The sequence below is a fragment of the Perissodus microlepis genome, chromosome 4 (assembly GCF_051167445.1).
Source record: "Perissodus microlepis isolate ML-2025 ecotype Zambia chromosome 4, ASM5116744v1, whole genome shotgun sequence".
Lineage (NCBI taxonomy): Eukaryota > Metazoa > Chordata > Actinopteri > Cichliformes > Cichlidae > Perissodus > Perissodus microlepis.
Window position 1 is genome coordinate 10279439 of NC_140464.1, and position 208444 is coordinate 10487882.

The 208444-nt window shown below is 39.1% G+C and overlaps 20 protein-coding genes and 1 pseudogene across 32 annotated transcripts; 10 read left to right on the forward strand and 11 right to left on the reverse strand.

Moving 5' to 3' along the window:
• Positions 1–13548: 13548 nt before the first annotated feature.
• On the reverse strand, positions 13549–34491 carry shisa9b (shisa family member 9b). Its single transcript, XM_084925544.1, has 4 exons — positions 33623–34491; positions 31077–31183; positions 19053–19184; positions 13549–17469 (listed from the first exon to the last, which is right to left on the reverse strand). Exons 1-4 carry the CDS (start codon positions 34129–34131, stop codon positions 17090–17092), a joined length of 1128 nt encoding a protein of 375 aa, XP_084781670.1. The 5' UTR covers positions 34132–34491; the 3' UTR covers positions 13549–17089.
• Positions 34492–63377: 28886 nt separating this feature from the next.
• Positions 63378–76913, forward strand: mrtfbb (myocardin related transcription factor Bb). Its single transcript, XM_084925545.1, has 14 exons — positions 63378–63574; positions 66941–67006; positions 69297–69352; positions 69443–69518; positions 69724–69885; positions 70280–70458; positions 70692–70838; positions 71944–72188; positions 72469–72601; positions 72712–73581; positions 74321–74431; positions 74550–74687; positions 74761–74821; positions 74912–76913. The coding sequence occupies exons 1-14, from the start codon at positions 63475–63477 to the stop codon at positions 75340–75342; spliced, it is 2775 nt and encodes a 924-aa protein (XP_084781671.1). The 5' UTR covers positions 63378–63474; the 3' UTR covers positions 75343–76913.
• An 80-nt stretch (positions 76914–76993) lies between these two features.
• LOC146388320 (uncharacterized) lies at positions 76994–82792 on the reverse strand. Its single transcript, XM_084925561.1, has 5 exons — positions 78372–82792; positions 78108–78242; positions 77935–78036; positions 77486–77633; positions 76994–77351 (listed from the first exon to the last, which is right to left on the reverse strand). Exons 1-5 carry the CDS (start codon positions 78508–78510, stop codon positions 77243–77245), a joined length of 633 nt encoding a protein of 210 aa, XP_084781687.1. The 5' UTR covers positions 78511–82792; the 3' UTR covers positions 76994–77242.
• A 100-nt stretch (positions 82793–82892) lies between these two features.
• On the reverse strand, positions 82893–86943 carry snrnp25 (small nuclear ribonucleoprotein 25). Its single transcript, XM_084925564.1, has 5 exons — positions 86536–86943; positions 83587–83677; positions 83357–83462; positions 83193–83267; positions 82893–83095 (listed from the first exon to the last, which is right to left on the reverse strand). The coding sequence occupies exons 1-5, from the start codon at positions 86767–86769 to the stop codon at positions 83038–83040; spliced, it is 564 nt and encodes a 187-aa protein (XP_084781690.1). The 5' UTR covers positions 86770–86943; the 3' UTR covers positions 82893–83037.
• An 81-nt stretch (positions 86944–87024) lies between these two features.
• Positions 87025–89728, forward strand: polr3k (polymerase (RNA) III (DNA directed) polypeptide K). The gene is made up of 3 exons (XM_084925566.1): positions 87025–87250; positions 87351–87438; positions 89482–89728. The coding sequence occupies exons 1-3, from the start codon at positions 87140–87142 to the stop codon at positions 89607–89609; spliced, it is 327 nt and encodes a 108-aa protein (XP_084781692.1). The 5' UTR covers positions 87025–87139; the 3' UTR covers positions 89610–89728.
• On the reverse strand, positions 89729–102289 carry cdip1 (cell death-inducing p53 target 1). The gene is made up of 6 exons (XM_084925563.1): positions 102163–102289; positions 100404–100457; positions 96984–97136; positions 96216–96368; positions 95521–95797; positions 89729–94042 (listed from the first exon to the last, which is right to left on the reverse strand). The coding sequence occupies exons 3-6, from the start codon at positions 97057–97059 to the stop codon at positions 93931–93933; spliced, it is 618 nt and encodes a 205-aa protein (XP_084781689.1). The 5' UTR covers positions 97060–97136; positions 100404–100457; positions 102163–102289; the 3' UTR covers positions 89729–93930.
• Positions 102290–106877: 4588 nt separating this feature from the next.
• mgrn1b (mahogunin, ring finger 1b) lies at positions 106878–114793 on the forward strand. 2 transcript variants are annotated; one of them, XM_084925559.1, is made up of 17 exons: positions 106879–107252; positions 107925–108043; positions 108169–108257; positions 108368–108514; positions 109121–109238; positions 109366–109432; positions 110049–110092; positions 110192–110239; positions 110639–110707; positions 110796–110955; positions 111063–111172; positions 111305–111519; positions 111901–112012; positions 112091–112136; positions 112223–112327; positions 112690–112735; positions 112990–113101. In XM_084925559.1, the coding sequence occupies exons 1-16, from the start codon at positions 107165–107167 to the stop codon at positions 112728–112730; spliced, it is 1578 nt and encodes a 525-aa protein (XP_084781685.1). In that variant the 5' UTR covers positions 106879–107164; the 3' UTR covers positions 112731–112735; positions 112990–113101. The 2 variants fall into 2 exon arrangements, with proteins under 2 accessions (XP_084781684.1, XP_084781685.1); XM_084925558.1 differs by lacking the exon at positions 112690–112735 and having other exon boundaries at positions 106878–107252; positions 112990–114793.
• Positions 114406–148252, reverse strand: rhbdf1a (rhomboid 5 homolog 1a (Drosophila)). 4 transcript variants are annotated; one of them, XR_014800034.1, is made up of 20 exons: positions 147788–148252; positions 128263–128407; positions 128037–128176; positions 127434–127541; positions 125980–126193; positions 125449–125655; positions 125177–125299; positions 124946–125109; positions 124387–124635; positions 124176–124287; positions 124000–124074; positions 123702–123863; positions 123510–123610; positions 123356–123419; positions 122735–122829; positions 122565–122640; positions 122265–122365; positions 120137–120290; positions 117604–120011; positions 114406–117495 (listed from the first exon to the last, which is right to left on the reverse strand). XR_014800034.1 is itself a non-coding variant. In XM_084925548.1 (19 exons), exons 2-19 carry the CDS (start codon positions 128377–128379, stop codon positions 119592–119594), a joined length of 2679 nt encoding a protein of 892 aa, XP_084781674.1. In that variant the 5' UTR covers positions 128380–128407; positions 147788–148252; the 3' UTR covers positions 114406–119591. The 4 variants fall into 4 exon arrangements, 3 of the variants coding, with proteins under 3 accessions (XP_084781674.1, XP_084781672.1, XP_084781675.1); XM_084925548.1 differs by having other exon boundaries at positions 114406–120011; positions 127434–127538; XM_084925546.1 differs by having other exon boundaries at positions 114406–120011.
• On the forward strand, positions 117659–119186 carry aanat2 (arylalkylamine N-acetyltransferase 2). The gene is made up of 3 exons (XM_084925562.1): positions 117659–117824; positions 117996–118150; positions 118247–119186. The coding sequence occupies exons 1-3, from the start codon at positions 117659–117661 to the stop codon at positions 118550–118552; spliced, it is 627 nt and encodes a 208-aa protein (XP_084781688.1). The 3' UTR covers positions 118553–119186.
• A 178-nt stretch (positions 148253–148430) lies between the features above and the next one.
• Positions 148431–159222, forward strand: mpg (N-methylpurine DNA glycosylase). Its single transcript, XM_084925560.1, has 3 exons — positions 148431–156075; positions 157905–158109; positions 158355–159222. Exons 1-3 carry the CDS (start codon positions 155806–155808, stop codon positions 158804–158806), a joined length of 927 nt encoding a protein of 308 aa, XP_084781686.1. The 5' UTR covers positions 148431–155805; the 3' UTR covers positions 158807–159222.
• A 270-nt stretch (positions 159223–159492) lies between these two features.
• nprl3 (NPR3-like, GATOR1 complex subunit) lies at positions 159493–175212 on the reverse strand. Of its 7 annotated transcripts, none has more exons than XM_084925551.1 (14): positions 174797–175212; positions 173817–173886; positions 171483–171521; positions 170684–170816; positions 167422–167496; positions 164242–164392; positions 164058–164136; positions 163815–163952; positions 162071–162227; positions 161576–161682; positions 161258–161387; positions 160621–160849; positions 160345–160537; positions 159493–159838 (listed from the first exon to the last, which is right to left on the reverse strand). In XM_084925551.1, the coding sequence occupies exons 1-14, from the start codon at positions 174990–174992 to the stop codon at positions 159673–159675; spliced, it is 1863 nt and encodes a 620-aa protein (XP_084781677.1). In that variant the 5' UTR covers positions 174993–175212; the 3' UTR covers positions 159493–159672. The 7 variants fall into 7 exon arrangements, with proteins under 7 accessions (XP_084781677.1, XP_084781678.1, XP_084781676.1 ...); XM_084925552.1 differs by having other exon boundaries at positions 160621–160834; positions 164058–164139; XM_084925550.1 differs by having other exon boundaries at positions 164058–164139.
• Positions 175213–177982: 2770 nt separating this feature from the next.
• On the reverse strand, positions 177983–178927 carry LOC146388329 (hemoglobin subunit beta-A-like). The gene is made up of 3 exons (XM_084925567.1): positions 178775–178927; positions 178355–178577; positions 177983–178244 (listed from the first exon to the last, which is right to left on the reverse strand). The coding sequence occupies exons 1-3, from the start codon at positions 178864–178866 to the stop codon at positions 178113–178115; spliced, it is 447 nt and encodes a 148-aa protein (XP_084781693.1). The 5' UTR covers positions 178867–178927; the 3' UTR covers positions 177983–178112.
• A 922-nt stretch (positions 178928–179849) lies between these two features.
• On the forward strand, positions 179850–180658 carry LOC146388330 (hemoglobin subunit alpha-A-like). The gene is made up of 3 exons (XM_084925578.1): positions 179850–179997; positions 180099–180306; positions 180425–180658. Exons 1-3 carry the CDS (start codon positions 179903–179905, stop codon positions 180551–180553), a joined length of 432 nt encoding a protein of 143 aa, XP_084781704.1. The 5' UTR covers positions 179850–179902; the 3' UTR covers positions 180554–180658.
• Positions 180659–181942: 1284 nt separating this feature from the next.
• On the forward strand, positions 181943–184211 carry LOC146388331 (hemoglobin subunit alpha-A-like; annotated as a pseudogene). The gene is made up of 4 exons (XR_014799996.1): positions 181943–182045; positions 183171–183258; positions 183363–183554; positions 183969–184211. The product of XR_014799996.1 is annotated as a hemoglobin subunit alpha-A-like (transcript).
• A 2358-nt stretch (positions 184212–186569) lies between these two features.
• LOC146388332 (hemoglobin embryonic subunit alpha-like) lies at positions 186570–187580 on the reverse strand. Its single transcript, XM_084925587.1, has 3 exons — positions 187472–187580; positions 187176–187383; positions 186570–186746 (listed from the first exon to the last, which is right to left on the reverse strand). Exons 1-3 carry the CDS (start codon positions 187567–187569, stop codon positions 186618–186620), a joined length of 435 nt encoding a protein of 144 aa, XP_084781713.1. The 5' UTR covers positions 187570–187580; the 3' UTR covers positions 186570–186617.
• On the forward strand, positions 187360–190042 carry LOC146388333 (hemoglobin subunit beta-like). 2 transcript variants are annotated; one of them, XM_084925576.1, is made up of 4 exons: positions 187360–187668; positions 189242–189360; positions 189520–189742; positions 189836–190042. In XM_084925576.1, the coding sequence occupies exons 2-4, from the start codon at positions 189269–189271 to the stop codon at positions 189962–189964; spliced, it is 444 nt and encodes a 147-aa protein (XP_084781702.1). In that variant the 5' UTR covers positions 187360–187668; positions 189242–189268; the 3' UTR covers positions 189965–190042. The 2 variants fall into 2 exon arrangements, with proteins under 2 accessions (XP_084781702.1, XP_084781701.1); XM_084925575.1 differs by having other exon boundaries at positions 187360–189360.
• Positions 190043–192285: 2243 nt separating this feature from the next.
• On the reverse strand, positions 192286–193056 carry LOC146388334 (hemoglobin subunit alpha-2-like). Its single transcript, XM_084925585.1, has 3 exons — positions 192959–193056; positions 192649–192856; positions 192286–192414 (listed from the first exon to the last, which is right to left on the reverse strand). Exons 1-3 carry the CDS (start codon positions 193054–193056, stop codon positions 192286–192288), a joined length of 435 nt encoding a protein of 144 aa, XP_084781711.1.
• A 4244-nt stretch (positions 193057–197300) lies between these two features.
• LOC146388335 (hemoglobin subunit beta-like) lies at positions 197301–198235 on the forward strand. The gene is made up of 3 exons (XM_084925581.1): positions 197301–197530; positions 197674–197896; positions 197994–198235. Exons 1-3 carry the CDS (start codon positions 197439–197441, stop codon positions 198120–198122), a joined length of 444 nt encoding a protein of 147 aa, XP_084781707.1. The 5' UTR covers positions 197301–197438; the 3' UTR covers positions 198123–198235.
• A 1735-nt stretch (positions 198236–199970) lies between these two features.
• Positions 199971–200847, reverse strand: LOC146388336 (hemoglobin embryonic subunit alpha-like). Its single transcript, XM_084925584.1, has 3 exons — positions 200750–200847; positions 200433–200640; positions 199971–200099 (listed from the first exon to the last, which is right to left on the reverse strand). Exons 1-3 carry the CDS (start codon positions 200845–200847, stop codon positions 199971–199973), a joined length of 435 nt encoding a protein of 144 aa, XP_084781710.1.
• A 2551-nt stretch (positions 200848–203398) lies between these two features.
• Positions 203399–204117, forward strand: LOC146388337 (hemoglobin subunit beta-like). The gene is made up of 3 exons (XM_084925583.1): positions 203399–203525; positions 203669–203891; positions 203989–204117. Exons 1-3 carry the CDS (start codon positions 203434–203436, stop codon positions 204115–204117), a joined length of 444 nt encoding a protein of 147 aa, XP_084781709.1. The 5' UTR covers positions 203399–203433.
• A 474-nt stretch (positions 204118–204591) lies between these two features.
• LOC146388338 (hemoglobin embryonic subunit alpha-like) lies at positions 204592–205725 on the reverse strand. Its single transcript, XM_084925586.1, has 3 exons — positions 205573–205725; positions 205276–205483; positions 204592–204779 (listed from the first exon to the last, which is right to left on the reverse strand). Exons 1-3 carry the CDS (start codon positions 205665–205667, stop codon positions 204651–204653), a joined length of 432 nt encoding a protein of 143 aa, XP_084781712.1. The 5' UTR covers positions 205668–205725; the 3' UTR covers positions 204592–204650.
• Between the last annotated feature and the right edge of the window lie 2719 nt (positions 205726–208444).

Genomic DNA, 208444 nt, shown 5'->3' on the forward strand with positions numbered 1-208444 from the left:
GGTTTCTCAAATATTGTCAGCCCAGGTGGCTGTCAGAGTCATGCCACTGAGTGCATTTACTGTAGATTTTAACTGAGATACAGTGTTAAAGAGATGAGATTAACCCAGTGCACTGAGCCATTGACTGAATTTATGACGTTTTTCAGGGGTTTTTTTGTTTGTTTTTTTCCTGCTTATAGGTAACCCATTATCAAAGGAACATTTGTCTAAGGATAAACTGACTGAACATATATTTCACTTCCAAACTTAAACTTGGAAGCATACATCATATGCATATTAAATATGCAATAACATTTTGTCATCTGTTATTGAACAATACTTTTGGAACAAAGCTGTTATATTTGAAAAAATTAAGATGTATGTGTTTTGACAAAAGCTGCATGTGACATAGAAACTGTGACGGCAGTGCCAGAAATGCTTCATTCACAAAGTTCATAATGTAGGATGGGGTCAGTTCCAGAGGTCAATTTCCTTATCAATGACTGTAATGACTAACTTTGTGTTTGCTCGTATTTCCCCATATCAGAGATCTTTAGAGAACCATGCTAAAGCTCTGAAGGCCAACCAAATCTAGATAGTACTGTGTGCTTACTCATTTGATTTAATTTAATTGGGTGATTTTTCCAATACTGAATTTTTAACAATATGAGGAAACATTATATTACATATATAGTGACTATTTGCTAAATCTTGTCCACTGCTGCATTCCACAAATAGGCAAAATATTATCTGTTAAGAAGTGTACGTGATGTGCAGCACAGCCTTCTTCAGTTGTTGATAATTACATCTGGCAGATTTATACGTTAATATCAGTGATGGTTATGTTTATTCCAGCATTTATCTAAATCAGATGGAGCTTGGTGTGTGTATTGTAGTCTTATTTTATATTTGATCTAAAATACACATTTTTAAATGATCTTTAATAGACATTTGTATTGATTAATACATGTGGCACAAAGTTAGAGTTTACACATCGTTTTTTAGGTATATAATAATACTTTTATGTCCCACGCTGAAAAGAAGTGCACTCCATATTTCTCATATGAAAGGATCATGTGTCCTGACTGAAACCTTTGTCATGCCTGCAACTCTGATAAAGGCTGCATAATGTACTGAGATAAACATAATTAAAATGTTCTCTTGCCAGTAGAGAGCACTGCTGGTTTGCTGTTTCATCTTGGTCAAACAGCACTGTCTTCATCTGTAGAAGTCTCTCCTATACTAACCAAAATGGCTAATGCTTAATAGAGTATGAGCAGCAGTGATAAGCAGATCTATGGATTTTGCTGTGTCTTTCTAGGCTTCACTAGATCAACTGTGGAAAGCAGCTTTCTCGTTCTGAAGTCAATTTCTTTCTTTTTTTTCTTTTAAATGACATGAAAAAAAAAAACTTGGAGAATGGCTGCTGCAGCGAGCTGTTCTTTGATTTTTGCATCCCTGACAAACACCTCTGATTGGCTCCTTCTGTGGCATACACAGAGGTTTCCAGCTTGGTCGGTTGCTATGAGCTCACTTGGTGGAGGAGAGGCATCTTAATAGTGAGCGGGAAAGCCTGTCGCTGTGGTTGTAGTATTTTGACTGGGCTTTGTATTGCTTAAGGAAGAATAATTTTCTCAAATAACTCTATATACATTTTTTTTTACTTGTTTAGCAGCAGAGAAATTGCCTAGAAAGCAAGAAGTCAATCTAAATTAAGCAGCTGGATACTGATCAGAGTTAAAACTAATATTAATTCTGCTACTCTGCCAATAATTGAGATTGCCAGTTAGAGAGATAAAGTATTAGAACACATACACTGTAGCTAATGAACACACAGGCTTATCCTGCTGCAGCTATGTTAGGCCTGTTTAACTTAGACTTTTGTCATTATCTGGATACAGAAATCATACAAGTTTAAACTGAACTGGGTTTTCAGGGATTTTCATTAGGTTTAACTGTTTTGGAAATATATACTATACTACATTGCCTGTCCATCTATCTGTCTATTGTACATCATTAACAGTAAAACACATATATCTAGTCACTCTCATCCCATCCAATGACCTACACTTTTTCAACATCACAGTAAAAACAATTAAACATGCCTATTTAGCAAGTGAAGATGAAAATTTGTTGCTGTGCTTGTTAAAGTGATTATGACTCAGACTTTAGTACTTTGTTTTTTCTCTCTGTGTTTTTTTTTTTTTGTTTAATTGGCTGGTATTCAATTCACAGTCCAAGCTGATTCACCTTTGAAACCACACAACTTATCTTGTTGTCTTTTCAAACATAAAACGCTATGTGACAAGCCAACACTAAAAAGACTGTGTGCGGTATTAACGGCTTCATTTTAGAAAAGCAATGACAGACAAAAACCACCAGAATTCTAAAACGAGTCTAAGAGAAGTACATAAAAACCAGCTGAATGTAGTAACTTCGGTGAAGAAATAGCTCTATCAAAAGAAGAAGAAAAAAACAAGCTGTAAAACCAAAGATTACTCCTCCTGTGCTGCTGTAGTGGGCCTCAGGACACGAATAATGTTGGACCCTCCTGCTGCTCTCATCTGTTGCACATAACACAGTGGAAAACAGCCAAAAGGAGCACTTTCATTTCTGTGCTCTGTTGCTGTAACAGGGAAATAACTTTTTACTACTAAAGAAAGGTTAAATAACTGATCTCTTTTCTTATTCTTATAATCTGCTATTAGTGAAGTGGAGAGACTTTAGTGACCCAAATTGTTTGATTTGTCTCCTATTAAAGTTGGAGCGACACATAACGATAAACATATATAAGAGCTTCATATGGAGTGACAGTCAACACTGCCATCCTCTGGTCGATTGTTGCACTCCTCCCTTTACATTTTAAAAACAAAATAATAAAAGAGAAACGTGTTTTATCTGAGTTTAAATCATTGTTCAGTTGCCTTTGGTTCAGTACTCCACTGAAAGTGCTACCACCTCACCCTTTGACAGTAAAAAGACCCTCAACACCCCTGCAGTGGCTATTAATAACACCCAGGGCTCACAGTCAACTTGCTGCTTTCAAGGAGGAAAGAGAATTCAATGACTCAGTGTCCACATCTGGAATCTGCTGGAACTGGCTATTGTTTGGTAATTGACTGTGATGATGTGACCAAATTATGCAGCTGATGACCCAGATTAGATTTCTATTGTAACATTGTAACCGTTGGATGTGTGCTGCCATAGCCAATCGAATACCTATCTATGCTTTTTTACATGCCGCCTGTTACAAAAATATACTTTGTTCCCATATATTTAGTTTAAGATAACACACTCTGACATATATAAAATTGTATTTTTGCACCAACAAGGTGATTTCTAAAGAGCTATTTGCTGAAAAGTATCAGACCTAAATGAATGTGTACAGCAGATGAACAGTATCTGAAGATTATGTCCATAGAAATAGAAATGATCAAGCAAGAAACCTGACTCATGACGTGAGAGATGAATCACAGGCTTTAGCTGATCCATCTAATGTCAAGGGTGGCTGTCAAGAAGCCATCCTTAAGGAAGGGAAATGAAACAAAAGTTGATGTATACCAGATTAGATGAGGCTTAGACTGAAAATCAGGGGTAAGAGGTCTTATAGAGTCATGAATCCAAATGAGGTTTTTGGTTAGAACTGTTGTCAATATGTACAAGATGTGACAAGTATATTTTATCTAACATTATAATGAATGCCTTGCAGTAAACCTTGGCTAGCAGACCTCGAGTACTTAAAGATTTATTGCTGCAAAAGCTTTTATTTAAATGCTTTTGCATATCTACATAAACAAGATGTTTATAACAGAATGTCAAAGCACACCTGACCATGAGCTACTTTTTAGTGGTCCCTTGTGCACAATAGGTCACCACACAAGATTTTTTTTTGTTTTTTTTGTTTTTTACACCTGATGCCCTTCTATTTCTATTTATTAAAGAAAAAATTTTTTTGCAGTGATAGACAAGAATCCTGACAAGGTGAAAAAATAGTTTGGCTACTTCAGGGTTAAATTGATTTATAGTAAACTGCTATCACACAAGTCAATTTATATATCGTCAAAGAAAAAGCTCTGAATTGAAATGAAACTCCATTGAAACGCTCTCATTTTTCCCCCTCACTGTCATCCTGCCCATTTAGCTATGCTCAGGGGATCCAGGATGAAACTGAAACACCTAGACAATGTCAGCTGAAGAAGACAGGTGAGAGAGACACAACCAAACACTAATGTCTGTGTGAATTAGGAAACTCTCATTGAGAGGAGGGAAGAAAAGCAGCTCCTGAATCCCTGTAGAAATGCAGATAATCTGAAGCTTCATTTAGGTCTCTCATTCATTTTTTTCTTCATTTATACCCTTTTTTTTATCTTCACATGAGTAAATGCAACTTCATGTGAACAGCGTAACCCAAAAATGGAAATATAAAGGTATATTAGCTATTTTATATATTACTAATAAAGCTACATATCAAACATTATAAGGACTTTGTAATAACCTCCCTTTCAAATGCATTGGTGAATGCTGTTTGAAGGGTGTGGATTTGATTTGCAGTGGGTTCACTTGTAGTGTGGTCCAATTTTGGAGGCCTGTGGGCTATACGCAGGTGGAGCAACATTAATAATGACATATCATTGATCTCCTTTGTCTAATGTTAGTTGTCGGCTTGTCTGCAATTTTGGCATGCTTCCTAAAATTTAGCTTTGAAAAGTTGCCGCATCTTGACTGTTTTTTTTTTCTACATGTCTTTTGGTAGTTCATGTTCATTTTTTTGAGGAGACAGTTCCCTAAAAAATGCCAAAACTTTACCTTTACTCAGCAACTTTAGCAGCGTGTTTGTGCATGTCACATCAGTTCTCCAAATGACAGTGAAATTGGCGCCTTTCAAAGCTTTCTGCCAAAATCAAACAATTTCCTGTACTGCATCCTTGAAAAGAATTCTACATTCTTATCTTCATACTTCTTTACAACAAAAACTCTTTACACTGTCTCTCTTGTTCAAGTCCTCATCGCTATTGTGACATTTACTATATCTTTGGACCTGTCACACTACAGTAAGAAACCTTCACGCGTGGCAGTTTCCTTCTTTCAGTTGGTCCTGCAAACTTTCCTGACATGCCTTTTTATTTAATCTTCAACAACAATGTTGAGATGCTTCAGCGGTCGTCTTACAGTTTATACACAATATATATTCCTGAAGTGGTAAAACACGTAAGATGCTTTTCTATCTACTCCTGTCTTTGTACGTAGGTCAAGTCAAAAATGTGTGTCAGGGCAAGATGATAGAACTGGTTTTGTGTTAGCAGTCTGTAGCCCGCAGCTCCTGCTCTACATTTAAGGCAGTAGAGTGTATAAATGTGGATAGAAGTGTAGGTCAATAATAAAAAAAAATAACACTGTGCCTATGGGACAATGGAAATATTTTAATAGTTCCTTTTCTTAGACAGCTTATAGCACATAGATATCACTTTGGCTTTATCATACAGCCATGAGAGGGCTTTAAAGGGTAAAAGGCAAGATTCTACATTGTTTGCCAATCCATTGCAGAGCTAAAACAAAGAGATAGGCAGCCAGTTCACACTCACAACGGTGGACAACTTAGAATCACCAGTTAAACTAACCCCATTAACTGCATATTTTGGGACTGCAGGAAGAGTCTGGAGTACCCAGAGAGAAGCCATGCAGGCACAGTGAAGGCTCCAACAACCCAGTGCATTTGAACAGAAGACCTTCTTGTTGTGATACAGCTGTGCAGCATGCTAATCATTTCAGAGTGAATATACTCACTCTTAGTATGCCCTTCATATAAGGAAACGTAGTATGTCTTTATACTATTAACAAGCCCATAGACCATCCTTGAGGTCTTTCTTGAAACAAAGCAACCAAAACAGCCCATTGATTTGAACTTTTTTCAGGCCCCAAAATAGTGGCACCTCATCAAATAAAGAGGTCAATTCCAAAACAATCCATTACTACTTTATTTATAACTTTAATAACTGGGCCTCAGCAGTTGAATTGCCTAATGTCTAGATAAAGAGATGTTATTCTAGGATTACTGGGAAAAACTAAGAGCATCTCAAAGCAGTTTAAATTGGTAAAAACTCGCAACATGCGCTTCTTTTTCTTCAGATTTACTTTACAGTCAGAATTCCTTACAGACAGTGGATAAATGAATTATTAACTAGTCCAACAGTAGTTTCACTGCAGAAGAGCTCGTTTTAGCTGACAACATGGGTTCTGTTTCTGCCTTTTGAATTCTGCCAACTGCTATGCTCCTCTGGAGAAATATAAAGCTGCTTTTTCCCGTCTTGTTTTATTTGGGCTGTAATTTTCTAGTTTTGTTTCTCTCCTGAAAGAGAATTGTTACTGTAATGGGCTGCTGTCACTTATTGTTAATGAGCAGTGTAGGGACGCGGTTTTTCTCCTTCTTATTTCATATGCATGCAGTGAAATATCTTTGTTTTGTTTTCTTTAACTCTTAGAGCGAACTATAGGGAATTAAAATATAAATTATCATCAAAATAAATCCCCTTTCTAAGTGTGTGGATCGATAGAAGTTGGCTGATATGTTATTTTGTTTGTTTGTTTTTTAATTTTGCTCTAAGGGTGGCCTGCTACATTTCAAAATAAAGTCAAGAATTTTATAGTGCTGGGTCTATTATGTGACTTTGCTGCTTAACCATCACAGAGGACTTTTGTGAGGCTGCCAAAGCAAAGGTGAGAAACCTTTCATGGAACGGGTGTGAAAGAAAGAAATGAGATAAAGAGGTGAAGCCTGTCTCCGAGCACAAAAAGACCTAAAAATGATATGCCATGTCTGCAACCCGAATGAACTTCCACCAGTAAATGGAAAAAAGATCAGCTGACACAGAAATGAAGGAAATTAAATTAATACATCATATGACATTTTTAAGTCCATACTATTAAGCTGCAGAGGACTTTGCAGAAATGGGGTACATATCATTGCTAGCTTTGTCAGTGTGTTAAAGTGATGGCAGTATGTCAGTTTAGACATAAATGACATGGGTGGCTTTTGCATTACTGTAACTGCCTGCTTCATTTAGGCATTCGTTTACATTGTCATTAGATTGAACAGTACATGAAATGGCATTTAATTAATGAGGTTAGATATTTGAGAGGTATGATATTTTGTGAGCAACTCATAAAGACACACAAGATGTCTTTGCAGGTGACAGAAAAGCTTTGTGTGTATATATGTTAATGGGCCGCGTGCAATTCAGAATTGAGTTGTGTTGAAGGTAGTATGTCAAATTATTGGAAAGTTTCAATTTTAGTACAAGTGGAAAAGTAAACCATGAAATAAAACACAATAGCATGTAGCCTTGGCTGATTTTACAGAATTCGTGATGGCATGTACTCCACCCCTTGCTCAGTGTTAGCTAAAAAAAAAAGGTTCCAACCCCTCTACAACCCTTGTTGGAATAATGGTTAAGAAAATGGATCGATGAATGCCTTGATTGAGCTTGCAGAATAATTTGGGAGCCGGTTTAATTTTCTTGTGAACCAAAGGGTTCCCAAGCATTCATTTTCAAAGTCACTGATATTATTAAGCTGCAGAGGACTTTGAAATTCATCAGCTTGCTCTCAGTTGTCACTCCCCTCTCTGTGACATTTCTTGATTAACTAAGCACACATTTTCAAGTGCTCTAAGTTTATGTACATTTACATTTACTCTCATTTTACATAATTGCTAGATTCATACTTTGCAATTTATTATTAAGTACGCAATTAGGGTAGATTGCTTCCAAAGGACTTCATTTTGTTTTTTGTTTTTTAAGTGTCGTGGGTACATTCAAGGAGAGATTTCAGAAATAAAATGGTTACTGTAGATGCTTAAAAATTGCTGTGCTTACATCTAAAGTACAAAAGGGTATTGTTAGACATGGCTGAGCAGAAATAGAGGGACTTTTAAAGTCCAAGCTTCTTTTTGTGTCTCTTTTACCTTTACAGCAATGACGCGGCTCGTTTAAAGTGCACCCAAACTGAGGAACAACTCAAGCTCAGAAGTAACAAACTATAAAAAAAATTATATGTTCTTTATATTGTAAGGTAGACCCTACAATAAAAGGAATCTGACTGTAAAAGGATTCCAAAAGGACCTGGAGTGGTTTGGCAGTTCCTGGGTCCAAACCAGGTCCAAGGATAAGCAAGGTTTGAAGGACAGGTGGGGAAACAAACGATCAAATATAAATCTTAAAGCTGTAATATTTTTAAACTTACTTTCCTTAGAATTTCATATGTGACTTGGGACCAAACACGTCACACGTATGCTTTTCTTTGGATTGACTGAAATCTCTTAGTAGATGACAAGCAAGAACATTCACTAAAATACTGGAGTAAAGAAAAAGCATTCTGGTCTTTGAGGATTAAAGAACTAAAATGGTTCTTGTAAGTCTTGTAAGTCTCTGTAGGACAAACGAAGAAGGCTGATAGCAAACTGTATTTAAAGCTTCATGAAAGCACAACACAAGTATGCATTTATAATACAGTTAGTTCCATATTTAGTGAAATCTTAACTTTTAGGTAAATTAATGAATTTACAATTATTACGTTCACACTGATATCATTATATTATCTTACTTTTATGCACAAAAAACATAAACAGCAGCACTCACCGTTATGATTGAATCAAATCTTCAGTGTGCAGGAATACAACACCCAAAATTTGGTAGAGGAGCTGAAATAAAGCAACTTTCATTAATAAGGTAAAACACTATGAACCCAAGTCATCACAAACTCCAAAGGTTTTGCATTGCTTCTCTGAGGTAATCAGAGTATCTCAACTGTGCCTATCCCCAAAATAACACAATGACCTTTCTTTTGACTTGAGCTAGAGGAAAGACTTCCCTGTGTCTCTGTCTGCTGTCTAGGCATCTCTCAGAGGAGCTCCACATTCCTAATCTCTGTGTACCTCCCTTCAGAAAGTCTCAGATTGTGCTGTTTCATTTGCTCCACAACAATCTAGGCTAAGTTGCTTTGCAATTGGAAATTTCTTCCTCGTTTAACGTCTAGCTTGGCTGCAGCACAGCTGAATGTGTTGTGATCTTTTCTGGCCTTTCTCAATTAACATAGCTGCCTTTTCATTAGAAATGCTGCATGACTTCTTTGCATTAAGGAATTGTCATGAGAACAATACTCCAGTAAACATCTACTGGTATTGTAATGCTCTTTAAACTGAACCTATAAATACTTAACTATAGTGTAGCATATTTCAAAATGCCTCAGCCCTCCAGGTACATCAAACCAAAGAACACCTTCACTGTATAGCTGTTGCTTAAAAAACACCAATTGTATTCATTTAAATGCCACAAGTGCATTTTTCCTGTAAATACAGAAATCTCCCACATTTCCTCACTTTATGACTCATAAAAGGTAGTTATCAGCTGTTTTTTTAATAAGCATCAGCTCATATTGAATGCATCTGCAGCAGAATATGCAGCCTGTTCACTTTGTCATGTCAGCGACTATGAAATCTCGACAGCTTGTCATCTGAAGCTTCTCACTGGGCTCCTATTTTTATTGCAGTCACAAGGGAAAAAAACTGGCACAGTCCCTCTCTGTTTACTGTGCGCATAAAAGATATGTATGACTGTATGTATGTCCTCATGCATGTAATTGTTATGGGAACTGATTCTGCAGTCAGAAGTCAAATCAACTGAGTAATTGAATAAGACATGTTAAACTTCCCTTTAGTCCAGCAATGCACATTTCATGAACCCCAAGAATTGTATCGCTTACACAATCCATTCATTGTATAATTGCATTCTTATAATTGCGTCTTTTGTCTGCTGCTGAAGTCACACAGAGCACCTGAGTAAGTCTGTTTCAAACCATCAGTCAACTGTTCTATTAGCCTGTTGTTGGTGAGCTTGATGATAAGGTTGAAAATTATCACATGAGAAGAGGGTCTTAGTCAAGATTCTGCAAGTATGCTAGTGTGACCTTAGATACTAACAGTTACTAATCAGCTAGTCTAAAAGTACTTATTCTGAACGTTGCCTGCTGATGTCACTATCCTGAACAGTAATATCAGATAAGCTTCGTTGATGCATTCATTGAGTCGCCACTGACTTTTTTTTAGGATACTGGTTAGGTTGTTGTCACGTGCTACATAAAGCTGAAGTTGCATGCATGCATTTGGCCTCATAGTTGTTTTGAGTTAACCCTCAGTAGATATGTAAAAAAAACAAAAAACATGTGGATGTTAATCTAACCCTAAACAGGTTTTCATTATTTTGGTGATGGATGCTATAAAGTCAAAATGCTGCATGGTCAAAATATAGTTTTGGCAATGAGTCTGTTCTTTCCTTTCCTATTAAAAGTGGTAAAAATCTATTTTTTATTACATTGCTGGTGATTTTTGATTAGAACAGCTGTTTTCAAACTGTCGGCCACTAGAGGTGGGTGTGGAAAATCAGATAACAAATATGAAGTGAAACTAATTCAAATAAATATCATTTTATTGGGGAAAAATAAGAGTTTTCTAATGTTAATGTGCTAAGGCCCCTCCTCTACAATACACTGGATACTTGTATTGCCAGCATTATGTTAAAGTGGAATTATAAAGGTTTCACTATACTGTGTGTTTAATTCACGGCTATCTTTTTTTATGCAGGATTATTTTCCTTATGAATTTATTTTTAGTCATTTTATATTCCACTAATACTTTTCTAAAATGTTTTGAAGAAGATCTGTTGAAGCTGTTGAAGAAAAGATTTGTTTTTCAGCGAATGTCTTATAGAGTAGTTAGCCGGCACAGCTGTATTTTAAATTACACAATCAAAGCAAAAAAGTGTAGCTCAGAAGAGGAAGCAGAAAAGAGATCGATATGAACACCAGGACTTTGGTGATGCTGATGACTTCTCTGAGGACATAGCCCAGAAGATGAAGTTCTGATAGCTGAGTAGTTTTTGTAAAGGACTGAAACATTGTTACCACTTATGTTGAAAATATGCACTCTACTCTGTGTGATTATAGCTAGAAGCTGGTATACTATTACTGTGATGAGTAATGATTGATAAAAATGATGGGAATTATTGAGTGAATTCTTTTTGGTTTCTCAGTTAGAGAATGCCAAAAAATGACTTTAAAATTAAACGGATATTTAAGAAAAGTAAAATAAATTAAATAACTTACTAAAAGTTAACTAACTAAAATAACTTAATGACATTTGAGTTGTATGTGAGATAATAAGCATTTTGTTTTTCATATTTTTTATTTGAATTAGAAGAAGCCGCAGTTTCTTAAAACAATAATACTGGAAGCTGTAATCAACTTATCAGCAACTGATAGCAACTTTTTAAACATGATTACCTTGCATTTAATAACATTGTAATAAAGGAGTGATGGCTGCTGAAAATTAGGCTCTTTTTGGTTATGTCAGTATTCCATTAAATAAATGTTTTTTATAACATTTCTGATCAATACGTTGCTTTTTCCGACACCCACTTTTTTCAGTGAAGAAAGCTGAACATTTCTTTTATCTGCATACCACAAGAAAGATAAACCATATGTGAACCATAAAGCCAAAGGCCCGATGGAACCAAATGAATCGGACTATCTATTTGCATTTCTGCTTGAGGTTTTATTCAACTCTGTCGCTGCCCAATTTTAATTCTTCCCAACATGTTTATTTTAAAAAGTAGTTTTTCTTCCCAACATGTGGGTTTGTGTAAGCAAAACTATAAAACTATGTTATAGTGGTTGACTTGTAGATGATTCTCTGAGTTGAAACCTTTGGCATACTTAATTTTTTACTCCAATGCATTTGCCTGTTTGCAAGTTCGAACTTTGCATTGAATTGCATTATTTCATGTTTGAAAAAGCATGCAGTTTTTTTCTTTTTATGTCATTGCTGAAGTTTTTTCTCACCATAGCTGTGCCCTTTTATCTGACTGAATTAGGTTATTGTGCTGATTTAATTTCCAGAGGGAATCACATTGGTGGAAGGAAACATGATTTGCTAATTAACAAATGTCTCCTGGCATTTTCAAGTAAATGACAGAGCTCCCAGAGGCTTGTTAACACTCAAGTTTTGATAGAAAGGCAAACTGTAAACAGTAACATGTGCAGGATGGATTGAATTAAGTGAAAAGAAGAGTGAACAGCAAAAGGATTTACTTTGTGGACTAAAATGCTGGGGCACTTATAATCCAGGAGGGGCCACCTTCTCCTCCTAGAGTTGCTCTGCGTTGTAAACCCATGCCGTGAAACTCCCAGCCCAGTTTTTATGCTGATGTTAATGCCAGAGGAGGTTTAGAGCTCTGCTGCTATTGAGTCAGCAGAACACGGTGACTTTTACACAATGTATGCCTCCACACTCTACAACCCCAACTCTGGTCGAGTTGCTGTGGTTCCTAAACACTTCCACTTTGCAATAATACCATTTACAGTTGATCATCAAATATATGACAATGGGACTGGAAAAACCTGAAGTCAAAGATTAAGAGGTGTAAGTGTGTATAAGGATATGTCTCCAGTCAGCCCTCTATAGTTTGGGTACTTTGGTGTGTTTTGGAGATGTTTTTCCAAAGACGTATGTTTTTTTAATTTAAATGCAAAGTTATTACCAAACACATAAGAGAGGAAAAAACAAAAAAATATTGTCTCTGTTAAGTTGTTCTGTCCTTTTATGCTATCATGCAGTGCTCTTATCAACAAGCCCCAGGCTCTCTGTGGAGTTAAACGTAACGCCCTGGGTCTTAGTTCTTTGCTGAATTGATTCACCTCCTTTACTTATCCAGGTTTTGAAAGATGAGCATGAGTGTGTCACATGAGCGTAGGAAAGGCCAGAGTTAAAGAAATTTATTTGCACAGAGTGTAGAAATTGTGTGGCGTAATGAGTTTACTTGTAGCAGATTGATATTATTGATATTATTTAGTTAATATACACACACACATTTTCATATCTTAGTGAGGACATCTCATTGACATAATGCTTTCCCTAGCAGCTTAACCTAACCATAACCATCAAAAATGAATGCCTAATCCTAAACCTCAGCCTAAATCTAACCATAACCTAATTGTAACCCTGACACTAAAACCACATTATGAGTCTCAAAAATGCCTTCAAATTCATAGGGATCCAATGTCAGCATTATGTCTTACTGAATTGAGAGATACAGTTTCACTGGGAGCAAAAGTAGCAAATCATCTAGGTTTTAAGAATGTGTAAGCACAAGGCAGAGTTTAAATGAAACATTACTTTAATGTTGACACTATAATTACACTTCACTTCTGTACAGCTGGAGCGCATTTTTAACAGAAGGTCCCAAAAACTGCAATGTGTGATATCAAAGTGGTCTTTTGACATAGCTCAAAGGTTCTTCTGTGTTATGATACCATCTGGTGTGGTGTTTGAGAGGGGTGCATGTGTGTGTGTGTGTGTGTGTGTGTGCGTGTTTTTAAAGCACCAAAACTGCTACTGTCAACTGAGCGCTCTAGAAATGTTTCTGTGATTATGTGCTCGTCACTTTTAGTGCTGCCACAGTAGGCCCTACCATATGTCAGGTGACTGTCTTCCTATTGCAAAAGAAAAAGTCAATGAGAAAACAAGTTATAAAATGTTTAATGTGTAAATTTTATTACATTTGTTCCTGGAATGTTAGTGAAGTCTATTAAAGCCCCAGTCAAACAGGCCTAGAGTCCAGTCAATGACCCTCTGGCAACCTTCCATTGATAGGAAGGATAGCGCTCACTGGAGGTCGTTGAGAGTCGCTTTTGGTTGCTAGCAGTTTGCCGCGGTCACTCATAGTGTGGGAGGAAGATGTCAACTTATCTACAAATGTCTGCCAATTGTTCACTTTCAGTGAGTAAAAGTTGTGACTATTGGCTAAAACCGGTACAACTTTTACTTTGAAGGAAAAGTGCTCAGTTTCAGTTTTTAATTTGCTGTGCACTTTTTCAAGTTTCATACAGTTTTTTGAGTAGTTGGCAAATATTTGCAGACTAGGCAGTCTTTGTAACCAATTTCACCTAATGACTGTCAGAAACATCCAACAACCACTCACCAAATGGTCGGGAAATAAATATTTTCTTTCAGTAACAGCAGGTTGTCAGGTGGTCACTGACAGGTCTCCAGGCGTGTGTGACTTAGGCCTAACTACAGGTGATTATTGTACATGTGTGCCTGTGCTGTCTTGTAGAAATCTTGTATGAACATTAGAGCAGTTGCACATACAAGGACACTGTCATGAACCTTGAACCACAGTGAAACATTACTGGATTCAAGGTTTTGCAGGGCACCAACAACATGGGAACTGCAGTTCACAACACAAAAATAACATATGGAAAACATTCAGTGAGTTGCTCAGAAACTTCCCAGTACATGTTAACCACTTCAAGAAAAAGTTCATTTTTTAAAAACAAAGTAACCCTGTACTGTACATAACACATGACAGATAAAAGATAGATAAAATAGGTACTCAAATGCATCTTATGATAATGAAAAAACAGCGCTCAAACAAATTGCAGTTATCATTGTGAACAACACTGTTCATAGGAGCGTTCTTTTAATCTTTACCAATGTTGCAGTCCAGATGTGTATTGGTCACATTATGCTTTAACTGGCAGTATAACAGTAGAGCTTCATGATTAAATGTGATGTGCTGTAGTTAAATATACAGTAAGTGATTTAAACAGTATTGACGAGGTAATAAAACATTCACGAAACAAGAATAGTCAAAGATTGTGACTACTCAGTATTGATTAAAAATCTCAACTGACCTTTGAATACTGTGATTATCAGATCAGGTGATTGCTGACACAGTTGATTAATTAGGTGACATGATAAGCTAGTTCAGCCCACTAGATATGCATATTGGAAAATAGTGCATAAAGTTTGATTGGAAGTGTGTGACAATACGAACAACTACCAAAACACAACAATATGCATATTTTCTGGCCTTGTTATATTTTTTGTTTGGTAAGATGTGGACTCGAGAAGACATAAATATATCTTTACACTAGCAGTTCCCACTTCCCACTTGTGCGGCAGCTCTGAGAACATCCCTGTCCTCAGCTACCTCAAATAGTCAAATGCATGAGTAAGACTTGCATGGAGGCAGGCGTGAATGTCCTTTTGTATTGCTTGGCTGTGAATTCAGTGTAACAAATGATCAACGGCACCTGAAAACCCTGTTTATTAAAAACCTTTTGCCATGTACGGTAAAGAAAAAAAAATTCAGTGTATGGCAAAAATTTTCCTATTGATTCAGACCTGACTTGGAATATTTCATTGTAGTTCAAAAACACCTTTGAACACCCACTTACATTGCTTCACAAGAATTTTACATTCATTCTGATTTATTATTGGCCTCTAACAGTCACCTAATATCACTTGTATTTAGACTACCCATACCACGTACATTCTTTAAATGTCAAAATTGGGATTTAAGTCACAAAAATAACATGTTAAAAAACCCAAAAGGTTCAACTATAATGCAAACATTTAAATTACTTTTGTTGGGAGCATAATACATTACTAAGAATAAAACCAGTTTCCGCTGTAATGCTGGGTTTTCAAGTACAAGATTTTCTAGGATAATCACACATACTGATACCGCATGAGGGTCTATTACACCATGACAACACTGGTTTGATTACGCCACAGCTACTGAATGTTTCTCCAAGTTGTACGTCAGTACTGACATGGTTTTCTTTCAAAGTAAGACAACCACAACTTTAAAAAGGGAAACTACGTCAAATTTAAATGAGTCTTAAGTCATTTAAGTAAACATCAACACTTTTACAAACTGATTCATCTATGCTTTATCAACAAACACAGCTTTTGAAAATGGACGGGATTTTGGAAACAGATTGATTCTCCCCGTGAAGGGATCTAGTATGTAAGGTATGTTTGGCAGTCTGGCATCCACAATTTTCAAGATATCATGTTCAAATGGTGTTTGATAGCAGATACCAATAATAGCTCAAGCTAATTTAATTTTGGTGAAAATCAGATCAAGCTGGAGTTACGCTCTCTGAGTGCTCTTGTTTCTGATTGTTTTCTCTTGTTTTCTGGTTGCTAGCTGTTGCGAGTGTAGAATTTGCCACAAAGAGGTTTTTGATTTGGCACTAAAAACCTGTAGTTTGCACGGAAGATGCCGGCTTGTCTGTGAAACTGTGAAAAGAGCAATGCAAATTTTAAATGGAGACCCTTCGCATTTAAAGTAAAAGTTGCGCCTCTTGAAACACCTTTTTTTGCAGCAATCAGGTTCAACTTTGAAGGTTATTATCATCCGTTTCCAGTTTCAGACATTTTCAAATTTCACTACAGCTCAAAGTATAGTAATCGTTTCCAGACAAGTCGGTGTATTTCATGCAAAATACAGATAACTGCAACAATCGGCTAGAGGTCAAAGCATTCGCAGAGAGGTGTCCAGAGCAGCATCCTTTTTTGCGACCAATTTCACCAGTCAACAGCTGGTTGGGGAATACACAGTTTTCTCTGGCACCCTCCAGCTGCCAGGGTTTCTGTGCCTGTGTGAATAAGTCCTTAAGTTGGACTTTAGAGATATTTAGTCTCATGTGAGGTTTTAGATTATCTCATATTCAGAGTATGGTACAGATTAGTATAGACTGAAAATACAAACCCTGGTCCCTGCAATTGGTCCAACTGCTACTGGATATTAATCCGTACTCTTAACACATGAACAGTTCCCAACATTTTTAAACACTATTCATTATCTAGTGAAGCATTTCATAAAGATCCCACCAACCACAGGCTATTCCACTCTGATTAGATAAACATAAACCTCTTTTTTTTGTTTTTTTCTTAATAGAAGTTACATAATACGCTTTTATTTTAAGGTCCTTTCAGTAGATACTGGTGATAGTACTTAATGTGTCACATCTCATCACTGTACTATAAGTTATGTAACTTTAGCAGTTTGATTATGTGAATATTAAACACAAAATATTCATTACAGTGCCCATCTGAGGCACGGTGTTAGATACAGAGTCCTGTCAAAGTACACTTCACCTCGTGACAGTGTCATAAATGTTATCCATTACAAAGACAGTTCACACTGCTTTCCTGTAACTACATCTGGAGTCTGCAGACTCATTATAAGCCTGACGATTAGGCAGTCGTTCATACTGTCACTTCTGTCTTGCTGTTAGTGACGTAGTATGGTTGTGGAGGCATGTAGCGAATGGTGTCCAGCTCCTTTTCTGTGATGCAGAGTTTCTTTGGGCCATAGCTCTGTCGGAGTCCCAGTGTGTCCTTGCTTTCCCAGGATCTTAGCACGCCTGGACTGGGAGCACTGCTGGCGCTGTAGTACAGTGACTGGGAGCTGTGGCTCTTGGAGCTTTTATACTTGTGTCCATTCTGCTTTGACAGCTGTCTGGGAGGGCTGTAAGGATTGCTCGGCTCTGGCTCCATATCCACACCTTCCATTGGAAGGCTACCTTTAGCTGTCATCTCAATCACTTGTCGACGGTTGTTGTGAAAGCTGTCATTAGCTTTCTCCGCTAATAAACACAAAAAAAACCAAGAGATTTATTGTAGCAAAAAGTGTGTGTGTTTGTGTCATCATCATATATTAGACATTCTTTACTAAAACAAGAAATATATACAGAAAGAAATCTTTGATTTGGCAAAAGTGATGCTGTAATTGGCACAGACACACACAAGCATATCCTTGCACCAGTGAAACACAAATCATTGTTGGTATAGCTCATATATTCGGACCACAGAGCCTCTTGTGTGCACACAAGATGCATCACATCAACATCCCCTCATTCATTTTTGTTTTGATTGCTCTTGATTGTCTCCTGTTCCTGCTCTCATTTGCTAAGATTTGCTCCCTAATGATAAGTTAGTTTGACGGCACTTCAGTGGATTAGCGGCGAAGAAGCATCAGCTGCTTGTGCCATCACAAAGACTGCGAGCAGTGATTGGACCTCGATTCACGCATGCTGATAGCTGTCATCTCTCCCATGATCAGGTCCGTCAAACAGAGCCAGTTGATTTCAGTGGAATCTAAATAAAGCATTGCACTTCTGTGTTAATAGCATTATGTACAGATCTACAAATACCATCACTAGAGACTTGGATGTGATCGGGTCAAATTAGGACTATTTGTTTGGAATAATTTTTTCCTTCAGTAATCAATGTGATAAGTAGTTGGTTAGCTATAGTTCATTCGGATTACTGATAAGGTTAATATAATACAGTGGGAACAATACATTTCAAAACTCAGGTTTTGAAGTTGGAGTTTATTGCTCTTGAGAATGTATGAACACACCAATCGAACAATAAAAGATACTTGCTAAATACATACCACTACAATATTGTTACTTAAAGTGGAACTGAGAAGTCATTTTATTTTCTTTACCCTGACATTAAAAGCATGTCAAAAGATATTTAAAAAGATATTTTTAGCCACGTTTCTAAGTAGTACTATTTTGACAGCTTCTATAATTTCTTGTTTAAAGTGCTGCTTGTCCAGGAACTGGCTGTAGACTTTCCAAAATTAGCCCATGAGAAGAACAACAAACTTGCTTCTATAAATAATCTTTCAGTTCCCCTCGCTGTTGGCATTGATGGACGGTGGATTAAATCACAAGGATTTCTGACAGCAAGAGACTTGATAGAGATTCAAACCAACTATTCTCCTTTATAATAACAAAAAAGCACTTGTAAAGTTTTACTGCTGTATTATGTAAGTAGTATCCTTGGCATGTAGATAATAATCAAATAAGAAAAGCTAGATGTATTAGATAAATTGTTGATGTTAAACTAAAAAGAGAGAGATGTCATCTTACTCTTTTCTGTCTGTTGATATGAGCAACTTTTAACACCAATTTTATTGAAATGAAATTTAATGAAGATTTTCATCAAAAATCTTTGCCTCATTAACTTCTGAACTTGCCCTCATGGTTACTCATATGACAGATTGTTTCAGCTCACTCACCCTGACACTCATTATAGATCCAGGGAAATCCTCATTAATTATGCAAATTTCATTTATATCTGATGTAAGATCCTACCTAATAAAATCAAACAATGAATTTCAAGTGCTTTTTTTGGTTTGTGATAAACAACCTCTTACCCACAGCCTTGAGTGTGGTGTACTTGTTGAGATCCTTTGGGTCCTCATATGGGCTGATTATCGGTCCCACACCTGGATATGGCTGACTTACCAGAGTTGGTACATGAGCTGCATTGTTCATCTGGTTGCTCTCTAAAGAAGGGCAATCAATAGTTATTAATGCAGAAACTGAATTACAGTTTCCTCTTTAAGTGCATTTGTAAGCAAGATGTCAACAAATTTAAAATGAGTCATAATAACACAATAGCTTTATTAGTGTAGCAGTTTTCAAAACACACAGTTTCATGGATGAAATAGACATTAAAAAATGTACATTTCTACAAGCATGCAGTCGATCATGCGGCCTTCCATTTCTTCATTCTTCCATACATGCATTTGCTCTGAGCTATAGGCAAAAATTAATGCAATAATGGAACAGATTAAGGAAATACAAGCCTATGTATCTATGTGAGTGCACTGCAGCCGTTTGACTACTGATTCAGGTGAGCTGATTAGCTGAGGGGGGCTGATCTAAAGTTGAGGCACTACAACCTCAAAAGTATGGTCGACTTTGGATTTAAAACAAGTGTGTGTGAAACAGTCAAAAGACCCATATCAGGTGTTTACAGAGGACCAACTGCTGGGAAAATAAGACGCCTTGCCATGGATGTAATTTACATTTAAATAATAAAATTTCAATATTGGCGTCAAATGAAATTTAGAATCAGTGACGGGGAACAACAACAGGAGTGATGTGCAGGTTTTTAAGTTTTTATTAGCAGCTTAGCTTTTGTGTTCTGTGCTAACTGAAGGCTAGTGAAATGTGAGTTATAATAACCGAGAAAGGAGATATTGAAGTGTGTACCAGCAGTGAGCGAAGTTGTTGGCCATTACTGTAGCAGGTTTGATCTTATCACTGATAATAAGTAACTTTGCTTTTGCTACACGCATTAGCTATTTCGACATATTTTGACATAAATATGAAACAGAAATGACAAATGTTGGGTTTTTTTCAGAGTATGTTTAATTCAAGTGTACTAGTACTAGAAACTGCAATTCCTCTAGTGGCCATGCTATTAAATAAATAGCAAATTAGTCCTTACAGACAGACAGCCAAAAGTGTTTTGTTTTGGTCTCTATGGATAGTCGAAGGAGCTTAGAAAGAAAAGTGTCTGGACTTCTTTAAGTTTCCTTGAAGACGTTTCACCTCTCATCCGAGAAGCTTCTTCAGTTCTAAGAGCAACTGGTGGAGAGCCCCAAAAGAGGAGTGAAAGAAGCCATCTATGTCCACTGTGAGCGACCATCTTTGAACAGAGGCGGTGGCTTACAATACCAACTGTCGGCCATCTATAATCCAGTTATGAGATCCCTTCCCAGACGCCTTAACGCCCACTCACATCCTGGGCCATTTGACCTCAGTAAATCACATGATAGGGTGGGGCCAGGTTTCACCTGAAAACTTGGCTGATTGTGACCCACACCCGTTTTCGCGCCATGGCTCGTGTGATTAGGTAGAGAATCAACAGGGGACACTCCCATAGGGTTTAAAATCTGGGACTCTCCACCAGTTGCTCTTAGAACTGAAGAAGCTTCTCAGATGAGAGGTCAAACATCTTCAAGGAAACTTAAAGAACTCCAGATGCTTTTCTTTCCAAGCCCCTTAGACTACAATGACCTGGTTGACTGAGAACCTTCACAGACACGTCTCCATGGATAGCTTCTTCCTTCATAACAACACTAGAGGGGGTGACTTTGATACTAGAGTTAGGGGCATGGCTACTTTAACAGGTACTTGATCATGTTTCTGCAGTGCTTTTTTGAGCTTTATGGTTTACTGTGTGGTATAGTCTGTCCACAAAGTTTATGCTTCAGGTTTTATGAATGAAATTTTTGTATTTTATTCACTTATTTAGTCGTGTCTCAGTCAGCTAGTGATGTTCAGTGATGTCAAACTTCCAAAAAACAAATCAACTTGATGTCCAGATGTGAACATATAGGCTAAAACATGAAGTGTTTTCTTTGACCTGCTAGTGTCACTTTCCTTTAAGTAGCCTTTTCTTGGGGAGCCAGCTGTAGAGCTGAACTGCTCTTTGTAAAACCATCCTAATCGTATAGTAGACATCTGGTAAATTAAGGGGTGCACAGCAGATAGACTGGCCCCCTGCCTACTGGCATGACAGAGCAAACAGATGTTCAGAGTGTCTACTCCTACTTTAGATTGGAGAACGTACCAATTCACAGCCGGCTGTTTGAGGACTGCGCTGTGTGCTGTGTTGAATCTGAGTAGAGATATCAACATGTTTATGGTTGTACATGTTGTGGACAGTTTAAATTAAATGTTTGTTTATTTGATTTATTTAAGTTTACAAAGTTTAAAATGCAATGATTCCTTTAGCCCCATTGGTCTAGAATACATCTCATAAAAACAGATCATTAATACAGAAAATGGGTTAATTAGGCTCCTATTCCCCACTGGTCAGCAAGAAACTTTATTACTGTGCTAATTAATTCAGAAAGTCTCAAATTATCAATGCTGTCTCATGAAATGATGCAGAGGACAGCTGCAACAGATACTTCACCATAGACAAGGGGAGGGTATAATTAGTACGAACAGATTTGGGGATTTTAAATAGCAAAGGATTAGTGGTGCCACAGTGGTCGTTATATTATAAAAAATATCTTTATATCAAGCTTTCCTTTCCTGGGACTTAACTTATTCAGTTCAATAAAAACTAAAGATCATCGTTGATCAAGGACATTTTACAGTAGTTCACTAAAACAGAACTAAAAAAAATAGTTGTACAAAAAGCCTTTTAGTTAACTAAAAATATTCAAAAAGGCAAAAGGTAACAAAAAAAACCAATATTTTGTACTTGCAAAGCTAATTGAAACAGGAAACAGTTGTATTTCCGTTTTTGTCTTTGTCAGTGTGGTCAAATTTTTCAACAAAATGAGCATCAGGATGACAGCATGACATAAGAGTCCAATAAAGTCAGTGGAAACAAATCAATACAAATCAATATGTGACCCTCAACCTTCTCAACCTATGAATTAGAGGTTTAAGGTCATGGTCTGAGCAGGAGACTTCAGTAGAGATGTGAGTTGACAGTCCAGTCCTTGTACCTGCTCATTTTCAAATCACTGTTTTTACTGTTAGTGAAGCCACTTAACACTGACTTATGAATCATTCAGGCATAAGAACGACACCTAAGTCAAGAGATGACACGGTATTGAATGTGTCCATAGCAGATAACTTAGCAAAGAATTTTAAATGGTCTTTTCTTTCAGTCGTTTGGCACTTTTTTACCAGCAGCCTGTTGCAAGGAAGAAACAAGTAATTTCCTGTACAGTATGTCCTCAATATTTTTAAGGAAACTGAAAAAGTGGAGGTCAAAACATCAGTGGTGACAAGTCTAATAGAGTGATGAATCCAAATGTACCAATCTTCTCAAATTTGGGGTCATAGGAGGGCTAGAGCCTATGGATGGATATATGGGTTCCTGTTCCAAGCTGACATGACTTTGTTTTTTTCAAAGTGTACAAAACAAGTCAGGAGAGACGTACAACAGTGAGCGTCTGCAGCTGCGGTGGAGGCTCTGTCAAGGTTTAGATGCCGTTAAAATGATCTTTTCTTGGTAAAAGAAAAAAGAAACCACTGTTCTGTGTGATGACTCAAATGACAGGCTCTCAAACACATCACAAAAGAGCACAGCACAGTGCAATGAGGTCTCAAATACCATTGTCCAAGTGAAGACAACCATATTGACCATCTGTAAAATAAGGGGAGGAAGAAAAGGTTCTACAAGACAGAAACCTGGTCCTGTTTCAGTTATTCACTATCTCGGGCCAGCTTAACAACTAGCCTATTTTATTTTTACGGGATGTTCCTCTATTAATTCTGCTTATCAAATTCAGGGTCCTGGGGAGGAGCTGGTGGATGGATAGATGGATGCAGGAATGGATGGCTTCCTCTTTCAAGCTGACATGACTTTGTTTTTTGCACCTTAAAATCCTATGAGGCAGATTATTTATGTATGTATGCATTTATGTATTTATTTATATTTGTCTCCCCTACCTTGAAAACTGAAAACACCAGATGGTCCCGTTTCAAGTTGTTTTAATAACCGGAATAAATTTTTCCCCCAAAGTGTTCTTTTTAAAAAAATGTTTTTTCATGGGCTTAGCAGGTATTATTACATCATGAGACCCTGGTGTTAAAGTAAAACTACAGTATAATGGCCATCCTGTAGTTTGTGTCTTGTTTTGTCTGTCCATATGCTTCATGTACATGCTTCATAATACATAGTTGCCCATATATGCAAATAAATATTCTCTCGGTCTCTATGGATCGATGGAGTATAAACACTTTAAACGGACTGTGCCATGCTTCCTGCTACCTTTAACGTCACCAAGACCTGGTTTGGTCATGAAGAGAAAACAGTGAAACAGTGGAAGAAAGTCCAGCCACATAGTCACTGCTGGTAAAAATAGTCAAAACGTTAATACATTTAATCAAATCCCTACATTAAATCTGTCTGGTTTAAATTGCTGTCATACTTTTTTTCTGAGCTTATTGACCTGTTTCAGTTTCATACAGTTGTTGTAAGTGGGCCAGCCACAGAGGCTCTCATTCAGCCTGATCTTGTTAAATCTCATGGATTAGAACTTTTGCTTTCATACCCAGAAGTTACTTTACTTTTAATAAAAGCAATCATTTTACTCTTTGACATACATGTTAAATGACATTCCTCAATTAAATATAGTTACATGTAGTGCAATTTTCTTTTGGATAAGCTATTATCTGTGGAAAACTGTCCATGCCCTCATTTGTTGGGCCACAGTCTCAGGCAAGTTTGTAAGTGATACCATTTGAGCTGTTTCACCTGACTTCTGTTTATCTGATACTCCAGCCAAGGTCAAAGTCTAGGTATCTGCTTAAAGGCAGAGACCACTGAGAGTAAATATTTTAATCCCCATACTCTGAATGCTTTGGTAAAACTGTCATTTCAACATTTGTCATAAACATTTGATCTTTTCCGTGTCTGGAGGTCTCGAGTATATCAAATTTCCTCTTGAAAAATGGACACTAAAATTCAAACTGGGAGCTGATTTTTTTTTTAGCATCTGATGTCTTTTTCAGGATTCCAAACTCAGCATCATTAAACTGATGTACTGGTGTGTACTATTGATTATCTTCCTCTTTATTGCATATTTTACTCTGATTGAGTGCCATTTGAGCTTGCACTGTTGTTGTAGTCACAGCTTCTGTGTCAGCTGCTGGTGGAAAGTAGGCCACTTCTGAAGAGTTGTAAGGTTAAAGACTCAATGGTTGATGCGGGAAATAAGTGAGTTAACACTCCAGACACAGACACCTCCCTGGAACTCAAAAAAGATTTAAGAGAGTATTTTGGGAGCTGTATGCCCCGGAATAAATGGTACAAGGAGAAGTTTTGCTCTTATTTACAGGCACCCTACTTTCAAGTTGGTAATGAAAATATTAATTTCTTTCTGATTGAATATCTTGACGTTTCTACCAGATTTATGAAAATTTGAATTACAAAACACATTTATATATTTATTTCAGTTTATGTATTTAAACATTTGTGTAAATTACTTGATCAAATTTGAGCAGCAGTTTTCATTTAGGCATGTAGACACTGTGAGTACAACCTGACCTCCAAACAGCAGCTCATATGCCAATTATTACAACCAAGATGCAGAAGAGCACTTCTGACCGCACAACACAAATGTTGAACATTGAAGTGGATAAGCTGCAGCAGCAGAGAACCACACTGGAAATGGTCAGTTAAGAACAGGAAACTGAGGCTACAATTCACACAGGATCATCAAAACTGAATAACAGAAGATGGGAAAATGTTGCTTGATATGATGAATCTTGATTGCTATTGTGAGATTTGAATGGCAGGATCAGAATTTAGTGTAACTACCACTCAAACATTGATTCACCATGCCTCATATCAATAGTTCAGTCTGCTGCTGGTGGAGTAATGGTATAGGACATATTTTCTTGGTGTAGTTTTGGCCCCTTAGTACCAACGGAACAACATGTAAATGCCACAGCCTATTTCAGTATTGCTGCTGACCTTGCCAATCCCTTTATGACCACCACAATATACCCATGTTCCAGCAGGATAATACTTCATATTACAAAGCTCAGATCACCTCAAACTGGTTTATTGAGCATGACAATGCTCAATAAAACTGTACTTAACCAGATCTTTAAAAGAGCACCTTTGGGATATGGTGGAGTGGGAGATTTGCATCATAAATATGCAGCTGACAAATTTGCAGCAACTGTGGGATGCCGTCATGTTAATATAGACCAGAATCACTGAGGAATGTTTCCAGCACCTTGTTGAGTATGTGCCAAGAAGAATAAAGCAGTTCTGAAGGCAAAAGGGGGTCCAATACTAAGAAGACTGACCTAATAAATTGGCCAACGAGTATGGTTCAGTCTGATAATTATTAAGTGAGGATTACTTAGTGTACAAAGCTTTATTGTTTTGTTTTGTTTTGTTTTTTTAACTAAAGGCATTAAAAAGCTTTGTACAAACTCAGATATTGAAAACGTGGTGAAGTTAAAAGTTAGTTAACTTTTGTTAGTTTTCTTAACATTTAAGTACATATAGTGCTGTGCAAAAGGTTGAGGAAGTTTAGGTATCATATTATGTAATCAGAGAAACATTTTATTGGTCCCAACTGCATTTTGCATCAAGACAGCACCAACCACAAACCCACAGCCAAAATTATGAAGCTCTATATTCAGTGACGACAAGAACAAGGAGTGCTGCAGCAGATGGTATGGCCCACACAACGCCTGAGCTCAACATCATGGAATCAGTCTGGGATTACATCAAAAGACAAAAGCAATTAAGACAGCCTGGATACACACAGAGACTGATAAGTTCTAGAGTATACTTGGGACATCCTATCCACCAGTGTATGTGAAAACTGGTGATGTTTTATAACTGAAGTGTGTTCTAACATTAATTTAATTTAGGAATGGCTTTTGTATCTTAAAGAGATTTCTTTTACAATAAAAGTTGTAAAACAAACTTTTTACAAAAAAAAAGTTTGCTTAGTGTAAATTATAACCGCTCGTGTTTTTCAATGCTTCCTCGCTTATATTTTTTATTAAATCTCCAACAATCAATTTGAATGTAATAATTTTTTATTAAAAAAAACCACTGAGCTCAGCAACATAAGAGATTCACACAGAGACTGGTACGTAAGTAAGTAAGTAAGTAAGTAAGTGTGGAATATCTTTCCATTGTAAAGAAAAGACACAGCAAAGAAGACTCACTATATTTGACTCTACTATAAAGAGATGACTTTATGAGTGCCAATACAGAGGACTCACCCCACGTTGCAAGAACATTTCATAATTCTCAAGAAAATCCAGATTAAACTCAGTAAATAAAATGTGCATAAACGTCTGCAAAACTCTGAAGCAACATTCTTAGGACAGATGCAGCAAAGATCAACCTGTACAGGAACTAGGGGAAAAATATGGAAAACGGACTACGTGATGCATGGCTATGTATAGTTTCCTATGCCAGTGAGTCACAGGTGTTTACTGATGCGATGGAAGACAGGTGCAGCTCCATGAATTTGGAAATGCTCTGAAAAGCTATTATTTTTGCCGGATGCAGTAAAGTTGACTGGAATGTGTGTCACAGTACGAATGAAGAACCCAAAATATACTGCAGAAGCAACCTGAAAGATTCAAGGCCAGGAAATGTAATATTTGTTAATGGTCTGCAGAGAAATCCAAAGTAAAATCCTTGAAAACAACACCAGATTTTATGCAATCACTGGCTGCAAAGGATTCATGATAAATTATTACAAATAAAGAAATAATTCCTCAACAGTTATTACAATATAATGGTTTACCCCATCATGTGTACTTTAGATTCTGCACTTTAAGATCATATTAAGCTCATATTAATCTCATAATGGCAACGCTCCTCAGAGTATTGGCCAGTCAGCTATAAGTGAGAATCCACAACTGAACTTTCTCTCACCATCCAAATAATTTTTCAGGTCACTATGTAGTCACATAGTAATCATCTTCTTTGAGCCTTCTCTATGAGTTTCAGAGTACAGCATGTGGCAGGCGGAAATATAACTATAGGTACACTCTACATTTGGTAGCTGTTTCTCAGCTGCTGTCATAAGTAATGCTGCTGAAATACATTTCTATCTGAAAATGAGGAAATGGGCTGTCATGCACCAGTGGAGTGTTGGCACTGAGTGGAGACTTTGTTCTCACTGGCTGACTGCCTGGAGTAAAAAGAGGCCACTCTTCACAATTACCCCCATGTACTCGGATGTCCAGCAGGACAAAGATATGATAGTCCCGGTAGCCAAAGAAGCCCTTGTCATAAAGACAGTGTTGCTGGTGTCTTAAGGAGAATAAGAGCTCATAGCCCAGTTTAACCGATTTCTATTATCTTTGACAGGCAGCAGATAAAGACGGGTATCCTATGGAGATTTACACCTCTATCTGTAAAATACAGTGGCTTGGGCATGCCACTAGAAACCACAGCTGTACAGGATGGGTACATGTGTCAAAAAATACCACCTCACCTCATGTAACCTTCCAGGGTTTGCAGTCAAGAAAACAATCATGACTCTTCTGTTGCCACCTCAATTACACAGAGTCCTTGTCATAAATTTCTAAGCTGCTGTGCTCTGAAATGGCATGTGCGAGGTCACAAAATAAAAGCTGCAACCGTCTTCTCCTCAATATAGTTAAAAAGTAGAGATTAACTGAATAAACACAAATCGTATTAGTGCTTTTGTTGTTTCTTTGTTTTGTTTTGGTTGGTTGGTTAGTTATTTGTCCTGTGAATGCAGACATCTCACTTCAGTTTCAAAAATCCCCTTCTGCCTTGAAATTGTATGAATGCACTGATGTATAAAAATACACTTGTACGTGACACATCACGCACAGCGGTCTTGTGTTAGCCATAATTAGCATGATTGTTAGGTGTGATTGCATAACATTTCTTCAGCCTTTTAATACACCTGATTGCTGCTATTATACTATATTTTAACTCTGTAATGCTAAGTGTATTATGTTTGATACATTCGTTTTTGTGTAAGTTTTTGCGATGTCTACAATCAACAATGTGATTTTTTTTTCACAAAAAAATGAAATAAATTGCACAACACATTATAAAGCAATAAATTGCACAACAATGCCATATGTAGAATAATATATTATATATTTTTTACTTTTTCATAAAGTTCAGTAAGCACTCTAGTTTAAAAAGGAGAATTTTCTGGCATTTATTTTGTAGTTGAGGCTTTACAGAGATTTAAAGAGATTTAACTCGTGCTTGTAAAGTCCTCCAGACCCTCTCTCTGTTTGTCATCTAAACATGGATGAGAACATTTATTACTATTCATCACTCATCTGTGATCATCTTGGATTTATGTCTCAACATCTTAAAGTTGACAAGTATGTGCTAAGACCTAAAAGATGTTCTTTCTAATCACAGAATTCATGTTTTCACTAATTAGAAAGCCTAGCAAAATAATAAGGGTGCACTTGCTGCGCCCGTAAATTATACTGAGAAAGTGCAAGTGTCTGGGCCTCATTAATGATAAATTAACAAACTGGTGATTTTTATTTCCACCTGATTTTTTTTTTTAAAAATTAAGAGAACCATTTACCATAAAATGGCAGAGCATCCCTCATTCTTTATTTGAATCAGAACCTAGCTTAAATCATGTTATTTCTTTTACCTCTAACTCATACTTCCCAGTATATACTGTATAATATTGGACCTAATCAGTATCATGTCAGTGTTTATCCTAAGTTAAGAGTTTGGAATTTACTTTTTAAAAGTCAGATGTCTGGCTGTAGCAGCTTTTCAAAAATGAGTGCTGTTTGACTGTGTCTGTAAAACCTTTTTTATTACAATGGCATTTGCCATAATTATCCATCTCGTTGGGGCGTGGGGGTGCAAAGAGACCTTTACTGGCTGTAGCTGTTGAGGCAGAAAGTAGGTTGGCAGTAAGCAGGTTAGCATTAATAAGAACTCCTTTCTGTCTGTGTGCATTTGTGGGTGTGTGTAGGCGTTGGTGCTGACAAATGAAAGAATCACGGTGCAATATAATGGCCGTGGCATACAATATGTTTTGGCAACGGAAGAGCTCAAGGTTGTCAGTATGAGGGTATGACTAATATGTTCGCCAGGCTTGAGGATATGGGATTTTTTTCCCCCCTGCTTCCGATACTTCCGGTTCCGCACATTTAGGCCAAAAAGAAAACAAAAAACATACAGAGCTCACAGTTTCATATTTGTATTTGAAACAGTCAAGACCTTCGAGGGTGAGCTTTGTGGTACAAAGCAATTGGAGTCACTGAAAGTGGGAATTTACCAGAATTAAAAGCTTACGATGGCAACATTGGTTAACAGATATTACCCATCCATCCTGTGTGCTCAGATACTGACACTGACACAAGTTTAGTTTTTTTTTAACTGTTTACTGAAACATATTCCAATTATAGTATATAATGGACATGTACATAATTTGTAGACTCTTAGCTTTCCTTTGGAGGTATCCGCTTTTGAAATTGGATGAAGGGTTTAGGAGTTTCAGCTCCTTAACTTGTGCCACCCTCTTTTTACAGGGACCAAAGTATTTGGACAATTGACTCAAAGGCTATTTCATAGGCAGGTGTGGGCAACTCCTTTTTTATGTCATTATCAATTGAGCAGATAGAAAGCCTGGAGTTGATTTGAGGTGTGGTGCTTGCATTTGGAAAATTGTGCTGTGAACAGACAAGATGCAGTCAAAGGAGCTCTCCATGCAAAGTGAGACAAGCCATTCTTGAGCTGCGAAAACAGAAAAAACCCATCTGACAAATTGCTACTGTATTAGGAGTGGACAAATCTAAGAAAGCACTGGTGAACTCAGAAACGCAAAAGACCTGGACGTCCACAGAAGACAACAATGGTAGATTGTTGTGAAGAGAAACTCCTTTACAACAGCCAACCAAGAGAACAACATTCTCCAGAGGATAGGCATATCGATATCCAAGTTTATCATGAACAGAAAATACAGGGGGTTTACTGTCAGGTAGAAGCCACTTATAAACCACAAGAATAGAAAACCCAGATCAGACTTTCTCCCACTGGCTCTAAATAAAATACATATATATATATTAAAAGCCAGCACGGCTCTGGAAGAACATTCTCAGAAACCAAGATCAACCTCTACCAGAATGATGGCAAGAAAAAAGTATGGAGAAGGTGTGGAACAGTAAAATACGGCAGAGGCAGTGTGATGGTTTGGGTGTGCATGGCTGCCAGTGGCACTGGGACACTAGTATTTATTGATGATGTGACACAGGACAGAAGCAGCCAAATGAATTCTGAGGTGCTCAGAAACATCCTGTCTGCTCAAATCCAACTAAATGCAGTCAAATTGATTGGGTGGCGTTTCATAATACAGATGGACTGACCCAAAACATACAGCCAAAGCAACCCGGGAGTTTTTTAAAGCAAAGAAGTGGAATATTCTTGAATATTCAAGTCAGTCACCAGATCTTAACCCAATCGAGCATGCGTTTCACTTGTTGAAGACTAAACTTTGGATAGAAAGCCCACAAACAAAGAGGAACTGAAAGCCGCTGCAGTAAAGGCCTGGCAGGGCCATGAGATCAAGACTTCAGGCTGTCATTGGCAGCAAAGGGTTTTCAACCAAGTATTAGAAATGAACATTTTATTTTCAGTTATTCAATTTGTCCAATTTCTTTTGAGCCCCTGAAAAGAAGGGATTGTGTTCAAAATCTTTTAGTTCCTCACATTTTTTATTTCATATCATCTTTTTGTTCAATACACTAAATAAAACTGAAAGAATGCCCTTCAACTGCATCTGAGTTGTTTCATTTAAAATCCACTGAGGTAATGTGCAGAACCAAAATTAGAAAAACATTGTCTCTGTCCAAATATGTATGGTCCTATGATATGTATGTGCATGTAAGTAGATATGTATGTGGCTACTTACGGAAACTGTTAGTTGTGAGTCTGGTTTGTATGTTCTCATAGTGCTGACCGAGTCCAGCGTCGTCTGTATGTTCTGAGGCAGGATGGCGGATCACATGTGCAAGAGCTCTGAAAAGATGAAGAATGTGAATATGAACACATACATGAAATACGTGCAAAAATAAAATAAAAGTAAAGATCTGTTTAACATGTTATATAATCCATAGCCAAATCTACTTGGGGTTAAAGTTGCAAAGATGGTTTTCATCAACTTTTCAGGAGTCAATTCACAGTACTAAGGTCGCAGGCTTTGTTTCTGCAGTTTTAAGAAATATTGCAGCCAGTGATTGTTGCTCTTCTAAACATCTGCAACACTACTCTCAAGAGACAGACTGAAAAATAACTGAGGCTAAGTCATTCCAACTTTTAGTTCTTGAAGAGTTAAAACACTGGATCCTACATATCTTGAAAGCAAATCTTTAGACCATGTTTGCCTCCTTAAAGCTTCCACACGTTACATCCCACATGCAGAATTTTTCTCTTTTAAGTCTTAGTCCTTGTTTGGCATAAACCAGATGTCATCAGGGCTCAGAGTTAGGTTGTCAAAACTGCTTGTCAGAAGGTCGAATACCGTCACACACACACCTTTCCAGCAGTGTATTGGGGAGGGTTGCATCTAACTATTTCTGTAACATTCGCACTCATTTCACAGCGTGACCGCCCTGCTGTGCAGAGGTGAGAAAGGAGATGGGATTTGATCTTCTCTCTCTATCTTGATTTTTTTTTTTTCATTCTTGAAAATAACAGAACTATTTGTGTCATTTTATTGTAAACAAACACATGCTGCACTGACAGATGTGAGGGAGGTCTTAACAGAAAATATCTGCTGCTCTCCATTAAATTAAACTATATGCACCTCGCTCTCTACAGCTGTTGGCTTGGAGAATTGTTATACACCTAGTTTTTTTTCCCCCGAGTCCCACCCAGCAAACTGTTAAGTATAGCAAAAAAATAAGACTAAAGACTCTATTTAGTCTTATTTGCTGAACCACATGCGTACACGCCAGATAACAGTACCTAATATGATGATTTGCGAATGTATAATTTAAAAAAAAAACATCTTTAAAAGTGATACAATGACACAAAGGAGACGGGACTGTGGCCTTTTGGCCCCAGTACTTCCACCCTTTACTCAGTACCTGTAGATCAGACCACCACCTTGATATGCATTTTGATTTTAACTACAAACCTCAAACACATATCACACTTCTCACAACTCTTGTGGTAGTTCCTGCTGCAGTCTCCAGGACCATGTTTTGCCATGAATACACACATAGACTCACAAAGTGAAAAGAATACTAGCGCTGCCTTTGTAGCTGTCAAACATACAGGCAGAGGACAGGGTCTTTGCAGACAAAATACACAAGCACACTTGTAGTGGGAGATAAAGTGAAGGTTACGTTGTTAAAAAAAATACTTGAGATTTTACAAGCTCTACACATGTATGGATTTTGACTAATTGAGGCATTGAGGGTTTTTTTTCCTAATTTCTTAGGAAAAAATACCACAGACAAATAGCTATTTGTCTGTGGTACTCATAAATGGAGTCACTATGTTTTTAGGGTGGTCTGCCTCTTGCAACTATGACGCATGAAAAAAAATTGTGAGTTGCATTAAACGTTACAGTAAAATCCACTTAGACTCATTCTCAATCAGAATTTAGTAAAGGTTACTATGACCTCACCTCTTTCCTATTGTTCTCTTTAAGGAAATTTCTACAAATTGGGTAGAAGGTTTGATTCAGTTGAGGCTTACAGATTACCTTTATAGCTGTAAGTCAAGAGTGTACTTCTAATAAAACTCCAAACATATATTTAATGGGATACATTTGTGTTGAAAAGTCATCAACAAACATAGGTGTAAACAGACACAAGCGGTTCGCTGATGGTGATATCCTGGACTGCTCCTTACGTTTCTCAGAATGTCGTTCTTCCTTTAGTGCAAAATCACTGTGAGTATATATAGAGCATCAGCCCTGCATGTGTTTATGTTTGATTGAAAAGCTGTAAATACTGCAAGCAAATAATGATGCAAGGCATAAGTCCCATTATAGGTCACCGGCTTGGTTTCAGTTGTAATGTACTGAAAATAGGCAGAGACCTAGTTTTCCAAACCCAATATAGATTATATCCATTTTTTTGTATTTACCATCTTCAATCTCGTTATAGATAAAGACCAAAAATCTAACATTCAGCTAAGATCATTCTGCTTTATAACGTTAACAGACTTAAGAATGAGGAAGATGTTTCTAAAGTTAGTGCGCTACCTCGGGTTGATAAGACTCATTTAGCGTGTATTTAAACACAATCATAGTTAAAATGTCCATATAAAAATAAAACAACCTGTTGCTTTGACTAGTTTTTGATATAAAGTTGGAACATTATTTCCACACTGACGGAATTTGTCTAACTTGGGGGCTTTTAAATATTTAGACAGATAAAAAAAAAAAAAAACCAAGTCAGAAACCGTAATCCAGCAGAACCAAAAGTTATTACATTTGTAGCTCACCTTGACATGTTTTCTCTGTGTGGACGCTGCGTCTTTTCCAAACCAAGCTTGGTGAAAATCCCTATCAGTGCCATAATGGCCACGACCCCGCATATGACATAAACAATGAGGTTGGTTTTATCCTTCGCGGACTCGAGCGCCACGTCCACTTTTGGCGGAGGTCGCCCTGTCATCATCCACGGTGGGGTGTCGTAGTTCTTACAGGTGGTCTGGTCCAGTCGGGAGCTTTTAAACGCGCAGCAGAACCTGAAGCCACAGGTGCCGCAGCAGTACAGGTAGCTGCCCGTCCTGCACACGAACGGCGGATCCCACTGGCCCATCACGTCGTAGTAGCCACGGCACTTGTCCTCCACGTGTGGGGTCTCCGTGACTCCAATCTCAGCCTCCATTGAGTCGTTAAATCCGGGTATAATATAGTCATCGATAGTTTGACCGGGCTCGCCCTCCGCATCGCACACCATAACTTTCACCAGAAAGTAACCGAGCAGCAGCTCAGTGCCCCGCATCATTGCTCACTTATTCCGCCCTGCTTGACGCCCTGGCGCGCTCTCACAAACTCGCAAGCATCTTCCAAGGAGATGAGATACAGCCATGCGTAATCGGGAAAAGGCTGATTCCAACCTCCATGCGTAAAAACAATATGCCACTCTGTACTTTTTTCTTTCCTTTAACAACAACAGCAAAACGATTGTTGTGGAAAAAGCAGTTCAGACACCCAAAGGGTCGCTTATAGTAGTAAATAGTTGGAGAGCATCACCGAAGCTGTGCCCCTGGCTGTGCTGGAGGGTGTCACACACCTCTGAGGCTGCTCCACTCCACAAAGCCGTCAGAGACAGAGAGAGTGGGAGAAAGACAACGCAAAGGACCCTATGAGCATGTGAATTGGGGGAGAGAGCGAGAGAAGGGAGAGAGCCAATGGGAGAAAGAGAGATCGATGTGCAATAGCGCTAATTACAAGCCGTGACAGCCCATTATTATCGGGTTGTGTCGTAAAATCGTCTGTAGGCTACAATTCGTGATCCACATCAACCAAAAAAACAGTCATTCCAAGCAGTCATTTCCAAGTTTAGTTGTGTAGAAGCAAACGGTGTTATTATTGAGCAACTTAGTGATGTCTGCACAGCAGTGCAATGATTGATGGTTAATGAGAAATCATAAAGTAAATACGTTTTCAGGGAAGCTCAGCCAGTGTAAAAATCTACACAATATTCTGTATATGAAAAAATTAAAACAAGTAGCTTTTGACAGTCAATTTTATTTTGTCCATAAAGATAAATGATACACAGAGTGTGTTACATTGTTTAGTCGACAGTTCTGATTAAAAAAGTGATGGCATCCATTCAAACCTCGTTCTTGTTTAAGCGTAAGGTCAGGATGAAACAGCCGTGACCTTTCAAGTTGCACCACGAAAAAAATGTAATTTGATCAATGACAAAAGAGTCCCAGAAATCATGCATGAGAAATTAGATTTAAATTATTTTCATCAACACACAAACGAGGTTCTAATAAATCTCAAAAGTTTTTATTTCCTCGAAGTCTATCCAAGGAGAAAGCGTTTAATTTTAGCAGTTTTAATTAGAGCAGTAACCCTCCTGCCCTCTGTTATTGTCGCTTCTCCCACACGATTGTAACACAAGTGAAAACTATCATTCAGGGGGTGTGTTTTTTCCTGCTCCACAGAAAACAAGTGCTGTGGAGAATTTATCTTCTATCTGATAGGTGTAAAACTCCATCCAGCTTTTGGACCTGAATTTAAGATTAAAGCACTTTTAATAAACATTTTATTTTAATGAACATTATAACCTGTTTTATCATAAAAAAAATATACCATTTGTTGACCTCAGCTATTGATTACTAATCAAAAGGACGATGAATGAGTCTCGACAAGTATGGAGCTGCAAAAAAAGAATGCCGCAAATTATTTTTAGACAAATCGTTTCATCTAAACTTATGATTAGTGAAAGGAGGCATACCATCTGCCACTTGAGAATTCTCACTCCTCTTGTTTGATGTTGAATCATCTTAGGTATGGAAGGCTACTTGTATTTACAGTTGGCTGTCAGAAGAGTTTTTGCTTGTCTTTGTGAATCTTTAAAGTTTACTATAAATAGTTATACACAGTCCCCAGGGATGAATCTTCAGAGTTCCAACAAAGTGCAGGCAATGAAGTTTTATAAGGACCAGATCAACTCCAGATAATAAATTCCTATCTATGTATTCCTGTGAAGTTTAAAATGCTACATTAATGCTCAGTGAAAAAAGCACATTCTAGTTTTATTGCTCTTTATTCCCCCTCATCAGTTTGTATTTTTTTTGATGATGGTGACACTTTTTTTGTTGTTTTTGTTTTTTCTTTACACCTTCTTTAAGTAGATGGCTCACTAAAGAATTTAACAACCAAGTGATTTAAAAAAAAAAATCTGCTTATAAATTCAGTCTAGAAAATTATTGTTCGTTTGGGTCTAAAGTGTTTTCATATATGTCCTAATAAAGAGTACCACAAAGTAAATGCTAAAGCTTTAGTGTTTATTAGTCTGTTCAATTAGTTTTTGACATCTGCTGTGTTATCGCTGTTTTGTTTTGTTTGTTTGTTTGTTTGTTTGTTTTTAGCAAGTGGCACATAGTTTAAAATTTCAACTCTCAGACTAAGCTCGAGTAGATAATGAATGAATAGAGGAAATGACACGATGTACCATTACAAAATAACACAAACTTTAATGAAGGGGCTTTAGCAGTTAAGGTTTTTATTTTAAAGCATTAACAACTAATGGATTTCTACAGGATTGCTCTACAGAAAGCAAACATGCTCTTCATAAATTCTAGCAATTTGCACCATGAAGCTGCCATATGAAAACTGCATGACTCTGGCAGGTAAATCTTTGCCAGAGAGTTAGTCACTCTGTGCTGTGTTTTGGGTGGGAACAGGTGGGCAAGTGCGGCGGTTATAATTCCGCTCTGATGGGAGCGTGCTTAATGAAATGCTCACGCGGTGGGGGATTTCAGTGTAATCCTGTTTTGTTTCAACTGAGTAATGCAACTGTCACTGACTGCTGTTACAGTCTGCTGGTGGGGATTGCCCTAAAGGGAACTATGAACCACCTGTATGCATACTGTGATTTCTACAGTACAGTTGGGACAATACAATATTCTCACCATATGTTGCTCATAACAATAGTAGTGCTGTGATACAATAGTTAAACTAAATATTTATATATGCCACACCATGACATCTGTGTAAATCAAGAGGAAATAAAAGGCACAAAAAGGGCTTATGCATTTATTCACTGCAATTATGGTGTTTATTGTTATTAGCAGTAGTACTAGTATTCATTTAGTCTCCTTGTAGAACCACTTATTAAGGAGTTACTATAAGTCAGATTGTTGGAGGAATTAATTTGCAGTGATTGCATGTTTTCATAAAATTATCAATATTTGGTAACTTGGATGGACTCCAGCCACCCTGCAACTCTGGTAAGGATAAGTGGCAAAGAATGGAATGGATCAATATCTAGTGCTAGTCTGTTATTTGTCATACGAAGAAAAGGAACTATACTGTGCTATATGTTGTCATATCCATATGTTGTACCATCTTTAATGAAACCTGTGTCTCAGGAAAACCTTTAACACTTCAGTATTGTAAAAAATGGTCAATTAGTTGACAAATTACAATTGAGAAACTTAACAAAGTTGTCAAGAAACACAAGAATTGGAGACGGTTCCACTAAGATGCACTGCATGGCGTAGCACGCTGTAACATGTATAAAATTGGCTAACTAGATCTATTTGATTCTGATTTTGCATTGAGATGGCAGGAGTCACGAAGACTGGAGAACTTGGTAATTTTTTTAATAGGAACAGTGACGTCTCCGCGAAGGCAGAAATGACTGTGGTGCTCGTGCCTTGGTGATAAGTGAGGTAGAAGAGAAGAGCAACTAGTCCTTAGGCGTCAGTGCATTTAGAGTTGGATTGCAACTCTACTATTGCAACTGATAATGAATCCCTCATTATGAAGATGAATGCACTTGTGAGAGGCACAGGTCTACAGAGAGGTGTGAAGAGAGATATGTGGTCAGATGAATCATCCTCCACCATATTCTTGACAAGTGGGTGTGTTTGTGTGGGGAACACTAAGGGGTGTACTCACACTTGGCATGGGTTCCTTGTACCATGTGCCGTGCCCAACCACAATTGTTCCTACTCCCCCGCTGACCTGAACTCACACTGCGCTTAACAATCCAGGCCCAAATAGGCTTCACTTTCTCTCAGCATCTTGGTTCCTCTCTTATCTTTCATGCATACGCACTTTTTAAAAGCACGCAGCAAAGCTAACGATTTTCTGCATTTTAAGGCTTAACTGGGGCGTTCTTGGAACTACTTAAATTTGTTAGAGCTCTTTTCGCTGCTGCAGGTGTAATTGAGGAAACTCCGGAGTTCCGTGTTTGAATTCGGTTAGCTCCCTAAATGCATATCATGTAAGAGTCCATAAGCACAGGCAGTGATCACAACTGTCATCCAATTTGGAATAAGAAAATGGTATAGCCCCAGATGACTGACCCCTACAGTGAGGCCTGTAGGTCATTCGGAGAAAGGTCGCTGCTGTTCACTACAGTGACCATGTCTTTTTGTAGGGTTCACTGAATGATTACACTGTTGATTAGTATGAAAATGATGTGAATCATATGCTAACCAGATTTCAAGCCAACTGAACACACATGTTAGACTGCATTCTTCAAAGCCATCATCAAAACACTGAATCATTCTTCTGGAAGACTGGAAGTCTTAATGCAAAGGTAGATTGTAAGGTGTTGAGACACCTTTCACACTGTAGTTTGGTTTCTCCTGTAGTTTGTCACCTGTTTGTATCTTATAATTATCAAAGAATATAGATACTCTATGCATACACTTTAGCATGACTAAGGTAAGGCTTTATGTCTCTGTTGTATTCTTTAAGCACGTAGCCAAGCCTCTCGATTAGAGTGAAAGATCAGGTGAGGTAGCGCGTGGTTGTGTCAGATCTGTAAAAGAAACACGTGGAGAATAACATTAGCACTTACATTCAGTGTCAGCAGCAGTGTGACAGCATGTTTAATTGGTTTTGATGTTATTTCAGTTATCTGCATATTCATACTTCATACCTTTCTGTGACATTTGAGTTGTTTCCCTTACAGCTTCTTGTTTTGTCACTTCAGGTTAGTTCTGTTCTCTTCTTCAGGCATCTATATTTATCTCTTCTTTTACATGTCATTTTAACATCAGTCTTTTGATCAGGTTAAACAGGTTGAGATTTCCAAAGTGTACTATCCAGAGTGAAGTGGATCCACATTTAGTCCTTTGCACTTTTGTAACTTGGTTTTTACCCCTCAGCTATAAAAGGCTAATTGGGTATTGCTGACACCCTGCTGGGCATGTGGGTAATGTCAGCAGAACATAGTAAGAGTTTCAAATTGATGCCATAGGTGCATCTACAAAAAACTCTCAGGTGAGTTTGGATTTCAGTGACTTTGACCTGAAGGTCAGGGGTCAAGTTTTCTGAAAATCTTGTAAAAGTTTCATTTTAACATATATGCCTTTTATTGGCAATCAGTAACTATTAATTATTTAATTTACTGTATTATTGTATGAAGTGAAATGTGCTAATTAAAAAAGGTAAACCATACAACAAAACATCAACATTAACAGTTTAGTTCAATTCAGTTCATTTATATAGTGCCACAGCATTCACCTCAAGGCGCTTTAGAAATATTAGAACTTGGGTAACAAGGGTGAGGAAAGGCCTATTGCAGCATAACTAAGGGAGGATTCAGGGTCACCTAATCCAGGCCTAACTATATGCTTTATCAAAAGGGAAGATTTTAAGCCTACTTAACTTCAAAGTGGAGAGGATGTCTGATTCCCAAATCCAAACCGGGAGCTGATTCACCAAAAGAGGGGCCTGAAAGCTTAAGACTCTGCCTCCCATTCTAGGAACAACAAATAAACCAGCAGTCTTAGAGCAAAGTGCTCTGTTGAGGTGATATGGTACTACGAAGTCTTTAAGAGAAAATGGGGCCTGATTACTCAAGACCTTGTATGTGAGGAGAACAATTTTAAATGTGATTCTGGATTCAACAGGGAGCCGGTGAATAGAAACCAGGATACGCTCTGTTTTTCTAATCCCTGTCAATAATCTCACTGCTGCACTTTGGATCAGCTGAAGGCTTTTCAGGGAGCTTTTAGGACAACCTGGTAATATAGTCCTTTAAAGTCATTTATGTAAAATGCAGTTATCACCAAATTTCTACAGCCATTAGGCAGCTATTTTGAGACACCTAGCTAATGAACAGGGAGAGCGCCTCATTGTTTATTTCTGTACAACTGGGAATTCAACTCATTCACCAGTCAAAAAAAACACAAAATAATATTTATTTGTTTTTTTTAATGTTTTCTTTAACTCTATGTTGCTTTTGCTATACGGTTTCACAATCTTATACTTCATTAATGACTCAAGAGTGCCAGACGATCAGCACATCTGCTCATCCAAAGAAAACACAGGACAAATGCAATGCTTATTCATGTTACAGGTTCAGTAAGACAACAAAAGCACACTTACCTACATCGCTTACCTACACCTACATGTCTCCAATTCTGGTTATTGATCTGCTCTTTTGGGGACAGATAATCACCATCTTTGCTGTTGTAGAATTCTCCCGTAAAGATTTCAATTTAGATTACTTTGGGTGCCATTTGTGCACCTTTTATATAAAAGTGTACACCATCGTGCAAACGGCGATTGCTCTTGTGATCCTGGCGTTATGGTCTCGAGTTCCAGCTGCATGAGTTGTTGATGTGGGTGTGGCGTGAAGCTTGCTACCTCAAAGCGAGACACACAAACAAGTGTACATGACCTTATGATTTGACTTTTTCAAATTTGTGGTTTCTTTTCATCTCCAGAGTCTTTTGACAGTGAAGGACACAAAATGCGGAGGCGCTACACTGTTTTCAAGCCAGAAAGAAAAAGCCTCGCTTTTGTGCTAAACCATGTGACGATTTGGGAGTGAAAATATATTCTGCTTCCACTGAGTACCGTTAAACACATTCCCGCCATCAGTTTTATTTTACTTCACTGACAAATGGCAGAGTAATGACAAACAAATTTTCAAATCCTTTAAAAATGCTTTTGCAAATTTCTTCGGAGGAAATCCATTTGATACATTAGACAGGCATCAGAGTTTTGAAATGGCGTTAAGCGAGAGCAAAACAACTTAATGGCTGACTCAGTCATCCACATGGACTCAAGTGATTACAGACATTAAGTTGCCATTCAAAATGCTATATTTATTTCATGACACACAAAAAACAATACTGCAAGTCACTGCCAAGGATCATTAACTGCTATTTACAACACTTGGGAAACAGGCGCTCAAATTATGGCACTGAAGTGAGTTGTTTTTAAGTCCTAGTTCCATTTTTAGTACGTTTACAGGAAGTTCTTTGAAAATACAGTGCCCGGCTATCATACTGAAGTTTTCCTCCTAAGGCTACTGCAATCACAGGACTTTTCACTGAGTGTTACTGGGTCAAAAAGCTGTACGCGTTTACTTCAGGCTTTTGGTCCCATAGTGTGCCTTGGTGAACATCCAGTGTGCTTGTTTTCCTTTCTCCTTTGTCCTAGTTATGAGAAGTACTGGAGGATAGTGGAAACACTGGAGCTTCAAATCTGAAGGTCACATCAGCGGTACGCCACTGAATGGAGTTTTTTTGGCGCCCCCCCCGTTCAATCTGATCAGTTTGATTCACTCTGATCAGTTACACCCCTGATTTCACTAAATGTGCAATGGCAGCGAAGGATTGGCCTGTAAGATCGAGCGACACACTTTTCCGCAGCTATAGATAGACATCGACACTGCAACTAAAGTTGGTGAGATATTCAACATCTCAAACACATCAAGCTGAGCCTTTTAAGTAATTTGTAGACAAAGTAGGCCAGTCAGTGCTGACTGTTCGCCTGTGTCGGTCTCTGCTGCTCGGCGCCTGACATTTTTCCCTTTGTCTTCTCGTTCATTTTCCACACAATCAAGAGGCAGAGGAGTGCAGAGGGATGTTGTCATGGTAACAGAAAAAAATAGCCCCAATGACCACGAGTGAGACAGACCTGATTGAACGCTGTACTCTGCAAAGGGGTTTCATGACCTGACGCTAAAGCTGCAGGATATTACTGTGAGATAAAAAAAACGAGTGTGAGCCTTAAGGTTCATACTAGTGTGTAGCTAGCGTTTTTGTGAAGGTTATCACTGCCCTGAGATGGTGTTAATAAATTTCATTGTAGCTTAAGCTGTTAAATATGCATTTGGAACAGCGGCATATTTCTGAGGTTGTTTCATTCGCTGAAGTCTCTGCTGTCACTGTGGCCAATTTTCCAAATTGCGTATTTCTTTTTGTGTTCCCAGTATGTCTTCTGGAAATCAACTTCAAAGTACGTAGCGGGGGAAAGAAAAATAATAATTTGGTTTTTGTGTAGTCCGTACCAATCTCTACATAGACTGACAGCTGTTATTGATTCAAAGCACTTTTTAGATTTATCACTGATAGTTTTGTGTGGTTGGGGAAAAACTGGTGAAATTGTGTTCTCAAGTTTTTTCTGTTTTTTTTTTTAAAGCAGAAAGAAGCTGAACAAGGCTGAAAGGGTTTGAGATCAGCTCTCTGTTTTTGTTCAGATGATGTATGTTCTTGTCATTAGATGGGGAAACTTAAACTTAATCCTTGGTGTCGTAAGAAGAGTACACAGCCTCTTATGTTTTTTTGATATTGTAAATGGTACTCTTTTTACACTTCAGCACTTTCTGCCTAAGAGCCAGAATCCATCAGTCACTCTCAGTGGTCGCTGCCCCATAAAGAAGCTGCTCTGTGACACAGGAGAAGATTCGCTGCTGAGACAGAATTGAACCACTGACATACCTGCAGCTGTTTCTGCTTACTACTCTGACAAAGAGTTGTAAGAAATGTTTCATCATCTTTGACTCTGTAGCTGCAAATAGCAACTGGAAAGACTTCAAACTCTCTCATCTTTAAAGAAGATGTTTAAAAGGATGTCAGGAGAAGTTTTTGGACATTTTTATTTTTATAGAAATGTCTATTTTAGCAGTTCCCCTTCTTTTATCTGCTTTAGCAGGAAAAAATGGGCCGAATCACAATAAAAATAACACACTGATAGAAAACAGAGTTGTCTTTTTAATCTAAAAGCTTCAACATGTGTGAATATTTTACTTTTGTTTGATCATACAATGTATGTATGTATTCTGCAGTGGTATAATTAATGCACCAGCTCCTAAAGTAGGTACACTTGTACTGTTCTTCTTGAGTGAGAAAAGTAAAATAGACAAGAACATCCTGTTCTTCCTCCAAAACACAAGAAAAAAAGCAAAAATATGTACAAAAATCATGGCTAATAATTTACATACCTCAGTGGAGTGACTCAAGATATTTAAGTGTCTTTTTTTGTTCTTGTAAGATGCCGGTATGAACAGTTGCGACTAAGTCAGAGAAAACTATAAGAAAAGTCCCGAATGCCTTTTTAATAGTTGGCTCAGAGTGCTCACAGGAAGTGGTGGAAGCAGCGTTGCCTGGCAGTGGGTACCTAACGGCCCATTCGGGACATCATCATAGGGTCCAATCATTTTCCTCAGTCATCTGTGAAGCAACAGGGTGGCTGATTTGTTCTGAGTTGGCCGGCTTCATGCAAGTCTCCATCGGGATGCCAAGCTCATTATACCAGAATGAGAGTTCACCTCTCTTCTAACTATATGAGCTTCACAGGGGATAATGAGCCTCCTGACCACTGGGAGTAATACTCGTCTGGCTGCTACAGTCTGTCTGTGTCAAGCAGACAAAGTTGAAGAAGCTTTCTCCCTGACTTACAATGTTTTCTAATAGGTCAGCTAGGCTTATAGCTATGTATATTACATATTACTGTAACATTTTAATAAGCTGTGATATGCAATAATATACATTAATTTAATGTTATTGAAACTTGTCTTATAGCAAAATGTGGATATTTTGGAAAAGTACCATCCATCTATGGTATCATGCATGTTTATCTAATAGGTTTAAGGACACATGCAGCTGCTGGTTAGTTTGGTGTGATTTAAAATAAGAAGCATCTACCTATTAGCACTATTTCTCTGATTACATGAGATTACTTTACACTTAATGTTTGTTTGCTTTTGTTGTTGTGTAACTTGGTGACCTTAAAGAAAGCTGGCATTTAGCAGAGCTGTCTTGGTCATAATCAATTTAGAAGCATTAAGCTCACTGAAAGGTCTCAAAAATGATAGAAATACATTAGTTTTGGCAGGATTAAAAAGTATTTCGATATACAAATACAGGCCATTTACCATTTACCATGTACAAATGCAAAAAGACTTGGACTAGACATAAACCGTCTTAGAAACAGACAACCTTCCAAAATTCCTTTAAGCAACAGATCATCTGGGAAATGACACTAGATTTAGGATAGTGTTCCAGTTACTGTGAACCTCTTGCACCTCGGTTACCTCAGTAAAATTCTGCTGCAAAACGCCAGCTCAGCTAAGAGATCACTTCAATTTCAATTCAGTTTTATTTTTATACTGCCAAATCACAACAACAGTCACCTCAAGGCACTTCATAATGGATGTGCATAAACAAATGTTTGCACCCTTACCTTTATGCACAGCTCACACCTTTCCCCCCCCAGCCATTCTGATGTAGTTTTGCTAGGGTGTTTGGGATCATTTGAGCAAAATACTTTTGTGGAAAGTGTGTCGGATGGCTTCAAAGTCCAAGAAGCAACTCTTTCCATTCAACAGCAATTTTGCAATGTATTTGGGTACTTGTCTGGTCAGTTATTTATCAACTAATTCTTTTTTTTCATTCAGCCGGCTTTTTTAATCTTAAGTTAATATTTAATCTAAGTGCCCCATCTCCTCCTCATAACATCCACTTTTAATCACTAACCCAGAACACTCAACTTCCACTTGTCTGAAAGTTCAATAGAACTGAAAAAATGTACAATCATAGCTCTACTGTAGAAAATTGTTCTTCTTTTCCAAGAATCACTGCTGTAGGTGGTTATTTTCAGATGTCATTGAGTATTCACCTTGCCATTCAAAAACACTCTTGCTGCAGGCGATGCAGTATGTGTGAGAGACCCAGATATGTAGGTCTGTGGAGGGGGGGGGGACATATTGCTTTTTGGTGCTGGAACATTAGATGCTTGGAGGGAAAAGACTGTGGACCTGCGACAGCAGAGATATCCAGAAATGGGTTGCCAGCCTTGGCATATATCCCAGAGAATTGTGACTCAACTATAGCACTAATGTCTGGATGTCTGTCCAGTCTGCTCCCGGGTGAGCAGCCCCATAAAATGCCCTTTACTATGTGCAATGTGCTTGTGGCTTCTTTGATTATTTTTAGAGTCTTTCAAAGCACAAGTGTAAGAAGCAAAGTCACGCATTGTAATAAGAATAGAAAACAATGGTGCCAAAAGACAGCACTGTGGACCTGCATGTTTATGACCTACTTTAAAATGATGTAGAATAATTCATTCCTGTTTGAGGTCACGAGCCAAACAAACAAGTTAAAGCACCTTTCAAGTAATCTATAGGTCAAGGGTTCTTTTGACAGATCATTTAGTATCCGTGCAGCTCCCTGTCCTTGGCTTCTTTTACTTCCCTGTGGTGATAATGTGACCTTGCCTGGTGTCCTGTTAGAGTCCACAGTGTGCTGTTCATGAGAAGTGGAGACCTCAGTCCAGAAAAGTGAAGAGGACATCAGCAAGAGCTTTAGCTGCATGGGTCTCCTGTGCACTGTAATATGAAACACTATTCTTCGATCAGGCCTATTTTCAGCTCACACATTTTACTGGAGCAAAGCTGATCTCCCTGACATGCTCTCTGGGAGAATTTGGCAGCAGTGCACGCACACACACACACACACACACACACACACGGGCGCACACACACTTGCACACACTGAGCAGACACTTGGCTGGGTTACTCAAATCAAATTGAGGCTAAATTTGACCTTTGAGGGAAAGACTCAGGTCTGCCCAGCCTATCATAATCTGCAAATAGTATCTGAAAACACCCAGATCTGCAGACAGCCTCGTTAACAGTGCTTCACCAATAGCCTTTAATGCCTCTCACTTATGTCTAGATGTATTTGCTGTGTCTTTATTGCTCTGTTTATATTTTCTGTTTGCATGTGGACAAAGCAGATGCCTTTCATAGATCAGGAAAGCTTTAACAAGCTGGTGAGTGTTGCTTGTCACACTTCTTTACAATGTGATCAAGCTGTTCAACTGTTGTCAGGGCTAGACAACTTTTACATTTACGACAAATTGTGCTTTTATTTCACCGAGCCCGTGTCGGGATGGTATTTCAAGGCGGCAAAGATTGACATTTATTTATTTATTTATTTATTTTTTGTTGCAAATTTACTTTTCCATGTCATATATTCAGCCCTGCCTTTACCTCTGCCCAATGTTTTTAAAGCTTTATTGCTAAAGGTGCTCGTTGGTGTTGTATTGAAACTGACAACTGTTGGCATCACAGCCATAAACTTAGTTCAAAAAGGGTATTTTTATGATGTTTTCTCAGACAGTCTAGGCAGATCTAATTTTTGTGGTCTAATGAAATAAACTGCTCATTATTACAGGGTCTTTATTAAACCCGTTAGAGATTAAGAAAATGAAATAGATATTAGGCTTGTTCATGTACTTATTAAGAGAAAATAGTATCCGTTAGTGGCATAAAGATGGAAATCTGGAAAATTAGCAGCGATTCTGATTGTGAACTAAATCATGAATAGACATCTTAGTTTATTTATGAATCAGGTTTCTGGACTCTTGCCGGTCGTCTTCAGGCTGAAACATGTTGCAGAATCATCTCTAAAGAGTTTAGACTCCACAGACTCCATCCACACTCAAACAGACTGTGTTACCCTCCTCAGGAGGGGTCTACAAAGATCACTGAACCACAGAGTTCATTGGAGTCAGTTGTTGGTGTGCTTAAATTATAGATAAATTATCTACTCACAGTCAAGTCTTGGAGCAGATTTTCAAGACTTATGTCAACAATACGGTGATATATGTATCAGACAGAAATGGATTGACTGTTGCATGATTTATGGTTCATATCAGCATGGTTTGAAAGCATATCTCACACACAGCATTAAGAAAACAGTGTCATTTTGCTTTTTTTCCAGGACTGGGTCCTTAAAAGAAGCCAATACATTAAATGTAAATATTTATGTGCAATTCGTAGAGGAGGTTAAAGATATAAAGTATGATATTTGGGCCTTATTTTACATTCACATCTGAAAATTGAGAAACAAATATATTAAATATATTAAAAAAGGTAACCAAGGTTGCTTTAGCAACATGCATGCATTTCAATTTATTAGAGACTGACTGCCATACAAATGCTTACATAATCGGGCTTCCCATGCTCAGTGATCTCCAAAAGCTTTGGTTTCAGTAACATGTGGAGCATCTATTTGAAACTGCAAAAGTCAAATCCTCATTTGGACAAACAGGGTTTCGGTTCAGAAGTCAAACTGGATCCTGATTGGGATCATTTTAAAATGAAACAGTTTTTAAAGTGGAATCGCTCATGCAGCGTTTCAGTAAACTGAAGTTTGTGCCCTGTACTGTACTGTCTGTCTATATTTTGTCACTTGAGTTTTGTCTTTCTTAATGTGTGTAGTCATTATATAGATTGTGCATGTTTTTGATTTTAAAGAAATACCGCCATTTGTATTCACAAGTTCACAATCAGGAAAGCGCTGAAAGATGTGGCTTGCAGGGGTGCAAGGACAAAGCCATGCCATGTACTCCTCTCCAAAAAAATAAAAAGATTGTTACCCAAGTGCAGTTTGCAAAAAATCACATGGACAGACCAGAAAGTAGTTTGATTAGCCTTTTGTAAATGAAAAGAATAAATGATCGAATGAATAACACCAAAATAAAACCTTGTCTGATGCTCAGATGCGTTCTAGCTATGAAAAAGGGTGATGTTAGCATCATTGTTTAGACCTGTTTTGATGCACCGGGCAAGGATGGCTTGCCACCACTGATGGAGAATTGAATTTTGAATTATGCAAGAAAATTCAAAAAGAAAATGCCACGACATCTGTCTGTGAACCCAATTTCAAGCGAAAGTGGATCATGCAGCAAGACAACAAACATGTCTTTTATACCAGAGAATGGTCATAGAAGAATGCAGTTAATGTTTAAGACTGATCTCAGGCAGCAAAAATTAAGTTTGCAGTTCATGTGAGAAAACAAGCCAGCACCCCAGATGAAGTTGTTCTGTTTTGGGGGTAAAATTACTCCAAGCTGTTGCGCACTGATCAGTAGTTATCAGAACCATTTAGCTCATATTATTTCTGCACAAGGGGTTCAGACGAGATGCTGAAAGTACCACTGTGGCCACTTGGTGATATTTTGAGACTTATTAAAGATTTCTGTTTTCCTAAATCACCTATAACCCTCTGAATATAATTGACTCAGTACCACTTTGGACATAGGCTGAACTCTGCAAAGGGTCTCCGTAGTTCCATATCTTAATTACTGGCTCGCATGGACAAACTAAATGCCCAGAAGAAACATTGCAAAAAGGTTTTCACTCTTTCAAAAGCTCACATCAGACATAGTCTTGTTAAAGCTGAAATGACTGACTAGTTCTTTAACAGAAAATAGCTGCTTTTGGAATTGATCCAGTAGTTTTATGCTTTGTAAAACTGGAACTTGTCGTCTTTAAACTGCAGTCTGCCTAAAACTGAGAGACAATATGACGCATCATTTAATTAAGAAAACAACTGTCAAAATAATAGCTATTAGAAAAAAACTGATTCACTGCAGCCATTTTTAATTAAAGTTGCTTGTGTTAGGTTTTTAATATACTTATATAAGTAGGGCTCTTTGGAAGGTAGTATTTATACTGATTGTACTGATTATTCAGTTCAATTAAATTGAATACAGACTTCCAGGGTGCAAAAACAAATGACACAGAAAATCACAATCTGCAAAACACCCCTTAAAAAAACCTGATTACAGTGCGAATGTGCTCTTTCAATTATAGCGTTGGCTTATTGTGGGAACTCGATGAACAACTAAAAACTGAATGCCATAAATGGAAACAAGAACAGGGCTAATAAGCTGTACCCAGAGGGATTTTATATCAACCTGTCAACGCTTATCTATTTAAAACAAACGCTGTGCTTCTCGAGATGATAGACGCTCGGAAACCTCAGTGACTCTGGTGACGCTTTTGCCAAATGGCAGTGTCCTACCTCTCAAATAGTTTTGACATTTACAATCAGAGGGAATCAGGCTGAGTCCGGCTTATTTGTATATGCCTTAATCACCACTGCAACCCTGCAAACACAACTGTATCCATGGAGAGAGAGCAACGGACTGTTTAAAACTGAAAGGACTCTATTCAATTTAGCATGGACACGGCTTTTAAACGTCACCAGTGGCTTTAAAAAACTACACCGAATCCTGTGGTTACTGAGATTGATTTTAGTCATGGAGCAGGATATTGCTGCTAATATGAAATCACTTTTTTTATGTTTTTTGGACATGTTTCTTTACACATTGTTTGCTTGCTTTGCGAAATGTGACATTAAGACAAACGGTTTGCAATTTCATTTTGTCAGAGTTTTACCAGTATATGTGTGATTTTGAAATAAAGGTGTTATTGTACATACTGAACATTATTTGAAGCAAAACTTTCACATTTTGATTCTTCACTCCAGAAGTCCTGTTGTCATCAATTTTTACTCTAGTTGTTGTGTAATTTGTTATACTTAAGGCTTTGCTCTCCATTTCCCTTCCTTCAACATGGCTGGTTAATAGCCACCTTTTCACCAAGAACATTTCTGAGGCTTCAACAAATAGTAGATGGTTGTGATTCATTAGGTCCCGTGTCAGGGCTTTACTGGATTAGTTTTTTCCTGTTTTTTAAGGACATTACTTTCAGATATATTGGAGAGTTTTTTAGGCCTTCCGCTTCTTCTTGTGTCCTATAATTGTTTAGTCAAACTGACATGCTGGTTTCACAGAAGAGGGGCCTGAAAACTAAAGGCTCTCCCTCCCATTCTACTTTTAAATACTCTAGGAACAACAAGTAAGCCTGCAGTGTGAGAGCCAAGTGCTTCAAATGGGGGGATATGGTACTATAAGCTCATTAAGATAAGATGGGGCCCGCTTATTTAAGACCTTATATGTGAGGAGCAGGATTTTGAATTCAAATCTAAACAGCTATTAATAACTGGTTATTTTGTCTGTTATTTGTAGACAGAACTCTACTTCATCTCTTGAGTTAGGTGCCTTTTTATGCTTTAAAGCTTTATAGGTCATTTTAAAGCACTTTGAAAAAACATCCCTGAAAATTGTCAGGTATAAGAACTGGACTGAAAATGGGTGTAATAGCAGCCAATGTCCAAAGGAAAACATTAAAAGACCTGGAGATTTATTGCTCAAGAAGAAATCTGGCTCCTTAGAAGCAAAATGTAAAGAAATGACAGCTGGATCAAGACTTTTCCACAGCACTCACTATTCCTCTTAGCTGTATTTGAAGTGAAGTCATTTAGTGTGCTGAAAGGAGCTGACATCCATCGCCCTATATATGAGATTCTTACAAAAAATTTAAGCCATCCTGACATACATAATGAAACTTTTAATCATTCTCTTTCAAACTTCATAAAAATAACACATCAAAATGACTGAAATAGATGTGAGTGCAAATTTTAGAAGAATTATCCCAAGCAGGCGTACCTCGTGGTAATTTTAATATAGTTATAGAACAGATAACATCCCGCAGAATCATGATGGAGTCACTCCCACAATTTGCCTCCGAGGGAGAAAATCACTGACTAATATTATCATCACACTCTTGTAGCTTCATACTTGGATCCATATTTAGGGCAGAGCTGATGGAGGGCATATGTACTGAAAAAGATTTTAAAATTATCGCTCTGTGGCACCGAGCAACACTTCAGATATAATTTTAACCTCCTCTATTCAAAGCCAGATGACAAGCTGCTGCTCTTAAAGACTTCACTGCCCCCTTGTGTCTGTGATTAAATCCAAGCATGAGAGGAAAAGCAAGAGATACATGATCTTAGTCCTCAATCTAATCACTGCATTCATTTTTACATGTAAATAAGCTCTGAAGGCTGACATAAAGATTGTCTTTTTTGGATAATTAATAAAGCAAAGAACATCTCACAAAAAGCAGCTACACGATCATACTACTGATCATTATCCACTCAATTTCCAGCTTGCTCATCCCTGTAGAACTAATTCACATTCGTGCAGCTTGTGCTCGCTTAAGAAATTAATTTGGTTTTAAAATTGCACCCCCACTTGGCTGAACATGCCCATTTCCACATTAGATGTGAAAAATTCTGAAGTACATGTGGCCAATATTCAACACAGCTTGGTAATTTATGCTTTCATCTTTGGAGTGAGAGTCCATGGTGTATCTGGTGTATCTTCTACCACTTATTGCTTTTCATGCTAATTTGAAAGGTAAAATGAAAAACATGTTTGGCCGCTTGTGTCGTGTCTCAGATGAATAGAAGCATGACGCTGCAGCTGCTTTTGGTTTCAAGTTTCAATTCTGCATAAATCACATCATTGTTTGCTGTGGGGCACATATGGCTCCCGAGTAACAGGACATTGATAATGGCTTTCTTCTTGCTCATCCTCTCTCTGATTATTCCACTAGATGGCAGTGTCATTCAGCTGACTTCTATTTGTGATGTTTGAACCTTTCTAGAGCTCCACACTCCACACGGTGGAGTTTTAAATATGCGATCTTTGCTTCATGTTGCATCCTTTCATCACCTCAGTGAAAAAGAAACGATTCTTTAAGAGACCAGAAGGCCAACTGATGCATTATTCAAAACTTTAAGAGTCTTAAATATGATCATCGCTAGATTGAGCCTTCTCAGCAAATTCTGTGCATGGCAACGTTTTGAGTTTGTATTCATATAAATGTGTTGGTGTATTAAAACTGCACAAATCCTATCTCATCCAAAAGAACAAGAATGTCCTGATGTGCCAGTACATAATAAAATCATCACAATGCTGCACTGCGGGAGCTCCACCCCTCACTTCCCTTGCCCCATTGTGGTTCCTCAAAGATTATGAAACAGTGCGTAGTGCGGTATAATATAATAGGTGCTGGCCTCTCCCTCACAGAGACGGTATGTAAAAGTGCAGTTCTGTTTTCACATTCAAATATACTGAAGTCATTTTATCTGCGTTACAAGCCTGGCACAGGATTGGTCAACATTAGGAGAGAAGTGAAGAAGAACCCGATGAGTATTTCACCCGACATTTTTACAGTCAATCAAACTTTTTTCCCTTTTTTTTAACAGATATTTGTGATACTTATGCTGTAGGAGTTTGTGAATATTTTGTTTTTCACTCACTAGGGATTTCACAGCATCGGTGGGCCTGAGGCCAAAGTGCTTACTCACAGAGTAACAATCATTCTGGAGACATCTGTGTACAAAACCCAGTCTCGGGTCAGGTCCCAAGTCCCACACCAGCACCATGGATTCAGTCAAAATAAAACCAGTCAAAACCCTTTGAAATGCCAACCAAACTAGTCAGGTTATCTAACTGCATTGCATAGCTTGTGAACGATTATTTTTATTTCTGTCTGGATGGGGAAGAACCACTCTCCAAGGAACCCTTGGCTTTTGTAACCCATGATGCATATGCCATGTGGGTGTGGGATCTGCAGTTTACTGCTTCGGGCCTGAGTAAATAGTGCAGCCATTCCAGGCATTGCTGTGAATACGGGAGGAAGGAAATGTCTGTAATCAGGGTAACTTCACTGTTTCCCATAGCTGAGTCAGGAAGTAAATCAGTTGCAGGGAGATGACAGTAGATGAATAGAGGTAGCATATCCTGATAGACGCAAAACAGGGAGAGGTTTTTCATAAACTTTGGGTTTTGAGATGTGATTTATATGTTTTATTTCTGATGTGCATATTTCCACAGAAATGAGATGGATTTATCTCACGTTTTACTGCTTTCGGTGTATAAGCTGTATTATACATTGTTCATCTGAAAACACTGCACACTTTATATTCCTGGCATTTATAGGGTAGTTAATGCTTCCCTTGTGGTCTGGATTGTGTTCTTCCAGTCTGTCTGTCTCCCTGGAGGCTGAGGCCACAGTTACACTGTTGTTCTTACCTGTTATTCCAATGAACAAATATTATTCCTGATCTATTCCTGGGGACACAGAATTGTAGTCATACCACTTGGTTGTGTTGATGGACAGAACATTTGTGTCGAAGGAAGAAAATGTTCAGAACGCATCTGTAAACTGGATTATTCCCCTTTTATCGGGGGAACTGCAACAAATGTATACAGTTATATGCTTCTTCAAGATATTTTTTCCATCTGTGTCTATGTGTAAAGAGAGAAACATTATTAAACTTAACAGCTGTAGCTTGGGTCTACATGACAAAATAAATCCTAGTGTTCAGACCCAGCAAGTGTCAATTTAGGCCAAGCAGGCTGCTGGGACTGTAATACAAGCCTGTTTACTGCCTACATCCCAGAGTACTACTGCATGCATTCATGCATCCAATATAAGCCTTTGTTGTTCTTGAAGCTGATAAAGCTTCTCAAATTATATCATATTGAAATGATTGATTTATTACTGCATCAGAACAGAGTTTAGGGGATCTATGAATTGAGCTCATTACTCCCTGCAAATGTAATACCCATAGAAACTGGAAAGTGATTAATAAACATCCCCCAAGAGTCTACAGGTGGATGCTGGAGCAGTGAAACATAAGGCAGTAGGAAATAATGTGTCAGAGGGAGAGATGCAGCTTAAATAGACTCACAAGTTGTAAGCGTGTGCTGGACTGGTTCTTATATAGCTTTTTTTTCTAAATTACTGGAGCACTCAAAGTGTCATTAACCATTTCACATCCACAGGCACTTTTTTCTAAGCCTGAGTGCTTTCTATCTAACACACACATAATAATCCAATGGTGTATGTTGGATGCTTTAATAATTTGGCACAGACTGGAGCAGCCAGGGATTGAACCACCAACATTTAGTTGATGACCTGTTCTACGTCCTGAGCTACAGCCACCTACAATATGGGTGGGTATATGCCATGAGACATATCAGTGTGTATAACACAGTGTAGCTTGAGCTGCCTGCAACATCTAACTCAGAGGCTTTGTTACACTTCAGACTCTATTAGGTCTTTCTAAAGAGTTCAAGATCCATCCAACCAACCATCCTCCACGTATCTGAAGTTGAGTTGCAGTGGCAGTAGCTAAGCAAGGTTTTCTACATATTCTTCTCCCCAACAACACTTTCCAGTTCTTCCTGGGTGATCGCGATGCATTCCCAGGTCAGATGAGATTTATAATCTCTTCAGTGGGTTTTGGGTCTGCTCGGGGTTTCCGTCTAGTTGGGCGTGCCTGGAAAACCTCCAAATTGAGGTGCCCAGGAGGCATCCTAACCATTGAACCACTCGAACTAGCTCCTTTTCTTGAAAAAAGCAGTCCCTCTGCTCGGCCCTCAAGTTTGAAAATGAATATAATCTCATGTTGTGTTAAGCAAATCTTAATTTGTTTTGACATGTTTTTGACAAAGAAGAGTGTCAAATGCAAAAAGATAATATTTGTCCCCCGAATCAGTTTTCTTTATTTCTTTTTAAACTCTGTAAATGTTTCAGTGACTGTAGAAGTCTCAAGGCAGTGTTTTATTTGCACAACAAAATCCTGATATCTGATACTAAGAGCAGAAGTGTTTATTTTCCACTCAGGCATGGAAAAGTTACGTGACTGTTCGAGTGCGGTGCGTTTAGAGTAATGACTTTTTTGCACTTTGGGACCTCCACGAACCCTTTTCAATGACATCATGTTCACTGGTTATGCCTCACACTAAACTCTAAACTAAAATCAGGTTTCAAAATACAATATGAAGATTATGGCTGACATAAAGTAAGAAGCTTTCTTCTTTTTCCCTAAGTCGCGACATATCTGTGACCCTATTACATAGGATACAACATAGTTCAGCAGTCTTATTAAAAAAAATATTAGCTTTTAAGAATCATTTTGTATCTTCCAAAGATTTTAAACATAAGCTGTGAGCCACAGAGCGCGTGGTATCATTGTCAGTGGTTTTCCATATCCACTACCAAAACTTAAAGTCCTTTCCCGATTCTCAAAACAACACCATGAGCTGCGGCATGCCAGTGAGCAAACAGGAGGTTATTTTTGTCTGTGGGCGACCCCTAACCGACCCCCTGCTAACCACACTGCTGCCTGGCTTTAACTAGGAGGAGAGATGGGGAGGGCTTGCGTTGTGTGTAACAGCCACTCGAGGGTTAATTAGACTGGAAAGTTATGGTTGTTGAAATCAGGGAATGTTGGTGGGGAAGTGTGAGCTGTTTAGTTTTTTACATGTTGTTCAGATTGTCAGGACAGAAAATATTTCAACCCCCCTCCTATTCAGCTGCTTTTTGTGGCTATACGCTCAGCTATTTTTAGCAGCACAGCCTGTTCCTGCTTTATAGTGCTGATTTAATCACTGGATAATGTGGTGTGTTTGTTCACGACTAAGGTTTTCCTGGTATAAATCTTTGGATTACTCATTCAACGTTTTTTCAGTGGTGTGATATTTTTAATTTACCACATACACATGTCAAAACAGCAGCTCGTTTGTTGTACAGAGATGGACATTATGAAACGTTTTCGTCACCTTTAAGGAATACATGAATTTCTTTTATACAAAGCCAGTTATTCTTGTACATTGTTTTTGTGTAGTTAATGTGTGCTATGGTTTAACAACAATAGCGTTTACCCTGCTTAGTGTGTCAACCTCACTTCCTAAAAGTCGTGTTGCCACTTGGACATGTTACCATGGAAATATTTCAGATGAACCAAGTGATGAATAAGAAATTCACAGGAAAGAAAGAAAAAAAATTACACCTAGGAAAGTGAAGCCACGTTTTTAACCTGAACTGAAAAGTTCCATCCATCCATCAATTTTCTGCTGCTTATCCAGGTCACAGGGACAGCAGTCTAAACCAAGACTCATCTCTCTCCCTGATCACCTCTCATCCAGAAGGTGTTCCCTAGACAGCCGAGAGAAACTCTAGCATGTCCTGGCCTGGGGCCTTTTCCTAACCGACCACAACTGACTCTTTCAATGTGGAGGAGTAGCAACTCTGAGTCCCTCCCGAATGACTGAGCTCCTCTCCCTGTCTCTAAAAGTGACTCCAGCCACCCTTCACAGGAAGCTCGCTTACTCTAAATTTGAGCAATGTCTGTTATGTGCATCATCCTTCATTGCATCATAGGATATTTGTGCTGGTGTCCAATGTTTGCATATTTCAATATTCCTCACCTCACTGGTTCTGACATACTAAAATATCAGTCAAATTATTTTAGTGTACAGCCAAACGTTACGTTTGTAAAATGTACATAATTTGTTAATGTTAGCCGACTGTTTTCTGGTTTATTTCAGAAGGGAAAAGTTTTTCTCAAAGATAAAAAATACTTAATCTTCAAGGTCTGCAGAGGAAATATAATTAGGTAATAATTAGAGGTGAGAATCATGTTGTAGCTCACTAGTCAATGAGCTTCTTCACTGCATCAGCTGCTTATTTTAATAAAAATATCCATATTTGCTGCTAATGCTAACAATCATATCTGAGAGGAAGTATTGTGACATCGCCCGCTGGTTAGTGAAGTGCTGATATGAAGCCTTTGTCATGAGCATTTTTTGCCACATCTGATGTTTTGAAGCTAGACGTGGCGAGACAGCGGTGGCTCTAACAACGTAACCTCAGAAACCTCAAGTTCATATCCTAATTAATCTTTCTTAATGACACTCAAAATAACCATAATTTACAGAATGGACTTAATGTTCTATTCTGCATGCCCTGAAACTCGCAATTGACCCCATAAAGTCATCAGTGAAGTGTTTACTGACGTCACAGAGCAAGTGAATTATTTTTTCCCATAGACTATACAACCAAAATTATTTTTCTATATGTGTGTGCAACCAAAGGAGCCCCCCACTAGTGGCCAATTTAAAAAAAAGTTTTAAGGCACTCCATGCTCACCTTTTTCATACTTTCTTTGGCCTAACTCCTAATCATAATAGAATATAGAGCTTTATGGAAGCAGATACTGCAGAAATATTTTGTAGTTTTGTAGGTGTAACATTAGGTGGTATGACTGCTTTTATTGTGTGCTTTGTTAATAATACACTGACTTCAAACATCAAAGATGAAAGAATTGTGGGGTTATTTCTAAAGTGTTTATTTTATCGGATGCTGTGACTAACTCAGTTCTGTTTCCTGTGACTCTTTGTGTTTGAGTCATTGTTCTAATAAGTCAGTTGATTTTCTATTGTATTTGGATTTATTCGGAAAAACAGCGTATTTGGTGAACAAAAGTGTCTGTTAGTTGCTGTAAAAACCGAATAATTACTTATTTTGGTGAAACACTTGTTCAGACTGGCAGCAGAAAAAGATGCTGCCAGTTTGTCAGAAAACGTGGGAAGGAATGTGAATGTTTGCATATCAGTCAGGGAAAGTAGTGTACAAATGCTACAGTTAATGTGCAATGAAATGTAATTACAGTTTGGTTTCAGGCAGCTGTGGGTATGTTTACTTTTTGGTAAATGTGTGCAAATGGTGTTTCGGTGACGATGTTAATGTGGCCAAAGCTGTCGCAGGCCGGCCTTTATTTATGCTCTCGTGGCCGCTGCGTGTAGCACGGCTTCAAAGAAAGCTGCAGGCCTTGAGGGATTTCTTTCTGGCTTTCCCACCATCTGCAGAGTGGATGCATGGGATGTGACAGCTGCTTTGGTGGCTCCCCTGTGAAAATGAATATTCAGTGCAATTCCAACATCTTCAGCACATGCAGTCTTCTCTCAGCACAATTTTGGACTCTGTATGCTGGCAGATGTTCAGTGAGCAGCGAGCGTACAAAACATTTTTGCTTGCATCCTATCACTGAAGCACATTCTTGGTTTATTGTCTTGGACTAAACTTAAATCCAGGTGTAATTTAACACACCTGTTGCAGAGATAATACTGTGGCAGCTGCCCAGACTTTTCACTTCCATGATAAATAACTCCAAAGCTTGAAACGTCAGTGTTTTAGAACCTTACAATCAGTCATCAACGTCTCGACATCTGATACTTTTAGAGTTTGATTAACATGTTCATAGTTTGATTAAACTGAACATCTGTCTTTAGTGCAGCAGCACATGCTGTTCGCTACTCAGATCAATCTTTTTCACTTTGACTACTCGAGTCAGAGCTGGCCCAGAATGAATAGTGTGTGGAAAGGAGCTGTCTGCTGTGCATACCTGCACCTAGATTACCTCCAATGTGCTTCTTGTCCTGACCTTTCCTTGAATTCTTCCTGAAACCGCTGTAGCAAAGATCCACAAGGAATATGAAGCTGGCTGCATTTTATGTGAAAAACCTATGCAAGCTGAGAGGAGTCGTACGGCTCACTCTGTTAACACAATACACGTGAACTTGCCCATCAGCAGGCACAGTCAGAAAAATCTCATCTTCTGAGACTGACTTCGTTTCTTTTCCTCATGAATGAGAGAGGTTAAACCAAATGTGTTTGCCCTAAAATGTTGTTTAACCTGGGCTCTATGCTGCCAACATGATTTGGTGAATCTAAGTTTGAAGCTCTGGACAGGAGTTGGATTTAGTGAGTGCTTTGATGTTAAAAGTAGCTTCATGTGGGAAAAAGCAATGTGGATTTTGGCTCTGAAAAGTCATTTGGCAAGGTGTAATAAGACTGTCAGGATCCCTGTGATGGGTTGAGCTGCACTTTCTCACCAGGAGATTATGATAGCACAGCAGCATAAACTATCTGATACATGAGCTAAAAATAACTTTAGCAATCATCATGGACTGATAAATATTAGTGTCTGTAACACATTTGTTTTCATTCATCGCTACACTAAGCAACCACTTTTTTCATTTAACTTACATAACACATGCATATGGGATGGTAAACACTGGGTGTGAAGTCAGAGAGTATACAGAGTAATAAAGCAGGAATACACACAGTGTTTTCAAAAAAGAAAGATTAGATATGGTTTTCATAGCCTAAAGTAGTGAATACTAGTCCATAGTAGTCCCCGTTACTTGCAGGTTAAACAAACAAGAAGTGGCTAAAGTGCAGGCTTTCAATTTTAATTCAAGGGGGTTAATAAAAGTATTGCACTGAAATCTCTTTGGGCCTCGTGTCGAGAGTTCCAGCAAACAGCTACCAAAGCTCAACTCTTGATATCAGCTCCACATCTTTTATCTGCTTAAGCTGTCATGAAACAATGAAAGAACTGGTTATTAGTCAGCTGTCCAAATACTTTTGAGCCGGTGAAAATGGTACCCTGTGTATAAAATGACTATAATCCAAAGCAGTTAATACAAAACTTTTCTTAAACTCCTAAAACTTAAATTACAAAACAAATATCAAAGACCAAATACTACTAATTATACAGCTGAATGTAACTAATTACATTCAACTATAAATCTCACCAACCTGTCAGTGCATCACAGGTATATTGTCTAACACAGCAGTTTTACAGTACTTATAATGCTAACACAGGATATCAAAAAATGTAACAGATTTGTAGAACTTCAGGTCGTTCAGATCTGAAGCCTAAAGCAACAAATGCCACGATTCGCACAGCACATCTGGTGACAGTAAAAAAAACAGCTGTTGTTGAGTGCCCTCACCAAATTTGATTGGCTAGTCGTATTGAAATTATATTGTTCATTCTATTACTTTGTCTTGGTCAGTTTGGTAAAAACTGTACAGTTATTTAGTAGTAGTAGTATTATTTTCATAAAATAGGATGTTTAAACATGATCTGAGTATTTCATTGTTATGTCATTAGCAGATGGTTAATGGTTTGCACGCACACACCTCAAACATCTGCTCAGAGGTGGCATTAAAATACTTGAGGTGAAGCTTCATAATCAGTGTATCAAACTTCGCAACTTTTGGCCTTGTGGGTCAAAGAGCGAAGAAGAAAGATTTTGGGTACCCACGCCACTTTTGTGCCTTGCCCCCAATAGATGATTTAGACTTCTGCAATGAATAGTTGTCTTCAGCAGGCCTACAGCATAACCAATGTTAAGTAGACGACGCTAATAACAGCATTCATACTTTTCATGATGGTTTATTTGTGTTTTATGTACACCTGACAGCAATGATAGAAACAAATAAAAATCCCCACTTTTTGTTGTGGTCAGTATTATTCAAGTGCAAACAGATTTGTTCCTGATACTTTCTGCAATCTCCCTCCAGCGTATCTACAGTGTAGATTTAACACAGAAGCGTAACCCCCCCCTGTCAGGTGAACAGGCTACGTTTGTCCAAATATGAATAAAGTTAACGTTTATTTCTTTGCTTTTCTTGTTGCAGTGGGAGCAAAGAATAAAAATAAATGGGAAGCTAAACACTTCAACCGCAGCACATGAAATCCTAATCTTTTAGACTCTCATACCAGGATGATGTGGAGCTGATAAAGTGTAAAAAAAAAAAGAAATGATTTCAACATAATACATTATCGGCATTATTCTCATCTGAGACTTGTGTTATAAATTGCCCTGCAACACCAGCAACATCTACAGTGTAGCTCCTTTATCTCCTTCCTTATGCCTGATTGTGTCTTCAATACAAAGCAGTTTTTTTATATATAGTACCAAATCACAACAAGAGTCACCTCTAGATGCTTTATGTTGTAAGGTAAAGACCCTACAATAACAGAAAGAAACCCAAACATTCAGTAGCAAGGTTGTGGGTTTTAATGACAATTTTAATTATTATCCTTTATTGTTGAAATATCTTGGGCATTTCTCGTATAAAACAGCTATTACAAAAAAAAACCCCACTGTGTTAATGAGAGAAAAATAGCATGGCATTGTCCACCCTTGGGGAATCAGCAGCTTCTTATTACGGAGCTTCGCAGATAGACGAGGGAGGCCCAGTCAAAAACTGCAATAAAACTGTGGCTCTGTGTCGCTGAAATTACTCTTCTGCACTGTCGTTACATTTTCACATGAAGACAAAGAGTCTAAAATATCATGTAGCCTTACACATAACAGATTGTAGTGTATCTGTATTTGTGTCCGTGTACGCATACTCGTGTGTGGATTGACAATATTCATGTGTTTTCTTCAACATACTCTCCCATCACTTGAACTCACAAGAATGGCATCAGAGGTCACCAGCGCACGTTGCACACTGACCATTTAAGAGCAAGGCCACTCTGGAAAAACAAACTCAATTCAGCTATTTGTTTATGGAATGAAGAATGAAGTCAGATCAGAATTGCCTTTGGAAGCCAACACGTAATCACAGCTTAAGTAGCTTCTGAAATCAGAGTTTTCCTTGGGAACATAGATTTGTCAGGGAATAAAGTGGTATGGCATTTATGCTGTGCTTTTCTAGTCTTACTGACCACTGCGCACTTCGCGCATTTTACCTTTTGGACATATTCATATTCTAGGCATGTGAAGCACTTTATCTATCTTACATTTACACCTATGATCAATTTAGGACTGGTCATTGAAGGAAAGCAGCGGAAACTGATGCAGGCCCAAAGACTAAAAGATTCAACCCCAGGATCTTCTTGTGGTGAGGCAATAGCGCTACAACAGAAGATGATCTTTCATGAGTCTCCTGGGTCTACCTAATAATGACAATATCTGTCTGTCAGTGATTACGGGGTTATGTTGCACAAGTGATGCACAATGACGGCATCCAAAACACTCCAAAGAATGAGTCAGTTATCAATTTCATGTTTACTGCTCTTGCTCAATTTGTAATAACACGAGCACACCTAGAACTAAAACACAATATCACAGTTCCCTTTGGTACCTTGAAGTCAATAATACCGCTGGCTGTTGCGTTCCTCAGCACCAACCTGCATCATGAATCAAAGTGATTTAGTGGCTGCAACTGCAAAGTCCTTCACTCAGTTCTAAATGAATTATTAGGAAGTGAAACCATCTGGCCAATGGGAAACAGATGGATGTAATGATGTAATGAGTGCAATAATCATCGGGCTAAAATGGTCGTTAATGGTGAAATTGATGGCGCACGAAAAAAATACCCCAAACTGGAAATCAACACTAAAAAAGTGTAATTTTTTCATGTAAATGGAAAGCATCAACCGTCTAGACTAGAGAGATTAGACTTTTAAGTTCTTCGAGACATTTAAACTTTGAAATCAACATTCCCTTAGAAGAAAATAAGAAAAATATCCAACAACTAAGAACTTATATTTTAGAAAAAAAGCTGTAAAATAAAGGTCTTGATGCAGCGGCCAGAGTTTCTTGTATAAAACAAAATCTTTTCATTTAGTATTCTAGGCTTTAACCAGTAAGGGTGCAAATGAAAATGTAGCAGGGAAGACTTTGAGAAGTAGACAGTAACAGCTGGATGATTTTTTTAACCTCCGTCTTTTGTGAACGGATTAAAATCTTATTTTTAAACTAATCTCACTATTTTAATGACTGAACTGGGCTCCTGCACTGGACTACCAATAACAAAGATATGGAAATTTTGAGAGCCCACAGCTAGATATTCGCTGTGGTTTAATACAGGTGTGCACGCATTCCTAAAAGCTTTTGTTTTGTTTCTATATCCAGCAGACTTTCGAAATGTGAACTTTTTGTGGACGAAATGACATGCAGGAAGATGTTTTTCCACATTCCTAAAAAGCTCCTCCTACTACTCTCCCATATTTTTTATCGTCTTGTTGTGCATCAGTGTTGAATCCCCAATGTGGGCTGTCATAACATGCTGTGCCTGCCCTCTACCAGTTCTGTTTATCATCTCTATTTTTCCCCGTCCCACGCTGTTTGACATGCATATTTCTTGATCCCACAAGTGACATTATTAATCCAGAGTGCAGTTGTCCACTCCTCCACAGCATGCATTGACCTCACAGTCAAGCGCAGCGCTGCCACAGCATCATGTCTTTGCAGCGTCGCCTTGACACGAGATCGTTTTGGCTCACATGCAATCCTTCCTGGATCCACTGAGACACACACAACTTCCCACAATTAGTCTAATCCGCTCCTATCTCATTTCCTGTTAGCGTTTTTCTAGCCGCGGAAAGGCAAAGACGACTAGCAAAGATGTTTTTGGATGTCCCCTCTTTAAATTTCTCTTATACATTTCCCTTTAGTTTTGATTTTTATTGGGGGTTTACTGGGAATCTAGAAAGAAACAAACACTGTAAATATGTCATTTTGCAAAAACACCTCAAGGAATAATCACTCATTTAAAAATCAAATCATCCCATTATGTGTTCTTGTCATTGTTATTTAGTGCAACAAGGGTCCCTGCGCACACACACACGCACATACACACACACACACACGCTATTTCTCATAAAGATGTGCCAACTCAAAATTCATCACAGCCTGTTTTGATCAGCTTCCTATTGGTTGCCAGTAAATGTTTTGGTCCCAGGCCAAGTGAATTTCCCCAGCATAAGAAATATTGATTATTACCACGTTTAAAAGTTGTTCCCTCTGGTGTCGTGTTGCAATTTGAGTCTTCTGTGAACACAACACAGTGACCTAGCGAGGGTTAACGCCAGCACCACTGTGTTCCCTCCTTCTGACGTTGAGTGAGCGCTCACACATACTTACACACACTTTCTCCACTGAGGCCGGCAGAGAGACGGAGAGAGAGCGAGCCAGCTGTCGTCCTCTCAGCGCTGGCTCTTTCCTCCCTCTCGCTGACTCCCGTGTTCTCCACTGGCCTCATCACCACATGGGACTCCAGACCTGGCCACCAATCGAACTACAACTTTTCCCTATGGCGTGCCTTGACGTGGAGACCCCTTCCATCTGCAGGGGTAAATTCAAATCAGGTACTGCTTCTTTCTTTCTTTTTTTTTCTAGCCAGAAAGCTTTGTTGTAACGTAATGTTAATCCCCTGCCTTCGGAAGCAGAGGGGGGATTGTTGTGATGTACACACAGCCATAACAGGAAATGACAGTAAAAGCTCATCATCGTGACTCAAGTGGAGCATCACTTCTTTTGAATTCTGATGAGTTTAAGTAGAAAGTAATTACCCATCGCTTTAAATTACCTGTGTTCAAACCGGCACTCTGTAGGATCACTATTATAAGGTATTACCTCACAGAAGCATGACTTCACTCTTGCAATGCGCATACACAATGAAGTAACTTCAACTGAAGTGCAGTAGTTGGATATGCTGCTAATCAGGATTCTGATCATTATTTGCATGTTTTTATCTTCCTGGTTTGCATTCATCACCAGGACATTCCTCTAAGCAAGTGGCCTCTGCCAGTAAAACACAAAATACCTGTCTTGTTAGTGATTTATAGGCTGTGTTTGGCAATGTGAGAAAAAAAAAACTTTGCAAATACCTAAAGTTTATAGGGCATCCAACATAGCGTGTTTTGCATGCTACATTTTAATACTGTGAGCAGAGAATCACACTCAAATGAAAACAGTGTATTATACTGGATTTATGCAAAAGAAGTATATATAGAAGTTTTTCCACTAGAACTATTCTTGCTGCTTTTACAAAAATCATTATTCATTACCTGACTAAGTATATCTCTTTCTTAATAGATTCAGATCACTTTGCCAGGACAGAGTAATAATCTGACACTAATCTGACCAAATCCTAACAAAGTAAATGCTGGGGAAAGAGTATGTTTGTGTGGGATGATGCTGATACCGATATTAGGAATTAGTCTGAGACTTTAATGTGTCTATCTTTAAAAAAAAATCACAATCTTTGCAGGTTTGGCATTTAGCCAAAATGTGTTTCCTTGAATTTTACTCCTTTGCTAAAAAAAAAAAAAAATACAAAAAGCTTGACAGGAAGCAGAAGTTTGTGCTTCTGCTTCACTTCACATCATATTTTCCCCTGTGTATTTATACACTTTAAAACTCAAACAACTTGCTTCCACACAGTCATTCTGCTTTTTTCACTGTCATTGGATGAAACCTTAAAAAACTTTTGCCATTTAAAATGTGGGATAATGTTATTAAAAGGCTTTTCTTTCCCATATAAAGTGAGAAGCCTGGTTGCCCTGACACCTAATCATGGCAGAAAGGAAGCAATATTTTTTTACTTTCTTATTAATATGATTCTGTCTTTTTTCACTGAGGCAAAATAATACAAAAATTAAAAATAATGTCAAATTAAACATGCTTTACTTTCTTTTCTTACATTCTCAGTACTCATTTAATTTACTGAGATAAAGTCTTGCTGATAAATTCTCTGCGTTGCTAAATGTAGGATGTAGATGTGTTTTATTATCGATAAGTTTGCAGGTATTTTTTTTCCAAAGATTGAAGTCAGCCTTTAAGTTTCTAGGCTCCACACAAAGGCATGAAAGGAAAATCCAAATGACATTTTTGATAGACTAATTTTATCTCAATAGTCATGATGCATGCCATCACTGGTTATAAATGCTGTTAAAGTGGGACTCTGTTTGGAGAATTCTGTATTTATAACTGCAAAATCAACATAACCCAGCATGAGTCTCTTCTAAACTAAATTCAGCTTTGGCCACACCAGTTTTTATTTGTATTGTTTCAGAGGTCTGATGGGAGACCTCCAGGGAGGATTTGCTGAGAACAACATGGGTCTGAGATTAGAGATTACATCAGTAGACAAGGATTTGAGCCGAGCCCCCTCTCTATGTTTCTCCAAAACCTCTGTTTACGCTTTGCTGGTGAGCAGGAGAGCGGAGCCAGTTTGCATCACGGAGAAGGTTAGCCAGGGTTCAGGTTGAACCAAAGATGACACCGAGTGATGAGGAGGACCCGGCATGAGTTGTAACCCCATACTACCATACCTCAAATTAAAAATTGCATTCTCTGTCAGAGCTAGGAGGCAGTTTTTGATATTGTTGATATGTTGTAGTATGCACTCTTCTCTTGCTTGTGGCATTTTCTACAATCTTCTGTTATGATCCATCTCTGGCTGAACATAAACCCCTCTGGCCTGTGTTTGTAATAGGAAACACAGCAGGCAGAGCAGGCACACTGTGTTCTCTGTCCCGCAGTGGATGGGCTGCTATGAGAGTGGCCTCGGCCTTCCACCCTTTGCCTCGGTTCTTGTCACTCCGCGTTCCCTTGCCCACCAGTAGAAAAGCCCATGAACGTCCCCTCGTCTCTGCGTACAAATGCAGAGCCCACCCCCTTAACTACCCCCAAATTTCATGGTTCCCAGGCCTTGTTCTCACAGCTGCCCAGTTTATTTTTGCTAGCATGAGTCACAGAGGCCCGTTCAGAAGCAGCGCCTTTCCCAGGAGAGTTGAGCAGGTCTGCCTTGTATTTGTGTGTGTTTGTGTATGAGTGGGAGCTGCCCCACCCCCCACCCCCCAAAAATGCCCCTGAGTAGATCGAGCTAAAGTTAACTTCACTTTACTACGAGGGTGACAATAAAGGCCTCACGTACCTCACCACCGCCACTTCATTCGTTCCCATCACCCATCGCCTTCTCTTCAGATATTTTTTTTTTTTGCCTGCACTGAATTGTGGCATTCTACTGAAATAACATGTCCACGCTCACATGTTTATAAATGTTTAAACAACGTCTTACTACAGTTTATATTTATGGGGAAATAAAACCGAAGATCATCCAAGTGCTATATGCAGAGCTCGCATGCAAGACTCAACAATTTCTGTTGGAAGGTAGTCATGTCTTTGATGTTCCACAGTAACATGACTGGTCACTTCTTATCCATCCAAAGCAAGATTAGTTTTTAAAAACAATTTATTAAACAGACACAAGTTACTTGGCTCTCAGTGGTGTCATGACCAGCTCAAGTTTTCCTCAATATTGTAACTGCAGGTCTGACATTAATCCCTCTTTTATCTGTTTGTGTTCTTCTCTGTAGTTACTTTATTTCCTCAGCGCATTTGCAACCCACACAGAGATATTGCCTCTCACTGGGAAGGCTGTCAGCCAATCACACTGTTTGCGTGTTGTAAAATGTGTGTTACTCCTCACAACCCCTGAGCTAAAACCGTACAGGAAGAGTACAGAATGTCTGTGGTGGTGAACGGGGTTTACAGTTGAGCCTTTCGGGCAGCGTATTGATTGAGAAATAATAAGTGCCTTGTTTTATTTAAAGTCTTGCAGGTTTCGCAGTTCAAAGCCAGAAGGGATGGTTGTTAGGTGACTCAGTCAAACTGGTTCTGAATGGTAAAAGTTTAACCCTGACCTCTGTGTCTCCGCTTTCTCATAGTCCTGCAGCTCTGTCTGCAGCAGAGGAGAACTCGGGAGCAACTTGTGGACCAAGGCATCATGCCGCGTGAGTAGTTTTACTACATAAGACAACAGTGAACATCACCAACAGTGTTAATAAGAAATAAAAAATGTATAGCTAGCAAAATATTCTGTTTTTATTTCTCCCAAATTAACAGGCTCCATTAGCAAATTGCTGGTGAACATAGGGGATCATGAAGCAACTCAAAATACAGAATTTATTGTGGTATTTTTTGTGCTTTTATTTAATTTAATAAATCAAATCTAGTGGGAGCTGCAAGAGTAGAGCCAACCCTTGGGCTTGTAATCAGGATAGTTTTTCTGAGCATGCACATCTGGAAGGAGACCCAGGGGTAGGTTTTGAATGTACTGGAGTGATAATATAGCTCAGCTTACCTTAGGAAAGTGTCCTTCAAAATGTTGCTGGGTAGAAGGACATCCAGTATACACTGCTTATCATGAATCCTCTGCAATTATTGGATAAGTGGAAGAAACTAGACTGAGGGATGGATGGACGTATTTAAATGGAGCCCATTAGTGTGAAATAATGAGTTTCTTTAACTACAAGTAATTTGAGCCAAATGCTCAGGCTTCAGACTGTTTTCAGGACGTTTCTATTCTTGACTGTGTGTGATGTCAAAGAGATGGAATATCCCTTGACAGGCATACAAGTGTGACTACAGAAATTCCGGCTGAACCTGCTGATCAAACCTCAAATTTACCAGGGGCAGCCAATCAGAAGAAAGTTGGTATGAATTGAGGGTGGCACTGAAGAGAGAGGAGCTAAAACGACTTGTTTGAGACAGTGGAAGAACTGAGGAGCTGCACCAAAGCCTAATACAGGATCAATCAGGATTATTTTGACTTATAAATCATGCAAAGCCACTTTAGTAGAGTCCAAGAATGGAGAATATGGATTTCAGAGTTAGTATAATAGATCCTCTTTGTACATCAAACTGCTTTATTTTATAAGGGCTGTTTTATAGAATTATGTCAGAGGCTGAAATCGCTTCACTGTGCTTCAAAACCTGGTGAAAATCGTTGGAATATATAACAGATAAATGACACACTGGTGTCAAAGCTGGAGAGGCTTTCTCCGCTTTAATACCATCCACATCCATCCTTTGATCCAGCAGAGGTGGAGCTAACTCGGTCCCTGTTTTACCTCCCTCCAGCAAGCCTTTTGTTTAGGAGTACAGTCAATAAAAGATGAGCTGAAACTGTGACAGAATCCCACTGAGAGCTGGAAAGACAGAAAGAGAAAAAGATGGACATCTTCCTCTTTATCTGGTTCTGTCATGAAAAGCCCCCTGTAGTCAAGTTTTCAGGTCCTCTCTGGCTCCACGCGGCCTCATGAGTCAGCGGCTGGGCCTTCAGTGGAGGTCAGACGCCTCCCCCCCCTCTGCAGCCTGGCCAAGCGTAGCCTGCACACAAGCCTCCCAGGCCATTCTCCATAGCAATCTGCCTCTCCTACACTTAGAGGCTTATGATAGGTATGCAGTGAGGTTTTGGTCATGAGGAATGTTTGCTTTGCTCCTCTGACACACTCCTCAGAGCACCCCCCAGGCAGAGTGTCCTTAAACCAAACAATCTTCGTCATAGCAGAGGTGACTCGCCGGTGAGCCAGACCTCGTCTGAAGCTCAACAAGTTTACTCTGTCAGATCAGAAATTAGGACGGAATAATCGTTGTTTGAGTCAGCTAAACTGACACTTCCTGTCAGACACTTGCCCATGAGCTGCTGATTATTAATGCCATTGCATGCCAAAAAGGAGACAAAATAATAAACAATGACATGAAACTGGATGACCCTGCAGTGTGAAAATTGTTTTTTGGCATATTTGGGAATAAAGATGCATTTTATCTCCCTTCTTTTCTTCTTTATACCTGCTTTCACTGTACGTAACAAATGTGTATTTGTAGTTTAGATTTTTTTTACATATGTGTTGTCCATAATTTTAAACACTTTATGTCGGCATACAGTACGTGATTTGTACTTTTGAGAAAACTGCTTGATAACTTTAAAAGACTTTTTAATGAGGGCCATTGTGAAAAGTATATGTTTTAGAAATACTGAGATTCCCTGTGGTATTATACTTATGCTGTTACACCATCATTTCTGTTGTTGTGGAGTACAATCTTATCACTAAGAGGCTTGCTACATAAACATACTTTGTCATGATATCAAAGGCAGACAAAGGGGAATCTATTTGGGATTAGAAAGAAAGAATGCAAAAAGACGTCAGTCTTAAAATCAAAGGAACATTTGTGTGTGTGAAATTAGCCTGTATTACACAAGAAAATGTATTGATTTCTTATGGATTTCTCTTCTCGTAGCCCTAAAAGCACCTGCTGCCTTCCATGAGCAGATTCGCAGCCTGGAGAGAGCCAGGGTAAGCCAGCAATGAATGCACTCTAGCCTGCAGATGATCACAATCCTGTACCCAGAGTATTTTCTTATTTTTTTTTCTTTTCTTAAACAGACTGGGACCTTCCTGAAGCACAAACTCTGCAGCCGACCCGGGCGTTCTGAGCTGGTCCGCATGCACATCCTACAAGGTAATCATCCGGGGGTGTTTTCTTACTGGGCAAGAGTGTTGAGATAAGAGAGATGATTACCTTTGTGTTTAACAAAGTTATAACCACACGCATGGCTTTTGTGAGGTCTGGCTCAGTCTGCTGTGAGTCAGTAATGATAAAGCAGTTTGAGAGACTGACTGATACTGGCCAGATCACAGATGAACATCCTCTTTGTGTTTATCAGAGACACATGCAGAGCCCTCCCTGCAGGCCACACAAATGAAGCTGAAGAGGGCCAGACTGACTGATGATCTCAATGAGAAGATCGCCCAGAGGCCCGGACCCATGGAGCTGGTGGAGAAGAACATCCTGCCTGTGGACCCCGGTGTTGAGGAGGTTAATAATGGTAGAGCCTCACTGTTATTATTATATCTGTTCACCACTTACAGTGAGTGCAGCGAAGGTAATTCAAACCAGCTGTGCAGCACATCTGGTGGATTTTTATCTATTTTTAATGATGTATTATCTTTGTTTGGGAAGCAAAGGCCTGCTGTGAGAAAGGTCTCCCAGTTTAATTACAGCAGTAAAACTGTGATAATGCTAACACTGATAAGCTGGCCCTCACTGAAAAAACTGTAGCTTGTTTTTTATGACATTTACGTCGAAATATCTCAGCAGGGCAGTCTCAGCTTACATCTCTAAACTATAGTCAGAGATTTTTGCTCTATTTGCATTATTTTTATTTATCCTTGAAATAAATAATAACCAGTGCTTGCTTATTTTTTGATCCTGTGCCACAGGTGGTAGCAAGGTGGATCGTGCGAAGACACCTGACACTTCGGACGTGTACAACTTTGATGAGGACAGCAGCGATGCCTTTTCACCGCAACATCCTGCAAGCCAACACTCTCCCAGCTCTACATCGGCCTCGCCGCGGGAGTCTGAAGAGGCCACTCTTATGTTAAAAACTACCATACAGGTACAACAACACCAGTGTCAGACGACCAAAAACCTAGGTTACTTAAGTTGCTACATACAGCACATCAGCTGTGTTTTAGTAGTTTTTCATGCTCATTTTTCAAGTGTTTATCAGCCTATTTTGGGTCATATTTTCTTCCTTTTCATAGATGGCATGATAGTTAGCAGGTGTTTCAGCTTTGCTGTTCTTACTGAGGGACTCATGTGATTTTGCTCTCTCTTTACTTTTCTTAGCACTCCCCACCACCCAGCTCACAGTCTGCATCAGATTTAAACAACCCTATGCCCACCGGTGAGCAACAAAGCAACCTACAATCAACTCAACCTCAACCTGTCACCACTGTCGTCACCTGTGTTACACCGGGGCCAGTTCTTGTGAAGGTGACTTTTCTCTTAGTCATTTTAATGTGATCTTACAGCTAAAGTTAGATTAGTGATGATTTTTAAAATCCTCTGAGGTCTTAAATCATCATCTATGATATGTAACCGTAACCAATAACACTATCATATAAAACATGAGATTTTTGGCTGTGGGAAAATAGTCTCCAAAGTCTTGGCAATCTGACCTTCAAAATAACTATCTGTATTTCCCCTAAAAAAAACAATCTTCTTTATTTTTCTAAAAAAAAAATAATAATAATAAGTTTATGGTTACTTGTCATTGTTGTCGTGTAGTTTATACGCAGCTGTTGCAGTGTTGACCTCTGGCTCTGTTTTCCTGACTTATTTTCTTCATCTGTGTGTTTGATTTATTTTGTTTGCTTCCTTTGAAAATGTGACAAGAGACACAATGTCAGAGTCTGTTATTTCTCATGCTAAAAGTTACATCAGTTTTGGCTCAGACAAAAAAAAATCAGCATTTAGTTGGAGTTGAGCGCAGGTCAAAGAGCAAGGGTTAAAGTTATTTCACACATCCAGAGGTTTAAATCTGTGCCACAGTTTGTCTATATTTAGGGTCAAATGACAGGCTGGCCCTCCTCATCGTGGCTAAGCTGTGAATCAAAGAATGGGAGTGAAGCTATAACTTATCCATTTATCATAATGCAGTTATCCTCAGAGTATAAGCTAAACTCTCCCTCCCTTTGAACATAATAAGGGAGTGAAGTTTGACAAACTGGAAAGTGAGTGCTTGTTTAACCCGGCCCGAGTTTCTGATTTCATTGCTAGAACCTGCTGCTCTTGTGCCAAGCCATTTTCATGAGTACTACATCCTGTAATTGCAGGTGGTAAAACAATAAGTGTAACATTTCCACTACCCGTTTCCTCATCCTGCTGTTCTCATCAAGTGTCAGAGCAATGTTAATGTTAAAGTTATAAAAGTACCGTATCAGTTCCAAATCTTACAGTGTTGGTACTGGCAGTGCAAACTGTCTTCCCCGATAAAGTTAACTGGACTGGCCTGAGATCAGTCGTGAGGAAAGAATATCCTCCAGATGGTCCTCTCTGGTCTTATGTACCCCTTTTTTGTGTGTGTTGTGCTCTGCAGCAAAGCTTGGCTAAGCCTCCTGCTGAAAAAAGCCGCAGCAAAAAGAGCAAAGAGCCCAAACCACGAGTGAAGAAGTTGAAGTACCATCAGTATATTCCCCCGGACCAGAAAGAGCTTAATGAAGTGCCAATGGACTCTGCTTACGCCCGCCTCCTGCAGCAACAGCAGCAGTTCTTGCAGCTCCAGATCCTAAACCAGCAGAAGCAGCAACAGCAGCAGTACAATTACCAGGCCTCCAAGCTCAAGTATGGCTCCATTAAGCTTTACTTCATCGCAGTCAGGATTTTTCTTATCCTCATTACAATTACTTCAACATTGATTTTCAAATCCTCAGTCAGACGTACGCACCTTGTTATTTAAAATGTAATAATTGTCATCACGGTTTAATCACAGCTGCTTTTTGTCTCAATTACTCTGCATTTCCTGCTCACAGCTTCCTACACAGAAGGTGCTCATTATGAAAAATGGATTAAAGAAAAAATCCCTCTCTCATCTGCACTCCCTTTTCTTGACATCTTATTACAGCAGACCAACAACTGAGGTACAAACCAGCTGTTCTAACATTGCTTTTAGTGGAAATGCTGCGTCTGCCCCTTTGCAGCTCCACCACATGAACCGCAAGCCGGATCACTTACCAGCTAATCTGGACGAGATGAAGGTGACGCACTGCAGCCTGCGCAGCCTGATTGTATCATGCATATATGATTGCTGCAGAGGTGAACGAGCTGAGTGTTGTGCAGCTGTTTTACACGTTTTTTATCTTTACAGGTAGCTGAGCTGAAAATGGAATTAAAACTCAGATCTTTGCCTGTTTCTGGGACCAAGACTGAGCTGATCGAGAGGCTAAAGCTGTATCAGGAGAACTCTAGCATCCAGACTGCTGCTCCCATCGATGCAGCAATCTCACAGTCAGAAACTCCTAAATTAACCCCACCAGTGTCCCCTATTGCTTCTAGAGTCTCTAATCTGGGCATAGAAGATAATAGTATGGCAGACAGTCCAACAAAACTGCTTTCAGATGCTCCAGCCCATCATGCTCCCTGCATGAGCTCCCCACAGAGTGTGCCACATGAGGAGTGTCCCATGGAGACAAAATCCCACGAGCAGGACTCTGAAAAGGACAAACGGCTACATGAAAAGGAGCGTCAGATTAAGGAACTAATGAGGAAGCTGGAGCAGGAGCAGAGGCTGGTGGAGGAACTGAAGATGCAATTGGAGGTGGAGAAAAGGAGTCAACAGGGAGACTCTCCATCTCAGCTCAGTCCTCTGCTTCCTGTCCAGGTCAAAGAGGAACGCAGGACTCCGTCAAACTGCACCACATCCTGCAGCTCTCCTGGTCTGCCAGTACTGGTCAAACAGGAAGAGCCTGCAGATCAGAGCCACGTAGCCAGTCAAAATCAATTCATTCTCGGTCACCAGACCATCACACAGTCTGAATCGCGTCAGCCTGGGCAGGCCGGAGCTCAGATCCTACTGCCCGCATCCCTTCCTGCCTCAGCAGCCACTATCCAGCTCCCAACCAAAGGCATTGCATTACACACAGGCCTTATCCAGGCTTCTGGATCGGTGCCACAGAAAACAGAGGCCTCAGCAGCAATACATCAGCAATGCAGCACTCAAACCCAGCCACTGGCAAAGGTAAGAAAAAAGCTACGCTGCTTCTGCAGACTGCCTCAGCCTGTCTCCCCATTCATCACCACTATCAGCTGTGACTTTGTGCTCAGTTTAGTCTCCTTGTAGGAACTGGAAACGTATCAATGCGTATGTATGCACACCTGAAATCATAAATCCAGTATTGTGCTGTGTAAACACAAGATAACATCATAAATGTTCTGCCATGTTTTTCATGGCACTGCATAATATATCACATAACTAATTTAACAGTCAGTTAAGCGCTACCATGGTTAATGCGTCTTCCTTGATGCTATGGTAATAACAGGCCTCTGCTGAGTGGTGGCATCTTTCACTCCGCACATCAAAAGAAAGCCTGTGGAAACATGGGTTACTGGAGCAGGTGCTGAGTGAGAGCTGACCATCGTGCCCTCATCGCTCCCAGTCATTCCTCTGCTCTGAGTCCGACATGCAGGCAGAATTAGTAACAGAACCCGCTGCTTAACTCAACCGCAGCTCTCATGGTTTACCCTGCAAACAGTGCCGTCATAGGTAGATGAAACATTGTCATCCTCCGGCTGGAGAGGGGCTGAAGAAATTTAATTTAAGATGTCTTTGCGTAAAAGTGAATGATCCACAGTGGGTTTTCTTTCAGGTTTCCACAGTTCTCATGCAGCTGCACTGCTACTTTAACCAAACTCCCTGAGAGAAAGTATGTTTGATTGCACTGATGCCTCCATGCTGACCTCTTCAATTCTCTGTGCAGACGTGGAGGATTAATACCGCGGCACAGAACTTTCTCAATACATTCCCAGTGAGTGGATGCAGTGCAGGAGCTTCTTCAGGCCAGGCTCTTCCCAAAGGACCTACAAATAAGGTGGAGATTATCCTTATGTTCCTTCTGCTTATGTTTACTTTTTCTGTAAAGCATGCAAGAATTAATGTTATGTAGTTAGTATTTTTGTATTTGATGTTGTCTATTTCCTGTTTATTAGCCTCCCTGTTCCAGCCAGTCTCCAAACAGTTTGATCTTGCAGCATCCAAAATTCACAAACCATGTGTCAAAGTGTAAAGACCCACCGCGCTATGAGGATGCCGTTAAACAGAAACGCAGCATGTTAACAGCTGTTCAGGCAAGAATCTGATACATAAATATAGCATCTCACTTGTGTCATTCAGACATGTAACGGTTTCTTTTCTCTGCAGGGTCCCACTGCGGCCAGCCAGGAGATGGATGACCTGTTTGACGTGTTGCTGGAGAGTGGTGGTGAGAATACTGGGTGTGATTTGATTATTGTGATACCTTTATGAGGTTTTAAATCTCACCATGTCCTTCTCTTCTTCTTCTTTTTTTCAGAGATCTCCCCCTATATTACACAGGATCCTCCCAACCTGGATAAGCTTCTTGTGGTGACAGCTAGTGTAACCACCCTTCCCATCAACACAGCTTTATCCCGCCCTCCACCCTTAGTCCAGGTAGCAAAGCCGCCTGCGTGCGTGACCTCCGACTCCCGGCTGGAAACCCTCCTGGAGGGCGCACTGCTCCCTGACACAGAACCACAAAAACTGAAGCTGATGGAGGAGTTACATGCACCTGGGGACACCATGGAAGTGGATTTTAATGACAACATGTCCACCTCTGCTCTCAACGTGGACAACATGGATTGGCTGGATCTCACTCTGTCTGTGCCAGCAGAGGAGGGTCACTCTTTGGATGTGTCAGTGCCAGTAGGCGTCTTCTCGTCTGACTTCCTGGACTCTAGTGAACTGCACTTGAACTGGGACTGAGTGCTGTCAAGGCGATCGTTTTTCATTGTGAGAGAAGACTGCTTTTGTTTCCATGAGACAATAAGAGCTGTTTGGATGCTTCAGCAGCTCCATTCTGCTTTCCAGACAGATAAATCAGCTCTGTAATAATCTCATCGTGCAACATCACTTTAGAAGTTGCTGAACTGCTTCCTTTGAGGTCTCTAAATCCTCTGGTTGTATCGGGAGACAGATAAAGTTAGAGTGGTACTGGCAGTTTGAGCTCAAAGTGGAAGTAAGCTTTTAAGATTTCCATCTCAAGACACGCCGCTGATTTGTTATCAGTCTCATTTAATGTTATTGATTCCTCTTAGTCCTCTGATCTCAGTGAATGTAGAGCTTTACAGTCAGCGTGGTGTGAGCAGAAAGAGCAGGAAAATGTCCCAAATCCTGGCCACAGTGCTAACGGCCAAACAGCGAATGTAGCTGAGGGCTGCTGTGTAGTTTACTCCACCCTGTCTTGGAATGATTATCACTATCAAAACAGATCGTAAACACACAACCGCTGCACGATCCTCGTGTGTATGTGAATTGTGAAGTATAAATCAGATGTTTAATTTGAGCTGGGAGTGTGAATATGATGAAATTAGAAAAAGGGCCACAACAAGCAGCCCAGCTGCTCTGACTAAACCAGGGCCAGTATTTATTACCAAAAAAAAAACATGTTTTCCTCTCTTGCACTTTGCAAAACAGATCAAAGAGTGAAGACAAGTCTGTTATGTATCTCACCGTGCATCTGTACACACTGTCAAACATACGCGAGACAAATGCGAGCTTAAAAAAAGGGAGCGAGACAGAGAAAGAGAGAGCCAGACTCTTCACTTACAGCGATGGGCGATGGACTGATTCCTAAAGGCTGAAGATGTTTGAATAATTTATTTTCATTTTTCAGTAAATAGACATCTGCGCAGCTTACAAACACACAACACCAGAGAAAAATAACAGAAGTATGATCCAGCGCTCGTTTTTGTTTCAGCATCATTTCAAAATCAAATAACCATCAGACGTTACAAGTCAGGTTGTAGTTCAGTGACATCTACTGGCCACATCTGATTTGAATCAGCTTCATACAAACAAATGGAAGACGTGCTATCCTTTTGGTTTCTGTTGTTAATAGTGACACAAACCATTATATCTTGGCAGTACAGTGTGTGTGTAATAACCGTGTCATATTGTTAAATTATTGACCACTTACTGGCAGTTTCTAAGCCACCCAAATATGGAAATAGTTGTTATGAAAATGATGCAAATTTCTATTATTTTTTTATTTCTTTTCCCCATCTCCTTTGTGCCTCATTTGACCACCCAAGTGTCTCTCCTTAATAAGGGGTTATGTGCTGGAATGAGAAATGTTTAGTCTTTACTACACTAGGATAACTCGGCATACAAAAACCTTGCATTTGTATGATTTACACATGATGTATTTATGTTGGCTTTTTATACAAATATTAACAGTCGTTTTGTAAATACAGAGATTCTTTGGGATTTCAGTGTCTGGCTATGAGCTTCAGCACTTGCCCTTTACTGCTTGCCATTAAAAATTTACAAGGAAAGTCTTTAATTTTGAAGTTTTATTGTATTTAAAAAAGATTTGAAAATAACTAGCATGTTTAAAGTACCAAAGTATTAATGAAATATACATTTTGTTACACAGACATGCCTGAAAAATGCATTATAATATGCATATGCATAAAGGCAGAAACCACCCGTCTCGTCTGACAGGCTTCTAAAAAGTAATAGCAGCTATAGTTTGAGATTACAAACATCACCGGTCATGCACTGATGTTCAGTGCATTGTGCAGGAGACCCTTTGCAGCTGTGTTGTTATCATCACTAGGTGGATATCCAGCATCTTCTCCATCTTTCCCTATCTGCTTTCATCTCAGAGCTTTTTAATAGTTTTGATTAATGTTCGACACTTAGGACATCTGTGGTTGGTGGACTTGAACCTATCCATGCAAAAGGGGATGAGGCAGCAACCAGCCACACAGCTGCGAAAGAAGAAACAAGAAGACACTTAAGTGACAACTAGCCTGGAAGCTGTGTAACGGTGACAATAACACTGGCTAGACAAACAGAAACAGTCCAAATCTTTCAGTGGTAAATCTGGAGGAGACTTTCATACCCTACTAAAGCTGTCATGATGCACACCAGCCATGTCACACTGCTGACAGAGGAGAACGTCTCTGTCGTGATGAACTGCCGACACTCTGGGCACTGTGTCCTGCACGGAGTTGCCGGGAGCTTGTCCAGCTCCAGAACCACTTCAGGGGCTGTGAAGGGAAGCAATGCATGATTGATGATTTATTTTATAAAAACAAAACATCCGTCTCTCTCGTTTTAAACTTGGACAAACTGTTAAATAGTTTTCCACAAAAAAGAAAGAAAAACACACATGAAGGTACAAAAATCAGTAGCGTGAAGTCGTATTTGATCTGCAGCTAAGGGAAAATGCACTCAAGAAGCCCCGATCCAAGCACAAGTATCTGCATGCAGTCCTCACCACCAGTGTGGTTTTCATTCAACTTTTCATTCTTTTATGTTTTACAGGACAAATTTCCAAAAGTAGCTCACCTGGGATAGAAGGCGGAGCCACAACATAGACAATATTAGAGCCAGGAGGAGGAGAAGGAGGAGCAGCAGAATCTATATTCTCTTTGTCTGTGAAACTGACCACTAACAAAGAAGAACAAATGTGGTTAGCTGCGTAAAGTGTGCTAGATTTGCTGTAGCAAACTGGGACTCACCTTTCTTGTGCTGTTTGTTTTTGATGGCATTGAGCATGTTGTCGTAATTTTTCTGGAGCTCGGACTGTTTTTCATTCAGTTCCTTCAGTTTCTCATCGATGCTCTCAATCTCCTTCTGAGTAGAGACTGCTTCCTCTGATTATAAAAACAAAACAGTAACCGTACAGAGATTATACATATAGCGCAACTTGCTTTTATTCCTCATGGAAAATATAAAAGACTGCAAACAGCCATTACTGTCACAGAAGTTGCTTGAGCGCTCACCTGTTTGTCCAAACTCAGCTCGATTCCTCAACTCTTGAAATATGCACAGAATGTTTTTCCTCTCCTTAAGTTGTACCCTTTTGAGTGAGAGATGTTTCATCTCAGTGGCTATCTCTTTTAGTTCACTGTCCAAATCCATGGCAACTACTGGAAGGACAGAAGCAGAAGAGAAAGCGTGATCTTATTTAATTGCAGACATTATTTCTGCACCAGTTAAGCATATAAAATGTTACTGTGAATCAAAGATTTACAAATCTTCTTCTTTTCTAAACCCCACATTCTAAATGAGATAATTGCATAAGAGAGTGCATGCATTTATCTTTGTCTTTAAGTTGTAAGAGGCAGAAAATAGTAGAAATCCAACTCCCTGTTTATTCCTACCGCTTTCTTTTTCACATAAAGTTGTTAAAATGACAATGGTTGTGTAATTCTATTTTATGGAAGTCGGATTCCATGATTATCCTAATCATTTCTCATATTGTATTTGTCGTAGTTGTTTTTACGTTTGGTTCTTGTTGTTTTTTGAGCTATTTTCATTTTCTGTTCTGTTCAGTGTTCGTTTGTATTTGGTTTGGTTTAAAAATACGGAATAATTGTTCTCAATTATGCCAAAAACATGTTACCCACAGCATCTTTAAGATGGCTCAGAGACTTGGAAGGCTCTTCTAGCATCTGCTGTCATTAGGTAAACCTGATCAACTGCGAAACACAAATATCTAACCAGCCAATCGTGCGAAAGCAACTCAATATGTTTAGGCATTTGTGCAAGACAAACTGCTGAAGTTCAACCTGAGAGTCAGACGGGAAAGAAAGATGATTTAGGCGTTTTTGAACGTGACGTGCTTGTTGGTGCCAGACGGGCTAGTCTGAGTATTTTAGAATCTTTTGATCTGCTGGGATTTTTCCCAAACAAACATCCTTAGCGTTTTCAGAGAATGGTCCAAAAAAAGGAAAATATCTTACTTATGTCATCAATAGAAATGCCCTGATGATGGTAGAGATCAGAGTAGAATAGCTAGATTACTTTGAACTGACTGGAAGGCAACAGTAACTCAAATAGCTACTCGAAACATATCAACATATCAAACCTTTAAACAGATACCAGGTGCCACTCCCATCAGCTAGGAACAGGAAGCATGTTGTGGAGGATATTCTCTTGATGCTCTTTGTGCCCCGTAGTTTAAATGACACAGTACACTTGAATATTGTTGCTGACCTTTTATGACCCGTCTTCTGATTGTTGCTTCCATCAGGGTAACACACCATGTCACAAAACTCAAATCACCTTAAACTAGTATCTTGAACATGATGAAGTTTTCTGCACTAAAATGACCTCCACAGCCACCTGTGCTTAATCCAGCACAGCACCTTTGGGATATTGTGGATCAGGAGGTTCACATCATAACAAATCTGAAGCAGCTTTGTGATGCTATCATGTAAACATAGACCAAAATTTTGGGGAATGTTTCCAGCACCTTGTTGAATCTATACCACGAAGAATCGAGGCAGTTTTGAACCCAAAAGGGGTCCAAAAAGTGATTGCCAGTATTTAAGCTGTTGTAAATAGCTTGTTGGCCTATAATCTGTCACACATATCTCTCATGAATGATATTTAGTCATTTTGAAGCAGAAAGAACATTTCCATCACAACGTAAAGACTGCAATCAGTTTTTTGGCAAAGTGACTTTTAACAGTTCTATAAAGATATTTTAACTGGCAAAAAAGACTGGACTGATTATAATGTGACTGATTATAATGAACACAGCGTAGGTACAACAATGCAGGGTCACGAGAATACTTGCAAAACAAATCAATTTTATATAAATCCCCAGTATAACTATGGATATTACACAAAATGCACATACAAACATCAGCAATCACTTTTTGGCACAATTCCCAGGACCGAACGTTATTATAGTTAACTGACATGTAACTAAAAACTAAAACCAGATTTTAAAAATCGTAGTTAACTACAATGAAAGTCAAAACGAGACTTTTGGAATAAAGAATTTTGTGAACTTAGAAAACTACATACAATAAAATTAAATCATTAGTTTTAGTGTTTGCTAGTTTAGTTTAAATTAATAAATAAAAACTGTGGACTATAATGTGCTGGTGATAAAGTTCATATTCTTTTAAATCATTCCAACCATATCTATTTACATATATGATTTGCTTATCTTGTTCCCCCTTCAAATATTTAGCACGAGATCAGCAACAAACATGCAAGTTTCAGGCTTAACAAAACAGGTGCACCGTGTTTTGGCTTTAACAGAACACTCTGGAATTTACTTCCTCTTACCGAAACGTTTTTAAAACTATATATGTATTGGACTAAATATTGTTAGTTTTTTTCTAATTCTGCAAATACCCCTTGTAACTATTTTGCAAATAAACTATAGAAATAAAGTTTATTACTACTGATATGAAATAAAAAAGATGCAGGACATGAGTTCATCCAGCATGTAGTCAAATATGCTGCTTTCTCTGAATGAGATAAATTGGTCACAACCATCTGCAGCTAATTAAAAGAAACATGGCTTCTCAGGACTGATTGGGTGCTTAGAAAACAAGCAAAAGATCTATAAAACAGAAAGAGACACGGACGCTGATGATTGTGTGTAATCGTCTGATCAATCTTATATAAAACAAGTTCAAATAAGTATCCAACTGCACTGATGCTCCGCTGTAACATTTATCTAACATCTCAACTTATAACCTCATAAAAATCAATTTCACCATTATTTAATAGAAGATATCTGCTTTACCTTCTTCTGTTCCTGCCGTATCGTGTATATCCTGTAACACTGGTACTGGTTCAACAACAGCAAACTGTTCTCAGGGAATATTCAAATCATCAGGTTATGTTTATAACCTTATATGCAAGCCTAGGAAAACAGCTATGTTATTGCACAGGTATGCAAAAGTCTCTAGACCCCATCTTTTTATCTTTTGCTAAGAAAATGGGGATTTACACACGTGCACAAACGCAGTTTGCAATGTAAAAACTATTCTGTACAATTTTAACAAGCTTGAAAGCCAATAGTTGGTTGGCCCCTTTATTCTTCAACACATTCTGAACTCTCTTATGCAAGCTTTCTTTCTTTAAGCAGTTTTCAGGAATAGCTCTCCAGGGTTTTTAAAGGACATTTAAAGCTCTGATCACACACTGCTTCAGTAATGTTGAGGTGTGGGCTCTAGGGAGGCCAGTCCATAGCTGACAATGTGCCAGTGTGTTTTTATTTTTAATGCACCGGCAGGAAAAGCATACCATGCTGAAAAATGAAGCCATTGCCAATCAGTTGCTTTCCTCTTGGTATTGAATGGTGAGTCAAAGTTTGGGGCGATCATGGCTCAAGAGTTGGGAGTTCGCCTTGTAATAGTAAGGTTGCCGGTTCAAGCCCCGGCTTGGACAGTCTCGGTCGTTGTGTCCTTGGGCAAGACACTTCACCCGTTGCCTACTGGTGGTGGTCAGAGGGCCCGGTGGTGCCAGTGCCTGGCAGCCTCACCTCTGTCAGTGCTGTGGCTACAATGTAGCTTGCGTGTGGGTGGATGACTGGATGTGTAAAGCACTTTGGGGTCCGTAGGGACTAGCAAAGCGCTATACAAGTACAGGCCATTTACCATTTATTTTTTCTTTATTCCATCCGTTTTGACAGGATTCCCAACAACACTCAATTAAATGGAGCCCAAAATATAACCGTGCTTTATAGATGTTTGTAGAGACTCACTCTTCTACTTCTCTCTTGACCTCCTCTGTACACACTTAAGATGGTTTGAACCAAAACTTTCAAATATGCATTCATCACTCTATAAAAGCACTGTTTCCACTGACTTTAAGTACAATTCTTGTGGAAATTTGCATACCTCAGCCTTTTCTCCTGGTCCCCCTTCCTCAAGAATGACTCCTTGACAGCCACTCTGCTTCAGCAACCATATTACAGACCGACTGAAGGGCCAAATGTATCTCTCAGGTCCTGAGTCAGGTCTTTGCTGGATTTTTATTTGCATTTTTTTTTTCAGATTATGTTTACCTGCTGCACTTCTTCTTTTAGCCTCCACTAATGTTTTTTAAGGACATGCTGCACACCACGGTGAGATATGCAAAGGTTTTGGCTAGTAGCTCTTTGAAAATCACCTTCATGCACAAAATACTATTTATGCCTGTGAAACTTATCTGACCATTCTGCAGACTCAAAATAAGAAAGTGCAACATATCATGTGTTTTGTGACAGGTTGCCAGTAACAAAGTGCCTAAATATCACATTTAAGTGGTTCTTTGCTTGGATGTCTGAAATGTGTAGATACAACGCTGGTTCATACTTTGGGTTAGGTGTCTTGTTTGTGCTTGAATGCTTCATAGCTCAAGGGTACAAGGACTGGAATGAAAGTGAGTGAGAAAGCATCCAGTGTCCAAAGGCAAACAAATACCTTTAGAAAACCTGAAGAACTATAATGACTTTAAGAAGTACAAGAAAGTCTGGCTTCTTTAAAGCAAAACTGCACACTGGAAACAAAAGAGACAACTTATAAATATTTTATTTACATGAAGCCTCTTTGAGAGGCTAAAAAACTACAACAACATTTTTTTTAAAGTTATTTTAAGAATAAAACACTGTGAGCACGAGCACACACGAGGACTGCGGCAAACAGTGTTTTTCGTGGTTCACTTTTTCCTGAGTCTCTTCATGAACGTCACTTCATCTCTGTTCCTGATCCCATAGCTGAAGATATACACAAATGAAAAAAGAGAGGGAGGGGGTGAATGGATAATAAGTGTTATCAACACTGTTAAATAAAGTGCTAACTTGATACACTTACTCTTTAAGCCTCATCTTGTCATCTTCGAGCTTCTCGCCCTGAAATACTAAATGATACGTCCTCCAAACATATCTCCTGGAAACACAGAACACAGGGAAAGAGTAAAAATAAGAATTTTTTTTAAACATGCCCTTTTTCATTCTTGTGTTTGTGAGTGTGTTTACCAGCTGATGTGTTTCACGCCGCCTTCGCGTTGCTGTTTTAGCTCCATAAATCTGCAAATAGCCTTCTTCAGATCAAGAACCGTAGCATTTTGCACCACCACAATCGCTATGAGGAAAAAAAGCAGTTTGTATGTTATGGATTTTTCTTATTTTTTTAATTAGAAGAGTATAAAAGGCTTTGCGAATTTAAAAAGCATGTAAACAGAAAACAAGGCCGCTTCAGCACTTACGCATCACTTCACCGTCTGCTTTCAAGACTCTTACAGTCATCGCCTGGCCGTACTCCAAAGCAATCTGAGAGTTGACCTCCTCCAGAGTCACCTGAACATAAATATTATTTCATTTTTTTGTCGGCACATAAATTCACTTGGTCTCAAAAACATGCAGGGAGTTCCTGGATGTTCATAGTTTAGTTTTAGTTTCGCTTATACTTAATGTTTTGATCTATTTAATTTATTTTTGAGTCATACTTCTAAGAACAAAAGCCGAACTGTTTTCTTTTTAGCCGCTTCCTAGTTCTTTGAGCCTATATGATATGGAAATTAATTTTTGAGGTTTTTCATTTTGACAAAATAAAAAAGCAATTTATGCAGCACCAGTTTAGCTGGTGCAGGTAACAGGTCCAACAGGTAATCTGCAAGATTGAATGCAGAGGCAGAGGTCAGACTCCAACACAGTCCTTAGCTGCATGTCTTCCTGCACTCACTGGCTCTCTGCTTTCCTGTCTCCTCGTCACTGCATAACATAATGACAATGAGAAGCCCCCAAATAATGTAAAAAAAAAATTGCATTAAAATTAACCAATTTATGCTGGTTTTGGGCTTTTATGACATCAGTTGGAGACATTTCCCAGTGGACTGAGTCCTTTTGCTCTGCTGTGAGGACTCTTGATGCTTTTGTTCGATGTCAGTGAAAATGTGGATGTGTTCAGTCTCACCCTGTATGTCATCTCATCTTGTATTTTTAGACTGTAGGCAAATTAGTTTCTGTGTCTGGCCTTACATAACTGAATTAGATTTTCATGCCCTTAGGATTTTATGTTTTGGCACATGTAGCACAGGAAATTCCCAACTTTTGGGAAAAATAAAGTCCCCTTGCAGGAATCTGCTCTTTGTTTCAAAGTGCAAGAGAGGAGGCATTGTTAGGCTTTTTATTGCGCAAGCAGCTTGAAGAGCCTGCTGCAGGTCCTGAGAACAACTGGAAATGCTGCGATGTTCCACTTCAGCCTGTGATTTTTAATCTTTTTTACATTTATTTTTATTGCATTTTGTTCTGTATCATTATTATTATTTTTATTATCATTCACTGATCAGACCCCTATAAAATACTGCTATGCCGACGACTTCCAAATTTACTTCCCCCTGAACTTGGATGTCTCTGACCCACTACAACCTTTGTTCAGCTGTCTTCATGATGTTAAAGTTTGGCTATCACAAAACTTTCTCACTTTGAATGAAAATAAAACTGAAGTAATTGTCTTTGATAGTCATACCCCTCTGAGTCAGTTAACAGACACCCTTGGTCCTCTTGCCAGCCATCTATCGAGCACGGTAAGAAACCTTGGAGTGTTTTTGGATAGCTCTCCTAAATTGGAGAAGCAAGTGTCCTCAGTGGTAAAAACTAGCTTTTATCAGTTGCGTTTGATATCAAAGGCGAAGCCCTATATTCCTTTAAAAGTACTTGAAAAACTTATTCATGCATTTATCACCTCTAGACTGGACTATTGTAACTCTCTATACCTGGGCCTCCAACAATCCTCCCTCTACCGCTTGCAGTTAGTTCAAAATGCTGCTGCACGCTTTCTAACAGGTACTAGAAAGTATGATCATATCACCCCAGTTCTAGCTGATTTGCACTGGCTCCCTGTCAAACACCGTATAGATTTTAAAATTCTTTTGCTTACTTTTAAAATTTTAAACAATTTGGCACCCAGTTACCTGACTGAACTCCTCCGCTTGTATAACCCCGGGAGGGCACTAAGATCAACTTGCCAGATGCTCATAGAACAACCTAGATCCCAGCTTTCACATTAATCTCTTGCTGTTTTTTTGCTGATTGTTAAGCACTTTGATCAACCCTGTTGTTTGTAAATGTGCTATATAAATGAATAAACCTGAACCTACAGTGTTGAACAACAGGTTGTTATGGCATTTTTGCTAGTTAAGCATGCGTGTTTTGACAAAACCAGACACTAGCGTCTTTATACACTTACTGGAAAATTTGGAAGACAAGCCTTTTCAACTTCTACAGATACTTAAACCGCCACGGTAGCAATTAGGCATCGTCACGATGTCACGCTGAAGATCAAACCAAGAATCAAAAGGATGAAGAAAAGTTACTTTTTCAGCAGCATGTTGGCTGGTCTGAGTATTTCAGAAAGTGCTGATCTACTTGGATTTTACCATACAACTATCTCCTGGGTTTACAGAGAAAAAGAGAAAATATCCAGCGAGCGTCAGTTCTCTAGGTGAGAACCAGTGATTTGATGAAGCCAGAGGTCAGATAAGAATAGCCAGAATGCTTCAGTAACTCCAACAACCGTTTGTTATAAACAAGGTATCAGAAGAGCATCTTTGAACGTGCAACACATCAAACTCTGAAGCAGGCATCCTACAACAGCAGAAGACCACACTGGGGGGCGACACTCCCGTCACCTAAAACCAGGAAGGCTAAAATTCACACACTCACTAAAACTGAATAATAGTAGATTGGGAACATGTTGCCTGGTCTGATGTGTCTTGATTTCTGCTGTCTTGATTTCTGTTGCAGTGTGGGGATATTTTCTTTGCACACTTTGGGATGTTTAGTACCAGCCGAGAGTCGATTAAACCCAACAGCCTATATATACCCCCTACTATTGCTAACAATGTCCAACTCTTTATGACCACATGTAGCCATCATCTGAAGGCTGCTTCCAGCAAGATAACAGCATGTCACAAAGCTCAAAACATCTCAAGCTGGTTTCGTTAACACAACAATGAATTCACAGACACCAGATCTCAGTCCAACATAGCACCTTTATGATGGATCAGGATACTAGGAGTGGCCGGTGAGTGTATACCAATATACCAATGGCTTTGTAATAAGTCATTATATGAGGTGATGTCTATTTTGACCATAAATGCAAATCTCTTGTCTGTATGTATGCGATGCACATGTTCATGTAGTGTACGGAGCACCTGAATCGGCAGGTCACAGAGTAAAGGATCCTGCACGAGTCGAGCAAGTCCTTCCTCGAAAATATCCAAGATTTCTGAATGAGGAAGAGCGTCCTCATCTTCCTCCTCTTCGCCTTGAGTTGCTGTATGTGTCACATCTTCCTCTTTTACCTCTTCTTCATCCTTCACTGATTGTCCTCCTCCTTCTGCAGCTCCAGCAGCAGCAGCGGTACCCTCTCTCTGCTCCTCCTCCATCACCGCCAGCTGCTAAATTTACTCAACAGACAAGCAGCTTAACAGGCAGTTTAACAGGCAGTTTGTCGACTTAATTTATAACTTTGGGGAAAATATACTTTTTAATGGAAACTAATTTAACTGGAAGCCAGTGGAAGTAAGTGCGTCCGTCACCAATAATAACCGGGCGAGGAAATGGGGCTCAGAAAACATGGTTCCGCTTAATAAGCCTTTGTTTCTCACCGAACTCTCAATATGGGTGCATCTCATTTTCTCTCCTTCTCTTCCGGTGCTCCACACGCAGCAGTGTTTACAGCTGAGTTCACAGAGTGCTAGTGTTGTTTAATAGTTCAAAATCTAACAGGGTTTTGTTTTTTAAGTACGTGCTAACATGCTTCTTTTCTGTCCAACCTGCGGGAACGTGTTAATCGTCGAGGAAGGGCAGAAGTGCATGAGATTCGCGTGTAACACCTGTCCCTACGTACATAACATCACACGAAAGGTGAGTAACGACGAAATATTTCACATATAATGTATCACATCTTACATTAAGGTTAGCGTGGCTTCTGAGAGCCTCACCTTATCTGTTTAAACCCCTGTAGGTAAATAACAGGAAGTATCCGAAGTTAAAGGAGGTGGATGATGTTCTGGGTGGAGCTGCTGCGTGGGAAAACGTGGACTCAACACCTGGTGAGTGTCATCAAAATAGTTCATGGTGTGGTCTATCTATCTGTTTATAATCGCAAAATTAACTGGTTGAAGAAATATTGGATTTTTTTTTAATTAGCTTGAGAGTTAAGTTGTGTCAATCGTCCCGCATTCCTGCTCAAAACACCAATGTCTGCAGTGCCTTTGAGTGGTTTGTAATACAGTTTTTGACAACTGGATACAGGCTTGTTAGCTCAATGTGATTGCTGACAACAAGTATTGTGGGGTCAAAACTCTAAACACACACTTTCATGTCAAAATGAAACTCTTTAAAAGAAGCACTTTTTAAAACAAAGTCATCCAGCCAGCCACCCATCTTCTTCCACTTACCCGTGATGTGTGTGAGCAAGCGTGTGTTTGGATCAACTCAATTTATCAGATTGAAACAAAAACTTCCCACCTGACCATGGACAGATTTTCCTTTAAAACACTGAGGGGAAAGATGCACTTCTGAACTGTTGTTAGCATCCAAGTATTCCCATGGATGACAGTAGGGATGTATTTTGTTGTGCCATTTAAAAATGTAATTATTTAGAAAACTACTTGAGCTAGGTCCTTCAGTTTTTCGTTATTTTAGGGTAAATATCTATTAACACTGTCAATATGGACTGTCAAATGTGTAGCTCAAGTTAACAGTCATGTGAAAAACAGAGTTTTCATGTGCAATACTGTGAAAAACAAAGTACATTCTTAATTAAGAGGGTGAGTCCCTGCCAGCTGCTGCTACCTTAACGTTTGGGCACAATGTTGTCACTGTGTCAAACAGAAACTCCTCTGTATATAAATATTCTAGAGTTAAATGTGAGGCTGTCTATCTGACAGATGGTTAAAATTGCATCATTCAACAGCACAATGACCACAAGCACACCACCAAATTACAACAGAATGACTGAAAAACAGATTGGGGTGTTGCAATATCCCAGCCCAATAAAAACATAACTCTACAGATAGATTAAAGCTCTAAGAAAGACAACTGTAGCTTTTAAACTATCGAGCTTGGAGACCTACACTTTATATTATAGAGAATAGAATGTCTTTTTTTTTTTTTTGGTCCACCCTTGATGACATCAATGTGAAAGTCTTCTCCATAAATTCTCTGGAACTAGATATTTTTTTCTAATTCCTGATAACCAGGTGGAGTTTGTCAATGATATGATGACTGAGTCACATTTTAGGGAGCCAGCATATGCTAGAGACCTCCACTGAGTAAAAATGCATTTTATACAAACTTTTAATTACAGCGTGTGTCTGTCTATGTTTGTGTTTGTCTTTTCAGAGGATGGTAATTTATATGGCATTTTCGTACATTTCATTTTGTGTTGGCTTGTTTGTTTTAATCATTAGTGAGGTGGCTTTTATACTCCTTGACCGCTGCTGTCTTTGTTAATTTAGGAAGGTTTAGTCTATTATAATGGATACCAGGGATGGAAGAGCTAAAATTAATGTGGGGTTGTTAAAAGTGTGAGAAAAAGTTTGTCTTTGCATCATTACATTGCCGGACTGCACCCCCTTCAGGGTAGGACGTAAACAACAACCTTTCTGCAGGTTGTTGTTTTCCTGTGAATGGCAACACGGGCAAGAAATTGAAAGAATTAAAGTCCACTACGAGTCAAATTCCTTCAATTGGTTACTAAAGAGCATTATTTCTAAATAAAGACCAGATTTCATATTTATTTAACACAAATTACATACTACAGGCTAATAAGAGACCTCGATAATGTGTAATTTTTCTACTTAAGAAAAACTGAAGTTATTGTATTTGCACTCTGGATGACATTACTTTGGCCTCCAGTTGCTAGTTTGAGAAACCTGGCAGGATGGGTGCTTTAACTTTCTTATAAGTGCATCTCGAGGACTGCGTCCTTTGATCTGTACAGTTTGTCAAAATTAGGAACATCCTCTGTCAGTGATGCTACTCCGTGCATTTTTCTATATACTGCATGGCTGAATGGAATTAAATTAAATGAGCCAATCCCAACAGTATTAGTGATTCCACACTGACATGATGCACTTGTCCATTTACAGAAAAGTGCCCGAAGTGCGAGCATCCTCGAGCATACTTCATGCAGATTCAGACCAGATCAGCAGACGAACCGATGACCACGTTCTACAAATGCTGCAACGCTCAGTGCGGACACCGATGGAGAGATTGACACCTTTTCACCTATAGCTGTGTTTTTCAGCTTCATTCACAAGCACAGCTGAGAAACATTTATTTTTTTTGCTTTACATTTAATATTTAAATAAAATATCCACTTTCACAATTTCAAAATTGAGTTTCCTTCATGACTTTTATTGATAAAATAGTAGCTGTATACAACAGTCAAACAAATCTTTGACTTACATAGTTATACATTTCACAGACATTTAGAGCAATGCAGACCACCAAAATCCACAACAATGGTGTGCGTTACACCGTATTAATATTTCAATGCAATCCTTCATTTCATATTGATTTTCTTGCAGAGCTCCGTTAGCCTCAAGGAAAACAAAAACAAATGCACATAGAGTCAGGAACTTGCCAGTGAGAATGACTTGTTTCGATGTGTGACTCGTGCAGACAAACTCTGCGCTTGGTGCATGAGACATCCAGCATGCTGATGGTGGAACAGTATCTGTTGGTGTTAAATTCAGTGGGATCACAATGTTGGAGTTAATTTGTTATTTAAAGCTTTTTCCTAGCAAAGAGCTCACTATTTAGTATCTGTAATCGTTTTTTAACATGCCTCTGAGCAATGCAAGTCATCGGGAAAGGCTAACGCTAAGTCAGGGACTCTGTGGGAAGATGGTCCCACCACTGTAATGATAGTGCTGTACGTTAAATTATACATGTTAGCACCTCTCATCAGTGAGAGTGACTTGGAATTACTTTTCAAAATAAATTAACGTTATAACAAAACACTTAACAGAACAAATATAACATACTGTGCCACTAGTAACAATTTTCTGTTTGTTTTGAAATAACTATTTTGAAAATCATCTTAAACGACCCAGACTCAGCATTTGGCCAGCGACAGGACAAATCACTACTGAGATGTTGTGAAGTGTTCGTCCATCAGTAACAGTCGAGCCCTAAGTCTGTCAGCTCTACTTCCATCTACTAAATTCTGAAAAGGTGCAACCATGGTGGGATTCACTCAGCTAACAGCAAACCAAAGTAAAAACCAAATGATGCATAGGTGGTCGCACTTTTTTTCCCCCCTAGACAAATGATGCATCTGAGGGGCAAAGGTGAACTTTAACTTAAAGTGCAAATAATGACTCAATCATCAAAATAAAACACCTTTACAGACAGAGGGCACTGATGAGCATTAGCTCAACAGGAAGTCACAGGACATTTTGTGACTACAGCCCAAATTAATAACAAAATATAGCAGGTTAACATAAATCTTGGGACTTTCCCAACAAGTAGATTTAGTAGCTAAATATTATAAATGGTTCATTTTTCTCACATTCAAAAGGGATCAATGATTAAAAGGAAACACTAGACCTGCTGGAACAAAATAATCAGACAAAGGAAAATAAAAGTTCAGTTCTAAATATTAAAATAATGAATTAAATATCTGACATCAAAGTTAAAAATTAACCCGTGTCGGAATACACTTGCTATAGAGCAGGGGTCGGCAACCCTAGGAAGGGTTAAATGATGGCACGACCATAGCTGGTCGTGCCATCAGTTTTTTATTATTTATTATTATTATTTTTTTGTTACAGTACAAACAATGAAAGGTGGTGGATTGGCCAGATGCTGGCCGGTGTTTAAAAATAACTCAGTTATTTGGTGGTGGCTATGGCGGAGCTTCCACAGATTCAGTAACATTAGCAAGTGGTGGAGGCCTGCAGGTGGATGAGAGAAAGGGGAGGCAAGAGGAGAGACCCGAGGCAGCTGCCAGTCCGAGTGTCAGGTGAACTGAACTTTAGGTAAGAAGTTATGACCTGCAGTCTGTCTGGGTCAGATATAAACCAAGTTTAGGTGGAGTTTATTTTCGTTATGCTGACTTTTTACAGTCCGTTACAATAACTCGTACTGCGTACTAGCTAGCATGACGGAGTTTCTATACTGCTGGGTGGTTGCTTTGATGTTACTGATGTTGAACTTTATTTTATTCACAAGGTTAGTTAGTACAGTTGCCAACCGTCCCGTAAAAAACAGAATCGTCTCATATTCAGAGAAAATATTACGTGTTTCGTATTGAGCTGAAAAGGAACACAGTTTGTCCCGGACTTCAGCTACAATGAAAAAGACACAAAGCTGGATTTATTCTGTAGTTACGCTGCACAGCTGCATCTTCTTCTCTCATTCTCTCCTCCTCCCTCTCCCGTTGCTACTTCAATCATGAAACTGATCAATGATCAGCTGATCGGTTTTCTCTCGTTTGTTTATCGCCCACTTTGCGCCAGAAAGAGGAAACCCAGCAGATGTCACGCTAAACAGCAGCAGCACGTTTAAGCTTGATCAGCTGTTGTTAGAATTTATTTAATATTACTTTCTAGTATCAGCTGATGTTTGTTGGAGCCACAGCTGTAAAAGCTGCTGGTCATGATATCGGTTTGGTTATCTGGTGAGAGGGAAACATGAAGATGAAACCAGGAGATGTCCTTACTGAATCATCAGAGCTGAACAGGTGATGGAGAAACAGGTTTACCTTTTAGGTGACATGAATGAGTTGAAGGGAAGTTATGAACTGTTTCTGAGAGATAAATAACACCATGATCCTTTTTTTATGTAGCTGACAGCTGGTAACTGTGCAGGGGCGGGTCTAGCAAAGGTTTGCCAGGGGGGCCATGTAGGGCATTAACAGGGAAAGGGGGGCACAAAGAAATACTTTCTTATTCTCATTTAAAATGTCTTGGTGTTATTAAATAATTATCTGAATCTTACAACCAAAGTTTTTATCTGATGTAAAATGTATAGAAATCATACATATACCAACAAGACAGTGTACATCACTGTCACAACAGCATTTGTTTTCATTCAAAGGTTTTTTGGCTATAATACCTGGTGGGCCGGTCTCTAGTCAAAATGCCCGGGCCGATTTTTTGTCCCAGTCCAGCCCTGGGCACGACACGCAGTGAAATAATCTGAGAAAGTGCATAAAAAATAAATGGCCGCGCCAGCGGTGCCATCGCAAATTAGCTCACATAGACACATTAGTTGTGCCGCTTCTTAATGATGGTATCTTAGCTAACAAGCCCAACTATCAGATTCAACTTGTAATTGGCTAAAAATAACTTAGCCTACTGGTGAGAGGGACGTTGTTAGCTTTCCACATTCCGACACTTCAAAAGTTTCAGCAGCTTTCCGCTCAGCACAGCATCAGCACCACGGAGATACACGGATACATCCGTAGACTCGAGACAGAATTGACAATGCATTTTTGGGACTTTCAGATTTATAGACCGATGTTTTATTTTCTGATCAAACCAGAAAGCTTTAATGAGCAGCTAGATTTGTCTCGCATTAACTGGCTCAGTTAATGCCAGTTAATGCGACATCGAAGCAGCTGGAATCCATAGCTGTGTGTGTTCATGGAGCTTGCATTTTCACCTGCTGGACATCACTACCTGACAAGTTTAACTGTCTTCAGAACATTGCAGAGGCCTTATTGACAGTATTTGGCTCTACATATCTGTGTGAGCAGGTTTTCTCCCACACGAAGAGTGTCCTCAGGTAGCCGTCTGAATGCTGGACACTCAGAGACCTTTGTATCTGAGTGGGAGACCAAAGATCACTTTAACATGTGTATCTCTGTATTAACAAAGATGCCACATTGGCTCAGTTTATTTTTCTTATCATTGTTGTGAGGAGACCATAAATAGCATTTGTATTTTCTGTTGTACAGTTCATTTGCTGTTATGGATAAAAAGTGTCTTTTTTTGTTTCAAAATAGCTGATAACTATTCGCTGATAGCTGCCAACATCTGCGAACAAATATAGAACAAGTGGTTCTATATAGTGTGTAACTGTTAATATAGAGTGTTATTAAATTTATTGCTAATGCAATCATATGGCACACTGACTTCTGAGGAAATTTTAGATAGCACTCGTCATCAGAAAGGTTGCCAACCCCTGCTATAGAGCAAAATTCACAGATGAATTCAAATAAAGTGACATTTTCACAGCGTTCTCTAACAGAGGCAGTTTTTTGTTTTTTTCCTTTTTTATTCACATGGGAAACATCACAAATTTACCTGTGTGCCTCTGAGCGCCTTCACCTGCTGCGCTTAAGTCAGAGAACTGTACATTTCAAATGCATGAGAGAAGTATGCAGAACGGTATATACAGGAAATATGTTGTGAACTAATTAGAAAACTTCACTTACAATTTAAGAGGGCTACACAACACTTTGCAAAAATGTAGAGGGGGGGGGGGGGGGGGGGGGGGGGGGGGAGAAGCCTGTCACTACCAGCAGGGGGCACTGTGGGTTTATGTGTGTGCATGTACTTGTCTCTGTGGCATCCAGCTGTCCGTGGTTAGCATATACGCTTGTATGTATAAATGTAGCCCTTACAGTAAGGGCAGGTGTGTGTCACATCCTTGAGGTCATCAATCATACAGGGAATCAAGCAGCAGCCGAGATCACAGCTGTGAACGAGGAGCAGATGGACAGAAGATGAAGCGAAAATCAAACACCTGCTCATGATTGTACACGTTACGTACATTAAGCTCTCACAAAACAGTCACTGGGTCAAGAACATGGCAACACAGAAGCATGAAAAATACACCATCTGCTTATCTGCTCCAATCAGAACTTGTGCAAAAGTTGAAGGTCACAGATGCCACAGTATACTGTTGTGCAAAATTTAAGATAGACACGATTAACAAGTTACTAAGTCAAGAACATATTATTGAAACACCATCTGTCTGAATGTTCAGGTAATATTTTATCTTCCAAAGTCCTTAAAAGGTCAGCTGGGAAGTAATGGGGGTATAGGGTATTTTATTTTATTTATATACTGCCAAATTACAACAACTGTTGTCTCAAGGTGTTTTATATTGGAAGGTAAAGTCCCTACAATAATCAAACGACAGCCTTCACTGTGGTGAATGTGGAAAGTAAAAACAGCTCCCTTTTAAAAGAAACCTGACAGAACCTCCAACCAGTCGCGGCAGGTAGCTGCCCCTCCTTGAGTCTGGGTATGCCAGAGGTTTTTTCCTGTTTAAAGGAAGTTTTTCCTTCCCACTGCTGACAAGTGTTTGCTCATGGGGGGGGGGGTTGTCTGATTGTTGTTTTTTTCTCTCTATTGTTGTGGGATCTTTACCTTAGAATAAAAGTGCTATGAGTATTTGCTGCTATATGAATAAAAGTGAATTATTTCACATTCCCTAATATGCTCAACTATGGACAAACCTGGGCGTGTCTGAGAGCAAGAGCACACGTGAGACTCCAGTGACAATTTAGTATCCAATAAGGAAGCTACTTCAACAACTTCCAACAAATGCAAAGTATTCTGAAAACTAGTAATAGTTAATCTAGCTAAAGCTGGAAACAACTTTTTTTTTTTACTATTTGAGTCAAAAAAACAAAAACAAAAAAAACACAACCTCCCACCAATGAGCATAACCAGGCCACAAAGAATGAGACACTAGCAGCTGGTGATGTGTGACCTTTGTGTGACATATTTTTCAGCGTTATTATGTGCTGAAAAATATGTCACACATATATTATGTACAATATTCTGCAGTCTCCTGACAAGTTAAATGGTCAAGTTACTTTAGTTTTGTTGAAGTGTTAAGCAATTATTTTATACATTTACTCAACTTTCCAAAACACTACCTAGGCTACTTAATGCATCTAGTGTCAATAAAGTGAAACTTTGAATTAGAAAGTGTCTCATCAAGTAAATTAGCTCAATGGAAATGTAGCAATATAACAACAATCAGTATTCTGTGATAATGACCATTTTATATTGTCAGATATATGATTCTTGCAGATTTTCTTAACATAATTTATCATCCAGCTCTAGTTCTGTGTATTTAAAACTACTGTCACTTTTAGGCATTACTCATGTGTAAAAACAGCGAAAACCCACCACCAGATGTCTTTTCCAGGACCTACTTACCCTACAAAGAAGCAGAAGAGGCAGAAGAGTGTGTTCATGAGGCCGATGTCGTGGGAGATGCGGGTGACGATAGCCTGCTGACAGTGCGGACACACAGTCTGCACTGGTGAAGTCTGAAACATTTCACCCTGCAGAACGGTCACAGTGGTGGCTGCTCCTGGAGGAGCCAGGACGGTCGCTGTGTGACCTCCCATGTGGACAAAGTGACCAGGACCCGGGCCCATCTGTCCTGGCATCGGTTGAGGAAAGTGACCAGGTGGTGGTGGGTAGTGGCCACCTGCATTTAGACAAACCAATGAGAGTGGGCAAGCACAAGAACAGCAGTCATGATATTTAAGATAATGAACCATAGCCTCAACAGTGACGTGAGCCAAAAGGAAAAGTAGATTTACAAGCCAGTGAGCAATAAAATACTCTTTTTAGCTCTTTTACATCTCCACATTATTAATTCAATTTTCTGGCTTCTACCAAGCTAAACTGAAGCCAGATAAACTATTTTCAAGTAATGAAAGTTAACAAGCTGAAGTGGGGGGGGGGTGTACAGCTATTGCAGTTTGTACTGTGCATAGCTGTACACCATGTCGGGTCCAGAACCATGAACACTAACATGCCCTGACAGCTTTAGAAGACAGTCACAAATTATGGGAGTATGATGCTTCATTTCCTTATCTATATATGCAGATAGTCTGTCGCACCTTGTGGTGGTGGAGGCATAGGCATGGGCATTGGCATGGGTCCTTCCCCAGGGACATGTGGTGGTAGGAAGCCTGGCTGTGTGGCCTCATAGGGTGGTGGACCATAGTCTGGAGGTAGGGGTTGTCCCTGTGGAGGACCAGTCCTTACCGCTTCTGAAATACAGCACACATTAAAAAGATGGCACTGAAGATAGTCCCGCACAAGTCTGACACAACAAACTGAAGTTTGTGGTCTGAAATAAATAACTGCAGTAGTACACAGCTGCAAGTGCATGACAACATGGGTGTTCACTTCACTGGTCATCTATGAAGCTTTCAAAGGTGAGACCATTATTTGCTGTGATTTACATTTACTGTTCTTCATCAATCTAGCAAATATTACAATGAAGCCTCTCAAGCTCAGTGAGTGCCCAAATTTCTCACATCAACTGTAGGGAAGTGGTCAAACTGCTTTTGAATTATCTCAATGCACTCAAGAACTTCTCTTTTTCATTGGTTAGTATATCAGAGTAGGTAGGCTCCATAATGAGACCAAGCTGTAATAATTTAGAACAGAGTCAAACTGATATTACAAAAGGTAAATTATTCAAATCAGTCTGGATTTAAAATGAGAAAATTACAATTTTTTTCAACAGTTAAAACGGCCGCAGATGTACTTCCTCTTGAACTGAGGAAGTTTACCGAATCACTCACACTGAATGTAGAACATATGTCACCACCAGTACCACTACTGTAACATTCACAATCCTGTGTGTTCAGCTTTATTACCAGGTTGTCCATTTTTCTCCTGGATGAGGGGCGCACTGGGACCTCCGGGGTACGGAGGGGGAGGATCGCTGGACATACTGGCCGGATGTCTGAACTAGCAAATGGGTCGGACACGTGAGCTCCACTCACAACTCGACAGGTTGACTTCCCCCCCTGTGAGGAATAAAAAATGAGCACAGTTTGAGTCCCCTGGCTCATTACTCTCTGACACAGTCATAAAATGTTCCATCAACAGTCAGAGAGGCTAATGAAGGAGCTGATGTAACTGCTGATGTCAGTCTGCACATACTGTACCATAAGTTTCAGGGGAATTGAAAGATAAAGGGGGAGGTTTTAAGACATCTTAACGCTGGCAGTGTTAATCACATTTTCTTGGTTTATAGGAATACTGCCTGGCAATAAAACAGAAGTAAAAGCAAAACTGTTCATTTGAACATGAAAACAATATCATGATGAGTTTACATTTCATTTGCAACTAAAACCAAATTATTCGATTCCAGTCTTATAAACCAAGATAAAGCAGTAAAAACCATAAGATGACCAGAGTAAGTGTGATTACTGTGTGAAAACCTGGATGATCTTGAGTGCAGTAAAGAATGGTAAATGGACTGGTTCTTATATAGTGCTTTTCTACTCCGAGCGCTCAAAGTGCTTTATACATTCACTGATTCATGCCCAAGGATATTTGGCAGGAACCAACCTTCCGATTACCAGATGACCTGCTCTACACCTCCTGAGTGACAGCCACCAGTTAAGAAGAAGCCTTTAGCAAAAGCAATTCCAGGGAAGGCTGAATTAAATGAAGAATGAAATGAACTGCTAGGTGTGAAAACTTCAACAGCAATACAATCGTGAGCTCCTCCATCCTTCCCCGGTGCTCAGGTTTCGGCAGGAAGCACCTCTTCTCTCTGCTTAAATAATGCAAATGGTGTCTGAATGTAAGGTGCAACAAATGCCTCGGAGAAGAACAACAATTTTGGGGGGAGATTTAAAAGTATGTATGTCCAGTGATGACAACTCCAAAGCATTAAGGCACAAGCAAAACCAAAGACTGTGTTATTGCATGGTGCTATAATTTGTTCTAAGGAAACACATCATTTGCATTTTCCACCTGTTAGGTCAGAGAGGTGAAAGTACTAACACAGAGAGAAGCAGGCTCTCACATCTGTACATGAACCTCTACATACTTGAAAATATGTGTAATAGACTACACTACTGTTAATACAACAGACCCCTTAATTGTAAAGACTCTAAACGAAGTCTTTCTGATGAGGGAATGTCTACAAAACAGTCATGGTTTTTCCTAAATCTGGCTAAACATGTTTTAGCCTTCTGATAGGACTGCAATAAAAAAGCTGTTTATAACAATGGGCAAAAAAAAAACGCCAAAATTGAGACTTCTTTTAAGTACGTTATACAGATACTATGCCTCTACTAAATGTGGACCAATCGTGTAGGCCCGTTTTGAAACAGTACTGGCACGCCAACACCTCTGATTCAAAGATGTCTGTGTAAGATTGATTATAATATTTTAATTCTCACATAAACGGTGGCAAGTCCATAAAGTACCACTGGAATCTAGTACAAACAAAACCCACTGAAAAAAACTTCCTCCATCTGTTTTAGTCAAATGTGAACTGACTTCTTAAATATGTGAGCTTATCTGGAGAGGAAAAGAAAGGTGCTGCTACACAGAGACGAGTATACAGACAAAGGAGGTTTCTGTGGACTAGATCATTCCTCGCCGACCAAAAAAAGTGTTGAAATGTGTCTAGACTTCAGTTTGTTTTGCTGTTGAAATGTCACTACCCTATATTTTTAAACTATGGGAGACCTTTTTATTCAAACTGATATAAACAGAAATGCCCACAAAATAAATAAAGATTGACTTTAAAGACCAGCGGTGCAAATTTTGAGCCAGTCCCAGTGATCTCCTGATATCATTTCTCGCCTCTGTCAGTGCGCCCCAGGGCAGCTGTGGCTACAATGTAGCTTGCCGTTGCCAGTGTGTGAATGTGTGTGTGAATGAGTGAATGACTGAATGTAGTGTAAAGCGCTTTGGGGTCCTTAGGGACTGAGTAAAGCGCTATACATGTGCAGGCCATTTACCATTTACCATCATTTCAGCACATTCCTCAGTTATATTAAGGTGTTCAAAGCATATGATGCTAAAGAAGGTGTTTGCTAAGTGCAGAGGAGAAAAATAACAAAAGAAATTAAACTGCAGAAATATTCTCCTTTGCCAGTTAGTCTTGTTAGCTGGGGTTTCAAATGTACCAAAATTGTATATCTGTTAATTAACACATCATTTATCAAAAACATACATGCACACTAGTCACTGTCAAATCAATAGCACAGATTAATTTCCTTTAGCAAATAAATACACTTATGTGCACAGCAAACCTCAAATGATTCTTTCTGAGTCAGAAACAAACCTCAATGCTAATACTAAATATGCCGCAAACCCTACCTATTAAATGTAGGTCAATTATGTTAACTGACTCAGTGATGTTTCTTTGGGCTGAAAGCTGACTAACCAATGTGCTCATTTATCAATTTCTATAATGGCATCTACACTTATAAGCAGCAACAATAACAAGCTCCCCTAATAGAGCCAAAACATACACTCCTGTATTTTGAGGCTGCATGCTAGCACTGGTGTAGTTCAGTCAGTTTGACATTTCTCTTTTCTCAATGTATTAAGGTGTTTTTTGTGTATGTTTGTCTGTTTAGGTATTTTTTACAAGAAATACCAGGCCTTACTTACTAGGGTATTTTACCATGGTAACGTATGCTGCAAACCTAACCTGCCTTGAACTAGGCTAAATTGCAGATTAGAGATCAACAGGTATGAAATGACTGCTGACAGACCAATGAGTTCTAGTGAAAACAAGGTCACCATTCCCAGAAGATCCCTTGGACATCTGTGCACAGATAGTTGAAGTGTCTAAAGTCTTTGATTTTCCTTGACGAGCAACAGCATTATTTTACCTTTGATATTTTTTTCCTGCTGGCTGCAAGCAATTTCACAACAGTTTTAATGTACTCTGAGCACTAATGATCATATTTGATACTTCCTAAAGTTGTATCAAATTTGCACTAATTTGGCTTAATTTTCAGTTCAGCCTTTGTTATGTGTTTAATCCTTGATTTTTTTTTTTTTTTTTTATCTTCCTATGTAAAGTCAGCCGTTTTGCAGCAAGTACACTTAGGTAAAACTGTGATTGGTCAGATACTGTTAGCATCACCACTTTTTAAGCTGACTCAACTTGATAACCAGCTGTGACCTCTTACCGGTACTCTGATTGCCAATGTTTGAATCCAGAGAATGAAAAAAAAAACAACAACTGGATGTGTTAAACTTGCTTTGTAGTAAAGGGCTAATACTACTGCTACTACTACTATTACTAATAGGTTTACCTGATATGACTGAAATTAGGGATTCCTCCAGAGAAGCCTGAGATCTGCCACACCCTGTAATATGAGCAAAATTCACCATTATTATTAAAAATGTACAAGTTAAAAGAACACACTATTATTAAGCCAACACTGTTATTAAAATCTACACTAAAATTTACGAAAACAAGTCAGTCTTTAGCAGTAAACTGAAATAAGACACTGCTGCTTACAATGCTGTAAGCCATTAATGAAACTGTTGTAAATAACTTGTTAACCTATAATATGTCACAAGCCTGTACATACTTATAGTTATAGCATATTCATAACATACCTTCATACCGTGTACATTGTAACATACCCATAATAGACCCATATTTTGTACCCTCCTACCTATAATAGACCAATTTTTGTAATATATCTATATATCTATATTATTGCTAATATATATTTTGTAATATATCTATTGCCAAAGCACTTCTGGATAGATGCAAACTGCATTTCGTTGCCTTGTACTTGTGACATGTGCAATGAAAATAAAGCTGAATTCTATTCTATTCTATTCTATTCTAAGATAAAAGCTGCAATCAGTTTTGCCAAAGTGACTTTTATATGCCCTTTACTTATCCGAGTTAAAAGTCTGATTGAGATTACAAACGTCTTTGTTAAGAGCAATCTTGCCAACAGGGCAGCAGAAATGACAACAAATATAACACAGTAGTTCTATGAAGACATTTGAAGTGGCCTGAAAGGATGGTTTGATTATCATTTAGAATACACTGAAAATACAAATAATGTCATAAAGATACTTGCATAACAGCTATTTTTTTTTATTAAATATATAACCCGTTTGTAAATCCTGTTGACTACAGCCCATTTACCGATATAAACAATGATAATGGTCATTTAAAAAAAAAACGATTCAAACGTTAACTAGCACTTCCTCAGGTTGGTAATTTCACAACCAACGAGAAGAAATAACTATATTATAACTAATATATATACATATATGTGTGTCTGTATGTGTTTCTTTTTTTAAGGCTGAAATTTGGATTCTTCTTGTGTCCAGAGCAAACAAAAAACAAAAGTGAAAAGAAAACTTATACGTGATCGCAATAACAAGTACTAACTTCGGTGCCTCCACAAACCAAATATCTAAGTGTAACTGCTCCCAACTTATTGGGACAGTTTTCCCAGATAAGCAACTAGCCAGCTAGCTGATGTTTTTTAATAATCCTGTAGCGGATAATCCTGCTCAAATCTACTTGCACAACTAACCATGAATAACTTAGTTACGTAAGTGAGGCCAGAGGAAGCCAGCGGCGATGTTAATTTAAATTGGTGCTTGGATTTAATACATGTTGTAGGGTAGCTAGCTAACTGAGAGGCAATGCGGAGTGATGTGAACGGTAAAATAAGCCGTTGCATTCGTTATTTCTACAACATCTCTGCAATTTAAAAAAAAAAATACGAAAAAGAAAGAAAGAAAGAAAACCCGTGAAGGACAGCCGGCAGGGAGTGTTTCCTGTCAGCCGTTGAGGTCAGCTTAAAGACAGCGATGTGTTTGTTTAGTTAAAGCATGTCTGTTTGGGTAGCAGTGGTTAGCTGGCTATAGCTAGCGTCGCCATTCGTGACACAGAAACGACCTCGTAAAAAGAAAAAAAAAAGAGATGCGGACAGAAACGGTTAAGGAGTGAAGACCCGGAGGGCTGTGGAGAAGAAAACCGTCTCCGGTCACGACTCTTTAACGGGGCAACTGTCAGTATGCTGAATGCCAGATTACCTGGTTGTAGATGAGACGCCAGCCCGCTGCGTGAAGTTGCTTGACGTTAGCAGCTCCGTCCCTCCTGAGGAGAGTCGACACCCGTCGAGATGGATTTACACCTGACGTCATTAATCAGGAGTTACACGAGCTGCTGCTCAAAACTTCTACGTCACATTCTGCTCGTTTCTTTTTGTTTAAGTAAAATACGAATTAAGTTCTTATCCGGTAAATAACACGACAAAAATAAAACTATATTAAACAATAGCATGTAAACCATTACTTTTTTACATTTTTATTATATAATTATTTAGAGCGTTAAATATGATTACAATATTTTTAAGACATCACATACTTTAGAAAGTGGGACTCCAGCATTATATTCATTGTTTATATGTATTACTGAACGCCTGTATAGCTTTTTTGTGAGATTTGGAGATCAATCTACCGCTTGCCAGAAGATTCCAGTTGAAACTAATAGCTGACCTTCGACTATTTAAAATCGTTGTGTTTACTGGCCTCCTGCGGTCGAACTGGAGAACTGCAACGTTAGTCAATTAGGCAACGTTAGACAATGTTAGTGTCAGTGAAGGCATAATGGAAAGACAATGGCAATGCTGTAAAAAAAAATCAAAAAAATAAATAAACCGCACCATTGTTGTTTAGTGAGCTAGTCTTTTTTATTATGAATTATATATTCAACATCATATTTATTATGTTTTAGCTTTATTATTCTGTCGCCAGCTATTCAGAGTCAGAGCTGGCCCAAGGTGCCTAAGACCATCACCTCCAACCAACCCTCAGCATTACAAATATTAACTTTAGTTAATAGTGCTAATAGTAGTCCTTGCTTAACCATTTCTGCCTTGTACAATAACCATTATCATAACCACTCCTGTACCATAACCATTATTATTATTGTTGTTGTTGTTGTTGTTATAGATTATCGTTATGGTGGCTTATTAGTGTGGTGAGAGGTAATTAAATAAACCCTGCAGACAATGAATTTATGAAGTATAAATTTAAACATAAAATATAAGGATATCTGTGTACAGTCTCAGAGTTTTATCAATATATCTCTGTTTTGTGTTTGAACACATTAAAGGAATGCTGACAAAAAGTGATTTTTATATATCACATCATTACGCATTTAATCTAATTTACTCTAATGCATTTTTAATACACTTTTATTGGGCCCAACCAAGGTACTGTAATTTTAGGGTTACAGTTTCATAAACATTTAAAGTTCTGGACATATATATATATTTAAACTTCCAAATATATATAGAGATAGACTGATTACACTATTCACTAGGGCAGGGCAATATGGCCAAAAATATTTATCACAATATACATTTGAAAATTTGCAATAACAATATAACTGACAATATAATTGACGCGAGACAAAATACTTTACAACTCGCAACTTTATTAGTGCAAAAAAAGAAAAAAAACATCAATGTATTTTCACTTAAACAAGCAGCTGTTTTTTATGTGCATTAAAGCTACATAAAAATTTAACAGTGAAAATACAAATTCCTTGCTGGCAGTTTAACCAAAAGGCATTTCCAGTGAAAATGGGCTGACATATCCTGAGCATAACCATGTATAATATCCACAAAACAGTAATATCACTCCACAGGTTCCTGACTACGATAGCCGTAATGCTCCGACAATCCATCAAGCAGTGCGGGTTCATAGCTTAGCAAAGTCGTACTAAAACATTTTTTTACAGATTTTTGAGCACCGTGTACCACATAAAATCGTTTCGAGGTCAGTAAGCACAACCAGAATTCATACATAAGAATTATAAGGGGCAGTGTCAATTTTTTTCAGAAAATCAAAGGATTTAAAGAGTAACTTATTTTCCGAAAGACACGTTAATAACAACGGCCCACTAGCATGCTCTAGCAAAAATTGTGCTTTGGTGTGTATCTGACGGACAAAAGCCAAACCAGTTCCACACCACTGAAGTTGCACCATTTTAACAAACCAATTCTGGTTCATCTGTTTCATTCAACGCCCTTCTCATTCTCGGTCGCTATGCTTTTTCTGCCATGTGCATATGAAAACAAAGGCACTGCGCATGCGCGTTTTACCCATATTGTATCGCAATATTTATCGTTGCCTAACATTATATCGGTATTACCGTGAAAGGTATGATATGGCCCAGCCCTACTATTCACTATTATTCTGCTGTGCTTTGATCTTTTTTGACCTCTGATGTCCTTTAGCACCAAAAAGGTTGAGAACTGAACCAGCTTGTATCATTTCTGTGCTATGCTACATTCTTGTAGAGGTGTGGTAGAAGATGAAGTAAGTGGAAATATCAAGGAAAATTAAAGTTGCTCTGACATTGGTGAAAAATATGAGGAGAAGAGAGAGTGTGTTTAAAGATAAAGTCAATGTATTCTCTTTTGCTTATATAAATCAGGGTTGCACTGAAGGTGGAGCCTATCCCAGTTGTCACAGGGCAACAGGTGATATTATATAAAGCTCTGAATAGGAAATTACTATATATGAACCAGTCCATTTAACTTGCAAATTCCATCTATCCATCCATCCATTTTCTTCCACTTATGGGGGCAGCAGCCTAATCGGAGAATGCCAGACCTCCCTCTCCCCGGCCACCTCCTCAAGCCTTTCCAGTGGACCACCACTCAGTTCAGTTCAATTCAATTTTATTTATATAACGCCAAATCACAACAACAGTCGCCTCAAGGCGCTTTTGAATTGTAAGGTAGACCCTACAATAAACCTAAATATACCTAAATCTTTCAACTTGGGGCAGGAAGTTGTCCCTGACCTGGAGTGGTGACTCCATCCTTTTTCCAGCTGAGGACCAAATTATGAACAGAATGTGTGATAAAGGGCAGCCCTGGTGGACTCCAACACCCACCAGAAACACTATGCGGACAAAGCTCATGCAACGGTTGAATAACGATTGAATGGCCTGACACCCCATACTCCGGAACACCCCCCATAAGACACTTCAAGGGAAACCCATGTTGACTGGTTGGGCAATCTCCCATGCCCCCTCAAGTATCCTAAAGAGGGTGAAGCTGGTCCAGTGTTCTGTGACCGGGACAAAAACTGCATTGTTCCTCCTGTATCTGAGGTTTGACAAACGGATGGGCTCTCCTTTCGAGCACCCTGGCAAGACTTTCTTGGGGAGGCTGAGGAGTGTGATCTTCCTATAGTTGGAACACACCCTCCGGTCCCCTTTCTTGAAGATAGGAACCACCACCCAGGTCTGGTAATCAGGAGTTACAACCCCTGATCTCCACGCAACATTGTAGAGGTGTGCCGACCAAGACAGCTCAACAACAGCCAGAGCCTTCAGGAACTCAGGGCGAACCTCATCCACCTCGGGAGCCCTGCCACTAAGAAGTTATTTAACTGCCTCAGTGGCGTAACCCCCGGAGATAGACAAGTTGTCTCCCTTGTCCCCATATGCTGCTACCTTTACAGAAGATGTGTCAGTGGGATTAAGGTGGTCCTCAAAGTATTCCTTCCAAAGCCCGACGATGTCTTCCTTCAAAGTCAGCAGCGTCTGGACTTCTTTAAGTTTCTTGTGAACCCTAAAGAAGTCCAGACGCTTTTCTTTCCAAGCTCCTTTGACTACGATGACGTGGAACACTGTGTATACCACCTCCACAGGTATACACAATGTAGGTAAAGTACCACTTCCCCTTCTGAGTCGCCTGATGGTTTGCCAGAATCTCTTCAAGGCAGTCCAAAAGTGTTTTTCCATGGCCTCTCCGAACTCCTTCCACACTCGAGTTTTTACTTCAACCACTGCTCGAGCTGTGTTCCTCTTGGCCTGTCGGTACCTATCAGCTGCCTCTGAAGTCCCACAGGCTAACAAAGCCCAATAAGACTCTTCAGCCTGATGGTTCCCTGTTTCCCTGCAGCTTCAGTGCAGCAGTTTTAGCAATGGAGGCCCAACCACCAGACGTTTGCCCCTCGCTGGGCCTGACTCCAGGGTCCCGAGAGGGTAACCAGTAACCCTATCCCAGGCAGGAACAGTTCCCTTGATCTTCTGCTTATAGGGGTTTTTGAATCCCTCTTTGGTCCCTCACCCAGGATCAATTTGTCATGGGAGACCCTGCCAGGGGACAAAAAGCCCCCAACAACACACTGTGCTGCCATGTTATAAAGAAAAAGTTAAATAAAACACTTTTGATGGGAGAGATTTTTAAGCTGACAAGAGTGGTGACAATCAGTGAGCAGCATTATGCCTTGTCATCGTTTATAATTTTTTTCTAAAGCACACATGGGAAAATTATACAAGGAGCTAGAGGCCTGGGACTGGTAAAGGGCGACCAAAATTTTTATAAAAGATAAACAAACCAACCCCACAAAAAATCATAACTATGCTAAGGAATCTCAAGATTACTTCAGTGAGTCTGTATTGAAAATTCCCTTCATCAGTGACCTAGGAAGTGCTGCATATCAGTCAACTGGCAAGCTGTAGACTAATTTAAGTGCAACTACTTTGACAGACTTTTTTATGTAATCTGTAACCATGCAATGCAGTTTGTTGCTCCTTTCTAACTTTATAGAAATCAGTTTGACCCTCTGGGAAGCATCAACCCTAGGTCAAACATTTCCTATACGTAGTTCATACAGCGTTGAATTTGCTGGATTGGAGCTGACGCCCGTGCTCTGACACCTTCCCTTCGTTACTAAATTAGCTCCGTGTGGACCTCCGGGCAGTCCCTACACCCAGAGCGAACGCTCCGGAACGCTCGGCGACAGCCAATCAGCGTGTCTCCCTGCTTTGTTAGCTCTCCTCTGGCAAAACAACAGCTCGTTTCGATTTGTTTTCCTTTTCGCCGCGTAGCCACCAAAAACAGAGCGAGTAAAATGTTAGAATAAATAAATCGTGTATTTGTGTTTGGTGTTATTATCGTTTTGGTGTTAGTCTAGACTGAAGGCAGAGGAAGTTGGAACTGCCGACGCATCGTTCGCTGCTAGCTAACTGGAGCTAATATCGAGCGACCCAACAGAGAAAGCAGAGATGGGGTCCATCCTGAGTCGTAGAATCGCTGGTGTTGAAGACATCGATATTCAAGCCAACTCGGCTTACCGATTTCCACCGAAATCTGGTAAATGATCGTCAATGTCTCCGATGAAATCATATTCCTCATAAACACCCATCTTCCTAACTAGTGCGGTCTAAATGCGCTTTCTGCTAATGACCGTCAGCCGCGCAGACAAATAATGATTGTAAACATATGTGATAGGGATTTTTTTTTACCAATAGACGGTAACTTAATAAAACATTTTTGTCAGATTTACAGTATTTTCGGTGTGTCGGACATTGCTGCCACCGAGGATAAAGCACGATGGCTGTTTATTAGGCTATTACAGACAGACAGTCTTGATGTTCATCAGGATGATCATGAGTAGATGGACTTTTAAGAACTGGGGAATCATAGATGTTGACGTAGTGACCCTCTATGTCATCAAATGATTCTCACCCTTTAAAGCAATAACCTTTAAACCACAGTTTGATAGCATATAGATCTTTTCACATTGTAAAAACAATGTGAAGATGGGTATATAAACTAGTTTAGCCACCATTTTATTGCTTGCCAAACTAGTTTTCTTAGCATTAACTGAATAATGGAAGTATTTTAAATTTGACAAATAGCTGAAAAGAATCAAAATTAAAGCTTCAAGGTTGCTGTGCTGCTTTTTCCGAAATGACTGCACTATTAAACATGAGTGCATCCAATCTGTTCATCGCTTTTTCTTTTAAAATATCTCACCTTCAGGGAATTATTTTGCCAGCCACTTTTTCATGGGAGGAGAAAAATTTGACACGCCACATCCAGAGGGATACCTTTTTGGGGAAAACATGGACCTGAATTTTCTTGGAAATAGGCCAGTGCAGGTGAAAACTGTTGTTTCTTTAACCTGCTGTTTAGCACTGTATTTTCAACAGCAGTTTGACATTTCTTATCAATAAAATGGTCAGTAGAACTATTTCAATAATTTCAAATCCTTCTATTTCACTAGTTTCCATATGTAACACCTGCACCCCATGAGCCTGTGAAAACCCTGAGGAGTCTGGTGAACATCAGGAAGGATTCTTTGCGTTTGGTCAGGTAGTGATATAAAGGCACTATCACAATAAAACATCACCATAAAAATAGAACAACAGTTTTAATGAAGCCAGTCACATTGGCCTAAGCCTTGTCAAATGTCTGGATTGTAGGTATAAAGATGACTCTGACACACTGGCGGAGGACGGCGGGAAACCAAAGGTCCAGTATGGTGTGGAGTTCACTTTTGATGCTGATGCTCGAGTGGCTATCACCCTCTACTGCCAGGCATTTGAGGAGTTCTCCAATGGCATGGCAGTGTAAGGATTTAATCTTACAATTAACACAATCAAATGATCATCTGGTTTTTTCTTATTAAATAAAAATCCATGCCCTGTGTGAAGTAAACAAAGATGGGGCACATGCATCTGCCTATGGGAGGATCAGTTGTACCACAAAGACTGATACTGCTCTGACACAGCGCCTTCATGTTAATGTGAAGCAGTAACAACAAGAAACATTTAAATGCTGTTTTATGGGTGTGAGATTGAGCTCCAGAGCACAAAGTCTAGAATAGATGCAATGGGTCCTTAGCAACCACCAGTCACCATGGATACCAGATAAGACTCAGACAAAGACGAAGGTGATAGTCTGAAGTTGCCGTCTTATGAAACAAACAAGATGATCCATAAAATGACGGCGGCTGCTGCTGTTGTGCTTGGTTTTCTATTTTCTTTAGTTTGATTTTATTTAAAAAGTGTACTGAATTTCTTAATACATATAGGTGTTAGTTCACATTGAGTCTTCATTGCTGATGTCTGTATAAGTGCAGCAGCAAAAAGTTTCCAGGTTGTACTGGAATATTTCTTCCCTTTTCTGTCATTTCCAAAGTCAACTTTGAGAGTTTCGCTGTCTTCTACATGTAGGTACAGCCCAAAGGATCCATCGATGGCCTCTGAAACTGTGCATTACAAGCGGGGGGTGAGCCAGCAGTTCTCCATGCCGTCTTTTAAAATAGATTTCAGCGAATGGAAAGAAGAAGATGTAAGTATTTGCAGCAGTTAATGCAATTTTATAATCAGTTTAATTTAGCACATCATAAAAAAGCATTGCATCACCACATTTGATTTGATATATGTCTTCTATTTATGTGTAACTGTCTCCTTTAAAGCTGAATTTTGACCTCGACCGAGGAGTGTTTCCCATGGTGATCCAAGCTGTGGTTGATGAAGGGGACGGTAAGTCGCTGGAGCTGCACAGGACTAATACCAATATTGAGTCTGTTAAAAAGGGGACTGTTGTACTTTTTCTTACATTTTGTCTTTAATATATGCTACAGTTGTAGATGTTTACAGCAAACATGGCCAAAGTTTTAGATAATTTGGTCAGTTTATGTACAGGTAATTCTTGTGAGCCAAACGTTTAGGCATTTAGGTGCTCTAAGTGTTTGGTTTCTGACTCTTTTCTCTGCTCTTGCTTCTATATGATATCAGAGGAAGCAGATCTCCCTTATATAGTCATCTCAGGCAAACAGTTTTTCTCTTGTGAAAACAGGAGAGCCACCCCCATGAACTTTCTTTTTGGGATGAGCAGCCAATCAGAGGAAGGTTAGAAGGGAGGGTGACCTTCAAGGAAGAAAAGCTAAACTGCCTTGTTTAAGATAAAAAGAATTATTTTGAACTCTGAGTCATGCAAAGCTACTATAGTGGAGTCAAAAAAATTAAATTAAAAAGCTGGAAATCATCTCTCAATGGGCTCCTTTTTAACATTTGAAAGTAATGGACTACGATCACAGTTTAATTGTTACCTCAACAATAATAATAGTAATAATCTTGATGTTTTGTTTTTTTCAAGATTGCCTTGGACATGCCCATGTGCTTTTGGCAGCATTTGAAAGAGTATGTATATGTTAAAAAAAACAATAAATAATTTTAACATGTAGAGAGCATGTTTACTATTTATATGAGCTAACACATGTCTTGTCTCTCCCCCCCCAGCATGTTGATGGGAGTTTCTCAGTGAAACCTCTGAAGCAGAAGCAAATTGTAAGTTTATAAAGGTTTTTATTTCAGTCTTGTATTATTATAAGTTACTGAAGTTTAGAGTAAAGTCATATTTGAGCCGTTAGTTATTTATCCAGCCCATGTGTGGCATGTTTCTATCAAAGAGCAGGTGAAAGGTGGATGTTTCAGCCTGTGAAAGCATGTGAGCAGATGTGTGCCAATCTCTAAAGTAGACTTGATTGTAAACCTGCGCTTTAGACTCTGAATGTATTTATTTATTCTACATTTGAGTGACAAGCACTACTTTAATGTTATTAAGTATACATACAGATTTACAGTCATTTGTAGTGAATGGGTTTTCTTTCAAACTTTTAAGAATATGTGGATTTTTTTTTTTTATAAAATCTAAATGTTGAATTTCATTTTTTACTTTTTTCTCAGGTGGACCGTGTAAGCTACCTCTTGCAGGAGATTTATGGAATCGAGAACAAAAACAACCAAGAAACTAAGGTTGGAACTGCTGACTGAGAAGAATCACGATGTTGTAAAAAGTTGGCTGTGATTGATCTGTAATCCTTTTTGTTCTTCTTTTCTCTAGCCATCTGATGATGAGAACAGTGACAACAGCAACGAGTGCGTCGTCTGTTTGTCTGACCTGCGAGACACGCTTATCCTGCCCTGCAGACACCTTTGTCTCTGCAACTCCTGTGCGGACACTCTGCGGTACCAGGCCAACAACTGCCCCATCTGCAGGCTGCGTAAGAAGTGTTACTTTCTTTAAAAAAAAAAAAAAAGTTGTGTCATGCTATATGAGCAGGTTTAGATTCAATCAATGAATTCATTAATGAATGTATCTGCTTTCCAGCCTTCAGAGCCTTGCTTCAGATCAGAGCTGTAAGGAAAAAGCCTGGAGCTCTTTCTCCTGTGTCCTTTAGTCCAGTTCTGGCTCAGACTATGGACCACGATGAGCACTCAGTAAGATATACGTTTTTAACCAGCTGTGCATCTCACCTAACTGCATTAACTGTAATTTTATTTTTAGAAATCTTTATTATAATATTAAGATCAACAATAAATCCACTTTTCTCTTTCACTGACTTTTTGCAGGGCACAGACTCAGTTCCTCCTGGCTTCGAGCCCATCTCACTGTTAGAGGCCCTGAATGGTTTGCGCTCGGTGTCTCCTGCCATCCCATCAGCCCCCCTCTATGACGACATCAATTTCTCTGGGGGTCTGGGAGGGGACAACAGACAGTTAAGCTCTCCAGAGCATTTAAGCGATGGAAGTCTGCAGAAAGGCAAAGTCAGCAAGTCACCTGACAGGTAATCTAAGACATAAAATCTTTACTGCAAGTAATCTGGTTTAGGTAGGAAATTGGATAGCATGTAATGGTGTCAAACATCATTTCCCATGAGACTCTGCCAGTAATCAGATTTACCCCTTTATCCATTTCCTGTAAAGAGCTGTGTTTTTAGTTAATCTTTATGCCTCCAGCAAATTTTCTTTTTTAGAGGAAAATTTAGAGTTGACATAATCATGTAAAATGGGCCTGTTAGAGGCTGAAGGTCCAAGGGCTTATCTAAGGGCTAGAATATTTTTGTCAAAGTCAAATTCTGTGCTTGAATGTCACCGTGAATAATTAAATTACCACTTCTAGTAGTATAGTTAAGTATTTCTTATTTTTCTGCATTGTTCCCCTCCAGCACCCTGAGGTCTCCATCGTCTCCAATCCAGGAGGAGGATGAAGAGAAGCTGTCGGAGATGTCTGATGCTCAGCCACACACTCTTCTGTCCAGTAGCCCCGCCCCCACCGATGTAAGCTTCTTCTTCACTAACTGACATTAAGCTCTGACACCAGTACAGACAAAAACCTACCTTCCTTTATTCTTCCAGGCCACAGCGACTGAGGACGTGGCAGAATCTCTGTCTCCAGATGAAGGTGAGTTTTCTCCTTTGGTTCTCAGTGAACAGTCAGTGATGTGTTTGAGTGACAGTGATGACATTCTGGACTTTGTTGGTATCCAGAGGACAGGATGCATTCTGGAGGAGACATTCTGCAGGACTGCATCAGTGAACACAGTAGCTTGACCAAAACAGAGAGTGACCCACCAGGTGATCTGTCTTTGCCAGGTAAGAGATTTTCCATCTGGGACGAAGAACAAAAAAAGCCCTTACAAGGATCCTTTTAATTAAGGAAGAAGTGATAAAAATGAAAGATGTGTCATTTCTTAAACTTTGGACCTGTACTTTCCGATGAAAGCTTAGAGCAAATCAGGTCTTCACAAAGTGAAGACTTGTCACTGTTGACTGGAAGTTAAATATTCCCTCTGGTACTTTAGCTCAGTGTCTTTCTTCTTTAACCCTGGACTTTAAGGCTGCAATTCTGTGTGCTTTGCCTCTAACGTGTGTGCTCTGGTGCTTCTGTGTGTTATCCACCCCCCCTCTTCTGTTCCCTGCCATCTTGTCTCTTTTTACCATCTCACTTTGGCCAGCTCTAGGTCCTGATTCCTGCTCTATTGGTATGGAGGAATAACTGTGGTATGTAGGCTTTCCTGTCTGCTCTGCTTCTCTGTGTATGAGCTCTACTGATGATAATGGTAACATTCACTGCTATCATTCACAGCTAGAAACCTCCCCCCAGCAGTGATATGTTCTGTTATGATCAACAATTAAATGCCTGCAAGGCCAAACTGGTGTAGAAGAGTTTGTTCTCCTACTGAAAGTCTGAAAGGAAACTTCACTTTTAACTATGTTTCTTATCTATTGATTGTTTCCCCTTTTTCCCACCCCAGGGTCATCAGAAAGCCTGAAAAGTCAGAGCACAAACTGCTCCAGCCAGCCTCTCCTGTGTCCCACGAGCAGCCTTCATATGGAAGATGAACATCTCATCCACTAACTCCTCCCATCTTTGCTTCAGAGATCATCCAGCTCTTTCATTCCTTTCACCCCCACAGCTCAGTCTTCTGCTTGCGTGATCAGAGCTGACAACAGCCCCGAAAGGAAGTTAACAAGAGTGAGGCAGGACTCTGTTTATTTCATCAGCATCTCTTGACAAAACAAAAGAAATTGGACGGTCGCAGAGATGTTTGTGATGGCTTGTTCTATGACTGAAGTTTAAAAAAAAAGATCAACTCCCCCCAGCTTTTTATTAACTCTCGAATGGTCTTCAGTCGTCGAGTTGTTGTTTAGTACTGTTTATTCCAGAGAAATTTCACTACCTGTCATGGTGGTGCTTTTAAGCGCACTTACTTTAAATTAACGCTGTATCAAAGTTTTTGACACTAAATTCTAAAGAATTCATAAATAAGAATTGTGTTTGGAAATCAGTGAAACACTTTAATGACTTGACACTTTAATCGTTTTATTCCTGTCAGGCTGATTTATGGGCTAAAGTTTGTATTACTTGTGTATCCGTGTGGCCATTTGAGGTGATTTTGCTCTCCCAACAAAATCAGTTATAATTCATTCCTCACAACAAAAGTATATAATGACATATGTCTTAAACTGTCTACTGTCTAAAACATCAACACATGGTTTTATCATTTCAAACTATATATCTATGTATTACAACTAGAGTCCTGTGTAGTTGCCTTTAAAATTGTACATTTTTTTATATATATATTATATAATATATAAAAAAAATATAAATAAAGGAACTACATTCAGTTAACATGCACAATATTTAAGACTTTGATAATCAAAAAGAGCTACAGATTTACATCCTAACAGCTGAACTCAAAGATAGCTAAAGCCTGCTACAAGCATAGATGCTGCACCTTCATGTTTGCTGACTTAGTGTGACACAGTAAGGGTGCTCGTGGTATATGTGGCAAATTTCTACAGTCCCTTTTTTTCTGTGGCAATGCCAGTGTCTGCTTCTGTGATGTAGCTGCAAAAAAAGGGGTCACGTGTTTGTGTGGCTGCAGCGACTGTACTTACCTTGGTTGTGTACGTGTAGCACACTGCATATAGATCTATGTGCCTTGAATTAATGTGGCTGCCTGCTTGTTGCAATGGACATTAGTGTTCTTAAAAATGCCACAGTATACAACAGTTTCAGCCCGTAAACAGGATTTTTTTTATGCTGATGTACAGAGCCTTTTTTTCGTATCGCAAACTTCATGCTACTGGAAAAACGTATCTTGTTATTGAGCAATATTCAATTGAACTGTTCATTTACTATGTTATTGCCATGTGTTGATTATGCATTCAATATTAGTGTTTAGGTTCAAGTGGGTTCTCCTCGTAACATTTGTGTTTTTGAAAGGAAGGTATCCGATGCAATAGATGCAAAGGCAAATGCATCTTAATAATTGGGCTCGCATTTGCATGTGAATTTGTAGATGCTTAAACCTCTGACTCCTTTGAATGCTTTTTTTTTTAACTTTTGGTAACGTGCTTATTTTGTCTTTACCCCCTCCTTTTCTGTGCCATTTCAACTTGACACTGTGCCTTCCTGTTCTGACCACTGTTGACCTGGTATCCAGGATAACTCCACACTAAGTGGTATTTGGCTCTCTGTAAAATCAATACCTGTCTCTTCCCGTTTGTGTATAGCAGCATGTGTATAACAATAAAGAAAGAGTCATACTTCAACTGCAAGTTGTTTGCTGATCATCACAAGAACACAATTCTATTAAGACAATATTATGCTGTAGAGCTCACAGATTACAGTTTAATGCTGACAAATGTACAAGTTTTTGACAGTAAAACGGTGACATTTGCTACTGTGTAGATGTAGGAAATTAGCCCAGAAGTTTAAGGATTCAGAGTTTTACAAGGTAATTACAAGCATCGTGAAGAAAAGCACACACGTTTAGTAGTGGATGAAGAACATAAGAGATGTAAAGACTCTTATGTTTGCAATCATCACTCAATATCAATTAAATCTGTCAAGCCTCAGCTGAAGATGTTGGTCCTGAAATTGATAAAAACATACAAATCTGTGTTCTATAAATGTAGACAAATACTTGGTCACACCCAAAAAGGTTCAGTGATAGTACAGTTTCCTATGTTATGCACTGCGTCATGTAAAAGGATGAAAAGCAAAGAAAAATTCAAAGCTATCAAAGTCTGTCTTCTCTTTTTTTTTCTTTTTTGCTGTGTGCACAATAGCAAACAGAATACTGGCAAGTCTAGTATCAATAAATATTATGTATATTATCAAATAAAATTAAAAGTGTGCATACTCTGTTTCTGTCATTATGAAGACCAAGCACCTGACACAGGGTTTTAGAATTACACTTAAGCACTCTGCTACTTTGGATTATATCTTTTATTGTGTATAAACATGCCAATAAGGAGTCTTCTGTCACTGTGAACACTGTGAACACTGCTCTCTACTGGCCACATGGCCAAGGAAATGTGTAGCTTTGGATCACATTTCGGTGTATTTTTCACTGTGAAGAAGGTCTAAGTGAATTCTCTATCCTGAACCTACATATGCATGAATGTGCAAATATATGTATGATAACACACATAGGAGGTTACACCCATATTAAAAAAACAAATCACCAGAACATCTAAAACATGAAGTCTAGTCTGATCTTTAAATAAATGGATATAATGTATCCCAGAAGAATAAATAAATGAACGACAGCTCATTTCAGTAAGAATTTTCCACCCGTCTGGTGCAAAATGTCTCAGAGCTTTTCTGCAGTCATGATTAGCTGCTGCCCAGCTCAGACAACAACAGCTGTAAGCCAGTTTAAAGTTTAATGAGGATTCGGTTACACAAGCTCGCTTCAAGCTAGCCTGTAAAAACATAATACACTGTAAAAATGTGCATGTGTGCAGTATGTGTGTATCCACACACACACACACGCACACATTAGATTAGATCTATGACACTTTGGTCAGTGGGTCAGCGAGGCTAAATTACATAACGTCAGAGTTTAATCAGCTTTCACATGCTTACACCTTTGAGCGTCAGAGGTCCGTTTCCTTTTCTAAATTTGTCTGAATGAGTGAAAGTCAACTCTGTCACTGTTTAACTGTAACAGTGTGTTCAGCACTGACAGATTCCCAGGTCAGAAAAGGTAACGCAATCTCTGGCCGTGTACATGCCTGACATCTGATGATCTGGCTCACATAGATGTTCTTGTATTTGTGATTAGCAGGCTGTCCAGATAACACAGAATAAATGAGATTTACAAAACATCATTACAGCCCGAGGCCAAAGGGAGGAGTGGTATGAAGCAGTAATCCTTTTAATAATAATGTTCCTTTTTTAATAGTTGAGGCCATTTGGAGAAAGTATTTGTACAGCCAAATAACTGCAGTATAAAATATAAAACTCTTGGGGCCAGAGAAATAAGGCTTTCTTTTTTCAGTCTTAACAAAGGAAAATACAATGAAAAAGTTTATTAGATGAAGAAGTTTAGGAATGCAATGCATACACATCCACAGAATTTGTGTTATAGAGCACTGTGGTTTTATTTCATGACATGAAGTGGTTTGCTGTAGAGTGAACTCAAAGTGTCCTTTGAAATTCTACTGTTGTGCTGACAGCTAAACACGTCTGTGTAAACAGGTTTACCCAAGGCCAGCTGATGCTAGTGTGCTCTCATTTAATTAGCCTGTGCTAAATCTCTTTAAGGCATGAAATCACCCCCACAGCAATCCGCATAAAATCTCTCCTCCTTACTCGGTTCAGTCAAAGTAGCCCGGACGCCCTTGGTCTCTAAAAACACGAGCATCACCGCAACAGTCACACCATGTCCTGCACATCCCCCCGCTGAACAAGACAAAACCCAGAGGACATGCAAATGTGCATGTGCCAATATCCATGTTCCCATGAAAACTAGTATCTTTCATACTGAAGGTTCACAGTTTTACAATTAATCTGCCTGAGTTATTCCATCTGTGCGGGCAGGATATTACCATTACAAAAAGATATTCTAACACAGAGGGAAAAACTAAAAAAAGACTTCTGTAACTACTCTGACACGAGGTTGATTGAAATGTTTATCTCAGTGTTGGAATGATTAAAGCTTTCTGAATACTAATAAGTAAAAAATTCTCACTGAACTGCTGCAGCTACAGACTTGTCAATCTCTTAATGTGGCGGTGCAAACCAAATCCAAAGTATAAAGCGCATAAAAAATACAGCAAGAACAATAAAGTCTGCTGTCTAACGTTAGAGGATTTAAAGACTTTGGTGGCACGTGCACAGACAGCTATCCTACTTGGAAGCAGCCACTTAGAGATCAGTTAAAAAAGAGGAGGAGGGAGAGAGAGTGGGGGAGGCGAGAAGGTTAGCATCTTGCCAGCTGAGGTGACTAAGACTGGACTCAGAGCTGTGGGAAAAGCAGGACACGGGAGGTTTTGTTAGCAGGGTTTAACTTTATCTGACTGCTACTAAAAGTTCTAGTACAAAAAGGCTGGAAAAAAGGAGACAGACTCACAGGAGGAACTGTGTGAAATAATCAGAAGCTCCTGTTGTTGCTGTATTGAGGCATCATGACACAACAGGTCAGTGGCTTACTGTTCTTCAAACCCTTCTTTCAGAAGACACCTGTCAGGGTGGACAGCTCTCTGCAACAGAGGCGGCACACACTCCCAGCCAGCGAGTTCAGGAACCTCACACCACAGGATGCCATCAGTGTGTTCGAGATTGAAAGAGAAGGTAAGTCATTAGGCAAGATCGTTGCATTTCATGTAAGAAACATATTAATGTGTAACTTCATCTTAGTGCCATTTACAGAGTTAGTGAAAGCATATTTCTTTCATGCTTTCATTTTCATTCCTCCCACAAACTGACGCACTCTCTAAAATGTTTTTTTTTAATCCTCCCCAGCATTTATATCTGTGTCTGGAGAGTGTCCACTTACCCTGGATGAAGTTCTTAACTTCCTGGGTCAGTGCCCTGAGCTGTCTCTGGGCTGGTTTGAAGAGGGACAGCTGGTAGCTTTCATCATCGGCTCTGGCTGGGACAAGGAGAGGCTTTCACAGGTATTTCACAATTGCCTGATTTTGGTGAAATGACTGTGATTCTGTGGCTCATTCATTTTCTTTTTTTTTTTAATAACATCACTTCTAATTAACCAGGAGGCCATGACTCAGCATGTCCCAGACAGCTCCACTGTGCACATCCATGTGCTGTCTGTGCACCGCCACTGTCGCCAGCAGGGAAAGGGCTCCATCATCTTGTGGCGCTACTTGCAGTACGTGAGCTGCATGCCAGGCCTCCGTCGAGCTCTGCTGATCTGCGAGGATTTCCTCGTGCCCTTCTACCTCAAGGCTGGCTTCAAGGAGATAGGGCCATCAGCCATCACAGTATCTAACATGCACTTCCAAGAGATGGAGTACACTCTATGTGGACAGGCGTACTCACGGCGGAACAGCGACTGCTAGTCCTTCAATCCTTACCCTGCACTCTCCACTCCACTTATTTCTAACATGGACTCTTGTCAAGCACAAAATACTGCAGCAGGAGAAAAGAGGACACGAATATAGCTGGCCTGGGTTCGGTATCCTAATGCGTCCCCTGATCCACTGAACATGGAGTTAAGTCTGTGTTAAGGCCTGAGGGGAACAACAGTGGATTTAGGTGCTCAAGCAACAAAATGAACCTGTTGCTTTTCTCAGTTATCTATTTATCTAGTCTTCTGTCACTTGTACAATAGATTAATAATGTTTTTAATTATTATAGAAGGCAATTACTGTAAACAACATCTCAGTGTAAATACAATTCTATTTTTATAAACCATACAAATCCAAGCTGTAATACAATCCCATAGCTTGTTGCGGTTTTGTTTGAATTCTTATGAGTTTAAATACTTTAAAGCAATCTTCATCATGTGCTCAAGCAGGAGAGGCAGACATTTTCATTTTGTAGATTTTTTTTTTACTTTTCTTTTCAAATACATGTGACTAGACAGGTAGCTAAAACACTACCGTGTTCAAAACAGTAATCACTTCTTGAGAAGCAATAAAAGAAAAAAAAAAGAGAGATAACATTCGAGTGCTCAGCATAATGTAACAAAAATATGGCAGTAGTTGGTACATTTATCAACAAGGCACCAAAGGTATCAATATCTGATTTTTGTCCCTGCTTTTGTATGAGGTTGCCTGGATAATAATATTAATAAATCTTTTGCCTGGAAGGTGAATGTACAAAAAAGGGGAAAGAAAATCTTCATTGTTCCAGCGCTGGCTTTTCTCATTTCTGCAGGACAGCTAGGTGTTTTGGTGAGGTTCACAGGTGCCTTAGCTTTGTTTCACTGGACAGTGAAGGAGTGATGATGAAAATAAGTCCTTATGATGAGTGGTATGGGTATTCATATTGAGTAAAATAACACAAGCATATTATCATAGTCCACATAGAAGAGGGAGACAATCCCCCAGCCAGTCCGTGTCTTTTGACCTGATGCCTTCCTGCAGTGCTCACACTTCAGTGGAGGTGAGCATTGAGGTCATACTTCTCGCAGAACTTGTCTGTAAAGGGTATGCAGGTGAGCAACTCGCACCATTCACACTTGATTGGGTAGACATAGAAGAGCACCACGAGGCCTGAAAAGAGTCCAACAAACACCAGCAGGAAGATGATAATCTGGCAGCGTTTGCGGTACAGGTCCATGCGGCCAAAGCTGATATAGGGTAGGAAGGCGAAGGACAGGAAGAAGCCAGAGATGAAGCCGCAAATGTGGGCAAAATTGTCGATCCAGGGCAGCAGCCCAAAGGCAAAGAGGAAGAGCACCACACACAGCAGCTTGGTGAAGGCCCTCCAGGGCTGGGCCAGGATCTGCCAGCTCTGAAACAGCTCCACAAACAGGCAGGCAAGAATCCCAAACTGCGAGCCAGCTGGACCCACCTGAGACAAACACAGCATCGAGAGGGACACAGGCTTGAGAAAACACAATGAGCTGTTCAGTCTTTTATATCTGATCAAAATTACTTGTCATTTTGTGAAAGGTATTGTGTCTAGCTGGTGATCACCTCTGCTCTGTAGGGCAGGAAAATGGCTGAAGCTAAGTTGCCAGTGATGCCACTGAGTATGTAAATGATTGAAATGCGCAACCAGCCTGCCAGCTTCTCCAGATCCCTCAGGATGGTCATCTGGAAAGCCACCGACACCAGGCAGTGAAGGATTCTGGGAGGACAGACAATGACAAATAGTTCATATGTGTGACGAGTGTGATGCGCGAGTGAATGTGGGTGAAAAGCCGCACGTGTTGGGTAGATAATCCCTCTGTGTTGAAGAGGCAAGCCCCTCAAGAGCCGAGTGGGAATGACTTTGCTCAACAGCAAAATCAGCCTCCATCTCACTGAAGCTTAATGAGTTCGTGTAGCGAGGGCACTTTGTTTAATTACCCAGGAGAGAGATAAGAGACTGAATAAAGATGAAGCACTGCTCTTCTTAAGGTCAGCTCTTTGTGCTGCCTGACTGACAGGTCTAAACTACACCAAAGAGAAACTGACAGTCTGATATATACTGCGAATAACTGCAAGTAATGAATACGTGGAACACATGGAAAACAGCTGGAGTAACTTTAGCCAACTGCATATGAGGCACTGCTGGTTCATCTGATAAGAAGATTGCCCCTATCTCTCTAATGATATTGTATTATAATAACATTATTATATATACACTTTTAAACAGGAATAAAGACAGAGAACAATTAAATCCCCCCAACAATGGAGGGGAGAACAGAGCTTCCCTTGAATTTGTATTGCACAAACGTGCTGGTTTAAAAGAAAAATATGTACAAAAAAAGGAAATTCCTGAATGCTGCAGTGTTATAGGATGCGCTACCAACAGGGTAATGAACCCAGAGCTGCCAAACCAAAGAACATTTGCAGGAGTCAAATGTGGCAACGACAAGTGAAGCGTCAGCAAGAAGAATCAGAAAACCTGTCACTTCTCTGCCTATTCATGCAGCGTGCACTCCTGTCACTATCTGACACGTCAAATATTAAAATGTCAGTTTGGGCAACTGTATTTATATCTAACACATTATTGTGGAATATTTAGTTATTCAGCAAACTAAGGAACATTATTATTTACTAACTGCTTTATAGTTCAGTCGCACATAAGTAAAAATTGCCGGTTGTACGTAGAGCATGCACCATTCTCGCCTATGGGTGACCACTTGCAATTGCAAGGTAAACGAACACGTCACATGTCAGTTTAAAATCTTTTTGTGTTTACTTTACAAAACAGAAATAAACTACCCACGAGTTCTTAATTTTTATGTGTTCCAGAGAAGCCATTTGCTAACAAGTGGCATTATGATATTACAGAGGATTTCCTGGAAATTCATCTTCATTTTGCCAAGCACAGGAACTTGGACTGGTAATATTATTACTTACTTTGATGCATTAATTTGTGAAGTTTGTTGTGCCAAAAACTCACATAAGTATGAGAAACTTTATGATATTATTATTATATGCATATTATCTTATTTTCTGCACTATTCCAAAAAGTGTAGAGCACAGTTAGCAACCAATAAATATAATATAATTTAAAGAATGAAAAAGTCATCCCTGCAGTACTCAGGTGCCTACATAATCAACTAGCCAACACTATTTCAACACTTCTTAACTGGCATATTCTCCCATTCAGTGTGGATTTTTTTTAATAAACAAACAGGAACAGACCACATATAATTCATTGTCTGTAAAGGCACTATTTGTCCTCACCTCCTTTTGTTGTCTTCTATTACCCATCTATTCATCTTTCATATATGTGTTGAGGATGCCTCTGTATTTGATTTGTTGTGATACGAGGACATATTGATACCAAGAGCTAATTTCCTTGTGTGTGGCAAACATCTTGGGCGGATAAACCTGCCTGATTCAGATCTTTTAATCATTTCTGTCTTCGCTGCTTGGTGCTAACACAGACCCTGACGTGGACCATTTCCACTGTCTGATAAGAAGAACTGTGTTAATTGTCCCTCTGGTTGGTGAAATTAGTTATTATTATTATGTTAGAAGTTGTCTTGAAACAATAACTAAACACCACAAAACCTGTTAAAACTTTCCAACTATTACTTTTAGTAGTGCTTGATTCTTTTGCCAGGTAGAAAGCTGAATGAGCAGCTACTGCCAGCGACTGACTCACCCAGCATGGAGGAAGAGTGAGAGCCAGAGCCTGTAAAACTGATCTGGGACCTCAGGGTTGAGGAAAGGCAACAGTCCACACACATCGTCCATGCAGTGCACCTAAAGAAAGGGCAGAACACGGTGTCATGACATAATAACATCACACAGTCATAATGAAAACCCAAAACAAGGAATGGAAAAACTGGAAAGAAAGGCAGACACCTACACACTTCCTTAAACATTAAAACCCCAACACATCTTTCTAATCAGTACTAAGTGTTTTTTTTTTCTTTTTTCTGTATTAAACAGAGTTGCTTACTTGAGAGCAAAGAGTAGCCTCCTCATGAAAGTAGCCCTTCATGAAGTCACAATATTCCCGGGATGTAATTTCACACCTTGAAGAAAGCAAACGGCATGTGTTAAGCAAGTGAATCAAGTGGTTATTCATCCAGTGTGCAATTTATTTAGAATAAATGTTTCTCTCCTCACCTCCCTTTGGTTCCAATGCAGCAGGGTCGGCCTGTGATGGTACAGTCTATATGAGGCAGGTTGGTATGGTTCCCTGTGTTGTACCTGGTGCAAACCTAAAAGCCAGGGAAAAAGGGAACAACAGTCAATTTATCCTGATTATATCCAAGGCAAAAATTTTAAAATAAAACAGAATGAATTCTGTAGTGTAATTTTTTTTTTTTTACAACTCAGCTACACCAAAAACAAGCATTTTTTATACTGAGAATAGTATAAAAGTAGCAGGGAGAAAGATGATAACATTGATAAATTGCAAATGATCTAAAATTTCTGTGTTCTGAGGTATAACATAAATATTAGAAGGGTGTCAGGATTTACCAGTCGTAGCAATAAAGGTGAGATTTAAAAAACTCTTTTAATGCATTTAATCAATCGTTAGTAGTGGAACAGTGGGTGGTTGCCCTGCAGCACTGAGGGTACCAGCTCCTCGAGAAAACCGGCACAAACACAGGGACAACATGCAAACGCCACACAGGAGGGCCTAGCTCTAGATTCAAATCCTGGACTCTCTTGAGAAAAATCACATTCTGATCTATCCTTCTGTTTGGGCCTCAAAACCAAGCGGCGTTTCAGCATACTCACTGGCCACTTGGTGATGTCATCAGGCCATTCATGAGGTGACACTGAGGCTGGCTCTAGGCATATCCTGGAAGCACAGAAGGTATAGCAGTACAGTGTCGTTATCATTAAATAAACACTGCAAGCTTCAACCACTGAAACTACTAGCGCGCCTTACCTGGGATCCTGATGGCACACTGAACCGTACTGTCTGTCTTTACCATTTAACTTGGGAGTGCTGGGATGCCCCGGCCATTTCACCCACACAGCCAGAGTACTCTGAAAACAAGAAATCAACATTGCCCACGGCTTCTCTTTGATGCAGAACTGCAAATGTCAAGGATCCCAAAATAAAGGGTTGTTTACCGACCGAACATTCCTCCTCTGAGGTTTGGACGCAGCCTGAGCGATCGTTGCGCACACAGCAGGCAGAGTTTCTTTCGATGTCCCTCTTTTCCCTGATGAGATCATGCACTTGCTGGTCTTGGCGCATGCATGGAGAGTATTTGGCCCCCAAGTGGATCAGGGCTTCCTAAAAATGAATGGATAGAGGTATAAAGGAAAAAATTTAATAATTTGCTGACATTTATGCATGAACTCTAAAATTTAAAAAAAGAACAAATTACAAAAAAAAAACAAAAAAAACCCCACAATCAAAGACAGCTTACCGAACTGGGCCCAATCCAAAAGTTCTCCTGCTGTACAAACTTGACATTTTCATACACACCTTTGTTTCTTAAAACCTGGATTATCACACACAAAAAAGAAAGGTTACACATTATTGAAAGATGAAAATTGCCAAGGCGTCAATGCACATACATCCCCCATCTGAGCCTGGACTCACAGAATCAACCGTCTCATGCTGGGAGAAGCCTGGAGGTGCAAAACCATAGATGGACACAGCCAAGATAGTGATGAGCAAATGGACAACGGTGATCCAGTATGTAAAAAAAGGCCTAGAAGAGACAAAGAACATGTTTAATAAGCAGCAGCTACACATCCATCAACATCACCCACTGTGGGGTAGAACTGCTCATTAGTGAGAAGTTTTGTACCTGTGGTCATCCATATCCTCTATTTGTCTCTTGACGTAGCTGTCAATGCGCTTGCGGTAGGTGCGGTTTGTGAGTTTCCCCACCATGCCCAAGCCATAAGGCCGTTTCTCTCGGGCAAAAAGCTTCTTGACAGGAACAACAATGCGCTGCCCACGCCGCTGTCCGTGAACACTCACGACCTCCTGCCGCAAGGGCACCTTTGGTGGTCCAGTTCCTTCTTTGGCTTTGCGCCACCCTCGCTCCAGAGGTCTGAAATAAAAGGGAGACGTATGTCCTCATCAGATAGTGCATTGTCTTTTAGAACAAATTTCCAACTTGTGATAATGTCAGACAACATCGCCAACCAGAATCACAAACCTACACTGGTTGCCTGTCAGTTTATATATTGCTTTTTATATTGTCTATTATATTTAGATTTTTGGAAACACTGATCTAAACTAACACTACTGTCTGACTCATATATGTTTTGCACTTTTCATGAGAAAACTGCTTTCCAGGAATGAAGATTCATGTTAAAATTATCAGCACAGCCTCACTGACAAACCCTGTGGCAACTCACAGCATGAGATGACTTCTTTCCAGCTCCGTCTTATCTAGGGCGCTGCCTGTCAGCTCCGTCTCATCCTTCTTGCTGCTGGGCTCGGCCTCCTTCACGGCCGCCTCAGACGGTGACTCAAAGACTTCGTCTGCGTATGTGGACAACTCCTCGTGCATCAGAATATCCTACAAAGAAGACGCGATTAGGGGCTTTGAAACATGAACAAGAATATTGTTATTTGTCCCGTCTTACTCTAGCAAAGAAGGATGTGTCCAATTCATCAGGAAAGTCAACCACATCTTCCTCCATGAAGCTTGCGGGGGTGAAGCTTCGTCTTTGAGCCCGTCTTAGAGTGCTCTCCCGTAATGAGCGCCCCTGAGAAATATTATCAAAATCAGTGAACCAGCACAAATAGAGCCCACATGCAAAAGTGTTTTACTCTTTATTGTACAGTATTAATGCTAATTTTTATAAAGACTGCATGTATTTAAATGTAATCTGTTTATTGGATCCCTCTCTCCCACCTTGACCAGCGCCGCTGCAGCCCTGAAACTCATCTTTGCCACAGACTCCCTCTTACGTCGGCGAGGCAGCCGATTGAGACCTGAGCGGGAGCTGGTGAAGGAGCAAATCGAAGCAGCTCCAGGGGTGATGGGGGTCTGGGGCACGCTGTAACCATCCACCTCCTCCACCATGCGGAATGCTCTTCCTCGCGCCAGTGGGTCCACAATCTGGAGATCAGTGGATCAACAAGTTAGGCAGATCCCACAAGAATGTTTTACCTCAGATATTAGATACATGTTTTTAAAAAAGTTCTCAGGATGAAGTTCCCCTCTTTAATTAAGGCCATAAATACCTGTGTTTTTTCATTTTTTTCATCGAAATTACACATTTATTTGCAATCACAAACAAAATAAACAGTGTGACACCTGCTAGATAAGTTTTTATTGCACTTACACAGTAATGTCTTTTGAGCAGTGTTATTTTCATGTCCTCTCTGCTAAATTAGATCAGTTTGGTTTTTTTAAACATGTAGTGTCAAAGTGTCCCTTCACCTTTTGCATGCCATGTTGTGAGGAGGGGACATAGAGAGGAGGTGGAGTCTCAGTGCTGGTCAAGGAGATGTTGTCCTGGCTGGGCAGGTCCATCTCTCGGATCACCTGTGGTTTTAGCTTTCCATAGCGCAGGCTGCAGTGGCGCAAACTTTTCCTCTGCCATCTCTGAGTGGCATCTCCGTCCTTACTGACTCCAAACCAGTCCGCCGTTCCCCTTAAAATCACAAACACCAACTTTTCAGCTTCATTTCCCGCAGAGATATTAAATTCACCTACCTTTCTAAAGAAAGACAGAGTGAGAGAACCTTGCAATATATAGAGGAGTTGGTCGGCAAACATGCAAGGCACTGATAAGACAACACCTCCCACGGTGTAAAAAAGGTGCCCTAGATAGTCTAAGTAATGGGCACAGGAGAGGGAACAAGTCTAGGCATGTACTGCATATGTCCAGATACACTGGGAAAGTCACACATTTACACACTCCAAATATTTATGCGCAGTGTAGTCACGCACTTTTAGGAACTAGTTGAGTTTTGAGGCGCCAAATAAAATCCAACATACTAAGCTTTCCTAATCTTAACTGACACCAGCAGACAGCAAATCCCATTAAACACACAATAAGGATGCTTTTTAAGTTTTATTTGTGTCCCACTCTGCACACTGGCACATTCTGGTAACCCTTGATGTATACACATGCAATCATGTTGTTTAAGTTGAAGCCTAATAAGTACCAGAGCAAACAATGTTACAGCTCCCCGAGGCCAGGAAGTGGAAGTGGAAACATTCTTCAAAGGAAAATTCAGGCCAGCTAGCTGTTTCTGCACTAATTGCCAGCTGCAGAGTGAAGGCTAGGTGGAAATTTGATGGTGTTTATGTATTCTTAAGCTCCCCCTTTCCTTAAGACGATGTAATATCTGTGTGACCCTTAGTTCTTGAAGTGTATGCTGGTGATAGGACTGCATGATAAGCACAGACGTTGAGAGCCTTTTATTGCGTCAGCTTGGCTTCCGTGATTATGCCTGGTCATTGTCACCGCCCAGGAACATACTCTCTAATCTAACAGGGCCGTCAAATCTGGCATGTCATCCTTAAAATGCTGGTTCACTAATGAGCACTGCTCTAAGACAACATATTCATCTTGTGATTTGTTTGGCAGATGGCCATTATTGGCTATTACTACAACATTTGTTTGTAACAGTAACAGGAAAATAACAGCTTTTGGTTTTGCATGCCCTCTGACTCATTTATAAAGAAGTCTTTGTGGTGATGACATGACGCATGGATGCAACATTCAGTGACTAAAAGAGAAATGGTTTCCTGTGATTTGGAAGCTGGACTGATACCGATCAAATGTCTAAGGCTGCATTAAAAGTATCAAGCCCATATATTATAATAGTGAACTCAGTAATTACAGATCTCTAGCCTCATTCTGAACCAAACACATCCTGGCGTACCTGAGCAGAGTTCTGGAGAGAGAGTGGTGTTTCCTGGTGCTGCGCCGTGCAGCCCGCTGCCCCTTAACGGGCACTGTGTTAATCCGCTCAAAGTGAACCCTCCTGCTGCTGTGACCAGGCAGAGCAGGACCACGAGGTGGCGAGAAGGGACAAGAAAGGGGAAGGAGAAGAAAAGAGAAAAGACAACAACAGGCAGTGAAAAGGAAATGTGCAGCTGGATAGCGCTGTGGCAGCCATGCGGAGAGAGCAAAGCAGATTGTTATGTAAAGGTTTTCATTTAGAGTTCCAAAATTAGGAAGGTAATACCGGGCAGAGGACATCAAGATGTAAACGAGAAGCAGTTAGGAAATTTGGAAAAAGGTGAGGGAGGGGAAGTTACTTTTTAACATGCCACCATCCACTATTTAACTTTGCATGACATCCCATAATCTGTAAACTAAAGTCACAAACTCTAGCCAACAAGACGTGGGCTACAGCTTCACTGCATGCTACTCTGCTAAGGAGATGTTAAGTTCTTAAAGTGAAAATTCTAAAGCTTCCTGAAGTGTTAATCCTAAACTTCCATATTGTGGGTGATGGCAATAAAAAAAACAAGTGTTTTACCTCTTAATGGTCTGAGTGATGGATGACTGGCGTTGCAAGACAGGCCGCCGGGTGTCAAAGACATCGCGGGGTGGGGACTGGAGGTGAGAGGGCTCGACTGGCATGCTGATACTGCGCAGAAAACCCTGTCTCTTCACCGGCTGCAGAGGAGAAGATTTATTGGAAAAGTGTTAACACATGCCGTGACATAAATGACAACAGTGACAAAAAGTAAGGGAAAGAGCACCTGAACAAATGTGGGAGGCTCATCTAGTGACATCTGAGTCGTGGGAATGTCCAGCCTGAGCCAGGGAGGCTTCTTCCTCTGCAGGCTGCTGGTGCTTTCCCGCTGTGGTTCAGCCATGTTCTCTGTCCCACCCCAGGCCTGCCAGCTATGCACACAGAGAAGGAGCAGATGGCATTAATATAATGAGCCTCAATGTATTAAATGCAATTAACAGAAATACCACAGGGCCACAATGCACATGTGTTTTCTGCTGTAAACATGGTGATCACAATGATTTTGTGCTGCAGAAGTGCTTCACAAGAGGGTGCCAAGGCCCCTTATTTGATTCAAGCATGGGCGTTCACACAGTTTCACACAGCTCTGGTTATCAGACAGTAGAGTGGAAACCACTGAGAATAGTCTACAGCTCACTCCTTCCTTAAAACAGATCATCTTTTTTTTAAAGCAATAAATATCTTTTTCGGAGTGAGGAAGTTAGCAGGTTTCAACATAATCCCTTAATTCTACAGTTAAAAATCAAATGCAATCCTTCTTTGCGGTTAAAAGCAGCTCTACAAGAGACTAATGACTGTGTATGTGCATCCACGACAAGACCCGCGGACCACATGAGGCGCTCAGTATACATCAGCATCAGACAGCCCCGTCTGTAGCTGCAGCCTTGTTATCACCAGCCTTTCCTTTAATTGTCCCATCATCTAACTTCACTTCTCTGGGTATGTTTTCTATTATTTTCCCAATTCCCATGAAAATCTGCACTCTTTAACCCCCTTTACTCTACTCATTGGCACTTCCAAAGATCAAGCACTACCCTATGATTTTTTTTGTACTCATTTATCATTGATTAAATCAGCTGTTCAGTCAGCAGTTTGGAGGAATGAACAAAATAACTGACTGCCTTTCTTTAAAGTGGAAATGTGTGAACTTGTGAGACTATAGAGCGGTTAAAAAAACCCCAAATAAATCTGATAAGTCCCTTCCCTGTCCTTGTGCAAGCCCTGACTGGGCTTCTCATGAGGTTAAAATGCCTCACATGGCTGTTCTCACAATGGAAGTTCATTTCTTCATTAATTTTTAAAAAAAAATCACATCAGGGGCTTTGACTCAAGCTTTCATCAGCCACACTGGGTCATGTCCTCACTTCTCTTTTTACAGTTCAAGCGTCTTAAAAACATGTCCACGCCTTCTAGTGACCACATCTGCTCCACATTGTCAGTTTAATGCACCACAGGCTTCTGTTTCAAGCCCAAGTGATGATGGGAAGTGTTGTCAGTTGATCTCAGCAGAGCTGGAAGGAAAGCCTCACAATGAGACCAGCAGGGTCATCGCCAGTGTGTTAACATTTAAACATGGCTGACCTCTTCCTGACAGATATTTCTTAATTTGCAAGCTCATAAAAGGGCACCGGTATAATTGCTGTGTCACATGCTGACATTTCTCCCACTGTAATGCTGGGAAAGTGCTACTTTATGCAGAAAATCTAGACGGGATCTTTATAATACAATAGCATACACTTAAGGGTGTTACATTGGGGGTTTATCTGTCATTCACTCTCCCTGTGGAACATTTTGGACTCATGCACCTATTAGGTATTTATCCCAACTGCTGTTTGACCTTGAGTGACACTTCCCAATACCAGATTATCACCGCAGACTGGACTAAAGCCGGCTGGTGATGAGTCAAATGGATTGATGAGTAGAGCGATGACAGCATGCAAAATGTATTTACTTTTTTATTATTCTCAACTTTGTCCCATATATTTGGCCTCCGGTGACTTCAATCTGTTTAATTTACATGTAAATCCACAAAAGAACAATCACTGTCTTCATCTTTGTCATTGCCCAGCCACTAACATTTGGAAAATACAAGTGTGACACCAGTCACACACTCACTGTTGCAACAACAGCCATCTCTCTTGCCCCGAGCTAGAATATCCAACATTTAATTACTTCTGCCATTAGTTCAAACAGCGGGGCTTCTGATATAGAGCAGATCAGCGAAGGGAGGGAGGAGGGAGCATCCTCTTCAGGGTTGCAGACAGGCATAAACTGGGACTGAACTGAAGCACCCAGAAGCTAATTTTGATTTATGCTTAATCTGTTTTGATTGCTTTGGCTTGGGCCACTCCTTCTTTAACTTATTTTGCCCTGAATGCTGTGTTGATGGTGCTTTGACTTCAGAAAATAAAGGAGGGTTAGGTGGAATCAGACTAATTTACTCTTGTTTCAACGCTAAGCTTCCTCCTGCTTTAGGCTCTTTTCTTGCCTGCTGCATCCCACTCATCTCATCTGTATTTGCATAAGTGATTGTCATTTACAGGCAATCACAAGTTTCATTTTCTTTAAACAATTTTTTAGATTATGTAAATGACGTCAGAGAGAAAATCTGACAGCTGAAAGAGATGTTGTGTATATCTCGCAGAGCAGGAACAGCAAGAATGGCAAGGACTGTGTCCCAGTCATTCCAAATCTGTAAAAGTAGTCTTGCTGGAGATGCCAGTATAACCTGATGTAGCATATGGCTGGATTAATCCTGCCATATGCTACTGTTATAATTTTCCATTAGTCTACTGGTCAGTGGGCTGCAAGGGCGTTTGGTCAAATCCCAATGTGAACTTCTAACTTTTAACAGACAGACAAGCCAAGTGCCTTGGAAGTCTGTTTCTGTCTTTCTCTCCCGTCTCTCTCAAAAATCAACATTGCAGCTGACCTGGCATGGGCCCGCAACTCGTGTCTGTGGAGGAGTTTAGCTGGAACAGTGGGTATAGTCATTGCTGAGTTGCACCAACACATGTTTCACAGTGAAAAAATATAAATCACTGCTAGGAAAAGGTCAGATTCAAGGCTGGTCCCTGTCTGAGGAAGACTGGACATCACAGGCAGGATGTCCTTCAGGAGCAGATATCCTTAGGGGAAGAGGAGTTAAACTCTGTCTTTGGCACTCATTCAGAGTGCTGGATTATCCTTTCCTCAACATTGCACTGCTATCTGCAATCATTTGGGGAATCAAGGCTAAAACGCACCCGAATGTCTACTATGAAGGTGACTGTGCTTTTTTTTTTCTCGTGGCATATGGCAACAATTTCAAGTGTCTGTTTACATTCCCACTGCTGATTGATGTGTGCATACCACAACCACCATGATTAAATCTACTTTTTTTAAAAATATTTCCAAACAATTTGTTTTGACTTCAAGATTCACATCTAAAGCGGGAAAGGGAAAACACCCACATCCATAAATTAGGACAGCGCCTCGCAAGGCTGGCTCCCTGCCGTCAGCTGGTCCTTGTAAGAAACTAACACTTCCTACTCAATCACGAGATCCACGACAGCGTGGATTGTTTTTCATTCTGCCTCTCCAGGACACATTAGGCAGCAGAAGACAGACAGGCAAACAAAACGCAGAGATCAAGCTGACATCTCTCCAGGTGCAGGGACGTCCAATGGGCCATAATGAGTGGGGCTGACAAGCATAACTGGAGCTCTTATTCTCTGTCTGGGAAGCTGCGTTATAGTCTGCATACAAACTCGAGCCCAGTGAAGTTTTCCATGCCATCATTTAATGTAATCACTTGGGAAATGGTCTTCAGTCATGCACATAAAGACATTAGCTTATGACAACAGAGGCCCAGCTGTCACAGGTGAGGCTTAAAGTCAAATAGAAGACAAGCTTGGAGGAAGCTCTAAGTGCTACCTCGGACACTTTCAGGAGCAAGAGAGAGAAAAAGCTTCTCTCAGACGGAGGCTGTGCTATTTTTCTCTGCAACATATCAGTTTTTGTCCAGCAGCTTGTATGCCTCAATAGGCTAGGATAGGCTTGGATAGGCGCATAGCCCTTGTGTTTTACATGCCTCTCATAAATAAAATAGTAATCTGGCTGTGACCTCCTTTATATCAGAGACATTGCCTTTTCCACACACGCCTGCATCACAATCTAAGGCTCTCAGTCAGTCACTTACATTACATTTTCATCACCATTAACATTACAACATTTTTTTCCCGGTACCAATGACTTATCTAGGTATTTACCAAGGGTATGAAACTCTACGATATCAGTTGTTTTAGATATCAAATTAACGAATCAAACATTTCTGAGATAATTAGCCCAGAGACGCATTTGTACAGTCTTGGAATCTTCTCCATCCGCGGTCGTTTATAATCTCAGTGAATGCCATACCCACATTCCACAAGAGCTCTGGTAGAAATTAAGCCAAGCTAAAATGGCAGCGCCAAAAACCACATGAAGTCTAACAATTATGGACAGGAGCTGGCTGGTTTCCGGGTACTGTGTGTGCTCTGCTGCTATGTGCTGCTCTACAGGAGGCAGACTGGCTGCAACCACACTTCGGGTGGCTGAGAGAGCTGTGTCACTGAGGCTGACAGAACCTAAGGTGCCTGGCCAAGTAGGGTCCTGCTTGTTCCCAGCATGGCTTGTACATCCAAGGTTTACGTTGGAAAGGAAGAAAGGCTGGATACGAAGGATGGATGACCTGGTTAATCTGAGGAGTGAAAAATCAAGATACCTGATTCATGAAAACACCAGTGCTTCCTGGCCTCGAGCATTCATTCCTCCGTCGATACTCTTTATTTTGGTTTCGTTTTCATTTTAATTCCTGCATGCGGTTCCTGCGGTCGTTTTCTCACTAAAGCCAAGCTTTAAATTAGCACTAATGCATTACCTAAACATTCTTGCTGGATGGATTTTTTGACATTTGTATGTAATCTATGCAGATTCCAGACAGACTAACAGGTTAGGGACACAATGAACAAACAGGTTATATTAGTTTCACTCCCCCATTCTCTAACAGTTAGTCATTCACTATAAATGCTCCTACTATCCATTGTTTCTCATTTTTCTCTCCTTGCTGGAGGCAAGACTTAACACTGGAAACAATGGAGGGAAACCGCATTATTCAAGCAGTCACTCTTACTTAGTTATTCTTTTACTAGTGTAACTAGAAACACTATTCATAAAAGGCTCTTTGTAGCATAAATACACAGCACAAAAAAAGAGAAAAAGTCTTCAAATTAAATGTCATCTAGAGCTGAAACACTCTTAAATCAGTCTCAATATGCAGTTGACAGAAGCTCCCCAAAGGGAATTTTGTAATGATGAGTAGAAACTCATGGCTATACAGTCATTCAAGGAAAATGGGTGGAGGTATCTCACACTGACAGATGATCTAAATATAATTTGTTTGCACAAAATAACACTGCAGGCTTGTGTCTTGTGTAGTTCCTGCATGCATCTGAGACCCATCTGCGCATTAATTGTAGAAGGTGGCTTTTGATCTTTATATAGCACATTGTGCCTCCAACTGGGATGAATTAAGAAGCTGACAAAACTACAAAGCTACTGATATTTCATTTGGGCGTGGAGAAGAGAAAACAGGCGCTAAAAATAGACGTGGTATACTGCACGGCGGACATTACTGCCAGGTGACTTCACCAGTTGTGGAAGTTGATTTGATGATAGAGTTACAAGTTATGATATAACCAAGGGAGTAATTAGAACATGCCACTAACGTGTCACTTCTTTTCTGGCCACTCTTGCGAGTATGAGAGCAGTGGGAAAACAAAATTAAGCTGTGTGGTCCAGACTTTGAAGCCACTCTCTATTTCCACTGATTATTATGCATATTTTACATGAAAGAAAATACTCTGCGAATCACTGCCACAGGCATGAGAGTAAAGCGCAACTGAGCGCCAGCAAAAGCTGCAGTCATCCGAATTGACCCTAGTGACATGTGACAGGCTGTCACAGCAAACCAGCCCTTACGACATTAAAAAAAATACACACAGAGGCAGCAGAAATATCCGATGCAGCTGACCCTGAGATCAAGTGTCACAGCTAGCTGAGGCGCAGGCATAGTGGGCGGGCAAGCCCGCTGCGACTGGCAAGGTAGATGGTGGGCATGGATGATATGCCCAGCCGAGAAGGGTGGAAAAGCTCAGGCGTTGCCTTGTTTGTTTGTTTTTCCAAATATCTCAGCTCAGGCTTTTAGATTTATAATTTTTTTTAACATAGCAGATTTTACCTTTTAGTTGCTGTAGCTTCAGTATCAAATGTCAGATTTGTATGGCATCCAACACTAGGCTCTCCCACCAGTGTTTACTTTATGACAGGATCACGAGCCAAAGATATGAATAGCGTACAAAAGTATAAATGGCCTCCTAACAGCAGGCTGTGTGCATGTGGTGTATTTATGGAAGTCGATTGCAAATGTACGTCTAGACAAAAATAAATAAATAAAAAAAAACATCCTGCTTCAGATCACCGGGTGGCAAGCTGGTTTCTGACAAAAACCAAACTGTGAAAAAGCACATCAAGTTATCTATAAGGAACTAGATGTTTATCCCTGTAGAAAGAAACGGGCACCAGAAGTTCTATCTGTATTCGCCATCAAACAACCTGCACCCACTTCCCTTCCGTCACAAAGCCTTATGTCTTGCCCAGGAGCTAGAAAATTGTGCTCTACTATTTTATCAGCACAGGTCCCCGCCCTTCACCGCGCATTAATATCCTGCAACAGGAAATCAATGCAAAGGAGTGCTGACACATGTTACACTACAATGAAACCAAGATATCATATTCCTTTAATCTTAATGTGTTTAAAAACAAAATAGCACCCACCTGGATATAAATTCTACTCAAACCAAAGCTTGCTTCCTTTTTGCAGACACTTTGGTCACATATGCAACAACACGTGTGTCTAATTCAGCGCTTGAATTATTCAGTCATTCTGCACAGGTAAATTATTTACAACATACCTCCTACTGGAGCCGCTGGGCATATACAGGTGGCTGCATGTGGTCGTGGAAAGTTAAGCTGTAGCGTCGCCATTCTCGGTGTTGTTAAGAATAGATAGATAAGGCCTGTCTTCACTTTAGTGGAACAAGGAGGGAAAATAAAGCTCATTTGATAAATCTGTATAACGTCTCAGTCGTGGGCTGTTTGCGTCTGTAATCTTCAGGAAGCAGCACACAGTAAAAACTCCCTCACCGTGGGTTATATACACTACACATGCCAAGACAACTAGATAGAGTTTCACATAATAACAAGAGAGTTGTGTGCATAGTCTCTGTCTCTTCAGTTAGATAAGGTACCACCCTGTTGAATCATTTGACCGTGAAATGGCCTTCACCACTTTGGGATTAAGTAATTGATAAGCAGTTAGTTTTAGGCTTGGACTCCAGCTGCCAGACCTGAAACCTGCTGCATTTGTTTGCTGTAGAAGCTTATCATCAAAGCGCTGAATCTCTAGCTCCAGCCTGTCTGCAACAGTGTGGGAAAATTCAGCAGCAGCTAAGTCCCGATGTACAACTCTGCACTGTGTGGCGTATAAGAGAGCACATGCAAGTACGCACAAAATGCATGTCGAGAGCACTTAATGAAATTCAACAAGGCTCTGATACCTTTGAGGAGATGACCTGATCTCAGGAAGATGTTTTAGATATTAAGCCAGAATATTAAACATTAAAGCATATTCTGAGAAAAGCCGTGAAAGGCAATGGCATAAAGTAATAATGAAATGAATCAAATGGTATTCAGGGAGCAATTTTACAGGCAATTGCAGTCTCATAAATCTGAAAGGCAATTCCAAACTATGAAAATATTTTGGCATCCAAATTAAACAAGGGCTGTTAGACCAGATCAAAATAATGGAAATGTCAAAGATATCTATTTGTGCTACATGCCATAATCAGAAGATCAATAGCATGCACATCAGACTTTCTGACAGGGTTGTATTTTCATTAAACCTCCAACAGTTTGACAGCATTTAAGCGAACAGCTTAAAAACGAGAAGTCTTTTTACACAACAAAGGGAAGTAAGTCAGTCTTCTTTGTGAATACCATCTCTTCCTGGTGTGTCCTGAGACTACATACAACCATCTTATTGTCTATAGGAGGTTTGACATTCTCCCCTTGAATGAGTAAGAGGAGAATCTTAGAAACGGCGTGCCCGAACAACATGTGATCCTCATCTAAATAGTTTCCAGCATGATATCAGACTGAATCAACCCTACAAAAGACTTCATTGTATGGGCTGATGTGGACTGGGCTGAACAAGGGTCATTGTGCAGGCCGATCACAGTCAAAAAAAGCTACAGCGGGCTGAAGTTTTCATTGCTTCATCAATGGAAATGGTGCAGTAAGCAAATTCCCAGCTGAGATAATTACTGAGGGTGACGCACAAGATGAGTTAGCGACGTTAAGGTGGTATGCACCTTACGTGTATATGCGCCAATACATTTTCAACCTAAAACACTGTTTCACATAGAAAACCATCTTCATCTGGACAGACCTTTTAGCACAGCTGTTTGTCTATAATGTTTGTTTGGCAGTTCTAGACTTATTTATTCATCATCATATTCATCATAAATCATCACATATCACATGACCGTTTATGTACACAGGGCAGGTATCAGTGTAAACAGGAAGTGGACGGAGCTTGTGTAGAAAGAGCAATAACCAGAAATACCAGAGATTTCTTTGCTCAGGCCAAAAATGAGGAAGAACTGTTACTGAAAGAAACGTATGTGCAGCTAAAACTGGGATTGGGGGCTGCAAAGTAATTATGACAACATGCTTGAGCAACAGCGAGAAAATTATCCATTGCTGGGAAAAGGCATAACAATGGGAAAGTGGGAGTATCCACATGAGACGGATGAAACCAGAAAAAGGGAAAAAAACACATTTGAGGTCTGAAAAGTTAAACCTCCATTCTCGATTCCTTATAACCAAAGAAGTTTGGTTAAATGGAATATAGCCCCAGCTCTCTTGATCTGTGACACCAGTAAAGTCTTTCATTAAGACTTTATAGGCTCAGTTGCTGGTCATAAGTCTTACTAAATACAATATTATATCTATTTTGTAAATTATGTCCCCATTACAGTGGTCCCTTGCTATATCGCGGCTCACTTTTCGCAGCCTCGCTGTTTCATGGATTTGATTTGGATTTGGGGGTGTAATTTTTATTTTTTTTACAGCAGATTGTGTTCTGCGTCCTGATCGGATATAGCTTATTTTCAATCAATCTTGTGCTGTGTCTCCTGCACAGTACAGAATGCGTTCAGCTTGTCAAATTTACAGAAATCTTCGCTAGCAGAAGACAACAAACACAACAGTGTCGAGGTCAAAGGATTATAAGGCGCATTAAGTGAAACCAAACGGTCAGATAAGTCAAACTTTACTCAACTCATTCTTCTTGCTTCCTCTACTTCTGTACCATTGATTCATTCATGTTGCTCTAACCTAAATCTTTGATTTCATTCTATAATACTGGACTTATTTTTCTACAAAGGTTTGAACTTTGAGAGTGTTTAAACAAGAGAGACACGTGTGAAAATGTCGATGCCTGTCTGAGAAAAGTGTATAAAGTGTGTCGTGAGAGGTTTTACAGCCTTAAAACAGCTATAATAATTGTAAAAAATAAAGTTTGCTACTTCGTGGATTTCACCTATCGCGGGTCATTTTTAAAACGTAACACCTGCGATAAACGAGCGAACACTGTATAGTCAAATAAGGCAGTAAAGGAGGCTTTAGAGCAACCCCACTTTCTGACTGACACGTAGTTTCTAAAATGAGCTTGAAGTGTCTCTTGGTTTCTCGCTCACACCGTACCGTCACCCCTAACTTGTCATGTCCGGATTTAAAACACTAAGACTACCACAATGATAACGCTAAGCTCGACGCTGCACTGCTGGAGTTCACCAACAAATGGCTGTCTTCTATATACAGGCTGTAGATCGGACTAAAACACAGTTGTGACATTTTCAAAGTAAACCGTGTCAGCAGTAAGCCTGTGTAACTAATCTGAATTAATGTTCTATTACAATTTTGGCCTAAACAGCTGTGCTGCGTTCTCTTTAGTTATAAACGCAGCTTACTCTGGTTTCTCTCCTTCCTTTGAACCCAAACTGTCTGGCCGTACCACTGTGGCAGTTTCAGTTCAGCTTGAGCCAAGACGAGAAAAAAAGGTTTTGGTCAACAGGAAAGCCTTTTGGTTTCAAGATGTATCATGAGAAACAAGTTAGAAAAATAATATTTTTCTGTTATGGTAATCATGTTTGAAAGGTCTCAGTGTTTACCAAAATAAATGTGATTATGAGTTTTGCTTTAAACAAGCATCCTTAGCCTTTTCTAACAGTCTTTTCTAAAAATGTTCAGGTGCTAGTAGCAGCATCTGTGCTAAACTCAAACACAGCAAAAGTTAGACATGTGGATAGACCACAGTTATGTTAATAGTTTAAAAAATATAAAACATTAAAAACAAACTAATGCATCATCCTCCAGTGTGTGTTTAGGTTTATCTTGTGTTCTAATCAACATGATTAAAAATACTTCACAAAGGGCAGCCATTAGCTTTGTCATCTTGTCTCACATCCTCTGTGAGAAACCACGAGCACGACCACAGAGGTCAAGTTACTGCTAGTTTTAATGAGGAGTGCTGGAAGGAAGGAAATGCAGAACAGAGAAGGGGGCGAGGTGAAAATGAAGGCAGGAAACACACCGCAAACTGGGTGCGTTTTCTGTGTCCGGTCCACACGACCACGGAAACAACATACATTTGCTCACATGCACAGGAACACATCCACACTGCTGTCCACTGTAAAAGAGAACGTCACCGTCCGCCAAAAATAATTGGTCTGGTCTGAGTCAGGGTCGCCGCCCACTCTGGCTGCAGTGCGAGATCTGTGTAGTGTGACATCAAAGCTGACATGACTATTGAAGAGAGCAGATAACACGCGGCCTGTAGCACGGTTTCAAGCAGAGGAGAGAATAGATGCTGTGACACTGAGCGTCCAAAGTGGAGATGGTTGTGTAGAGGAGTTTAAAAAAGGAAAAAAAAATAATTCTGAAACTGGCACTGTAGAGTAAACTAATCCGCACAGCAACGAAGAAGAACTTTTGAGAAACACACAATCAAAATAATTTAAGTCTTGATTATAGTTGTATTAACTCGTGAATAAAAACTTAAAGCATTAAGTATTCATTTTTTCATCAAAAATGAGCAAACCGAGCCGCCTTCTTCTACGAGCACACTAAAGAGAATCTATGTTATTAGGCAAACAGCAGCATCCATTTCAAGGATGTAAGATAAAAAGCTTATGTGAGATAAAACCCAACAAGTGTTTATAAAAGACACAAACGGAAAACAAATGTTAAGAACGGCTCACACTTATTAATCCCAAACACAGGATATTCATCGCTCAGTCTAACACCAGAAGATCTAAATGATGAGTTATTCTCTTAAATATGAGTCACCCTCTACTCAGCTGCTAATTTTATTCAGCAACTGATGGCTTCGACCATCTCACAAAGGTACAATCATGGTTTTCACTCTTTCCATCTTTAATCATTTCATTTAACACACTTGCTGTTATTACTAAAAAGCCTCATATGAACTCAACCTTCACATCCAATTTCAGGAAACGCCTCTTTGAGAGATTTGTGAACCTTAAACAGAGTACTGCTTATTGACTGGCTGCATTGATTATCACCACTGGAGGCTGTGAAAATACACAGTATAGCTACATAGGAGCAGTGGATTGTAGGCATGTGTGTGAAAGCATGTAGCTGTGCAGGCAGGTGCTGAAAAAAGGCCTGAATTATGGGGAATATGAAACCAATTCTTCTGCAGCAAAACAGATTCAGCGTTCTTGCAATAGAGCCTCTGTTTGGGTTGATAGAAGAAACTTGATTCTATAAAGATGAGATTTAATTTCTTCCTGGAGAAAACGGCAGCAGAAGCCTGTGTATTGGAGAGAGAGCCAGCTTTTTCAGTTTCACGTACAACAGCTATATTTTTCAAATACAGCTTCCACATTTAACTCCCCTTCAAATGTCACACGGGAAAATATGTGGATGAAAGGAAAAGCTGGAGAAACAGTGTTTGTTTGGTTGGTCGTAACGTATGGACGGCGAAGTGATCCGACCAACAGATAAGTGCTTATTCACAGCCAGTTCTCACTGCTGGGAGGAACACACAAATCAGCCGCTGGTAATCAACATTTGTTTGAACAACTGTGCGAAAAAGGAATAAAATTAACAATAAACAGTCTGCTTCTGATCTAGTCTTTGAGATATTCAACCCACTCAGGAGAAATCTGTGAGGCCAACTGTGCTGAGACACCAGTATGAGTCACATGGCATTTTGGCAGAGGCTGTGAAGAGTGTAGATTGGTGAGCAACGACTGAGGAACAAAGAAAGTCAGGTGACTATGTGTCAAAGCTATTATTAGGTGGTGTCATTTTAAGGCATTTCAATGACTAGTTTTCACGAAAAGGATGAAAATAATGTTTTTTAAAAAATATTTTCACATTTAATTGGAATTTGAATTGAACTAAATTACTTTAAAATAAAGGTATATTCATTAATTTTGACCCATTATTTTGTTTTTTCTGTCTTTTGTCAGAATACTACAAATATTTAACTGCAGAATTTTACATTTGTAATAGTTTTCAGTTTACCTCTCGTGAAAGCCTAATTCAGAAAGTCTGGCTTTCTTTCCATCTAATGAAGGGGTAATTATTTCATGACTTCACAACTAATTGTGCAGACCCTTAAATATGTTACTTTGTGAACACGCAGGGGGATGCAGGGGGGATCACCCATAAGTGAACCCACGATCTCTGAGCTGTGATCAGGGAGATGTAAAAGCAAGGATGAAGGGGGAGGAAAGAGCGAGAATAAAGGCGTGCAGCTGGGCCACCAGATCTGTGGAAAACTCTGGACAAAAGCACAGGAAAACTGGGAAGGCTGGGGCAGGTCCTCTGGGACAGTCACAGGCCCAGTGAGGGGAAGGCCTCCTTACTCTTCATGTAACTAAAGAGAACACAGTTTCTTTGTCTATGGAACTGAAATCAGTTTTTCCCTCCAGGTCAGAGAGCACGCACATAAGGACGGCTCCAAGTTTTGTTTGTGTTCTGAAAACCAAGACAACTACTGTGATGGAGAAGTGACAAACCGTCAGGAAACGAGGCAGAGACAGGAGACAGAATGTCTAAGTGGGAAAAGATGAGAGAACTGAAAATAAAACGAGAGGGCACAAACTCGGGTCGGTTCAAGAAAAAAAAAACAACTTCTTTTTTGCATAATTGTTAATGTTCGTTTTTGCCTTTTTCTAAGCGAATATGCTTCACCACATATTAGGCTTGCAGACTGATGCCTTTCACTATAACTGGGCGTGATCAGCTGGGAACCATAAAAGACAGGCTTTACATCATTTTCCTTGGCACACTGAATTTACAAGCTCTGTCGGCTGGCAAATGGGAGGAAAAGTTGGCACCGGTGTAACAAGAAGCAGAGGAAGGAGAAAGGGAAAGTTAAGAGTTACAGAATCAGGTACTTTTAAATGTGCAAATTATGCCTGGGTTAAAGCCACATTATTCACAAAACACACAAAATCTTCCAAGCAGTTACTTAAAATCTGTTTGTATTAAACATCTATATTTAATATTTAAAGAGATGCATGACTGGCACATTTTGGACACTACTCAGCGTAGGTCTTTCAAGGGTTCAGTTTCATTCCAAAAAAAAGAGAATTTCCACCGACTGTGATCCACCTCTTCCGAAAAAAGGCAGGAAAAAGACAAGTCACGGGAGTCCAAAACACACCCTCATTTCTGGGAAAGCTGCTGGAGTGAGTTTGGTGCATGGTATGTGATGTTGGTGGGACTGCGCTGAAACTGTCCAGATATAACTGTGTGCGTGCAAATCAATTCAGGGAACTTGGGTTTAGCAGTCTGGTGCACAATGAGGATTCACAGCCTCTGGGTATGACAGCCAGCTGTGCCAAAGATAGAGGGTTAGGAGGGGAGTGGGCCGGGGGAAGGCTTCCTATTTAAAACAACACTCTCGTTGCTGCTGTAATAGTGCTGAGATACTATATCAGTCAGGGTGTTCCTAGTCAGGCCGACCCTCTGGCCTGACAAAAAGCTAGGGAAAAGTAAACAGACACTATGCAGTCCTGCAGTCTTTGCAGCAATGTGGACTAACAACAACTAAAAAGGGGGATGTAATTTTAAAGCTTCTGCGAAGAGACTTCATTCAAAAAAAAGGAAAAATTATTATTTATTAAAGAGTTTATCGTTTTCTGAGCAACTAAAGAGTTTACATTGTTAAACTGGAGCGTACCTGCCTCTTTGACATTATGCTCTGATCCTTTTTTATTTGAATCAATACACATGTAGATATTGGACATTTGTATGAGATATTCATTGATTGAAATTTTTTCTTTCCGATCCAGTTCGCTTTCACTTAATTTCCTGTTTCATTTCAGTTTTTACTGTTAAAAAATGTCTTAGCTTAGTTTTTACTAGTTTCAGTATCACATTTAAATTTAGGCCAAAATGCGTGGGTGTATTTCTCATATGCAAGACGTAATATGTTAAGAATATGTATTAGAATACCCATGTCATGCTGCTGACTCACAGTCATGACATCCCAGCTGCATTATGAATCAACCGTCCTCACGGCTGATGTGTTTGAAATGTGTTTTGTAGCCCTAATTAGGTTATTTTAGTTACCTAAAACACTGTACACACCCATTTCTAACTTCTAAATTGCAGTATTTCAATTAGCTGAAAAAGGAAGCAAAAGAAATTGGACATTATCTTGTGGTGAATCCTTCCTGCTGCTGGAGGATGAAAGCAGTTTAATGTATTTTCAATCTGGATGTATCAATAAGGCAATATATGGCCTTTAGCAAACGTTAGTTAGCTATCTAACAATCTGTTTGCTTTTAGTTTCCGGATCATTCTATCGTGGTGACAAGGGGATTATATTTTTGGTTTGGTTAACCCACAGGTTTCTCAAATCTTATCCAGAAGGCCCTACTTCAGAAGCCAAAAAAAAAAAAAAAAGTTCACGTGCCACACCTTACAAGATTTTATCAATCATTAACATTACCAAAGGATCCAACCTGCCTTTATTTGTTTAGCTTCTGTAAAGCTATTATGTTCATTCAACTTCGTTTCAATTCATATTTTTCCCCTGGCTGTCAACACCCCACCTGCGGTGGCTTTGTAGAGCACATTAATCTAATCATAGTTTTTTCCAGTGTCAGTTTGAATGACCCAAAATTGACTAAGGTTTCTGTCCAAAAAAAGAACTGCATAAGGAGCGAACGGTGCAAACTGACAATAAGAAAAGTGTGTTCACAAAAACTACATTTTGTAACCAGTGACAAACAAACTGATTGAGACAATAAAAGCATTCATCATTTCCAACAAGGAGCAACTTTATTGGTTGGTTTCCCACAAGTTCACTATCACGTTGCACTGCAGTAACTGAACCCTGTGTAAGCTCTTAAATAGTCAACAGATTTCAGCCAGGGAAACTTCCCAGTTGCAACATATGATGTCTCAAGACATCAGGTAAATACTGCATATTTATTGGTTTATACACAGACACACCCTTTAAGAGCTCTTCACACTCTTAAGAGGAAGATTAAAGGCCAAGGAGCCATTGCTGCTTGTCTCCAAGCACTGGCCTTCTGGGAGAAAGAGCAAACCATTCCCACCGCCCTGGAAGTGAGCTTTGCCCTGAGGTTAACCAGCCTCAGACGCCGTGTCAGTGACAACACAAGCTAGGAAGCCAAAAAAACACCCTGTAACTATCAATCTGACATTTAAAGTTTTCGTCTCTGTTATGTTGAGTTCAGCCAAGTAACTCTGAAAACAACTCCGGCAACACGTTTTTAATTTACAGCTTTTTTCCAAAGCAGTACACCTGAGGTTTCTAGTAAATTCTGTGAATACCAGTTCATGTATGGCTGTCATGCTCATGACAGACGAGGTGCTGACTGAGAGAAGGGCAGGCTGGCATTCTGGCAAATGGAAGCCCTGAAGGCTTAGAGGTAGACCTGAAATAGCACTGCCGCTGCTGCATGCAGCATTACATCACAACTAACTTCATCGTCATGGCTGCCACTGCATCACAAAACCAATGAGGTATCATGGGAAGGGGACAGCAGCGCCTGTGACTCACGCATCAAGTCATAAATGGGGGAAGAACTCGGACACTGTCTATTACTGTACCTGGTGTAATGTATTTCCAAACAAACAGCAGCCATTGGATGCGGATTCATACAAACACTGCACTTCCTATATAATTACATTTTGTGCACCACTACTAATACATGTTATATTCTGTTTATTGCTCTGAAAACAAGGCAGGATGTATCTGCTTACATTCCATGCTCTAAAGCATACTCTAGAGGCAGTTTTCTCCCACAAATATCACATGATTTGACATGCAAGGAGGGGGAGAGAAAACTCAGTGCTCCTTTTTGACAACTTAGTTAAAACCACATCAAAGTCAAAAAGGTACGAGCTGAGCAAGCGCCAGGGAGGGAGACATCAAACATTGCCTGTGGGCTCTCTCACTAGCAAGCAGACCTGACATGCTTTTAAGCTAATGTGCGGTTGTGGTAGCAGTTGTAACCAATATATTTAACGGGAATGCACATGCATTGTTTGGAAAGCGGCAGAACAAGTTGGTTAACATGTTTGACTTCTCTAGGTAATGCTGCCGTGCCCCTGATTCATACACCGGGCAAGCATACAAAACTGTTGCAGCTTTCGCACAAAGCAGACGCTTCCTGAGATGACAGGTATATAAAAGTCTCAGACAAACATGTGTTTCAGCTGCACAACGGTTAGACATCAATCTTTTATGACACTACAATACATCTTTAACTCCATACGCTCGTAGGGAGGTCGAGCATTACAAATCTCTTTGAATTTTGTAGAAGAGAGTTTAAGAAAGGATAACAAACCTGTGAGGTCATACATCCTGCCGAGTGTTTTAAACTTGGGTTTTAATATATTTTTCTGATTTAGAAAAACAGAAGATATAGAATAACCAGGATGATAGATGAATATCACTGCTTTAAAGGTAGCTTAAGCAAAATCAAAATCCTCTCTGCGTTTTAACAGAATTTTAACATGTGAAAGTTTTACATGAAAAGCACAAGTATTACATCATCTTAAAATTTAGAAGTGACAATATTTTGGGATAAAAATAATAATAATAGCATGCAATGCATTCTAATAAACACACTAATAAACAGCTGGGCTTCCACTGCAGAAACTCTGGACAGGTGCTAGGTAGAGGCAGTAATTGCTTCTTATTGCTGCTTTAAGCCTTTTATTTAGTAAAATTATTTAGCAACATCTTTAGCTGCATCTGGCTATGCCCCCCAGCTTTTTAGGGCTGCTCAGAGGTATCTTCTACAGAGTAGGCACTGTTCCCTGCAAAAGTACCATGAAAGGGCCTTAAAGGGACATTTTCTTGCAATCAGAACATGTGCATAAATATGTGCATATATGAAAAGATTTAACATAGCAGCCTCTACAGTGTGCACCATCTTGCTATTTAAACATTAATTAAGCAAATCAGCAGAGCTATTTTGTAGCAGGTTAGGAATTAACCCCAGCTGTAGAATGCCCAGTAAACAGGATTGTGAAGTGAGCCACTTTCTGACTCGTGATACAGATGTGTGTGCTGGTGAAACAGCCTGAGGTTATTTTGAGAAGCATGTGCTCTGCACACATGGAACTGTTCAGCCCAGTGACGCTCATTTCATCTGGACTCGGAGAAAGCGCTATCCAGACTGAAAATGACCCGCAATCACAGAGAGTACACTCAAAGTTCGAGAACAGGCAGATTTTAGAGTTCAGAGGGGGGCTTTCAGGAAATCTACAGCTTGTTTGTAGTCTTACTGAAAACTGCATCAGCCCATTGAAAGCGCATCAAATCGACAAAGTGAGCCCGCTGTAGGCCAGATAAGTGTGTCCTAAATGTAGATACAGCATCTTGAAGTGATTATAGGTCACACATAAAAACATTGCCAAGTTGCTGTTGTTATGCTTTGAGATACACAGGGAGAAATATCTACTGAAAATGGCAGTGAATGAAGGCTGATAATATCAATCACTGAGTGTAAAATCCTGCCCCGAAACAGTTTTGAACACCATGAAGCTGTTACACAGGATTGTACACTTGGCTAGGCTGATAGACAGATAACATACTGTGAGTCATGTAGGCATGACTACACCGTGGCCCCCTAAGCAGCTCTCTGCAAAACTCACATAGCAGTTGGTCAACAAAAGCCAGACTGAATGGTCGACCGGCCTCACCACAGCTACTCCCAGCTCCTTCCAAGTATCACATAGACATACAAACACACAAACACACACAGACACACTGGGAATATTCTCTCCAGGCTCCAGTTGGAGCAGACACAGAGGATAGGAATGAGTGCCACTATCACACATCGGGAGGTTGCTTTATTAGTGTGATTACATCACCCAGAGATATGATCCCCCCCTCCTGCTCCATGTGATCAGGAACACTGGGCACACAAACCAGGCCATGTGCTCCTATGTCCTGTCTGCCAAAATAACTCAGCAGTTTCTAATACAGTATGTCTATGGTTTCACTTCAGTCTGCCCAGGTACTGTACGACAGAGGTGCACATACCCTTTGTGGATGTCAATAAGCGTGCAGTTTGTTAATAAGTTTGCGCTGCTTGCGCTGCCATCCTGGCAGAGCTCCGGACCCCTGATGAGTCAAATCGAGACATTTAAGTGTCTGCTCCATGGGTATGATTTTGAGAAACGTGTGCCCTTCTCTTGAGTCACACTGAGTCACAGTGTGTCAGTGCATCACAAAAGCAGCAATTCAACAGAAAACAAACATCCAAAGACAAAATAATACTTTCAGGGTGCACAGAGGCTGAGACTGGGGGGTGGAAAGAAAATACTGTTTGCTACTCTTTCATCGCACCCTTTACCCATGAATTATGTACCATTTATGTGCACCCAGTTTATGGTGATGAGCAAGAGGAAGAAAGGGTGAAATGGGAGGAGAATGACAAAGATAAGGTCAGGTGGGATTTGATGTGTGCTGTGTTGCATGATTATCCACAACACATTTATGCTACATCTATAATTCAGATGAGGCTGGGGCTTTCTCCCAGTGATGAGCCTACAGCCAGATTAGATAATCTAACCAGATGTTGAAATGGAAACCACCTCGCCTTTGGCTCATATGAGTCTAACGAGAGTAATATATCCTGAATTTGAGGAGTTCAAGTACAAAAATAAAAGTAATTCACCTTTCCAGACTTCAAGCTCATTTCACACCCCATTAATTCAACTTCAACGCCTCTTTTACTATGTAGGTTAGGCTGTATCACACTTGTTAAGCAGGTGATTGGGCAAAAATATAGACCAATTATTGGCTGCTGTTGGAGCACTTTAAATAGCCCACTTTCTCTATGAAAACTTCACAATGAGTGCAAATTGGCAAAGCACTCCGTAACCTAACCGATGCCATGTTTACTACAGCCAGCCCGAGTCTGAAGGGTTCCTCTGTGGATCAATTAACTGACCAGTAATTCAATCGACCGGATTGAGCTCGTTTCCACCGCGGTCACGACGCGTGAGCGCTTCCTCCGAGTCCTGCCTTCCGTAAGGGCGACCACACGAGAGTGCCACGATATAATGTCACAACTTACCCTTATAACAACCGGTTCAGTTGATTTCCAGCAGTGGAAGAAGAAGAGAAAAAATCCGATTCCACTGATTTTTCCACGGGCAGCAGATAAATGATTTGTCACATCATCCTGACAGCGGTGCGGCGATTAACGCGCTTCTTTTCTCACCCCGCAGATGGTTTTTCTTTCTTTTTTTTCTGTTATTTTGTTTTATTTTATTTTTTTAAGCCAATCCCAGTGCAGTAGTATTCAATCCGGTCACTCTCGATCCCAAAAGCAGCTGAGGCAGTCCAGGATGATTAAGTCGAAATGAGGCTGCCGTCCGGTTCTCTGCTACAGACGGAGCATTCCCACACTGCTCCATGGATCGACCCGGGGTAAGTTTCCTCCTGGCGGTTGTAGCAATTCAGTTTGGTAGAGAATCAGCCCCGCCCTGGGCTGAAGACGGTCTGTAGAGAAGGCGAGCCAGTCAAGATCACCAACCAATCGGTGTGTACACAGGGAGGCGCTGCTTCTCCAGACGGGGTGACTAAGCGATATCCTAAGCCACAGTGGGGTCCAGTGACTGAAACCTTTAACCCTCATCTACAGTGAGTCACTCCGAGGCATTAAATTTCACGGTAAATGGCTGTGGCCAATTAAACAATAATAATGCTTTTATATCAGTTATATTGATGTGTCCCAGTGGAGTGAATGAAGGAAAACCCACACAGACTGTAGTTAAACACGTCTGCAATAAACCACAGTGAGTTTTTTTTTTTTTTTTTAAATCACAGCTCGTATTAATAGTTTTTGATAATTACACGAATTAACCTTCAAGATTTAACGGCACACATCATAGTATTTTGAATCTTTATCAGCTAAGATACATAACTTTGGCTTTTTAAGGCATAATACAAACACACGCACACAAAATCCCAGCAATGAAGTGATTATATTAAAATTTCAAGTGTTTACACGAATATCTTCATCCAGTAAATAATTGATTGCACTATGCATGTGAAGAACTGCTCTCACAGACTAAAGACGAGCTACTTGGGCTCAAGCTGTTACAGCACAGGGACCTGTTTGAATTCATTTGAGGTTATGGACTTTGAATACAGGGTAAGACATTTTCCTACCAAATAACTGTAAGGTACTGGTGGCTAAACTGGCCCGCACACACAGAGAATTGAAGTGAATTCTACGTCAAAATGCAACTCGATATGTCTATAAAACAGTATGCATTCAGGATTATTATAGCGGTCATCAAAGCGCTCATATTTATGTAGTTCTAACAACAGTATTTATTTATATTCATCTAAGGCAAACAAGTCAAAAGAATATGAAAAATGTATCACAAAAACCTTCTAATTCTTCAGCTTATTGGTCAATTTTTAGACAAAACCATGCTTGTTGCCACATGATGATCATAACACCACATGCTTTCTATGATTATCAAAGCCTCCACCCTCTGCTCCCCTGTGTATATTTTAATGAAATGATAGACTCCTGCTTCATTACAGAGGCAGCAAAGAATCAATTACATAAATAGTACTTCTTTTTTTTATCAACTCGATGAGCATCCACAGGCTCGGTATTGCATCGCTGTCATAAGACTCTGAGGTTGGGTCTGCTGATGCGGCTGACTAAACTCAAGAGGTTTCTTAACTCAAAAGCAAGAAAGAAGGGGGAATTAGCAATGGAGATGTCAACAGTTCCTAATATAAGACAGCAATCCAACTTATGCTACCATAGATAGATAGACAGACTTTCCTTTACGCTGCAAACTCAGAGATTTAATTTGAGTGACTGAGCCTCCTCATTCAGGCAACCGTTAATACACACTGTTGCTCCATCTAATGAAAAGACCACTACAGCGCATTCCATCCTGGTTTCAGTGAAAGCTCAGATTCACCTGGGAATTTTCTCTAGAGCAGAGATGGATGTTAGGAAGCAGAAAGTTTCTGAGGTGCTGACAAGGGGCACCAAGCTCAGAGCCTTCCCTCAGATGAGGTTTCAGGGCACAAGCATCTCAGGTTCCTGGAAAAAGTCTCTTTCATAGCTGCTTTGATCTGCTTCTTTATTAAGACACTCTCCACTGAATGTGGGTATCGTTGCCTTTCTGCTGTTAAAATAATGGAAGACATAATATGGCCCCATTTTATGCTGACAGAGTAGATTACTTGTCTGGATTATGAGAACAAGAGGTTTTTACATTCAACAGGATCCCCTAGAGATCTAGAGGCAACAAATAAATGCTTTTTTTCAGTTTTGGAAAAAAAAGTATTTGACAGTCAGCCAGCTCCTTTAACTAATTTTAGATTTGTCAGGAAATCAGTATTCACATTTCTGGGTACAGGAAATATGAGTGTGGTTTTCAAATTTTGTAACATCGCCTCCATGTTTCTTCTCATTTATGAGAAATCTGATGCAAGGATCACACTATTTTTAACCAATCTCTGCATTAACACTGAATTAAATATGTTCAAACACAGTGATGAACCACAGCAGTTTTCAAACACATTGGTCTCACAGCTATTACTGCACAGTATATGGTTACAAGTATAAAAAGCTAGTTTACTCTCACCTCAACCTTCCACTTCGTCTTGCACCCGGGGGTCTCGTCTTTGCCGGCGTGACTGAGAGCCACACATCAAATCAAGCTCATTCAGAAACGTCCTCCTAAATTAGGCAAAAGATTGTATTCCCACCACAGGAATGAGTTTATCAGACTTCAGTGGGTCTTCTACATGTACTTGACTGTAAAAGGGTGGTTGAGAGGCCCCCCAGGACACCCTGATTGATATACCATGAAGTCACAGTAATTAATGGTGAAGTTTCCCCTGGGACCAAGGAGGGTTGAAGCTAGGTCAGAAGCAGCAATTAGGAAGCAGCACAGGATCTGTAAGAGCACTCAAACCCCCCTGTAGACCCATCAATCAGACACAGATAAAAGGGGTAAGCGTGAGGATCATGTTTAACCAAAAGGACATTGTCAGACGGTCCATAAACAGCTTCCTCTGTCTTCAGCCGAGTGGAAAAGCAGAGCAGAGACCATCATTCGTAGCACTACAGGGAGTATTTTGCTTGTACATGGGTGACATGCTTTATGTCCTCAAAAGAGCCAAAATACAGTTTCCAATCATGCAACTTTGTAAATGATTTTTTAAAATTAATTTTCATTTGATGGAAAAAGCCCGTCTGCCAGCATCAGTGACATCTAAGAAATCACTTCGCATGACGTTTGCTTCTAGTAGCAGCAATCCAACAAGCAAAAGTTCAGGAAAGGTAAGTTAAATGAGTTAAAGTGCTTTGCAAGCATTCATTCACTAAAAGACCACATGACTGCACAAAATACAGAAGTAGAAAGAGGCTGTGGAATAACTCAGACAGATAGGCTTTCACTTTGTGGTCATGTCGGCTACATTTATGTTCACTTGTTTCTGTGATAAGACCGGTAATCTTCCAGACAGTCTTCCTGCCCTCAGCCTGACTCAACAACTGTTCCCTCTGAGGGCTACAGGTGTGAGCCGAGACGAGGAAAGTTTTATCAGAGTAGGGCAGAGAAAGGTCAGGTAGGTTCAATCAATAACCAAACAGCTCGAAGTTTTTGCCTGTTGATTAGCTAAAAAAAAAAAAAAAAAAAACGGTCTTCAAACTGTCATGGGCTCTCATGTTATTATGTTGAGTCATACAAATAATGAGCTCTACCTGTTGAATGTCTCTGTGGGAATTTTGGGAAAAACTGACAACATCTTATGCGTGATTTAGATAAACAAAGAGAACCTTTGAACTATTTACAGTGATTAGCTAACCTGTGGTTAAGCCTATTTAAAACTCCACATGTGAGTTCAGAGATGTGGAAAGAGACAAACCTGTTTCTTTATAAACGTTTCTTTGTTGTGCAAGGTGTATGAACTCGGTCTCAGATGACGTGATCCTCTTGCTTCCATCTCCTGATGAGAGCTCAGCCACCTGTACAGCACACACACGCCACACCTCTGCAGCAAACAAGAAAGGAGGTGCATGAATCATTAATTGCTGGCAATTAATAATTAATCCCATCACACACTGAGGATGCAAATACTACCTACCACCTAATGGCTCTTGTACTACTGGTAAGAAAGAATACCCTCCAGTCATGTAGAGTTATTGCTCTGGAAAAGAAGGTTAATCATCATGTAAATGAATGAAGTTAAATGTTCTATTGGAAGTATTTTCTTTATAGTGAACCTTTATCTATTAACATAAAGCTTGTTCTGAAGAAGAGAAATGATGTTAAGAGGTCCATTAAAAATGCACAATGTCCACATTTTTTTAATAACCATGGTTAAAAGGCTCTCTGAAAACTAACTTAGACTAACACACTGTGAAATGGAATGAGCAGTGCTAAGTACTAAAATCTCTTTCAAATTAATTTCTGGCTTTTTATGGTGCTTAGATGTCGATTATATCATGCAGGCAATACAAATTTAAACACAGACCAAGACCAGACGTAATCTCAGCAATGCCAGTAATAGTTGGTTGTGTTTATTTACACCAACAAACATCATGGCTGTCTCTTTTTAAATCATGACTCTCATATAATAGCGACATGGTGTTACGTCTCAAACGGATACTTAATATAGACTAGAATATGTCTTTATTGTCATTCATATATTATGCAGTGTGACACAATTTGGTTTGCAGCTCTGCCGATGTTCAAGTTACATGTATAAAAAAAATTATATAAATAGTAATAAAAAATCCAAAAGAATAACAATCATCATGCAATAGTACAATATAGTATACATATAAAAATTATAATGCATGAGATTCTGTCTGTCCACATTATGGTAAATGCCCCAGGAAAGGAAGACCAAATGGTAAATGGCCTGTATTTGTATAGCGCTTTACTAGTCCCTAAGGACCCCAAAGCGCTTTATACAACCAGTCATCCACCCATTCACACACTGGTGATGGCAAGCTACATTGTAGCCACAGCCACCCTGGGGCGCACTGACAGAGGCAAGGCTGCCGGACACTGGCGCAATAGTATGCAACGGGTGAAGTGCCTTGCAAGGACACAACGACCGAGACTGTCCAAGCCGGGGCTCAAACCGGCAACCTTCTGATTATAAGGCGAACTCCCAACTCTTGAGCCACGATTGCCCATTATTACCGCCCCGATGACAGAAAGTATTATTTTTAATATTTTTAAATATTTTTATTTAAGACTTCAAACTATATTTTGGAATTTTCTTTAAAAGTGTAACAGTTTTTTAGGGAAATTATTTTAATTAAACTATGTAATGGTCTGAGTTTCGCAATGGTGCTACTGACATTCATACCTAAGATATCGTATAAATGTTACTCAAAAATAGAGACAGAAATTTAGGAGGCTAGTTTTTTTAGACATCCATTTGATGTAATGTGTTTATAGAGACAGTTATAAACTAAATGTAGTAATGCCAAACTGCTATTGCATACACCCACAGACCATTTTATTAGGTATACATATTTTGCTGCAATTTTATGCAGATACCTAATCTGTCAATCACATGGCAGCAACTCGATGCATTTAGGCATGTAGACATGGTTGTGACAACCTGGTGAAGTTCAAGGGTAGAGCATCAGAATGGGGAAGAAATGTGAATAAAGTGACTTACAATGTGGGATGGCTGTTGGTGCCAAACAGGACCTGGTGATCTACTAGGATTTTCCTGCACAAAATTCTACTGGATTTAATTTTTTTTTAAATAACCACTTGTTTCAACCAAGGTATGCAGAAGAGCATCTCTGAATTCACAGAATATCAACTCATGAAATGGATAAGCAACAGCAAGGGACGGCAACACAGGGAGGTCACTCCTGTCAGCTAAAAATAGGACCAGGTTTCTGATCTGATGAGTCTCAATTTTTCTGTGACATTTGGATGTCACAGAAAATCAGAAAGTCAGAATTTGGTGTAAACAAGCATGAAATGTATTCACCTTGCACTGTATCAACAGTTCAGGCTGCTGCTGGTGATGGTGTAATGGTGTTAAAGCAGCCTACCTAAATATTACAGCTAACCATGTCCCTCCCTTGTGACCACAGTTTACACATCTTTCAGCATGACAACGAGCTGTGTCACAAAGCTCAAATCATCTCATCTTGAACATGACAGTGAGTTCCCTTCACTCCACACGTCTCCACAGTCACCAGGTTTCAATCCAATAAAGCACCTTTGGAATATAGTGGAATAGGAAATTTGCATCATGAATGCGCAGCCAAAAAATTTGCACCAAATCTGTAATAACATCACAAAGTTGCTAAACCAAAATCTCAGAGGAATGATTCCAGCACTTTGTTGAATCTGTGCCACTACAAACTGAGGCAGATCTGAAACCATGAGAGAGTTAACCCAGTACTAAAAAAAGGTGTAAAGAGTCCAGTGAGTGTCACTTTAAAATAAGTTTACCATTCCCTTAATTAAACACAAATACACTGAATACTGCACATGAAACCCAAAAGATCAATTGCTTTTTTTCATAGAATTCTCGGAGTCATCGTGTAGTAAGCCATTTCAGTCCGGCGGCATTCTGCTCGTCCATCTGCACACACAGTGGAGTCTCTGGTGTTCCTGCTCAGCGTCACGATCGCTGAGGTGGCTGCTGGAATTGACAGTGATCCAGAATGTGGCTGCTATGATTATCAGTGGCAGCAACAATGAAAGCTGCTCAGCCCAAACTGCACAAGCACTGCTGACGGGCAGTAGCAACACAGTCACAGCAAACAATGGTGTTCTCTGGCCCACCAGCCATGACAAAGTCAACAAGCCATTCCAGGAGACTTCTACTGAACATGCTCAGCAGATTTCTGTCTGGAATGTATTCTGGCTCAATAAGTTACTTGAGGTTTCCATTAGAAGCGCAGCCCTTGGATGAACACGGTGATCACACTGTTCTTGCTTCTTGAGGAAACCTGGAAATCAAACCTCAAGAGGTTCACGATTAAATTATTGCTTGATCAGCACAAAAAGGAGACAAGAGAAAGTACAGAATATGATACCGAATGACTACCCATGCAAATTTGTCCTGGTCATCTGTTTTTGTGCAATTCCACACAGAGTCTGTGACCAAATGAGGAAGATGACACTTTCGTGCTTATTTTCCTCTTTCACATGTATAAATAAAAGTCAAAAAAGAAAGGTACATCAAGTCCATCTTTATTAGTTGACTTGCAGTTCATTCCTTTCATCTGCATCATAATAGGCTGATTCCTTTTTACAGCCAGAGATTTGCCTCCACAGTAGCCAAAAAGCAAACTTGTATTTCCCTGCTGAAGTTGTGGTCTGTGGCATGACCACGTCACATACTGTTAGTCTTCCAGAAAGCCGCATGGGCTCAAAGCGCCTGGGGCCAAACTGGCGCCGTCAACTTCCTGGGCACAGGCAGTGGAGAGCACGCAGAGTGGTTCTATTTATAACCTCTTATTATCCAAATGAGCCTGAAAAGATAAGGCAGCAGCAGGAAAAGGGCACAGGTTGTCAGGTAGTCTTTCGGCAAAGTGGCTGCTGTGCTGAAGGGCGAAATTCATAATGCACTATAAAGTCATTTTGTGAGAAAAAGATGGAGATTTGTTCTTAGAGGCAGTCTTATTACCATAGAATTGCTCCATAATGAACAGTCAGTGGCTGGCTTAAACATTTTCAGCCCAAAAAGAGAAGAAAACTGCATTCATGAATTTTTTTCTTTGCAAAACATGTTTATTTTCACATGTTCTTAACCATAAATATTTTTTTTCTTTCACAACTGAAATATAAAATAATATAGATGGGAAAATAAAATCTTTCTAGGAGAAAGCCTTGAAGGTTAACGTCTCCCACTACCTCCAAGAAGTGCGCGGTCCCTTTAAGAGATACCAAAACAATCATATCCACTTCCTGTATGCTAGTACGTGAACGGCTTCCATAAGACTCTTTGTATTGTGAATTAAATACTAAATATTGAATAAACTTATTGTTGGGTTTATAAATACACGCCGTCCTACATGTGTTTTTTAAAAATCTGTAGACCTTCTGAATTTACGATAAGATGATGGCAGCCCGAAAAAGAAAGATGCTAGCGCTGGCGGCGGCAACATCTGAACAAACTGTGTCGTTAAATAAACACAACAAGGACACGGAGGTGAAGCCAAAGGACTCACAAACCGCGCTTAAGAAGCAGCCCAGTCAGTGTGAAAATGCTCAGAGTGCTGAGGCGGAGCGAAGCTGTTATTTTACCGGGAATGAACAGCAGCACAGGCTAGGAGAGGACTTCTTCAAGCAACCCTGCATCAGGTTGGCTAAAGCCTTCCTCGGCAAGGTAGGCTGATTTCTCACCTGAATTTAACACCTTTGTATGTAAATGTGTGTGTGTGTGTGTGTGTGTGTGTGTGTGTGTGTGTGTGTGTTTTTAAAAGTCAGGAGGCACAAAATGTAGGGAAGAAAATTTATTTTTAGTTTAAAGTTGTTGTTTTTTTAACTTCACCTTTCAATTTATATCTTAGTAACTGCCTTCTGTACTTTTGAATGTGCCTGATAAACTTACTTTCAGTAATTGTATTTAAGTTGTTAAGCACTGTTTCCCATTTTTAACGCTGTCTAACTGTTGCTTATTTGTTTATTTAAACACGTATGCTTCTTCAAAAACACAAAGTCTGCTAACTTCAAGGATATTAATCTGTCCATAAACCATTGTGTATTTATTTGACCTAGTTTACCTTCTTTGGTGCAACTGAAATTGACAACAGGCGTACTGGAGAGGCAAAAACACCAGTCTCCCAAAAAGGGAATGATTTATCAGGTTTTGCTCTTTCCTTATCCAACTGATTTTATTTCTAGTTTTGTCACTACTTGTAGTATGAGACAATACCTGCGGACCATTCAGGCTGCAAAGGTAGTCCACCTCTTCCATGATGGCACTTCCATACAAGCCTTTGGAGGTTTATTGTGTCTACCAGCAAAGAGTGTAAAGGTTATATTTCTGAGCAACCTGTCAGAAACACCCTCCATGAGGGTGGCACAACATACTTCAGTAGACTTTCCATCACACCCCAGAACTGTACAGTTGTGAGCAGAAGTTGCAGGTCCACCACTGAAACCCTGTTTTCCTCACAACTGAGAACAAGTTTGCATTGAGCACATGTTACTGATATGAAATACTCTGGAGATACTGTGGGGAACATTATGCTGCCTGTAGCATCTTCCAGAATGGTTTGGCAGTAGGTAATAGCGATATCCTTGCAGGGTCCCAGCGACCTTCACATGCGAGCACATTACGGTCCCTGCTTGAAATCCTCAGACCCCTTGTCCTTATGCTGGCGCAGTGCGCCCTGGTTTCTACTTGGTGCAGGACGATGCTCCAGTCTCATGTAACCAGAAGTGTATGTGGTTCCTGGGTATTGAAGACATCAGTGCCATCGACTGGCCCTTGTGTTCCCCAGAACTGATTCAAACTGAGAATCTCTGGGATCTTATGGTGCATCCAAAGGTGGCAGTTAGCACCACAGACTTTTTCAGGACCTCACTGATACCCTGATCCTGGTCTTGGGGGAGATCCACCAGGACACCACCCACACTATCATTAGGAGCATGCCCACACATTGTTGGGAGTGTGTACCGGGGTTATACAGAATACTGAGCCACACTGTGATGCAAGTTGTGACTCAATTTCAATTTCTAACTTTGTCTTTGCTGTGATTTTTCAATCTAGCTTTCCTTTGGTTATTTTTAGTTTCATTATTTTATTCCCAACAAGTATAAATCAGTAAAGATTTTGAGCTGGAATATTTCATTCATGAAAGTGTGATTGAGGTGTAGTTTTTTTTTGTTTTGTTTTTTTTGTTAGCAGCAAAACTGGCATGCTGGCAAGCATGGATTTTCTTTGATCGTTCATTGTACACCTCATGAAAATACGTCCGTACCCAGTTTTTGAAGCAAAAGGAATATTTGGCTTAACAGAATAAGGTCAGAGATACTTATTATTTTGCTTTCATAGGACTTTTGCCATGACATTAAAAATAGACATTTGTTGTGGTTTTGATTGTCAAAGTTGTGTTTTGTAGGTAGCATCCTTCAGCTAAATGACAAATCTATGGAACCCACCATCCTGTGGAAATAGAGAAAGAATCTCCCTGTCCTTTGTTCCTGCAGGTGCTGGTCCACAGGTGTGCAGATGGTACGGAGTTGCGAGGAAGAATAGTGGAAACTGAAGCTTACCTTGGAGGGGAGGACAAGGCCTCACACTCGGCGGGAGGCAAACGCACCGAGAGAAACACAGCCATGTTTATGAAGCCCGGCACAATCTACGTGTATCCAATCTATGGCATCTACCTATGCATGAACGTGTCTAGTGAAGGTAAACGCTATACCCACCAAAGGTGCAATATGTTTTGTACATTATGTCACTAATTTTGTTTACATTCATATATTTATTATTGTTAACAATGGATGTGAAAAGGCCAGTTTTGATCATTCTTCATTATTACAACATTAAACATAAACAGCAGTTCATGGCTTCAATAGTCGCTGTTTAAAGGGTAAAAGGAAGGAGACAGAGTGGAGCCTTGCTGACTGATGCATATTGTGTGCTGTGTTGCTCAGGGGAGGGTGCTGCTGTGTTGCTGCGCTCACTCGAGCCCCTACAGGGTCAGGCCGTCATGAGGCAGCTGAGGGCAGCCAGACGCAAAGAGGGAGCCCGTCAGCTGAAGGACAAAGAGCTCTGCAACGGGCCTTCAAAGCTCTGCCAGGCTCTAAATATACCCCGATGTTTTGACCGTCGAGACTTAGCCTCAGACCCAGATGTGTGGCTGGAGAATGATCCTGACACAAGTCCGGCAAAACCCCAAGATATCGTATCAGCACCACGCATCGGAATAGAGTCCCACGGGGAATGGGCCAAGAAGCCGTGGCGTTTTTATCTACGTGGGCACCCCTCTGTTAGCGTTGTGAATAAAGAGGCAGAGAGACAGACTCTGTCTGGAAATGTCATGAACGATTTAAGTCCCCATGCCGTGAAGCCTGATACAGGACAGCACAATGTCAAAAGGACTTAACAGGAAAATTCCTGAATCTCCTCGGCCATCTGATCTCTTTAAAGAGTTTAACACTGAAGAAGAATAAAAATCATACAAATACCTGATTGCTTTGTTGGGATGTGTCTCACACACATAAAATTAAACTGTATATTTGTAATTTTGTAGTTTGGAGGCAGTGGAGATTCTACAATAAATGTTGCTTGTTTTCCTCAACCATTTAGTAATAAGCTGCAGCTTAACACACTGTGTTTATGGTAGTGATGCAAAGCTGTACTGGAAAGTAGATTGTAGTTCTTCAGTGTTTTCCCAGACTCGGTTTGTTAGCATCTGTTTAAAAAAAATGGGGAGGGGGGGTTCTGTAATTTGCCTTTACACACGCCTTTCGTTTGGTTTCATCTGTGATTTTTAATAAACATTCACACTTGGGAAATTTCCACCTCAGTGATTTCACAGATGTTTGGCCTGATCTGTTTCCCTCAGAGCAGGAAAAGTCTGTCTGATGTTTAGACTCTTCCTTTTTTCTTTCCACATCAGGTATTCCTAAGGAGAGGTAGCTCAAGGTCTGGAATGGTCATTACTCGCTGTGCCCCTCTGAGGACAGCACAGATGATCTAACACATCTGGGGCACGGGAAGATGAAGTGAAGCCTCCACTAAACACTGCACACACTTCCAATATTCACAAAAAAACCCTTAAGGCATGTCTGATATATATACAAAATAATTTATTACTGTAAACAAACATTTGGCTCATACAGCGAAAACATCTTGCAGTCAAGGCATTTTGTTTTAAAACGTCTTTGACCACTTAGCTGTGAGCCCAGCAGGCCATTAACTTCTCCTAAACTGACACATTTTCCAGTTGCTGAAACACTGTCTGCACAGCTAGTCCATTGGTGACTGAAAGATTGAAATAATGGGATCTTCATGGTTGGTAACCACAAGGACACTGCGGAACTTGTCAAACAGCGTCTTTAGCTGCGAGCGCCTCATGTTCTCATTGTACATAATCTCTTCCAGGTGGTGATGTCCTCGGAAATAGTGCAGTAGCCTGGAAGCAGTTAACATAACAAGAGAAAGAGTTTCACTGACTGATCAACAGTGTCAATCATCCATGAGACAGGACTTTTGCACCTCTGATGGGAGCCTTCATTGCTGTGAAGGTGGCAGCACTGGAATGCTGAGAAGCTCTCCAGACACTTTTGATCTCCACCTAACTGCTGGTAAACTAACTCTTTAGCCTATGCTGCCCAATTAAATTTTACAATATAATGCAAGTAGATTTATTCAAACCACCGAACAAATACTTTTTTATCTATTGAGAGACATAAACATTTCATTTCTAAGATAATTTCTCTGTTGAGCTGTCATAGGTTAAAAGGCAGCTGTGGTAAACACACAGAAGCATGAGGCAAAGGCAGGCAATCAGTTAGTTCATGTCATCCATGTACACCGCTCTCATGTTTGAACATAAAACAGAACAATGACAACCTTAAGAACACTTAATAAAACAAGCACACTATGGTCCTGTTGTCAGTTAAAGGCAGATTTAATCACCTCGCAAACATCCGCAGATCCTCTGGATTTTGTGCAGCGGGGATGTTAAGAATAAACTGCCTCTCGTGCTCTGACAGGCTGGCGAGCAGTGTCTCAGTCATCCTCTTGTTGAGTGGGGAGTCTCCACCAGTTAGCAGCTCTGCACTGGAGTTTTCCATACTGGGACTGGTTAGGGTCATGTCATCACTGCTGGCTACACAAAACAAGAAGAATGTCAGATTTTATAGTACCGAGTTAGAGCCGTAAGAGCAGAAGAGTAGAGGCGGGAGGACATACTCGGTGAGCCAAAACTGAGCGCACTAGGGGTACTGAGACTGCGACCTCCTACTCGGGCAGCCAGCGGAGGGTCTTCATCCCTCAGCCCAGGCTCATTCTCACTGGGTGGTACCAACAAGCACACATAAGTGTGCAGCTGGATCAGGAGGCGGCGCTGCAGCATCCAAACCACCATCTGGATTAACTGGGCCTGGTTAACCAGCAGAGCAGCAAACTGCATTAGGATAAACTGAAATAAGGGAATCGGAAAATGCTCACGTAACCAGGTCAAATATGTTTTAAAATAGATCCACAAGAAAGAGTCTGATCCTGTTCTCATGAAAAATGGAGGATGCATACACTAGAGACGATGTCCCTTTGCCATTAATAATTCATCAGGACCTACACTGCCAGAACAAGACGAAGAATGATGGCCCACCTCAAGGATTATAAGTATTATAACTTATGTTTGTGTTCAGTTTTCATATATATTTATATATTATAGGACATAGATATACATCAGGTTATTTCATTAAACATGCCTGAAATCATGCAAATTAAAAAAAAAATAAACTGGGACATTTTCACAGGTTTAATAAAGGTATTTCTCTTTTGAAATGCTTCACACATGTATTCCACATCATGCAATAACCCCCACCTCCTGTGTGGGAGCTTCCAGGGGATTTCTAAACTCAGCCAGTGAGACAGGCAGTGAGAACTTGGCTAACATAGAGGGCAGATCATGACCAGGAAACTGCCGGGCAAACTGCTCAGCCAATGGTGAATATCTATTCAAGGAGAAGAGAACAACACAGAGCTTATTCCATCACAGAACATCTTTTAAATTTAATTCCAAACAGTGTTGCAAGTCAGATCAGGAAGCCTCTCTATATGAGGAAATGCCATGGATGAGTGCTTAGCATTAGTGTGCTTCATTTCCTCTTCCCAGCTGGCTTATATCACATCAGATACTCACAGGCAGATGTTGGCATGCGGAGACAGCATGTAGACATTATTCTCACACAGTGGGTAGATGATAATTGCCTTGCCCCAATAAACCAAATGAGCAGCAATCTGAAAGATCTAAATGAGAAAATATTTGTCAATTAATCTCTAGGATGCCAAATGAAAGCAAAATAAGCAAATAAGAGCTACACATGGGGATTTTCTCAGATTTGCATTACATATATCTGCCACTAGATGACAGTAAAGACCACCCGACTAAACAACTTCTGAAGGTTATACTTTTTTAAAAGTATATATGTATGCACAGTACACTTTTTCACATTTTAACTTTCTTCTATTCTATAAGTGATACATACTGCACAATGATTTATAGATCTTTGTGTACTAAACACAACTAATGCATCTTTTAGACTTATAAAAACTAATTTCATCTGATAAATTCAAGGGAATCACATCTGACATTTTAAACTGGAAATCGGATCCAGGTAGTGTGACTGTCCTGTACCTGAAGTAAGGCCAGGTCAGCATCCTGTGCCAGCTGCTGCAGGTTTTTCACTGCTGAGCAGGTTTTAATCAGGCGAATCAATGCAGGGGAGCAGTCCAGGGGAAGCTGGCTGAGGAGTGTTTTCTCATTTTCCAGAAGCAACAGGGCATGATAGGGTCTGCAGGATCAGACACACAATACGGCTTCTAAATGAACATACATCCACATACAAGCAGACTCTGTTTGAAATAAACACACATTTATTTTATTTTACATACAAAGACAAAGGTATACATATTAAACTGTTTGTTAACTAAATATCCAATCAGCCAGTCATATGGCAGCAACTCATTGTGTTCAGGTATGCAGACATAGTCAAGACAGTCAAACTGAGCATCAGAATGGGGAAAAAAGATGATTTGAGTGACTTTGAATGTGGAATGGTTGTTTATGCCAGAAGCTGCTGATCTACTGGGATTTTCCCACACAGACATCTTTCAGGTTTACAGAGAAAAAGGTGAAAATGCCTTTTAGATGCAGGTCAGATAGGAAAGCAACAGTAACTTAAATAACTTGTCAAAACCAAGGTGTGCAAAAGAGCATCTCTGAATGTACAACACATTGAACCTAGGAATAGATGGGCTACAGCAGTAGACCACCCCACTGCCACTCATGTCAAATATGAACAGGAAACTGAGGCTACACAGGCTTACACAGACTCATTAAAATTTGACAGAAATCCCAATTGCATTTACAAACTGACAAATCTGCAGCAACCTGTTTGTGATGTTATTATGTCAACATGGCCCCAAATCTCAGAAGAATGTTTCCAGCACCTTGTTAAAACTATGCCATGAAGAATTCTGAAGGATAAAAGGGGTCCAACCAAGTACCTGCACAGGGCAGCAGCAACTAATGAGAGAGCTGATCAAAACTACAGCTATTACATTGAAATGCCAGTAGGCGGCACTAAAGACCACACTAAATTCTGCATCGTTTGAGTGCTTTATATATTAAGTACATACATTTGCTTACCAAATACAATCCAGCTAATTAAGGCACAAAACTTCTTTAACATAAACTGAGGGGAAATTAGACTATTCTGACTAAAGGCCTGAAGGGTAAGGTGACCTGTGGATCAAGGAGGGATTTTGACAAAGCTGTGTTATTTGATGGTTATAGACCTAAGCTGACTAGCCAACGTAGTACAAATGTGTGCATTTGAATGACTGCTGAAGTTATAAGCTGTGATAAGTCCATTTTTAGCAAATTAGTTTGTACTTTAATATTCCAAGCTGGCTGTCACAAAATGATTGTTTTCTGGCCTTAACAAGTTATTCATATTATTATGATTATTAGACATTATGAACACAATTGATTAATTCACAAATGCAACTGGATGAACTTATTTTGTCATGAAAAGATGCAATGTGTGAAAAAACAGAAGGAATCCACAGAAGCCACAGAGTAAGTTATGAATGTGTAATATAAATAATATCATTTTAAATATGACATGAAAAAGCATTAACTATTACACCCATGTGTTTATGTTTTGACCAATGAGGTCTATAGGTGTTTTTAATTGGCCATTTGTAGCAACACAGCCCACATCTGCTGATTTCATTTCATCTAGAACAGATATTCCCCTTCCCCACCCTTCCCGTGTCTTTAACTGTAAACAAGGTACTTCTAGTTACAGCTAATCAAATAAGATGTGAGATGTAAGAAAACGTAACATAAAAAGAAAAACAAATCTGTAATATACCTTATGGCCTTAAGGCTGCGCTCTAATGCCTCTGGGGGGATGTAGGTGTCACCAATCCTGTGGATCTTGTGCGGTAAACAGAAGCTCACCTCCAGCCAGTCGTTGATGTGAAGTCGCACCACACCGGTTGTACAAAGGCTGAAAAAGCGCCATCATCAGAATCAGCAATTGCAGAATCATATATTACACAAATTTAGACAGAAAATCCAAACAAATGAATGTAAAATGCATGTGGTCACACACCTGTCATACGCCTCCTTGAGGTCTCTTGCTAGCTTACATTTTGGAAGAATTTGTCTAAATGGGGACTGGGGGCTTCCATCTGCTGATACCAGAAGCAAAATACCAATATTCTATGTTAACAAAGATGTAAGTCTGACTAAGACCAAGCTGCAAATTTGATGTGTAGTCTGAGCTTGTATCTCACTTTCAGTCGTGGTAATTTCCTCCTGGACGGCCAGCATGAGTTTGGCCTCGCGGGTCAGATACTGGCAGCGGCGCTCCTCGTGCTGCAGAGCAATGGCAATGCGCCGTGACAGGTTGTGCATGCAGCTTATGACGGATGGGTCAGCATTTGCCTGCAGGCCAGAGATGAAAATCAGCCACTTTTTAAATGTCATAATTATGCAAAGAAAGAAAAATGTATTTGTTACACTTTGATTATAACACCAGTGCTTTTTTGTGTGGATGGTAAATGGTAAATGGACTGATTCTTATATAGTGCTTTTCTACTCTCCCGGAGTACTCAAAGTGCTGTATACAACATGGATCAGTTCACATTCATGTCCAGGCTGTCAGCTGTTAACTATTAAACATCCTGTTTATTTTACACCTAACGTCAGTTAATGATCTTAGCATGGCACCCGCTGAAAGATGAATGAATATGACTTAACACACTCAGTATAAATGTTGTTTTTGAGCACATCTTTGATGTTTATTTCTTGTCATATTTACGCAATTCAATACAAAGGCTCTGCAATAATTTCTACGTCTTATAATGTTAAGAATTACGAATTGCATTTTGATTAAACTTGAGCAGATGTGAGGTTGTTGTACATGGAATTATTGTTTCTTATAATCAGTCCACCTTAGGTATGAAAACAAAGATGGAGAAATGTATATAACACTAATTTTTTTTGTTTTACTGAGCTATTTTTACTTTATTGAGGAATTTTATGCAGCTTTTTTTATTGTATTTTATTTAAAATGTTACTTTTTACTTTTATTGTAATAAACTTTTACTTCTTGAGCTCCTATATTTTATTTTACATTCTGATTTATTCTAATTTCTTTTGTACAGTTTTCACACTACGATACTGTTTTGTCATACAGTGTTTTAATTCGTATAGTAATATTTTACATGTATATAAGTTGTGTTTAATGTTTTTTGCTGCTTTGACACAAGAATTTCCCAACATATTGGATATAAAGTAGATCTTATTTTAAGGTAAATGGACTGGTTCTTACATAGTGCTTTTCTACTCTACGTGAGTGCTCAAAGTGCGTGATAAAACTTTCACAAGGATACTTTGGCATGCAGCCTGGAGCACTAACCTTCTAATTAGTACCTCCACCTCCTGAGCATGGATCAGTAGCATCAATGCGTATTAGCCAAACATTGATACAGACTATATGACTCTTGTTGACGTACTGGTAAATAACTTGATATTTACAAATGTCAGTGTTTATAACTTATGTGTTTTGTGACAGTAACTGTTCCCCTACTTCAGATGTTAAAAGGTGTTTCAGGCTTCACATGTAGACAGGTGAAAATGTAAAAAGCAGAGTCAAGTGCTTTTGCCAAAGCAAAAGTAATAAAACTGTAACTTTACAGATATGTTGACCAATTAGAAGTCTACAAACAACAACAGTGTTTTTGACACTGATGTCAAAAATGAGATAAAGGCACACACCTTTGATGATGCAAAACAAATCAATCTTCTCCATTTAAATATGGGGTTTTTTCAAAGGCTCCATGTCCAGTGAACTAAAATGCTGTTTACGTGTAAACAAAGGCCAAAACTCAAAGAAAAAATACCTATGTACATGTGGAGCCTTTTAAATAGTTGAAAGACTTAGAAACTGTTTATAATGGAAATGTCTTTTTACCAACAAAGCAGAAGTGGATAAATAACTACAGAAATAAAATAATCAAATAAAATATCTCTATTAGCACTGCCCACTTGGGTCGGGGATGAGTTCCTGCCCCAAGTGGAGGAGTTCAAGTATCTCGGGGTCTTGTTCGCGAGTGATGGGAGAAGGGAGCCGGAACTCAACAGATGGATTGGTGCTGCGGACGCTGCACTGGTCCGTCGTGGTGAAGGGAGAGCTGAGTGTAAAAGCGAAGCTCTCAATTTACCGGTCGATCTACGTCCCTACCCTCACCTATGGCCACGAGCTGTGGGCAGTGACCGAAAGAACGAGATCGCGGATACAAGCGGTGGAAATGAGCTTCCTCCGAAGGGTGGCTGGCCTCTCCCTTAGAGATAGGTTGAGAAGTTCAGCCATCCGGGAGGGGCTCAGAGGAGAGCAGCTGCTCTTCCACATCAAAAGGAGCCAGTGAGGTGGTTTGGGCATCTGACAAGGATGCCTCCTGGGCGCCTCCTGCGTGAGGTGTTCCAGGCATGTCCCGGGGCAGACCCAGGACACGCTGGAGAGATTATATCTCTCGGCTGGCCTGGGAACGCCTTGGTATTCCCCTGGATAAGCTAGGGGAGAGGGAGGTCTGGGCTTCTCTGCTTAGGCTGCTGCCCCCGCGACCTGGCCCCGGATAAAGCGGAAGAAGATGGATGGATGGATATTAGCACTGGCAAGTGGGCAAATTGTTATTTTCACCATCAACTTCAACCATCATCATCTTCTCAGAAGTTCACAATTGGTGCATCCCTATTCAATGCAAGTTGATATGGTTTTATTAGAGAAATGAGAATATCAAATAATGTTAATTATAAACATAAATAATAAACATACAAAATACATGAAGACAAAATGTAGCAGTGTTTGGTTTACATACTGCCATGTGGGCCTGCTGTGTTTTTGTACAGAATTTCCACAGTTGCCAGGAAGATATTAAAAACATGACTAAGTACTTTTTGCTTGCTCTTACTGGGAACCATGACTCAGCATGGGGAGGGACGCGCTGGTCAACGTGATTAAGCCCCCCTTCCTCCCTCTAAGTTACCATGCTCTCACTGATAGAGTATACTGGAATATTATCAGCTACCCATACCACTCCCATTCACAGATTAAAGAAAACACAAAATCTATGTGTCCCACCCAAGCTAACTAAATGTAAATTATTATTAAGTTTAAAGTTTCCAATATCAAGAGTTTTACAGTTACACACTTAACATTTGGCCTCGCGGGTCAGGTACCGACCTATATCTGACATATATCAGTATATCTGTACATTTGCCCGTAGTACATCTGTATATTTGCTCTCCACTTATCTGTATATAATTGCTCTTATTGCACTTACTACTCTTGCACTTCTAATTAGATGCAAATTGTACTTCGTAACCCTGTATTTACACATGTGTAATGACAATAAAGGTGAATCCTAATCCTAAACATTTAAAATTAAAATCAAAATACATCTTGTGCATACCCTGAGTGCAAACACCACATTAAACAAGATCATTGTTGGCATTTCTCTCTTGGGTGAAGGATCTGTTTTAGAAACCTGCAAAGAAAAAAAGACAAACTTATCACCAGATGCAAAATCTAGACAAGCCTTTATATTAAAATGTCGGTTTACAGTTTGTTATTTTGCTGTTATAGTCAAAACTACTAACTGATGCCATTTTTTAGATTTATTTTTTTTCTTTGGAAGACTATGACATTTAAAAACGCTCAAATAAAACCTGCCACAACTTTTCCAATGTCCAGTGCAACAAAATCAAATGTTGTAACAAAAAGAGCAGTACAGTATTTAATTTGATAAAAGGAGGTTTCACACTTTTCACTTGTAAAATGAATTAAATAATTAAGACCTAATCAAAATGCTATGGAAGCTAAGCCTTAACCTTAAGGCCTAACTTCCATGATATGTCACACCAGACTTGTACAATGATCTTATGAATTTACTGTGGACTGAAATGTTCAGTTTAGGTAAACAGAAGTGCTGCATGACATCCATGGTAATTTTAAGTCAGATACAGTAGGTGTTGTTGTAAAGAATAAGTGCAACCCTTGTGACTTTCATATTTCTCTATTTTCTCCACCCTGTGTGATACACCATTATCTTAGCAACACATGCTGTGAGTCATTAGACTAAAAGACTGACAGCGGGGAGCTTCAGCCAAATTTCAAACAAGCCACGATTGAATATATATTATTCAAGCTAAGTACCGATACACAACAATATGATAATAATGATGATAATAATTATAATAATAGTTGACACTTTCTATTGTTTATTGTTTATGTATTAGTCAACATATATACATCAACAAATTTCAAAACAGCGCAGCATTTCGCTAAAAATCAACAAACAAAGACGTAAAACATTACAACAACAATAATTTGCCATTCATGTTTCAGTTAAGCTCTGCAGGTACTGCTTTAGTGGCTTCTTAAATGAACCCCTGTTTTTGATCAGTTTGGTGTTGCTTGGCAACCCGTTCCAGAGAGAGGAACCTCTGTATAGAACAGCTCTTGTCATAAAATTAGTTCAACTGTAAGCTAAAGAATTCACTTCATGTGTCACGAGATCGTGGCTAAAACCAGTACTTACAAAAGAAATGTGGCACAGATTTCATAATAAAGGAGTTTGCATAAATAAATAATAAAACACGTGAATTGAATTGTTTATCAGCAGTGAGCCAAAATATTTGCTTATACATGTTCCACACATTTGTATTGTAGGAGCTTTCAGCAGCAGGTGACCACATTAATGAGCAACACTCCACATGTGACAGAACAAGTGAGCAGATGTCATTAATCAAAACAAAGGAGCTGGAGACCCAACAGCTGATTAGTCAGTCCTATTATATTTCTTTAAAATCAGTGAACACAGTGCCAAGACTCTCACTCTATCTTACAGACCTTCATTTAGGCCTCACTCCACATGTTTAGAGACTAGGGCTGCCACGATTAGTCGACTAGTCACGATTATGTCGACTATCAAATTGTCGACGACTAATTTAATAGCCGACGCATCGTTTGAAGCTTTGCAAGATCCCAAAAGACGCAGGAATAAGTAGGATTTAAGAGTGTAATAACGGACTGAAACAGAAGGTGGCAGCACTGCATGTACAAGGATGCCAGCTGCCGTTAAACCCCGAAGAAGAAGAAGCAGTGTCAGGTATCGTAGCTGTGTCCAAATTCAGGAACCCATCCTACTGTGCCCGCATTTGTAGGCCGATTACGTTACAGACTGTCCAAATTCGAAGACTCTGACAAAAGCGGCCAACAAATGCGCCCTTCATTTCCCCAAATTTGAAGGATGGGTCGGGTGTATACTTCGTGGCCCAACCTATCCCAGAATTCATAGCGCGACCCTGCTCAGTTTACAACAATGGCGGCAGTTAGTTAGTTTTAATATTAGTCTTATTATTCTTTCTGGGTCACAAACTAAACGTTTAACATATTTTCAGGCGAGAATGTAGCTGTGTAAACTTCAAATATCTGCTCAATTTATCAAGACATCACATATTTTCAAAAGCGCTCCGACGTTTTTTGCTACTCAGGTTAAATATATATAAGTCACTTAGATAACTTACAAATGTTATTGTTTGGCTTTTTTCAGTATTTTATTTGTTCCTGGGTAAATCGGTTTGGCTGAGATTAGAGTTATAGTTTTTACACAGCTGAATAAACGTCAAGCAGACAACTGATTATCAGAAGTGTGAGATGCTCGAGAATATACTCCGGTGTCCTGTTATATTTTAGATAGCAAGGAGTTTATTAAACTTCACCGAAACAATCTGCAAATTTCATTAAAATGTAATAAACTGTCACCTTGTCTTTACTTTTAGTTTGCACATACCTTACACACTTAAAGCTGTAAGCTAATGATAGTTATATAAGAGCAGATGCGTGCTGGTGCAATAAGCTGTACGTTTTATGTCCAATGGATGCATGATTTGATTAGTCGACTAATCGCAAAAATAATCGGTGACTAGTCAACTATCAAAATAATCGTTTGTGGCAGCCCTATTAGAGACAAGACCTGTGTATATCCTTAATACTAGAACTGACATCAGTGTAGCTAATAGAGGGAGAATAGTTGCCCTGTACGAGATGCATACAATCCATGGCTGTATTACAGTCAATAAAGGTACTTTTTACAGTGAACACATCAGTTGCCAGAATTTCAGGCTTTGAGTCGCATTTCTACACTGAGATTGCTTCAAAATGAAAACAGTGTGAACACGCGGATCAATGAAACATCACAAACAGACTTTGAAGTTATTTGCTTTTCTTTAAACTTCTCTCTAGAGTCACATGTTTTAAATATCATCTTAAAAGTTTGTTAGACTATAGGTACTAATGTGACTCAAATCCAAAGTGTGCTAGATTAAAGTCTGAATCTCAGGTGTAAGTAAGTAGATGTAAAGTTTAATTATTAAGCGCTTTTCATAGACAGGCAACTTTTCTCCCTATGGTTAATACCTGCAGTCTCACATAGCATGCATATATAACGTCTTGCATCTTAAGCTGTGCTTGGTAGAATATACTGCTCATGAATTAGTGCACTGTTAACCTAGCACCTGTGAGCCATAAGCAATTTTTTTGCAATTGCAGCCTTATAGTAAGTTTCCCCAAATAGCAAATTTGACCCTATAACATGCTGATTAAATACGTTTTCTGACCAGAAATTATTTACACCTGTCAGCATGTGAGCTCAATTTTTTATCTGTTCCTACCTGGATGATAGGAGGATGCTGAAGCAGGGTGGGGTGGCCCACAAATCGAACATTGTCTATCTTCAGTTCAAACTTCTTTCCACACATATCAGATTTGGTGGCCAGGATTGTGGAGAGGACGATGTCAGAGAACCTAAAAGAGGGAAAAACCCCAATAAGAAAATGTGCAGTGTGGGGAGAGCGCGGACATCACAGACACAACTGAGATGAGTGAGAAAGTTTAAATTAGCTCAGTTTGCTTATACTTTTCACATTCCTGTCTATCGGAGAGGTTACATTAATCAGATGCATCTGCCTGTAATTAAATTCAACAAGTGTATAAATGGAAAACAAAACTTGTTTGCCTACTAGAGAGGCGAAAAGAGGAAAAAGGCCTCTTTGCGGAAAAGGTGCAATCGCTGTATGAATGAAGAGTGTGAAAGACTCATGCTGGTTTGACTTAAGTAACTCATGCTGTGATCAAAAGGACACAAATTAAGGTGTTAACTCTCGGAAATAAAAAAAAAATTAAACACACCACAGACTTACTCCACCACCACAATTTGAACTGTGTTCTTTAAAGCTTACTCTACATGCTAGAGGTAATATAAACAATACAGACTAAAGCTTCAATGATAGCCTTAAACTCATATTTTGTAAAAACCAAAGCACTGATTCATTCTTGTACGACATTTTAAAAGGATTGTGTACTTAGATCAGGGTTGGAGATCCATATAAGACACAAAATAGGAAAGAAGGGGATAAAAAGACAGGGGTGATCTAAGCGAAGGAAAGGTGGTTTAGAATGATTTCGTCTTACCCTGCTACCAACTGTTCGTCAGTTAGTGGAGATTGCTCTCTGAAATGGGGATTGGGCCACAAAAAAGAAGAAAAAAAAACAAACAAAAGGGAAAATGCAACACACAGTTGGGCTAAATGCATAAAAATGGACATCAAAACAAGCCGAACAAACATGTGATAATGTGATGTGAAAACACTGGTGTGCTGAAGTTCTAATACCAGCAGTGCTGGTTAGTGAGCTTCTATACCCGCCTCAAAGGTTTTCAAGGTAACTAAGTTTGTAATAAAATATAACAGTACAATAAAATAAGTCTGAATTATCTTTACGGTTAATACAGTTAATGTATGGCTTCAAATAATTTTAAACGCTGCTGGTGGGAAGTAACAGAATATATATCAGAAAAATCATAATCCTGATTTTCAACAAAAATTTTCTTATTTTTGTTCTGCTAAATTAGTCTGGAAATTCCTACACTACCTGCCCAATATCTAAGATATGTTTCACGTCATGAACACCAAATGAAAGCTGCTCTTATGCAATTGAATGGCACTGCTTGCTTTAATAAAGCTAATAATAACAAAATGACGTAAACAAAGCTTCTATGAATAGGTTATTTTACAGACTTATATGAACATTATACAGCTATTGACACGTATGTGGCATCACTGAGAAGCATTTTTACTCTTTTGTTTTACTCAGTAGATGAAGAAGTGTCCCAGCTAAATTCAGAACGTGACTGCTGGTGTGGTTACACAGTAACTGCCTTGATGGAACCTTACTAGCATGAAAGACAAAATAGAAACTCATCTTAAGATAGGGCTGTGCAATATGACCAAAATCTCATATCCCGATATAAGAATTCTATCATCCCGATAACGATATAAATCACAAAAATGTAACATTTTCTGTAAATTCTGTGAATCTCGGGCAGCTCGTCTTGCGGGAAGTGTTTCCAGCTGCGCGTCATGTACCTGGAGTCGAGTGTTTTAACCGATGCATGAAAACTATACATTTTTAGACATAAGTTGTAAAGGCCGCCGTTTTCTTTGTGAGTATTTATCACACAGCGTGCTGCGGGGGAAAGCCTGTTCTAACGTTTGAGTCCAAGGTTTATTTTTTAGCACCTGGCGGCTCTTTTTAAATTCTCATCCGTAAATAATCTGCTCTTTCACGTGATTCAGTTTATTTTGAAAAGTCTCAACAGGATCTTGAGCTTTATTGTGAAAGGTTTATGTGGAACATAAACAAGCGGAGACGCGATGCTGTTACCGTTGTTGTTGCTAACCACAACGCATAAAAACAGGCGCTTGTCCGTCTGTAGTGTGGTTATATAAAATATAAGAGAAAGAGAGAACTTTAAGAAATTAATATAGCCACTACAGTGACCATCAAAACGATGAAAAAATATTGCCGTAAACAGTTTATTTTGTGACACCACGAAACAAACGATAGCGTAAAATGAAACGATAGACGTTTTTATATCGTCATCCGATATATCGAACAGCCCTATCTTAAGATGCACATTAGGGGGTTACATACACTCACTGCCCACTATACTACATACACTTGCTCAACTGCTTGTTAATGCAAATATCTAATCAGCCAATCACATGGCAGCAACAGAGTCAAGTCAACCTGCATAACCAACTCTAGCATTTACACAGAATGGCCTAAAACCGAGAAAATGTTAAGTAAGTGGTGCTTTTCTGGGTGAAAATGCTTTGTTGGTGCCAGAAGACAAAGGAGAATGGACAAACTATTTTGAGCTTAGACCCAAGGCATGCAGAAGAGCGTTGCTAAAAGCACATCACATCAAACGTTTAAACAGATGGAAAATGGGTCCAATCCATTACTAGTAAGGTGTACCTAATAAAGTGGCCAGTGAGTGTATCTCTTAGCAGCTGGGAAAAGTGAGTCTATCCAAGCAGCACCTTGGGCTGTGACAAATATTAGGTACAAAGTGAGGTGAACGTTTTTGTTTTAAAAAATATATATACTGAACTGTTTTACTCAATTATTTTATCAGTTTAATAAAGTTTATTAAAGGTCATCCACACAATTAATTAAAATCAGTAGTTCTCAACAGCTCAATGTTTTCAATAACCTAATAGCTTAACCTAATAGTTTTTCCTGGTAATCCACACTCTCCCACAGTTTGAGAACCACTGATTTAAAATGTGTGTCAGCATCTATAATATTGCTGAAAAACAAAAAGTGTGTCTAGATGGGGGAAAAAAGATTACAAGCATGATGGAGGAAACATAATGAGCTTAATAAGCTCATTTGGATCTCAGAATGAAACAGTAAGTTGAATAATACATAAAAAAAAGTAAATGAAGATTATAGAAATACCTTGAATCACCATCCTGGTCATCAAGCTCATCCCCAGATGTGTTCAGCACATATGGATTCCGCTGTTTTGCTTGTGGACAGATATCAGTGAGAGTTAGTCATTATGAAAAATACATATTAGACTCATAACAAAAATAAGAACCACTGTGAATCTGACTTCAACTCACTGATCATAAAATTGTGTTAGAGAGACACATGCTTTTACTGTCCTAGTTCATGTCCCTGTTCCTAGTAAAAGCCTCTCAGCATCAGTACTGTGCCAGTATTTGCCAAAAACACAATTGCTGGTATTTAAACTGCTGTAAATAACTTCATGGCCTACAGTCTCAAAGATATCGCTCATGAATGATATGACGTCATTCTGAGCGAGAAAGAACAGTCCTATCACAAGGTAGAACTTTTATATATCTTTGAATTATCCAGGTAAAAAGTGTCATTAAAATGCATTTTTAAGAGAAACCTGGGCCAGTCCTGATCTAGAACACAGAGTAGGTGCAATAACGCTGAGACATACAGATACTGGCAAATCAAGTAAATGCTTTATTTTATATAAAATCCTGTCCGGAAATCTTTTTGACTGCAGCCTATTTCCAATTATAAGAAAGGTTATTAGGCATAAAAGACACACAGAAACAACTGCAATGAGTTTTTGGCGCAACACCAGCAACAAGAGGAACTTGTGAATGAACAAAAGTACATCAAATTTATGTGGCACATCCACCAACAACAATCTGAGAGGCCAAGAGGGAAACTTCAAGAAAGAAGAACAAGCAGACCCGATCCTCAAAAAAAAAAAAAAAAAAAAAGACAATCCGCAGTTCCAAAGTCGACAATCACAACAAAAGGGACTGTTGGTCTGCCCTGGATTACACTGCTGCTTTATTATCTCCTGTAAATATGTAATTACGTGGAAGTGACACCGGGTTATCTGTGTGTGCGTAAATGTTTATGTTTCTGCTTCATGCTAATGCTACGCCTACCTGAGAGAGATGACGGACACTCAGCGACCTTTTGGTAGGGATATCGGAAAAGGAGTTTGTTCCCTCGGCTTCCAGAGCTAACCAGTATGACGCTAATAGGGCTGGTTTTGTCGCCGCATTTGTATGCACTACTTTGGGACTGAGGGTACAAGGACTTTCGGTCATCTGGTAGACCGACTGACGGGTTGAGCATCATGTTAGCATTCTAGCTAACTCCTCAGTTAGCTTCAAACAGACAGGGAGCGTAATCTTGCTTCACTTCAAGCTTAATACCAGTGTTTGCCATACAAAGACACCGACCAGAGACAAATTATAGCCTGACTAAAGTTAACTATAAAGCCTTGATATTATACCCTACCGCACATCCATCCACCACTGTTGGGATTGTTTTGTGTCACTGTGAAAACTGTTCGGCTGAAACAAAGAGGGCAGATATCATATTCTTCCGCTACTACTTAATCTACTGCGTCACTCACCGTGATTTCTATAGATTTTGCTTCCAAGGAGCGAGACTTTCTTGAATTGTTGTTATTAATATTTTTGAATTAGTCTTGAGCAATAGATATCCAGGCTTTATGAGGGTATTTTGAAGTTTTCCTTTGCACGTTGACTGACTTTTCACTTATTTTTAGTCCTTCAGACTAACTTAACGTTGAGCTATGAAGACCCAATCTAAGACATGAACCAGTGCTGTGTCAACACATTACAAATAACCTAAATGAACTCCTAATTAACTACCGCAGATCTCATCAGCATGAAAAGCAAGAAATTACTCTCTGAGTCAGAAAAATCACTTTGAGAATCTTTTGAAAAAAAGTTGTCAGGAATACATAATTTAGAGGATGCATACGCAGGACAACGAGAGCCCAAGAAACCAAATATAGCTCAGAGAGAGCGTTTGTATGGGACAATGTGGGACATGTTACTAATGCTTCAAGGTGATTGGAAATTGTTGTTTATCTTAATTTGAAAATTATAATATAATAATAGATACACATAAACAACTGTTTGTGTATTCTGTAGATACACAAACAACTGTGAAAGACAATGTAATACAATCCTCCACTCCTCTAATAAGTCAAAGTTGTTTTATTTAATGATATAATTCATGTATTTATTTGTTTATTCTTATTTAATTATACACTCATGAGTTCATTTTCTATTGCCATAACTTTCTCTTCTGTACCATTTTGTGTGATGTGTTAATTTTAATAAAGATTCTATTATACTTTTTTTTAAATTTTTTAATAAAAAAGTACCTCATAAAGTGCCACACCAGGTCACTCGATTTTCATGGGATTCCTAAAAAGTATATTTGTAGATGTCAACAAATATTATTTAAGGACAGGGAGACATGATATAGTCACAATAAACAGATGTTGCCATGCATATGTACATGAATTGCATATATGCACTGCAATAAACACTCATTGGCCACTTCATTAGGTTGGCCACTTCATTAGGTACATCTTGCTAGTACTAAGTTGGACTTCCTTTTACCTTCATAACTGCATCAATTCTTCATGGCATAAATTCAACAATGTGCTGGAAACGTTCCTGAAAGATTTTTGCATTTCCATGACAATATCACACAGTAGGTGTGTGATCTATGTTGTGAATCTCTCTTTCCACTGCATCCCAAAGCTACTGTGTTGGATTGGGATCTGGTGACTGTGTACCAGTAGGAAAAGGATGACGATGACGATGAAATGGTAAAACTCCAAACGAGATATTGAGGAACTAAATTGTTTCTAAAACCTATTTTCATTTCTTGTCCATTTTTCTTTTCTTTTCTTTTCTTTTTTTTTTCTTTTAATAATAATAATAATAATAATAATAACAATAAATTATTTATAAAGCGCCTTTCAAGACATGCACCCAAGGACACTTTACAATTAGATAAAGCACATAATGGAAAAATGATAAAATGAAGAACAATAAAACAAAAGCACAAGATAAAATTAACAAACAGTGGGTTCACAGTGAATATGCAGATTTGAACAGATGGGTTTTGAGTTGAGATTTAAACTGGGGGAGATTCTTTTTAAATCTCTGTATGGATCGGAATATGTCTGACAACAAAACACAAATAACCTTTTCCCCTGTTTTGCACAGTAATTGTAATCCGCTCTAATTTTAGTTTATCTTAACTCTATAAAACAAGCTCGTCAATGTCAAATTTTATCCACTAGATGACGCATTTGGGCGACTGTGGGAACTTTGACTTTAGATCCAGATGAAGATGATGGATGGATGGATGGCTGGATGGATTGCACTCTCTTTATTCTCCATTTTGAATATCACGTGAGTATAGGAACTCTGTTTATTCACTTGCATGCATTTAGAGCTGCACTATAATCCCCGGCTGACGCCTGCAGAAATAAAGCACATTTTAACAGTGGTAACTTTGTTTGTTCAAAAATAATAAGGGGATATGTATGAAGATTTTTGTAAGGTCTTCTGTCATAAAGTACTAAAAGACCCGGGCACCCGGTGTGTATCAGTTCCAAAACTTTCAACCGCGCCCTCACGATATGTGACACACTGTTATCATTAATTTTAGAAAACCACTCCCTTTTATATCAAACTGTACATTTTTAAAGAAGCCAGAATAACCGTTCTCCGCTGGCAAAGATAAGAAATAAATTACTGTAAATAACTCACAACAAATATACAATTTGCTGACTCACAAGGGCACACACCTTATTCTCACCACCCCGGCACTTTTCCAGGTGATCACGCCACAACAGGTTGCAGTCAGTTTATTGCATTTCATTTTTCTATGCAACAGTTTCAAAGCAGGAACATGTCGGAAACCGGAAGACTGCTGCACATCTTTTTGTTTGTAAATGTGAACTGACACTTCAGAAAACTCAGTGGTACCCAAAGAGTCTAAAATAAAATAAAAAGTCTACACTAATTATATCCATAGTCGCAATCGATATAGTAGAATGAATACTGGTTGAGAATCAGAGGAGATGGCAATCCGTTATATAATACTAAGTATCTTTGAAACACGTTGTAATGAGGACAAAGAAATGTAAATAATGAATGAGTCGGGGCATATTTCCTAATTAAGAAGTCATTAATGTTGTTTTTGAAGACAAAATTAAACTGACACAAAATGATTCTTAGTGTTGAATTATCGGGTATAAGAACACCTGAAATGATCGCACGGAGAATGAGTTTGATTTGAGTTTTTTTATTTTTTTATTTTAATTTTATTAGTGCATATGGCAACAGAGTTAAAGAGATATGATTTTACAATCACTTTTATGACTGTTGCACATCTTTGATGAACTGGCACTCCAGAGATTTAGTGGTACTGTCTACCCAGGGCATTAACGACCACGGACAAAAACTTCTGCCAGGCTTCCTGGACCTCAGGGGTGAAGACGCTGGGACCAAACTTAGCGGCAACGCACACGCTGATGCATTCAGAGAACAGCTAAAATGAGAGAAAGAAAATGCTTAACAGAGTTAATAAACACAAACTAATTAGATAACCTTTTCAGGTCCATGTGTGATGATTGTTTCTGGGTGCTGGTGGGGAGATACCCTGAAGTTATCGGGATCCACGTGGAGCTTCTCAGAGTGCATAACGCTCAGTTTGGCGTAGGTCTGCTTGATGTTGTCCAAGTTCTTCACAGCATTTTCCAGACCACCCATCACGGTCTTTCCGTGTTGTGCCACTTTGGGGTTTCCCATAATGGCGGCATTGGTGGACAGGTCTCCAAAGGCTTTGAAGTATCTCTGACCCCAGGGGTACACAATCAGATGCCTGGAATAAGACAAGAGAGAGAAAAAAACAACTATTTTAATGCATATATATATATATTTTTTTAAAATATGCATTTAAAGCTAAAAAGACAAACATACGTGTAGATGCATTGGTTTCAGTTCGGTTTTAAGATTATAGGAAGAGAAAGTCACACAATACATAAATGTGTTTCTAAATTGCAATGAGCTGCAGGTTACCTGCTGAGGGCCAGGGGACCGATTTCCCCCACATCGATCTTTCCCCACAGGCTTATGATGGCCTTGCGCTCAGCATCTGTCCACTCGACCATTTTGACAGCGTAAAGGTTTTCACGTAGCTTGTGATCAGAAACCTTTTCGCAAACGCCGATCCTCGGGAGCTTTTTATTAATTACATAGTGCCACACCTCTTCGTCCTGGAAGCATCTGATTGGACTATAGCCGTCAGGCTTTTGGGTTGTTGCCCATGAGTAAGATAGGATCTTTACCAGATTATAAGGAAAAAAACGCAAACACATATTTTTTTAATGTAACAAATATAGAAATAAGTATAAGAATTATAGACTACAGGTCTTTATAGACTGTTTTTAACCTATACGTACAGTAAAAAATATTTAAACCTCGAAAGTGATTTCTGATCTTTCGTAAGTGATCAGATCCCAACAAGCTGGCCTGAAAGTAGGGTAAATACCCGTTTCTGGTGTATATATATATATGCAACACACATCTCTAGTAAAGAAATGTAGCCTATTTTATTTGAAAACAATTCTCCAACCTCTAATAAATAGGATACAAAGGATAAAGGTGCTGTGCAGTCCCACATGAAGCGCAACAACCAGTCATCCTTTTATATCTCACACCATGCCTCGGATATGATTACTTACCAAGATTTTGGTAAAAAAAAAAAATCTTAATTTTTGATTATGTGGTGTCATTCTGTGAGTGCTTATGTTGTCATCTAATTCTCCAATTCTCTCTTAAGACCCAACGAGCGTTTGGCAGCGAGAGATTATTTGCCACTTGTTTCATATTTTACACTTCGGACATTATTTTATAAAATATCACATTGCTTTTTCAACAACCTCTTGCTATTTAATAATTTCTTTAAGGGATAAATATATTAGTTTTTTCCCCCAACAAAATAAGTCATATCTTAAAAACAAGGAGGGGCGTTAACTTTTATCTCAAGAAATACCTCGGAAACTTCTGGATTTTTTTCTTTATCGCAGAGGTGTGGTTTAAATGTGATACTGGGTGTGGTCCATTTTGGTGTTATATAAAAATGATAGTGACAAATAGTCAACACATTTTCTTTCAATTCAGAAGACAACTGAAGAAAACGCAGACATGAGTCTCTCTGGAAAGGACAAGGCCGTGGTGAGGAACTTCTGGGCCAAAGTGGCCCCGAAGACAGCTGAGATTGGAGGAGAGGCTCTGGGGAGGTTGTATTTTGCCCTTTTCTTTTCATTCTTTATTCATTCATACTTTTATTAATTAGTAAGTACTTATTCATATTTCCATCATTTGAATATATATTTTACAGGATGCTGACTGCTTATCCCCAGACCAAGATCTACTTTTCTCACTGGTCCGATCTGAGTCCAAGCTCTGCGCAGGTGAAAAAGCATGGTGCCACCATCATGGCGGCCATTGGAGACGCTGTGTCAAAGATTGACGACCTTACTGGAGGTCTGTCTGCCCTCAGCGAGCTCCACGCTTTCAAGCTCAGAGTGGACCCTGCCAACTTCAGGGTAAGCTCAAACAGTAACATCCACGCAACAATGATCACGTTGTAGACAGAGATTACATTAGTCAAGAGGCAATATAGACTTTTCGACCTAACATATGCATGTGTTTTTTGCCTCACAGATCCTTTCTCACAACCTCCTCTTGTGCATGAGCATGTTCTTCCCCGGAGACTTCACTCCCGAAGTCCACCTCTCCGTTGACAAGTTCCTCCAGAACTTGGCTCTCGCTCTGTCCGAGAAATACCGCTAAAATGCGGCAACTCCGGAGCCCCTATGAAGCCTGTCATCTACAGTAGTGTCAATAAAACCTCTTAAAATGGCAGAGCTCCGTTAATAAATATAATAAACACTGCAAGCTGGTCCTTTCTTCTTTGTCTGCATCCCTACACTATTCACTTTTGACACAATTGCAGGTGTGTGTTAAGAAATTAAAATAATAATAATGTAGTGACAGAAGGGGGTGTGGGAGCATAGGAAAAAAAAAATTCAATCAGAAATAAACATACAGTTGTGTTAAATGCAAATTTAACCTTCTAACATTTTGCACTGAATATTCGTTTTACTTTATAGTGGAGGAATTACCCCAAAGCTTTGCTTAAATGGGCAGTAAATACTAATGTGTATACAAGGATTTCATTCATTAAGCATGGCATGATATTAAACAGTTTGATTTGGCATTTTATATACTTTTTTCTGAACACACAAGTAATGAACATTGTATATAATTATACAAAATAAGCTTCTTTTTTTCTTCTAATACATATCCATTTTCTGCTTATCTTACCGAACACGTGGAAGAAACCCTTTTTGGATTCTTGGATTAAAATAATTTAATAAGATAGGATAAGATAACCTTTATTAGCCCCACACGAGGGAAATTTGTTATGTTACAGCAGAAAGTGGACAGTGCAACATAATGTAATGTGTAATGTACACAATATTTCAAATCCTTTATCATGGTCCACAACTATAACCAACAGTATTTTTGATGCACTGTTATCAATAATGTCACGCGACCTCACCCATTTATATCAAAGTGCACATTTTGAAACGGACAAAATAGAAACCGGCAGCGTCACCCTTTGCAAAGATAAGAAGTAAAATATAGACGCTTTTATAAGAATGAGCTTAGGAGGTTTTAATTTCAGATAATACAACATGGATAATTGTAACTACAACTTATTGGCTGAGTTAAAAAGAAATGACACCACCCTTATTAATATTACTATTATTATTACTATCATGAACATTTTCAGCGTTGGATTGGTCACACAATTATGTAGAACTGCACAGTCCCTTGTAAAAATCTGCTCTTGGAAGGCTTGAGTAGAAAAACAAAATGCAATTGAAAATGATCACACAAAGAGAATGTCATTTAACTGGAATTTTATTTGTCACATGCATCAGCTTCGAAGTGCTAAACGAAAACACTGCTGTAAATTATTTGGTTATGAATGTGAACTATAATTCGACAAGTTCAGTGGTACTGTTTGCCCAGGGCAGAGACGACCACAGCGAGGAATGTCTGCCAGGTCATCTGGACATCAGGGGCGAAGACTTGAGGTCCAAACTTGGAGGCCACACAAAAAGCGACAATTTCAGAAAGCACCTAAAATGAAAGGGATACAATAATAATGGCATGCTTCATCATTATCACTGGTGGAAAAAGTCTCAGATCACATACCCTGAAGTTGTCAGGATCAACACGGAGCTACTCAGAGTGCGTAACACTCAGTTTTGGCGTAGGCCTGCTTGATGTTGTCCATGTTCTTTTCTGTGGCAGATTAATAAAAACAAAACGAAAACAAACCAAAAACAAATTCTGTTATCATGCGGTAAATAACAAAAACAAGAATAATTAATTTGGAGATACCAATAAAGCGTCGCTAAATTATCATCTAACGTAACTCACCTGCTCAGGGCCTGGGCGCCAATTTCAGCCCCATAAATCTTTCCCCACAGGTATGTGATCACGCTGAGCTCAGCACCTGTCCACTCGACCATATTGTTAGAGATAAGATTGAAATTAGTCTTCGTTCACAAAACTTGGGTCCCTTTTGGAGGACTTTATTAATTGGCCGCTACCACCCCTCTTAGTCCGGAAGCATCTGATTGGATCAGAACCAAGACAAAGGCTGTTAATAAGTCAGATATAATTTTTGCCAGAAGACTGGAAAAAGAACAGAAAAAAGACAAGAACATGAAACATTAAAAACACCATCAACTCGACATCAATTGTTCGACCCAATTCAGTGTCGAATATTCATTTTCCAAAAAAACTAATTGTAAATGAATATGATAAAATGTAAGGCAGAATTTAACTGATTTTGAAGGTGTGGTTTTTGCATAAGGAGAAAAGCTCAAAAAACCCTAAAACATTTTCTTCATTTGTAATTTTTTAAAAGTTTTCTCAGCACCTGCACATATGAGCATCTAATATATCCAAGTGCGTTTTTAACTCTAACTTTTTAATATATATAGATTTTTTTTTTCGTTGATTAGCAATTTTGCCACTATTCCTTTAGACTGCATGCCCCCTCATACTGACATCAGTTCTTTAATGCATTCATCGCTATTTTACTAACTAATTTGACGTTAGGTGTTATTTTGTACTTATTTTACCTTATAAATACTGCGGGACTTATAAGGTAAGATAACACGGCGACTAAAAATACTTGAGAACAGGGTGTGGTTACTTTTATCTCTAGAAATGACTTGTTAAACGCGAACAGGAAGGTGTGGATTAGATTTGATACTGGGTGTTGTGCAATTTAGTTCCATATAAAGAAAGATAGTAACAAACAACTTTCATCAGAATTTAGTTAACTTTTCTTTCTGCTGCGTAAACCTTTAAAGGCAGACATGAGTCTCTGGAAAGGACAAAACCGTGGTGTCGTCCTTCTGGGATAAAGCGACTCCAAAAGCCCCTGAGATTGGAGCAGAGGCTCTGGGCCGGTTGGTTTTCATTATTTTCTGTTTTGACGATGTGCACACATCATGCACCACATTCTATGTAATAACTTCTCTCTATCATAACTTATCACGTTTACGTTTTACAGGATGCTGACTGCATATCCGCAAACCAAGACCTACTGTTCTCACTGGGCCCACCTGAGTCCAGATTCTGCACAGGTGAAGATGCACGGCGCCAACATCATGGCGTCGGGAATATTGACGACCTTGTTGGAGATCTGACCAATCTAAGCTAGCTATATGCTTTCAAGCTCAGAGTGGACCCTGCCAACTTCAGGGTAAGCTTACTGAGGGAATGATCCATGCATTGCTCATAAGTCCATACAATTTCTCAATGAGCAAAATACTAAAAGTAATAATATTTGGTATATAAAGCTATAATTTTGTTGCACAGTACACACTGCAATAGTTACAGCCTTTTGCACACGCTCTACAGTAAAATAACAAATGACAAAGTTTTACAGTTTAGAGTAAAATGTCGATCAGAGCTATTTCTTATATTTTATAAACTTTGTAATATATTGTTTTATTTAATTAGTTCAGTATGTTACTGTTATTGTCTTGGAGCAACTACCCACATAATTTCCTTAGGGATTATTAAAGTATTCTGACTCTGAGTCTGAAATTTAATGTATTTCTCGTTATTTATGAATTAATACGTTTTCTCCATATTTATTTATTTATTTATACAGATTCTTGCTCACCACATCATCTTGTGCATGGCCATGTTCTTCCAGGAAGACTTCACCGCTGAAGTCCACGTCTTTGGCGAACTTGTCTTTGGCGCTGTCCGACAGATACCGCTAAACTCCAGATTCAGGCGCATCAATCGCTGCATGGAGCGTGTCATCCGCCACACTACCAACACCCATTTTATAATAGAAGAACACAGTTACCATATGAAATTAATACATGTTTACATTTCTTTTACTTTAGTCACGGTATATACTTGTATTATTTTTTTTTTAATTCTTGCTCCCACAGCACACGCGTAGACCATCTGATTGCTCTGGGCTGTGTAGTTGGCCTTTTTCTTCTTTCGGCTGCCCTCTTTAGATGTCACTACAGCAGATCATGTGCCTTCATCCACGAACCTCCTCTGTGGTCCTCGCCTTTTCCTTCTGAATGGCAGCTTTCCTTAGATAAAGGAGCTGTCATGGCAAGGCAGATACTGCGGTGCACCCTAAAATAATCTCGTCGCCCCTACTGTCATAGTTTTGCACATGACAATATTGTTATTATTATTTATTTATTTTTTAAAAAAGCTAGCATTAACACTTTGATTCTAGCTACACAGAATTAACACAGAATATGAATTTCAAAACTGAATATATTTCACAGTGTCACCCCAACCCCTTCTTTGAAAAACAGTTCAGCCCATAGCAGCACCTCTAACCTGTTTTATTTCTTGTTGTCAGTAACTGTCGCCTATGATTGGTGCCAGAGCACATCTTGAATGAAGAGGAATTTCAGATTTCAACACAGATAGAAACACAGATGAAAATTCAATTATAACCATAATGAGGATGGCTGAAAGTCAGCATTGTTTCAAATTTTCTGAGGGGAAACAGGTAGAGGTCATAAAATACACATGAGCACTAAAGATTCGCTCACCCAACGTTGAAGTGAATATATGTGAACTAGTGTGTATTATAAATTAGTCTGTAGTTCTGTAGCCTTAATTATTTCATCAGTCTGTGTATAGCACACACTTTGATTCCCAAAAATCAGGTAGTCGTGCGAATTCCTGCCCCCATCAAATCTGTTAGCTCCATCATGCTTTATGATTATATGTATTGTCTCCCATAAATCATTGGGATTCGTCTTTGGACAATGCACAGTGCGGGTGGGGTGCTACCAGTGGCGAGTTTTGATATGGGCGACATGGGAGGTTGCCCAGGGCAGCATTGTGGTGGGGGTGGCATCATGGCATCGGCAAAAAAAGTTGCTCGTACCCATGTTGCCCCGACGTCATGCCAGCGCATTTTGGGGATTGCATGGGCACCGAAAACAAACCAACAAACTACGGCTGTCAACGTTAATGCCGTCTTCAGGATTAACGTGATTAAAATTTCTAACACAATTAATCCATCAGAATGACTCCAAATCCCTGAAATGATACAGACTTATAATTTGTTTTCCAAAATCTATCACACACATATACCCAAAAAGTGAGCGTGAGGGGCCTCGGTGCGCCTGCTGCTGATGCTGCTGTGCTGAAGGGGGCGGGCTGCTTCCATAATATTGTCAATCCAAGCCCATTATGTATTAATTTTTATTCCTGGTTTGTGTGAAATCCAAGAAGAAGAAAAAACATATACAAGGTGTAGCTCTATTAGTTTATGTTGTGGGGTTGGGTGTTTATACTAGAGCGCAAAAATTACTGATGGAAGGTGGAAAAGAAAAGGTCAAAGCCATCAGGTCCTCAGTTTAGAAAAAAAGAGAAAAGGAGAAACGAGCAAAAGATACAGGTAAGCAGATGTGTCTTTGGATAATGGCAGGTATTGTGTATCCTGAAACAAGATAACATTCATTAGTGGGGATTGGGAAAACTTGGGAAAACTGTTTACCTTTGTTAGCCACTTGGCTATGATAGTAAACAGTAGACAGTAGACACTGACACTGTGGCAGCCATAGTGACAGATCTGTGTCAATTTTATCTTTTATTATTTTTATGCATTCATATATTTTTAAAAATTAGTTGAAGCACAAAACGCCAACCGGGTGTAACAAGTGTTTCGCATGAACTCAAAATCTTCAGCAGGGGCGGGGTGAGACGCCAACCGAGGTCACACCCTATGTAAGCTGTCATGGTATTTCCGCGTGGTTAAAATAATTCATTTCCCCCCCCATCGAAACTCCATCCATTCATCCACCCAAGCTAATAATAATAATAATAATAATAATAATAATAATAATAATAATAATAATAATAATAGGAAGAAGAAGAAGAAAGCAATTCGGAATACTGACGATAAAACAGGAATGGCTGGTTCTGGGAGACTGCCTGGTCATTGTAGTTGCTGCTCGTTTAGGTCAATACTTTACTGCTGAGGACCGTGCAGCTTCCGGGAGAGTCTTTGTAGCTCAAGCCTCCCTGAGAAGGCAGTACTACTAGCTCCAGAGGACCGTCACATGCTCTATTTTTAAGTTGTGTATATAAGCTTTCAGTAAATTAATCGCTACTCTTCTTTAATTAGCCCATAACATTCCTGGTAAAAGCTACAATAATAATCCAACTGTTTAAAAATGATCACCACAAACGACCATGAGAGTTTAATTGCATTGGATCTTTTATTACAAGTCAGACTGTCAGTGAGTACTCGACCACATAATGCAGTTTATCTGTATTTCTCAGACAGGGCGAGAGCAACAGCAGCCAGGAACTTGTCCACAGCCACATGGACCTCAGGGGTGAAGTCCTGGGGGAACATGGTGGACAGGACCACGAGGAGGTTGTGAGACAGAACCTGTGGAAAGATGATGATCACATTGAAATTAATGGACTTTTTATTTATTTGTAACCAGAGAACATCAATTCAGATCAATCAGTAATCGATCTAAGATCAAATGAAAGCTGAGTTAGAGTGAGTTTAATTTGTAGTCCAATCAGTGTTCACAATTGAACAGAAAAATTAATTTGGCAAACGCTGTCATAGTAAATGGACCGATGTATATATATTGCTTTTCTAGTCTACTGGAGCATTCAAAGCACTTCATACAACTTACCTAATTGATCCATTCATACAAGTACTTCTTTTTCTATGACTAGGCTCTTTTCTCTCTAACATTGACACAAATTCACACTCCAGTGATTACACTGAACCACAAACTTTTTATTAAGTAGATGACCTCAAATAATGTCAATCCACAAACATGACAGTAATAATGATCAGTACCTTGAAGTTAGTAGGGTCCACTCTCAGAGTGAAGGCGTGCAGCCCACTGAGGCTAAGAAGAGCTCCGGTCAGATCGTCAATTTTGCTGACAGCATCAGTAACTGCAGCCATCACGGTTGCTCCGTGCTTCCTCACTGGGGCAGAGCCGGGGCTCAGGTCCTTCCAGTGGGAGAAATAAGTCTTGGTCTGAGGGTACACTGTCAGCATCCTGGGTAAAAATGTAAGAGAACAAGCCAGCGAGTAAGAGACTGAAATGCAGGAGCAGGTTTTTGTAGGCAGTGTGGGGCCATATTTACCTGGAGACAGCATCACAGCCGATTTGTTCCTCCTTGCCAGCCACTTTAGCCCAGAAGGCTTTGACTGTGTTCTTGTCCTTTGCAGAAAGACTGGTCATCTTGCCTGTTGTTGCTGTTGGAGTTGTGTTCAGCTCATTCTGTGGAGGTCTTATATATGAAACAGGAAATGCACACACCCGACCCACCTCACAGATAAGGTCTTGGAATTTGAGCATGTTCAAAATGATATGTAACAGTTCCCATGAGACAAATACCAAACAAACGACTGTATAAGGCAAGACAACTTAACAAGATAATCAGAATTCATTTCTTCTTTTTGGCTTCACTTAAGAAACATCTTCATTAAATGAATGTGCATATTTTAAAAAGTAAATTTTCAGTGAGAGCCAGTTAAATCAAATCAGTAACCTTCCAATTTTTGAATTTATATCAGTCTAATATTACCATTTAATTCACGACAAGTCACCTGTTAGTTTGTATTTCTTTATCTATTTATGTATTTAACAATAATAATTTGGAAAAAAGCAAAATGGGTACATGATTATAACTTTAAAAAGGCTGTTGGCTTCAAATTTGGGTCTGGACAGATAGTTGGATTTATAGCAGCGCTTTATAGATACATTTACTGTACATACACATGCATCTAAATGTTTATGGCTATATTTAAACTAATATGTCAATGGCTAATTTATGTTTCCAAACAGATAATCAAAAACCAATTCCAAAACCTAATGGGGAAAGCAGCTATCACGGATATAATTGAACATAGAGAGTCCAGGGATATTCTAATGTGTAGGTTAAAATTTAAATACTGTTGTTTAGGCTATCATTTACCAACACTACAACCAAAATCTATGTCAATGACATTCACTTCAAAAAACCCTGTCAGTTTAAGGCTTATCTAATCTTCAGCAGGTGAATCCTCTCACAGGGCAGTTTAAATTTTTACAGCAGCTGTTTGTTCTCTACAGGAGCTCAAATGTAGCTCAGAGTGGACAGTTGCTACTGATATATTGAGGTAAAGTTTAACATCAGGTGTAGAAATTTGAGGATGAAAAACAGGTTTTAAAATATGGCAGAAATACTGAAAATATTTAAGAGAATGACAGAAAAGGTTTTGTGGATAACCAGAAAAAACAAAAGCTGAGACAAAGTTATTTAATTTTTTTTCTACCTACAGCCAGTCAATAAAGGCCTGTAGGATGTGTGGGTGTATCATTCTTTTCTTGTCATTTTCCTCTTTAAGAAAACTCTTTGTCAAGTTTATTTATTAAACGCATGTACAAATGGCAAATGCAGGACCTTAATGCTATGGTTTGGTCATATGTTAAAATTAAAATCTGTGGAATCTGGTCCATTTTTTTAAAACATATGTATTATTTACAAGAACAAGAAGTTTTTAGTCACTGAAATTTAGAATTCATTTTTTTCCAAAGGATATACTCATTGTACTTCATCCAGTTCTTTATTCCTATCCAGGTCTGCAAAATATTTTTGATTATCTTACTTCCAATTTTCTTAACTGTTAGGGGTCACTCAGGGCTGGAGCCTATCCCAAGATATAAGAATAAGTAGTCTGTAAGATACTCCATAATGAAAGTTTCCAACAGATTTTTGGTTAATTTTGACAGTTAATCAAAGCTGAACTCAGAATCGTTAAACTGACCAGTTTAGCCAACTCCCACTTTCCAACTCCACCCAATTTCATATCTTTGGGTGGAGTGAAAAGAACTCTTTAAAAGGTGACTTTGTGGCTCTGCTGACCAACAGCACAAGAGCAACAATCAACAAAGCAAAATGGTTGTGTGGACAGACTTTGAACGCACCACAATCCAGGACATCTTCTCCAAGATCGACTATGCAGTCGTTGGACAAGCAGCTTTTTCCAGGTGAAACATTGTTTGTGCTTATATTGACATACAGAATTTGGGGTTAATTGAATATCATCTTTATGTGCAATGAAAAAAGCTGGCATATTTTGTGCATTACACAATGTAGATTTTTCTTTTAGAACTAAGAGCAAATCAATTATTTACACATTCCCTCAGGTGTTTGATTGTCTACCCCTGGACTCAGAGGTATTTTGGTCAATTTGGAAACCTCTACAATGCTGCTGCTATTGCATCAAATCCAAAGGTTGCTGCTCATGGAAAAATCATCATGGAAGCTCTGGAAAAAGCAGTGAAGAACATGGACAACATCAAGGCCACATATGCAGAGCTGAGTACGCTGCACTCTGAGAAACTGCAGGTGGACCCTGACAATTTCATGGTAGGCAATGCTGAACTGACGGCACTGATTCCCAGTATTGCGTGTTTGTGTGTGTCAATGAAGATTGCTAAAGCATGTTGTGTTGTGTTGCAGCTCCTGGGTGACTGCTTGACCATTGTGGTTGCTTCCCAGTTGGGTAAAAACTTCACTCCTGAGGTTCATGCAGCTTTCCAGAAGTTCCTGGCAGTGGTGGTGTCCTCCCTCAGAAGACAGTACTACTAAAGAGCTGCAGATGCCGTCACAGGCTCTGTTATTAATTGTGCCTCAATACGTTTTTAAAAAAATAAAATATTAAGCAACTTCAGAAAGTTCCCAGTGCCTTTCTTTTTTTCACTTGCTTTATTATCTTTAAGTTTTCATACAATGTCCTTTGCAAAAACCTTGTATGGACTGCTTAAGGATTAAAGCCATTTTTAAATGCTTGGATGAAAAGACTCTGCAGCCAATTGCTGCCTGAAATCCAGAACCCATGTAAATCACCAAATGTTGTTTCCTCTATTGAGTTGCTCTGATAGACCTTGACTGTAGCCTCCAGTTGCTGCTTATTTGTGGAAAGGCATGCTCTGTTGGACAGAGATCAGGTGATTGACTTGGAGACTGTGAACATCCATTTTCTTTACCTTGAGAAACTCTTGGATTATTTTTGTAGTATGTTTTGGGTCATTATTTACATTGCGAAAAACACTCTGATAATCTTTTACCGCATTTCACAAATTCTGAGCCAAGAGTATGGTCCTGTAAATTTCATAATTCACCCAGATACTTCTATCAGCAATTACATCATCAATAAACACTGACTACCCACTTCCATTGGCAGCCATTCATTCCCATGCCATAACACTGCCTCCACCATTCTCCACATGCTTCACATCATGAGCTGCTTCTCTCCTTCTCCCAAATTAATTCCCAAATGTTATATTTTTTCTTACAGATCTGTGCAGGATCTTTCACATGTTTTCTGGCAAAGTCTGGTCTCCCTGGCTGTCACTGTATTCTGTGGTTTGTTGTAAACTCTATTTCCATTCATGAACACATCTCTTAATTGTAGACTCTGACAGTGATACACCAGCCTCTTCAGGTTTTTGGCTTAGTTACATGTTGTGACAATTGGTTTTCATTGAAATAATTCAGTGATTATGCACTTGTCCTTTTTTGTTCTGGTGTTTCTGAGATGGTCAGTGCATTCATTCTTTTTAAAAAAAAAAGCTGAGAGAAAGCCTGCACTTTCTTGTTTTGAATCCAGTGTGTTGGTGTACAAAGGCAAAACTGCACATTTTTTTTAAAATTTTATGTTTGTCCCAACTAATATGGAAGTGATATTACATGCTTGAGTCATTGTATCATGGACCAAGCAGCCAGGAACACACAGGCACAAATGTAATCTTCAAAAAAATGGGTTTTATTGTACCCCCGAAAGGACAAAATGATTACAAAAATTAAAAATGACAAAAATAAACTTTTTTTAAGAACCAAGTGGGCCCGTAAAAGAGGTTAACTTAACAAAATTCACTTAACAAAACATAACTCAACAAACTGACCTGCCCAAATGGGAAACAGCTCTAGTTATATAGCAAATGAATAAACCATTATATACACCAAAGGTGAAAACTAAAGAGCTAACAGCTAACCATCATTCAAGAAGAACCCCATCCCCCCTACATGATCACAATCGATGGTCCAGTCCATTTTTATTGGCTTCTGCATTTAAACCAGCTCCACCCTCAGCCTCCTCTTCCACCCAAACCAGGAATGACTGGAGCAGAGGCCAGGTACCTCAAAAAGAACAGAAATATAATTAATATAACACATACCAATATAAAACAACAAACAATGCAAAGCAGAGTCTGTGCCACCGTTTGGACTATAGCTTAGTGCTGTCGTGCATTACAGGTAAATTCAAAGTATTAAATTGGTTAACTTATGATCACAGAAGCTTTAGAGCACAATGTAAACGTAAGACAAAAAGATCAAATGAATATTACCCAAGTATTTCAATTGTGTGGTTGCATGCAGCCATCACACATTGCTTAAGAAACCCTATCCCTTTAGATACCCAGTCTTAGGACACAGGACCATTGCTGTCCCTCTCCACTTACTAGAGATTTTTTTTAAAAAGAATTGTTTGTAAAAATTTTTGTTCAACAAATACAATTTTTTTCTGACTTTGGAAATGTGATGATGTATAATTAATAACTAATAATTTCCTACTAATAACTATAGACTAGTCATGTTTAGGAGAAATAGTTCACTGCAGTTTGCCTGTAAAATAAAATTAAAACAGACAGAAAAAAATTATAAATACTCAACAATTTAAGTGGTTGTTTACATGACCCAAATGAATTCATTCAGGACGACTTGTCTTCACCTGCCATTGACCTAAACTTGTAATGCTTTTAATCTATTGTCTAAACAAAAAACATTTACTGGATCACAAAAATAACCACAACAGTTTGATTGGATTTGTTTCCTTTTTTATTCAAATTCAGTTTGACAGTAAGAATTCAATCTCATGCTGCTGTCAGTCATCTGTTCCTGTGTACACTTTAACGATATTTCTCGGACAAGGCACGAGCCACGGCAGCCAGGAACTTGTCCATCGCCACGTGGACCTCAGGAGTGAAATCGTTGGGAAACACGGTGGCCAGGACCACGAGGAGGTTGTGAGCAAGAACCTGTGAAAAGATGAAGATCACATTTAAAAAAAAAACGCCATGCTGTTAGAAAATGCACGCCAGGGTTATTTATCTCTGTTTATTTGAATACTGCGATTCAGTATTCAGTACTGCTACAAGAAGTTAAACATTAAATGTACATTAAGCTTAGAAACAAAGAAACTGCAACTTAACCTTCATAAAAAAAACACAACGAAATCAGGACCACTTTCAGAATTTATTGTATGTCAGTACCTTGAAGTTAGCAGGGTCCACTCTCAGAGTGAAGGCGTGCAGCTCACTGAGGCTCAGAAGACCACCGGTGAGATCGTCAATTTTGCTGACAGCATCAGTAACTGCAGTCATCACGGTTGCTCCATGCTTCCTCACCGGAGCAGAGCCAGGGCTCAGGTCCTTCCAGTGGGAGAAATAAATCTTGGTCTGAGGGTACACTGTCAGCATCCTGGATAAAAAATGTACAATAAGTACACAGAACAGTACATAGAAAACGCAGGAGCAGGTTTAAGCAGTCCATTTGAGGTCGTAAGTCTTAATCCATATTTACCTGGAGACAGCATCATAGCCAATGTCCTCCTCCCTGCCAACCACATTAGCCCAAAAGGCTTTGACTGTGTCCTTGTCCTTAGCAGAAAGACTGGTCATCTTGTCTGTTGGATTTCTGTTTGAAGTTGTCTTGACCAACAGAAACGCTTTAGGCTTTTATATGTAGAACAGTAAACGGACACACCCGGCACACCTCAGAGATAGCAACCTGGACAGGCCCACAGTGACATGTAACGCCTTTTGTGAGATAAACGGTAAACCAATTGTCATGCTAGCTAAACTACTAAAGAAAAAGAGTAAATCATTAAAGATGTTTGAATGGTGTTCACTTAATTAAAGTGCGCACAATGAAAAAAAATAAAAATAAATCAAACCAAAGAGTTGAAAAGAGAAATGTATTTCTGAAGAATAGAACCACAGAGTAACATACTTTTATAAATACCTCAAATTTAAATATCTGTTAGTCTATAGCCTACATTAACAAATTAAATTGTGTTTTTGATTTCGACTGATTTAACTGTTTAACTGTTTATCTTGAGGAATGATACATTTTGATAGACAATTCAGTTTTTAAGGTGAGGCATACATTTATTTAGTTATTTATTTTTTTAACCTATTTCACAAACAGGTTAAAAAATATAATAAAAAAAACAATCAATTTAATGGAGCGAGAAAATACCTTTTTGGTCAGTATGACTGCTTTTAATTTCACTTTTGTAATGATCTCTTGTTGGATATGATTTGCATGTTAGTGCTCACGTCTGAATGCAATATCAGTTGTTTTGGGGTCAAACCGTCTCAAATCAAGGCTTCTGCTCTACAATTTTTCATACATTGAAATCTGCAGCAATGTTTGAACATGAATCTTTCAAAGACTATCAAAGATAGAATCCTGAAATGTTCACTGGTCTTTCTTAAAATCACAATTAATACAGATCCTGAAATTGAGACAGATACATCACAAAATGTGTGAGCTAGTTCCAAAACAAAAGAAAAACAACAACAACAACAACAACAAAAAACTCCAGTACTCATGCAAGTCCCATATTTGAGCACACATTAATTAAAAACTTCAAAAATTAGGAAAATGCCATTTTCAATATAACTTGTACCACAAGAACAACAATATCAGTAGGTTGTCCTGTCCAAATACAATAAAATATAGATAGATAAATATAATAGAGTTTTCAGATGATACTGTAATTATACCTCAGAAAGTAATTTTGTTACATGTGTGCATATTTTTAGTTTTCAAGACCTGGGTCAGTCCAAACTCAAATCATCACATTTTTATAACATTTTCTGTTCAACCTTCTCCAGTTTGCATTAAAATGTTATAGTTCAGAGTTTGGACATATATTACAATTGCTGTGAAATTTTAGCTTTATATATTAAAAACTTCACCATCTAGTTTCCAGTTCTGCTTTCCCCTGTTTATATAAAAACTTTTTGGTCCAAAGTTTCAATATACAGTATATACTGATTGCTTGTAATTTTAGGTTCATATATCAAGTTTTTATATAGGTTTTTTTCCCCCAAAGGGCACTTTCATGACATTTTTCTGCAATTTTCACTGTCCTTTCTTATCAAAATGAATCAGAATTGATAATTTGCGACATGTATTTGTCAAAGCATTGGCTAATAAAATATTTTAAAAAAATGTCCTGTAAAGTTCTGTGTTGGAGCACACACTAATAAAAAACCAAACAATAACCCTAAAATAAACACAGAATACTTCTTAACACTAGATTCTTATTCACAAAAATGAAGAAAATCCCATTTTCATATAACTTTCATGCTGGACTAAATAAATATCACAAGCTCAAAATTCTGGAATTTCCAGATAATGCTCAATTTATAACTGAGAAAACAATTTTGTTAAATATGTGCATGTAATATTTTATATTTTGAAGAAATTTTCTAGTTACATATCATGCTGAAACTTAGTGCCATCAATAATTTGGGTTAAAATATACTAAGAAGCAACAAACATATATAACTTAAAGTATTTTATATATAAAGCTAAGATTGTACAGCAATCATGATATGTCCAAACCTTGAAGCATATAATATTTTTCTATTCAAATTGGAAGTGGTTTAACAGTAAAGGTTCTATAAATGTGAAGATTAGTGATGGAACGACCCTCAATGAAATCTATCAACAATGACATTTTAGAACATATTTAACAATTTTTTACTAAGTTATGATTAGAGTACAACATGTATTACATTAACTTCAAATCTTTCAGAAATCATCACTAGTTATTTTTTAGCAATTTGAAGTTTTCAATTAATATGTACTCAAATATCAGACTTTGCAGGAGTGCTGGACATTTCTTTTTTTGTTGTGTGTATATTTCAACTAACTCAGACTTTTTTTTTTTGTATCTGTCTCAAAGATCTGGCAGATCCTGATTCTATTTTATTTCATTTTCAGGCTTTTATCTGTAAATGTTTGAACATTAATTGGAGATATTCATGTTCAAACATGTAGATTTCAACGTGCAAAAAAAGATTTGAAAGTAGGTTAAAGGACAGTTTTTGGCCAAATTGGAGACGGTTGAGCAGGAAATGTTCTATAAAGTTGGCTGATTTGAGATGGAATGACCCATTTGTTTCTTTACTTGTTATCTATTATTTATTATATTATAACTTCTACTGTCCTTGTGGCCAGGTTTCTCTTGAAAGGGTTCTCCTTTTGTTTTTTTCAGTGAGAGTTTTACCTGATTAAATAAAGGATAACAGGCGAGTAAGTAACTGTAATTTGATATCTCAATCAAGAAATAATATTGTGCTTTACTTTTTTTTGTAAAGCTGTACATTTGAAAATTTATGGATAATGAAAATAATTATATTTTGGCATTAACATTTTAATTTAAGTGTTTGTGCATATTGGTGGTTTGACCATTATAGAAACATAAAAAATGCTTTAAGAAATTAGGTCAGTTGTGGCACAAACCTCATATTGGCTGGTAATCTAATAAATTTGAACACTGCACTAAAAACTTTTGTCATTTAAACTCAAAGACGTAATTTAAATATAAACATTTACAGTGGATTGTACGACTAAGGGATTCTGATTTAAAATTTGAATACTGCAGTTAACTAACATTTGTACAGGCACTTACAATTACATTAAGGTTTGAGGATGACGTTTGTTTCTGTGTTATCTAAACTTCCAACAGGTGGATCCACCCTGAGAGCAATAAATGTTTCCTGGAAATCTGTGTGTTTATCTAACGTTTTTTGGGAGCACAGAAAAGCTCACACGTGGCTTGCAGTTGAGATTTCCCCTTTAGATAGAGGTGATCCTGCATTTCAGTGAAGTGTGAAAAGGAAAACATACAATTATGAAAGTTAATGAGGCTCAGATTAATAAGTGTGTTGTGAGTTCATAAGGCCTATGAACATAACTATAACAAAAAAAGTGTTGGTCTTATGTGTAGTTAAATAAACAACAATACATTCTGTAGTGAACTTAGTTTCCTTTATGAGTGTATCTTATTGTTCTTGTCTTACTAGATCTAAACACCATGAAGACCTCCCATTAAGCTTTAGTATTTTTGGTGTCTTTAAAATACTGACAAAATCTCTGATTTCAAAATTTAAGCTCACGTATTACACTGACAGCTTCTGTATTTACGTATTTGTGTTAATTATTTAAAAAATACAAAAATGTTTGTTATACTTAACATGTAAAATTAATATTGAAGGAGAAAAACTGATTTACTTTTCTAACTGAGATTATATATTTCTTTATGTCACTTCTTTCACATGCTCCGGCACCAAAAGCCCGGTGCCTACGCACTTCAGTAAAGATATTTAGATCTGGAAACTGTTTGCTGTTGAATTTGGGCACTTCATACCAAGAAAAATGATTGACTGATACACAATTTTAATTTTGAACAAGAAATTAGAATTTTACAGACACTTTAAATACCAGAGTTTCTCCAAAAGTTCCCTTTTCCATTGCACTGACTTACAATCTGGAGTTGGCTGCTCACTGCTCCTAAGCATTTATATCTATATTAGGTACCATGTGTTGGAGAATTATTATATAAATATATAAATATATTGTTCATACATTAAAGACTTACACAGCTACAGCAATTTTATGTATTCTGTATGACTAAAGCTTATCTCACCAGTCACAGTAATTTTGGTAATTCTGACAGTGAAAATTTTCAACCATAAAAAAAAAATTAAAAGGAGAAACAAAGATAATTGTTAATTAGATTCTTGATCAATTATCCAAATATGGATTGAATTTGTCCATAATAAAAGTTTCAAACTAATTTTTGATTCATTTTGATGGTTTATTAAAGCTGAACTCAGAATCGTTAAACTGAACCAGTTTAGTCAACTCCCACTCTCCAACTCCACCCAATTTCATATCTTTGGGTGGAGCGAAACAGACCTTTAAAAGCTGCACGCGGTGACCTGCTGACCAACAGGATAAGTGAAAAACTCAACAAGGCAAAATGGTTGTGTGGACAGACTTTGAGCGCACCACGATCCAGGACATCTTCTCCAAGATCGACTATGCGGTCGTTGGACAAGCAGCTTTTTCCAGGTATGACCATGTTTCTGATATTTACTCCCTTAAAGAATGTGCAAGATTATATGACACTATATATATATATATGTGTCTTCTTTAGTAATTGTGAGCTATTTAACATTTTCAAGAGCAAATCAATTATTTATATATTCCCTCAGGTGTCTGATTGTGTACCCCTGGACTCAGAGGTATTTCGGTGGATTTGGAAACCTCTACAATGCTGCTGCCATCACATCAAATCCAAGGGTTGCGTCTCATGGAAAAGTCATCATGGAAGCTCTGGAAAAAGCTGTGAAGGACATGGACAACATCAAGGCCACATATGCAGAGCTGAGCGCGCTGCACTCTGAGAAACTGCAGGTGGACCCTGACAATTTCATGGTAGGCAATGCTGAACTGATGGTACTGGCTTCTATTGATATTTATGTATTTATTTAGCATGTTCATGATATCTCATGCATGTTGTGTTGTTTTACAGCTCCTGGGTGACTGCCTGACCATTGTGGTTGCTTCCCAGCTGGGTAAAGCCTTCACTCCTGAGGTACACGCGGCTTTTCAGAAGTTCCTGGCAGTGGTGGTGTCCTCCCTCAGAAAGCAGTACTACTAGAAAGCTACAGAGGACCGTCAAATACTCTGTTTTTTTAATCATGTCTTAAGGAGGCCTAAATAAATAAAACAATGGGCATATTCTTCACTTTGTTGTTTTTTCCTGTTCCAACATTTGTAATTATATCAGGGTGCAGCAGAAGAGTTAAATAGTGGGTGTATCTTGTAGTGCAAGCTATAAATTAGCCTATTCTTTTAATTTTTAAATGGTGTCCTCCCTCAGAAAACAGTACTACTAGAGAGCTACAGAGGACTGTTTTTAAAGTGTGACTCAAAATGCTGATAATAAAGAAGATATATGAAGCATATACCTCAAGTTGTTCATTTTATTTCCCTTTTTTCAGAATATATGGTCATATTAGCAATAAAAGTAACTCTTTGAGAGCCTTGAAAGCTTTGTTCATATATAGAAAGATATATAGGCCTACACACTGTTCTTTTATACTGTTCTGTGAGACAGCTGATGTACAAACGAAATACAACTACATCCAAACACAAACACACACAGAAAAATGTGAGCAAGGTGATACTTGTAAAAAGAAAACACCATTGTGTCTTCTAGTTGATGGTATCCATAACAACCATGGTATTGGATCGATTGTAGTGCAATAGAGTCGATAATTTGTTTGTATCCTCTAAATTCAGTATGTAGCCCACTGAACTATGTGAGGTAAGTTGTGTCGACTCGTTAGTGTAGAATGACATTAAAAATGTGTTAAGAATTTGTAAACTGTATGACATGACTCATGTCATAAATCCTGATACACTGCTCTCCCCTACATAAACTGCCTATATAGATTTAAAGTATCAGTATCAGTATTGGTATAGGCAAAACTGGGCCTTTATTTACTTGGTATCAGATCAATACCTTATTCTGCATTATCCCACATCACTACTATCTTCTTCTGGGGTGTTTTTTTTTTAAAGGCATAACTTCTAGTAAATCAGATTGTGCTGTAACTGATCGAGGTCAAATAAACTGTCAATTACTAATAAGAGCATGTGACCCTGGCCATGGTTATAATGAAAATAAAGTTTGCAGCGTTTGGTTTTATAAATCATTTGAATGTACACATTTTTTTTCTTTGCTTTATAAATGTTGTTGGTTATTGTATTGCTCTGGACAATTATAAAAGAATCATAAACAATAATAAAGATGATAGCGAAGATAAGCTAAAATGTCAGCAGATGTTCTCAGCAAACTACAGCATGTGCTGCTGTGTTGTGCTCTGGGTTTATCTTGGATTGGATTTTCCATGTTATTTTAAAGCATAATTGCTGCAGCAACAATATATATACAGGCATCTAAAAAGTTATTTTATAGAATGAATAGAATTAATGTTGATATTATTTTAAAAAATATAATCGTCAGAATATTAATTTGTGCTGGGATCTGCAAAACATCGGCAGCCTCCTAGCCTGCAATAAAGTTATAGCGATGTTACTTTTATTGCACAACATTATAGCTGTAGAAACAAATAAAATCGTTACTCTGTGGCAGCTCGCATTTAATGGTTAGAAAGGTAGGCTTTTACTTTGAACACTCTTTCTGTGTTTGCACATTAAGTTTTATTTAGTGGCCAACTGAAAGCTTATCGGTCACTCATCTTGACTTTTAATAAATTCTGGCACATTTTGTTGGCCTTTCATCTCAGCCCTCCTTTATTACACGTATATTGTTTTTATTTTTTTAGATTTGCCACTAAATTGAAAGTTGATATCAACTTTAAAGAAATTCGCTTCACCACACAGATAACAGCTGTACTGTATTAGATTTATTTATTTATTTTTACATTAAAATTCAGTTTGCGAGTATCCAAGCCCATGTTGTTGACCGTCAGAGTGCAATTTATCGGTACTTTTCAGACAGGGCAAGCGCCACCGCAGTCAGGAACTTGTCAATAGCCACGTGGACCTCGGGGGTGAAGTCGTTGGGGAATGTGGTGGACAGGACCACAAGGAGGTTGTGAGAGAGAACCTGTGAAAACATGATAGCCACATTTAAACTCACATTTAATTGCTGTAATATTCTGCCAACATTGTTTTTGTACGATTGAACCGCACAGTCTGGGTTAAGTGTAATTTAGACATGTTGTGTTTAATAATGTTTCTGTGAGAAATAGATATGCTTGGGAATAGCTATTTGGGAAGAAAAACTTGGGATGTCTAAAGACAAAAAAATATTAAATCTATTAAATTATTTTTATATTAATACGATAATGCACAAAAGTTGTGATCTGTTTTATTTAAGTCCAAACCTTCACAGCAAAACACTAAAAAGTTTCACTGCTATGATTTAATAAATAAGTACCTTGAAGTTAGCAGGGTCCACTCTCAGAGTGAAGGCGTGCAGCTCACTGAGGCTCAGAAGACCACCGGTCAGATCATCAATTTTGCTGACGGCATCAGTAACTGCAGCCATCACGGTTGCTCCGTGCTTCCTCACCGGGGCAGAGCCGGGGCTCAGGTCCTTCCAGTGGGAGAAATAAATCTTGGTCTGAGGGTACACTGTCAGCATCCTGGATAAAAATGTAAGGTGAGTCAACAGTACATATATTTTTTTTAAAAAGGAGCAGGTTAAAGCAGTCCATTTGGGTTCGTAGATTATAAGTCATAATCCATATTTACCTGGAGACAGCATCACAGCCGATTTGTTCCTCCTTTCCAGCCACATTAGCCCAAAAGGCTTTGACTGTGTTCTTGTCCTTAGCAGAAAGACTGGTCATCTTGCCTGTTGACTTTTCGTTTGAAGTTGTCTTGACCACCAGAAAAGCTTTAGGCTTTTATATGTAGAACAGTAAACGGACACACCCGACACACCTCAGAGATAGCAACAGGCTCTTGGACAGGCCCAACATAGCTTTGAAAACTACTGAAGAAAAAGAGTTTTAAATGGTGTTCACCTATAAAGTTAGTGCACAAAATAAAGAAATAAAACAAAACCAAAGAGTGGAAAAGGGAAATGTATTTCTAGACAACAAAATCAAATCAGTTTTATTGTCACATCACATGTGCAGGTACACTGGTACAGTACATGCGAGTGAAATTCTTGCGTGCAAGCTTCACAAGCAACAGAGGTGTGCAAAAATACAATAACATAAGAACAAGCAAAATATAAGAACGGGTAAATCTGACAATTATACAAATAAATATATGTACAATATAAGAGTATATGCGCATTACTGAATGTGTATACTAAATATGTATATCTACGTGTGTGTGTGTGTGTGTGTGTGTGTGTGTGTGTGTGTGTGTGTGTGTGTGTACATATTTTAAAAATAAAATAGAAAATCATGAAGTACCATACTTTTTAATAAATACCTAAAATTGCAATGTTTTTGGCTCATGGGTTACATTAACAAATGAAAACTGTATTTTTAACTTTGACTGTTTATTAAAATAACTGTTTATCATCTGAAATAATCAACTTTGATAGACAGTTCAGTTTTTAAGGTGAGACATTAGTGAATCTTGTATTTATTTATGTTGCAAACAGATATCAGAATGGAAAACAATTAATTAATGATATCAGAGGTTTTTTATAACAAGGCATTTTCTTTTCAAGCATGCGCTAATTTTTTATATTTTGACAGCTGCAATCTTAACAGTGGATAAAACCACTTTTTACACAGGAGATTTTGGACGCATTATTATATCAATTCAAAAATGAGAAAATACCAACAATCTATATAAAGTAATGCTTCTGATGTAAAACTGGATACTTAGAAAAAATGTAGTCAGATAAGTAACTAAATGTATGTTTACTACACCTTCTTTCCACTATTCTAGAGGAGAAGCTATGGAAGCAAATGAAGGAATGATCAAGAAGCACTTGAAGAGCGCAAACCCCCACCAAAGGAGCTCACTATCTGGGCAGTATTTACATTTGAGGGAATAGTATTGTATTTCAGTCTCTAGATGTGCACATCTGGTAGAGACATACCCTAAAAGACTGGCAGCTGTAATTGCAGCAAAAGGTGGTTCTACAAAGTATTGACTCAGGGGGCTGAATAATTACGCACACCCCACTTTTCAGTTATTTATTTGTAAAAAATGTTTGGAATCGTATGATTTTTGTTCCACTTCTCACGTGTACACCACTTTGAATTCCAATAAAATTGATTCATGTTTGTGGCTGTAATGTGACAAAATGTGGAAAAGTTCAAGGGGACCGAATACTTTTGCAAGCCACTGTACTTGTGAGAATCATAGTGTCTGAGTTCTAAGAATGTTTGTACATTCTTCACCTATAAATCATGAATAAATCCACAATTTCATTGTACATGGGCTATTTGATGCTATGCTATTAAGTTGATCTTGGTGGATGGAAGTGAAATTTTAATGGACTGTTAACACAACCCTACAGACACACACACAGATGCTCCAAAAAAATAACATCCTTGGTGGAGAAAATGAATGAATGAATGAACAAATGAATGAATGGATGGATGGATGAGATGGTTGAATCTTAGTTTCTTATCTTAAATGTTTCACATATGGCCCTTAACATAAATTTGCGTAGATGTCGTGTATTTTTCCCTTTAAAAAATTAAAAACATTATGGAGAGAGAAAAAAATATGTTGGTAACTATAAATACTGTTAATTTGGGGCAGATTTGGATGGTGGTCTAATTCATTCAAGCAAAATTTGATGTAATTTCACTTCAAATTTATGATTTAAATATAGACATGTAGATTGCCAAGGAGTCATTACTCCAAATTGAAATTCTGCAGTTAACTGCCGTTTGTTCAGGCAGTTAAAACTTACGATAACTAAGGTTTGAGGATGACGTTTCTTTCTGCCTTATCTAAACTTCCAACAGGTGGATCCACCCTGAGAGCAATAAATGTTTCCTGGAAATCTGTGGGTTTATTTTTACTTTTTTCTTTTTTTGTTCACAAAAGAGCTCACAAGTTGAGATTTCCTGTTTAGACAGAGGTGATCCTTCATTGCAGTGAAACGTAAAAAACAGGACATAAAATAATGAAAGCTAATGAGGCTCACGTGTATACCTGAGTGGACACAACTAGCTATCTGAGTGGTCAGAGGCTAAATTAGCAGATTTTGAGAGTGACGAATGAAAATAATTTATAATTTAATTTATGATTCAATAATAATGAAAAAAAGACACATTTTCTTTGATTCAGTTTGATGCTGAAGTGAATATAGTCCTGCCAAACCCCAGACTGGCACGTCCCACTGTCTAACTCCACCCAACTGCATATCTTTGGGTGGAGCGAAACAGACCTTTAAAAGCTGCACGCGGTGACCTGCTGACCAACAGGATAAGTGAAAAACTCAACAAGGCAAAATGGTTGTGTGGACAGACTTTGAGCGCACCACGATCCAGGACATCTTCTCCAAGATCGACTATGCGGTCGTTGGACAAGCAGCTTTTTCCAGGTATGACCATGTTTCTGATATTTACTCCCTTAAAGAATGTGCAAGATTATATGACACTATATATATATGTGTGTGTCTTCTTTAGTAATTGTGAGCTATTTAACATTTTCAAGAGCAAATCAATTATTTATATATTCCCTCAGGTGTCTGATTGTGTACCCCTGGACTCAGAGGTATTTCGGTGGATTTGGAAACCTCTACAATGCTGCTGCCATCACATCAAATCCAAGGGTTGCGTCTCATGGAAAAGTCATCATGGAAGCTCTGGAAAAAGCTGTGAAGGACATGGACAACATCAAGGCCACATATGCAGAGCTGAGCGCGCTGCACTCTGAGAAACTGCAGGTGGACCCTGACAATTTCATGGTAGGCAATGCTGAACTGATGGTACTGGCTTCTATTGATATTTATGTATTTATTTAGCATGTTCATGATATCTCATGCATGTTGTGTTGTGTTACAGCTCCTGGGCCACTGCCTGACCATTGTGGTTGCGTCCCAGCTGGGTAAAGCCTTCACTCCTGAGGTACACGCAGCTTTTCAGAAGTTCCTGGCAGTGGTGGTGTCCTCCCTCAGAAAGCAGTACTACTAGAAAGCTGCAGAGGACCGTCACATACTCTGTTGTTAAATTGTACCTCAAAATGATGTTAATAAATAAGATATATGAAGCATATACCTCAAGTTGTTTGTTTTATTTCCCCTTTTTCATAATAGGACCGTTACATACTCTGTTTTTTAAATCATGTCTTGAGGAGGCTTAAATCAATAAAACAACGAGCATATTTTTCACTTTGTTGTTTTTTCTTTTTTTCTAGCATTTGCAACTATATCAGGGTGTAACAGAAGAGTTAAATAGTGGGTGTAAGATATTAATTAGCCTATTCTTTCAAATTTTAAATAAGATGGTGTAAAATAAAAATAAGTCATGCTGTGACTTTCGCATCAAAGGACCTCTCAGAAATTATGACGGATGATAAAGTATTGTGGTGTACAGTATTTTTACTGTACACCACACAAAAAAACCCAAACAAACACGGCTGTTTCATTGTATTTGATTTATTCAGATTCAGACTGGCAGTGAGTAGCTATCTGAGCCCCTGCCGCTCGTCGCCTCCAGTATGCAATTTATCGGTATTTCACAGACAGGGCACGAGCCAAGGCAGCCAGGAACTTGTCTAAAGCCATATGGACCTCAGGGGTGAAGTCGACGGGGAACATAGTGGCCAGAACCACCAGGATGTTCTGAGCAAGAATCTGTACAAAGATCGTGACATCAGGGATTATGATATCAAAGATCGGTTATCTGAATCATAACTCAGTCTATCCTGTGTTTCTTCGGTGACAGAGTCGTGCTTTGACTTGCTGACAACACAGGCAACTTCCCTGTTTGTTTAAAAGTGTAACATTTTTGCGCTACAGCAGCTGAAACACACATTTCATTTATCCTAAAGATAACTGTAGCTCGATGTCACGAATTGGGGTTCAACTTATGATTTATTTATATTTGCATATGGCCTTATCCATGTGTGGATGGGACAGATTTATAGGCTTCTAAATCAAAGAATAATTAATGATGACGTTACAGTTCCTCACTAGAACGGATGCAGTCTCAAACAGTAGCCTATGGAGGCACATTTAAATAAAAACTACTAAAAAATGTTTAAGCAAGCGTTTAATTTGTAGTCCAATTAATTTTTAAAGCAAACCCAGAGGTTTTCTGACCCGCTTTCATGATTTAATAAACAAATACCTTGAAGTTTGCGGGGTCCACTCGCAGAGTGAAAGCATGCAGCTCACTGAGGGTAAGAAGACTCCCTGCCAGGTCGTCGATTTTGTTCAAAGCATCGGTTATTGTAGCTGCCACCATTCCTCCGTGTTTCCTCACTGGGGCAGAGCTGGGGCTCAGGTCCTTCCAGTGGGAGAAGTAAGTCTTGGTCTGAGGGTACACTGTCAGCATCCTGGGCAAAAACACAGGTGAGTAAGCCAGTAAGTAATAGATAAAAATGCAGAAGCCGGTTAAATTCGCCTCATTTTTTTTCTTATTTACCTGGCAACAGCGTCACCGCCAATGTTATTCGCCCTTCCCGACACTTTAGCCCAAAAGGCCTTGACTATCTGCTTGTCCTTAGCAGAAAGGCTCATCTTTCCTCTGGAGTTTTTTTTTTTCAAGTTCAATGCCGCGTTCGCTGCAAACAGAGGGGTTTTATAGATGCAGTGGAACATAGGCACACCCAGCCCCCCTTCAAGATAATGCTATAGGCGTTTGGAAGGATTCCAAATGACATGTAACAGCTGGCATGAGATAAACACGAAACCAAAGTGTCACGGTGTTCTATAATATAGGACGAAACAATCAGAATTATATTTCCCACGGGCATCCAACTGAAACGTACAAAACTGACAGCTAGTGAAACCCTCGTATCACCTGCTCAAACTGGTAATGCTTGGACGTGCTGGTAATGCTCGGACGTTAAAAACTGGCCTTAATGAATTAACTGGCTGCTAAGAAACACATATGGGATCTTGTGTACAAGCCAAATATCTTATCGTTTCAGATTTGCCCCACACTGGAAATGCGCTCTTGAGGGATGGTAAGGGTCTATAAATAACCTCCACTTTGGAATTAATCCAAACATTTTTATTTTGGCTCACTCCTTTAGATGAGTAAATCTAAAGATGATTTTTCATTTGTTCTAATTAAACAAGTGTTTATCCTCACAAATCACACTCCTTATTAACTGGAGGTTAAAGCTTTTATTTTGTTTTACACCAAACTACAAGAAAAAAAAATGTAAATATAACTTAGTAACTGCTATTTCAATATTTTATTTACACTCAAAAGAGATTTATGTCCAAAATGTTGAATTCAAGTAATTTGATTAAATGTAAGTTTTCCATATAGTTTTCTTACATACATGTCAAACGCTAAATGTAATTGAATTTGGTCAAATAAAATGTACTTGATTGGTATACATTCAATTTATGTCAAAAATATTTTCCGTAATAATTAATTCTGAATAAATAAACCTTTGATGTCATATGTTCCAGTTGCCTTTACTCAAAACTACTGCTTCATGTTTATGACGGCCAAGAATAACTTTTTATTAAACATACATACATTTGTATATATGCTTGTGTTTATTTACTTTATTAACTGCCTTTGTAATTGCAATTTATATGAGATAAATTAAATCAGTACGCTTTAACAATCAGTCCGTGGATTCTGATTTAAAATCTAAATTCTACAATTAATTAATAGGCCTGTTGGTTGTGCTATCAGTTACAAACATGATGATTATGCCATCCGCCGCGTTCGTTTTTACTGTGGGGCTTATCGTTTCAGTGGGTGGGCCTGTTTTAAAAAAAATACATGATAATGCAGGAGCAGCACTGGCTGCACCACGACATATCGATGCGGTTACAATTATACAGTCGCTCTTGGGGTTAGTTTATTTCATTGCATTGCAGGGAGCAGTGGAGGAGCGGGGGGGTGACTTACTGGGCTTAAGCCCGGGTTGTTTTGTCAGAAGCCCGGGGTCTTTTGGAGTGTAATTTTTTCATAGTTAGATGCCTGGCTGACAACTGTATAAAACAAAAACTACACACAATATTCGAAGCACATAGTGCACACTGTGGGAATTTATGACTGTGCGTAAATCCCCCCTAATATTGGTATGATCCGAGCTCAGAGACTGAGCGAGGGGCCGGGGGGAGCCGCTGCCTGTTGGAGAAACGGAGCCAGGCAGACAGAGGAGAGCTGAAGTTTGACCAGGTACCAAGGCAAATCATTCGTACTGTACAAATAATGTAAATATGACGGTGTATCACGAAAGATTGATATCAAACTGATCACTTGACCCATATTACGTTACTTGCTCTTCGAGTGAATCAACAAATGGCGAAATGAAAAGCCGAACAACAACAAAGCTGTTTCTTTAGAGAGTCTTAGCTTACATGTGTGTTTATTTCATATTTTCAGTCGTTACCCTCCACGGCTAAATAAATCGGTTTCAGTAATGTACTGATATACAAGAATGGACATAAGGAGCTTCTTTCAAAGAAAAAACTCGGGTAGATGTTATTTTATATATTATGTTTTGTATGTTGTTCAGTATATTTCTATGCAAAACAAGAGGAATTTCAATACACAGCAGTATATTCACAGTTTAAACCAGAAACTTACATACACTTTATGGAAAACACAAGAACATTTTTTTTACTGTACAACATCAATTTAGAGTAAACTTGTTTTGTTTTGGTTAAATAAATATTGAAATATCTTTTGAATTAGTTAAATGTCAGAATAAAGAGAGACAGAGCTGTCTATTTTTTATCACTTTCATCAAATTTAGGAGTACTTATACACTAAGTTTATTGTTAATTAATAAGAAAACTCCAGACGATTCCATTCTGAGCTGAAGAAGCTTCTGATAGGTTAGCAGAGTCCATGTGAGTAAATTGGTGGCACACCTGTGGATGCATATAAGGCAAAACACAGAGCCTGTTTCTCTGACATGGGAAAATCAAGAGATGTCAACCAAAACACCAGGAAAAGAATTGTGGAGCTCCATAAGTGTGGCTCAATTTTGAATACAATTTGGTGCCATTTTTAATTAAGAAATACAGATAGTTTCTCTCTTTACTCTTAAAGTTAACAAATTTGTTTTTATATTTATCAATCTAAAAAAATAAACATTTAGTCCGATTTGATGTTACAATTAAAAAAAGTGTTTATGTTTTTATCTGAAGAGTATGTAAATATCTGGTTTCCACTGTATATTTGATGATGTTGGTGTTTGGCTTGATTGTCAGCACAAAGAAGGAGAGAGAGGAACATATGGGCTCAAAATGTGGTCATAAATATTTTGTACTTGTAAAAAAGATTTGTATGTGTAAAAAAGATTTGTATGTGTAAAAAA

Coding starts and splice junctions, on each gene's coding strand:
- shisa9b (XM_084925544.1), bottom strand. CDS start 34,131: ATGATGCGGGGCACTGAGCTGCTGCTCGGTTACTTTCTGGTGAAAGTT. Junction 31,184..33,622: donor CACAGAGAAAACATGTCAAG/GTGAGCTACAAA, acceptor TCATCTTTTCAG/AGCTCTTGCACATGTGATCC. Junction 17,470..19,052: donor CACCACACTCAAGGCTGTGG/GTAAGAGGTTGT, acceptor TGTGTTTATTAG/CGGAGAAAGCTAATGACAGC.
- mrtfbb (XM_084925545.1), top strand. CDS start 63,475: ATGGGACTCCAGACCTGGCCACCAATCGAACTACAACTTTTCCCTATG. Junction 70,459..70,691: donor TGTTAAAAACTACCATACAG/GTACAACAACAC, acceptor TACTTTTCTTAG/CACTCCCCACCACCCAGCTC. Junction 74,822..74,911: donor CGTGTTGCTGGAGAGTGGTG/GTGAGAATACTG, acceptor TCTTTTTTTCAG/AGATCTCCCCCTATATTACA.
- LOC146388320 (XM_084925561.1), bottom strand. CDS start 78,510: ATGGATTTGGACAGTGAACTAAAAGAGATAGCCACTGAGATGAAACAT. Junction 78,037..78,107: donor AAACAAACAGCACAAGAAAG/GTGAGTCCCAGT, acceptor CTTCTTTGTTAG/TGGTCAGTTTCACAGACAAA. Junction 77,352..77,485: donor ATCATGACAGCTTTAGTAGG/GTATGAAAGTCT, acceptor CTTCTTTCGCAG/CTGTGTGGCTGGTTGCTGCC.
- snrnp25 (XM_084925564.1), bottom strand. CDS start 86,769: ATGGAGGAGGAGCAGAGAGAGGGTACCGCTGCTGCTGCTGGAGCTGCA. Junction 83,268..83,356: donor GGCGTGAAACACATCAGCTG/GTAAACACACTC, acceptor CTGTGTTTCCAG/GAGATATGTTTGGAGGACGT. Junction 83,096..83,192: donor GACAAGATGAGGCTTAAAGA/GTAAGTGTATCA, acceptor GTATATCTTCAG/CTATGGGATCAGGAACAGAG.
- polr3k (XM_084925566.1), top strand. CDS start 87,140: ATGCTTCTTTTCTGTCCAACCTGCGGGAACGTGTTAATCGTCGAGGAA. Junction 87,251..87,350: donor TACATAACATCACACGAAAG/GTGAGTAACGAC, acceptor AAACCCCTGTAG/GTAAATAACAGGAAGTATCC. Junction 87,439..89,481: donor AAACGTGGACTCAACACCTG/GTGAGTGTCATC, acceptor GTCCATTTACAG/AAAAGTGCCCGAAGTGCGAG.
- cdip1 (XM_084925563.1), bottom strand. CDS start 97,059: ATGTCCAGCGATCCTCCCCCTCCGTACCCCGGAGGTCCCAGTGCGCCC. Junction 95,798..96,215: donor TATGCCTCCACCACCACAAG/GTGCGACAGACT, acceptor GTCTAAATGCAG/GTGGCCACTACCCACCACCA. Junction 94,043..95,520: donor CTCTTCTGCTTCTTTGTAGG/GTAAGTAGGTCC, acceptor CCTCGTTCACAG/CTGTGATCTCGGCTGCTGCT.
- mgrn1b (XM_084925558.1), top strand. CDS start 107,165: ATGGGGTCCATCCTGAGTCGTAGAATCGCTGGTGTTGAAGACATCGAT. Junction 110,956..111,062: donor CTGCCCCATCTGCAGGCTGC/GTAAGAAGTGTT, acceptor TCTGCTTTCCAG/CCTTCAGAGCCTTGCTTCAG. Junction 112,328..112,989: donor AGGTGATCTGTCTTTGCCAG/GTAAGAGATTTT, acceptor TTCCCACCCCAG/GGTCATCAGAAAGCCTGAAA.
- aanat2 (XM_084925562.1), top strand. CDS start 117,659: ATGACACAACAGGTCAGTGGCTTACTGTTCTTCAAACCCTTCTTTCAG. Junction 117,825..117,995: donor GTTCGAGATTGAAAGAGAAG/GTAAGTCATTAG, acceptor AATCCTCCCCAG/CATTTATATCTGTGTCTGGA. Junction 118,151..118,246: donor ACAAGGAGAGGCTTTCACAG/GTATTTCACAAT, acceptor CTAATTAACCAG/GAGGCCATGACTCAGCATGT.
- rhbdf1a (XM_084925546.1), bottom strand. CDS start 128,379: ATGGCTGAACCACAGCGGGAAAGCACCAGCAGCCTGCAGAGGAAGAAG. Junction 125,656..125,979: donor CACAACATGGCATGCAAAAG/GTGAAGGGACAC, acceptor ACTGATCTCCAG/ATTGTGGACCCACTGGCGCG. Junction 122,366..122,564: donor AGGCTACTCTTTGCTCTCAA/GTAAGCAACTCT, acceptor CCCTTTCTTTAG/GTGCACTGCATGGACGATGT.
- mpg (XM_084925560.1), top strand. CDS start 155,806: ATGATGGCAGCCCGAAAAAGAAAGATGCTAGCGCTGGCGGCGGCAACA. Junction 156,076..157,904: donor CTAAAGCCTTCCTCGGCAAG/GTAGGCTGATTT, acceptor TTGTTCCTGCAG/GTGCTGGTCCACAGGTGTGC. Junction 158,110..158,354: donor CATGAACGTGTCTAGTGAAG/GTAAACGCTATA, acceptor TGTGTTGCTCAG/GGGAGGGTGCTGCTGTGTTG.
- nprl3 (XM_084925550.1), bottom strand. CDS start 174,992: ATGATGCTCAACCCGTCAGTCGGTCTACCAGATGACCGAAAGTCCTTG. Junction 173,887..174,796: donor GTGTCCGTCATCTCTCTCAG/GTAGGCGTAGCA, acceptor TCTGTCCACAAG/CAAAACAGCGGAATCCATAT. Junction 164,393..167,421: donor ATGTGGTGTTTGCACTCAGG/GTATGCACAAGA, acceptor TCTGGCCTGCAG/GCAAATGCTGACCCATCCGT.
- LOC146388329 (XM_084925567.1), bottom strand. CDS start 178,866: ATGGTCGAGTGGACAGATGCTGAGCGCAAGGCCATCATAAGCCTGTGG. Junction 178,578..178,774: donor GGTCCCCTGGCCCTCAGCAG/GTAACCTGCAGC, acceptor GTCTTATTCCAG/GCATCTGATTGTGTACCCCT. Junction 178,245..178,354: donor TGGATCCCGATAACTTCAGG/GTATCTCCCCAC, acceptor CTCTCATTTTAG/CTGTTCTCTGAATGCATCAG.
- LOC146388330 (XM_084925578.1), top strand. CDS start 179,903: ATGAGTCTCTCTGGAAAGGACAAGGCCGTGGTGAGGAACTTCTGGGCC. Junction 179,998..180,098: donor GGAGGAGAGGCTCTGGGGAG/GTTGTATTTTGC, acceptor TATATTTTACAG/GATGCTGACTGCTTATCCCC. Junction 180,307..180,424: donor TGGACCCTGCCAACTTCAGG/GTAAGCTCAAAC, acceptor TTTGCCTCACAG/ATCCTTTCTCACAACCTCCT.
- LOC146388332 (XM_084925587.1), bottom strand. CDS start 187,569: ATGACCAGTCTTTCTGCAAAGGACAAGAACACAGTCAAAGCCTTCTGG. Junction 187,384..187,471: donor GGCTGTGATGCTGTCTCCAG/GTAAATATGGCC, acceptor ATTTTTACCCAG/GATGCTGACAGTGTACCCTC. Junction 186,747..187,175: donor TGGACCCTACTAACTTCAAG/GTACTGATCATT, acceptor ATCTTTCCACAG/GTTCTGTCTCACAACCTCCT.
- LOC146388333 (XM_084925575.1), top strand. CDS start 189,269: ATGGTTGTGTGGACAGACTTTGAACGCACCACAATCCAGGACATCTTC. Junction 189,361..189,519: donor GGACAAGCAGCTTTTTCCAG/GTGAAACATTGT, acceptor ACATTCCCTCAG/GTGTTTGATTGTCTACCCCT. Junction 189,743..189,835: donor TGGACCCTGACAATTTCATG/GTAGGCAATGCT, acceptor GTTGTGTTGCAG/CTCCTGGGTGACTGCTTGAC.
- LOC146388334 (XM_084925585.1), bottom strand. CDS start 193,056: ATGACCAGTCTTTCTGCTAAGGACAAGGACACAGTCAAAGCCTTTTGG. Junction 192,857..192,958: donor GGCTATGATGCTGTCTCCAG/GTAAATATGGAT, acceptor TTTTTTATCCAG/GATGCTGACAGTGTACCCTC. Junction 192,415..192,648: donor TGGACCCTGCTAACTTCAAG/GTACTGACATAC, acceptor ATCTTTTCACAG/GTTCTTGCTCACAACCTCCT.
- LOC146388335 (XM_084925581.1), top strand. CDS start 197,439: ATGGTTGTGTGGACAGACTTTGAGCGCACCACGATCCAGGACATCTTC. Junction 197,531..197,673: donor GGACAAGCAGCTTTTTCCAG/GTATGACCATGT, acceptor ATATTCCCTCAG/GTGTCTGATTGTGTACCCCT. Junction 197,897..197,993: donor TGGACCCTGACAATTTCATG/GTAGGCAATGCT, acceptor GTTGTTTTACAG/CTCCTGGGTGACTGCCTGAC.
- LOC146388336 (XM_084925584.1), bottom strand. CDS start 200,847: ATGACCAGTCTTTCTGCTAAGGACAAGAACACAGTCAAAGCCTTTTGG. Junction 200,641..200,749: donor GGCTGTGATGCTGTCTCCAG/GTAAATATGGAT, acceptor ATTTTTATCCAG/GATGCTGACAGTGTACCCTC. Junction 200,100..200,432: donor TGGACCCTGCTAACTTCAAG/GTACTTATTTAT, acceptor ATGTTTTCACAG/GTTCTCTCTCACAACCTCCT.
- LOC146388337 (XM_084925583.1), top strand. CDS start 203,434: ATGGTTGTGTGGACAGACTTTGAGCGCACCACGATCCAGGACATCTTC. Junction 203,526..203,668: donor GGACAAGCAGCTTTTTCCAG/GTATGACCATGT, acceptor ATATTCCCTCAG/GTGTCTGATTGTGTACCCCT. Junction 203,892..203,988: donor TGGACCCTGACAATTTCATG/GTAGGCAATGCT, acceptor GTTGTGTTACAG/CTCCTGGGCCACTGCCTGAC.
- LOC146388338 (XM_084925586.1), bottom strand. CDS start 205,667: ATGAGCCTTTCTGCTAAGGACAAGCAGATAGTCAAGGCCTTTTGGGCT. Junction 205,484..205,572: donor GGCGGTGACGCTGTTGCCAG/GTAAATAAGAAA, acceptor GTTTTTGCCCAG/GATGCTGACAGTGTACCCTC. Junction 204,780..205,275: donor TGGACCCCGCAAACTTCAAG/GTATTTGTTTAT, acceptor ATCTTTGTACAG/ATTCTTGCTCAGAACATCCT.